Source organism: Lytechinus variegatus, chromosome 8 (genome assembly GCF_018143015.1).
Source record: "Lytechinus variegatus isolate NC3 chromosome 8, Lvar_3.0, whole genome shotgun sequence".
Taxonomy (NCBI): Eukaryota; Metazoa; Echinodermata; class Echinoidea; order Temnopleuroida; family Toxopneustidae; genus Lytechinus; species Lytechinus variegatus.
In genome coordinates this window covers 6,043,462-6,331,819 of record NC_054747.1, presented here as the reverse complement: position 1 = coordinate 6,331,819, position 288,358 = coordinate 6,043,462, and the positions used below count along the sequence as shown (strand labels likewise).

The following is a 288,358-nucleotide window of genomic DNA, read 5'->3' as shown; positions in this document are numbered from 1 at the left end:
ATGCATAAACATGCATAACGCTGAAAATTTCATCGAAATCGGAAGTAAAACAAGAAGGTTATGACATTATTAAATTTCGCTTAATTTCGCAAAACAGTTATGCACATACCGGTTAGTATGCAAATGAGGAAACTGATGACATCACTCACTCAATTTTTCCTTTGTATTTTATTATATGAAGTATCTTAATTTTCTCCCCATTGTTCTGTGAAACAAAGTTTTATTTCTCCCTAAACATGTGGAATTACCACTGTTTAGCATTTTATGGTTCAATCAAGCTTGTCCTTATTGTCAAATGTGCAAAAATTGAAATATTTTATGATTCAAACAATAAAAAAGAAAGAAATTACAGTGAGTGAGGGACATCATCGATTCTCTTATTTGCGTATGACTGAATTGTGAATATAACCATTTTGAAAAATAAGCGAAACTTCAGAATGGCATTAGATAACTTTCTTATTTTGCATCCGACTTTGATGAAATTTTCAACATTATGCTTGTCTGATTTTCCATCATATCATTATTAACAATAATGATAATAAAAATAATAATAATCAAAACGGTATATTTAGCCAGGGTAGCCACTTCAGTTCCGAAAACTGTTCTCCCAGCGGACTTAAGCTAGGCTACCTATTCGGCGCACACAGCTTTTTAAACTCTCTGTCGGTACCCATTTACCTCACCTGGGTCAATTGCAGCACACTGTGGATGAATTCCATGCTGAAGGATATTACGCCATGGCATATTACCCTCTGCTTCAAAGTCCGTAGACTAATCCACTGGGACACGACGCTCCAATCTATTGATTCAAATCAACATTGACCTTTAATTGGTAGTGTCCAAAATCTGATTATCTGGCGGTCAATCGGATCGGGGTCGCCTTCGCCACTAACCCGTCTCTGTGGTTTAGTGGTTAAGGGTGCGCCGCGGCGTTCTAAGTTGGGGGCACGGGTTCGATTCCAAGCAGAGATATTTTAGGGCAGATAGCTCTGATGAACTTTGATTTAAGCTACGCCTGCCATTGTTCTCTTTATTTCTCTCACTAGATATTTAAAATACAAGAGTTGCTTTGTTGTATAGTACATGTAAAGTACATGTATAATTTCTCACATTTGTGTGTGTGTATATATGATTTCCTCTAATCATTGCATCATCAATTGTGATAAGAAATTGTCTCGGTACGATAAAGGACTCCGTTTTGATTTGAAAATCTCCTTTAGCCATCTGCTGCACTTATTAAAATTCAAACCAAAATTGTGGCTATGTAGATTGAAAACCCACTCAAATGAATTATAAATAGATACAGGTATATAAGGAACGATATTAAGTAATGCAAAATACATGTACAATTAGAAATAAAAGAACAAAACATATAAGAGTTCAGTGTATCTAATGCATTATGTGTCATGCAGACAATGCAATGTCGACATGCACAAGTTCAAACATACTTTGATCGTACAAAAAATATTAATCGAACGATGCTTTTATCAAACAAGGGTTAGGGCCAATTAATGAATAACTTTGCGTGTTAGATAAATTATTAATAATAGTTATATTTAGGGACAAGAACGTGTCTTATATCACACCGCAGGTGAAGTTACACTATTTACTCCATTATTTTAGCAAACGTATTTTGGTTAGCCTCACTGGAAACGGCAGAAACAATTTGAAAGTGAGTATTAAAAAAAAAAACTTGATATTATTTCATATTGGTTATTAAAACCCTGTCGGATTAAGCGCCACAAGCCTAATAGGGAAAATATTTACTATCACTGAAGGCGGCGTTCGAGCAATCATAGTTGGTTGGATACTTTTTTTTTTCTGTATGATATCAATATTCGTTGAATTATTTTCTTCTTTTGGTTCATTATGAAGTCACCTAGCATAGTGCTCTAAGATGTTGTTCTTCTATCATTTTTCTTGTCGTTTTTGGAGGTACCCATTTCTCCTCCATTATAAACTATAAAGACATTCATCCATTCCCAAAAATGTTGTATAAAATTTACCCTTAAAAGATCCCCTTCTGCTGCTTTCAGTTTGAACCTTTGTTCATTGAAGTAGGCTACATTGTTCACAATAACAATCCAAATTGTGTGTACCATACTAAAGACTGTAATGTATAAGAAGCGATTTTGAACAATTAAATAGCAAAATAATTTATTTTCCGACATGAATTGCTACTTATTCCATATTTGATTAAAATACAAAACAAACAAAAATAAAAAGTGTATTTGTAACTTATTCAAATGTAAACTGGTTTTCACCGATATTTTCTTTTTCTTTTAGTAGGAGTTCATTTAATCAGTACCTCATCTCTAACACTGTGTATATTGATTTTTTTAAACAATATTTGTCATGTATAAAAGAAAATGATTTCTTTATAATCGATTCTTAACGTAGAATGTCTGTCTCCATCCATGTATTCGAAGAGTTATTCCGTTCTCCAATAGCACCAGAGGCTACAAATATCTTTCAACTTACTTTGTAGCTTTACTAAATGTGCCAAAACATTCGCAATTATATAACTTGTCTTTTCCTTTCTCTTTCTGACTCTATCATCAACAATGGATATTCACACCCTGGTTTCCCATCAGCAGTTACAATGTCTGAATTCAATTCTGAAAGCCACACATCAACAACTGAGACTCATCGGAGAGAAAATCATGACCAAGGTATCTTAAACAAATCGACCGGAAGTTCTCCTATGGAGCAGATCGCTCAATGCAGAGAGGAAACAAATGCTCATCTGGAATCGATGAGAAGCGACATTGATTCTAAAGTCTTTGAAGACATGAAATGGGCAAAAGACAGAGAACGGGAGGAAGAGGCTAGAATTGACGAGGAAATTGATGAAAAGAATCAAAAGCTTGAACAAATGATCGCAAGCCATGGGTGCATGATGGGAAAGAGCATTAGGTTTCGAAAAATCAACAGGGAGATACTAAAAAACAACGAGGACCGAAGAGTAAGACATACCAGGAACAAGGAAACTACCCAGATAATACAAGACCGCATTGCTAATAGACAACTTGAACTTCAGTCTGAAATTGAAGCCATAGCTGAAGAAATCGAACGAAAATTCTATGAGTTGGAGAATCCGGGGCAGTGCGATACGAAAGGAAAAAATGACAGAGTACAAGACAGTGGGGAACTACCAACAAGCGATGAAAATGTCAAAGATCTACAGGCTAAGGAAGCAGAAGGAAATGGCGCACTAGATGACAAACTAAATAGAGACTCTTTGGACACCATTAATCGCACTATCGCAAATTTGAAGTTCACAACATTTGAGAGAAGAGGGTATTGTGGAAGAATTAATGGATATAAAGGAGAGTGGAGTCTCGTTGATACCATCAAAGTCACTGATAAAGTCAAAGATCCTAGAATCATAGGCCATATAGACGAACTTGTAATTATTTCATCTACGAATGATGACGTATTTGGTTGTGATACATTCTCATTTGACGTGAGCACCAAACAGAGTCAGAAAGTGTTAACCAGTCAAGGTTCACGTTGGACCGTCTCCTGTGCTCTACTGAATGATGATAATATTGTATGCGGAAACTATTATGAAAATGAAAAGGATTTCAAAGGAGACACGTTTAGTGAACTCGTCAAAATATATGACAGGCAGTGGAAGCTTATCAAGAGTGACTTTTCCATCCCCCGAAAAGGTGCTCGATTTTCCACATGGGCATACGTTGATGTTTTCCAGAATGGAATGATCAGTGTTGAACATGGAACGGATCCTATAAACGTCTATATCATGAATCCATCAGATGGTAGAATTGATTGTTCTATTCCCATCAAGGATATGACCATGCGTGGTGTTCTCTCTACAGGACACATTGTCTCTCATAACATGCCTGCCGACAGAAAGCTGTTCAAAGTCAACAGACAGGGTTCTCAAACCGAAATCCCACTCTGGGAGTTCCCTCGTCAAGATGACATATGCAACATCTGCAACGATCGTCTGAATGACGCCCTCTACGTCGTATCATCTGATCCTGGTTACTACCATGGAAACATTGATCAGATGACGGACGACGAAGAAAAGAAAAAAAGAGTAGGGTCATTTCTTATTTTACAGGATCTTTCAATGACCGATAGGAAACAACTTCTATACGGATCGAAAGTAATCGTGACGCCATCAGGAAAGGTTATTGCATGCGATGGTAAAAACCTCCTTGTTTTCCAAAAGAAATTGAAACTATAAATTCAGCACGCATACAACGAACCTTCGAAAGACAAGATATTTGCAATCCTAATACGGCCAAGATAAAACGGTGGAGCTCACTGATATATTTACAAATCATTCAAATAAATCCTTGGGCGTTTCATATTATGTTTTCAAAATATATTTTTAAGATATAAAAGGCAGTACATATGTAAATCCCCATGGTCACTTAAACGGTTATTAGTATTCTTTCTTACTTGTTTATTTTTATTTTTTACAAAAGTATATATTGATGAAAGAACGATTATTTACATAATAATAATAATAATATAGGATATTTATATTGCGCACATATCCACCTTGATAGGTGCTCAAGGCGCTCCTATATTACCCGGCTAAGCTAGGCGTTCATAGCGCACACAGCTTCTTAAGGAATTACTTTCTACCGGTACCCATTTACCTCACCTGGGTTGAGTGCAGCACATTGTGGATCACTTTCTTGCTGAAGGAAATTACGCCATGGCTGGGATTCGAACCCACGACCATCTGTTTTAAAGTCCGAAGACAAATCCACTGGGCCACAACGCTCCTACATCACGAATTTCAGATGTTATAGTATTGAGCAAAAAGCGGGAAACAAATTATAATCCATTCGATCAGCTCATGTGATAAGAACATTAAATGTTGATAAACGGAACATGTTTCAAGGTTCACATATCATAATCAGTCTAAAATCATAAACAGAGTCATTGGTATTTATACATTTTGGATATTAGGAAAACTTTACTTTTGGAAATAAATAAATATGATATCAATGTTGTAGTATCCTGATAAATGTACTTCAATCTCATATTCATCTAATAGTATTGATGTCTAATAATTTTTATTAAAAAGGTGATTTCATAATAGAAATTTAAGTAAAGGTAATTTTTAAGAGTGAAAAGTCAAGCGATAACGATATTTTATTGTTTAAAGATTCCCGTGATGTTTACTTATTGTATGCTTATGACATCTTGTCGGGAAGAACACCCCGCATGATTTGTTCATGTACAGAAACAGTGTAGAACAAAGGATAGGAGTATACAGAGCCATAGAACGGATTTTGGAAGGGGGCGGACAACCATCTAAAAAAATCGTATTGTCTTTTTAAAAAGTTTTTACACGCACATTGAAAAAATTATTGGGGTCCCACCTCTTATTAGATATTATTATTATTATATATATATATATATATATATATATACATATATATCAGAAATGCGAAACAAATTGACGAGTAATGCAATTTTTGCAATGCCTACAATCAAGTTCCTGTATTCACTTTCCAAATTTTTGGTAGACATCTACCTTCTTCCCCCTCTCTCTCTATATATGTTTATGTATGTATATTTCTAACATTCTACCATGTATTTTAAATGAACACATCGTTGATAAATGTAGCATGTATCAGTTGTATCGAGCCCTTTTTTAGTTAAAATTTTACTGGGGTAAACATTAACAAAGTATTTCATTTGCACTTTTAGTTACTCCCCTTACATTCTAAAAATGAAAGGATGGAAGGGATTCATCACCCTTCAATGGGCTGAGAAGTAATAATGTTGGATGAAAATCCCTATCACTACTTGGCCCTATATTCCATCCTTTCCATCTTTTGTGTTTGTATAATGTTACCAGAAGGGATTTTTTTACTCAGTTCATCTGAGGACATTATACTTTAGCCACAATTCATTGACTAAGCACATGAATTATTTGTATTATACATAGAATAGTAGGCATATCTATCATTTGTTGGTGTTTTTTGCAGATCATCATGCTATCTACATTAAAAGCCGGGGTAATAATAGCAGCGCTTTGTTTCCTCTAGCAAAATGATTCATAAAGTAAGCTATTATCATTGATTGTTTAGTAACAATTTAACTGTTTTGCAGTCATGAAAATCTACAAAATGATGCCAACATCGGTCAAAAAAAAGTCAAATAAAAAAAAACACGCTCCTAATTTTGGCGCTTCTTTGTTGAATAATATTGATCTCAATATCAATTTTCAAGTACTATACATGTATATACATCATTAGACTTTGAAACAGTTTCATTATCAAGGGCGTGTGCCTTGTTTCAAAGGTCACGAGTGTAGTTTATCATACACGAGCAAAGCAAACGGTATTAATTGAAATTTTGTGTTTGGATATGCGGGTGTTTTTTTTTCCCATTTTTTCTGTATTATATTCATTAATCTATCTTTCAGTGAAATGGAAATATATTAATGGACCTGGTAAAGTGATTTATAAATCTTATGTACATTGTGTTTGAATGATCAATTCGGTTATTTTGATTATGATGTTATTTGTACTACTGTTTGTAAATGTTGATGTCACTGAAATAATGAATAAAAGAATCTTTGAAATCAAAACACCCCATGTTTGATGATTTTCACAAAGAGAAACCTATTGTAGAGCGGCACATCCCCGTATGTCAATACACTGCGATTACCCCCCCCCCCCCCCCGAATCGCCCCGATCCAGGGCAGTGGTGAGAATGAGAAAAAAAATTAGAATCTGTGAGAAAGAAATAAGAGTTGGATATAATGAAGACGAATCATTTGGTGAAAATCGGAGATAGAAAGAAAGAAAAGTGTTTGTAAAACCGATGACAGAGGAAGAATGGAAAGAAAGAGTGTATGACAAACATGGAAATGGAGATGAAGGAGCGATACAAGTAGGTACCAACCAAATATGTAACATCCAAACCGGTTCCAAATTATGAAGTAATAACGGTTGAGAGCAAACAGAGTGATACGGAAGTATAGAGCTCTCTTGATCGGCCCTTCAGATCAAACAATGATTAATGACTATTTAAACTACTTGAAGTAAGTTAATAATTTCTTCACCAGAACGATGTTCATACATATACTGGGACTATTTATGATTGAACCTCATATTAATCCATACTAATGACTATCCCCCCTTCATGACGGGGAACAGTTTTATTCAACAGAATTACATTCAATATATATGAATTTAATTTATTTGTTTATTAATGTATTATGAGTTAGTAATACAAAAACAGCAGTAATAATAAACAAGATATTGTACAGTAATAAACAATAATTATGTCCAAACATTTCAAACATAATTGTAATTGATTTCCTTGCGAATAATGTTAATTCTGTCATGATTTATATTTAAATTCAGAAAATATATTGAATATAACAGAATAATACTAAAGTACAATTTTCATGAAAAAAAATCAAACCACACAGTAGCCAGGATTATTACCGAGGGGCTTCTGAATTATATTATGTGAACCCTTATCGTTTCGGATCAAGCTTTCGTCATGCAATAAGAGGGCGGAAAATAGTTTCATCAACAATTCCCTCGATCGACTGTTATTATCGAACTAGAGATTACAATTCTGAGTACATTTTTGTTCGTATTCTTGGATAAGGTATCTAATTTTATAATTAAGATAAATGAAGAGTACGAGCTAATATTTTTTTTTCGATATGTCATATACTAACATTATTCCGTACCCTATATACCATAAACCTAACAAAACTATATAGTAAAACCCTCAATCTACACTTTATAGACGAAATAAAACTCGCCAGAGCATTTGTTGCAGGAGCAAATGTCGTGTCACAGGGTACAGCTAGATTATACTTGTGTTTCTCAATTTCTTGTGCAATGGGTGGATTGTATGGCCCAGTCACTTTTTACAGCCTTGATTTTATTAGGATACCATGTCAAGAGGCTATTCAAAGTGATTGCCTTAGAAATCACACAGCTCAGTGAAAATTTCATCACTCTTATCAGAACTTAGAAAATGTAATTCGTACACAGATGACGTCTTCAACATTGATGTGGGGGTATCAATGAAAATAGAAGATTGCCTTTCATATCTGAGTAAATTTGATATGTAATATTCAATGATCTCTTAATATTGGCCCTCAAACATGCATTGGATCACCTTTTGCTGAAATGTAGAGTTCGTCACAACAGACTGAAATAGAGTTCTTGTCGTTCACGGTCGCTCGTGAACTGATTTTTGAAGCAAAACAATTAAAAAAAAACAGATGTTAAGGTGGTTGTGTGAACCCGATCTCAAGATTAATTAAGATTGTCTATCACTGAGAGCATTCTTTCTGTCAGGCTAAAATGTTGAAACAGGTTAATATTACTGGGCTCATAGAAGAAGCATAAAACCACACATGGAAACTCAGTGTATCACATAGTACACACACACACTCACCCAAACTCAGTGTATCACATAGTCTACATACACCCATGGAAACTCAAAGTATCATGTAGTATTGTGTATCTAAACACAAATTTTATTCATGGACTAGCTTTCACATCACAAAAGGATCGCAGCAGTTTTACAAATATTTAAAAATAAATGGAAGGCAGCAAGAAATTTATATCCTTTTCAACTTCAGAAATACAAATTAGCAACACGTTTCAATGTAGAAGAGACTACAATTATTATCATTTTTTTTTTTACAAATATATCACTTTTTTTGCTCTCTACTGATAATGCTACAACTGTTCAACATGAAGAAATCAAGACAATGCTAATTTGAAAGAACTGCCCTATAATTTTCAAGTATGAACCAAACATAATATTTTATATGTTTAGCAGTTTAAATACTGATATATAAATTGACAATATACATTTTTGTCCTTATCTTAGGTCTATCTTTTCTTTTTTGATGGGTTGGAGATTAATTCATATCATATTCATAAAATATAGTGGAGTCTATATTAAGTCAACCTTCCACATCAAAGTGAAATTACCTTAATATCCCAATGTATAGATACTAGTGACTCTGTTCTATATTAGGCTGATGATGAGATGTGAACCTCCAAACATGCTCTGTTTAATAACATGTTATGTTCTTTTCCTTATTTTCGTCTCAAAATAAAAATGTAATTTTTCAGACCAGGTGAGTGTTTCCCGAACATGAACAGTAAACACTGGTGATAAGGAAACACTCTTTATGATTACAAAGCAGTAAGATTATCATGTAAACTTCATTTAAATGCTGGTGACCTAATTGTACATTTCAAAATAAATTACCTGATTGTTGTCTGATTGCAATAAAGAAGAGAACCCAATCTAACTTAAAACTTGTAACTATCAAACGAGGCAAAAAAGTTTTAATCTCTGTATTTATAACCACATTGACCAAATTGGCCATATAGGATATGTCATATTTATATATACTATTACTCCATTCGGTCTAATAAACCAAACGACAAAAAATCCCAAACATAATGAGACCAAGCACGGCAAAAAAAATGCACTATCTGATATTCAGTAGGACATAAAAACACGTTTTGGTCAGCTTAGTCAAACTAAAGTTTTCATTATTTTTTTAAGAGTATACTTTTTCCTATCATCAATAAAAAAATGAATGTACCAAACAAATCCAAATTGAAAGTTTAAGTCGACCCATATTGTGCCTTTGTAAATTATTTTTCAAATTTGTCCTTTCTGACAGTCAAAGTATCCCCTTTATTTTGAACTCCAATAAATAAAAACCTAGATATGATCTTTCATTGATACTCCTCCCTCTCTCCATTTTACTTTAAAACACAAATGTCATATTAGGTTTTTTTTTATTTGTTGAATTGTGTTCCTTAAGTCTAAGATTAGGTTATATATATTTCATTATGTTTTGCAGTATTTTCGACCTTGTCATGTTATATTTATCATACTTATGTTGTGAAACGGAAATTAATAAAATCAAATCAAACTCCTCAATAATCAAGAATGGGATGTGCCTAATTAGTTTAACAAATTTTGAAGTAATGTGATGGCTGTGTCAAGAATAATCCTTGTCACTATTGTGAGTGATGGTAGATGTGCTTCAATAGACAGGACAACAAAAGTAACATTCTATGAGAGTCAATGAGGGTTAGGAACATCCAATAGTAGTGAGCTATACAACACCTCAGATTATCCTCTCTCAGTAAACATATTTAACTAAAAATTCATTCTGCCGACTTTTATGGAGTTTGCCATACCTGTTCACATATTCTTAGGACAAATTTCTGTTTTAAAATATAAATGCCCAAGATAAATAAATGAACAGTCAAGAAGAGATCAATCAGATTCATCATTACTAAATGAAACTGCCTCCTCCTTTAAATCTAAAGAGAGAAAAAAATGGTTTCACAACATGGAAACAAATTAAAGAGAAATGAACACCCATACAATCATAACATATAGCTCTAGACAGAATAATATAGTACCATATAACCAATCAAATAATCTTTATACATGTATATCATATTGCACAAGTCATAAATAGTTTTAGCTCTGAACAATGATTAACTATTATTATAATTAAATTTACAATATAAACCAACTTAAATGATAAATTCTTCAAGACTGAAAAATCAAAGTGAGCTATACGAAAATATAATGAAAAAATTTCTCACTCAGGCGGATTAATCTTCAAATATCCTCAAAAAGTCAATGTTAACAATATATAAATATAACAACATACCCAACTGAAACTGAGAGGTTGACAGTTTGTATGTAGTCCCATACATACTATTCTGTGTGCAGTATTTGCGACTTTTAAAATAATTGATCAATTGGTTGACATATTGATGATTCCATTGCCTTTAGCAAATACCAGTTCTTATTATAAACAGACTCTCTCAACCAATTTGAAACATTCTTCTTCATTATTCAAACTCCAAATTTCATCTTTAAAACTTAAATTATTGGTTTACATATTGGGGCAACTGCTAAATTTATGGAAATAAAAGTTGCCTTAAATCTTCAAGGGCAACTTTTTCATGCAACGAGCGAGCAAATAAATTCAATTATCATTATTCTGCCGTATGTTGAATATTATCTAAATATTCTTAAATATTGTGTGTGGCAGATCTTGGGGCAAAACTTGAAAAGTTGGTCATCAAAAATCATGCAATTAGGCTGTCATGATAGCCCTCAACTATGTTGACACGTAAGTAATTCAAATAAAATATTTCCATATACATATTGGTTAGACTGCATCACATAAGAGCATTGCAACCAAGTAAAAAAACAGTACAACATTATACATTACAACTTTACAATTTTGAAATACAAATTTGGAAATAAATCTCTGTTCGACTTAAAGTACTACAACAAAGTATTTTATTTGGTTTTTGTGAGAAAACCTTAACACGACAAAAAAAGTAGTTTTCTCTTATGTTTACATACCATAACTTTTCAACGAAATGAGAACATTTTGGCAGGTGTTCCTGCTTTAATTTCATTGACAAACTTCTCATTAAAAATCTCATCAAATCATGCTTGAGTGAGTATATCAAATGTCAAAAAGGGCCATTTTGGAGGCTTTTTTTACAATGGGAATTTTTACAAATTCTGCATTTGTGTGTGATAAATATTAGAAATGTTAATTATTGATTCCCAGGTTATATAGATATAGGACTAAATCAACAAAGTAGGTTTAAACACGGAGGGCATACAATGTTTCATGAAGAAATCACAATTATACATAATTGTATTCTGAGTGTATTTAGCACCCTAAACACATATTATCATTGGGTCTATCTTAGCACACACTAGATCAAGTGAAATCTGTATAGTCCTAATGTTATGTACCCACTCTTTGTTTTAACATCCTTTGTGAATACAGACATAACAGAATGAAATCTAAAATTTCAACAGGCAATTTTTACATGCCCTAATAATTCTTCTCTAGTATATGTTCATTACATATATAAATCTTATTTTCAATCAAATCTCATCTTATACAAATCAAGATTATCAGTTATTCTGTACATCTCAAATTAAGCCTGTCATGAAAATCACAGAAAAAAGTGACCAGAGTCACAGATTAATACTTCCATTTACTTGAATAGTAGATGGAAGTGGAGCTCGTTTGTTGGCTGATTTAGTGATATGTACAGTATATTAAAAAATAAGCTTCAGAAAATTGTGTGTAAGCTTGAGGCTATTTTCTTCCGAACATTCAGTTATGTATAATATTGGTAAGGTCATAATGCCTTCATCATGTCACATCACACAACTCACAGATCTTAAGCTTGTTATTTAACAAGCATAACTGCACATCACATATTTCTGTTTACCCATTTTGGCTAATAAAACTTGTTATGTTTGGTAATTACTGTATGGAGTTTTGAAAATGGGGAGTTTCTTTTTTTTATTAACACAAACTACTTTATAATTGGAGAAAACCATTTCATAGCGTGAACCCTTTTTTCAACAAAAAATACTGGGGCCCGTTGCAGAAAGAATCGCATTCAAACGCAAGAAAAAAAATGATCGCAAGTCCCAAATGCACGCTGTTGATTGGTTGAAAATCAAGTTGCGCATGATTTTTAGAGTTGCGATGATTGCAACTCTTTCTGCAACGGGCCCCAATAACCTTTAATCAATGCAGATACAAAATAGTGTTAATAAGGACATCTGTAGTCCTCATCTACTCAAGTCTGGTCAGGTTTCTTACCCATAGTGCACCACTCTGATTAAAGGAGTCTGATAAAATAGCCCCATCTCAATGATAACATACAGATTCCTTACTCAATACAATCAAACACTATATTACCAAGTAACGAAACAAGTACTTTCCTCTAAAAACATTTTAGCTTCTAATGGAATGAGTTTAAATCTTCTTTAATTTAAAATACCTGAGCTGTGCTGATAAAATGAATGCTATTTACTATGTAACAAGGGGACAATTAAGATTTGTCATACACCATGCATCCAGCAGGTAGACTTCATAGGTTGCTTAGTGTAACAGACAGAGACCTCAGGGTATGCAATTCTCCTTAGCCTACAAAGCCAGTAATCAGAGATAATAAACTATCCATATCAGCATCCAAGGGTGATTCTGTTTGGACATTCAATTCTGGTTGCAGTTAGTGGAGTAGCTAATCAATGCTACTATATAGGGAAGGCGGGGTAAGTTGTGACAGTTTTTGCTTTTTGCATGTTAGAATTCATATGATTAATAATCTTGTCGAAATAAGTACCTTGCCTTGAAATTTAATTCTTCTGAAATATTTTCCACCTATATATAACTTTCTATCCCCACACTGGAAGTCATCGTGACCTTGGAAAAAAAACGATGTCAAATGGCTCAACTTGCCCCATATATGGTAAGTTTGAGCCACCTTCTGGGGTAAGTTGTGCCACAAAAACGATGTACAAAATGTATGAGGGGAGAACCAGCATGTCATTTTTTGTTTAAAGTCTTTTCACTTGCTAATTCTATATAAATACTAACATCCTTTGAAAGGAAAAGAGCAGTCATGTAAATTTGCTCCTTTCAGCCAGCATTTCAACAGATTTTTATGGTTTGTTTGTTTTATAAGATACATTACCATAGGAATTACCATGGCTCAACTTGCCCCATGCTGTTTGGCCCAACTTACCCCAGTCCGAACTTAGTGCGATAATTTGTATCCATACATTTATTATGCATCCATCATATAAAAGACTATGACAATAATGAAGATCCATACCTGGACTAATAATGTTGTTATCACGTCTTTATTATATTTAAAGACGTGTGTTTATAAACCACTAATCTATTTCACACTCTTTTTTACTTTTTTGGCTGAAATCCATATTTTCCCCTCTAAAAAACTACTTTTTGTTTCAAAGTTGAAAACAATGTGGTGGGGTTAGGGGTTATGCTATGGGTCATCAATACATGACACCAACACGATGTCTGACTCATTCATTATTGGCCTGGGGCTGGTGGCTCAACTTGCCCCTATGCTCAACTTACCCCGCCTTCCCCTACAGCTAGCTAGCTCAGCTGATTGAGAAAGTGTGAGTTTCTCTACCGAATTATAAAAATTGTTTATACAACCATGGATCAACCTCAACATTAGACAGTTTGACAAATGAGATGAACTTTGAAATGCTGTGTGTTCCTATGGCTGGGAAACAATGATCAGCTGTTCGCATTGAAAGTACCCCTTATTTGGGTACTTGAACCAGTTGATATCACCATGTATCAGCTGTATGCGATAAGGAGAATTATGATTGAATGACAGTTTAAACAATGCCTAGATTTTGAATTGTGTAGAGATATTTTAGATTGGTGAAATAATGTATGTCACTATTGTCCTGAGCATTATCATCATAGCGGTATATTTACCCAGGGTAGCCACTTCAATTCCGAAAACTGTTCACCCAGCGGAATCTGCTATTATTACCCCGGCTTTAGCTGGGCTGCCTAGGCACTTGAGCATTCAAGGAATTAATCCTGCCGGGTACCCATTCACCTGGGTCGAGTGCAGCACAGTGTGGATAAATTTCTTGCTGAAGGAAAACATGCCATGGCTAGGATTCGATGATAGTGATACTTCTGTCTGCATAATTGAATGATTCTTCTTCTGCTCTTTAAAAGCAAATTTACCATATAACACTGCATTGTGCAAAATGTATTTGATTGTTTATATCATGAATATAATTATACTGTTGCCCCAAAGAAGTAATTACTATCTCTCATCTTCTTCAAAAGTAATTGATGCTTCAAGATGAAGAAGATAAACACACTGGCTGTGTATGTGTGGAGCTTTTCCACACACTATTACTTCACATAAAAGGCTCTGTTTCATTGCTGTCTGATGGCTAAATCATCATTCCACATTCATATGAATATACTTATAATTGTTAGCTACAGTGAATATAACATTAATATCCTAAGGGCAATAGTAATGATAGCAAATTGACCATATTTCACATCACTCGCTTGACAATAAAATAACCATCTCTCATTTACTATTAAAATTATCATGAACAAAACTAAGATTGATAGAAATGGTGAATATAATAGTAATGTCCTGGCTGCTGTTGATGGTAAATCTTAATTCATTTTACCCTGTATTTTTCTATCACCAAACAGAATGACCATCTCTCTCTCTCTCATCTGCAGTGTTAATTCATCTATTCCTGAGATGGTACTATCCCCCATCAGGTGTTTGATGATCAGTATTAATGTCTTGTTGTGAAGGTTGGAGTAGTTCCTTGATATTTGGAATGTTATCAGTTGGTGAGATCCCACTGTGTAACTCTCCTAATGTTGCTTCCATCTACATGAAACAATAACAACAATCTATCATACAAACAAAGTGAACATTGAAAAAGAATAATAATATGCTCCATTAATGAAATAAGCATGTTATATAATACTTCTAAGGGGGTGTTGCAAGAAAATATTTGCGATCAATTGCAAATATTCTGTTGCAATTTTACAACTGATGAATCAACATTGGCTGTAGCAAATCAGATTTAACTTGTTATTTCAAAGAGCAAATTAGCAATCAATCACTAATTTGCAATTAACTGCAAGACATATGATTGACTTATATTCTTTTCACACTGCACTTTTTGTCCTAAATTCGTGGGGCTAAGCGGGGGTCTTAGCCCCACCAATTTCCCGGGATTAAGCTTAGCCCACTTCGTTTTCACACTACGTTTTAGCAAAGTGGGCTAGCACGGTAAATAGTACGGTACTATCTGGCCCTGCAAAAAAGCAGGGTTAGCCGGCTTATTGTGGTGTATTGTGGTGCTAGCACCACAATTGCGGTGCTAAGAGATGCAGTGTGAAAACGAAACAGGGCTAAGGAAAGTGGGGCTAAGCATTAACCAATCACAGAAGTCGAATTGCACGTTAATCACGCTCTGTATGGTAAAAATCATCAGTATTCATGAGCTGAGGGGTAGTCCGGGGTTAAGGCATTAACCACGGTTGAGCAGATAGTATGGGTTAAGTAAGACAGTGTGAATCGAAAAAAAGATGGGGTTAAGGATAGTCCGGGGTTAAGGAAAGTATGGGGTTAAGGAAATGCAGTGTGAAAAGCATATTAGGGACCAAAAATTGACTTGCAATTGATCGCAAATTCCTTCCAACACCCCAATAGCATTGCATACTATTACCCTGACTTGAGTATGACTATCATAAACATTTAAAGAATTCTCTCCTACCAGGTAATCATTTACTACATCTGAGTGAAGAATTGTGAATATATATATAGTTAAACATCATGCCAAAGGATGTGAGTGCTGCAGCCGACTTTGAAAAAAAAATCTGTAATAATATTTGATTTGTATTTTAGCCTATAAAGTCTTAAAGATATAACGTTCAGAATAGTGGTATGAATAATAATAGAATATAAAACTTCAGTCTATTGCTAGCCAACTTGTGGGACTAAAAGCAATTTCAATTCCAAATTGTAGTTTTTGCTATCGACTATGCCTGGGTGTCCTTACCTGTTTAATAAGCTGTATGCAAAGATCAACTATATCTCTCCATTTCTGCATCTCTTTAGAATGCATTTGTTGTTGCTGTTGTAATAAGACAGTCCAATCCTTTTCAGACTTGGGCAACTCCCTAAAAAATCAAAACATAGAAAGACATATTAGGGAAACATATCTGTATTATCAAGTGTATTTAAACATGTGAATAGCCATCCCAAGACCAACAATAAAATGCCAACAATGATTTTTGACATTTTCACAAAGCACATCTTGAGCTATAAAATGGTATAGAACTCGTCAAGGTTGATCAACATAACCCACATGAGATTGAATGCAGAAGATATTAAGTGAGAGCTTAAAGGGAATCCAACCCAAATAAAAACTTGTTTTTATAAGGAAAAGAAAAATCAGACAAGTTGATAGGTGAAAGTTTGAACAATATTGGACAAACAAAAAGAAAGATATGAATTTTTAAAAGTTGTAAATATTGATAATCACTATACCCATAGAGATTTCAAATTGGCCGCATATGGGATGTCATAGTGATGTAAGGCAAGGACTACTCTTCCATGTACTCCAATACATATTATGGCTAAAATGTCATTTTTTCCAAAAGTTTTATTTCAAATTATATTTTTTCTTTCATGAGGACATAAAACAATATACTACATGGGTTATATTTAGATTACTGCCCCAGGGGAATGGGTACTTAGGAGAAAACCACAAACCCCTGATAATAAAGTACATGGCCTATGGGAAAGTTGTCCTTGCCCCTTGTCATAATTTACTTACCCAGTTGCCAATTTGAAATCTACATAGTTATTAGTGATCTCAATTTTAAAGCAGGTATAACTTTCTTATTGCTTGTCCAATTTCTTTCAAACTTCCACCATTCTGTTTAATTTATTTTCTCCTTCCCAACACAATATTTTATGGCCAAGGCTGGATTCCCCTTTAACAATAAGTTCAAAAGATTTCATCATTTAGCCCTAAAAGGACTGGGGGCATGATGGCCCCCCCTTCTGACCTAGGCAGCCGTTTGCGTGATCTCACCAAAATTTGAATCACACATTCTTTACCACATAAACTACATAAGCCAGTATTAAAAAAAGCCAGTATTAAAAAAAATCTGAAAATAATTTTTTATTTATTATGAATAAAATTAGCAAATTTATTTGTGAAAACATCATGTGCAAATTTAATACCCAATTTCACTTCCAATTTTCTTTTTTCCCCCAGATAACATCTTTGTAATCTAATTTAAAGATTTCCACAAAGTCAAATTTTTCCCATCTGTATATCTTTGTTTTTAGAATTTCTAGTACTTCAAGGCTTACATGTATTTATTTGGTATTTTTCATTTATTTTATTGTTTTTTCTTTAATGGAAATTATCATAAACCATTTAACAAGTAAATTAAACCTTAAATTAGTTAAGTAGATCAATGAGAATGAAAAATAATCACCCTTTCATGAATTTCATCTCTCATAGACTTCGTACACAAAGTATAAATGAGCAATTTCCGGCATGACAATGTGTCACGATACTATACCCGTATGTCACGAACTTGGTCTCAAAAGTTGTATGAGATTTCAAAGCAAAAAGTCATTAGATTTTGCGGCGGTATCTTTTTGCATTTCGGAAATATTGTGCACAGCGACGAGGTTAGGGGGGAGGGGGCCAGGATCCCCCCCAGTCCTTTTAGGCTTAAAGCCACGTTTGATGATGCAGGGACAAAATATGTGAAGCATGTGTTACATTGGCCTTTTCTTGCAGATGTGTCAAGCAGACAAAAGATTCCTACCTAACAACAGACTTACTAGCCTGATACAACAGGATATATGCTTTTGCAATGATAGTTACTTTTTGCTGACTCTGGTCGGATATTGATAATTTATACGAGGAAAGCAAAAATAAATGTTTCCATTTTTATTGAAATATGATTTGAAATTACTCAACTGGGTGCATGTGGGCACATAACATCACAAATGAGTGTATTCACTGTATTCACTTTTATAATGAGGAAGTGTGTGCAAATTTGTAAAATGTTCTGAGGTTTTTTCACAGTTTGAAACTGTTATACAATATTTCACCCGATTTCAGGTCATAATAAGAGTTCAGATATATTTCGTCATGTGGTTAATATCCACATTTTGTGATCAAATAAAATGGGAAATATTCACAATTATCTATTTCTAACACAAATCAGTTTACAATTTACCCATGAAACTGGCGGCATCACAAGTCGCCTCAAAAGGCTATAGTGCACCTGTGAATTCTTTTGTACTTCTGAAGAAATCAAAGGCTCTATGAATTAATTTGCATTTCAATGTAACTTCATCCTTTTAACCTCCATGGTTTGGCTCAAGCAAGAGATGTGGACACTGAACAATCTCAGATAAACCTTTCACCCTAAAAGACTGGGGGGGGGGGCTGATTCAGCCACCTCAACATTTTCCGTGATAAATCTGCCGTGCACACTGACTTTTTACTTTCAAGTCTCAAGCAAGTTTTGAGACAAAAATTGCGACCCCCGGGAACACTCTTCCGAAATTTCGTAAGTGTATACAGACGCAAAATTACTCAAATATGTGAATTTGTGTACAATCCAATAAAAAATAGTGATTTAGCCAAAATTCATAAATGTATCATGATTTTTCCTTTAATTTCATCTTGATTATGGTTAAAACACAGTCCCGACAATTTTCATTGAAAAAAACAATAAAAAACAAAAAAGTCGAAAAGAAATTAGGAAAACAATTAAATAAATTTATAAGAAAATCAAATGTGATGTTGAAATTTTTTAAAGTACATTTGATCAGATTCCTGAAAGGAGTCTCTGAACCATAAGATAGCATTTAAGGGGCAGTATTTAGTAAATTAGAGTAAAGTTTTGATTAAATTAGCATAATTAATTAGCAATAAGATATTTTAGAATGTGATGTTATAGTTATGTAGATTATGCCATGGGTAATGCGCGCCAATTTTCGTAGCGATCACGCAATCAACAGCCGAGATCATACGCCCCACCCAGTCTTCTAAGGCTTCGAATTAGCCCAGTCTATTTAGGGTTAAAAGATGTCAAAGAAACTAATAACTCGACTTTCACAACTAACAATTTTGAAAGCGTAAAGAAGCTTATGATGTCTACCCTTTACTCCAGCAGTACATTCACTCAATGATCATTTTAGCAGCTATAAATGAATGCTACACCTCTATTTCTTACTGTATCAAGAGGGGTTATGTTTATTCAAAGATATACCTAACACAATGTTACAATTAAGATCATCCAATGGTTCTGCTTACCCAAGTTTCTGTACAAACTCAGCACTGGACCAAACCTGCTTGCTAGTCGTCCCTTCCTCTAAAGACTTTAATTGAAGGAATAATGATACATTGAAGACACATAGTACAGCCAAACTGTTGAGAGAATAATAACATTGTTTTATTAACCAAGGGTAGCCACTTACGTTGGAAACTACTCTACCAGCGGACCCTAAATAATATAAGATGTATTACATGATGAGCAACTAACAATAAGACAGAAGGTATCATTTTTACAAATCTTTGATATGACTCGCCCAAGGATCGAACCCACGACCTCCCCTTCATGAGGCAAACGCTCTACCACTGAGCCACTGAATAACAGATATTCAATAAACAAGGAAGTATATGCTTAAAAATCAGCACGAGATCACAAAAAGGGATTACATGTTATTATTATTACTTGGGAAAAGAATCATCATCTAGTAGGATTTCATACTCTTTCACTTATTTCTCAAGAATTACACAATTTCTACTAGAAATCAATTTGCATATTACATTTATTGATACATTCAAACACTTCAGTGGTTATTAATATTACATTCTGTTATGACTAATGTTCTGATGGTTTACTGGAATGAATGTTAAAACATAAATGCCAGTTGTGGTAACAATCTGAAAATGAGTTCAAAGAGAGTCCAATGGAATGACACCAATAGTAGCATAAATAAATATATGGTAGAAATTGTGTAATTGCTGAGAAAAAGACAAAATAAGTATTCCAGTCAGATGTATGGTCTTTTCCCCAAGCAATAATAATAATACACTGTCCCACATGTGCATATCTGTGTTGGTGATCTTCAGTGTGATTATTTATCAGCTTAAAATTTGTGAGTATATTATTCAAATTCATCTAGATCTACCATGAAATGAAAACAATTAAACTTGATTAAAAAGATTCTCATGAGATGGTTGTGTTAAAGAAGTACTTACATGATAGATATGAATGCCATGGTACTGTGTAGACTCAGTTTGGTCTCAGTGTTTGGTTGAAACCATACTGGAGTAAGATTAGCAAGGAACCCTGAAATGGTGACACAAACAATAGTAATGATATAAAACATTTACATAGCACATAATGTGAAGTTTCTAAGCACTGTATACTATTGCCCCAGCTTTAGCATTGGCTAACCTGATCAGATAATTGAGCCTACAAGGAATTCCTTCCTACCAGGTACCGATTTACTACACCTGGGTGGAGAGTGGCAAATGCAGTTAAATGCTGTGCCAAAGGACGCAAGTGCTGCAGTAAGATTTGAACCCAGACCTTCTGGTTCAAAATCAAGCGACTTGTCCACTGAGCCATTTAACTTCACTGGACCTGATTAACCTTAATAAAATGAGAAGTTTTGCTGCCTTGTTTTATGCCTATTTTTCTTTCAAGCCCCATGCAACTTTTGAGATCAAATTTACGGTGTTGGTATGTGCTTATAAAATTACTCAACAAGTGCTTGTCAGACCAAATATTCCAATAAAGATTCTACTTGAAGCCAAAAATTATAACTGCAGCATTATTTCCCCTTTATTATGTTTATTAATTTAAATCATCTATAATGTGTCATTCTTTTTTTTTTGGCTTTTTTATCAATAGAAAATTGACAACACTTTTCCATAATGAACATTTAATAAATTGATTTTTCTTATTAACATCTCTTCTCTCTCTTGGTTCCCACCTGATTGAGTAGTTGATTGTGGTTGAACCTCTGTCCTCCTCTTCTTTCTCTCTCTACCCCCCCCCCCCCCCCCCCCTCTCACTCCCTCTCTGTGTTTAGTACCCACCTGATTGAGTAGTTTGATTGTGGTTGAACTTCTGTCCTTCTCTTCTCTTCTTTCTCTCTCTACCCCCCCCCCCCCCTCTCACTCACTCCTCTCTGTTTTTAGTACCCACCTGATTGAGTAGTTGATTGTGGTTGAACCTCTGTCCTTCTCTTCTCTTCTTTCTCTCTCTACCCCCCCCCCCCCCCCCCTCTCACTCCCCCTCTCTGTTTTTAGTACCCACCTGATTGAGTAGTTGATTGTGGTTGAACTTCTGTCCTTCTCTTCTCTTCTTTCTCTCTCTACCCCCCCCCCCTCTCACTCCCCCTCTCTGTTTTTAGTACCCACCTGATTGAGTAGTTGATTGTGGTTGAACTTCTGTCCTTCTCTTCTCTTCTTTCTCTCTCTCTACCACCCCCCCCCCCCCCTCTGTTTTTTAGTACCTACCTGATTGAGTAGTTGATTGTGGTTGAACCTCTGTCCTCCTCTTCTCTCTTTCTCTCTCTACCCCATTCCCCCCCCTCTGTTTTTTTAGTACCTACCTGATTGAGTAGTTGATTGTGGTTGAACCTCTGTCCTCCTCTTCTCTTTTCTCTCTCTCTCTACCCCATTCCCCCCCCCTCTCTGTTTTTAGTACCCACCTGATTGAGTAGTTGATTGTGGTTGAACCTCTGTCCTCCTCTTCTTTCTCTCTCTACCCCCCCCCCCTCTCACTCCCTCTCTGTTTTTAGTACCCACCTGATTGAGTAGTTGATTGTGGGTTGAACCTCTGTCCTTCTCTTCCTTCTTCTTTCTCTCTACTCTTACCCCATCCCCTCTCTCACTCCCTCTCTCTGTTTTTCTAGTACCCCTCTGATTGCTCTCTTTGATTATGTACCCCCCTGAACTGTGTATTCTGATTGACTCTGAACCTCTGTCCTTCTCTTCTCTTCTTTCTCTCTCTACCCACCCCCCCCCCCCCCTCTCACTCCCCCTCTCTGTTTTTAGTACCCACCTGATTGAGTAGTTGATTGTGGTTGAACCTCTGTCCTTCTCTCTCTTCTCTCTCTCTCTCTCTACCCCATCCCCCCCCCTCTCACTCCCTCTCTGTTTTTAGTACCAACCTGATTGAGTAGTTGATTGTGGTTGAACCTCTGTCCTTCTCTTCTCTTTCTTTCTCTCTCTACCCCCCCCCCCCCCCCCTCTCACTCCCCCTCTCTGTTTTTAGTACCCACCTGATTGAGTAGTTGATTGTGGTTGAACCTCTGTCCTTCTCTTCTCTTCTTTCTCTCCTCCCCACCCCCCCCCCCTCTCACTCCCTCTCTGTTTTTAGTACCCACCTGATTGAGTAGTTGATTGTGGTTGAACCTCTGTCCTCCTCTTCTCTTCTTTCTCTCTCTACCCCATCCCCCCCCTCTCACTCCCTCTCTGTTTTTAGTACCCACCTGATTGAGTAGTTGATTGTGGTTGAACCTCTGTCCTTCTCTCTCTCTTCTTTCTCTCTCTACTACCCCCCCCCCCCCCCTCTCACTCCCTCTCTGTTTTTAGTACCCACCTGATTGAGTAGTTGATTGTGGTTGAACCTCTGTCCTCCTCTTCTTCTCTCCTCTACCCCATCCCCCCCTCTCACTCCCTCTCTGTTTTTAGTACCCACCTGATTGAGTAGTTGATTGTGGTTGAACCTCTGTCCTCCTCTTCTCTTCTTTCTCTCTCTACCCCCCCCCCCCTCTCACTCCCTCTCTGTTTTTAGTACCCACCTGATTGAGTAGTTGATTGTGGTTGAACCTCTGTCCTCCTCTTCTCTTCTTTCTCTCTCTACCCCCCCCCCCTCTCACTCCCTCTCTGTTTTTAGTACCCACCTGATTGAGTAGTTGATTGTGGTTGAACCTCTGTCCTCCTCTTCTTTCTCTCTCTACCCCATCCCCCCTCTCACTCCCTCTGTTTTTAGTACCCACCTGATTGAGTAGTTGATTGTGGTTGAACCTCTGTCCTCCTCTTCTCTTCTTTCTCTCTCTACCCCCCCCCCCCCCCCTCTCACTCCCTCTCTGTTTTTAGTACCCACCTGATTGAGTAGTTGATTGTGGTTGAACCTCTGTCCTTCTCTTCTCTTCTTTCTTTCTCTCTCTACCCCATCCCCCTCTCACTCCCTCTCTGTTTTTAGTACCCACCTGATTGAGTAGTTGATTGTGGTTGAACCTCTGTCCTCCTCTTCTCTTCTTTCTCTCTCTACCCCCCCCCCCCTCTCACTCCCTCTCTGTTTTTAGTACCCACCTGATTGAGTAGTTGATTGTGGTTGAACCTCTGTCCTCCTCTTCTCTTCTTTCTCTCTCTACCCCCCCCCCCCCCCTCTCACTCCCCCTCTCTGTTTTTAGTACCCACCTGATTGAGTAGTTGATTGTGGTTGAACCTCTGTCCTCCTCTTCTCTTCTTTCTCTCTCTACCCCATCCCCCCTCTCACTCCCTCTCTGTTTTTAGTACCAACCTGATTGAGTAGTTGATTGTGGTTGAACCTCTGTCCTCTTCTTCTCTTCTTTCTCTCTCTACCCCCCCCCCCCCCCCCTCTCTGTTTTTAGTACCCACCTGATTGAGTAGTTGATTGTGGTTGAACCTCTGTCCTCCTCTTCTCTTCTTTCTCTCTCTACCCCATCCCCCTCTCACTCCCTCTCTGTTTTTAGTACCCACCTGATTGAGTAGTTGATTGTGGTTGAACCTCTGTCCTTCTCTTCTCTTCTTTCTCTCTCTACCCCCCCCCCCCCCCCTCACTCCCTCTCTGTTTTTAGTACCCACCTGATTGAGTAGTTGATTGTGGTTGAACCTCTGTCCTCCTCTTCTTTCTCTCTCTACCCTCCCCCCCCCCTCTCACTCCCTCTCTGTTTTTAGTACCCACCTGATTGAGTAGTTGATTGTGGTTGAACCTCTGTCCTCCTCTTCTCTTCTTTCTCTCTCTACCCCCCCCCCCCTCTCACTCCCTCTCTGTTTTTAGTACCCACCTGATTGAGTAGTTGATTGTGGTTGAACCTCTGTCCTCCTCTTCTCTTCTTTCTCTCTCTACCCCCCCCCCCCCCCCTCTCACTCCCTCTCTGTTTTTAGTACCCACCTGATTGAGTAGTTGATTGTGGTTGAACCTCTGTCCTCCTCTTCTCTTCTTTCTCTCTCTACCCCCCCCCCCCCCTCTCACTCCCTCTCTGTTTTTAGTACCCACCTGATTGAGTAGTTGATTGTGGTTGAACCTCTGTCCTTCTCTTCTTTCTCTCTCTACCCCCCCCCCCCCCCCCTCTCACTCCCTCTCTGTTTTTAGTACCCACCTGATTGAGTAGTTGATTGTGGTTGAACCTCTGTCCTTCTCTTCTTTCTCTCTCTACCCCCATCCCCCCTCTCACTCTCCCTCTCTGTTTTTAGTACCCACCTGATTGAGTAGTTGATTGTGGTTGAACCTCTGTCCTTCTCTTCTTTCTCTCTCTACCCCATCCCCCCCTCTCACTCCCTCTCTGTTTTTAGTACCCACCTGATTGAGTAGTTGATTGTGGTTGAACCTCTGTCCTCCTCTTCTCTTCTTTCTCTCTCTACCCCCCCCCCTCTCACTCCCTCTCTGTTTTTAGTACCCACCTGATTGAGTAGTTGATTGTGGTTGAACCTCTGTCCTCCTCTTCTCTTCTTTCTCTCTCTACCCCCCCCCCCCCCCCACTCCCTCCCTCTGTTTTTAGTACCCACCTGATTGAGTAGTTGATTGTGGTTGAACCTCTGTCCTTCTCTTCTCTTCTTTCTCTCTCTACCCCCCCCCCCCCCCCCTCTCACTCCCTCTCTGTTTTTAGTACCCACCTGATTGAGTAGTTGATTGTGGTTGAACCTCTGTCCTTCTCTTCTCTTCTTTCTCTCTCTACCCCCCCCCCCCCTCTCACTCCCTCTCTGTTTTTAGTACCCACCTGATTGAGTAGTTGATTGTGGTTGAACCTCTGTCCTCCTCTTCTCTTCTTTCTCTCTCTACCCCATCCCCCCCCCCCCCTCTCACTCCCCCTCTCTGTTTTTAGTACCCACCTGATTGAGTAGTTGATTGTGGTTGAACCTCTGTCCTCCTCTTCTCTTCTTTCTCTCTCTACCCCCCCCCCCCCCCTCTCACTCCCTCTCTGTTTTTAGTACCCACCTGATTGAGTAGTTGATTGTGGTTGAACCTCTGTCCTCCTCTTCTTTCTCTCTCTACCCCCCCCCCCCCCCCTCTCACTCCCTCTCTGTTTTTAGTACCCACCTGATTGAGTAGTTGATTGTGGTTGAACCTCTGTCCTCCTCTTCTCTTCTTTCTCTCTCTACCCCCCCCCCCCCTCTCACTCCCTCTCTGTTTTTTAGTACCCACCTGATTGAGTAGTTGATTGTGGTTGAACCTCTGTCCTCCTCTTCTCTTCTTTCTCTCTCTACCCCCCCCCCCCTCTCACTCCCCCTCTCTGTTTTTAGTACCAACCTGATTGAGTAGTTGATTGTGGTTGAACCTCTGTCCTTCTCTTCTTTCTCTCTCTACCCCATCCCCCCCCCCTCTCCCCCCCCTCTCACTCCCCCTCTCTGTTTTTAGTACCAACCTGATTGAGTAGTTGATTGTGGTTGAACCTCTGTCCTCCTCTTCTCTTCTTTCTCTCTCTACCCCCCCCCCCCCCTCTCACTCCCCCTCTCTGTTTTTAGTACCAACCTGATTGAGTAGTTGATTGTGGTTGAACCTCTGTCCTCCTCTTCTCTTCTTTCTCTCTCTACCCCCCCCCCCCCCTCTCACTCCCCCTCTCTGTTTTTAGTACCAACCTGATTGAGTAGTTGATTGTGGTTGAACCTCTGTCCTCCTCTTCTCTTCTTTCTCTCTCTACCCCCCCCCCCCCTCTCACTCCCCCTCTCTGTTTTTAGTACCAACCTGATTGAGTAGTTGATTGTGGTTGAACCTCTGTCCTCCTCTTCTTTCTCTCTCTACCCCATCCCCCCTCTCACTCCCTCTCTGTTTTTAGTACCCACCTGATTGAGTAGTTGATTGTGGTTGAACCTCTGTCCTCCTCTTCTCTTCTTTCTCTCTCTACCCCATCCCCCCCCTCTCACTCCCCCTCTCTGTTTTTAGTACCCACCTGATTGAGTAGTTGATTGTGGTTGAACCTCTGTCCTCCTCTTCTCTTCTTTCTCTCTCTACCCCATCCCCCCTCTCACTCCCTCTCTGTTTTTAGTACCCACCTGATTGAGTAGTTGATTGTGGTTGAACCTCTGTCCTTCTCTTCTCTTCTTTCTCTCTCTACCCCCCCCCCTCTCACTCCCTCTCTGTTTTTAGTACCAACCTGATTGAGTAGTTGATTGTGGTTGAACCTCTGTCCTTCTCTTCTCTTCTGTTTCTCTGTTTGGATGCTGCGATCGTCTTTTCTTTCCTTTCCTCTTCTTTGGCGGCGCAACAGATTCAAGATGATCTCGAATGAATTTTACTGAAGAGAAAGAAAATAAACCACACTGAGGCCTGGACTAGTCTGCTAGCAATACTAGTAAATATTTTTTCTATATAAGCTGCTTGATTGATATATCATAGTGCAAACTAGATGTATGACAAAATAAGCAATAAATCATGGCACTTAAAGATTATTCTGATATCAAACAATAATTGAGCAACTTCCAAAATGTGCCTAAATTCTGCCCCATTTACTTCTTAGTCTTTATATTTGAGCATTTTAAAACACATGTGCTACCAGCACTAAGGCCCAAATTCACAAAGGTGTTTTGAAAACCAAAGGTTGTGTCCATGGTTTATGCAGATTTCCTGTATGAATTACGCTTAGTTTACTGCATATATTAAAAATGCCCAATGCTGATGCACGCTTTTGTCACAGTGCGCCAAATTGATGCCTGTTGCCATGGTTATCCAAGCTATTTTATTCATGAGTCCACTGTTTTGAATTAATGAGTCCACTCTTCAAACAGTGGACTCATGAATAAAATAGCGTATCCACATTTGTAACCATAGTAACAGGTGACAATTTGGCGCAATGTGACAAAAGAGTGCATCCGCATTAGACATTTTTTATACACGTGCTAAATTAAGCATAATTTATACAGGAAATCTGCATAAACCATGGATTCAACCGTGGGCTTTCAAAACCACCTTTGTGAATTTGACCTAGAAGTCCAACTCTCTTTTCTACATTCCTAATAATACATTACTTACCTAATTCTCTTTCACCCTGTTTCACACCTGATTCTACATTCCTCTCAATAAAGCTCTTCACCAAACCAAGCGCTGATTTCAAGAATTCAAGTCTCATGATAAATCTGAGAGAAAAACAGAGAGATATAAAGTCATTCATTCAAGAACTAAGAGAATTGTGTGTGATTATTCATGTATTGGACCTACTTTTAAGGTCCCACGTGTAGGGATCCAAGATATGGTGATCGTGCTATTTTCTGTTGTTGTCCCTGCCCTGTGGAACAAGCTCCCAACCCATATTCAAAATGCTTCCTCTATTGAAATGTTCAAATCCTCACTTAAAACTCATCACACTATCACAGTGTTTTTTTGTTTTGTCTTTTATGTTATGGATTCATTGTGTAAATTAGTCAGCCAACCTGCATGCTTTGAAACAGCTGTATAAAGTGCACATGTTATCATTATAATTATTATCAATTTAATCTTTGACTTTCTGTGTGAAGGAAAATGAAAAAAATGAAAATCCATATTTTATTGTTCAAAACAGAAATCACAAATAAAGATTATCCGAAAATTTATTTTGTCATTTTGTCTGGGACTCGAACTCCCGAGATAGACATTCTACCAACTGGGCCAACACACAACACAATAACATTTTTAGGTAGAATTACTTTATACACGAAGATATATCGGGTTTTTTACCATCTGTCTTTGTTTTTATTTCTATAGTTGCAAAGTCATTTGTTATAAGAGAGTCCTGCTAATAAACAATTGACTTCACCATGTGACCTCAGATAACACCTTTATAAATCAGATTATTAAAGATGCCATGTTCATACTTGCCTTAATCTAGAACTAGTAGGTGAGATCATGGTCAATAGATGCCATGTTCATACTTGCCTTAATCTAGAACTTGTAGGTGAGATCATGGTCAATAGATGCCATGTTCATACTTGCCTTAATCTAGAACTTGTAGGTGAGATCATGGTCAATACATGCCATGTTCATACTTGCCTTAATCTAGAACTTGTAGGTGAGATCACGGTCAATACATGCCATGTTCATACTTGCCTTAATCTAGAACTTGTAGGTGAGATCACGGTCAATACATGCCATGTTCATACTTGCCTTAATCTAGAACTAGTAGGTGAGATCATGGTCAATAGATGCCATGTTCATACTTGCCTTAATCTAGAACTAGTAGGTGAGATCATGGTCAATACATGCCATGTTCATACTTGCCTTAATCTAGAACTAGTAGGTGAGATCACGGTCAATAGATGCCATGTTCATACTTGCCTTAATCTTGAACTAGTAGGTGAGATCACGGTCAATACATGCCATGTTCATACTTGCCTTAATCTAGAACTAGTAGGTGAGATCACGGTCAATACATGCCATGTTCATACTTGCCTTAATCTAGAACTAGTAGGTGAGATCATGGTCAATAGATGCCATGTTCATACTTGCCTTAATCTAGAACTTGTAGGTGAGATCACGGTCAATACATGCCATGTTCATACTTGCCTTAATCTAGAACTAGTAGGTGAGATCATGGTCAATAGATGCCATGTTCATACTTGCCTTAATCTAGAACTAGTAGGTGAGATCATGGTCAATAGATGCCATGTTCATACTTGCCTTAATCTTGAACTAGTAGGTGAGATCATGGTCAATAGATGCCATGTTCATACTTGCCTTATCACGGTCAATAGATGCCATGTTCATACTTGCCTTAATCTAGAACTTGTAGGTGAGATCATGGTCAATATATGCCATGTTCCTACTTGCCTTAATCTAGAACTTGTAGGTGAGATCACGGTCAATACATGCCATGTTCATACTTGCCTTAATCTAGAACTAGTAGGTGAGATCACGGTCAATATATGCCATGTTCATACTTGCCTTAATCTAGAACTTGTGAGATCATGGTCAATATATGCCATGTTCCTACTTGCCTTAATCTAGAACTTGTAGGTGAGATCACGGTCAATACATGCCATGTTCATACTTGCCTTAATCTAGAACTAGTAGGTGAGATCACGGTCAATACATGCCATGTTCATACTTGCCTTAATCTAGAACTAGTAGGTGAGATCATGGTCAATACATGCCATGTTCATACTTGCCTTAATCTTGAACTAGTAGGTGAGATCATGGTCAATAGATGCCATGTTCATACTTGCCTTAATCTAGAACTTGTAGGTGAGATCACGGTCAATACATGCCATGTTCATACTTGCCTTAATCTAGAACTAGTAGGTGAGATCACGGTCAATACATGCCATGTTCATACTTGCCTTAATCTAGAACTTGTAGGTGAGATCATGGTCAATAGATGCAATGTTCATACTTGCCTTAATCTAGAACTTGTAGGTGAGATCACGGTCAATACATGCCATGTTCATACTTGCCTTAATCTAGAACTAGTAGGTGAGATCACGGTCAATACATGCCATGTTCATACTTGCCTTAATCTAGAACTAGTAGGTGAGATCACGGTCAATACATGCCATGTTCATACTTGCCTTAATCTAGAACTAGTAGGTGAGATCATGGTCAATAGATGCCATGTTCATACTTGCCTTAATCTAGAACTTGTAGGTGAGATCACGGTCAATACATGCCATGTTCATACTTGCCTTAATCTAGAACTAGTAGGTGAGATCACGGTCAATAGATGCCATGTTCATACTTGCCTTAATCTAGAACTAGTAGGTGAGATCATGGTCAATAGATGCCATGTTCATACTTGCCTTAATCTAGAACTAGTAGGTGAGATCATGGTCAATAGATGCCATGTTCATACTTGCCTTAATCTAGAACTTGTAGGTGAGATCACGGTCAATACATGCCATGTTCATACTTGCCTTAATCTAGAACTTGTAGGTGAGATCATGGTCAATAGATGCCATGTTCATACTTGCCTTAATCTAGAACTTGTAGGTGAGATCATGGTCAATACATGACAGGTGTGAACGTAGAAGTAATCGCAGTAAGGCACATTCTTATTGTACACCTCCTTCTCAACAATGTAGCTCTGTCCAGTTTTACTCCAGTTCTTTTGGAACATCTAAAATATAACAGGAGAGGAAGAACTAATTATAACAGTAATAATATCAAAGCCTAATCTAGGCAGAGACAGCTACATGTATGTCTGATGCTGTTACGTGGAATGTAAGCGATGTGTTAAGACTAAAAATTCTGCTGAACACTATTGTCTTGCTTTAGTCTTCATTTTCTTTTATATCAACAGACATCTGAGTAGCAGTTTATCTTATAAAAACACCCTGCACTGCATCATAAAGAAAACAACAACTGAAGCAAGACAAGTGGAAATAGGCAATGGTCGCTTTGCACCAATTGTAGTCTTGCCGCATCAGACTAGTCACTTACATTTACAGTAGCAAAAAAGATAAAGCTTAGACTTGGGGCATGCAACACAGTCTGTGATAAATAAGCTCTGGATCTACAGCTCTGGGACCAATTTCATGAAACATCATATCAATAACAATTAAAAAATGCACTTATAAGTTTGAGATACACACTTCTGATTGATTGAAGATCATATTGCCTTTGATTTTTGCACTTTCTGAAACTGATCTCTGAACAATCTTCAAATCCTTGTGAAAACGCAAAATTTTCCTTAAAATAAAGAAAAAAGAATTTTCAGCAATAGCATGACCTTGGCTGTGTAAAACACAGGCTTGCAATACCTCGCTTTTTCAAATCAAATCAAATCAGATTAAATGACAATGGCCAATCAAGATCAATGTTACATGCACATTATGATCAAAATACAGGCCAGGAACCAATCAGAATGGTTCTAGCAATACTTACATGATTCTCTTCCACTCCACAAGCTTTATACCCAAGTGATGTATTAAGATGTAGTACATAACTAAGCTTTCTCTTGTCACGATCAGAGTCATGCCGTACCCAGTCTCCTATTTCTATATCTACAGGATATATCAATGGATGAAATTATTAATAACATTTCATTTTGGGCAATTATACAACAACTTTTCTGAAATCATTTGTCTGTTTTTTAGTTAAAGTGAAAGTTGGAAAGCTATTAAATTTTTATAACATAAGCAGTTCATGTGATTTATAAAGGAGTGAATAGGGTTTCGATGTACAAAAATACAGGGAATATAGATTTATTCAATTGAATACAGAAAAGGAGAAAAAGAAGAAAAAAATCACAGATTAGCTTGAAGTGAAATAGAAAATACTAATATTCAGTCAGCAAAGCTAAGCAAAATTGACAAAATTGTGATTTTGAAGCAATTTCATGCACTTACCACTTGAAAAAATCTAAATGGACAACATTCACCATTTTTAAAATGGTTATAAAGCAGCTACAAAATGGCTACATACATACAGCAAGTTGCTTACTATTATCTGAAAACAACAAGACGAGATAGTTGGCAAGTGGGATATCCCTTAAAGGGTGAATAGAGGAAATACAGAGAGAAATAGAAAGAAAAGAGAAAAGGAGGAGAGAGGAAGATGAATGTAAAAATAAATTGACATCAAGTATACCTGTACATTTCCTGTACTCCAAGAACTTCTTACAAAATGAATGTTGACTGCCATAGAGGGCGGTAAATAATCTATCAACAGGAATATCAAATGTTTCATTGATAATCTCCTTTCCTCCAAAGTCTAATGAACTCAATGGATCAACAACTGAAACAAACAAAAACAATACATTCATTTTAATACACAAACTGATGGGGAGATGTAGGAAACTTGGAAATCTATCTAGGGGCCCCAAAACAATTATGTCTTGATATTTGTTGCAAATTTGCAATTGATTAAAGATCTGCTTCTTCCTAGAAGGATTGAAAACTGATTTAGAAAAGCTGAATTAACATGTCAATTGTAAAATTGCAATTCATTGCAAATAAGTGATTAAAACATCAGAATACAGGAAATCAGTCGATATGAAAGAGGCACTCTTCATCCATCTTCTCTCTCAAAATAAGAGGTCATGAATCAAATCAAACATGAGAAAGAATTTCTTCAAGACCCTTTTTTTAACTGTTATTGCAAACACTTAAATGAAAGGAGCAATTTAAACAAAGTTACATCAAAATCGCTTATAAACAAAGGAGAGTTATGGAAGTTTGAAAAGACTTGCAACACTTAATATAGGTACCCTATAATTGGCAAACATGCTTCAAAATTACTGATTTTGTAGACAACTTTGTATATTTTTATAATAATTGTTATTATTTATTTATCTTTTGTAATTTTTTTTTTTTTTTTTGGGGGGGGGTATTTCTGATTATCTCCTGAAGTTTGTGGTGTGAACTATATTTTCCAATGAAATGTGTTGTGCGCAGTTGCATTAAAAAAATATGGGGAAATATGAAAATTTGGGTAATTCCATTGGGTTGGGGCCAAAAACAAGATGTCCATGTAACTTAGGTATCAATTACTCTATTTTACAGTGAAGTTCAATTCAGATGTGGCTAAGTTTTGATGGGTCAGTGTGAGGAAGGTTGCTAACATAGTAATTTATGTTTGATCTTGAAATCTTTTCCAGATTAGTTCAAAGATTGAACATTTTTTAACCAACATTACATAGACATCATTCATATTTCATTGGCAATACACTCTAAGGTATGTAATAGTAATGCATAATTTATGTTTGATTAGTTAACCTTAGTGGGATATCAATTCTGAGCTGATGTAATAATTTGAAGATAATTACCTAGTTTAAATGAGACACAAACATAGACCCCACCCAGAGGAATGACACATTTGTGTACAAAGCAAATGGAGAGTTATCTACAAGACCAGCCAGTTTGAAGGATGCAAGCTATTTTGAGGTTCCCCCTTGCATGTATTTTATAACAGATTTTCATATTGATCTTCCCATTTTATTCTTTCTTCTCATAATGATTCTCTCTTGGGTTTTGATTCCTTTTAACTCTAAACAGAATGGGCTATTTCAAAGCGTACTGGGGGATCTCAGCCGTCAATCGCGTGATCGCGACAAAAGTGGGCACGCACACTACCCATGGCGTAATCTACAAATCTGTAAGATCAAATTCTGCGAAAATAACTCATTGCTATTTAGTTATGAATAGTATCAAATGTTTGCTCTAATCAAATACATAATGCCCCTAAAATGCAAATTTTTGGTCCACAGACACCTTTTAGGAATCTGATCAAACATGCTTTTAAATATTTCAACAACACATCTATTTTCATATGTATTTTTTTGCTTTCTAAATTTCTTATGTATTTCTTTGTTTTGTTGTTTTTTCAATGGAAATTGTTGGGGACTATGTTTTGACAATAAACGAGGTAAAAAAAAAATTCATTTTAATCAGAAAAGGAAAAATAATGATACATTGATGAATTTTGGCTAAAAACACTATTTGCATTGGATTTGTACACAAATTCATATTTTCTAGCAATTTTCAGCTGGCATGCACTTACGAAATGTTACATAATTTCGGAATCGTGTACTTGTGGGTAACAACTTTTGTCTCAAAAGTGGCTTGAGACTTGAAAGTAAATAGTCAGCCAGCGACACAGTAAAAAACTTTTTGCACAGCGGATTTATCATGAAAAAATGTAGAGGAGGGGGGGAGGGGGGCTAAATCAGCCCCCAGTCTTTAATATTAGGGTTAACTTGTACATAATTCATAATTTTGACTTTGCCGTCATATCTTTTTTGTTTGAACCACAGATTAAATTCAGCGTTAAGTTTGAATCACTCAATCAAATTACACCAGTCATATACCTTCTCCTATGTCTTCAGCTGTATCTAATGAATTATCCGCTTCATTCTGTTTGCCTTGAGATGGGACCGTCATTGTGATACCATCTCCATCATCTGTCTGAGATTCATCCTATTAAGAGACACAACAATCAATTCTTAGTCAGGTTTCTCTTTGTAAGTTATACAAGACTCTATGAACTCAGTAGAAATTGTGCATTGACACCCTAAAACTGATAACAAGTCATCCAAAATGAATTTTCAGACTTCTTAGCTTCTGAGATTCCTTAGTTTTAAATAATAATACACAGCATTTATTATGCGCCATCTATCTAGTAAACTATTCCGAGGCGCAGAGGGATGGAGGGATTATGGGGAGAAAAAAAATACATCAACATACAGTATTCAACAAAAGTAAGAAAAAAACATAAATGATTTTAAATACTTTTTAAACGCTTCAAGCGATTCAATTGTTTAGATCCTCAGTGGAAGAGCATTCCAGAGAGATGGAGCTGAAGAGGCAAAGGCCTTTTCTTCTAGGGTTAAATTTGTTCTCTGTACATTTAGCTGTTTGTTTAATACTTATATATTCCCTGCAAAATTGATCAACAATAACTAACACAAGTACTTGATTGCATGTAAAAGAAATTCAGTTTCAGAGAAAAAGGAGAAAACAAGGTAAGGTTTGATAATTAGAGCGTGAGATGTGAACATTGTACAATCTCTATGTACTTCCAAGCAGTCAATTAAACATGGTGTATCTCACTGTGTCATCTCTCAGTTAACTTCAAATTTATAAAAATGATTAATTCTTAAAGATAAGCATATTCTATAATTTTTACTTTCTCAAGACCAAACAATTATTTTGGCTATTAAAAGAGAATCTTCTTTATCAAATTATCATTAGTTTGGGGCAGATGGTCATAAAGGATAGAATGTGGGTTGTGTGGTGATTAAAGCAGTGGACTCATGATGGTAAGATTCTCAGTACCTGATGAATTTGATTCTGAATCCCTGCTCTGCCATTTTCTCCACTTTGATTAAAAAAGACACAAGAGTAATTTCTGTCATCTATGAAATCAGCCACTATGTCTGATTTAGAAGTAAATGTTTCCTATTAAGTAATTGGTTATACCAGCTGGGCATTATGCAGGAGAAAGCTGTTCAGCAAAGTACCAACAAGAATTACTATAACAAAATGACACCTTTCCAAATGAATTAAAGAGTAGAGACAAACTCATAACACAAGGTTTTATTCAATCCCAAGTGTGAAAAATCCAGATTGGTATTACAGATCATTTTCCTGAAGAAAGTAGAAAGCAACAATGCTAACAATAGGCTTTTTTCATTTTTGCAAATGATTGCAAATGTTTGTGCTATTTTCAATAGGGATAACTGCTATTAATACATTTATTCTAAAGAATAGACTAACCTTTGAACCTGAAAATACTTCATCAAAGCTTTGATCCTCTGATCCTATACTCTGTGAGATATCTTCTGTGCTATCCTCATTATCAAGATTATCAAGACCTTCCGCTTCAAGGAAGTCAGCAGGAAGCTCCTCCCCCTGGATACCTAGGTCACTCCCATAGTTACTATGGACCCAGCTCCAGTATTCTGATGAGGGCATTGTCTAATGAATAAATTGAGAAAAAATGGACAACAGATTTAATAAAGGGTCCAATGATCAGGGCCTGGTTTCAGAAAAGAGTTGTGATCAAACACAATTTGATTGTTAACCAATGAAATGTATAAGGGAGTTGAAAGACAAAAGACATTCACACATTCCTTCAACAAGACACCTGATCAAACATAATGAATCATCGAGAGTTTTGGATCACTTTAGTCTGCAACTTCATACAGGATAATTAAATTGTGAATATGCACAACAAGGTGAGTCAATCAAGATCCGATGTAACTAACATTAGCCAGCCAGAGCATTGCAATTTTATTTGAGTGAAACTGCAGCAGCGCGGCAGACCTCTAATTAAACTGGAGTCAGGTAGAAGCCCACGAAGCCTACCCAGAAGATGGTTAGCTTTAGCTCAGGCAATAGGTCTAAACCATCTTACTGTTTTATTTTTTTTAGCAAGGACGATCTAACACTTTGGTCTGAATTGGTTACACAATAGTTCTCACTCAAGTCAACATTTTACTATTGATGCCCTTTTTTAGTGCCCTTGGATGCCCCTTCTAAACACATTGGCCTTGCCCTTTTAAATACTTCATTCAAGCCCTGTAACAGGTATATTACCACAGATAAAACCTAAATTATACATTATACAGCTGTAGGTTATAATAATATCGACTGAATTAATTTTTTTCTCAAGAGATACCACACATATTTTTCCCTCAGTAGGCCTATGGGGTGTTGCAAGAAACTTGCGATCAAGTGCAAGTCAATTTTCGGTCCCTAAATCAATCATGTCTTGCAATTAATTGAAAATTAGTAATCGATTGCTAATTTGCTCCTTGAAGCAAGAAGTTTAATCTGATTTGCTACAGCTAACATTGATCTATCAGTTGTAATATTGCAAGAGAGTATTTGCAATTGATCGCAAATATTTGCAATTGATCGCAAATATTTTCTTCCAACACCCCCCTAGTCTCTCCTAACAACTCAAGCAATAAAAGATTACTTTGGGACATGTATGTTACTCTCAATAACTTACCTGTTCCAACAAAGCATTTTGCCAGATCCTGAATAATAACAGGAAAGACTTCTCTCTTGACATGAATGAGGTGAAGAAATACTACAAGGAGAAATAATAGCAGATATTAACAAATGAAATACATATGTGTACATGTAGACCCAGATTCTGAAATTCAGTTAAAATTGGGCCATAGTCTAACTCTAGTCTAAGTTAATGAATGGCAAAATGGTTACAATATTGTTTCATTACATGTATATGTGTCTCCTCTTTACAGTGACAAACATACTAAAATAAGTGCAAATAAATGCATATTGTAGATATGTACACCTACATCAAATATACAATTTGATAATACACAGATGCCTAAAAACCAAGAGGAGTCAACATGAAGGCAGAATGATCATTATGATTTAAGGGGAATCCAACCCAAATAAAAACTTGTTTTTATAAGGAAGAGAAAAATCAGACAAGTTGATATGTGAGAGTTTGAACAATATTGGACAAACAACAAGAAAGTTATGAATTTTTAAAAGTTGTACATGTAAATATTGGTAATTACTATACCCATGGAGACTTCAAATTGGCCGCATATGGGATATCATACATGTAGTGATGTAAGGCAAGGACTACTCTTCCATTTACTCCAATGTGTTATGGCTAAAATATTATTTTTTCCAAAAAGTTTTACTTCAAATTATATTTTTCTTTCATGAAGACATAAAACAATATACTACCTGGGTTATATTTAGAATACTGCCCCAGAGGAATGGGTACTTAGGAGAAAACCACAAATCCCTGATAATAAAGTACATGGCCTATGGGAAAGTTGTCCTTGCCCCTTGTCATAATCTACCTACCCAGTTGCCAATTTGAAATCTACTTTTAAAGCAGCTATAACTTTCTTATTGCTTGTCTGATTTCTTTCAAACTTTCACCATTCTGCTTAATTTAATTTTCTCCTTCCCAACACAACACTTTATGGCCAAGGCTGGATTCCCCTTTAAGAAACTTTACCTTCTCACTGTCTGTACTGATCTGAATAGCATTTGGAATGAATCGAATTGTTCTCTCTTTGGTGATAGCTGTCACATCCTTGAAACGTATCGTCAACTGGAGAAGAAAGAAAGAGTAAAGAAGTAGAAATAGTTAATATGCTTTAATTTGATCAAAGCAGCCCAGAGGCTGAATTGCATTAAGTTTAGAAGGTAAAAACTACAATCAAGAAAATACATTGAATGACACATTCAGGATCACATTGTACTATAAAATCATATGATAAAGAAACGCAATGGGTGAAAAGGACAGAAGGGAGAAAAATGACTACAGAAAATGGTTGGAATGAAAAGAAAATAGAAGGCAGAGTGGAGAGAGAAACATTTCCAGAAAGTGAGATAGAGAGAGGGGGGGGGGTGAACAAGTGATAACAGGGAAGAGACAAGGGTGAAGAGAAAGAGATGAGAAAAATATTCAAAAAGAGCTAATGAGGAGAGAATAGAAGAAGAAATAAGGGGGAGAAGATAGATAACAGGTTTATTGAAAAAAAAATAATTGCGACAAAGCCAAATTGCGATGAGTTTATAGAGGTACAGAGGCATTACATAAACATCATAATACAAAAAAGCAAATTGAAATATTAGTTAAAAAATAATCATATATTTGTAATTTCATAAAAAGGGAATACATTTTGAAAATATTTTTAAGGTATATATAATACGAGTTCAGTTAAAAAAAATATATGAATTCAGAGAAGGATAACAAAGAATATGCATGTGGATGGAGGAGAAAATAGGTGAAGAAGGAAGGAGACGATAATGAAGTTGAGGAGAGAAGAAATAAGAGAAGAGAAAAGGTGAAAGGGGAAAGGATACAAAAGAAAAATGAAGGATGGAAGATAAATCACAAAGACTGAAATGTTGATAATTTTATACAAACATAAAACTGATCCATATAAAGAAAGAGTGTTGAAGAGAGAAAAAATTAATTGCATTGTAAAGAAGATTAACTAAAGGGTCATTCTAAAGAAAGTGCAATTCATCTGATGGCCTGCAGGCTTGGCAAGCATTAGAGGTATGGGAAGACCAAAGATTACAAGGAAAGATATGGTGACGAAAGAAAGAAAGCAGTAAGGTTGGTCTGAAAGAGGAGGATGCCCAAGACAGAAAGAATTGGGAGGGAGTGTCATCATGGTATGAGAGTCCAGTAATCCTTCATAAGAGGGAAAATGATGAAGGAAATAAATGATGATAATGTGAAAGACAAAATCTCAAAAGTGTAATGATTAAAAGACACGTTAATGAAATGTTAAATGTACATACCACAGTTTCCCATTTAAATATGTTAGCATAGAAGCACAGCCAACCTTCTGTAATAAACATCCTTCCCTGGACCAGGATATCCTTCTGTAAAGCACATGAATAATCTGAAGAAAAACAAGAGTTTGTTTAAAAAAATGTATGAGATAAAACAGAAGGCAGGGTATACATGAATAATCTGCAAAATAATACAAATTAAAGAACTGCCATATTTTGCAAAGTAGAAGAATAGAATGTAAAGATAAAATAAAAAGGGAAAAGGGAATTAAAGAGCCTATACATGTTTGAAATTTTATTTTATACAGAATTATTGTTAACATTTCCCAAGGTTTACAAGTATTCTGTCTTTCAAAACTAAACATAAATGTGTCCATCTTATAGTGCTTCATTTTATGTGTTTGGTGCAATGAAATTTTGTTCAATTTGTACAATAACAATTACATAACTGATGAGACACTTTAGAAGTACAATAACTCTTGATGCATTTTACCTCCAAAGATATAGCTTAAATATTTAGATTGAATATGAGATAGACTTACCCATAAGAAGCCTTTCATTGCTTGGAATGGTTTTGAATAACTTTCTGAATTCCTCACACTTTGACTTGTAGGTTGAGGCAAGCACCTGTAAAGATAAAATAGGATATTACTGAATGCTTAGGAGTATGAGAGGGAAGGAGGGAAGAGAATCTAAAAAATGGACAGCGGAAGGGTGGAAGGAAGGAAGGAAGAAAGAAAAACAGAAAGAAAGAAAGAAAGAAAGAAAGAAAGAAAGAAGGAAAGAGGAACAGATATAAAGGAATAGAGAAACAACAAGGATGAAAAAACCCAGAAAATATTGAGACTATAGGAAGATGAGGCGACAACAAATATTGAGAGAGAGAGACAATGAAACAGAGATAGGAATAACAAACAATACATCGTACACATGAAAAACCATTCAAACCTTTGGGAGGGTAAAAAGTGAGCGTCAGAATTTACTGTATATGCAGGTAGGATAGTCTTCAGTACAATATAGCATAATGAATTCACATTGTTAATACAGAGCTAACAAGTGGAACGCCTCTGGCAGTCTTGCCTGCATTACGCGATTCGATATAGCAGCAGTGCTGACTTTGAAAACAGCTATTAAATAATTATTCACAAAAGAATACTTTGTCCATTGACCCAACATGACCTTTGACCATGATCATGTGACCTAAGACATGTAATTGAAATTGAAAACGTTTTATTAAAATCATTGCACTTTGCAGCCAAAAGGCTGAATTGCGTACAATTTACAGGTATATACATGTATATAGAGTATACAGATTAAAAACATCAAACTTGAGATGATGATGAAAATATAATGCAACATGATATATTATGTATACTAAAAGGAAAACATGAAATAAGAAAAATACAAACACTGAAAGGTGGTGGAAAGATGCTTATTGATAAACATCTTAATTCAAACAATAAAAAACTTAGTTTTAAGCAGGTAAAAAAAACGAAAGACAAGAGGGTGTCTGGGGATGAGCGAGCAGTCAAATTCAATGCACAGCTCCAGCCAGGGATTGCCAATCCCACAACACCATTCAACCTGAGCAATGGAATTGGATATTCAAATCCATCGCTCAGGCGGAACTTAGTAGGGTCAGCTATAAACCTCACTGGAGCTATGCTTTAATAGGGCCGACAAACAACACTCACATTCATATCACGCTCCTTATTCATCCAACAGCCATAAAGACACTAAGTCAAACAACTGAACCACTCACCCAGCAATCACCCCTCGCACCTTGCACTCATTAAACATATGGATTTTAAAAAAAAAGTGATCGCTCGTTTAAAAAAAAAGTGAAAAAGTGTAAAACAATCATTCATACTTGATTACCCTTATGTCTATGAACTACATGTGTAGATTCACACACTTTCTAAGTTATGATGCAAATGCAACAAATACCCCCAACACGACCAAAGTTCATTGACCTTACATGACCTGTGAATTTGGTCATGTGACCAGAAACAAGCACAAGATATTCAGGGATATATGTTTACTCTTATGTCCCACGTTTCATAAACTAGATCTATAAACTTAAAAAAATTGTAATTCCACCAATACCCCCAAAATTATCAAAGTTTTTGACCCTAAATGACCTTTGACCTAGATCATGTGACATGAAACTTGCACAAGATGATCAGGGATACTTAATTGCTCTTACCTCTAAGTTTCATGAATTAGATTCATAAAATGTCAAAGTTATGACAATTTCACAAATACCCCCAACATGGTCAAAGTTTGTTGACCCGAAGTGACCTTTGACCTTGGTCATGTGACCTGAAACTCAGCCAGAATCTTTAGTGATACACTATCACCCTTATGTCCTAGTTTCATGAAATAGGTCCATATACTTTAGAAGTTATGATGACATTTCAAAAACTTAACCTTGGTTAAGATTTCGATATTGATTCCCCCAACATGGTCTAAGTTCATTGACCTTAAATGACCTTTGACCTTGGTCATATGATCTAAAACTCAGGCAGGATGTTCAGTAATACTTGATTACTCTTATGTCCAAGTTTCATGAACTAGGTCCATATACTTTCTAAGTTATGATGAAATTTCATATTGATGCTGCTGCCGTCGCCGCTGTCGGAAAAGCGGCGCCTATAGTCTCGCTCTGCTATGCAGGCGAGACAAAAATGTATTTTCCCCAATTTGGTGTTACAGAGAACAGGTCTTGTCATCCAGGGAGCCATAGTAAGAATGCCAATCCCATAAAATGAAATGCTGTACAGGCTTTATGCATTTGTTTATGCAATTTGAGTGAAAAACACCTTTCTAACTTTTCTGCAAGACACATGTAACCTTCAGCATCCTGCAGGAAAAAAAGATAAACTTTCATCCCTGCAATCTTCTTAAAAAAATAAAACTGGAAGTCCATTAAAAAGAATTTACAAACATCAGTTTGCTACCCATATTCAAAGCATTTTAGCATTCAAAGATTTTATTCAAGACAATTCAAATTAAACCAAAGTTCAGAAGGCTTGACTCTATTTCACCTGTTTAGTATGAAGTTCAAAATCCTCTGACATTTTGACAAGAGCCTTGAATGCAGACGAATAGCGATTTCTCAAAGAGTCCTGCATTAGTTCATTCTTCACACAATGCTATCCTGTCTTCATATGAAAAATCCTTGATCTGACACCAAGTAAGGATCAAAGACTTCTTTATCTTGCATGAAAACTCGGTATTAATTGGATATTCACTTGGGAAAATTAGCAATTTGACAAAATGATATCCTCAACACAATGCTTCATCTTCCTTCATTTACAAAAAAAAAAAAATCAAACAGAAGCTCAGGAGTTCCTTAGGAGTTTGCAGTTCAGCAAATACGGTAGATTTTGAATATTCACACAAATGTAGCGATGAGTTATGAGAGGAACGACATCTTGAAATCACTTCTTGGATGTAATAGACAGGCATCACTGTAGAGACTGTAACTCTGATGTTCCGTCACACTGAACTACATATAGATAAATCTTAAATTCTGTGACAATTCAAGAATTATCATAAGTTTGTCTAAGGCAAGTTAAATCCATGGGAACGTGGGAGAGTGAAAGTAATCATCCGATAAAATCAGAGACAAAGAAAAACAACTTTGCTCTGCCACAGCACTGAAAGAAGCTCTAAATCATGTTTTAGTTCAACAAATACATTCCATAAATTAATTGTCTTGCACAAAATACAATTTAATCCATAGCAAGTTTGAAGTCTAAAAGCACTAGATGCAAATCTACAGGCATGTACTAGTATTACAAGATTTACCCAAAATGCAAGAAATACAGTATTTTTAATCCACAGCAAGTTTAGAGCAGTGAAAAGTGAAAGTAATTTCTTGAATGTTGCCGCACAAGTCACAAGGAAACCACTTTGCAATTTTGACTTCCTGATATTACATGCAAGAGTGAGATAGGTTTTAGCCAGCCAGCTGGCAATCAAAACAAGAGGATCATTTTTTATTGGTAGGCTGCTATGTAGTTTCCATGGAAACCAAATGATTACTCATGCATATTCAAGATCACTGACTCTTCATCCTTTCTATCCTGCGTGTTAAAGGGAAAGCGAAACAAAATTTTGATTGCACAACATCTATAAAAACATTATCATGAAAAGATAGTTCACAGTCGAATGTTGTATGTTGGTTGATAACTATCATGAACATCAAATTATCCCTCTGATTGTACTGTATTAATACAGTATATTATTGTGTTTATACCCAGTTGTCAAGAGAAGGCAGCTAAAATTCTACCTCGATCATGTTTTTGGCAATTTGGCATTTGCCAATAATAATTTCCTTTAAAAAGCAATGTATTGCTTTTTAAAGGAAATTATTATTGGCAAAATGACTATTGGCAAAATGGCAAAATGACCCAGTAGAGTTTAGATAATTTTTTTATCAGTTGAACTAGTTATAACTTGCCATAAATTGCACTTTAATAGTAATAAGCCCATGAATAGTTTAAGCCTGTGTTTTGAGATAGGTAGTATTAAAATGCTCTGTACCTGAGCCAACTAAATGCTCTCAGCAGTATTAAGTTCATTGAACTTTAATGTTATTGGGATGTCAGGAGTAATGACCCAGTAGAGGGTTGATAAGCCAACCATTAGCCTTGCTTACCATATTCATTGTGACTGCATTTCACTGCATACATAGTTTGTGCAGTTGATCTTTAAAAACAATGCATGTGGCCAGAGAAGAGTCAAAGAAAAATTTGAAAATCAAAACCCATTTGGGTTAAATCAATACATGTAGATACAGTACAATATAAGAAAAACTAACATTGAAAAATTATAGAAGGCAAAATACCAGGAATTATGAAAACGTTCAATAATGCAATATATAGTAGGCACTTAAGCATTGCAAATGTGTAAAATAATCTTGCAGATTTCAAATGATAAAATATCAAATTTATTATAAAAGCACATGTACATGTACATTGTGTATATGCAAATATTTCTTTTCCGACAAACATAAAAATAGATGAAAGAAATATGTTGTCAATTTGAAGACTGGATAATGATCAAATAGCTTAAAATACTCCTAAATGAAGTAAATCAAGCTTTCTTGTAATACTGAAAGTTCAACAGTACATGTATATGATTGCTACATTTTGAGACCTACATTTTGAGACCTACAGTTTGTAATGCACACATGAAATCAAATGAGAAAGAAATGGTTTTGAATTTTAGGAGAATATGCCTTCCAATAGTTATGCAAAGGGCCCTTTAATAGTAACAAGATACGTAATGCACTAATGAAGATTGAATTACATGTACCATTAGATTCAATTTAATTTCTTACCTGCCCACGTTGGCTAGTTCCTTCTGCCATTATGACGACACTGTCAACAATTTCAACCTTCTTCTTCAATTTGAATAATGAAATGTCCTTGTTTTTTATAAAGAACAATGTTGTGTTTGTAGATCTTCACTTAAAACAATTAACAGCAGCAGCAATATGTTCTCTATCATGAACACAAGATTGAGCCTATATGTACTGGACACTGATTTCCTTCAAAGTTCATTGGTGTACATATATACAATGAACAATGATAAAACAGTCATGAAGCTCTTTATTCAGTTCAGGTTACGTATTTTGTACTTCTACAACAACAATTATATCTTTGTAATCTTAACACTCTCAATGTATTGATGTGATGTGGAGCTCATTTCTGTTGAACCTTCAATGGCTGTATAAATCTGTTCTCCTAAGTAAATTGGATATACTTCCTTTGTAAAGTACTATCCTATCAAACTGCCTTCTCAGGAAAGCACTTATTGGTTAATGATGTGTGGTACTCATTAACATAATTGATTTTACAGTATTGTGAACAAATGCTGAAAAAAACATTCACTTGTTGAACAATCTTTTCATCATGTCTCGCTCCAATTATTACACAGTATCCAAATTCATTCACAAAGAAACACTTCACTCAGAAATTTAGGAAAATATGCGAACATGTGAATCGAAAGTACAATCCATTCACAATCAATACTGAAACATCAGCAAATTGCTTCCTTAAAGGCTTTATCACAAATGGCATTGACATTGGCAATTATTATATTCATGCATAATTCCATAGATGTTTTGTTTTGCCTTCCACTGAAAGATTTCCAACAAAACACACAATTAATATTTCCTGGAGAATATAATTTCCTGGAATAGTGGAACTGTAGTTTAATCCATTATTTCCAGTCAAAGATGAAGAAGCAGACAATTCTCTCTCAAAATACATGAAGAAAAGTCTCAATTAATTCACGAATTTCTGATCACATCTACATGAAATCAACAGCAGATAATAGAAAGCATGTTCTCTCAGGGAAGAACTCAAAGAACAACCAAACTGCACATAGAATAAACTCTGGTCAAATTGACAACCAGGTAAAACAGTCCTCATATATAGTCTGACAGGTTTCAAGTATATGCAAAGTCATATCTTTTGTGATACCTGCCTGCCCTACCCCTGGTATCTCTCATCAAATGAGATAAGTTCTGAAAGTTCAAGTTCAGATCAGACATCTGTTCAGACAACTACATGTACAATTAAAACAATCAAATCCCACATCTTTTAATCATGCATAAAGAAATAATAATTTCATTTCTTAACCCCATCCACAATAGAGATAATTATATGGTCAGCTTTATGATTCAAAATGATAATGTACTTCCCAAAAGAGTCAGATTTCAGATCAGCTTTCATTCTCTAACTGGCCACATTGGATGTATTGCTCTTTTTAATGATACATGTAGTACATTGGTGGAGAATACCAAGATATAATTTTGCTAGTTGGATGATAACTTTATATTTTCACTGTGATGCTAATTTACAGGTTTTAAAGTTGATTTCCTCTGAACATCTGTTAATGTAGCATTGAACAAAAGTTTAATGCAATAAAATTGGCACAGAATGCACTATAGCACTAAGCTCACTATTGCTTCTTATTAATTCTATTGACCAGCAAATAGGCATGCATCCAAATTTATTTTTACAAAACCACAGAACGTGGTCAATATCAATGTTGAATGTTCAACCAATGAAATTCCATCATGAATCCTCTGAGCTACATGTGGGCTACCACAAAGCACAACAGTACACGATGCAGTCTTATGAAATATCAAAACTAAAGATGAGTTTAGGTTCATTATAAAAATCTACTGGAACCAACATAAAATGGTCTTCACTCTCTATCATATATTTCATGGTTTGATAGCACAGTTCTCCTTTGTTTTAATCATCTTTCAATCAATAAAGTTTGTATGGCCCCAATCCTTCTATTCATCTTCATCTGCCATTCTCTCTATATTTGTGTACATTCTTGAATTAAAATATGAACACAGTACACACATATTCTGAGGTTCAGCATTATTCATGTACATACACGTACATGTAGCAACTCTTATAACATCGGCTCCTGTTATTATCATTTTTATTCTTCAAATGTTGATTTGCTTATAAATTGTTTAAACTGCTTCAGTATTAACATTTCACCACATATTCTTCCAAAGTTAGAGCATTAGCTCATGATTTGATGACAATTGCTATCAGAATGCTTAGACTGAACTTTATTTTGTGTACTAGTATGTTGGTGTAAAAGACCCTTTTTTCACATGTCTGAACACAGTTTTGCATGTTACATCTCTTCAAGTTGTTCCAAAAGCAAGGTCCAAAATCCATCTAAATGATATCTGAGAGTTCATGAACTTGATATGAAGATAAATTAGTTAATTATTCAATAGCGTAGTGGTTCATTAATACACAATGGTCTCAATTATCAGATACAGGTATTTGGGTGCATTTATGATACAAGTTTAAATATAAGAAGCAAAACTTTTACAGAATCACTTGAGCTGGGGGAAAATATCAAATTTGTTAAAATCGCTTTAATGTTGTAGCATATGCTGAGGCTTCTCATGAATAGAGCAGCAGCTCTACACTTTTGATGTAGCAATGTTCAACAAGCTTTTCTCCACTACTTAAAGTTGGTATGCCTACTACTTTCATATTTGGAGCGAAAATGACAAGAGGGCATTCTGAGGCTTTTGTAGGTAGGAAATTATGTCCGTAAGACATGATTTGCAAAGATGTACCTGTACAATGGTTGAGGGGACTGACTATACAAACAAACATCAACGTCACAATTGACACGTTTGTACACATTAATTTTTTAATAAAATAAAAGAGGGAGGAGGGGGGGGGGACCAAAGCTCATCCTCTCTTGATTCTACAGCCCCTTATGTAATTTTCCTTTAAAGCAAACTTATGAAAATACATGTATGTGAATGACAGCATATATACTTACACTGTACCAGGGGGATGATTTTGGTTTCTTCTTTGCTGATTTTGGTGAGCGGTCCTCACGGCCACTGACGGGGGTTTGGTAGTCTACAAAGAGAGATTCACCAGGCTTGAGGAATATAGGTTCAGACTGAGACGGATGCATTGGATCTGGGGTAGAACTTGCACCTCTGTGGTGAGAGAAAGAATGGATAGAGATGAGGGGTAAATGGAAATTAGAGAGTTGGAGATAGGAAAGGAAAGGGGTTAATAAAGGAGGAGGAGACATTGGGATAGAGATGGTGAAAGAGAAAGGAAGAGAGGTAGTGAAAAAGGAAGAATGTACATGTAAAAACAAATGGGAAATACAACATGGATAGACAAAGTCTTAGAAAGAGAGAGATGTATATATATATATATATAAAGGGGATAAGGAAGGGTGAGAAGCCAGTGGACAAGAGTAAAAGAGGAGAAAGATGAAAGAGAAGAAATGAAGAAAGAATGGAAGAGGAAATACATGTACAAAAGGTTAAAACCTTTGAACATGCATAAAATCACTTATTCTTTTTCAAAAGGAAAGTCAGTTTCCAAATATTGAGAGGATTTTTTTTCATTCAATACATAGCAAAAGACAATTAAAAATCAAATTATGTAAAAGATGTTTTGAGTGTTTTTTTTTTCTTATTACAAAAACAAAAATTATGGAAAAGGCTAGTTAGAATTGTTGCAATTAGAAAGAAATTACATGAAACATAGTAAGACTTCAACATTATATAACAACATTGATACTGATACTTTAAGAAATATCTTTCAAAAAATCTATTAACTCTACCAGCAAAGTTAAAATGATAAGATTATTATTCCATTTTCAACAAAAAATAATTCTGAGACTTAACACAACAGAAAGTGATGAAATAAGAGTTGAGCCCTGCCATCAGACGTAAAATTATCAGCGTGCATTATAGGAGATTTCCTTCCTGAGTACGTGTTGGTAATTACATTATTATTAGATGCTCTGATGTATAATATGTAATTAAGTGAAAGTTGATATGAAGAAGAGTGTGTGGTTTGTGAAACAAGATGTATTTATACTCTACATGTAGTATGTCTGGATGCATTGAGTGAATTCATAAGAGCACAGTGAAACGATGGATCATGGATAAACCATGCCCCCCCCCCACACAAAAATGCAATGGACAAAGTTAACGATCAATATTAAAGGTCAAGTCCATCCAAGTAAACAAAAATGATTCACATATAGAAAAATTGCAAACAAGAATTTAATAATGAAAATTTCATGAAAATCTGACGTAAAACAAAACACCCATGATAAGCAAATGAAGGATGCAATGCATGCATAATACTATTTTTTTAATTGTTTGAATAGTAATTTTACAGATTTAACAGTAAATGCCCTCTTGATTGAATATCAAAATGGTGAAACAATGGTAATTCCATGTGTTCAGTCATGAGTAAAAAATTCACATTATGAAGAGAAAATTATTATTCTTATCATTATTACTTATTCGGCAAATAATATACAAAAATACATTTCAGTGTAAATTCATATAGGCCAACATATTTCATTAAAACACAAAAGAAATATTTAGTGAGTTGGTGACGTCATTGGTTTCCTCAAAGATCTGTATACCAACCAGGATGTATAGAATGTCATCACTCATTTTCATTTACATCAGATTTTGATGAAATATTCAGAAACAAAACTGTTCCACTGTTTGTTTTCATGATCAGTTAATTACCTATTAATCAAATAGCAGGTATTGTCTAAAGCATGCTTGACATTTTCTAAAGAATGGCCACTTTTCTATCTAGTGAACATTTCTAAATTGTACAGCAGACCCCCCCCCCCCCCTTTCCAAAACCATGTACAAAAACGTGAAAATGTCCATACATGATTGTGATTTTCTGCATGGTCAGCCACCCCCCCCCCCCCTTTGAAAACCATTCTGCGGCCCCTGATAATGGAATAACATTTGAAAGGGCACATTCCAGGCCAATATTAAAGAGGGACAGCAAGACTAACAAATTTGGACCCCCCAAGGTCCAGTGTTTATTAGTGGCCTTGAATCAAGACTTTGGACCAGATTGTTTCTCTTACCTTACTGGTTCACTTCTGATAGAATCATCTTCTTTTGAGCTGCTAGAAGAGAGAAAGAGAAAAAAAATACTGTCCTTAAAGCATTATTCATACACCTAAATTAAGGAATAAAGTCAAAGTTAATACAAAACTTTCCCCATACTTGGATGTACATATTAATAATTTCATGAATGCATTGTCACGATGTACATGTACTTTTAACATAAAAGTACTAAGAATGAATATAAATACAACATATTTTTAAATAAAAGAATATTATACTGATGAAGAATAGAACTGCTGTTTGAGGCATAAAGACAAACTGTTCTCTTTCAGGACTTTAACTGATCAAACAACATAAACAAGACAGTCCTTTATGTGCATGTTGTATCTGAATTCTCCAAGCCTCTTCAACTGGAATTCAATAAATACCCCCAACATGGCCAAAGTTTATTGACTCCAGATGACCTTTGACCTCGGTCATGCATAAGTTTCATAAGATAGGTCCATATAATTTCTAAGTTATGATGACATTTCAAAAATTTAACCTTAGGTTAAGATTTCAATTTTGATTCCCCCAACATGGTCTAAGTTCATTGACCCTAAACGACCTTTGGTCATGTGGCGTAAAACTCGGGCAGGATGTTCAGTAATACCTGGTTACGCTTATGTCCAAGTTTCATGAACTAGGTCCATACCAGGCAGTATACATGTACATATGTACTTTCTAGGTTATGATGTAGTTTAAAAAACTTAACCTTGTCCTTAGGTTAAGATAATGCCGCCATCGGAGCAATAGTCTTACTCTGCTTTGCAGGCAGGACAAAAATCAGTAGACAAAATAACAATCGACTCACTTCTTTTTCCCTTTTTTACCCATAGAGAAAGTAAGAAACATTTGGAAAAAAGGAAAGTCCTATATAATCCCTGCAATACTTGTTAAACACACAGCCACACCCTTGTATGCTTTTGACTGGAACTGCATTTATATAGCCAAGAGACTTCTCCACTGATATCAACATCCATTTAAAATGGCCTATCATATGCTGATGGAAATTACTGGGCAAAGTCCATCAGTAGTATGAGATAGTTTGAGATATTAACACGACCATAGATTTCATTATTTAATCTTTTATCATAAATGATGGGTTGGTTAATATTTGACTGAGCTCTGTAAACTACAAGCAAAAATACATGTAGATGTACATGTCACTGAATTATAATGCTGGTCAAAAATATTGAACAATTGGACAATGTTACTTAAATTCATAATTTCTGTTTTTTATGATATGTATAATAATGAGCTGGTTGTTAATATCAAATTGATTTCCTTTTTATTTCAGTATATAGAGTGAAATTGCAATGAACTGTGCTGATCAGTGGTCGATATACCGGTATTGCAAAATTAAAGTCTGAAACATACATACCCACAGTGTAAAGGTACCCCAGATGAACAATGTTTGAAGATTGCAATAGAATTGTGCTATCATTTAATAATCTTTGTAAATATTGGGCACTCAATGGGTGGCGCTGTTTAAGTAAGGGCTACAGCATAGATAGAGAGATACACAGTCTCTCATACACACATAAATCATTTATCTTTGTTCATAGGAATGTATCATGAAACAACTTGTCGGATAATTTATCTATCATTTCATATTAAAGTCTGTATTATTTTAACATAGTAACAGAGATTCGAAGACTACGAAAATCAAGTTGTAAGGTCAACTTGTTGGACAAAAATGTTGATTCCCTGGTCATGTGTATTGCAAGAGACTTCTGTTTAAAGCTTTGCTCTAATTCCCTGCCTTTGTCTGAAACATGTACATGTAACATGAGAGACACAATCAAATTTTATAGTACATGTAGAACGTAACATTTTAACACAGTTGGCAATAGTAATGGCTTGAAATTTCAAGTCTTGCTTCATTAATTGTACAGTGTAAGATTATTTTTTTTTCAATATGATAAATACTACATGCAAATGATCAAGAATAATAACTAGAGATGCTCGGCGGGTCGCGCGGCCGAGCACATGTATCGACCGCAACATCCATCATAGCGATATATAGAGCTCACACAGAAATTTGACAAATAAATACAATTATCATGGCAACAATGACCCTGCCCACATTGCCTGCAGGTACCAAATTTGATGACAATAATATGATGAAGCAGTGTGACTCTGCAGAACCTAAAGTAAAGTCCAGTAGCACATGCTGGGGAATAAAATTATATTGTTGAACATACCACTATGATTCCAGCTCTACCAGTTTTTGGTGTGACACTGTTTTTATTTGCCAGTTTGCCTAATATAATGCCCAATATACATGTACATTTATTGTCATGAGTAAATTCAAAATTACACAATTTTGCACAGGATAATATTCAAAGTAGACTTACCTTGCGTCCTCCCCACTGGCATTAAGCACAGCACTGATTGGCACTGTGCTTCCTGATGCACATCCAAATGATTGATCAGTGAGAGAAGATCCTGCATTATTTCCTGTAGAGACACCTCCACTGATCTCTGATGATGATGATGATCCTCCCCTTGGACCAATACTACCAGATCCAGGCACTACTGAACCAGGTCCAGGACTGCTAAGATAGGACATACTGGGTGGAGATGAAGCAGACTGAAGAACAGATACAAGAGATGGGGATTGATGCTCTCCTCCTGATGATGAGCTCCCACCCCCAACCACACCCACTTGAGTTCCATCTCTACCTGTTGTTAATGGTATATCAATACCCCCACTGTTTGAAGATGATTCAAGGGTCTGTGACTGAGGTGTTGAGGGACAAGAGTCTTGCAAAACCTGGGTGGTCTCCTTGGAGAAGGACGAGTTCCGACTGACCTGCACATCACCAGTTTCTCCTGGATTTGTGCCGTTCATGCTGGATGCAGAAATGTTGGCCAGGTCTAGTAAACGATTTTGATGCACACTTCCAGTGGAGTCCCGTTTTGACCAACTAGGCTTTCTGGGTGGGTTAGACATCACGAGACATCAAGACATTGCCTGAAATAGACATTAAATTATGGAAAATGATTTAAAGGCAAGTAGAACATGATACAAAATTGGTTAACACAAGCAGAAAATTATTGACATTCAAAAGAAAATATATGGAGGTCTAATCAATTTTTTTTCTTAAAATGAGCCCCCTGACACCTGCTAAATTCATATACATGTAAGAGATAAATAAAAGAAACAGATAAATGAAAGAAGCAATCCAGATCTGAGAGAGGTTGCATAGGACAGGGGATTTTCATTTTGACACAAATTGCACAGCGGACAGGTATTAAAGAATTTCCCGAGATAAAAACATAACCATTATTATTTGAGAGACTGACAGAGTATAAGTGCGAGTCTACTGAATCAAGACAGGACAAATTAGGCCTCCATGTCATTCAGCACACGTCAGTGTTTCTCAACACCCGGACAAGTTAGTGATATTTTTATCCACCAACCTCAGAGTTAGTTCAAATCTTACTAAACGAAAGGCTTGATATCGATACTATCTGCAGAAAGAGCAAACAAGATGTAGCCTTAGTCACAAATTAGCATTATTTTCAAAAATCAAAATTATAATAAAACTGCTATTATTGTGATGAATTAGGAAATAGATCTAATCTTACTAAAAGAGGCAAAACATGCATCATACATGCTTTAATAAGCCATGAAGACTGGTGCATTAAATTGCTGCGAATATGAGTAATTTATTTCATGACTAAAGGGGTGTTGCAAGAAGTATTTGTGATCAATTGGAAAATTTCAAATTCATTTTCAGAAATGATAGATCAATTTTAAATGAAGCAAATGAATTTTTATTTCTTGATGCGAGAAGCAGACCCTCAATCAGTTACAAATTTGCAATGAAATATGTGATTTGGGGACCTGAAAATTGACTTGCGATCAATTGCAAGTTTCTTGCAACACCACATAAGAAATCACATGTGGACGTTGCGATGGGTACCCCTGGGATAGCAAGTTTCAAAAGTTTACAGAAGAAAACCTTTAAGGTTTTCTTTGCAAAATGATGATAATTATACGTTTTTTAAGGATTCCAAACATCATCAAAATATAGTGTAACATAATTTTTAAATCCTTAGACAATGAACATATGATTTGACAAATTCTATGCATAAATTAGATATAGAATTTATCAAAATTTCAATAAGGGTCTGAAGACAACGAAAACGAGTCCAGTTATGGATGGCCTGATGAGGTAGAATCTCTACCAATACAATTGTTTTATTATTTTTAAAATGAATGGTTTTGTGGAATTTTATGAACAAGTTTTATAAATTCTGTGCATTTCAATTATTAATAAATGATCTATCCAATTTGTTTTGCAATGTAAATTCAACTTCTATGATTGATTTCGTAAGATCAGGGAATAATTTTGCTTTACAAATTTGAATAGCATTTTTGGTCATAAGATAAAAGCTCTCAACTATTAAATGTACAGTCCTATGTAAAATATGCTTTTTTACAAAAGACTTAATGCATACATAAATGTAGCAGTCTCTCAAAATGTGGAGCAAATTTCGACACGGTACCAGGAAAATTATTCCCTAAAGATTATGATTTTCATATTTCGAGGTACTCTTGCATGTCATAGTCTACCCACTTGATGCCACTACGTCATTAAGAAAGAAGTTATGACAGGTTCGGAGGTGTCAAAAATATTCAGTCAGGTTGTTGTTCCCAATCTTGGTAATGAGGGCTTCGTGAAACGGATAGCGGACAAGAAGCTCACTTTGTCCGATTTAGTCAAGAACTTAGACTTATGGTGTTGAGAAATGGGCCCCTGGGGTCCAAAAAAGTGTATTTTCCATGGTTTTCCAGATGTTCGTGGATTTTTTAAAACATGTCCGCACGAAAAAATGACACTTTCATGAACCGATGTCAGTCGCGGTACATGCACATGAATGGGACACAATCCCTGGGTCTGTGTCAGAGAGTAAGCACACGTTAGTGAATGATATTTACTCTCTAGGAGCCTCCTTGCTACTCACACTAGTGCGGCATGCAGGGGTTAGAATACTAACAGGGAGACCGCAAGATTTTTCTATCTCATCAACCACTTTATTAAACTATCTGAATTTTTACAGATCTTGATGAAATTAAAGCAAAATAGAAATCTACCAAATATCATAGTAATTTATGAATCGGTTTTTGAGTAATAATCAAATAAATTCCAAATGAAATTCAGCCAAATTTTCCTATAATTGGCTCCCAATAGGCTCTGTAGTATAATTTGTCACAACACACACACAGCTGAAACACACTACCACACACTGAGTGCAGATATTTTGTGTTCAGTTTTGCATTAGGCTATCTGAAGTAGTGGGGGAAGGTTATTTTGAAATCAATTCTAACACTTGACCATACAGGAAAGGTGAAAAATATTAGTATTTCCATTGGATTGCCATTATCAATACTAAAAAAACCTGCTAGTTTACAAAAATATGGTTTATTTAATTCACAAGCTACAAGACGAAGAACTTCCTTTTTAATGCCACATCAAGATTATTGTAGTAACCAAATGTAAATTTATAGGTTATTTGGAGCAATTTACAGACCTTCACGTTCATAATTTCGTGGAGCTCAATAAATCACTCTCATTTTTTTGAGGAGCTCAATTGAGCTCCTCAGAATCGTTCTCCGTGAGGAGCTCAAATCAATTCATTACGTATGTATGATAAATTGTAGATTTTTCTGAACATTGTTTATGTAATAGCTGTGTTAGCTATTAATTAATCTGTGGTGAAACTGGGCCTGGGTCACTTGAATACATTTACAAGATGTCGTACGCGCTCCTGCTAAAAAAAAATGAAAAAAATTGCTAAAATTTCACATTTTACATCTTTAAATCCATGAAATGACCTTCTTTTTTCTATAATTCCTTGAAATTACTTTGATTTATTTAAAAGCTATCAGAACAATGAAGAATATTTACCTCTTTCCCGACTCTGATTTGAACTTACACTCGGTAAATATTGTAGTCCCACATGCAGACTTCCATGGTGCTGCCATGAAAATCTACATATGGGACTACATGGGACTGCAATATTTACCGAAATTAATTAAAACCAGAGTCGGGAAAGAGATGAATATTCTTAATTTTTCTGATAGTTTTCAACTAAATCAACATAATTTCAAGGAATTATGGAAAAAAGAAGGCCATTTCATGGATTTAAAGATGTGAAATGTGAAATATTAGCAATTTTTTTCTATTTTTTTTAGGAGCGCGATTTTTTGCTCTCCTTATTTTTTTTTAGGAGCGAGGTAGGAGCGCCGGCACGATCGCGCTACTCAAAAATGAAGGTCTGAAGACTCTCATTTTATTCTCTTTAATTTGATACTAAAATCATTAAATTTGGATAACAGGATCATATGGAGATCATCTAGGAGGAAGATACAAAGATTTTGGATGAGAGATAGACCTGGAAACTCGACTGCAGACCTCTGCACTTTTCCAGTACAATAAGGTAATAAGGTATATGTCAGAAATGCATTACAATTTTATTTTTCCCTCAAAACCATGACCATTTTTGGCTTTGTGAATGCGGTAAAAAGAGCAAAATTTTTAGCGCTGTGCGCAGTCATCCTAATACTAACGTTAACCTCGCACATATTAGAACCACGTTTGGTAGTGAATTTCCAATTTAATTATGGCCTAGATGATAGTGGGTTCGTGCGTGCTGCAGGAAGTGGCATCCACAACACTCGACTTCTGTAACTTGATTTTTCAGTGCGCGGCAGCACGTAGACGAATTGTAGTTATGTCATTAGTGAACCCTTGGCTTGAACTTGACAGTGCTCAACACGAACTCTACTTGATAATAATTTTAATATTGCTCTATTGCCTTTATTGGCTTGCCTCTAGGCTCTGGAGTCTAGACTAGACTACCGCCGCACCGGTACTGACTACTGTACATGTAGCTGTAGTCAAGATTCTGTCACGAGTCTGTGTAACAATCTGGGTGACAATAGACCTTCATCCATATAAATAATTGAGGTTAGTGCATAATTTATTTTTTCCCCTTTGATTTGCCTCTTTTTTATTGCTACCCCATTTTTTTGGAGAGTAGGCCTAGGGCTAGGCCTACCGTACAAACGCGCTGCCTAAAAAAATTTCACGGACGAGTCCTGGGGAGCACTTCATAAACAATTTTGTCCGACGAGTTGTCAGATCTGACAACTTTCCTTGAATCTGATTGGCTGAGAGGTATTGTTACTATGGTAACTGTCGGATGAAACAGAACTTGTCGGATAAAACGTCCAACAAGTCCTTTCATGAAACGCTCCCCTGGGCCTGGCCTGGGCTCTGGCCCGCTTCGCGGGCCCTGGCCCTGCCCCGGGCCTGGGGTGCCTGTGCCTGTCTCGTCTGATCATCATCAATCGTGTCAGGCCGGAATTACAAGGCACTTAAAACTTAACAATACAGATGTAGCAAAATAATATTGTTGAAAAAGATATGTACCGTTACTCGTCACTAAACAACAATAATAATACCTTCGACCAAACCGTGATTGTGGAGAAACTTCCCGGCCTTCCTGATCTTAGAGAAAGATATTGACTTATTGTATTGTATCTCCATGTCATATAAATACATGTAGTCAATAAGAAATGAACAGTAGAGGGCGACAATGCTGTTAATAGCAGTTTACTCCGGGAGGCCAAACGAGAGTATACGAGGTAAAAAATAAAATAAACATAAAAAGGTAAAAGATTCAAGGGCCTATCAAAACTTTGTCTTCCATTATAGCAATGGCAAAGTGAAGTGGAAGCGCTGGTCAAAATAAGTTCTCAAATCTTTCAATTTCAAGTTTAACTTTGAAAGTTTGATGATACGGTGACTCTTCACTCCAAGAGTAATCAAATCATACCATTATCTGGAAAAATTGAAAATATATATTTTTTTAAAGTATGAAGCAATAGGTATTATTGTAATAATAATGTTTCATGGGTAATCAAACTATAAAGGCTGAGGACAAATTGATATATGTTACATAAAAGTATTCATTATGGAGTGAAAGTGTGAAAGCATGCCGCTTCTCTGATTCCATACTGTGCCCCTTTTCTGGAAAACAAAAGTTGATATTTTCATAACCTTATATTATTTGTACAAGTCCATCCCCCAAAAAAGTTGATTCGAATAAAAAGAGAAAAATCCAACAAACATCACATTGAAAATTTCATCAAACAGATCGGATGAGGAATATTTTTTTAACATATTCACAAAACAGTAATGCACATCCCAGTCGGTATGCAAATGAGGGAACTGATGACGCCACTCACTCACTATTTCTTTGGTATTTTATTATGTGCATATTCTAATTTTCTTCTCATTGTCCCATGAAAAAAGTTGTATTTCTTCCTGAACATTTGGAACTACCATTAATTATTTAACATTTCATGGTTCAGTCAAGTTGGACCTTATGTCAAATCATTCTGTAAAAATTGAAATATTGTATAATTCAAACAATATCAAACAAAAGAAATAGTGAGTGAGGGGCATAATCGATTCTTTCAATTGCATGTGACTAAATTATGCATTGTACTATTTTGTGAAAAATAAGCGAATAAACTCAGCATTATATGCTTGTCGGATTTTCTTTATTATTCAAATCAACATTTTTCTGAGGTGGACTTGACCTTTAAGAAACGTGGTGCAATTTATCCTTAAAATAAAAGAAGTTCCTGGAGCAGAGTCTCGAGAACACCTGTAATCTTAACAGATTGCGTAATCTTACAGGAAATTGGTATTTGGTGTATGGCATCTTACAAATTTCCTTGAATAAAACAGTCTTTTCACCTTTTTAAACAGACCTGTTCTGTTAAATTGCAGGAAAAAATCATGTTTTATGAGTTTACAGAATGATTCTGTAATTGCTTTCTGCAAAATCTTCTTTTATTTCTCTGTAAAATCACGGTTTTTTTAACAGTGTGCACCCTCATTGTAAAAATAGCAATAAATAAATATTGATGTAGGTTTAAGAAAAATCGAACCGAAATTTAACAAGTTATTAGAATTTTTAAAATGTTTGAATAGTCGTCGTATGAAAAAAAAGGAAATTTAAAGAAGGGAATGGATGAAAAATATGCGTTCTTGTACTTATGATTTTTAGAAATCAATGAAGTTTCCTCAAAAAAAGGGTATTTTTTATCATCATCATCAACATCACCATCATCATCGCCATCACCATCATCATCATCACCACCACCACCATCATCATCATCACTATCATCATCATCATCATCATCATCACCATCATCATCATCATTACCACCGGCCACCTCCACCATCACCATCATCATCATCATCACCATCATCATCACCATCATCATCATCATCATCACCATCATCATCATCATCATTACCATCATCATCATCATCGTCATGATCATGATCATCATCAACATCATCATCACCATAATCATCAACATCATCAACATCATCATCACCATCATCATCACCATCATCATCATCATCACCATCATCATCAACACCACCATCATCATCAATTGAAGGGCGCCGGAAGCGGGGGGGGGGGGGGGGGGGGGGCACTATCACTATCATCGTCATCACTATCATCATCATCAGCAGCATCATCATCATCATCAGACATAATCATTATAATCGTTATTATAGGATTTCCATCATCACAATTATCATCATGAAAAGCCTCCTTCTCATCCTCCTCTTTCTATCATGATCACAATTCATCATTATCATCATCGTATTTCTTCATTATCATCATGACTATCTCATTGACCATTATTGTCATGGTCAAAATCTATTCTCATGATGAATATCATCAATGAGGCGTTCATTTTGTAAATAAAGTTGCTTATCACTGAGCCGACAGACCACCCGATTCGTCCTCATGACTAATTATTTAAAATCTAGTTCTCAGTGTCCCGGGGGGGGGGGGCACTTACATTGTAGAGTGGATACCATGCGCGACCAAAAAAAAAGCACGTAAAAAGGATGTCTTTTTCAAGATAGGGCATGTTACGTACATCAAAAACACAAAAATAATGAAAAAAGGGTGTCTATTTTGCTAGGAAAGCTACGTGTTTAGGGTCAAATTTGTTGGGATGATAAAACAAACTTAAAATGTTTTATGAAGCATGTCCTTTTTGCCCCAAACATTGACGTGTTTAGAGTCCGATTTGCGCGAAATGTGTAAAGGTAAAACCGACGACCGACGGACCCGTGACATAACAAGAAAATATCACTGTACTTGTTTAGGGATTCATTTCAGGGACTATTTGCCAGAAGAGTATCATTTGTTTCCAATACTCGGGTTTCACACTCCTTAAGGGTGCATTTTAAGAATATGGAAAATACGTGTTTAGGGTGCTTTTTGAGACCCCATGCATGGTCGCGCCGCATGTTATCCACTCGTCAATGGAAGTGGCCCCCGGGCTCACTGTAGCTTATATTCAAATTGTGGGGGGGGGGGGTGGATCCACATCCCTAACCATCATCTACCATTGAAAAGTACCATTCAACCTCATATGCATTTACAGACGAATGGAAGACCCAATTTGCATACTAATATCCGTCAAGTTTCGGGGGATTTATGATAAAAAGAAAGGGAGAGGGTCAATATCTAAGTCCTTTGGAAGCGCATTTGGGATTTTTATTCGTCACAATATTTAAGAACTGTGTTATCATTATCGCCACTGGGTAGGATGGAGAAGGAAATGGTTGGGGGGGCAAAGGCAGGGACATGTGAACGATTTTTTTTCTGGGGTGCTGATGTAAATTTGACACGCAAAACTGGAGGGGGGGGGGGGTTCACTTCTAAATGAAGGTTATTTATATTCCGAGAAATTTGACTAACATGAAAAAAACAGTTTTCACTACAAAATGAACGTTATTTCTGTCCCTAGAAAATTGACAAGCCCCCCCCCCCAAAAAAAAGAATTTTTCTCTACAAAAATTTTGGGCCACTGCTAGGGCTACTATTTTTCATCACGTGCATACACCATTTAATACTGTGTGAAATTATGTCAGGTTCAATATTGTACGCAGATTACACGGTTTCTTTATTTTTCTCAAGATCGATCCAAAACGTATTGGCCCGAATTCACGAAAAACCTAGCTCCTGGTTTTTGGTGGTTAAAACCCCCTCCTGGTTTAAACCCCGAGGGGGTTTAAATGCGTCATAAAACGTCATGAAACGTCATATTTTTTAGTCTGCTCTTAGATGTGGTTTAAACCATGGTTTGATTTTAAACCATGGACTAAAGAAACCATCGTTGGTGAAACAGAGAGGGGGTTTAAACCCCTCGGGGTTTAAACCGTGGACACTAAACCTAGGAGGGGGTTTAAACCCCCTCGGGGTTTAAACCTCCTTTGTGAATTCGGGCCATAGAGTCAGTTCTTAACTCCGACCTGGAGAATGTTTATAAGTGAATGAATGATAACAAACTGAGTGTCTATTGTAATAAAACAGAATGCATCCTAATCGGAAGACTCGGAAGTAAAAATATGCTTGCTAAATGCAATGTTATGCGTGAGCGTGTTTTAGAATTAGACAGATTCTAGGCATTCTAGGCCTACATTTCATTTTTTAACATGAAAATCAATAATGTGAGCGCGAAGCGCGAGCTCAAAATATTTGACATTCCGGTATAAAAAGGGTCAATTTAAACACTATTTAACGCGTTTAAAGCACTGTGTAGGGAAATTGTGACATTGATGTGGATAGCACTTTATAAATGATGCAAGCGCTAGTTGATATTGACCGGCAGGGACCTGGGAACGATTTTTTCAGTGGGGGTGCTGAAATCTCTCAACGGTGGGGGGGGGACACAGTTGAGTTTTCCATAATTATACACACTCACTCTCACACACACACACACACATATATATATATATAGATAGATAGATTGACTAGGTTGAATACTATATATATGTATATGACAATAACAGTTATTTCTTATCTTTCTTCTTATAAAAGAACATAGATATATAATAAGAGAACTCGAGTGCGAAGCGCGAGCTTTTTTTTTTTGGGGGGGGGGGGAAATTAGGTATTTTGTCCTGATAATTGAACATTTTGAGCAATGTTTGTGGTCCTGAACAAGATGCGTTTGTAACAAATAATAACTGCGAACGTGATCAGCGCGAGCAGATATTTTTCATATACGCTCTGGCCTGATCGAAAGGGACGTGTTACAAGGACTGTTTGCAGTTACCCATTAAGAGGATACATATATCAACAATGAAATAATGCGAGCGCGAAGCGCGAGCTGAAAATTTTGACATTCCGACCTAAATACTGGACATTTTAAACACTTTTTGTAATCATGATCAGGATAGATATATAACTATACATTTGATGCGATTGCGAAGCACAAGCGGGAACAAAATTGAGATTTCAGACAAAAAAAACCCCGAGACATTCTAAGCACTTTTCTAATTATGAAGAGGATAGGTATATGACTATACAACTGATGCGAGCGCGAAGCGCGAGCAGAAATAAAAATGAGATTTCAGACCTATAGAAGGGACATCTTTAGCACGTTTCTAATCATGAACAGGATAGGTATAGAACTATACAATTGGTGCGAAGCGCGAGCGGAAACAAAATTGAGATTTCAGACCAAAAAAGAGACATTCTAAGCACTTTCCTAATCATTAAGAGGATAGGAATATAACTATACAATTGATGCGAGCGTGAAACGCGAGCGGAAACAAAATTGAGATTTTAGACCAAAAATAATTCTAAGCACTTTTCTAATCATGAAGAGGATAGGTAAGTAACTATAAAATTGATGCGAGCGCGAGCGGAAACAAAATTGAGATTTCAGATAAAAAACAAGACATTCTAAGCACTTTGCTAATCATGAATAGGATACTATACAATTGATGCGAGCGCGAAGCGCGAGCGGAAATAAAATGAGATTTCAAAACTAAAAACAGGACATCTTAAACACTTTTTTAATCATGAACAGAATAGGTATATAACTATATACAATTGATGAATTGATAAGAATAAAGATTTTATCAAAATCCAACAAGGAAATCAAAGTTATTGTATTTTAAAGATTAGCATTATTCTGGTGAAACAGTTTTAAGCATGTCTTCATTAATATCCAATGAGCAAACTGATGATGTCATATCCCCACTTGTTCTTCTGTATTTCATTATATTGAATTAGGTTTATTCAATATTTTCCCTTCAAGAACCAAAAAACAGTTGAATTGACAACTGATTTAGTCAATTAGATATTCTTTGTTGCAACTTCATTATAAGGGAGACATATCATTCAGACTGGTTTGAAAAAAAAATGAAATAATGTTGATTCCATGTAATAACACAAGAAACAGGATAGTGGGAATGTGACATCTTCAAACCTGGTTTGAAATCCAAGAGGGGACAGGGGGGCACAATATCAAATGTCCCCCTCCTATTTTGGGTCTTTCATTATGGAGAAAAATACATCACTTCACAATCGAAATAAAACCTGTATTTTTTACTAAATGACCTTACATTTCGGGTGAAAACCTATTTTAGGGGGGGGGGGGGGCTTGTCAAATTTTGTTAGGGTTAAAATGACCTAACATTTAGGGTGATAACCTTTTGTGTTTTTTTTTGCTTGTCAAATTCTCCGGGCCCTGGCCCCCCTACATTTGGGGACAGATTTCCGCCCATGTCAACCCACCTTTTAAATATTCATGATGACATGCATATCACCATTTTCATAAAATATTGCTGAAATTTAGAATAAAAAAAAAATAACTGAACTATTTGTTATCAGATTTGCATAAAATTTATTTATTTTGATAAAATGTATTTCATATAAATATTTTTCAGCCTGGAGTACCCCAAAAGCTGCGTATATGAATAAACATGCGTGCGCGTGTTTAGAGATAGACCTAGTATCTGGGCATTCTAAATCAATAATGCAAGCGCGAAGCGCGAGCAGAAAATATTTGATATTCCGATCTGAAAAGGGTGAATCTAAACACAATTTTAAGTACTGTGTCGGAAAATTCTGAAAGGGGGGGGGTCGACAAAACATCGTTCATTTTTATTACATTAATCATCATACCTACCACTAGCTTTCCAGGAGGTGCTGCCTATGGAAAATGACATGCAGCACCCCCAAATTTGGGGGGTGCTTCACCCCCAGCCCCCCTCCCCCCTGCAACCCCGCTTCCCAGTACCATGGGGCCAGGGTGAAAAAGACTGTGAAATTTGATTTCTATTGTCTGACTTGTAATTGTTTATACAAAACACAGGCGTTCGGGCGCGCAAACACTTAATTCGACATAAAACCGGGAAGTTTTAAGTCCAGCCACACCCATGTGACTCTCCCTGCTATCGAGTAGTGTGTAAACCTTTGGTGTAAACTGTATCGGGGTGCCGAGCTTGATAAAAATCGCCAATGGTATTTGAATGGTGCCGAATGGTAGTTGAATGGTGATCTGAATGGTAAATGGTACGCGAATGGTATTTAAGTGGTGTTTCAATGGTAAGTTCTTAATTGTAATTGGTAGTTTATTTAATGGTAAATGGTATACCATATACCCAATGGTGTCTCAGTGGTATGTGTCTAATGGTATGATTAGTATGATGAATGGTATACCACACACCCAATGGTGTCTCAGTTGTATTCAATGGTGTTTCAGTGGTATGTGCTTGTAATGGTATGATTGGTATGATGGATGATATACCATTTACCCAATGGTGTCTCAGTGGTATTCAATGGTGTCTCAGTGGTATTTAATGGTGTATCAGTGGTATGTGCTTGTAATGGTATGATTGGTATGGTGGATAGTATACCATACACCCAATGGTGTCTCAGTGGTATTCAATGGTGTATGAGTAGTATGTGCCTGTAATGGTATGATGAATGGTATACCATACATCCAATGGTGTCTCAGTGGTATACAGTGGTGTCTCAGTGGTATTCAATAGTGTCTCATTAGTGTGTGCCTCTAATGGTTTGACTGGTATAATGAATGGTATACCACACGCCCAATGGTGTCTCAGTGGTATACAATGGTGTCTCAGTGGTATTCAATGGAGTCTCAGTAGTATGTGCCTCCATAATGGTACGACTGGTATGATGAATGGTATACCATATACCCAATGGTGTCTCAGTGGTATACAATGATGTCTCAGTGGTATTCAATGGTGTCTCAGTAGTATGTGCCTGTAATGGTATGATGAATGGTATACCATACACCCAATGGTGTCTCAGTGGTATACAATGGTGTCTCAGTGGTATTCAATGGTGTCTCAGTAGTATGTGTCTCTATAATATACACAACAAAAAAAGTAAGTCCCCCCTAAATCAAATTGCTGTAACTTTTGAACCAAATTATTTTGAGATATGGTATTTCATGGGTAGTTTTCTACACTCATTAGGCAACTCCTGGGGAAAAATGAGATCGATCGGTTGAGTCATGCATGAGTAATTAAAGATTGAATTAAAAATGACCATTTTTGAAAGTCACAAGTGTCGTTTTTCAGATTGTGCAAATAAAAATATTGGGCAAAAATTGTTTTTAGGTGAATTTTATGGTGTTTTGCTGTTTTACTATCCATCATTTAACCACTTCAGACCAAATTTTGATATCGTATGTTCATGGTTGAGTGAGCACGATGTATTGCAGAGGCCGCGGAAGCGGGGGGGGGGGGGGGGCTGTGGGGCTTCAGCCCCCCCTTTTTTTATAAGCAAGTGCAAAAATGTAATACGATTGTGATTTGATTTTTGGCATGGTCAGCCCCCCCCCCTCCACTTTGAAAACTGCTCTGTGGCCCCTGTATTGTGACGTATCATCATAGGGGGGTGGTAGTATCTTCTACAACTTGTTAGATCATGTTAAAATTTGAACATGTTGATGGATCCCCGATTGTAGGCCCCTCCCCCTTTTAAAATTCTGGATCCACCACTGATCTGTCCATACATTCAACTGATTCTTAGAAATTGTTAGGAAAAGAATACATTTATGCAGTATAGTGTATTCATTCCTAAGTTTTCAAATGAGCTCGCTCAACCATGAAAATGGTTAAAGTTCAGAAAGTGTTTGGTGATAGAAATGATGGATGATAAAAACAAGAGCCATTAAAGACACATTTGAAACCAAATTTGCCCCCAATACTCACTTTATTACCCTTTAAAATGAGTCTGTGACATTGAAAATACCAATTTTCCCACTTTGATGCGTGCTCACTCATCCATAACTAAACAGATCGATTTCATTTTTGCACAGAATTCTGCCCATAGGTTGATAAACATTACTGCCAAACGACATTGCTAAAGACAGCCTTGAAAAAAAGTTCCACCATATTGAATAAGGGGTTACATATGCTTAAACATATGCACCCATAATGTACACAAGTCTATGAGAGAGGAAGTCAAAATTCTAACAAATATGAAATGAGGGTTTGTTTCATGGACGGTTTTTGTTACTTCTGCTAACAGTTATTTCATGAAAATTCGCACATGGCTTCTGAGTAACACTATCCAAAAGGTGCGCACACCAAAATAACCATTTGATACGGTACAGAGTGGGGCCAAGGCCTTGAACTTTCTTCTCATTTGCATAATTTTCGAATATTGTGTGCTCACTGATGCATTAAACATCGGGATTTTCATAAAAATCAAATCAAATGAACTGTACAAGGAGTTTTGTGACAGATATCCATAGTTACAAACTGCATTTTTTCCAATAACGTAAAAAAGAGCTAATCACATTCCACATGTTCATTCAAGCGTAAATGTTTAATTTGACACCTTTGAATCATTGAAGCATGTTAATTGGTCATGAACATAACAAAAAAGTTGAGAAAAGATCATTTTCAGTTACCAAAATGAAGCAATACTTGCCTACGATATTTTAAAATCGCATTTTTTGTTTCCAATAAATGTTCATTGAACCGTGAAACGATGAATATTGTTGAAGATAGTCTTCCCCAAAATAACTGTCATCATATTTTAGCATTTTTATTGATAGAAATGTGTAAAAATCCAATTATAGCCAATTTGGACTTGAGTTTATTCAACCGTGAAATTTAGTTAAAAAAGTTGTATTGTCTTTTAGAAAGTACCTTTTACAAGCCTTCTGACCATTTTTCATGATGAGAATGTGGAATTAGTTCTAATAAAATGGAATCAAAGTCATGATATTTTGCTTGTGACTTTTGAAAATTGACATTTTTGCCTTCTGACGGTGCTCACTGAAGCATGACGTAAGATACGTCCACAACATTTACTCAGAGGGTAGCTTATAAAATTACCTACACGCTCATGTAAAAATATATCAAAAACTCGCATTGGTTCGGAAATTATTGATGTTTGTTTAGGGGGGGACTTACTTTTTTTGTTGTGTATAGTATGATTGGTATGATGAATGGTATACCATACACCCAATGGTGTCTCAGTGGTATACAATGGTGTCTCAGTGGTATTCAATGGTGTCTCAGTAGTATGTGCCTGTAATGGTATGATGAATGGTATACCATACACCCAATGGTGTGTCAGTGGTATACAATGGTGTCTCAGTGATATTCAATAGTGTTTCAGTAGTATGTGCCACTATAATCGTATGATTGGTATGGTGAATGGTATACCATATACTCAATGGTGTCTCAGTAATATCCACCACCATCCTCTCTTTTCCCCTTTGTTTCCTTTTCGCTTTTTGTTTCTTGGTAGTGAAAATTGAACGGCAGAAATGTAGCTCCTCTATCGTATGGTATACTGTTCGTTTTTATTTTAAACTACGTTCTTCATATTTTTATTTTCAAAGTTTTATTCTATTTAATTTATAATCATTTTGCTTATTTATGGCCGCTTTTTATGAAAAGAACTATATCTGGAGTGTTCCAAAAAGATATTTGCAATTAATCCGAAAATGCAAATTTACAGGTTATATACATTAATTTTATCTAAAACATATCAATTTGGATTTTTTGATGGAAGAAACAATAAATCAGTTGCAAGTTTGCAATGAAAAGTATGACTTTCAATTGATTTTGGAGTGTGAAATTGATTTTCGTTCGATTGCAAGTTTCTTGCAATGCCCCATATTTTGCTCAAAATAAATTCACTGTTGGTTGTCTTGGTCCCCCAACCTCTATCAAATTCCCATCCACAAACCCTGATATGGTCAGTCTGCAACGTCCAAATTTAGCCCCCTCCGAACCCATTTGTACGCTACTATAGCTGCTTCCAATCATGAATTATTCCTCTCTCTTTTTTTTACAAATGATATTTTCAAAATTCTAATTCTATTTTTAGGCCCTAATTATTCTTTCTCACGGACGGCGTTCATAAAGAGGAGAGCTATTCTATAGGCCGGTCATTACTTGATTGAAATGATTTATCCATATTGTCTTGCTCCCCCACCCCTATCAAAATTCCCTTCCGCCATACAGGATATAGTACAATGTAACAGAAAAGAAATATACTGAATGAAATCTCAATTTCAATCAAAACAAAAGCAAATGAAAAGGGAAGAGGAATGAGTAAAAAAAATATAAAAAAACAAGAAAAGAAAAAGGCAAAGAAGAAAAGAAAGAAACAGAAAAGAAAAAAGACAACGAAAATAAACTAGAACTGCAATCGTTTCAGAACGATGTGCATGCATTGACGCCTCTGATTTAATAGAGGGCAAGAAACAAAAAGAGATAGAAAGAAAACTGTAGATGATATACATTCTCAAAATATTAGAGGGCGCTATTTCTTAAAGGAATGGTCACTGATGCGTAAAACACAGTTAGATTATGTGAAATGATACAATTGGCAAACCCTGAAAATATGAGACAAAAATAAATTCAAAGGAAGTTACGGCAATTCAACTATTTTAAGACTTTGCAATAGAGGGCGCTATTTCTAAAGTTATGGTCACTAATTATGGATAACATGTCTACCAAATTAGAATGAATTTTGATGAGGAACGGTGGCAGGGGAGGACTAACAAATATTACATGTTAATCAAATTGGATATTAGCACATTTTGCTGTCCATAGGAAGTTACATTCTCGGAGTAAAATTTTTTAGACCATATTGGCGGCCCATACGTGGTTGTTGAAAATGTGTGCATTGTGAGCAGTATACCATGTGTTCAGATTGACTTATCTTGAAATTTTCTGTTGTAACCTATGTCGTATTTGGTATCACTGGAAAGAGTATTCCAATGCGGTGACATTGATACCACTTTTATTTGTGTGGAAGCAATAGACCGGAAGTAAATGCCATATAAAGAAAGACATTAAAAATGAAGGTTTTGCACAATAATTTTAAGCTACCGTCAGCAATTTGTTAGTTTCTGTTACAAAACATTAACGAACTGTTTAAGTATATATCAATACTCATATCTGCCAAGTTAAAAAGAATAAGCTTCAATAATAAGGAAATAAGAGCAAGTTGAAGTTGTGCTGGCAGTAAAGTGCATTTTTGGGTATTTTGCTGATTTTCGGGAGCATTTTTGAGATATTTCGTCAGTTGTAAGGTATATATTTTTTTAAATGGCATGAAAGGGCATATCTTAAAGACCCTAAATCCAAGAAAGGGTACGGGTTTGGCCATGCATGACGCAATGAGGGGCATTCAAAGGTAAGCGTTTTTGAAACTTTAGAGGGCGCTATTTCAATGACGGAAGATCAATGATGCGTGAAAACTTAGTAGCATGTATGTTATGATACCGTGATCAATTTCTAAAAGAATGAGCGCAAAATGAATAAAAACACAAAAGTTACGGCCATTTTACGACTTTTAGACATTACATTTCAATAAATATGAAGTTTTTGAAGGAAGGCTATTTCGGATTTGAATTTAAGGCATGAAGATGGCATTTTGAAGGTCAAGTTATACGTCGCAGATGATGGAGCAACTCTTGGACTATCTATAGCGATTTGTTAGAAGTCTGTAGCATGCAGGATAATTGAGATATGAAAGAATGAAGAATGGTATGCAAATGGACTTGAAATTGACAAAATGGCGCCTGGATGGTCATGCATGAGTGATTTTGGAAAATGGAAGACGAGAGGCACAACTAGGGATGCTGGACAACATGTCTACCAAATTTGGATGAATTTGGATGAGGGACGGAGTCAGGGTAGAGCTAACAAAACCATGTGTTAAACAAATGGGATTTTGGTGGAAGAAGAAGAAGAAGAAGAAGACTAGAACTGCAATCGTTTCAGAACGATGTGCATGCATTGACGCCTCTGATTTAATAGAGGGCAAGAAACAGAAAGAGATAGAAAGAAAACTGTAGATGATATACATTCTCAAAATATTAGAGGGCGCTATTTTTTTAAAGAATGGTCACTGATGTATAAAACACAGTTGGAGTATGTGAAATGATACAATTGGCAAACCCTGAAAACATGAGACCAAAATAAATTCAAACAAGGAAGTTATGGCAATTTAACTATTTCAAGACTTTGCACGAGAGGGCGCTATTTCTAAAGGTTATGGTCACTAATTATGGATAATATGTCTATCAAATCAAAATTAATTTGGATGAGAAACGGAGGCAGGCGAAGACTAACAAAAATTACATGTTAATCAAATTGGATTTTGGCAGATTTTGCCTTCCATAGGAAGTTACATTCTCGAGTCAAACAGATTTCGTCCATTTTTAGACCATGTGGCCGCTGAACAAAGAGAGAGAGAGAGAGAGATAAAGACGTAGAGAGAGTAATAGAAATAAGCATACAAATTCACTGACAATTCATTAACGTAACCCAGTGTTAAGTACATATCAGAACGATGTGCATGCATGAACTGAGTTTATCAATGCAATAGACACTGTGTACAATTCTGTTGTTGATAATGTGTGCATAGTGAGCAGTATACCATGTGTTCAGATTGACTTATCTTGAAATTTTCTGTTGTAACCTATGTCGTATTTGGTATCACTGGAAAGAGTATTCCAATGCGGTGACATTGATACCACTTTTATTTGTGCGCAGGCAATAGACCGGAAGTAAATGCCATATAAAGAAAGACATTAAAAATGAAGGTTTTGCACAATAATTTTAAGCTGACGTCAGCAATTTGTTAGTTTCTGTTACAAAACATTAACGAACAGTTGAAGTATATATCAATACTCAGATCTGCCAAGTTAGAAAGAATAAGCTTCAATAATAAGGAAATAAGAGCAAGTTGAAGTTGTGCTGGCATTAAAGTGCCTTTTGGGGTATTTTGCTGATTTTCGGGAGCATTTTTGAGATATTTCGTCAGTTGTAAGGTATATATTTTTTTAAATGGCATGAAAGGGCATATCTTGAAGACCATAAATCCAAGAAAGGGTACGGGTTTGGCCGTGCATGACGCAATGAGGAGCATTCAAAGATAAGTGTTTTTGAAACTTTAGAGGGCGCTATTTCAATGACGAAAAATCAGTGATGCGTGAAAACTGAGTAGTATGTATGATATGGTACTGTTATCAAGTCCTGAATATATGAGCTCGAAATGAATAAAAACAAGAAAATTATGGCCATTTTACGATTTTTTGACTTTACATTTTAATAAATATGAAGTTTTTGAAGGAAGGCTATTTCGGATTTGAATTTAAGGCATGAAGATGGCATTTTGAAGGTCAAGTTATACGTCGCAGATGACGGAGCAACTCTTGGACTATCTATAGCAATTTGTTAGAAGTCTTTAGCATGCAGGATAACTGAGATATGAAAGAATGAAGAATGGTATGCAAATGGACTTGAAATTGACAAAATGGCGCCTGGATGGTCATGCATGAGTGATTTTGGAAATTGGAAGACGAGAGGCACAACTAGGGATGCTGGACAACATGTCTACCAAATTTGGTTGAATTTGGATGAAGGACAGAGTCAGGGTAGAGCTAACAAAACCATGTGTTAAACAAATGGGATTTTGGTGGAAGAAGAAGAAGAAGAAGAAGAAGAAGAAGAAGAAGAAGATTACGGAATAGGAATATGGAACAAGAACAATGCATTGTCGCCATTGGGCGTCAATGCAAAGATTACGGAATAGGAATATGGAACAAGAACAATGCATTGTCGCCATTGGGCGTCAATGCAAAAAGAAAGAAGAGAGAGAAAAGGAAAAATATGAAGGGATCGAAAACTTTCTTTCATAGATTCCAAGATCCAAGCAGTGGCAAAAATTGATCTCACGCCATCATGGTTTCCATCCCAGAACCAATCGAGAGGAAAAAGAAGACACCCCTGATTTGGTTTAATTCACGCCCCACCCATATCGGGATGTGTATTTATCTTGGCGAAGAAGTCCCCCTCCTCCAGATTTGGTCATAATTTATCCCCCCCATAATGCGTTGGCTAGCATAGCGGGGCCGCTTGGCTGCTTGCCAGGTAGCTCTATTATACATGTTGTTCTCGCACGCACGCGTGCACGTCTAACCGCCAAGTGCAATATTTGAAAAAGAAAACTCGATCTACCGGTACTACCGTTTTGCTGTTGATAAGTCCGTCGATAATTCATCCAAAACTAAAGGAACACGGGTCAGATTCGGACAGCGACTTCAAAGTCATTTGTAGAAGGCTAAACAGTAAGTTCTATAACAATTTTCTTTGATTTATTTATCAAATTGTCTCAAAATGTTCGATGTCGTTGTACTGCCACGACCACTGCACCCCGGGGGGGGGCACTCGACCAAAAAAGTGGTGGGGGTGTGCCGCGGGCGATACAAAAAACGGGGGCCTTGGAGCGGGCTTATTGTAAAAAGGAGGGTCCTCGGAACGGGCTTCGGAACGACAAATGTTTGTGAAAACGGGGGTCCTTGGAACGGATCGCCTGCGTGTGAGTGCGTATGCATCCCTATGGAACGGTCATGCGTGCATGATTGCAGATAGCGCGGCCTCCGCCGGTGGAGCTCTGCGGCCGCTTTTCACCAAAATTGCAGCTCATTCAATGCGAACGGAGCGGCGTAACGAAAATATGCGATGCTTTGGAGCGGATTTCTCTCTTCTTTTTTCTCGATAAGAAGAAAATGCTATGCCTTGGAGCGGCTTTCTTTGTTCTTTTTCTCAACAAGGCAAAAATGCTATGCCTTGGAACGGAAATTTGAGTGTAAAAATGGGGGTCCCCTCCGCGGCACATACCCACTATGCATTATATACTGAGTGCCCCCCCCCGGGCACTGCACTGCCACCGTCACTGCCCCGTTTGCGCTGGCCGCTGCTCTACGGGCTGGGACGTGGCTTTGACGATAGGGAGTGCTTATATGGTTTATGCTTTGTATTTGCTGAGTTTAGCTCGGCGAGCATTGAATAGTAATTCGCTCATATTGCCTGATGTTTATTGTCAATGTTTTACAAAAACCATCTCTGAATACATTGAATTCATGAATGAATGATTTGTTAATGCTAATGTCAAGACTGTCAAAGTTTTAATTGTGATAATGTGAAATAGACCGTTACTGCACAACGTTAAATCACTGAAATTGAAAACTTGCCGACAAATATTGCTTTGAAATTAGGCCTATAATTTGTTGTTGTTGTTGATAGATGTTGGTAAATGAGATAAAATAGAGGTGAAACATGGTAAGGGTCCTAAAGTTTAAAAAATGATAAAGGCTACGCAGGCCTATAACTTAGCTACACCGTACACACCACTCATTGCACATACTATTTTAATGGTAAAATGTGCACTTTGTGTGTGGAACTGTGACTGGACGGAGTGACAAACGATTCCTATTTAATTTTTCGAGGAATTATGCAGAGAAAACTGGCGCTAATGCAGTTTTGCACCGGCCGATTACCAGCATACCTCATCACCAAAACTTGTTCCCAAATGTCATGACAGGTCCCTCAGTCACATTTCGATGTTAATATACCCAACGCTTTTCAAAATATTGGGAATGACTGTATTTAGTCTGCGATCTCGACGTCGTTGATCTAATCCGTAGACATCACTTCGCGGATCGCTCGGATTTGCTGTAATATTTATATGGACTGAAGTTAGCAACCAAATCATGCTAACATGTGGCGATCAAACTGCCAGCATGCCGCATGCAAATATTTTGATCGCATAACTTCGGTCCATATCAACATGACGGCGAATCCAAGCGATCCGCAATATTGTGAAAAGTGGTGGGCATATTGTGTATTGATCTCAAAATGTGTGTAGACAATTCTGGTGGGGAGTTTTGCTCGAAGTTGCATGCACAACGAACAATTGTCCATAGACTGTGTACAACGGATAGATCGTCTCCGCAAAGCGATTCGAAGACCGCTGATTGGTCAATCGCGCAGATCACGTCATGACCACATGGTCCCAAAAATAATTCCTTTGGACTGCGTGCGGAAGTATCGATAGCGATATCCGGTCACGTTGTGTACGCGGTAAATGGTCTCGGTTTGTGTAAAATGTGCACTTTGTGTGTGGAACTGTGACTGGACGGAGTGACAAACGATTCCTATTCAATTTTTCGAGGAATTATGCAGAGAAAACTGGCGCTAATGCAGTTTTTCCACCGGCCGATTACCAGCATACCTCATCACCAAAACTTGTTCCCAAATGTCATGACAGGTCCCTCAGTCACATTTCGATGTTAATATACCCAACGCTTTTCAAAATATTGGGAATGACTGTATTTAGTCTGCGATCTCGACGTCGTTGATCTAATCCGTAGACATCACTTCGCGGATCGCTCGGATTTGCTGTAATATTTATATGGACTGAAGTTAGCAACCAAATCATGCTAACATGTGGCGATCAAACTGCCAGCATGCCGCATGCAAATATTTTGATCGCATAACTTCGGTCCATATCAACATGACGGCGAATCCAAGCGATCCGCAATATTTTGAAAAGTGGTGGGCATATTGTGTATTGATCTCAAAATGTGTGTAGACAATTCTGGTGGGGAGTTTTGCTCGAAGTTGCATGCACAACGAACAATTGTCCATAGACTGTGTACAATGGATAGATCGTCTCCGCAAAGCGATTCGAAGACCGCTGATTGGTCAATCGCGCAGATCACGTCATTACCACATGGTCCCAAAAATAATTCCTTTGGACTGCGTGCGGAAGTATCGATAGCGATATCCGGTCACGTTGTGTACGCGGTAAATGGTCTTGGTTTGTGATCGGATCGCTCCGCTTTGGATCGAAAATTATCGAAACTCTGCAATTTCATGCATATTCACGCGACGCTCCGAAACCCGGAAGCCAATTGACTTTGTGCACGTTGCGATAGACTCTACAAAAGGGGGACACTTGTGTAAGAAAGCCACATTTTTATCAAACACATCGACTATTACTCTCAAGGTGGGGGCACAGGTCAAATGTGCCCACTTGGATCTGCTTCTGCGATTGTCAATACCAGAAAATTGGAATTTATGTCATCGATTACCCTCCTTTTGAAAATTGCTGCTCTAGAAATTTGATTTCAGATGACATAGATATTACTAGAATAAAGCATGGACAGTTATAATACAGCCTTGTCTGAACTACGCTGAATACTATCACATTTCCTTATTTTTATCCTGAATTCTGGGCTGGTAATCAGAGATCCATGAAAAATATCTTTGACATTAAAGTTCTAAGATCATTCTTTTTCTATTACTATATTAGTATTCTATTTTTGTTTGTATCTGCACATACATGCAGATTTTACAACACTCAAATTGATTTTATTTCATTTTCAAAGTTTGGACGACGGATACACTGGATGATAAGTTAGATGGTCCAGCCTTATCTGGGAATGACACGACGGGTGTTGAACACAGAAAACGTGCCGTGTACAAGAAACAATTGGAGTTTATGAAAGGTAGGTGTGTAAGAATTTTTTTGAGTAGAAAAAATTGCAAAGCTTCATGAGATAAAACAGATTGTATTCCTGCAGTGGCATAGCTGAAAAAAAAACCTTGTCAGGAATGGTAAAAAATCCTGAGAAAGGACAAATGTCATCCCTATTTAGAGGAGCACACGTCTTTTGTGACACCCCCCCAGAAAAAAAATCAGTATGTTGGCTGAGGGGGGAAGGGTGGACACTTTCCCCAGGTATTCATTTGTTGTGGTATTTGTCATCATTGGGGCAACCTCCCATTAGATAATAGGTTACCCATCTATGGTTAAACATAAATTTATTTATATTTTACAAAATGTTTTGTTGATATTTGTTAATTGGTATCATTCAATTGAATGGTAGATTATACTGCAAATTTCTCGATATATAAAAAATATATGAACTTCTAAAGAAAGCTTACACACACGACAAGCATTCATATTTTGAACCCTTAGCTAATATACTGTCCTTTGCATTGTTTTCATCCAGTATTTCTTATTGCAGCTTCAAGGAATTAATCCTGCCGGGTACCCATTCACTTCATCTGGGTCTAGTGATGCACAGTGTGGATGAATTTCGGGCTGAAGGAAAACACACTATGGCTAGGACTCAAATTCACGAACCTCTGTTTGAAAGGTGAGAGAAAGAACCACTAGACCACGACGTTATAAACCAGCTGATGTCATATCCCCACTTGTTCTTTTGTATTTTATTACAAGAAGTCGCGCTAATTTACATTTTGTCCTCTGAGAACTATAAAAAATGGAGTGAAAATTTATTTCAAAGACATGTCCACCCTAACAAAAGAGTTGATTTGATTAAAAAGAGAAAAATCAAACATAAAAATCGGATGAAAAATAAGAAAGGTATGACATTTTTAAGTATCGCTCATTTTCACTTAATAGTTACATGCACATCCAAGTCGGTATGCAAATGAGGGAACTGATGACATCACTCATTCACTTTTCTTTGTTTTTTGAATATGAAATATAATTTTCTCATTGTCCTATGAAATAAAGTTTTATTTTTTATTGTCAAATCTGTAAAAATTGAAATATTGTACAATTCAAACAATGAAAACCAAAACAAAAAGTGAGGGACATCATCGATTCCCTCATATGCATGTGGGTAAATTGTGTATATAACTATTTTGTAAAAAATAGGCGAAATTTCAAAATGTCATAACTTTCTTATTTTGCATCCGATTTTGATGAAATATTTTGCATGATGCTTGCCTGATTTTCTCTGTTGATTCAAAAAAACCTTTTCTGTGGTGGACTTGACCTTTAATGTGAAGATATGCATTGCTGGAAATAATGATATGATACTTGGGACATATCATACACACATGTATGAAAATATGAAATAATTATTTCATTTTATACAATAAGCCTAACAAATATTCCTGACGATCATGTGTATATTGGGTTAATTTTTTACCAAAATGTTGTGAAATTTCAAATTCAATAACTTTGTTATCAGATTTTAATGAAATTTTCAGCATGATCCTTTTCTGATTCATTCTCTCCCTACCAAAATCTCCCCTTTTGTCATGCTTTCTTTCTATGGTCCCCTTCATTCTCCTTATAACTATGTTATATGTAAAATGTAACCGGTCGTCCAACCAATTTAATTGAAGGGCTATAGGTACTCGAGACTGAAAGCTATGTGATATAATTCAAAGTGTACATCAGACAAACAAAAAACACTGAAAATTTCATCAAAATTTGTTGAGGATTAATGAAGTTTTGACGAATTAAAGTTGTTATTTTTTGGTAAAACTGTTCTCTGCAAGTCCTCATGAATATACAAGATCACAATTTATATATTTTTTGTATTATATGAATTTAAGTTTTGTCCAAGCTCGGTTGTAAAAAATTATGATTGACTACTGATTTACTGTGTAAGACAATAATCATATTATTTCTCACACATAGTTGAGTTATTCATTTGATTCAACACAACAAAAATAGAAAAGAAATAAGTGGGTATCTTGTATATATCATTTTCTATATATTTTGCAAAAATGGTCTCTATTTTTCTTCTGTTTTTTAGTGTTCCAAATTGAATAATTTTCTTTCCCTATTTTCATTATATTTTCTTTCTATTTGTGATATATTATTTATTTCTTAATGTATCATTATTGTATTTATGATAAACTTTTGGCGTGTTTCTACAGTAAATCATTAAAAACAGTTTATCTTTTCCGGACACGAATAACCTTATCATTCTTAAACTAACCTGTTTCTACAGACCTTATAATCTCATTAATTTGCATTTCGCGTCGCAAATACGGCGGAAATCGGAAAATTCAACCTATAACCTCACATTGCATTTTGGTATATCGAAAATTGCATCTCGTTAGGAAAATTTTCAAAATTCATGGTAGATCTCACTCATTGTAGCAGGTACACATTTTTCGCGATCAGCTGGACAGATTAAAAACGGCCAGAATATATGTATACTGTGAAATCGCACTTCTTGGTTCAAGCACTTAAGCCAGACACGTATGCTATTTTGCCCCATGTTTTTACAGAAAAGTAAAACGGATTAACATGGCAATAACCACCTCTCAGAGAGATGGTTATGAGAAACCGTATTTTGCGCGATGCAATTTATCAATAAACTGCATCGCGTCTGTTTCTACAGGAAAGTTATCCGGGATTCTGGATACTTACTGTAGGCGGGTAATACCTTTTAACAATTCTATGTAGAAACATGCCATTGATATATCTTTTTAGGTGAAAAGAAAAAAGAGACCAATTTGGGAGTACTATTTTCCCCCCTTTTGGGGATATTTCATTTCTTCTAGGTGTGGCACCCTTTATTCATTTGGCCATGTGAAGGCTATCACACATTTTGAGTTTAATCTTCGAAATTTGGTGTTCATTAGTTTGTTGTCCAAACTCTGTCTTACATGTAAATGTTTATAGGAAGATTAACATAATATTTATGTGGAGTGCAATCATTGATCTCTTGTGGAGTCGCACAGTCACATGTATTCATAATATGGTGCTTTTATGCCATACCTGTCAATACTCTTTTGTACTTGAACTTATTAGTAAAAAAATGTTTATTAATGTCGTTGAAATCAATTACACACAAAAGATTTAACATCAAGTTTATTGTATTACAAGTATCAGGTTTGTATGCAGAACAGTGGTTTTGCCAAGTACTCAATCCATGTAAAAAGCAATATGAGAGAACAGGTTTATTCTTGGAAATGTTAGTCTTCATTTGTTGTAATTTTTTAATAAAACTCTGTCTTGATGCATGTTTATTTTTAGATAACAAGATTGACAGAGTATAGATATCAACGAGTAGCTAAGTCATATATATTAATAACTTATGTGCTTTAATTATAAAGTCTATACTTGTGAATACTCTGTGCCATTTATGCTGTACTTAAACTTCTTATAGTAAAAACATTTTATTGACGTTCTTGAAATAAGTAACTGTTTTCATTTTTTTTCTTGTGTATATTTAATTATTAAGCCTACCACTAACCCCAGAGATATGCTGTTCACCATTGGTCTACCATTCACTGTACTTTATTGGCCTACTATACATTGCACATCGTTGTTCTACTGTCTACCATTCAGTGTAAACCATTGGTCTACCATTGAATTTACACTTGTGGTCTATAGTGAATGACCAATGGTGTTATTTGAATGGTTGACTAATAGTATAGTGTGTATGACAGTGTTGTATGGTAAATGGTAGGTCAATGGTGTGCGGTGTATGGTAAGCCAATGGTGTATGGTAAGCCTATGGTGTATGGTGAATAGTAGTTCAATGGTGTATGGTAGGCCAATGGTGTACTGTAAATGGTAGGTCAATGGTATACGGTGTATGGTAGAATGGTGTAAAGTGAATGGTCAATCAATGGTGAACGGTGTGTGGTGTACGACGAATGGTAGTTGAATGGTGTATGGTGAGTGGTGAATGGTACACGAATGGTGTACTTTGAATGGTACGCGAATGGTGTATGACGAATGGTAGTTGAATGGTGTATGGTGAGCAGTGAATGGTACATGAATGGTGTACGGCGAATGGTGTACAGTGAATGGTACGCGAATGGTGTACAGTGAATGGTGTATGATGAATGGTACGCGGATGGTGAATGGTACACGAATGGTGAATGGTACACGAATGGTGTATGTTGAATGGTAGGCGAATGGTGTATGGTGAATGGTGTAAGGTAATTGGTAGGCCAATGGTGTCCAGTGAATGGTGGCTGAATGGTAAATGGTAGGCCAGTGAATGGTGGCTGAATGGTGAATGGTGGTCAATGGTAAACCTGTCTATAGTGGCCATATGGTAGATCAATGGTGAATGGTGTTTGATCAATGGTATATGAATGGTAAATGGTGCTCATGAATATGGTAATAGTAACGTCCGAATTATTTAAATTAGTTTGAATGGTATACCATTGAGGCTTGAATGGTATACCATTGGTGTATGGTGGGTGCTGTGCGAATGGTATTCCAATGGTATATCAATGGTGTATGATAAATGGTAGTCAATGGTATACCATTCAATTTTTTTTATAAGTGATGAGTCGCGTTATAGGCATGATAGGAGCGATGTTATTGGAATATGTGAAAGACTATGTAAATGATTTGCGATTTTTGGATGTGATAATTATGTACATTATAACATATTAAAAAATATACAGGGGGAACCTGATTTCGTGGGGGTTCTGCCTATGGAAAATAATACACGCAGCACCCCCAGCACCCCCGCTTCCCAGGTCCCTGTTGACCGGGACATATTCTAGGCCTATAGGGACATTTCGTCATCATAAATTTATGAAAATGATGAAAATGATGACTTTCTTCCTATTCCTCGATCTTCATAAGTGCGATGTGAAACTAATATCGATATTCCTGTTTACAAAAAGTTATTAGGAATTCATGAAAAATTTATCATATTCATTAATCTAATAAGCCGAATAAAAGCGTAAAGTATTGTTTACGTTGAGGCCTGAATACTTAAAGGGGAAGTTCACCCTGAAGAAAACTTTGTTGTAAAAATAGCAGAAAAAATAGTAAAAAATATTGGTGAAGGTTTGAGGAAAATCCGTTAAAGAGTAAGAAAGTTATTAGAGTTCAAAGTTTTGGATTTGTGACGTCATAAACGAGCAGCTGCCCCATGTGTTATGTAATATGAAATGCATGAATTTCAAATTTTGTATGGTTCCTGATGACTTAATTTTGTTTTCTATTCATGATCGGGTGTGAAATGATTGGTCTATTGATATAAAAAAGGTACAGTGAAAACCATTTTCAATTTTCTAAGAAAATGACATTTCATTGATTTTTTACCATTCGCTATGTAGGAATGCTGCTCGCATATGACGTCACAAATCAAATAATTGAAATTCTAATAACTTTTTAATTATTTGATGAATTTTTCTCAAACCTTCGGCAATATTTTTTTTAATTTTTTCTGCTATTTTTACAATAAACTTTTTGTCAGGGTGAACTTCCCCTTTAACATTTACTCTTAAGAACTTTTGTAGGCCCCCTATTCATGAATAGGATTCATGGTTTGATATATTTTTAGCAATTAATGCGAGCGCAAATCGCGAGCCGAAATTGTTGATACACTGTCATAAAGGGAGATTAAGTAGTTTGTTAAAGAATTAATATAGAGTTATATACGTAACTCACCAATTAAAATGCGAGCGCGCAGCGCTAGCTGATATAGGCCTTTGTGTTGACAATCACACCTGAAAAGGGATATTCTTAGAATCTTATGGAATACGCAAAGGCAATAGGTAGCTTACTTGGCAAGTAAAATAATGCGAGCGCACAGCGCAAGCATGAAAATGTTAAACTGACATTTAACATGAGCACTAAAAGAAAAAAGAAAACCAATTTGTAAATCAAACAAAATAATGAAAGCTCTATGTCCGAGCTGAAATATATTTTGAATATTGACTTCAAAATTTGATATATTAAGCTCCACATTGAGCAAGATATGTAAATCACCTACAGTAATGCGAGCGCGAAGCGCGAGCGAAAATAGACATGAAAGATTAAAAATAAAATTATATTCCAAGTCTTCCGTCATCTTATTTCATTCTCTAGTCTTCGCCTCTTTTTATGTTTCTTTTTTTTCTTCTCTTCTCTTTTCCCTTCTTTTTCTATTTTTTGCTCCGCCAATGGGGGGGGGGGGCGGACCCCTCAGGCCCCCTGGATCCGCCTATATGCATATGGGTATAATACTCCTTATTTTTCTTTTTGTTTTAAAGCGTTTTCTCAAGTCAGTAAAAAGGACATTTTTTCTGCAGGTTGCCCCAAAATAGGGGGCCTGGCCGCGTCCCGGTCCCGGATCCGTCCCTGTTATAATAATCCCGACCTTTCGTTTGAGGACGCGGACGCTTATTTACAACGGTAGTTGACTTTGGAAGGGACTTTTTGGGCCCGTCATCATGGTCGTAAAACTCAGTCCTGCAATGCAAATTGTGTGACATGAGATTTTTTTTTCGTTTCGCATCTGCGACGGAAACATTCAATATGCGTTTCGTGTGCAAAATTCTGGTTGCTACTATGGTAACAGCGATTTATCCGATTGAGGACGACTTTCCAAAGCCACATTTGACTCCTCCTAGAGCTCGAGAGGCCGCCCGGGGGGCCCACTTCCATTGATTTATGGATACCAGTAGCGACCACCCGTAAAGGGGGACAGAGTGGGCAGGTACGTTACGTATATAGGCCTATGTAACGTTATAAGGGTGTCAAAACGATGTTTAAAATGCTGAAATAAGGGATATATATTCAATACTTGTAGGGTTTCACAAGCCAAATACTTGTTAAGAGATGCCTTTTCATAATCTGGAAAAGAATTGCTTCCCTTGTTTAGCATGTTTAGGGTACTTTTCGAAACCCCATGGTCGTGCCTGGTACCCACTCATCAATGGAAGTGGTCCCCCCGGAATTTGAATCTAATCCCCATTTCTGGGGAATGTAAAACATAATGCCCCTCACATCGTGTGCGAGAGGCATATCGTTTGTGTATAAGGAGTAAACAAAAGAAACAAAAGGAAACGAGTTCAAAGGTATCGCATATGATGTGTACATATCAACGCATGCGAAATGTTCGGCTGGAGAGGTTGATCTTATCCATGAAATCAATTGCCAGTGATCCACCAATAATCCACATTAAATGTAATATCGATTCGATGGACTGTAATGATCTATATTTAAGCCTTCATTCAGTAAGTTTTTCCTCACTCAATATGTTCTCGATTTGTTTGAAAAACCACTTTCTTCTCCATGTCATAAATCTATTTTAGGTCCTGCATTTTGAATATCCCCAGCCATCAGTCGTAATATACATTTATATAATATTGGATGGCCTTGAGGTTAATACAAGGAAATATTGGACGAGCTTTGCATAAATATTGGACGAGTCGAAGACGAGTCCAATATTTTGCAAAGCGAGTCCTATATTTCCTTGTATTGACCGAAAAATGGGACATCCAGTATTATGATTATTATTCATACAGAGAATTTTAGCAAATAATTTTTAACTTACCCTCCCGCCCTGAGACTCTGACTCTGCTGTATGATGGGGGGGACCTAAAGCTACGCACTTTGTTTTCAAACAATAAAAACTGTCCCAATTTTAATATTTCAACAAATTATATTTCACTAATTTGTGGCAAACATTCTAAAGATCATTAACCAAGTAGAAAATATCACAAAACTCACTAATACGAAAATCCCGTCGTGTTTTTCGAAAACTTCTTAATTTCGCCGCCCGATGTAGAAGGGGTCCTAAAGCTACGCACTCGATTTATCATGCAAAAAAATAGTATTTCCTGTGCCTCAATTTCTAAAATATATTCAAATTATTATAGGATAAAATGAAATTAAAGCAAATATAACTCCAAACTTCCTAACAGTTGTTGGTTTTCTCTGCATTTAGAGATTTACTGCAGCCTCTGTAGAAAAAATTTAATAGGAATTGTTCATCACTGCACTCTGCAGTCACAGTTCCACACACAGTGCGCATTTGCCATTGAAAACTGCATGCGCGCGCGATGAGTGGTGCGTACACTTCGGGAATTCCCCTTCTAGTCGTCCAATATTTTCAATATTGTGTCACCTCGGAAAAAATATTAGGCGAGTTCAACAAACTTTTTAAGTGGGTCGAGTGCACCAACAAAATAACACTTGTATTTGGGCTCTAAAATTGTCTGTATGAATAATAATCATGTATGCGGTACGGGTGTCGCGGAAAGGGATTTTGCACACGAAAAGCAGATTTGTAGGGCCTGTAATCCCCCTGTTACACAAAGCTTAGCATTGATCGTAGAGCAGTTTTCTACGTTTGATTCTATTGACTGTAATGCACAATCAATCTTAAAAATCAAGTGTATGATTAAGCGTTAACTTTCGTGTTAGGGGACCCTAATACTAGCGTCCGTGATGATTGCGAAAGGTCCCAATTGTAGAAGAGATTAATCTCTTGGCGATGGATGAAGTGAGTGAGAAGAAAGAGTCTCACGATCGATGCACTAAAGTACGTTCTTATTTACCCGGGCTTCATCTTCTATTTTTTAAAAACTTTTATTGTTTCGTACAAAAGGATTACGATAAAACAAATCAATAAAAATGGCGGAATCTTAAAATATCTTTCCACAGTCTATTTCCCTCTGTTTTTCTTTCTTAGCTACATCTCATTTTCCTCTCCTAGTTGCCCTCTCAATTTTCGGTTCATGTTCCTCTCTTTATTCGATCTCATTCATTAATTCCCTCAATCATCCCTTTCGCCCCCATTCCCACATATTTCTCTCTCCCTCTCTCTCTTTCCGTCCTTTCCCTTTTTCATATTTCCCCTCTTCCCCATCTCTCCCCCTCTTTTTTGAATTCTTCCTTCCCACTCTCACTTCTTTTATCCTGGCAGAGGTATTCGAATTCTCGCAATAAACGAGATTCATGACATATGTAGGCGAAAAACTCGCGAGATATCATTTCCAACAGACAAATTCCTGCAAACGAAGGGCGATGTTGCTCTGATGGCGGATGATTCTGACGACGAAAAACAAGGAGTATGTACATTATTGCGTGGTTGTGATTGATTTACTTTGATATTATGAACAAAAATATTGTATAGACTCATTTGATTAATATAGACCTGTTCATTAGAAAATTATTTGTGGTAATTGCAAATGAATTCTCCGCGATTTGCGAGGGAGGGTTGTTGCCACTGGAGCTCAGCGGCGATCGCCTCGCCGCGCCGGCCTTGCGGCGCTGGGGACAGGCTGCAAATGCTGTGTCGCTGCCCCAAGACCGCGCGGCGTTGCGTTGCTAACCAACGCGCGATCGCGATCGCCGAGCCATTCACAGTCACCGCTGCTTTGCCTTTGAATTCGAATGAAACAGAGACTCGAATTTTCGCAATAAACGAGATTCATGACATAGGCGAAAAACTCGCTAGATATCATATCCAAGAGACAAATTCCTGCAAACGAAGGGCGATGTTGCTCGGATGGCGGATGATTCTGAAAAACGATGTTGTAGGATGGGGGGTCGGGTGTCCGGACACTTTATCTTTTTGAAGCCTTCTTTTTTGTCTGTGGATTACACTAAAAATATGAATTCATTACTTGTAATCATGTATTTTGTTCTTTATAATATTTCCCAACATTTTGTACTAAAAATTGATGAAATTTCGCTTGTAAATTTTTCCAAATGACATTCTAAAATTGATTGTCCGGACCAACAACCCGTCCGGATACACAACAACTGGGTATACTTCAACAGTAGAGGCGCACGGCCAATATGGGAGACTCTCCGATAGGGGAGACAATCTCCCACATTGGAGACTTGCTTTGCAAAAGGACAAAAGAAACAACAACAAAAGCATTATTATTTCCTACCAAAATTTTTTCTCGCTGAGGTCAGAATCCCATTTGTTTTGTGTTGTGTGTGGATGACAACAAAAAATCCTTATCAAAACAAAAGTAGACAGTGAATTTTTATAGTAGACGGTGAAAAGGTGTAATTTTTCATGAGGAATCTGCTTATCACATTTTTATTTGCCGCCAAGGTAATCCTTTTACCGCAAATGTAAACAAAGGAAATTAGTCTCCAAAACTGGAGACTGTCTCTGAAATTGGATACCCAAATTCTTTACAAAAGTCTCTGATATTGGAGATAATCTCCCATGTTGAAGACAGTCTCCAATGTTGGCCGTGCGCCCATACTTTTCAAGTTGAAGATTAGATAACACACTCACATGTAATGCGAGGTTAGTATGCTATAACGTATTACCGGTAGTCGGTACTAACCTCGCACTACGAACGTGTCTATGAGTCCGACTACGCTAGCAATGAATTTTTGAGTTTTAATTTCACATTGTCAGTTAACATTGTCGCTTCATAACGGCATGCAAATAGTTAATGTTTTTGTTATGCTAGCCAAAATTCATTCCGCTACTCACCAGGGGTGGTATTCTGGAACTCTGTCATAACTTTTGTCATAAATTTTGTCATTTCTCTCCGAGATGTGACACTGCTATGATTGTCACAAATCGGTATTCTAAACATTGTCTTTTCCCTGTCATATCTCTCAAAGTTCCCACCCATCTTTTCGGAAGCAGACCAATCAAAATCATCGTTAGTTCCCAGTTGGAACCCTTCTAGCCAATAGGAAAGCCCCGTGGCAGGTAGGGCGTATCCCCAAAACAGTTGCTGGCATCGCGCAAATATGCGTATATTGATGCGCTTAATTACAAAGAGAGACAGGGAGCTGTGAAGAATTTTAGAGGAGAAGTATAAAAGTAAGGAAAACAGAGAAAAAAAGGAGGAATAAATATATAGGGCCTAACTAATTGTAGCATGAAAAAATAATTTTGAAAATTGTCATGGAAGATGAGTGAAACTAATACAACAATCTAATCTCAATAATATAATTATTTGCTTGACATTCAGTCGTCAGGGTATCGGGATATTTGGTACTAAAAGATATGACAAAATTTATGACTGCTACCCCCCTGTCATAACTTTTGTCATATCTTTTGCTTGTATAAAAGGATTACGCGCATTTAAAGCCGCATATTTTTGCTGCGCGCTAAAGAGAAGAGACAAAATTTATGACAATTTTTGTGACAAAGGTTATGACATCCACCAGAATACTGATTTTGTCATATCTCTAAGATAAGATAAAATATGGAGAAAAGACAATGTTCAGAATACCGCCCCAGGGCTTTTTCTGGTGAAAAGTGTTCCATTTTCAATCTTTAAAATATTTTTTGATATAAAAAGAACATGAAAGAGAGCAAAATTGCTTACCTCGGCCTGGAAAGTGGCTTCGCAACGTTCGGTAAGTTTCGTAGGACTTGCCGTCTTACAATAATCTTGTAATGAAACCCTTTAGAGATCATATGTTTACAGTTTAGATATCTACATAGTACACTTGATTGATGTCTGCACTTGACAGGTGAATGATTTTTCCTAGAATTCTTGTGAGGAGAAATCTTTGAAAACTGAGACAGTCCGGCTGTAAACTGGGAAAATCCCAATTTTCTAACCAATGCCTCTACTGTAAAAGCATGGAACGAAACTAGGTTCAGGCGATGCTGATAGAAGTTGGGATGATAGTGATTGTTTATCATGAAATTTTTTCTTTTGTGTAATTTATCATGCAGTTTCGCACCGCCTGAATTCAAGCCCATCAATTTATCATTGACATTATCTATCATTAATGTCAGTCTAACATCAGCCGCCTGGATGTAGGGTGTCTGGACCGGACACTTTAGAATTTCGAAACCTTCTTTTTGGCTTTTTTAATTGGATTTCACAAAAATATGAATTCAATAGTTGTATTTCTCGTAATCTTCAGTTTTTTTCTATGTAATTGCCTTACAGTGTAATCTATATATAGATCTAATGATGGAACTTTTCTCATTAACTTTCCCAAATGGCTGTTGTCTGGATACACAACCTGTTCAGACACACATCAACTGGGTATATGATATAGAAATAACTGCATGTAAACAAGCCTAAGATGGTCTTGAAAACCATTTCTTCCCGGCGCGGCACATGGTAAAATAAACTTTGTTATAGACTGTGGGATGGTCGCTAAAATTGTGACTTTCCGTGGGGCGGCAAATGCAACCACGGTTCTTGGACATGATAATATGTAAAATATTATGAGTAAATACATGCAACATGTTGCCATCGCTAAATTCTGCTCCTGACCTCAAAATTCAAATAATAATATGCGAAATCGTACCATTGATTCGACTGGAAATTCCGCCATTCACCCCGTGTATTAAGGACTTCCGCGAACGCGCGCAAGCGTAAACAATGCATGTAACCTCATTCGCGTTTAATTTTTATTCGTTGTAAAATCTACGATGGCGGATAAGATGTCGTCGTCTTCGTCGTGTTTTGACAGCGAAAATGACGATTTGCCAATAGCAAATATATGCTACATGCACGTCTTACCCAAGGAAAGAGGGCCAGTAAATATCTTTCAAGTAAAGAGCTAGAACAAATTTAAGCCTTTGCTGCATTCGTTGGTGTAGACTACCTTGGACTTCACAATAAAAATACTTATTCGTGCAGCAGAGAAATTTGCGATTGACTTGCATGCAGCACGGCCCCAGGAGACCAGCCCGGCCAGCATTTCAGCAACATCCGAATGGATCAAAATAAATATAGATGTACCACGTTACTTTCAAAAGAGGGGGCACACGTCTATTTTAATGGCATTTTTACATTACAAATTTTATTATTTTTGCTTCTCAAAAGGGGGGGGGGGCAGGCAATGGCATCATGAGGCAAGATTTTGAGTGGCGATATGGTGTATCGGGTAAAAAAAAAACAATGCGAGTGAGCAAAAAATTTTACATTTTTATTACAAAAATCCAATTTTAGATTTTGACATAATTGTTAGAAGATAACATATTTTTCACCCTTCTCTCTTTCCTTTTCCTATTTTTTCTTGGTCTGTACACCTCGGTAAACAAGATTTTGCATGTCGAGTCGATTTTTAAAAAATAAAATCACTTTTTCATGACAATCTAACTTCTTCTTTCTTTCCTTTTCCAGTTTTCACTTTTTATGTTTTTTCTTAGTTCCCTTTCCTCTTTTTTCCCTTTCTTTCTCACCCTTTTTTCCCTTTTTTGTATTTCCCGGTGAACTCCGCCAGAGGGGACAGCTTGCCCCCCCCCTTGTTAAGCCACTGCTCCCTGGGCTGGGCTGCATGCAAGTCAATCGCAAACTTCTCAGCTGTACAAATAGCTATTTTTATTCCGAAGTCCCAGGTAGTCTATACCAACGAATGCAGCAAAGGCTGAATTTGTTCTAGCTCTTTACTTGAAAGAAATTTACTGGCCCTCTTTCCTTGGGTAAGACGTGCGTGTAGCATATATTTGCTAGTGGCAAATCTTCATTTTTGCTGTCAAAACAGGACGAAGATGACATCTTATCCGCCATCATAGATTCTACAACGAATAAAAAATAAACGTGAACGAGGTTACATGCATTGTACACGCTTGCGCGCGTTCGTGGAAGTCCTTAACACACGGGGTGAATGGCAGAATTTCCAGTTGAATCAATGGTACGATTTTGCATATTATTATTAGAATTTTGAGGTCAGGAGCAGAATTTAGCAATGGCAACATGTTGCATGTATTCACTCATAATATTATTCATATTATCATGTCCAAGAACCGTGGTTGCATTTGCCGCCCCACGGAAATGAAAACTAGAGACATTTTCCTTGTCCATCCCACAGTCTATTAGACAAAAAAAAAATTTTCAGGAACCACAAGAAAAAAAAATTGCTGATGCTTTAGTTGTTTACTACACCACCATGTTGACTTTTGTCATGGAAAGCAGTTGTGCAAAATCAATTGACATTGTCTAGGGAACTTTCCAAGGTTTATTGGTGATTGTCACTGACTTCTCATTCAGCCAATGTGATGTGAGCATTTTCAGTAGTTTATAACATTTGTCAGTGAAAATCTCTTATCATTCATTCTTCATGAACCTGTTAGAACACAATGAACAGTAGCAACCTTTCTCTTGTGTTTATTTGACAGACGAGAATTGTGAGTAATCAACCTTATGATGAATCCTTAGAAGTTCCTGACGCTGAAGAAGTTGCATCACTCTACACTCCCAGCCCTCGGCAGCCAGGCGCACTGCCAGGTAACAAACTCACTTATGGGCCGTTGTGATTGAGATATTGGTGACAAGTTTAAACATTCAGTGTCTAGGATATATTTTGAAAAACACATTGAGGCTGTATTAATATAGTGCCATTATTACATTTCAAATTCCTTCTGTTGATCAAAACACTTCACCCTATCTCATCGAGGCACACATAGTTAAATCAATAGAATCATTATTTCTGAGTACAGTCTTCTGCTTGGTAAAAAAATTATGAAATAACACTTTTCACATAATCATTGTTTTAGTGGACAAGAAGGCCTTTTTCTTAGCCCTCAGTAGTTACTTAAAAATGATAGCTAGCATAGAAACAATAATTAATTTTTGTAGAAGGCATCATTATCAATGAAAAGTTAACATTTTGAAAAAGTCCTAGAAAAAAACGGGAACAATTTGTACATGTATTCTTGGGCTTTGGTCTCATCTATGAGATCAGAATTAGATTTTTGACATATTTATTACGCTTGACTTAGCACTGTCCAATTTTGTAAAGCTCGCAGATAACTGTTTGCGCAAAAATGCTGAATTTCATGCTTTGTCAAGGGGAAAAGCAGATAACAAACTGACCGTGCTGTACGTTTCTTATATTTTAAGTCAGTGAAAATGAAACAGGTGCATTGTGGAGATTTGTTAACTGTAATGTTGTCATTCACTTTTAAAACTACCAATGTATAATTTTGGAAAAAAAAAGGTTTATTGCATTACAATTAAGAATTATTTCAAAGTGTAAACTCTTTTGCTTGATATACATTGTTCTGATTCAGGTCAGAATAGAGGCATCTCACCAGCCATGACAGAACAGAGCGATGACTTTGAGACTGGGCCAATGGAGAATAAGGTATTCACTTTTATCTACTCTAAAGCTAGATATATATAATCTTAATTTCTAATTGTGAACATATTTTGGAATGATCTACCTCATGAAGAGTTTAATCAAGAAAGATAGTATGTAGAGCACAGGAATGAGTCAGGTAAACTAGAAGCCTGTGGGTTGGAGGAAAGCCCTTGTAAATATTGTAGATGATTGCATGATGTGTGTGGGTTGGAGGAAAGCCCTTGTAAATATTGTAGATGATTGCATGATGTGTGTGGGTTGGAGGATAGCCCTTGTAAATATTGTAGATGATTGCATGATGTGTGTGGGTTGAAGGAAAGCCCTTGTAAATATTGTAGATGATTGCATGATGTGTGTGGGTTGGAGGAAAGCCCTTGTAAATATTGTAGATGATTGCATGATGTGTGTGGGTTGGAGGATAGCCCTTGTAAATATTGTAGATGATTGCATGATGTGTGTGGGTTGAAGGAAGCCCTTGTAAATATTGTAGATGATTGCATGATGTGTGTGGGTTGGAGGAAAGCCCTTGTAAATATTGTAGATGATTGCATGATGTGTGTAGGTTGAAGGAAAGCCCTTGTAAATATTGTAGCTGATTGCATGATGTGTGTGGGTTGGAGGAAAGCCCTTGTAAATATTGTAGATGATTGCATGATGTGTGTGGGTTGGAGGATAGCCCTTGTAAATATTGTAGATGATTGCATGATGTGTGTGGGTTGGAGGAAGGCCCTTGTAAATATTGTAGATGATTGCATGATGTGTGTGGGTTGGAGGAAAGCCCTTGTAAATATTGTAGATGATTGCATGATGTGTGTGGGTTGGAGGATAGCCCTTGTAAATATTGTAGATGATTGCATGATGTGTTGCCAGGCACTGATCATAGTGACTAATCGACAAAGGGCAAAAACATTTCCATAGATTTTTAACTTTCACTATTCATACATATTCAACGACATGTTATTACTTTGTATAAAAATTACTTCATCGACTTGTTGTTTTTGGTTACATGAGTTGTCTTGCAAGATTTTTATGATTTTCACACATCATGTCTCCAGTCATATATGTACCGGTAGTCATTTTGCTTTCATCCTTTTTTGGATAGGAGAAGCCGTAAGCAAGTATGTATTATGTGTAGCATGTAGTCTAGCATTTCAAATCATTTTAAGCTTTAATAATAATATTAATGTTTTTTTCTAGTCGCCTGATGATATAGGAGAGAATACAAATATGGAGGTATAGTTTAGGGATTTCCAATACTGTGTTGCTCCTAACATTTTTAAATAAAGCAAAGTTTGTTCCCTTTTTTTCACATTTCATTCTTTTAACTTTATCATCCATGCAATCTAACCTTTGATGTGGAAAAAATACATTAGCATATGTTTGCATTTCAACTAGTAAATTACTATTAAAATTATTGTTATTACTTTGTCTTTTCATAATGTTGGTGACAGGTAAAAATGGCAGGGGTAAGAATAGCATTTTTCCTCTGCCATTTTTACCCGAAACCATGGTGTTGATATTATTACCTGAAGTCATCTTTATCATGTTATTATTTTAATATTTTTCTTGATTATTATTAGTATTATTTTAGGATATTCATTGATTGTTATCATTTATTATATTCAATTTCATGAGTGTTATGAAATTATGTTGTTTATTTTGAGGTATATCCAAATAAAAAAATAAAAATAAGGCAATAATAATTGCAAGTTTGTAAACCGAGTTGTAGCCTGGCCAGGAAATGATAATAATCAAAGATCACAAAGCATTGTCTAATGATATTGTTTTACACAAAGATATATGTCAATGTAAGGCAGTTTGTATTAAGCTGCTTTATCCTTAAGTAGGAGAAGGGGAATAAAGGGGAGGGGGGGGGGGGGGTCCAGGCCCCCTCTAACAATGCTTAGCAATTGATCAAACATCTGATTTTTTTTATGATTAATCATACGCAAACAATCCTAGAAATGAGTCCCATGGTCTATTGTTATTATGTTAGCAGCCCCATAGCTAGGTCTTTCAGCTGCCCCCCTTCTCAGAAGTAAGAATTTCACTGTATGTTTCATGCCTTTTATGCCTACATGTCATAAATCCAAGTTATCCAACTCAATTTTGTAGAATATGGCATTGAAAAGGGGGGTTTTGGAGGATGAGTTCTCATACCCCCCCTCCAATGCTCCAAGCCTTAAGGTTTATGTTTAACTCACGTTTTGCATGGTTTTATCCTGAATCATATCATTCTACAAGTTGCTGTGTTGTGTATTGCTTTAACATTATTAGCAAAGTTTTGTTCCTATTTTTAGCATCACATCAGATATTTCTTCATTGGAGTTTTTCTTTTCTGTCAGTATTTTGAAGAAATTACTGTAGAACTAGTTTCCCAGAGCTTGAATCATTTTCATTTTGCACATCACATAATAAGATATTATTGGACAGTAATGATTCTTATTGCAATGATCTAATATTTTCAGAATTTGTGATGCATACATGAAAGTTCATGAATCAAGATTGTTGTGGAAATACTTAAACTAACCTAAAAAAAACTTGCAGTCTTTGCCCAGTTAGTCAACTAGGACAGAAAGTTTGACTTCAGAATTTGATATGATTTTGTTACTAGATTTTTTTTTTTTACATGGGAGTATGTTTCTTAACTCTGTTCATTCAACCAGTTAGTTAAAGGGACTTATTTTGTAGGTGTAATAGCTATTGATTTCAGGGGCTAAGATCCCCCCATCCGTGAGTATAATTTAAAAATTAACAAATCATGTTGCCTATGATTTTATAAACTAGCATTTATTTTATACTACTGGCTTTAAATATAATGCAATATGGTCCATTGAACATGGAGATATGAGCCTTCTTTCAGTACACATCGGAAAACCTATCAATCTACTTTTGTATTAAATAGTAAAGTGTAGTCAGGCAACATGATTTGTTATCTCTTCAAGTGGTGCAGATTCAGCCACAGGCATTAATATGCAGACAAAGGTGAAATCTGAGGATAGATGAATTTGTTGTCCCCCAAGTCATGAACAAAAGAAAATCCTTGTATATTTGATGCCCATATCTGAACATGAATAGGTATAATTTGCACCACTTGAATTGGTTAAATCTAGTTCAAAAGCTCAACCTGACTACACATACTACGTAATACAAAACTTGGATTGAGAGGTTTCCTGAAAAGAGAAAAAATGTTCATATCTTTGTGATTATTAGACCATATTACATATTCAATCAGTTGTAGAAAATGAATTGTAATTTACAGGGTAAAAGTATTATACCCATCTAGAGTGCCATTATTTTTGTGTGTGACACACTGTAGTTTCATTCATCTTCCCTCCTCCTTCCCTTAATTTGAATTAAAGGGAGGAAATTTTACCTCGACAGCTTGTGCAGATTTACTTATAAATGACATGACCAGTGTATTAAAAAAAATGAACTGGTCTTGACTATTAAAGGAGTGTATAGATTTTAGACTTACATCTGATCTCGGGGCCAAGAGCAAGTTGGTAAAAGAAATAAAGGAAAATTTGCAAAGCTTTATCAGTAAACATTTATTCCAAATCATCTGTGAAACTAGCATGCCTAACTTTTTCACATTTATGCAAATGAAAATCCTCAAATTATATCAGGAGTAGAAATTGTTTTTAATTGTAATATTGTGCTTTAGTTGATGGCTTCTAGCCTTCTCCAGTTTCAAATATTTCTTTGAAAATTAAAAGAAGAAATAGGGAGTGTATGACTCATTTTCATACCACCCATCCATGTTTAGTGCTTTAATTAATAAGAATATCAATATGCTCAGACCCCAATTGAAATCAAGGGTTTCTGTAGAGGTAACTATTAAATATGTACCTGTACTATATATTGATAGGAATAATTAATTTTTTTCCAGCCCATTTCCCAAGCGCAGCAGCCAATAGCTTTACAAAGACCTGAAGCTTCTGATGATGACGACGACGACGATGATGATGACGACGATGATGATGATGATGATGACTCGGGATCAAGTGATGATGATGAGGATGAAGAGGACAATGCAGGGTCTAGGTTAGAAGGGTAAGTCTAACAGACATTGTAATATAATGATTGATAGTGCTTGATTGTATGAAATATTAGTTTGGTGTTACCTGAGCCTAGTTGGGAAAAAGCAGACTGACTTGCTGTGCCCTGCAAGTCTCTTCTCTGGATTTAACTGATTGATGGTATGCATGTAAATCACTACACTTTTTCCTTCTACTCTTATACATATGAATAGTGCCGTGAGTTCTTAACTTGCAATGATGGTGATTCTCCTCTATACGGGACTTCCATTTAACATCCTATCCAAGGAAAGAATATTTCCACCTAACATAGTCTGTGTCTCTGAAGCATCACACAACGCAGTCATCCTCCCTGGGACAAGCACAGTACCATGTACATATTTCATTCCATCCGAAGCATTATCTTCCACATTTTACAATTATTTTTTTTTTTTTTTTTTTTTTTTGGGGGGGGGAATTTTCCATATTGAAGTCATTTGTAAATATGTTGTGTAACTTGAGAGTTTTCTCCTGAAATGATTTGAAACACTACTAGGCCTTACTAGAATTGCCTGTCTGTGTTTTAACCTCTTCTACAGTGCATACGATCCTGCTGAATATGAGAACCTAGCCGTTACATCAGAGATCAAGGAATTATTTCAGTATATTACCAGATATACACCACAGACTATTGAATTAGATCATAAACTCAAGCCATTCATTCCAGATTACATCCCAGCTGTGGGTGATATTGATGCATTTATCAAGGTAATACTATCCACTGAGGTGAAGGCAGTTTATACTCCTTAGGTGTATTTTATGAAGTACTTTGTCATTACTTGACAGTTTTTTAAGTTACTGAAGTCCCTGTTTCTGATTAGCTGAGAGCAAATTTCTAATTGAAATTTATTTTTACTAACTGTCATAAGTTATTGAAATTTTTGCTTCTGATTGGCTTAGAGTAATTAAGGTTGTTTATGAAAAGCTTCCCTGGTGGCTTGAGTTATTTCATTATCAGATATCAATTGAGAACATGAGTTTCTTTCTGTTAATACACCAGTCATACTGCAGGTCCCAAGAAAGTGGCTTCTTTCATCCAAGTGATATTCATGACTTGAGATGTTTTGCATATTTAATGAGCTTGATGCGGACCAAAACACCTCTTTTCATTCGGTCATTGCTGCTCTAATTGTGCATCAAATTTCATGAATTTGGTACCATTGTAAAGAAGAAGAATCATTCTTTCAGGTCATGTGTTTGGATTTATTCAAAGCTTTTGTTATATAGGTTAAAATTTTGATCAAAAATGTGATACAAAATAAATATTTTCACCTGACAAAAGCTACTATTTTCACACTTTATTTATGTTTGAGCCCAGCTGATTTTTATATCATGATAAAGCTGAATATGTATGCTTTGAAATGATATAGGTTTCAAAATAAGAATTGGATTAAACAGGTCAAGATCACACTTTTCATTTGCCAAGTACATAAAGCAGTTTGAAAACAAGAATACTGCACTCTGATTGGTCAAAGAGACCACCCAGTGGCAAATTCCAACGGTTCCAGTGCCTGGGTTCGTGGGAAGGTCACACTTCCCATGTGGTAATCTCCTCAAATACCCCGCGCCTGTTCTGTGAACCTTATCCAGCCAATCAGGACTCTGGATTTCATGCAAGTACAAAATTTCAGAAATCTCGTCTTGTACCTTGGTGGGAAAAGTGTGATCTTGACCCGATTAAAAGGTGCCGCATATCAAGAGTGGCATTGTGAGAAAGTACAGAAGTTCAGCTTTATGGTGATATAGATATCATTGAGGCTCAAAATAAAAAGTTTTGCACAATTTGCAAAAGAAAACAGAGGAAGAAAATTCAGTTTTGAGGCACACTTTCAGGCCAGAAATTTACTTATTTAACAAAATATTGTATACAAAATAAATGACCAATATGAAAGAGTAACTTTTACTCTATCTGATGGTGCAATAATATTTCATTTAACTGGAGGTTAAAACAGGTAAATTCTTAGAGAAAGAAAATCTCATGAATCACGAGATTTTGCAAGGAGGAGGATTCAGCCACGAGATGATTTGGATGAATCTGGCCCTTTTGCTCATTAGCATAGGGACCTGCGGTCTGACTGTACACCACCTAATCTATATATGTAATAATAATAATAAGCAATTATGTAGCGCCATCTTTCAAGAAATATTCTATTCCCAGGCGCGTTATTATTATCATTATTACATAATAAAAATAGGCATTTATATAGCACCATCTATCAAGAAATATTCTATTGTGTTGTTGTTATTACTACCCCGGCTTTAGCTCGAGCTGCCTTTCAGCGCTCATGCATTCAAGAAATTAATCCTACCTGGTACCCATTCACCTCACTTGGGTTGAGTGCAGCACAATGTGGATAAATTTCTTGCTGAAGGAAATTACGCCATGGCTGGGATTCGAACCCACAACCCTCTGTTTCAAAATCAGAAGACTTATCCACTGGGCCACAATACTCCATGAATAACACTCTTTTTTTATGTTAGATCCCAAGACCTGATGGTGAAGAAGAGTCTCTTGGTCTTACTGTTCTGGATGAACCCTGCGCCAAACAATCTGATCCTACAGTACTTGATCTTCAGCTTAGAGCTATCTCTAAACAAACTACAAGCAAAGCTATGCAGGTAAGAAAGTTAATGAATGATGAGAGATAGAGATAATCAGAGAGACTGAGATTTTTTAATATTTCCTTTTGGGGGGGGGTAGGGGTGGGATGGGTTCAGGCACTTAACTCCTTAAGATTTAAGTGTGACTAGAAGTGGCACTTAAATTAATTACCAATTGTGTGCTAATAATTGGCAAGAGAAATATTGGCAGATAGGAAGTCAGAGACAACTATTCATCTAGCTGTTGTAATTGTTTTTTTTCCATCATGTATCTCATATAGGTTCGTAGTATCCAGGAAGCAAGCAAGAACCCAAAGCTAATCAATAACTGGATGGATAGCATTAGTGATTTACACAGGTCTAAACCACCACCAACGGTGCATTATACTAAGTAAGTGTTCACATGTCCCATCAACCAATTATGCATTATACGAAAGAATAACATGTATACACAGGTCCAACCCAACACCAAAGATAATGTTAATAACAACAACAGTTGTTGTTGTTTTGAATAGGCAAACTAGTCAGTTTTGACTATTGACAAAAGATTTGACAACAGTGTGACTTACAAAGACCCAAATCCACAATGCAGGACCTGAGTGACTTTTAGAGGTTAGAAGAACTATCAAAGACTTAAACTTTGACTGTGATCCAAGTCTTTCTACGTAACACTTCTTTTTCAGGACTATATCAGAGATCAATTCACCTAATGCATAAAGTGGCCTGTAGAACTTGGGTTACCTACTGCAGATATTGACTGTTATCTGAGTTTATCATTGACAAGACACATTGTATAACAAAGCTGTTGTTCTTTTCATCCTAGGACTATGCCAGAGATTGATGACTTGATGCAGGAGTGGCCTGCTGACTTTGAGGAACTCTTAAAGACTGTTGGATTACCTACTGCTGATATTGATTGTGATCTGAGTCAGTATGTTGACATGATCTGTTCCATCCTAGATATCCCTGTCTATCAAAGCAAGATCCAAGCTCTTCATGTGCTCTTTACGCTCTACTCGGAATTTAAGAACTCTCAGGTAATACAAATTAAGATTCAGATACTTCCAACCCATCCTCAACTTCTTTTGTTAAATAATAAAATTGACAGTTTTAAATTGTCCTATTTACAGAGGGCAGCCACTTAAGTTATGAACTGTTCCCCCAGCAGGCCCTGCATAACATAATGTTATTACACTTCTCCTTGCCTAAATGTTGAGTGTCTGACAAGAAGGCATAGGGTCCCATTTAAAATTCTTTGGTCTTGATTATAGTTCAGTGGTTCTTGATGGTTGTCGTTATTGTTCAATGAAAAGTCCTCGAGTAGTATGGATCCTTTCTTAACGTTTGATATTGTTATGTTTTTAAGTAGATGTGCTCGAATTGTGCTTTAGTTGGTATGACAGAACACACTTACTGTTTCAATCAGGGCTCAGTACAATTTTGCAAAAAAGTGGTACAGCAGTGATAATTACCTATGAAATCTAAAGCTTCATATAAGAATTATTATCCTCATGTCAGTCTTCTAATATCTATTGAGAAATATTTCTTGGCAAAAGGAGGTTGCCATTGATGTCAATTGAGCCTTTTCTGAGCTGTCTTCAAAATTTGTTCATTTGAGGTACAGGGTTTTAACAGCTCGTTATCAATAATACTTTCATACTCAAACTCATGGTGGTAATGTGTATTCTTTGTTTTGTTTATATACAGCATTTCCAGAGTTTAGCGGAAGAGAACAAGCTTGATAATGCTCTGAAAGGAGGTACAGAAGAAGATGAACCTGATAGATTAGTACTATGATACAATACATCAGGGGACTGTTTCACAAAGCGTAGAGTTTGATTATTTAGCTGGTTTTTACCCTTGATCGCATTGATTATTATGTGTAAATCAAGTGTATAAATCAAATATATGATCAATCTCAAAGCTTTATGTAACAGACCCCAGGAGACTGCTTCACAATAGATTAGGTGTGGTGAAGAGTTAAATTAACCCATCACTTCATTGGCCTACAAGGAGTGCACACAAATGTGTATTTGGATGATTCCTGAAATTTAGGGATTGGGGGAAATTTATTACCTTTTTGGTGTCACTTTTTTGTAAGAAATTTTGAGCTTTTGCGGTCATCAAAATTGTCTTGAACCTATGATAAATCTATCATAAATCTAGAATGAATTCTCATTTAAGATACATTAGTAAACAAACACATACTGTTCAATTCAGTTGACTAACATGTATTGAGCAGTATGTGTTTTTTACTAATGTATCTTAAATGAGAATTCATTCTAGATTTATGATAGTTTAGATGGCATATCATTCAAAGTTCCTTATGCTATCTGGACATTAACAACTTGGTACCAAATTTAGATTTCCTATCTATCATGTGTGCATTGGCTTCATCACACTTAATCTTTGTGATCCACATCTACAGTCATCTGCAAGACAAGAGGTCAAGGATGGAGGTGTTTATATGTATAAAATATAACTTAATGTATTCAAATAAATAGTTTTGTTCTCTGTGTGTAATATTTTTATTTTGTTTCATCACTTATAAAAATATAATTATGAAAAGTATGAATAATTTGTCAATGCATTGACAGGTCTGCACAGTAGCTTTTAAACTTTGATTTACCATTGATAACAAACTTCTACAACTTAATTTACCCACAAGTGTAAATTTTGCATTAATGTCAAATCCAAATCTGTGAAATGAATTTAAGCTAAGAGGCTTTCAGTACTTATGTTTTAATGGCAGGGCTCTGCAATCAATTGCTGAATACCAATGACCAATCAAGATCATCGTTGCATGCACACTCTGTTTAAAATACTGATCGGGAACCAATCCGTGTGGTTCTTTCTTATTTGCAATTCATCAGAGTCTTTGTGTTACTGAGTCCAGATCTCAAATGTATTGCAAATAATACCTATCACTCCCTTGGGTAGAATTGTCAATGAGAGAAAGTAATCATGGATCAGCTATTTTGGATGAATATAAACCAAATCAAATTATTCGTTGGATGAGATGTGCATGACTTGAAATTGAGTATTTGAATATGAAAATGACCCAAGTCCATTTTTTTTTCAAAATTGAGTTAAATATGGGAAATTGTTTCTTATACAATGACTCAACTTTTGAATAAAAGATACATCTGAAATCATCTCAGAAATGCCTTAAATGAAGGGGGAAAATCTGGTGTGAGTGTAAGAAAAGCCCAAGTCCAGGACATGTGGTTTTTTTACATTCATATCATAGCTCTCATTACTTCTACTACTTACTATACTATCATGTATATGAATGTAAGAATGATCAAAGTCCATACTATTCTAAAAACGACCCAAGTCCACCAGACAAAAGGCCCTGCCCACAAGTAACATGAATATTAATGCTCATAAAAAATGTACACTCAAATTTGTTTTATGATGTACTCCGATGTCTTTGGCCAAATATACTTGGCCCAAATTCAAAATATCCATTTTTTTTGCTTTTCTCAAATGGCCTCTTATGGACTTGGGCCTTTTTTATATTCATATACTCAATTATATTCATTGCATTTTTACAATTAATTTGATATATGTAATTTGATTATTCTTTTTTTGTACCATCTGCATGAGAATATAACATCCCAATTGATATCAATTATCTTGTCTGTATAAACTTTTTCAATCATCTTTTTTTTCTGACAAGGAAAACAAATATTTCTTGAATATGGTAAGCTCGTCTTAAGAGTTGTTCTTTGACATGTCTGGTGTGTATTGCTGGTCATGACTCTTTCATGATTTCTTTCTGGAATAGTGCTTGATGTAAAATAAAACATAAATCTACCAAGATCAAATTTGTTATACTGAAAATATGTCTTTCATTTATTACCTTGTATTGAATCACGGTTATTAAACTGTTTTAAAGACCCAAACTGGACCCTATAGTAAAATTGACAAACCATACATCAATGGGGAGCTTATAAATGGCAAAACACAGCAATGTATAGATGCATTTTCACAGCTTCCCAAGCTAAGTATTTTGCTTAACAGTAGCTCCAATTATTGGCTTTGAAAAATAAGCTTCATTTTTTTTCACTGTTCTCAGATGTGTGACGCCATTCTGTGCTAAAAATGTGACTCCATAGGTTTGCACACATGAAAACTGGGTGATATTTTTGTTGTAAAAGTTATGCATTTGATTTTTTTCACTTCTATCACATAGAGACATCAATATTTTTTCCTGCAAGCTTGAATTGATGATATCTACAGCTTTGGACTAGTTTTAGCCATAGTTTATTTCCCGCTTATTTGTCTCAGCTTTCCAATTGTATCTGCATTCAGATTATGAGTAATAACTTTTCCTGCCATAGAAATTTAGACTCGGTAAGAGCCAAACATAGACAAAAATTACTTGTGAAGAGCTGTATTTTTACATCCATTTAAGCACTGAACAATTTTCATTTTCCTCTGCAAATTGAAAAAGTAAATATCTAAATCATATTCTCGAAATATATAAAAAATATCAATTCAAAACAAACCTGCTATGTGTGGCATCACCTAATTCATACCGTTACGAAGCTTGATTAAGCCTATTGAACCCCGTTAATTTGGGTTTTTCTTACGCCAAATAATTGGGTGTCAAGTGGTGAATTTGTATAAAACTTGCTTTGTTACATTAAGTATTTTATGTTTCCCAGTTTCCCTTTTAGCTCCTGTCTGGGTCTTTGAGTAGCAATCATGGGAGTCCGTGTGGGAGTGATGAGGAACTGTAATTGATGTATGATATGCAGGTTCATACAAGATGTGACTAGAATGGCTGAGAGTTTTGAGAGCTAGAACTATGGGGAGATTGGGAATGGAATGATGGAGGAGGAACAAGGGATGTATAGGATAGATGTCAAGGAGGTGGTTTTGTCATGTGGATAGAATCAAGTGATACAGTGGATGTTCAATGAGCTGGCTTTGATCCTTGCTGGTTAGGTTAATGAGAATAAAAGGTTTTTAAATGGGAAGTTCACCCTGAAGAAAACTCTGTTGTAAAAATAGCAGAAAAAATATTGGTGAAGGTTTGAGGAAAATCCGTTAAAGAGTAAGAAAGTTATTAGAGTTCAAAGTTTTGGATTTGTGACGTCATAAACGAGCAGCTGCCCCATGTGTTATGTAATATAAAATGCACGAATTTCAAATTTTGTATGGTTCCTGATAACTTAATTTTGTTTTCTATTCATGATCGGGTGTGAAATGATTTGTCTATTGATATACAAAAGCTACAGTAAAAACCATTTTCAATTTTCTGAGAAAATGACATTTCATTGATTTTTTACCATTCGCTATGTAGGAATGCTGCTCGCATATGACGTCACAAATCAAATAATTGAAATTCTAATAACTTTTTAATTATTTGATGAAATTTTCTCAAACCTTCGGCAATATTTTTTATTATTTTTTCTGCTATTTTTACAATAAACTTTTTGTCAGGGTGAACTTCCCCTTTAAGGCCTTGTATGAGAACAGCGGTGGTACATGGTTTACAAACATAGAGTGTGAAGACAACAGAAGAAGACATCTCAAGGAGAGTAGAAAGAGCCAAGATGATCGAGAGAACACAAGTGAGCTCATGGAGAGATTAGGCTTGGAAGAAACTTGTGGAAGTTGTAACGAGAAGTTGTTTAAAATGGATGGGCCATGCGTTGAGAAGGAAAGATAATGAACCTAAGAAAATAAGTGATCTGGTAGTGGGTGGCATGAAAGGTAAGATCAAAGGAAACATGGAAAGAAGGAAATTAGTTAAGGTTGGTCTGAATGAGGATACTCTAGACACGACGGAGGGAGTGTGTGGATTACATGTATATTCATCTGGAAAGGAAATGTTCATCTTGTACTGGCAAACTAATAGTAAAGCTTCCTCTCGTAGATTTTCGTAGTCCCAAATGATTAAAAGTTGACTAAGTTACCCGTTCTTAATTATGGAAAAGTTTGTTGAATTTACTTGTGGTCTTTCTGAAATGACTACATAGAGATATTATTTGGTATTAATGAATCTACATCTCTCAACCACCCACCCTGTAGCTACTGAATTTCATATCAGTAATGAAATGCAAGTAATGACATGCACTTTTTTTTTTTGGGGGGGGGACTAAAGATCAGTCTCATCATTTTACATTCTTCCTAGTTTCTCTCATCCTCTTGTTATTCATCTTGTTTATCTCTGTTTATCTTCCTTTTCCCTTCTCCAATTTCTTTTACATTCCTTGCTTGTGTCAATCAGGTTTCCCCATCTCTTTTATTTTCTAAATTTAATTCATCTTTTCCTAAATCTTTATTCAATCTCACACACACATATCATTCTCCTTCATTTCTTCATTCTCATACCTGAAATCCTTCCATATTCACTTTCCTTTGAACTTTCCAATTTGATTAAACTCAAGGCTGAAAATAATTATAAACACAAGTAAAATTTAGCAAGCAAATTGCTGAAAATTCCATCAAATTCAGACAAGGAATAACAGAATTTTTGTGAAAATAGGTACACGATCAAAGTCATGAGGGCTTTCCCTTTTTAGTTATTACATGAAATCATTGTTTCATACATGATCCCTTGTACAAAATAAGTTGCTGTTATTATAAATGTGTAAACATGAAATAAGTTGTCTATCCATTTTCAATCATTCTCGGAGGACAAAATTTGAAGAAATGTGATTATATGTTACTATTGTAAATATGAAATTGAAAGTGGAAAAACAAAACAATTGAATTGAAATATAATTTCAAATAATAAAATACAAAAGAATTAATGGGTATATGACATCATTAGCTTGACATTGCATATTCATGAAGATGTGCAAAACATCTTCTGTTAATGCAAATATTTAAAATGTCATGTTATTCCTTGTCCTATTTTGATGAAATTGCATGTGTCATTTGATCTTATTTATCTGTACAAATAATGTTATTTCAGCCTAGAGTACCTATTTAAGCCTGTCACATACTACAAGATCTGACTATAATGAAAGTTCCTAAAAATAAAATTATATTGAATGAAGGAATAATAAAATCATTCTGCTTTGATGCAAGCCTTGTGGTTAAGAGTAAAATTCAACTCGGCTTCAAGTCACTATGATATGTAATGGAATTTATTTTTATTCCTACAGGGAGACTAGAATGGAATTTTGATTTGAATATCCAGGCATACCACTATTTCAGAATTCAGATTTTATAGGTTGAAATATTCATATGACATGCTATTGCCATTTCTTTGAAAATCGGATCACAATAAACTGATCAAGTAGTGTATCCCAGGCTTCAGAATTATGTTTAGATTCACAGGCAAAACTACCCCATCATTGTGAAACAAAAGTAAAGAAGCAAAAGTTAAAAATCAAAATAATACTGCTTGAGAAACATTGTATTTCAGAAATCCTTCACACTGTGACAACACTTTGAAGAGCTTTAAGAGAGAGTTGTAATCTGGTCAAGACTGGGCATTTAAAAGGCAGTTCATACATGTATACACGATTCATGAAACCATTAAAACAAAGATTCCACTCGTATTGACAGAAGAGTTGATGATGATCCCTATGTATCTAGATTGACATCTGCAAAATTTTTCAATGCAGAATATTTAACACAAAAAATATCAAAGGCTAGAGGATCCCCCAAAAGAATGATTTTAATAGAAAATAATGCTGTAAAACTAATGAATATTGGTTGTAAAATAGTCATGACAAATCCTTTGAATTTCTCATTGGTACACGTGTTTGTTTCATGGCATGCTTTTCCCTACAATATTCTCCAATGAATTAAATCAACTCTGTTTTGGAGTCGACTTGACTTTTAAATACAAGTACACTGTACAGGAACATTCAAACAAATATTTCAAATAATCAAATGAAAATTAAGAACCCACTGCACTATTCGTATAAGAGTAGGGGGAAACCCCGGTGTAGTGGTCCACTCCCCCAATCAGTTATAGCAGGAGAGACCTACGGGTCACAGTGATTCAGTTCACTTATCGCCTCCCAAGTCAGGTGACGCCAAACAAATAAAAATCATGATGATAATATGAGTAAACAATGGATGCATAGCATTTTCCAACAACAGATGGCACAATTTTGTCTGTTTTACATCCTCTTTGCATCTGTAAGTGCAGTGGGACCGGGCCTTTACTTTCACACAGACTTACGATAACCTTTCTGTTTGTATGCATAAATTGAGACCATTATACAAGCTAATATTCAGAAAGCCTGCTTCTCGAGTTTGCACAGTTTGCACTGCACATTCTATACTGTGCTGAGTTTGCAAATAAAGCCTATTTATTATAATTTCTACAATCCCTTATTCCTAGAAATAGTAATTATTGCACAAAAATAGATGTTTGTAAGTAGACCTTAATTAATCACCTCATTTCCTCAGTTGTTGACATTTTTCATTCCAGCAGGAGATGTTAATGGTAATGCCCAAGAACAGATTATTTAACATGTAATCTGATTGATGTCTATGTACAGTAGAACGCTTCACTGTCACATGATCTGACCAATGCAGTGATGTGTTTATACACAACTAGAATTCAAGAGTGACTCTTGAGTCAAACTCAATTTTTTGTGAGACACCACCAAGGGCCTTGTACCTTAAGCTTAGCAATTGATCATGGAGCTGATTATTTCATGAGCAATAGTCCAAAATCAATCGTACAGCTTTATAATGTATCTACATGTACGAATTATTTTACTGTACTTATCAAATTAACTTTCAATCATTTCATCAGTTTTTAATAACTTTAGAATTGGCGTGGTCCATGATTTGATGTATTTTCAAAGATTTTAATGAGTGAAAGGTAGAAGAACAATATTCACATACACTTGGGGTAGCATCTGAATGGGTTGCAATATGATCTGATAGACTACTTTGAGAAGCATACATTGCCTTACAGACAGGACATTTCAACTGCACAGCATGGACACCATTAAGCATATGAGATCTTAATTCTTCCCTAGAAGCAAATGTCAAACCATCACATTGTTCACAGTTGTAGGCTGAATGCAAATGGATATGAAGCTCAAGTTCAGCTGGCTTTAAGAACTCTACACCACACAGGTAACATGGAAAGGCTCTATCAATGCTTCCCACAGAATCTGAGGTCATTTCTTGACTGGTCTTAGAGGTCTGTTTTGTAGCTGAATGCTTGCGCCTTTTCTTAGCAAGCTGTCTTTGAGCAGGTATCACCTTTAGTGTCTTGATTTGTCCTTGAGGTTGCTTACTTTGTCCTTTTGATGGCCGTGTCTTAGAATGGCCACTCTGTACAGTCTTGTGCTTATTGGCAGTATGCTTCGTGGCCTTTCGAGTTTCACAGGATATCCAACCATCGGAAATACTGCAAGAAAATTGATCATTTACCTTCTGGGGGGACTTGCTAAAGCCTTCTGCCACCGAATGTTCAAAGCCCTTATGCTGTACTGTCATAACAGACTTATCAGGAACACAAGATTTCAAAGACAAATGCTTACGCAGCTGATGAGGATGAGCAAAATACTTTTTACAAATGTTACAAGACAATCGTCTGTCATGTTTCTTTCGAGGCTTTTTACTTCCAAAATGTGTCTTCAAATGAATTTTCAATTCTTCGCTTGTAGCGAATGTCAACCCGTCACACAATACACAACTGACGTCTGAATGTGAGATCAGATGAAACTTCAGCTGAGCTTGGCGTGAAAACACCTTACCACAAAGATTGCAAGAAAAATTATGCTTCCCAAATCCTGCTTTTGCCATCTGCACAGCATCATTGATTTTTTGCTTACTAGACTTCCGTTCTGCATCGGATGGAAAGTTCAACCCACCATGTTCATCCCAGCTGAAATTGGAATGTATCATCATGTGTGCATCCAGTTCAGCAGAGCTTGAGAAACCTTCAATACACAGACCACAAGATAAAGTTTTGTTCCTTTCATGAACGTCCTCAGGTTTTGGCACATTTCTATTCACTTGTTTCTTTTCATTCACCTGTGATTCTGACATTCTTTTTGATGTCGATATGTTCTCCACAGATGGACTAGATTTTGTTGCACTGTCTGATGTTTCCATTTTTAAAGATTTGGAATCTTCTTGATGACTTCCTCTACTTTTGCTTTGAGCTTCAAGCCCGTCACTATTATTCTTGTGTAAATTAATGGTCCAGCCAAACTCTTGATTCTTTAGATGATCCTTCTTCTTTGTTCCATCAATGTAATGAATGTCCAATTGTGGTACCTGTGTGACAGGTCTACGACTATTCAGCCGATGTACATTCTTGTGTCGCAGGAAACTGCTCTCAGACCTGAAAACCTTTGCACACAGACTGCACTTGAATGTCATTGAATGCTCAATTCCAGTTTCAGATCTCCGGTCATTTTGGGGTTTCTGTAAGATATCTGGTGATAAGCTGTCTTGGATCAAAATATCTGGAGAACTCACTACATCCTTGGCCTGAAGGACTGAAAGTTGATGTGGTAACTCTCCTGATTCTCCTTCTATTCTCCTCGGATCATTCTCATCAACATCTCCTCCTATGATCACCTCTGAACACATAAGCATTGACTGTGAGGGTGATAAAGGATCTGAAATAGATATACAGTTATTGCCATCACTTTCAGTCAATTCTGTTTGCCCTAGATTACTCTGTACAACAGGTAAAAAACTCTCTTCTTCAACTTGTCCTCCTGCAGGGATGGTGATCTTTGAAGAATCAATCTCGTGTCCACCATCTTCCTCAATCAATACAGCTTTTAAATAATTGAGAGAATCTGTACCACACTGGTCTTCCATTCCTGGATTACATCCATCTTCCTCTGTTTGTTCACAAGCATCTTGTATCTCCCATTCATCAGAATCAATCAAGATAACAGTGTATGCAGAACTCTCAATTGAATCCATCACTCTACTATGCCAGGGTTCTCAAAATGAAATCTGCATGAAAATATAATGAAGATACAAGACACAGTCAAATAGTTTGATCACTTTGTTACTGACAAACATCTTCATTCATGATTTAAGAATTTATTATCATTTATGATACAAATTTATCATAAAAGGGAATAAGTTTGCTTATTGAATAATTTGGGCCATAAGAGAAAAGCTCTAACTATGATCTGTACTATCCTACGTAAAAAAAACCAACTACAAAAAAGGCTCGTGTAGCTAGGTCTTTAGAAAATGTTGAGCAAATTGCGATGTGACACCAGGAAAATTATTCCCTGCGAATCCCTGGTATTTCGACAAACAGAATTTGAAATGGATATCTTCAGGGTTTTTCAGTATTGGACTATCACTAAATTTAGAGCCTAGAGGCACAAAGAATACAGATATAATTTAGATAACCTTTGATATCCAATATCAGAGACAGTCTCCAGTTTGGGAGACCATTTTTTGTTTTAAGACATTTGTGCACTTCGCTTAAGGCAAAATCAGGGTGCAAAATCATCCCTTAAAAGCTTTGGGTTCAAATTATATGGTAGTTTATCGTATTACCAAACACTTTTCATGAATTTGATACCAAACACAATATTCTGATGAAATTCATCAAACTCTTATCATAAATACACAAATGCCTACAAAATATAAAAATGTAAACATTTTGCCGGAATCGTTTTCTTTATACAGGCCTGTGAGTGGGGTTTCAAAAAAATAGCAGAAAAATCTGAACATTTATTTTACTATTACTATCGCCAAGCCGCTGCATTATTTTGCCCATCATGATTCACGGTGTTATTAGACCAAAAGCTTCAGTCTCTGTATTTTGGTTGTTCCGCTGAATTGCGTTGACTAACTCGCCAATACATAGACTGAAGAGCTTGGAGGCCTGTACGTACGGACAACGTATTTTAGCAGTAACGTTAGATCTAACTGTAGAAACCTGATTTTCCGATCGTTTTTTTGTACATAAAATGTCACATTATGGAAAAGAAATCACATCCATATTTACAAAAAAAATGTTTAAAATTCAGCAATATCGTACCTTAGACCGCGGTTACCGCTAATTTCTTTGAAATAATGATCGAAACATCGTCATCTTCGATCCTTTCGTTGGTCAACGTAAGTTGCCATCTTGGATGACATCATCATCCTTACAGACGTATTTACCAGTAGCAAAATATCGCGATTTGAGCCGCTGCTTTGCGCTTGTATGCCAACAACAGCAACAGTGCACGCTGTGATCTGCAGCAGTTTCATAGAGTTACATGTACATAAAAATTCGAAACTTCGCGAAGGCAAAATACAAGGCCATGTATTCACAACACACACATTCTGCTCGCATCCATTTCCCTAGACTTGTTTTCAAGCCGTTTTGGATAAAATAGCGGAATTTTGACTTAGAAAAACGGAAATGGAACACAGGAAAAAAGCGGAAATTGAAATCGGTCTTAAAAATGAAAATAGCGGAGATTTCACAGGCCTGTTTATATCAGATTCCAATTGCATCCCTCTTCAAATGTGAAATATTTTGGTCACTTGAAAATGGTATTGCATTACCGAACATGGGTTTTTCCATGGGAAAATTTGAGAAAATAAAACCAGTAGCGAGCTAAATTTACAATATTTTATTATTTTGAGAATATAAAGACTTAAAAACTTTGTTTTTGAGTTTTGACCATTTTCATTTTTCTTTCCATTTGGTCATTTTCAAACAAAAGTGGACATGGGGGTGAAAATTAAAACTTGCTAGAAATCATTAGGCTTTAATGTTTTTTTAAACTAGACATCTTAAAGTATATTTTTCCATTTCAGTCACATAAAATTATTAATTATGTCTTGAGATACAGTGAATTTTATGCAAGGGAAATTAAATGTTACAAAATGCTGATTTTTGCATTAAAATTCACATATTGCCTATTACAATTTAAAATTTGTATTAGAAGCGCATTTGTTGGCAAGACACAAGCTGTGTATTGTATCTAACTCCTAAATAGCAAAAAAATTCTGTGAAGTGTTTTTCTGAAAAAAATAGGGTTTTAAAGTTTTTAAAAATGGTTGTCGTGTTACTCACGTTTTGAATACAAAAAGTTTTCTAGAGCTGTGTATTCTGAAAATTAATTTATCCCAGTACAGGAGCAAATACAGTTTTCCTGTACCTTATTGTATATAAAGTAACTTTGTCCAATGTGTTAAGGTAAAGCTAAAATTAACTGTTAAAGTTATGTCGTGTCACTCGCAATGTCGTGTCACTCACGGTATTATATTGTGTATAAAAAAGGACATACAGTAATTTTTTTAAGCGTTTTACCAGGGATACAGTCAAAATGTTGTTCCTGACATCATTTAGGCCTTTTTTAGGCTAATAATTTCCTCCATTTTCCTAATTTCACTCCTTTCCATGGAAATATTGAATTTGACATTGAGTTCATCTATTTTCTCTCCTCTCCATGGTTGCCTTGGTTTAAAAAATCCTTACAATTTTCCATTGGTGTGAAGACTCGGATCCTAATTCATATTTGGTGAATGTACTGTGATTAAGAATATCACAACATAACACAAAATTATGAATGTATCAAGAGAAAAACCACTATACCTTAGCAATGGACATATATACAATGCTTAAAGGGTTGGTGATGGTTAAGTCATACCTAGGTATTACTCGAACATTCTCTGTCTCCATTTACAGAAATGAGCAGAAAGTTCACCTGTCTTTTGAGCAATGTTATTTCTTTGTTAAGAAAGCTAGGAAAGTCAGGGATCTTATTTTGAAATTTGCAGAAATTTAATGGTAAAGTAGTGTATTAGGTACTGTATAAGAGATCTTCATGAACACCATACATTTTATCAAATTCAGAAAAGAAAATATTTTTCCTTTCCTTCTGATTGATTAAATCAACCTTTTCTTTTGCCATAAAGCTTGTATTCCAGGACATGAAATAAACAAATTTGCAAGAAAACATAAACATTTCAGGTGAGAATGCACTGAGATTTGATAGAACATTTTGGATATTGCTTGAAGCAGGTACATGCCAAGTTCAAATCATTATTTTTCGGCCACCATTCCTACCACTAGTGATTATACATGTAGGGTCTGAACAGCAAACTACCATAAGCAGGCCGATGTGTGTTCAGAGCAGATTTGCATTTACACATATTCATTACAACAAAATGATACATGTTCATGTATATGTAGGTCCCAACAAGTCCCAACCAAGACCGCATTTTGATTTGAGCAACTTTGGATGGGTTGCCATGTGCCGGTAGATCAATTTTTTTTTTTTGGGGGGGGGGTACCCTGGTTAAGAACAGAGCTGGACCTCGAGGGGAAAAAGCTATTGAGGTATAAAGGGACTAAGGGAGCCTGGTTGGGGATGCTGAATTGGATTTTAGTGTGACATCCAAAGGCTTAGAAAAGGAAAGGCTAATGACTTGTAGTTGTAGGTAATAGTAGCAGACTGCAAGAATCAGGTACTGACTGCGTCATTCACCTTGCTGCTTTCCCTGGATTCCCATGGTTCAGTATATGATCAAATAATCAGCAATGAAAGCAAAAAATTGAAAAAAAAAAATTGGTACAGTGCCTACTGCCTTGGGAGGGTCCACTTACAAGCAGTGTTCAGGAGAAAACCTATGCTTGTTGAGTTGAATTCCCAAGTTTCTCAAGGCGATTTGCTGATAGTCCATCTGAAGTGTGCAGCAACGTAATTGTGGTTTGGTACCAAAAAAAGGACATTGAAACTGCCATGTCCTATTTGGACAATGCCTAAAATATTAAAGGAGGATAATATTGTAATCCAATATTTCAAGAAAAAGTAGTCACACATGACATCATTGTCTACCAGACCATGCCAGACGATATGAGTGACTATTGAGAATACCTTTCTTACAAGGAAAAATTATTCCATCCGTTGTGGATGCTGAATTGTAAACCTGTGGATGCTGAACTTTCATATACAGATAGGGAGAAAGAGTTAAAGTTTTAAATGAAATCAGGCCACAAAAAGAATGTTTGAGTTGATGTCAATGCCAAGAGCACATAACACCTTCAAGTGCCTCCTCCTCCAAAGAGAAGAGTGGTAGAAGCCCTAGTGTGACAATAATGTGGTATGGTATAGGGAATGTGAGCTGAATGGCAAATATGACCATAAACCAAGAATAAAACATCAGGATGACATATTGTCAACTTTAAAGAAAGCAGTTATTATGTTATTAAGCTTGTTTTTTGGTTAATGGTAAATGGTATTTTACTCTTGTACTCCGGATACTCCGTTCGATCCGTCCTTAATACTGAGGTGGAAAGTACGCAAACAACAATCGAAAAGCAATTTTTCGTATCGAACATTCTCAATTCAAGTCGTCAGCGCATAATAGGAAATTGTACCAAAAATCAACAGGTTGCATCTCATGTATATACTTATTGGTAAAGTACGCCATCTTTTGACAAGATGGTGATAAAAGTGGATTGAACGAGCAAGAAAATAATGCTGATCGCCTAAAATGCAGCTAGCTTGCAACACTGTAAACAAAGGTACGGTAGGCACTTAAGAACCAAGTTTGAAAGGAAACTCGTAAAATTACGTCACTCTCGCGATGAATATTCATTAGATCGTGGTCGTGCGTGTTCAATACAAACTCTCTGCATGCATGCACTCAGTGTGTATTGAACACGCACGACCACGATCTAATGAATATTCATCGGCGAGAATGACATAATTTTACGAGTATCCTTTCAAACTTGGTTCTTAAGTGGTACCGGCTTTAAATAATATCGCGCGCCCTCTTTAGTTTAGGCAAAAGTTGATATCAACGCTGATCCAGAGGCATCTACGTGAAGATCACGAAAAATGCTCTTATTCTATTATAAAAAACAGCAAAGAGAATTCAACAAACGATCCATATGGTTCGGTAAGTGTCATAGCGTAATTATAATTATTAGCTACGATGTAAAGTCATAGTTATTTCAGTAAAAAGGGTGTGAAAGATTCGCGTGCTCCAGGTGCATGAATCCTTCACACACGAGATGATTTGAAACCATGAGTGACTAGTGCCTAGGCCTACTCATTAATAAACTGGCTAAAATGGTCGAAAATGATGAATTTCAGGCATTTCATGCAACAGCCTCAAAACAAAATGCAGCATTTTCATAAAATCCCTGAATCATGTGTAAACATGGTAAAGTGAATGGTGAGCAGATTATGGGGCATATTTTTTTGTAATCTGATTCCTGAAAATGACTAGATTCTAATGACATTAGAATCTAGTCATTTTCAGGAATCAATGTCAATTATTTTTTTTTCCAACCAAGATAATCAATCAATTCATAGACAATAGATACCGCCTAGATTTCTCTCAAAATTAATTGTACACTTAGTCTTAGAATAGATCTAGGCTCTATTCATTAGAATAAATAAGGAACATTATTTATAACAAATATCAGCTCAAGTATTTTGTGGAATAAAGAATAGATCATGTTAAATCCCAAGTTCAGGTACGCAAACATGGCCTCCACTGCAAATGTCAACAAACGGGCCGGCTACATGTAAGCATTTCTAGCAATTTGATTCCTGTGCAAGTTGAAGTACTGCTATTGTGGAGGGGCCGAAACACTTACAATCATACACACTCACTAGCTCAAGTACACTTCACACAGGGAAAAAGTCTTACCTTATTCACTTGTATGTTGAACCCTCTCGGTCGGTCACGACACGTCTGTGCTGTGCGGGAGTTTGAGTATGGAGTGATCTGCTTGAGTGGCGTGAGTATGTAGCTAGAGTACCGGTATGTGTAGTGTATTGTGTACTGCATTGGTGATGGGTGCAAATATTCCCGCCGGTCCGGTGATCGTGTGACGTTGTCTATTATCTGCTTAATTACTCCTAATCCCCTAACACTATACTTCCCCCCACCCTAAAAAAATTGGGGGGCATATTTCCTATACAACTTAACATAACTTAATATACTTAACAGAAGGTATACTCAACTTAACCCTATACATAAAATATACATCAACGTTCACATTTTTTTTCTCTCTTTTTTTGTGTATCTTTTTCTTTCTTTTTTTTTTTTCTTTGATCTTTTTTTTTTCTTTCTTTTCTTCTTTCGTTTTCTGTTTCTTTTCTCCTTGATTTTTTTTTTTGGGGGGTCTGTGACCTCTCTTTTTTTTCTGTAATCTTTTTATTTTCTTTTGTGATCTTTTTCTTTTCTTTCTCTGTGATCTGTTTCGTGATCTTTTTCTTTTTTCTTTTCTTTTTCTTTATTTGATCATGAACGTAAGTATAACACAAATATTTACATCATCAATATATACATCATTACCAAATACATCATTACCAAATCATAAAAAATATTCTTACCTTGTCTCTGCCTTGATATAATTTAAATAAGCTCACTACGCTTATCTGTGTACCTTAGTAAAAGAAACAAATATATAAATCAAAGAATATATACATATGTGCATAAAGGGTGTGATCAACCAACTAACTTATCGATTTTTATTAATATAGAAACAATAAGGGGTGCATACAAATTAATTGGGTAATAAATTATACATATTATAGGCATTAATTTCATATTTATGGTATATATTGCATTGAAATACAGATCCTTTAAAATAAATGAATTTGCACAGTGGCAGGCAGAGACAGGTGCAAGGGAGAGAGACAGGAGCTCCTTTGCTTTAATCTGTCATAACCAGGATTGATAGTAAATTCAAGATGGACACGTTCCGAGGAGGCGCTCCCATGACGTTTCATGGGATGCCTCCAGGAACGGGTCGCTTTCTTGTTTCACAAATTTCACACCTGGTTATATGCAGATGTGATTGTCTTTCGACATGCCGTATCGGTAGTACTGAGAGCTACAGATCCCAGCATGCCCTGCTGAAGGAGGATCATGACTAAGCCGGATGATGTAATGTCTTAGTGATTCAGGAATCATGACATCACGCTCATCCTTCTCCATCAAGATGACTCCTTCCCTATAAAGGCAGAAGAGTTCCCTGTTTGTCCACAAAAACTTTCCCTCTGGCGGGAGGAAAAACAGAGTCTCTTCAGCCGGCGCTTTCTTGTCTGTCCAAAGGCGGTTTCTCTGCCACCTCAGCTGGGTCAACTATTCGGATCTCAAATGAATTGGCTTTGTTGAAGGATATTTCCATTACAGGGAAAGATTCAACAGCCACATTTGGGACCCCTTGTGTTTGATTTTAATATGGCACATCCTTGTCTACTCAATCGACAAGTGTACCAATCTATTTCTTTTGAAGTAGAAACCTTCTCAACTCCTGTTCCCATGGGGCCAGCCCCTCTATAAAGCGGCTCCAGGGATCAAGAAGGTGAAGAGTAGATCCGATTCATGAGTATCCACAATGGGACACATTCTGAAGGTTCTACGTCAGGTCCTACAATTAAGACTTATAAGCCTACCCAATCATATAACCGTTTTAAGAATCTTCTCGTTGTATGATTGGTAGGTCTTCACCATTTATAGTTAAGATAGCATTTGGGATGCTGATATTGGCATTGTGTTTTCGTAACAAGTCAACGCCAAACAACATCTCATCTGCTATGGGAGCTACATAAATCTTCTCGCTGAGTACTTGGGTACCCAGCTTGATATTGATAGGCCCTACCACCACGCCGTCCATTGTCATGTCTCGGCCAGCCCCCTTAAGGATTACACGCTTAAGGATGGGCGGCCGAGGCTGGAGGCGATTGAATAGGCTATCTGATATAATGGTGACAGCTGCCGCAGTGTCCAAAACAGATGTAATGGGCTCTTTGTCAACTGTCAACTCAACACTCAATGTTGAAGTAGACACAATTCTACAAATGACTACTTCAACCTCTTGATCATTAACCTCACCGGAAATGTCTGGTGGCCATGGTGGATTCCTCCAAGGGACATCTAATACCTCGGAGAATTTCGGGCTCCCTGGACTTGCTTGCGCGTCCGGTGCCCGTGTGCTACCATGGTCTTGTGGCATTAGGCTGTCCTTTAATGGAATGGGGATGGTGGAGGTGGGGATCTGTGATCGGATCGGGGATTCCCCATCTCCTCCGATCCCTGTCCATTTCCCTCCTCCTCGAAGGCAACAGCCCTAAGTTGTCTGTTCTGAGCAGGAGATCTCCCTCTGGGGCAGGCCCTACTAAAATGGCCTTCTTCCCCACAGTTGAAGCAGCCTGTGAAGTTTCGCTGCCGATCGGTTGGTGGAAGGACCGAAGATGACCTTCTGCCTCCCTCTGTCCGATCCGGCGTTCTACTAGAGGTATACCTCGGCCTGTCTGATGTACCCAGAGCCCAACCAGAGGTATACTTTGGTCTGTCAGGTGTGACAGGGGCACGGCCGGAGAAGTAACCCGGCTGGCCTCTTGACACCGACAAAAGTTCTTTAGTACTCCTAGACAGATCAGTGATTGCAACAACCATCGAATCCATCTTGGAGGCCCACATTACATTCTGAGCCTCCAGAGCACTGATTCTAGCCTCAAGGCTAGAAGTTCCTTTGGTGGCAGCTTCCGGAGGAGACGACTCCTGTACCCTGAGGTCATTATTGTCTTCTCCTACAGAGAGCTGCCTTACCTCGTTCCTCAGCCTAGGGCCATGCTTATGCATGGTCTTCTGGGTAAACTGAAACCATTTGTACTTGGTCATGGCTTCATCTAATGTCCCAGGCCGAGAAGTCAGGACATGATGCCCTGCATCTTTGTCTTGGGCACCTTGGCAGAACCTTGCCACGACAAGTTCTTGGACGAACTTGTCAGGTAGGCCTACGAAGGCCTGACCTGCAAGGGTCATAAGCCTATCTGCCCACTTGATGATGTCTTCATCCGAGCGTTGAAAAGCCGATTGGAATTGCATCCGAATAACTTCCGGCTCCTCCTGGAGAGCAAACCGCTTCTCCAACTTGGTAACCAAGTCAGGGAAGGCGATATTTGGATTGCTCTCCTGGATAAGGGCCATGAACTTACTGGCTTCGGCCTCCAACGCCAGACACAGCTGATATTTCTTGTCTGCATCAGACATGCCATGTCTTTCGGAATAAAGTTGAAACTTTGAATAGAAGGCCGCCCAACTTCCCTTGCCGTCGAACGAAATAGTCTTCGGCAAAGAGGTTGGTCTAGAAGGGGGCCTTCTGTCATCATAGTCCGGTACCACAGGTCTTGATGCCGAAGTAAGTCTGGTGACACGGGGCGGCTGATTTCTTGTTGGCAGCCCCAAGTATCCCGGACTTACTGATGGCCTTGTGGTGTTTCCATGTTCATTGAACACTGAGCCTCCATGTCCATCTCCTTGGGGTCCAGCGCCTTGATACACAGGGTTGCTACCCCCATGTTGCAAGTCGCATGGTCCTTGGGGAGAGGTGTGCGGGGCCACAGTGTCAGGATAGTGTGGCGGATATCTGCCTCCAGCCCATGGCGGGCAATACCCACCGTAGGCAGCAGCAGGGTTGCAGTATGGAGGAGCTGGTCGTCCAATTGCTCCGAATGGCATCATATGCATCATCCTAAACATCACGCCATACATTTCCTCGTACTGCGCTTGAGTAAAGTGTGGAACGGCCTGTGGGTAGTTATGGGGAGGTGTCTGGGTAGTTTGGTTTAACATTGCTGGTCGGCCGCCCTGAGTACTGGGAGCCTGACCATGCAAATCTACTTGGGCATGAGGACCACACTGGAACTGGGGTCCTGGTGGGGTAACTTGGTGGGGACCCTGTGGTGGGAACAGGCCATCGTTCCATCCTGAATACCCAAATTGATTAGCCCAGAGGGACTTAGCCCTATCTTCTGGAGAGGCCGAGGGCTGCTGAGTACATGTAGAAGCGCCACCTGGCCTCCCCCCTGTGATAAATGAGAGGGCCTCCCTGGCCTGTGTCTGAGAAGACTGGCCTACAGCGCCCTGTGTGCTATGTGCACGGGTGTGCTGTGGCCAAGCCTCAAACGCCTGGCTTTCGGGGGGCTCCTTAGATGGTATAAGTGGAACGCTCGTAGAAGGCTCATCTCCTTCGGAGCGCACTTCTCTGCGGTCCACATTACGAGCCGTTGTTGTTGGCTCATAATCAAAGGCGTAAACTAACAGTTCTGCCTTCGGTACATGAGGTATCGACAAGAATGTCTCTGGAGTAAGGTCGGCCGCCTCCCTCGCGTGTAGAATGCGGTTGGCGGTGGCCATACCCACTCCAGGCAAAGTCATCAATTCCTCAGACGAACAAAAGTTGATTTTGATTCTTGAAATGTTGCTCGCCATCTTGATGTAAGGAAATAATATTAATCAGTATCAAAAAAGAATCCCAATAGTCAATTGAAAATAAATTTGGGACAAATTAAATTCCCAAATTGAACTGTAATTAACCAAAAATTATCCTACAGACTAGTTTGTCCTGCAGATAAAATCAAAATAAAACTAACCTCAAAGTATCCTGACGATGTAATAAAATTAAAATCCAGAGGCTACCTTGCCAAAAAAAAATTAAATCCTGTGTTTTTTAATTCTTAGGAGAAGAAAAAAATGCAAACAATCGAACGCTTACTTGTTCGAACAAAGATATGAAAAATATAGAAATAATTTCAAATAAATAAATTCTTATCCAATTATATATGTATATATATATATATTTTTTTTTTTTAAACAAAAGTTAATATTTACAAGTACACTTGGAATAATGAATAGTTCTATATACAATTTACTTAATTGAACAATTTATAGTTTATTAATTTGAATGTCAGCAGCACAGCTCACAGCATTCACTAAACAGCAGCAGCGGCGACAATCCCACAGCACAGCAACAGCAGCGACAAAATAATTAATACAACGGCAGCAGCAATTAACAACAACTCTATTCAACAGCAGCAGCAACAACAAAATAATTATTACAAGGCTGAATTTCCTGATCTCCTGAGACGTGACCAAAAAAAATAATAAATTCCTAACAATTCAACAACAGCAGCAGCAGCAGCAGCAGCAATTTTCTGGTGTTTTCTCCTAAAAACACCCAGAAATATAATTACAAAAAAAATAATACTAACAACAGCAGCAGCAGCAGCGCAGCGGTCAAAGGAGAAAAGCAAATTCAGATATTCCGATTGGCTCCTGTCAAGCTAGCCGCTGAATTCCTTCAGGGCTTGCTGCCAGTGCCGATTGGTATAAAAAAGTAAAGTAAATTTACGGAACTAAATATCAAACTTTTTCCACCAAAAAATAAAATCTCAAACTAAAATAATATGTTATTTGTTGTGTAATTTAATATTTTGGACGAAACAGAGTCAAACAGCTGAAATTAATCAAAAACCTAAAAAATTTCAAGATGGCGGCGGCTTTTTTATATTCGGCCACAGCCAGCGCAGATTCTGCTATCAGCGCCGGCTATGCCTGGCGAAGTAAAGAAAATGTTTTGCCGAAAATAAATTAAAAAATCACTTTTATCCTCGTCGCCAATATTGTGGAGGGGCCGAAACACTTACAGTCATACACACTCACTAGCTCAAGTACACTTCACACAGGGAAAAAGTCTTACCTTATTCACTTGTATGTTGAACCCTCTCGGTCGGTCACGACACGTCTGTGCTGTGCGGGAGTTTGAGTATGGAGTGATCTGCTTGAGTGGCGTATGTAGCTAGAGTATTTTGTGTAGTGTATTGTGTACTGCATTGGTGATGGGTGCAAATATTCCCGCCGGTCCGGTGATCGTGTGACGTTGTCTATTATCTGCTTAATTACTCCTAATCCCCTAACACTATACTGCAACACGGAAACGTGATACACAATACAAAATGTACGTGCATAAGAATCGCACACGTACCGGTACGACAGGTAAGTATGCATCAGTCTCATCTGCCGAGGAAAGCAACATATTTGATCCCCCAGCCCATGTGAGAAATATAGGACATCATCAGATATGAAAGAATAAGGAGTTGCTTAATAATTACCCACAAAGTTCAGTCTAGATTTGCCACGATCTGGATAAACATCCCTCGTCAATGTTTACTTCAGCAGAAGATCGACCAGTGACAATGTAATCATCGTAATTCGCATACCGTATCGATCAAGGGCTGGCGATGATGCTAGCTAGGCTGATGTGGGGATCGGGAGGGGGCGTCAAAAAATGTGTAAAAGTAAATGTTTTACTCTCTGTTTCATTTTCCCTGCTCTAGAGAACTTTCGATCTCAGTTTTAAAAAATGTTCAAAACATGTCAAATCATAATAATCAATATGATTGTGGGCATTAACGGAAAGACAAGACAATTACAGAAACTCGATTCAGGGCCCTGCAAACGATTTTTGGAGTTGGCCGGGCCGATACTGATGTAAATTTAAAAATTAAGTAAAAAAAAAAGGTTCTCATTACTGAAAGGTCATTTTAGTCCAGAAAAATTGAAAAAAGAGGATCACTAAAAAATGAAGGTCATTTTTATCAATTTTTTCACATCTACATGCATGCAGTACCCCTAAAATATTGGGGGTGCTTCAGCCTTTCCCAGCATCCCCCATTTCCCAGGGCCATGTAGAACTCTCATTTTCTCTGCTCTGATCTCTATTTTCTCTGAAGCTCTCACTCTCCCTTATCATAATATCTCTCTCACCCTCGAATCACTGCAGCATTGCTGTATTCTGTCTTTTTTAAATTCTCAATTTGAAGTCACAAAAATTGAACTATGAAAAATGGAAGTTCTAATTTTTATTTATATTCATGTGTCAGATAACATAGATTATGAATTTTTGATACCTTTCTCTTCAAATCATGTTTTTCCTCCATATTTTGTTTAATTTGTGATTTGTTCATTTCATATATTTGTCATTTTGTGAAAATTGTTAATTTTCTTTCGGATATGGAACAAAGATAATAAACTTGCTTACTAATTAAGTCAGTTACTTTCATTTTATGGGGGGGGGGGTGACGAGTGAATGAATGGGAGAGAGAGAGATAGAAGAAAGCCATGGGAGGGGAAGAATCATTTAGCAGCATTTAAGGTAAAAAACACATTGCAGCAAACAATCTTTCATGAGACAGTCTTTAAAATCAATGTTAAATGCTTTTATCCTACCATCTGGTACATTGAAATAAAGTTATCTTTGTGAAATCAATCACTTTGTTGGTCTTTTTATTTGATTCTGTTCAAACTCATTTGGAGATCAATACCACAACTGGCATATATCTTTAAATGTTATTTGAATACATCATGTTCTTATCATAATATCAAACACACAGAGTATTACACATAATTTGCACACTTATAAAAATAAAATTGATCTTAATATATATAGATTTTATTTTGTTCATAATAACAGGGTTTACCAATATTTACATTAGAGTAGCAAAATAATTCTTTTCATTTGTGTCATAATATAGCCATAAAAATCAAGGTTGCAATAATAAACACATTTTCTACATATATCATATCTTAAACTAAAGGAAAAAAAACACTGCCTCAGTCTGTTTGTTCAGTACTGCCTTGTATGTCAAGAGAGGTCTTATACATAGGAATCAATGCTGTGGCAGATGAAAAATATGGCCTTCATTGGATATCAAATCCATGTGAGATTTTTGAGCTCACGTTTTAAGCCAAGGAAATAACTTCATCAGAGACCAATTTCTTAAAAGAGTTATGATATTATGTCTACCAGGAAAGTTACAATAATGGTAAATGTTGTCTTTATGAAATGGGCCCTATGAGTTGGCTATTAAGCAAACCTGGGGAGCGCTTCATCAACATTTTCGTCCGATAAGTAGTCAGGTCTGGCAACTTTCCTTGATGAGTTGCTGAGAGTCAATGTTACCATGGAAACTGTTAGATAACACGGTACTTGTCGAATAAAATATCTGACAAGTCCTTTCATGAAACGCTCCCCTGTAGATTCTTTATGACACACTCTTCTTGATTACTGTGAATACTATGGTGTTAAGAGCACTTGTCTGTTTTCTGAGGGAACCACCTTTATGTTTCATCATAACACCAAATGGTGTTCAACTAACACCATGATATTAACACTGGTCTAACATACTTGGTCTGCTCCTCTCACAACAGAAACTGGTGTAGTTTTACAAACACTTTATTTACTGCATACCCTGTCACCATTTCATGAAACTTGTCAGTTCTGAAAATGTTTGTAACATTAATGGTTTTTATTGGCTGAGAAACACTCATCTCTGATAGTTACCATGGTAACTTAACACTTTTTGACCAATCTTAGCTTTATGAACAATGTCATAATCTGAAAAACGCTAGGATTGTTACATTTTGTATTAGATATCATTCAACAGAGATGCTATGAAAGAAAGATAACTAAAAATTAATGGTGTAGATAAAATGAAACTGATCATTATCCTTTTATTTTTTTCATATGAAAATTAAATAATCAACTGTGAATAATTTGGTGTTGTTAATTAACTTGCAACACGAACACATCGTTAGAATTAATCTTTGAAGTGCCTTAATACTGTCATATTAGATTATTATGGTGTCATATATAAAAAAAAACTAACCTAGAAAATAAATAGATACACTGTAACATGTTATATTGTATTCCTTATTTTTTTAACTTAATTGCACAAGAAATTGACATAAAATAAAAAATTGAAATTAAAATTATATATATTTATAAATTAGAAACCTAAAAAGTATTATGACTCTATTACTCACAATCCATACATTTGTATGAATCCAGCACACAACCACAATCATCAATTACAAACTTTTAGAGGATTCATCATCATCAACATTCCCACTTTGGTACACAACACATTAAACATAACATGTCTAAAATACAATAAACCATATATTGTTAGGATACCTGTTTGTAAGATAAGAGCAACTTTAAGAACGACCGGTGAACCTATCTTATGCTCTAGATAATCACCAGTGAACATTTAATGGTGAATATCATTTACCACAAGAAAGGATCACCAGTCGTTCTTAAAGTTGCTCTTGAATTACGATCAGCTTTATGAAACGGCCCCTAGAACACAAAAATTGCTTTCACTGATATAATGCCATTAAAAAGCCTTCTTTCTGTTTTTTCTTTATACAACAGATTCACCTCATACAACAAAGCTAGAATACAAATATGAGAATGAGATTTCAACTTTAACAATGCTAAAAATATTGGATAAGTAACTTTCAATTAAAAAAACCCCAAACTATTATTCTTTTTTTGTCCTACAAAAGAGTGTGATTTCAATTTTTTTCATGAAGCAGATTCAAACTTGAATGAAGATGGCTACTAGTATATGACTTAAAGGGATGCTCCCGACTGAAGATATCAAAATCTAACTAAATAGAGTAAAATTCACAGAGCAAATTGCTGAAAATTTGTTCAAAATCTAAAGATATGCATTATTCTGGTGAAACAATTCTAGGCATGTCTTCATGAATATTAATCAGGTCAGCTCAGCTGATGTCATATCCCCACTTGTTCTTTTGTATTATATTAAATGAAATTAGGTTCATTCAACAAATTTCTACCAAGAATTAAATCAATTGAATTGACAACTGATTGTGTGCATTAGTTATTTCTCGCTGCAACTCACATCATCATAATTTCATCATCCTTTACACATTTATGAAAACAATTTTGATTTCATGTAATAACATAAGAAAAAGGAAAATGGGGATGTGACATAATCTGACCATGTAATGAATATTCATTCTTTAAAATCTTTGAAATTAATTAACTTTGTTATTTGTTATCCGATTTTGATCAAATTTTCAGTATTTTGCTCTGTGAATTTTACTCTATTTATTCAGATATAAATATCTTTAGTCTGGAGCATCCATTAAGGGGGGGGGGGGGCATATCACATGCAGTGGTGCTAAAAAGCTAGTGAACCCCATTAAAGTGTTCAAATTCTGCCACCTTTACATATTATTGTCCAGTCAGGTGATACAATATTACATTCAATAAAGTTTGTTTCTCTGGGCTTGCCAAACATTGTAGTGTTGCTGTCTACATTCAACACTCAACATGGAGGATTGCATTTTCTGGTGCGGTTCTCTAACTTTTTAGCACCTCTGTAAATGTATGAATGGTTTAGCCAGTGTATACTAACATACGTATGGCAAGCTGTTTAATCAATTAATACCTTTTCCTTATATCAAGCATTCAATTCTTGATACTAATGGCTGATAAGGAAAATCAATTTTTTTTTATTTCAAGAACAGAATTAATGAAACATACTTAGTGCCTTTTCACATGTGAATCTTGAATCATCATTGTAAAGATGATTGCAATTGGTTTTCAGACTTTTCTCATGCTCACTCGACAACTGTGATTTGAATGGAATGGAACTGGAATGAACCCCTGGAGTAGAATTTGAATTTGTGACTGTGATTAGTGTTTTTGATTCTAATCATGTTTTAGCTTGGTTTCACGCATGCTAAAAATTTGTCATAAACCATATTTTTCATTGGAATCATCATTCAAATTACGATTTTTAACCGTTAAAAAGGGTGGCTAGTCATAGTTAGCTACGAATTGCCATAGACTGACATTCATAGGCTAGATCACCAAGTATGACAATATATATTATTAGTTATCATTGCACCATACTAAATAACACTCTGCTTTTAACATAAAACCAATAAAACATTTGATGATAAAAATAATATTGATATAACATAACAATGACTTAATAAAATACTAATTTTTTATGAAATAATATTTAAAAAAATTATTAAAAATACTATGAATTTTGTTATGAAATGAATTGACTCGTTATAATCCATGTGCATATTATCTCATGCCTTATGCTTATTTATGGACAGACAAAACACAGTAGGCTACGGTCTTTATTGGTTTAATATTACCATTGTTGATCATAAAAGAGTCTACTCCAGCAAACATAAATATATAGTAGAATATAATACCAGATATGACAAGTGTTTACCATAATACCACTGATTTAGGTACTACCTGATGTCATACAATTACTATCTGTACATCAACAAAATAGATTCAAATTAAAAAGTTTGAGTACTGAATCATTTTAAGACTAGTATTCTACTATACCAACCCCTACAATAATAATAACATGCAACATTTATTTAGCCTTGTTTCCAAGTACTCCTATAAATTTGTGGTCACCAGTCTCATGGAATATTGGTTTGAAAATAAAAAAATGTAAGTTTTAAAATCATGGTGGAGTGGGATGAGTAATATGGCAGCATCCATGTTGGTTATACGTGTCAGGTATTCTAGAGTGCAATGTAAGATCAATGGTGTCAATCATCATCATGTGATCTGCATGAGATAGTGAGAGAGAGAGGGATGCAATGATCATAGAACAAGAAGGCATGCAAGCAATGAATTCAATAAAAGAAACAAACTTCAAATAAGCTGGTGTAAAAAGGAAAAATAGTTCATGATTGTAGATCTCTGGAATTTCATAACAATTTGAACTCATAAAATGGATTGCATAAAATCATGTTAAAATGACAAATACCAAGTACACATGAAGTGAATATATATTCTGCAATGTGAGTTTTGATATAAAGAGAAATACAAAGACCAAGAGAGAGAAAGAGAAAAAATGAGTTAAAACAAAGCCCATGGAGTAAATTTTTTTTTTTGGGGGGGGGCAGAAGAAAAGAAAAAATAGGAGGGGAAAGAGGGTACAAAAACAAAGGAGAGCAATTCCATAAATGATCAACCTTTTGTACATCCAACCCCCATTTTGCTCAAGTCTTACTTAACTTCATAAAATGACCAAGTTATGGTCTCTTAAAAACATTACAGACTGTCAGAAATGAGAAAACTTCATGAAGGTCCCACATATAAGAGGTTGGACAAATTAACCTGGAGAAAGATAAATGGGGAAGAGGAATTAAAAGAAGGAAAAGAGAAAAAATTGAATGAAAAGAGAAAGAGGAAAAAACATGGAAGACAAGAGGGGGGGGGGGGTTAAATCATGACATTATGAATGAATAAATTTAGTGTTTATTCAAGCACTGAATAATTTTTTGTTACTTTGTTTCATAAAAAGAGAACATCGATATAATTTTTTAAAATTCAAATTTGATTATGAGAGAACATTAAAAAATGTGAAGCATTATCGTGATACACATTTCAGGATCTGGCAGGCATATCTAAGCGATATTAAATGACTGTTCAACAATTGAAATAGACATTGGAAGTTAGAACACAATGGGTTGAATAAAGCTAAGGCAAATTGTATGATGATGACTAGTTTACAAATGTGGTTAATAATGAATTTGAAAAGAAATATGTATTGTCAAAACAATATTCAGATTTCCATGTACTAAGGGTATAAAATGGTCAGATTCTAGTTTATAAAAAGCTTTGTTTTGCTTGATGGATGTTCCTTTCATGATGTTTATTGAAACAACTATGCATGAATCAGATAGGATGTTTAATAGATCAAGTATTTCTTTTCTGGTAGAATCTTTATCAAGCTGAAAACATGACATAAGAGTGGGAGTATATCCATATTTTAAAAAATCAAGAAGATTCCTTCACAGAAACAATAACAACCGACATCACAGAAACATCCATCTGGTACAAAGCTCCTTTAAACAATGGCAGAGTGCAGACAAGAGTTAGTACATAGTTATACTATGTGTCCAAGTCACATATTTTAACTTCATACACCTAGATATTTGATAGATATTACTGGATCATATAGGCCTTGTTTAAAATGACAAAGGTAAAACCAGGGAGCACTGTATATGATGAAGATTAGGTGTTAGAAATGTAAGCTTATCCACCAAAAGGACAGGCAATTTCAGTTACCAAAAAATACAGGAGGGGGAGGGGGCATAAGGCTTTCAGTCCTTTTAGGGATAAGTCAGTTTATTTATTCATTCATTCATGTTTTATTTATAACAAATGATAAAATAAGGTGGAGGGTAGTTCGGTTCAGTTATAAAACTGTCTAGAGCTAAAAACAATTAATTTCGAGTGTGCAGCATCAGATACAAATATACACACAGTCTATATTTTTATAGGGTTTTCTTTTCATCAAAAATTTGGTTAAGGTTGACCTTTTACTCCTATAAATTCTAACAAAATGAACAAGGGGAGGGGAGGATTTTGTGTGAAAATATCTAACCACCATTTGAATTGCCCTACAATAGGGTTTACTTGGTTTAGTGACCCAAAAACCTTTTCTGTATTTCAGAGGGATTTAAAGGGGAAGTTCACCCTGACAAAAATTTTATTGTTAAAATAGCAGAAAAAATAATAAAAAATATTGCTGAAGGTTTGAGAAAAATTCATCAAATAATTAAGAAGTCAGAATTTCATTTATTTGATTTGTGACGTCATATGCAAGCAGTATTCTTACATAGCGAATGGAAAAAAATATATGAAATGTCATTTTCTCAGAAAATTGAAAATGGTTTTCACTGTACCTTTTGTATATCAATAGACAAATCATTTCACACCCGATCATGAATAGAAAACAAATTAAGTCATCAGGAACCATACAAAATTTGAAATTCATGCATTTTATATTACATAACACATGGGGCAGCTGCTCGTTTATGACGTCACAAATCCAAAACTTTGAACTCTAATAACTATCTTACTCTTTAACAGATTTTCCTCAAACCTTCACCAATTTTTTTTACTATTTTTTCTGCTATTTTTACAACAAAGTTTTCTTCAGGGTGAACTTCCCCTTTAAGAGTGTTAAAGAGCTGGCTATAATTACTGAGTCCATGCCAGTATGTTGTTAATTTGTATGCATATATATGTATGTACTATATATCATCAAAATACTTCTAAGACAAATTAAACAAACACAATAGTTTCACTAAATAGTACAACTCAACAAATTATTGGTTACACAAGTGATATAGGCAGTATTAAATACATCTATACAGTAGAGAAAAATACTAATCTATATGTATACAAACTGACATTTAAATGTACACTGTAGATACAACAAATGTTTCTATTAGTAAAGTTTGACATTTACATGAACACAGCCAAACTCTAAATCTTGGCTTTACATGTATGACTTACAAGTGAATCTCACTTTAAGTCCTCTGTGGGACTAAAATCAGGGCCTAACTGGGTCTCGGCATTGAGGGCGCTATTCCTGTTTGAGAGGGAAATGTGGAGTATGAGAGGGGCGGAGTCTTCCGTCTGTGAGTTAGAGAAAGATAGGACAGAATAGCCGGATGAGAAAGAGAGAGAGAGAACAAAAAAGGTGCTATAATAACTAAAATGGAAATCATACAGATAATAAAAATAATAAATATTAAAATCAAGGAGTTGTAGTTAAAGGAACAATCACTAGCAATTTCAGCCCCCAAATAAGAGCATTTCAAAACATTATATCCATTCACATTTAATCAACTTTATTCATAATTGAAGCTCAACAATTGATGTATTTTTCTTTTCAATATTACAAACATGTTTCATGATCAATTATTCGTTTGACAGATTTGACTCAGAGTATTTAACAATTATATCTTCATCAAATAGGAGAGCTTTACATTATTCAGACCAAAATACTTGTATAAAAGCCAAGGAGTGAAAAAGTTTGAATAATTTGACTTTAATTGGTAAAATGGTATCAAACTTTTAGAAATCATATTTCACCAACAGCAAGTTTCATTAAGACAGGTTTTTGAAATGCAACTCATTTTTATGATGTAATAAAAACTGAAATCAGGAGCTGAATACTTGAAAGTGATTTTGTGAAAAGTGTTCTCCTACAGGAACTACAAAGAAATAGTAAACCACAACCTGAGTATAAAGAGGGTTAAGATTGAAATGTGACATAAGCTAGATAGGAAATATTCAGATGGGTTACAGAAAGAGCCAGACCCCCATGCAAATAAAAATAATGAAAGCCAATCGACAGGTATAACAAAGTACAAAACCAACAAAGTTTTAAAGGAGAACAGTAGATTTTTTTCTAATATGAAAAAAAAATCTGCCAGGTTTTTGCTTCTTTTGTTTTTTAAACCAATAGTTATCATTACTGATATAAATGCTATAAATGATCATTGTCATTATTATATTCATTATCACAATCATCATCATCATCATAATCATCATCATCATTTTTATAATTGCCCAGGTCTGGCGATATAATTGTTTATAACATTCAGTTCCAATAAATGAAAGTTTGATTAAAATCAACAAATAAAATTGAAAAGAATGAGGTGCAAAGTTAGCAAAAAGAACAAAAATTAACTGAAAAAGAAAACACAACAGAAAATAAAGAATGAAAATTTTTCTTGAAGTTCATAGTACATATCACATAAAAACACATTTAATAGAAAGTGTGAAATAAGCTTTTAAAAATAATCAAGAGTAAGTTGCAAAAATTACACTGACATATTTTTGAAAAAAAGAAAGGAATTCAAGTAGTTTAATATTAATTAATCTTGATTCAGTCTGGGTTAACGGAATACATGTAGGTAACCATGACTTCCTGTGTTAAAAAATCTGCTACGTTTAGTTTGGATTCTTCATCTAAAAGCATCAATTTTTTGAAATACTAAGGAAATTGTGCAGAGAATTGCTTTAAAAATACAATTTTTTTTTAATGGGATTTGAAAAACACTGGACTTTTCTGGTACTTTTTTCTGAAATGAAGAAAGGCTAAAGCTCTGCATTAAAAATGACCACAATGAAATCTCTAAAAGCAAAACAAACACTGCGACTGAAGCAAAATGAACAATACAAGAAGCTGTATTAATCTCAGCACCCCAAGTGGGGGGGGGGGGGTATGCTATACTTGTAGGATTATCCTACCCTGATTGTGGCTCACATGACATCATTGTGACATGAACATGGCAGCATTTCAAGAATACTGCATAGAAATCTTGAAATATTCATATCATATGGAATACATGATAGCCATGAAGAATATAACAACAAAACCCACATACACAGACAAATATTCAAGTTAAAACAGAACATTATAAACAAATAGATGTCACAAAATAGTCACATCCTCATAGATAATTCGTAGGAAGATTTTCTCTCAAGCAAATGACTCAATTCCGGGGCTAGTCTCAAATGTATGTTTGTTTTTTTTTTAAATCAAGCTACATTTAATTTTTTATTCAATGAAAATGTCAAATTTGTTTAAAACAATGATTCCCTTGGTGGATTCTAATCCACTACTCTGATTATTACTAATCAAAGCTCATTTTAAATTATCATAATACAGGCAAGGTTCAGTCAGAATTCTTACCAACAGATGACAGTTTCATAAAGATCTAGCATTATGGTATATTTGACATTATGATAACCTTGATTGTGATTGGCTACTGAGCCCAGTAAGCGTGAAACACGCCCCTGGTCTGGTATTAATCATAGGAGCTAACTTCTGTTTTAATGTTCAGCATAGAGATAGAGTTTATTTGTTAACATAAAACGATTTGATGGATAGAACTATATCGACCTGGGGCTGCACAGTGGCCCATGATTAATTGGGCAACAACAAATTTCTATTTCAGATTTCATTTGGACCAATAAAATGTATTTATGGATGTATTGATTATGATCCAATATTTGAAGTCTATTGCCCAGATCTGTTTCAATAGAAATAGCATGCAAACTTAATATTAAAACAAGTTAACACACATGCATCACAAACACTAAACACATACTGTTTGAAGAGATAATTACCTGCTATTAATCTTACAAATATCTTTTGAATCCCAGAAAGTATTCAGAAAGGAAAGTAGAAAAGGCAATTTATAATTGCACATATATTGAGGTGAATAAAAACTGAACAGTTGTTTTGTCAACATTTCACCATACATCTGGATCAGTTATTTTACATTTTGGTATATTCGCGCTTGACCCCCTAAACCCAAACCTACGCGACAACCAGATGCTGGTGATTGTACGTCAACGGACAGATACAGATATTCATAAATGAGCATTTTGAGAGGAATTTTCAAGTTTTTCTGCTAAGGAATTGCATTTACTTTTCTCTGGTCCCATGTATAGGATCTTGTGTTTGGTGACTCTGCCTAGCCAGCCTTCTTCATAGTTTCACAGTGTTATTCTGGCAAACTGGTCCTATTATTGTATGTATGTCTTACTTTCATCATAGTGAAGCTTTTTTATTCGCTTTTTTATTCACTTTTACCTACTACAAAATTTCTGCTATTTTTTTTTCCAAAGTTCTGAGAGAGACTATGAAGTTTCATAGACATAACACTGTCACTCCTCTATATATATTCATAAGTATTTAGTGATTATCAGACTGGTGACAGCCTCATCACTCTGTCAAATCAACTTTCTTCATCATGAGGACCCACCCTTTATCACCATCATTCCCATGATCTCAAACTCTTCTGCTTGTGCTACTTACAATATTATGTACACTTCATCTATTGAAAAGTGTCTCTCTATCATTGACAGAAATGAAAGAAAGGCATGTAGTGACATGTATTAGGTGACAGAACTTAGCCCTAAAAAAAAAATCGCATAAAATATTCTTGTGCATGCCATAATTGTATTTAAAAAGAATTGTATCGTACAAAACTGGGTTGTTAGTCTTCCCCTCCCTTCTGTCCAAAAATATTAACATAGAGTTTTTGTGAACAAGAATTGACCCCCACCCCACCAAATAAACAAACAAATTAAAATACCAAACATGTCCTATGACTAACATTTGATATGGGTAAGATGAAACTTTTTCGACGAAATTCCTTCTTAAAAATTAATAAAGTAATAGTTAAAAAGAATAGAAGTTTGAATATGTAGACACCATATAGCATGCCACAATAAAAGGTAAAGCACAAAACTGTCAGGAAACAAGTTAACCAAGCCCTGATAAGAGTCAATAATAACAATGTTAATAAAAAATAGCAAGGTGATGAAGCGATTACCTAATATCATGACTCAAATCAGGTTGTACCATTTTTAAAATCATTCTCTTTGACTCAATTCCCACAATGATTTAGTATAGATTTAATACATAATAATTGATACCTAATGATCTGCTAGATACATTGTACAATGAAAGTATATTACAACTGATAATGAACACATATATAGGTAAGAGAGGAGATAATAACTATAACGAAAAAATAGAGAGTGGATACAAAACAATTCCGGGGGGGGGGGGGGGGTGGGACTGAAGACGTATACAATCACAATTTGATGGTAATTTTTGTTCACAGTTACTGTATGGGGGGGGGGGGTGAAGCCTGTAAATAACAAAGATTTTTTTCTTCTCACAACTGAATAACACACAATATACAAACAAATTATGAAATAAAGGTTTCTACAAAGCCATGAAAAAAATTAATTTGGAGGAAATCAATTAAATATTAAACAGTGAATAGCAGGTAGTCTTATTAAAATAGAAAGCAATGAATTGTAAAAAATAGACTATGAGTCCTATTATAAGGACTATGGTTAGTAGAACCTCTTCAAAAGGGTAATAACTTGATATTGAACCACATGGCACATTTCACAAAGTTGTTTTTTTTTTCAAATTCAAAACAATCAAATACAATAATGTAGGATGTGTATAGTGCACATATCCACCTCATTAAATTCTGAATAATCTGCTCCTACATGTATATATACCCCGGCTAAGCCAATCTACCGATTGTTCTGTACATGTATGTTAACAGTATTAATCAATATGTAGGCCTACTTATATGCTTTTCACACTGCACTTTTTGTCCTAAATTGGTGGGGCTAAGGGGGGGTCTTAGCCCCACCAATTTCCCGGGGTTAAGCTTAGCCCACTTCGTTTTCACACTACGTTTTAGCAAAGTGGGCTAGCACGGTAAATAGTACGGTACTATCTGGCCCTGCAAAAAAGCAGGGTTAGCCGGCATATTGCGGTGCTAGCACCACAATTGTGGTGCTAAGAGATGCAGTGTGAATCGAAACCGGGCTAAGGAAAAGTGGGGCTAAGCAATAGCCAATCACAGAAGTCGAAATTGCACGTTAATCACGCGCTGTATGGTAAAATCATCAATATTCATGAGCTGTGGGATAGTCCGGGGTTAAGGCGTTAACCCCGGCTAAGCAGATAGTATGGGGTTAAGAAAGACAGTGTGAATAAAAAAAAGATAGTATGGGGTTAAGGATAGTATGGGGTTAAGGAAATGCAATGTGAAAAGCATATTATTGTATTTCAACTCCAAAGATGCTAAATCAAAGAAATAAAAAAACTGTTTCGCTTTTTTCCCCCAATGTCATTTGTTCTGGATTTGAATTTATAAATAGCTTTATGAAATACTCCCAGTGACATTAACACAAAACTTAGTAATTGAGTATGATGGTTGATTTCACTGTTCATTATGTCCAATCAAGTAGACATATCATCTGTATGATCAATCAATATGCTTTGTGATACCACCCTTGGTCAATATACTCCTGGGGAGCGTTTCATGAAAGGACTTGTCGGACATTTTATCTAACAAGTCCTGTAATATCCAACAGTTACCATAGTAACATTGCTTATCAGCCAATCATAATCAAGGAAAGTTGTCAGATCTGACAACTTGTCGGACAAAACTGTTGATGAAACACTCCCCTGGACTATACCTCAAGAATCCCCCTCTGTTAACAAACCCAAGACAAATAAAAGTGAATGTCCCCAAATTACATGTACTCTACACTCAAATTTAGCAGCCCTATAAAGAGAGGTAGATTTCACTAGCTTCATATGAATACAGGTACCCTGTAAGATTAAGAAATTCACATTCCAAAACTCATAAGCCCAATTTCAAAAAGCTGGTTTTAAATCCATGGTTTAATCATGTTTTTATGGATATTTCTAATAATTTCTATTGACATGTATGCCTGTTTAAATTGAAAAAAAAATCAAAATAGATTTCCTTTTTAAGCTAAATATGTAGCGGCAGCAAACAATGATTTGATGAGAAAGTCTTTAAAGTAAAGGCTAATTGTCCTGATATCATCATATAAATCTATATTTGGTTCATTCACAGTAACTCTGTGAAATCATTTAATCTAAGCTGAAAATATTACACTATAAGTCATCTACACAGATAAGCAAGCTTGAGAGAGTGTATTATTATTGCTTGGAAAAAGGACCTTTCACCTGACTAGGGATGGTTTGAGGGTCAAATGAGCAGGGGGCCGTTGCATAAAACTATTTACCTGAGAAAACTCAGGTTGTTTTTACCAGAGTTTTTGCCCTGTGTTAAAGTCAATGGCAGAAATCAGACTAACCTTAGTTTCCAGTTTTTACCAGAGTTTTCTCAGGTAAAAAGTTTTATGCAACAGGCCCTGATAAATCAAGTCATGATTGGCTGCCCATTGTTAAACCACAAATTTATTTCCGAGGTTTAATAAAACCAGAATTCAGAATTGAAGCAGGCCTGTATTAAAGTGTTAACTTTCTTTTGACCCCATGGTGCATAAAGTTATCAGCGCTATTTTGAAATGAATTACCCTGATTCCTCTAGTTGCATCGAAGGACTGGTAGGCATTAAAAAAATAAAGAAGAGGAAAGGGTATGGAGGGAAGTAAAATAAAGTAGCGATTTTCAGAATAGTCTAGCAATCACATGTATAAAGAACACAGCCCCCCCCCTGAGATCATTTCATCTCTTGATCACAATCATTAGCTGTCTATATATACCTGGCTCCCATAGATATATTTCGCCTGGAATGATTTATAATTATATAGAGCCTTTCAAAGCGCTTTAAATTATTATTTTTTTCAAATTACTAGCACAAAATTTATATATATATATAAATATATAGGACATACAATTGAATCAAGGAAAACAAAAACAATTATATTTAATACTGGATGAAATAACACAAAGGGATTTGAAGTATTCAAGAGTTGACTGATGAACATAATAGGGAGTGACAGTACAGACTGATAGTGACATTTCAAGATATTGGAACTTTATTGGCAAAAGTACAAGACTATGCTGTATACAGCATGGGACAGGAGACCATTAATAATTGAGATGTTACCCAGCACCACAGAACCCACAACAATTGGAGCTAATTAAGACTATTTTGGTCAGTGTTGGTGTTTTGGTGAGTGTTCAAATTTCAAATTTTGCTGTTTTCTGAAAGAGTATACTCTCCCATATTTACTGTAAAAAATTTGGATGTACCAGTCAACCCTAAAGTGTAATTTTCAAGTGTTTTTATTAGGCCTATTTTTGTCTGTTTGAGTTAATTGTAATCATGCTTCGTTTTCACAAAAACCTGAAATATTCATTTCTCTTCGAGCTATAGATGATGTTGACGATGATGATGTTGACAATGATGATGCTGATGATGGTGACGATGATGGTGATGATAATGATGATGGTGGGTGATGATGATGCTGATGATGGTGACGATGATGGTGATGATAATGATGATGATGGTGACGATGATGGTGATGATAATGATGATGATGGTGGGTGATGATGATGCTGATGATGGTGACGATGATGATGTTGACAATGATGATGCTGATGATGGTGATGATGTTGACAATGATGATGATGATGATGGTGGGTGATGATGATGCTGATGATGGTGACGATGATGGTGATGATAATGGTGACGATGATGGTGATGATAATGATGATGATGGTGGGTGATGATGATGCTGATGATGGTGACGATGATGATGTTGACAATGATGATGCTGATGATGGTGATGATGTTGACAATGATGATGATGATGATGGTGGGTGATGATGATGTTGACAATGATGATGATGATGATGGTGGGTGATGATGATGTTGACAATGATGGTGATGATGATGGTGACGATGATGATGTTGACAATGATGATGCTGATGATGGTGACGATGATGATGGTGATAATGATGATGATGGTGGGTGATGATGATGGTGACGATGATGATGATGGTGACGATAATGGTAATATTCATGATAATGATGATTATGATGGTATCTAAAAAGGAGGTGGGCTGACTGACGTTGGAACTATATAATATCTGTATTTGAAAATTCATTGAAAAAATGTATTCAGCCAAGCGTATGGATAATTGAGTAAGAATTCCCAACTACATGTATGTTGACAATAAACAGGTTTTAGAAAGAATTTGACCATGAAAGCCCGAAAGGTAGCATGGACAAAGGGATTCTCTTAGGGATGGCGACCCCAGTATTGAGGTAATAATATAGTACCCTCTGATTGTGAAGCAAGAGAATCATTATAGCACAATGCTACATAATGACAATGATTTCAAAAGACAGATTTGTCACGACTACTCTTGCACAGGTTTACGAGGCTGGATACTTACCCATCGATATCATTGGGGGCAGTATTCAGCGGCTGATACACAGTAGATTTCCTACACCATTTCCGGATTTCTTTAACCACCTGCCGAACCATCAGCTGAAAACAAACAAAATACATTCCAAATGATATTCATAACGTCTATTAATATATATAGGTGCATCCTAGGTGAACTACTAAAACCTATTTCAAAATTTTCTGACATTATGAGGTTGCCACTGCTTTTATTCTCCTGTCCTCATAATGCTCAAGTATTCATGTAGAAAAATATCATAGATATTCATGTTTAGTTTACAGTAAAACAGGAAACAGCGGTAGTTCTACTTCTAAGGACTACATGGGCTAGACTTGTTTAGTTTCCTACCAATCTGGTCTACTGTTTGGTCTTGCCTATTCTTGGTCTAACATCCACTATTAAAGTCTAATTCTCATTTAGTCTAATGCTCAGCTGGCCTAAATTTTCTTCTTTTTAATTTAGTCTCATTATAACATTCAATATGCGTAAATGAATGAACAGTAAGCCACTCTCTACATGTGTGTTTGGAAATACTTTATGTATAACAAAAATAAACTCTAATGTGATATACAGACCACCTATCAATTAAAGACTACAAGAGTAGCATCCTTTTAACAGTTTTCCCAACAGAACCTCTGTTAACCCTATACAGCCTAGGCTATTTTGTAATTGCATAGTGGGGAGGGGGGTATGTTTTTGTCCCCCCCCCTGCTCAAGATCTCTGAAGTTGACTGCACAATCTTGACGAAAATTGGCACGCACGTCACCAATGACATAATCTCAACAATTTGATTGGCAATTGTACCAAAATTATTCATGACAAACTTGCATAAAGTTGGTTAGAGAATAGCAAAGCTTTGATGATAAAAGAGAAGGGAACATAAGAGGATAAAAAGAGAAGAGAAGGATGAATTTACTCACCAAGGCACCTATAATTTCTGCAGCAGACAACATAAGAAAGACCCTATACCAGCCATTTGAATCATTATTAGGGTTTAAAACCCCAGTGAGAAGGGGGCCTACAGCTGCCCCTATCGTCCCAGTACCATCAATGATAGCTGACACTGTTGCCAATGCTTTTGCATTGCCTTTTAAAGATGGATGTGTACCCTATTCACACAAGACAAAATAATAAAATATTGTTATACGATAATACTATTATAATAATAATAATAATGAATCTTCAATCACCCATCATTATCATTACCATCATCAATGTCATCATCAACAATATCATTTTCATCAACATCATCCTCATCATGATCATCATCAACAACAGCATCATCATCATCCTTGTTATCATCATAATTTAATTGTTGGCATTCAATACAAAGAAGAGGATGGGGGGCAATGTTAAAGTCTGGGGTATTTTCTTCTTACCTTTCAAAAACTTTACACTTTGTATTGAAGCCAATAGTTTTTTTTAAATCCATTTTATTGTGGGGGGGGGGGTGAGGTGGACACTTATTTCAAACATTCTAGGGGGTTTACATCTATTGTTCTTTTTTTTTTGGGGGGGAGAGAATCACCCCCTTTACCCCTATGAACATTCTCAGAGCTTCAAAATAATGAGACTCACCAGATCAGCGGATACTGCTGTAGTTATCAGAGCATATGGACCATTTACAAAGAACCCTGTTATCATCATTAGTGCTGAAATAGAAACAACATTCATTGCATATTTGCCATTATCATCTACAGTATATGGAGTGTTCTAGCGATGCATTAAAAACACATATTTTGGTCTGCATCAATTGCTCGTGAAGTATCAGAGTGTTTCCCAAAAAAGGGACAGAAATCCGACGAATATCCCATAGACTCCTGTACAAAATTTGCTATTGAATATGAGAGCTTATTCAATAAATAGTTTGAGGCGCGTGCGTGAAATATACAACACGTACAACAATGAAAGCAATGCGATGCGCAGTATAGAGCACAACTACGCTCCATGACGTCATAATGAACTACAAGAAAGTCGCATGTCATCGACCAAAATATGAGTGATAATGGCAAAATGTAATAAGTGATATGACTTAATAAATCAAATTTCTCCCTCTTTTTTTTTTGGGGGGGGATGTGATAGATGATAATAATTCTATTGGATGGCTTTATTTCATGAAATACCAGAAATATTCCACTCATCTGCAATTCTTGGAATATTTCTTGTATTCTATTCAGAGCCATCCAATATAATATAATTATTGGTTGATATTGTTTGAATCGCATCTGCATAAAAACACTCTTTCTCTTACCTCAGTAGTGATTTAATGATAAAAATGTTTTATTTACCCAGGGTAGCCACTTTAATTAGGAAAATACTCTACCCTCAGGCCTCACATTTTGTGTTATACATTTGTGTTGTACTATTGTAGTTGTGTTATAAAGGTAAGACAAAAAATGAGTAGGGATCATGATTTAATATCGTCTTCACTAATGTTTTATTTAATTTTACAAAATGTTATGTCCTTTACATTGGTTACCCATATTTTTTCAGTAGATATCATTTATTAATATACATACTTCTATTATAAAAAAAATTTATACTTACTTATACTGATGGTAAAACTTATATATCCATATGCATTATATAAATAAACCTGAAACGAAAACAGATAAGTGCAATGAATTAAACATTGAATGTTTATATTGATTTTGGAATTACACTTAATAATATATGATCTCTGCAAAGGACTGGTTTCCCTTATAAATGAACAAATGGATTCGATTGTAACAATCAACCTTATGATTAATTACTGAACGGTACCATATACTTACTAAAGGTGCAGCTATAATTAAACTGACAAAAGATACTGTAGCACTGCAATCAGCCATGTCTGATAGGAAACCAGCTAATATTCCACCCAGGATCCCACCAGCATCAAATAGAGTTGATAAGTCAGCTGCTCTCTCATCACTTACATGGGCTGCAAGAGAAAGAGAGAGAGAGAGAGATACATGTTTAAATATGGGTATATACATGTATATGAAGCCCCTCAACTGTCTACACACTACTGTGAACTATACAATTACTTCAGTTTTTTTTTGCTGAAACTCCTCTATTTCTATTTTTCGTAAGCGCCTAGAGAGAAGTTTTGTGATAAGTGTTATACAAATGATGTTAATCATTATTAATTATTAGAAAGAGGGATAGAGGGAGAAAAAAGGGGAGAAAGAGATAGCAGTTGTAAATATTAGATATGAAAACAAATTTCATACACAAAAAGTGTATGAAAAGTTTAAAACACAAACAGAAATTTATTGGTAGTTCTTGAAAAGGTTGGATTTCAGCACTATTTGACATACATGTATCTCCTTATTTCTCTTTAAGTACAGAATTACAGTAGCAATGGTGAATCTTTGATAGACCAACCCAACAAAACTAGTCCTAACAAATATGAAACAAACATGTCTAAAAATGCTCGACAGAAAAAAATAACAGTAGTCATGTTTATCTCGTTATATATTTGGTTCAGTCTCTGAATACATGATTGGCCGGGTTCGCCTCACACTCATCAAAATCACCCTCACCCTCTCCACTTCACTCTAACCTAACCCTCCACGTCTCTAGCCTCACCCCTAGCAACCTGAAGACACAAGTACTTACATGTTGAATGAATGTATGCAGGTAACCAATAAAGGAATGTATAACTGACTAGTTTGGCGAAGAATAGACATAATGAGAACTCAACCACACCCTGAAGACAGAAACAAAGAAACGAAGGATTATAAATACACATTCCAAGGACTTTTTATGTAACTTAAAAAATATATGGTGATTATTGTCATAACCACCAACTTCCTTTGGACGTGTTCAATATGTGTGAGATAAATTAATGTTTCTATACAGTATTATATATCTCATACTAATATATTAAATTGATCAGTCATAACTACGTAATGTAAATGTTGCAGTTCTATCTCCTGGTTATGACTTGATATTAGAATGAGTAACACTTTGTGGGTGATGCTACGAATGGTTGCTGTGAGCAGCTGCACTTCTAGGGCACAAAGGCATAGCTTACTGACACAATGATCATGTGTGTGCTGCGCCAGTTGGCGTTAGCCAGCAGTAGCCCAGCTCATTTAACTTACAAAGAGATCTAAACGAATCAATACAGATAACAGATACATGTGACCCTTAAGTCCAGACTTACATGTAGTGTAAAACAGATCGGTGTGATTTCTTACTTTTGAGGTATATAAAACAAATATGGACTGCTCTTTATTCAGATGACAGTGGAAATTATAATTCCCAAGGTGCTTTTCATACCAGCCCTTCTACCACCCAAAACATTGAAGCAATCCTTAATTGTATGCTATTATTGTTATTATTACAGTATTATTACTGTTATCATCATTCATTTTAATGTTTATTATTATCATATTGTTAATATGATCATCAATATAATCATTGTCATCATCATTAATATCATCCTTTTAATTTATTAAGTGCATTTAAAAAAAAGTCTATTGTTATCATCATCATGTTAAGATTAAGATACAAGGTCTTCTTAAGACTTACTCCAAAAAGAGAAAAAAGAATCACTTACTGGTATTTTCAAAGCTCCCCATAATGTAATAGCCTTGATATCATCAGGGTTTGTTTGTTCTTCTCTTGGTGTATTGAGAAATGTCTCTCTGTCTTCAGCATACTCATTCTTACAAAACAACAAATAAAAACAATTCTCTAACTGTTCATTCAATTAATCAACTTGGCATTAAAGTACATCGAAGAGTAAAACCTGTTTATAAAGACCAACTAAAGGGGATAATAAAGAAAAAGAGATTATCTTTAGACAGGTGGTCTTTAACTAGAGATTAGGTTTATTGTTAAATTTGTTTTGTCCTTTTATTTTGATGATAATCACAACTTTTACACTGTATGTCAATGAAATCAGATTAATTTAATGGGGAATAATTTAAATGCGAAATACACTTCAGTCTTTATAAAAGGGTGGTCCTTATGATAAGGTTTGATTCAATTCATTTATTTTCCACTTTTCAATAAAAATCACATCAAAATTAAACAATCATTGATAAAAAAACTAGAAATGCTTACAAAACAATGGATAAACAAAGTACACAATCTTTAATAAACAAATACAAAAAAGTGGAGGGACAATCAAATGCCTGAGGCCTATCGATGGCTTGTCCCCAACAAAATTATAAAGATACCAAAACAAATATATATAAACAAATAAAAAGACAAAAAAGAAGATAAAATCAATGGCTTCTATAGTATAAGACACAATAAGATGAGTTACATATCCAAGGTATGTCTTTTCAAACCTGGACACTGTAGGGCGACTTTTAATCATTCAAAGAAAAACATCGACATATAATTTCTTCTTTGACAGAATCATTCAACTGGTTTTACAAAACAAGCAAATTTTTCTTTGGTATGATTAAAACAACACAATTATCATGCTGGGTTTTTTAGCAGGATGTGTGATAATGAGTTAGAGAGTAGAGAGACTTCCTTATAGTGGTTGGTAGCACGAAGAGATATATCAAATATCTGCAATCGATTGTGAACTTATATACAGATTTGCCTATAGACAACAGTAACATGTAATTGATTACAACTCGTTATGTTTCCAGGTATTGGATGAACTCTTTATACTGCCATTCAATGTAGTTTGTCTTTTTCTAAAGTCACATGACACCATTTGACAGATCATGTGACTGAAAACAATAGGCTGATCAAAGGTGAAGAGGATTCATTCAATACAGGGATTATATGCATGGTTTATAGAGTGTTCACTTCAAATACAGCTGACTCAATAATTCTCTTAACCAGTACTTTCTTCCCTCTTTTATATTACTACATGTATCTTGTGTTTTTTCCCTTTTTTCTATATGATGTATTTATTGCACTTGATTTTAAGGATATCTTTAAATACTAGATGGGTAACTGAGAACCTGATTGGTATTTAATTTTAGAAAGACTGGAATAAACTCCCTGCAGACATATTTTTAACTCATTATCTTTGGACTCCTTCAAAAGTAAATTATATCTCAATTAATACTTTGAGCCACTGCACACTTAGCGTGCTTTCAAGTTAGCATGATACCAACCCTGGTATTTTGCTGACTGAATGATACAGATAAAGAGTTGTGTTTACATGCAACTGAAACCAATCAAGCCTAAATCCCAAGAAGATGCTTCTTGAATTTGTTGATAATCAAGTGACGTTTAGTTCAGAGATGTAAATTCTCTTTTCTTGTGACACACTATACCATGTAGCATAACAAAACCCAACACGTAAATACATGTAGTAGTGTGCACTTTTAATAGTCTGTTGGAACTGTGTCAACAATATATCAATCAATTAAGAATCATGCATAATCAAAATCACATGTACATTGATGACTTGCACTCAAATTTTTTTTTTCCTTCACTTTTTTACAAAATACATTTTTTTTATTGTGAAAAGAGTAGATAAATGAGATCAAAATAATAACTCCGGTACTTACAGTATCAGATGATGGAACTCTATTAGGTGGTTTACAGTCAATATCAGATGGATCTACACAATAGAAATAAATACTTTGTCCTTTAATTTGAAATACAAGGTTGAATTTATATCTCTTTTAACAAGTACGATGGGAAATGGAGTGTTCGGATACTTTAGAATTTTACAGCCTTCCTTTTTGTCCATGGAGTACACAAAATAATGAATTCAATAGTTGTAATAATCTTCATTTTTGTTCTCTGTAATATTGGCTAACATTTGGAACTAAAAATTTATGAGACTTTGCGAGTTAACTTTTCCAAACGGCTGTTTATAATTGATAATCAGGGCACACAGCAACTGGGTATACATGTACATTTATGTACATGCAACCATTTTACAAGAAGGTCCTTATTTCCAGATGGATATACATGTACATGTACATATGCAATATGGTTGATAAAATGCTTATCTGGGAAGCACTGAAAGTTTATGAGCAATTCAAAACATACATGTACATTCACTGCAATAAAGGACATGAGTTAAAGTTACAGTACAGAATAGGTGGTTTCAGACCGCCTTGAAGTTCGCCAGTTCCAGGTATTCTCTGATCGGGAAATTTACCCCGATCAGAAAATACCAGGTATTTTGGTAATGTGAAAGCAAACTACGTAATTTCCCCGAAAGAAAATACCCGCTAAATAGTAGGTACTTGGCGAAATTACGAGAACTTTCGCGGGGATTTTTCCAAGGTCGCAGGTATTTTGGCGATGTGAAAGCAAATTACGGGAACTTTTAGCCCAGCGTGTCGTTGGGCGCGGCGGCGTGGGTGGCTGCTGGGCTAGTGAATTTGAATCTCGCGCCTTGCCTGCTTATCAGACCATACTGCGCATGCTCGTAACTTCGGGAACTTATCTCGAAGGGTACGTCGCGGGGCGGTGTGAATGCAGGAATAATTAATGGGTATTTTTTAGCCAAAAAAAGTTCTCGTAATTTAACGGGGATTCTTGTGATCGAGGCGGTTTGAAACCGCCTTATGTATTACTTTTAGAATTTCATACAACCTGTAACTTGAAACCTTGAATTTAGAAAGTTCATTCATGCACAGATCTAGTCAATGTTAGCTGATCTGAACAGTTCCTTCGTAACAGAACAAAGGATTAGAATGGTCCATACCATTGTTCTGGTTTAATGGTGTTTTAGTAGGATCAGTGAGCCCTGAAGCTGTGCATTGAATAGGACTACTCTCTCATCCTTGAACCAGCTCCTGCTTTATGCAACCAGTAATCCCTCTCCCCTTTATTTAAATTATGATGCTTAACAAAATACATCATTCCACTATCTCAGCTTTTCACTTTATATTTTTCTTGTTTGTTTTCATGCTCTACTTGTTTGTTGTAATATAATCCATTTCTGTTATCATTTCAAGTGTTAATATTTTTTTTAACCAGTTTTATACATTACGTATTAATTGAAAACAATTCAGCCTCTTGGCTGCCAAGAGCAATAATAATAACACCTTTCCAATTCAAATCAAATTCAAATTTTAGGTCAAAATGAAAACCATACACATTCATACGTTCAACTTTCGATCACTTATACCTCGGTCACATTTACTCTACGGCGAGTCGAAAACAGCCGTTTTAACAATTTTTTACCAGCTACATAGGTGGTTTGAATAAAAATTAATAAAACAGTTGTTTTTGACTCGCCGTAGAGCAAATGTGACCGAGGTATGAGCAGCGGACCATACCATTCACACCAAAGGGTTGGTATACTTACAGACTATAAGGAAGATGAATATAATGACACCCATCCCTGCAATAATGAAACCTGGAACAATGAATGACCATCCCCATGCACGGTCTACAAAGATTCCTGCTACTAATGATCCTAAGATATTACCAAGGCTAGTATGTGTGTTCCATACACCCATTATCAATCCTCTCCTATAAAAACAATCAAAGGTAATAATAATCATAATTACTTCTTATTAAGCGCTTTTTCAAAAGTTACAAAGCGCTGTACAAATGACAAAACAAATACAATCGGTGAAAACTTAAAACAAAACTACACAAAATGAAACACTACTTGCAATATATTAGACATGTTAAAACAAATGATATCTAAGCATCTTCTTTATACATCAATGGAAGAACATTGTCTAAGTTTATGGGGTAATCTATTCCAATATTTGGGGGCAAACTGAAACGCACAAAATGACCTATCACCTACTAATTTTAATGTTCGGGGATGTGAAGAGGGATATGTGATGATGACCGAGTGTTGTATATTGATTGGCGAACTGTTAGGAGGTCTGACAGGTATGGTGGAGCTTGATCAATGAGAAAATTGAGACAATCTGCTCTTTACAGTGTGTACCACAAATGTCAATTGCTGCCAGCAATATCACAGAGTATGAAAATGATAAGCAGAATGCCAAACTGGCTGTCAGAATACATGTACATGTATATGTGTGAATGATCATCCGACATACATGTGCCACTTATGAATTCTGGGGAATTTCAATCATTTCTGAATTCAGAGCAATTATAAAACTTTGCTTTCACCCACCACTAGAAAAACTTACACCTGAATGGGTGGATTGCTATGTGTATTGAATTGGCACACTATGTACATGTACTGTACATACATGTACATGTATCACTGAGCATAGCAGTCTGATAGTAACAGTGATGATAGACAATTATCATGTGATTATGAATATGATGATGGAGAGCATAGAAAATCCTAAAAAATAGCGTATACCATGGTCACATATGTTCTACGGCGGCCGTACGGCGAGTCGAAAACAGCCGTTTTATAAATTTTTATTCAAACCACCAATATGTAGTTGGACAAAAAATGTTGAAACGGCTGTTTTCGACTCGCCGTACGGCCGCCGTAGAACAAATGTGACCATGGCATTACTGACACAAAATCAACAAAACTTTAGGAAAAATAAAAATGTTCTCACCTTCCTTTTCCAAACCAGTTAGCTACTATTGCGACTACACTAGGCCATCCTGTAGCCTGGAACAGACCACCTACTATCTGCATTATAATGAAATAAGAGAAGGTATGGATCTTCCAGAAATATGCCATGCCGACCATCGCTGTCCAGAATCCTGACATGATCATCCCAAAAGATAGAAAGTAACGGAGATCCATACGTTCACCGATGTGACCACTGCAAGATATCAGAAAGAAACATTGAAATCTTATAAAATATGACAATCACAGGATTATCATAATATTCTGCATTTATATAGTGCTTAATACATCAAAAAGATATATATACATAACTATTGAAGAAAAATAGTAAATTTAGTTGGACTGTTAAATTGAATGTCAAAACTGTTATGCACATCATCTTGCCAAGAAAGGCATGTTGACAGTAGTAAATACTCTCTACTTCTACTTTATGATAAAACATTTAAACTCATTTCACCATACATGTACAATGTACATCTAGATGGGGATGTCAAATAATAAGAAACTTAAGAATTTGAATGTTTGAAATTTACATGAGCACACTTCAAATTGTTGATTTAAAGAGTTATAAGTGATTTGCAAGACAATCATTTGATAAAACATTAGACGAATTGCAGCATTTTAAATGTTACAAGGGTCTGCGTACAAACATGGTCCTGATTCACACTATAAATGTTCAGTTTTCCATTCACCTGCATAAATAAGGTTATTGTTGTAATGACAGAAAAAATTATTATCAACTATACATTTTATATATAAAGCTTTCTACAGCTGTATGAGAAAATTACCTTGCAAACATGCCTAGGGCATATGCAAACAGGTAGGCATAGTCCAGGCTACCAAGCAGAACGTTTGCATCACCGCCATCTGAAGAAAAAAAGTAAAACATACAGAACAAAAAAAAACTAGAATTTAATTCGTCATACGGACGAATTAGGTGGTCTGTCATGATTTTTCATTCAGAGTCGGCTAATGTATAAAATGAATAATTTAGATATGATTGATAATCTTGATTCTAGACATCCTAAGAATAAATTTTGACCATTGCTCAATGTGATTATCAATGTTTCCCATAGACTTTACACGTAAGCAATTTTGAGAATTACAATTCCAATATTGCAAGTGAAAAACGGGCATGATCCGGCATCTGATCAAAAAGTGAAGGGGACATTACCGAAAGCCCAGAATCTCAGCTATAACATTTTAAAAGCTCCGGCAAAACTGACCAGAAGACATGGAGATATGGCTCACGAAATAGAGGAATGTCGAATCTAGTTTTGAGAAAAAGTCATGTCCCATAGAGATTACACACAAAATACATGTGATATGAAAAAAACAATTATAATCTGTTTTATCTTGCTAAATTTTAACTTTCATACCTTTTAATTATCATAAAGGATCATGTAAGAGGTGGCAGAAAAAAAAAAAAATGAAAAAAAAAATCATCTTTTCTACCCCAGGAATCGAACCTCCGCCCTCGAGAAAGCAAGTCAAATGCGTTATCCATTGAGCCACGATATTCCCCATAGAGATTACACGTAAGCAATTTTGAAAATTACAATTCCAATTTTGCAAGTGAAATACGGGCATGATCCCGGCATCTGATCAAAAATGGAGGGCACACTTCCGAAAGCTTAGAATCTCAGCTACAACATACTAAAAGCTCAAGGAAAGCTGACAAGAAAAAAATGGAGATATGGCTCACGAAATAGAGGAATGTCGAATCTAGTTTTGGGAAAAAGTCATGTCCCATAGAGATTACACGCAAAATGAGGAAAAATGACATGCCTCTTTTCATCGCTGTTTTACGCAATGATGCGTTTCTCAAAACGATATTCATCTTAACTAAGGAGAAAGAGTACATTATAAACTACAACATATTGAAATCTGGGCGAAAAATGATCTATATTCGAGAAGTTACAGCCAAATTTGCATAAATTTGATGACGTCATTTTTGAAAAAAATGAAATTTTTAGTTTGGGCGCCTATTTGATGACGTCACGATATAATTTAGGGACAATGGTGACATGAAATCAAATTTACAATTAATACTCTATCGATATATGAAAAAAAATTGGGGGTCAACGGACTTTTTAAAGAGCTACATTGAATTTACAATAGGCATGTTTTTGCCCATATATGGCCTATAGTGAGAGCTCGCGCGCACACGTGCTGCAAAGTTTAACGGGTGTTAATTTCGTTATTAATGGTTGTAGAAGGTTGATCAAGGTATCAAATTGCTCAGAATTTTATTAGCAATGCAATGATATTAAAGAAACGGTTTTTCTGCGTTGCGTTAAGGTGTAACGCGCGGAAACGCGCGCGCATATGTGCGCGCGCGCAAATTTTTGAAATGCTTAAAATGACCTGAAACGTACCCAAAAAAATTTATAGGCCATTTGGACGATTTTTTTACCTTTGACGCGCGCGTACGCGCGCGTCATGACCTCTACATGACCTTTGATGACATTGACAGTTGACCCTTAACATGAAGTTAATGTCATGTAAATACTGTTAATTTTTGAAAATCGATAATGAAGATATGATCAAATGAAGAATTTTACAAAATGGCGCGTAGATGACGTCATCATGACCATATGACCTTCAAAAGCTTATTTTGCCGTCTCTATGATAGATTCTATATATGACGAAAAAATCAGCAAAATTGATTCAGCCAATTTCGAGAAAAGTTGGCGACAAAAAATAGGTACCATGAATAAAGAAATAAAGAAAATTCTGACGAAATCAATAGGTGATCTGTCGTAGACAGACCACCTAATGAGTGAGGGGAGATTCGCCTTCAGGCTGATTATAAGTTACATGTAGTTTTAATAACAGCAGAAAAATAGACAATAAATATTTGTAGGTCAAAGGTTTTGATCTAGTGACATCACAGACGAGCAGCTCCTCCAAATGTAGTGTGTTATGAATCCCCCAATATGTGTTTTTATCAAATAAATTGAAATTTATTTTAATATTTGTGTGGTTGAGATATCAGCAGACACAACATCTTATACTCAATGCTATATAAACAAAATTGTATACATTTATCATATTCCATTAAAATTTGTACTTGAGGAAGTTGCGACTTCACAATTTTAAAACTAGAAAAAAATCATTCATCACTCTTTGAATATAGAGTTTAATCAAATCTTCACCAATGTTTTCTAAATGTACGTATCCTTTTTTTTTCTTTTGTCAGGGTGTACATGTACTTTCCCTTTACTGTATTATACAAGTAGACAGTGAACTTTGAAAGGTTATTAAAAACAAGGTCTTAAAAAGATATTGTTGTAAGCATGTGCATGTACATGTAGAAACATGACAAAACAATCATCAAGATTATTGTAGACTCACGTATTACACTTGACTTGATAAAATCTCATCGACTATAATACTTGATCATGTGATTGAAGCAATGACCTTGCTCTGATTATTTTAGGAAACTATTTCCTCACAACCCATGTACCCTCATTGACAAGCAGGATTGCCATTGTGTATTCAAAGCATAATGACTTTAAGTCATTGATTTGGGCGAGGTATGAACCAAGATACATGTACATGTAGAGTTGTATATTGTACACAATTACATGTACATGTATGTGATGCAAGCATTGCATTTTTTTTTACAATCACACTTGATTCATATCGTTAATGGCTTCCTTGATAGTAATTGTCATATAGTTTATCATAAATTCCAGAAAATTACTCTTTTCACTGACAAAACAAAATCATTTTCAGATTATGATATGATGATTGTCATTGAAAATTTGTTGACATTCAAAGGAAGCTCCTGTTTGAATATTTACATGTATGGTCACATGTTAAAAGGATGGTCTTAGCTGGAAATATCTATATCTCAATAAATAATACTATTCACTGAAGCAATTGAGATCAAAATATAATAACAAAGTTTGAATTGTAAAGATTTGCATTATTCCAGTTCTAGACATGTCATTACATGTACATGTAGGTGGGTTGACCATGTCATATCCCCACTTGTTCTTTTGTATAAATTATCATATGAAATTAGGCTGATTCAAAATTTTCCACCAAGAACTAAAACAATTGGATTGACAACTGATTACGTGCATAGTTATTTATGTCGCAACTTATTTCATTACAATGGAGACACATACAAATAGATGGAAAACATTGATGGACGGAATGGTATTAGACTGAATAAAAGTAGACTATGTGTTGAGTGGACAAGTTGGCAATAGACGAACTGACAATTTACTGTAGGCCTAGATACATACCAAATTTGTTTAGGTTGACCAACATTTTTCACAATCATAGCGTATGACTTTAAGTCAATGAATTTTTATGACAAAGGGTTGCTGAACTCTTAACATTTTTGTTCCTGTCAATATTTTGAAAACTATAACCCCATCAATCTTTAGGGGTCCCAGCTTGTGACAACACATGTGATCTTACAGTATTAATAACGTTATAGTTTTAATACTTCTTATCAAATTTGATATCTACAATGTATACGATAGCTCTAGTGACCTGACTATTGACATTGGTTACTGACCTGTTGGCCATACAATGTATTTCAATACAAACCTTTATTTTGATTCTTCTTGTATGATGAATGGAAAATTATTAGTCTGGAACTGAATTATAGAGTACCTACACTATGTAAAATACAATGTTGGCAAATATTTTGATCAAATGCCAAGTTTTGTAAGTTTACACTGTACATGACACAATGTATCAATCAAAGATAAGTTTACTTTTTTTGAAAACAGGGCTGACAAACAGACTGCATTAAAAGCATTGAATCAATATTTCATCTGACATTGTGCAAAATAATTAGAAGACAATGTCAAACTAGAATTTAATTCGTCATGCGGACGAATTAGGTGGTCTGTCATGATTTTTAATTCAGAGTCAGCTAATGTATAAATGAATGATTTAGATATGATTGATAATCTTGATTCTAGACATCCTAAGAATAAATTTTGACCATTGCTCAATGTGATTATTAATGTTTCCCGTAGACTTTACACGTAAGCAATTTTGAGAATTACAATTCCAATATTGCAAGTGAAAAACGGGCATGATCCCGGCATCTGATCAAAAAGTGGAGGGCACATTACCGAAAGCCCAGAATCTCAGCTATAACATATCAAAAGCTCCGGCAAAACTGACCAGAAGAAATGGAGATATGGCTCACGAAATAGAGGAATGTCGAATCTAGTTTTGAGAAAAAGTCATGTCCCATAGAGATTACACACAAAATACATGTGATATGAAAAAAACAATTATAATCTGTTTTATCTTGCTAAATTTTAACTTTCATACCTTTTAATTATCATAAAGGATCATGTAAGAGGTGGCAAAAAAAAAAGATGAAAAAAAATCATCTTTTCTACCCCAGGAATCGAACCTCCGCCCTCGAGAAAGCAAGTCAAATGCGTTATCCATTGAGCCACGATATTCCCCATAGAGATTACACGTAAGCAATTTTGAAAATTACAATTCCAATTTTGCAAGTGAAATACGGGCATGATCCCGGCATCTGATCAAAAAGTGGAGGGCACATTACCGAAAGCCCAGAATCTCAGCTATAACATATTAAAAGCTCCGGCAAAACTGACCAGAAGAAATGGAGATATGGCTCACGAAATAGAGGAATGTCGAATCTAGTTTTGGGAAAAAGTCATGTCCCATAGAGATTACACGCAAAATGAGGAAAAATGACATGCCTCTTTTCATCGCTGTTTTACGCAATGATGCGTTTCTCAAAACGAATATTCATCTTAACTGAGGAGAAAGAGTACATTATAAACTACAACATATCGAAATCTGGGCGAAAAATGATCTATATTCGTGAAGTTACAGCCAAATTTGCATAAATTTGATGACGTCATTTTTGAAAAAAATGAAATTTTTAGTTTGGGCGCCTATTTGATGACGTCACGATATAATTTAGGGACAATGGTGACATGAAATCAAATTTACAATTAATACTCTATCGATATATGAAAAAAAAATTGGGGGTCAACGGACTTTTTAAAGAGCTACAGTGAATTTGCAATAGGCATGTTTTTGCCCATATATGGCCTATAGTGAGAGCTCGCGCGCACACGTGCTGCAAAGTTTAACGGGTGTTAATTTCGTTATTAATGGTTGTAGAAGGTTGATCAAGGTATCAAATTGCTCAGAATTTTATTAGCAATGCAATGATATTAAAGAAATGGTTTTTCTGCGTTGCGTTAAGGTGTAACGCGCGGAAACGCGCGCGCACATATGCAAATTTTTGAAATGCTTAAAATGACCTGAAACGTACCCAAAAAAATTTATAGGTCATTTGGACGATTTTTTTACCTTTGACGCGCGCGTACGCGCGCGTCATGACCTCTACATGACCTTTGATGACATTGACATTTGACCCTTGACATGAAGTTAATGTCATGTAAATATTGTTAATTTTTGACAATTGATAATGAAGATATGATCAAATGAAGAATTTTACAAAATGGCGCGTAGATGACGTCATCATGACCATATGACCTTGAAAAGCTTATTTTGCCGTCTCTATGATAGATTCTATATATGACGAAAAAATCAGCAAAATTGATTCAGCCAATTTCGAGAAAAGTTGGCGACAAAAAATAGGTACCATGAATAAAGAAATAAAGAAAGAAAATTCTGACGAAATCAATAGGTGATCTGTCGTAGACAGACCACCTAAATAACACGATATTCTTTAATGAAAAAATATGACCAAGGAAATAAGCCTTCTTACCAAAAGGTGACCAGCAGCACCAGCATGTATCAGTTGTATTACTCTCAAAGACAGGAAAGAATGGTATATTACTATCATCGCCATCATACTTGGAGCAATTAGAATGCAAGACACCCTGAATCAATGAAATAAAGTGATATCATATATAATGTGGAATCATATCACATTCCTATCTGAATTTTGAATTCTTAGCTGCTACATGTAGCAATGAAATAACTTTGTATTTCCTTCATAATAAGGAAAACATACCATAGAGCTAAAACACAGATTCATATTTCAAATACTAATCATGTACTTTCAGGTGCTTAATACATGTACATGTAGGCAGTTCTAGGGAGAAGATTGTTCATGAATCATGAATCATGATCATCATCATCATCATTATAACCACCATTACCAACATCGTTATCTGTTCTTGTTGCAATTTTACATGTATATCATTTTACATTACATGTATCTATTGTTATAAATGGGATTATCATACATAACAGGTACTTACATTAAATAGGTATAATAGCGCTTTACCAAAAATATGATCAAAGCGCTTATCACTGAAGTTTGGTGAGATATCAATGACATCCCGGTGAGGGGGGAAAAACTTATATTTAAAATTTAGATTTTTTAGATTTAGATTTTATTCATTTTCCGTTCACAAAGCACAACAAAATCAAACAATACATAGTCAAATTTAAAGTACAACCAGGCCTCTACAACTTTTTTTTTTTCATCACTTGCCCTGTTGGGCAAGTGATGAAAAAATTTGCTTGCCCGATAGAAAAAACTGCTTGCCCAATTTTTTAAATAATTTTTTCATTATGACGGCACTACTCTTATTTTTATTAAGGTATACAAAATAACAATTGAGAATCATGTCCAGTATAAAAGAACACACATTGAAAAGGATATTTTCAGCAACGTAGGCCTGAGTCTTTACGTTTATTTTGGAGAAAAAAAAATCGATATTTTATGGGTATTTAAGGTTTTAAAAAACCCTTCAACAAAAGTTGCTAAAATTTCATATTTTGCATCTTTAAATCCATGAAATGGCTACCTGCATAACATATTTCCTTAGAATTGCTTTCATTTACCATAGTTGGAAACTTTAAAGAAAGCCAGTGAAAAATGTTCAGCTCTTTATTGACTCGGAAAAAATTATTTTATCATCAAAAGTGGAGTGGCTAAAATTTCACATTTTGCATCTTTAAATCCATGAAATGGTCATTTATTTTCCATATTTCCTTGATTTAAAAAAAAAAATTAGTTGGAAACCATCAAGTCTTTTCTTCATCATTTTATGATGTTCCACTCGGTCAATAATTTTATCTACATGTTTTCACATGCTACATTTTTTCTATTTTGAGGAATACCTGTTCACTTATTAATGAATTATTAGTAACATTGTATGATTTTTAAGTAATTTTTTTCACTATGCTTAGAATCTTGGGTGTGTGTGTATGTGCGTGTGTTTGTGTGGGTGTGACTTTGAGTTGAACTTTGATATAATAAATGAATTCAATATCTAATTTCTACTTCGCCTATTCCAGTACAATAACCTGTACTCGGCCATGTAATAAAGGCCCACATACCCTAACTTTTCCTGAAGTTCTTTGAAAACGCAGACTTCTACGAAAATTGCATTTCTCTATGGGGGAGTCTAAATTTGGTGAGAATGTATTCATTAATAAATTAAATATACATGACAATGAAAAAATCATCAAACTTTATTGGAAGTTTTGAATAATATACCCGAAATGTAAACTCTGTCTGAAACAGAAAATCACCATCATTGAGGCCTTTACTGAGCGAATTTTCCCCCAGAGCTCTGGCAGAGAGACAGAGCTCAGACTGGCTAGCTAGTATGCGCACGTGTGTGAGCCTCCCGCCGGCCTTGAAAAATAGATGGAGCTTTGTTTGATGATATATTGTCTGATATTTACCTCATCCCCCCAAAAAGGGCAACAAATGAATTTTAAGTTATAATTAACAAATACGGCAAGTTATTTTGGATGTTAATAGGCCGTTTTGAAAAGCAAAGCCGAATGACATGACAACTCACCAATGCGAGGTTACTAGACTCTGTGATTTATTTCCTGTGTAATTCTAATTATTTTATCACAGAATTGTGATATCGGAAGGGGGAAAATGTGCATTAGAAATTGCACATGGTGGTAGTCATAATGGACCCCTATACTACATTCAACTGTTTCCCGGCCATTGCGTTGATTTTTTTCATACCTGGTACCATGTATGGAAATACGTGGTACAGAAAAAATAACGCAATTTCGGAATTTGAAACTGCGCTACTCGCTATTTTTTAAGGCTTATTCATGATTTTGAGTGTGGATTTTGGATGATTCATGGAAAAATGAAGTACGGCACAGAAAAAAAAGACGCAACAACCACTTGCCCGATCGGGCAATTGCCCGATCAATTGACTTTGAGAGGTGCTTGCCCGCACGTCTTTTTCACTTGCCCGGGCAAGCGGGCAAGCGGGTTTGTCGCGCCCTGGTACAACATCAATCGAAATAAGGTATAAACAATGAGAATTAATGCAAACTGCAAACTAAAGTAACTTTGACTATAATAACTATATAAAACAGAACGGAGGGGCTTGCCAAGAAAAGCGAAGCTTGTATGGGAGGCAAGCCCCCGTAACTTAGTTTCAATACGTATATTACAAAACTATAGTATAAAGGAGAGACGGAAGACAGTTTAAAAGGAGGCTGTACAAAATATCGAAGGTAACAACGAAAGAGTGAACCAAATTAGAATAAATGATAATAGTAATAACAAAAAAAAATAATAAAAAATAACAACATGGTTACAATAATTGTGATTATGAGGGAAGAACAGAGGCAAATATAGGGAGAGAGGGGGTGCAGGTACAATTGGAGGTGCAAAGAAGAGCATGGCAGGTGCGGAAACAGGTAGCAGGCAAGTTGTATGGTGGGAGGAAAAAAAAAAATTGTATATGGTTTTGGTTATGTGGTAGATTGACTTGTTTGTGTAAAGTATTGGCAAATAAGCATCTTTTTAAGGTTATGTTTAAAAATTGTGATGCTTGGGGATTCCTTAAAGGCGTTGGGCAAGGAATTCCAATATACAGGACCAGAAAAAACAAAAGAATTTTTTGCAAGTAAAGTTCGGGTTGGAGGTAGGTGATAAGAGTTTCGTTGTCTTGTAGGATAATCGTGTACAGAGGAGTTTTTGCAGAACATAATTGAAAAAATTGCGGGGAGATCATCTTTATTTAGTTTGTACATAAATTGGCCGAGTTGGAACAGATATATATCATTAACTTTAAGGATTTTGTTTTCAAAAAATAATTTATCTGTGTGACATCTGAAATGTGTATGAAATATTATCCTAAGTGCTTTTTTCTGTAACAAAATGTAATCATTCACTGGTGTAAATCCAAATTGTGAACCTGTAGTTTAAGGGAGGATGATCTAATCTGTCACCCCCCCCCCCTGCACCCCAGTGAATAGTATGACATCATGGATTTACGCCAGTGTAATTATTATCCCTATATATCATCATCCTCGTCGATTACATAAAATGCTAATCATTTCTACCATAATCAGACTCACCTTAACAACTCCAATAGGTTTCCTTGATAGATGATATGTAGTGTATGCTAGGAATGTCAGGATCAGGATATAACCCTTGTACCTATATAAACAGTGAAATCAATCAATGGTTGAATGAATAAGAAATACTACAAATAATATTCCGTTCATGAATGTTAATTGTGCACATCAGGGACCATTTAACACTTCCAAAGGGACTCTAGAGAGCACACAGAGCTATAATACTCATACTGAGAAGATATTTCAGGGGCTCATTTCCATAGAGTCTTTTAGACAATTCAAACAAAAATACTAATACAATGTTCTCAATAAAGAATGTAGGTTGAAAGTCAGCTTATTTTTCTGCAGTGTTTTATCAGAAGAAAAAGCCAAATAGAATTCATGAAATCCAAAGATGATTGAGACATGCGAAAAAGAATTTCAATATCTGGTATACATAGCACACACACTTGTACATATATACCAGCATAAATACCGGTACTCAAAACATCATGCATAAATTTGTAATAGCTCATAAACTTCAAGTGTGATGAATCTATGCCTGAAGTGTACTTTCATCTGCAACTGTTTACACAGCCGATGGATTGTAACTTCCATTTTTATAAAAAAAACTTTTAAACTTAACAGAAAGTCTCACACCTGTAAAAATGACAGCACCAAGTGTAATGCAACTGACCGTGGAATTGCCTTCTTAATTCTTTGATAAATTATTCTCAAACCTTTGGCAATGTTTTTAAATATTTTTCATGCTATTTTTACAATAGATATTTTGTCAGGGTGAACTTCCAGTTTAATCTGTCCAAAGGCTTTCCTATCCTAACTGTCAGTGAAAGCTTTAGATCATGTGACTGTGAAGCCCATGCAACCATGAAGCCCATGTGACTATGAAGACAGTGTACACTTGATCACCATGAGGGCTTCAAGCTGCAAGCCAAGATTGTCTATTCAATGAACAATACCCCTTGGCTTCATTACAAGTCAATCTATTACACAATGGGTACTGGGCTGAAAGTATTGAGATGAATGAAAAGGAAAGGAAGCCATACACAGTAAATAGTCTTTAACATCAGACTAGTTTGCAGGAAACAACATTGAGGAAAGTTTTCTGATCACACATTTTTGTTTTCTGGAAATCACATCAGTTTTTTTTTTTTTAGAAACCAACTTTACATGTGTGTGAACAGACCTTTTGGGAAGACTTCCACAAAAGGCTATACTGTTTTATGAGGCCTACATACATTTACATTAAAGAAGGATCAACCCAAATTTAAAAAAAAAGTTGTTTTTGGAGGACAAAGAATAATCGGACAAGAAGGTAAAAGTTTACACAATATCGGAAAAACAATTATCTTTAAAAGTTGGCCGTAAAATGCAAATTGGATCCGATGGTGATATCAGAGTGATGTAAAGGTGGGGATTTATATTTTCATTTATTGAAAAAAAAGTCAGGGTACATTATTTAGTACTGCCTTTTTTCACTTTAGAAATCTTTTTTATTTCATGTATGGATAAAACCCCACAAAATGAGAGACTGTCACCCTTATACTTGTAACTATTAAAACTTATGCCTTGCTGTGTATTATAATTCCCTTTGAAGCACTTCCAAATCTATTTGTGTGAATTTTTCTTTACCCACAACAGGGTCTGAATATCAAGACTGCTATTGTTTGTAATAGTAGGGGGTGTGTAATAGGATTAAAAGGGGGCTTGGCCAAGTGGCCTTGACCTCACAATAGGGATTAAGACATGGTTAGGGGTGTGCATGTCACATGGAAGGCTGTTGAATTGGAGGGAAATGTAAACAAAAAGATATTTCAGTTCACATCATTATGTAGTGTACATGTACAGGGCATGTGAAGTTACAGCACAACTTACAAGGGCTAGGGATAAAACCTACGTATGACAGTAACCTCATTTACCAAACTGCCGCTGTATGGCGAGATGAAATTTTTTTAACATCTTTTGTACTCAGCTACATATGGGTGATTTTAATAAATCAAATAAAACAGCTGTTTTTCGGCTCGCCGCATAGGAGATGTGAACGAGGTATATTAAAGATGGACCCTCGTTATCTGTAAACACGTAAAATTGGGCATCAAATATTCTGTGTATTTTCATTTGAACAACTGGTATCCAGAGACTAACAGATGCTGTGCAAAAACAAAAAATAATAATTGAAATAAAATTAGATAGTGCCAGCCACATTAAAGGTATAGGCTACATGTACATGTATGTACTTTGGTGCAGAGACTGGGAGCATGTTTGTCTCTTTCTACTGCTTCATCTCAAGTATGGGCCAAACTAGATTGATAAATAGGTCTACTTCTGTCAGGGGTATGCTTCAATGAAAATTTTGTTTGGATCCATGGCATCCCATCCATCAATAGACCAATGATGGCCATTGGGCTCAATAATGGTGGAGCTAGAGCACCCTCCTAGATTACTCCTAAATTTTGTTTTTTTACTGGGGAAAAAGGAAGATTAGGATCAGCCAGATTCTTTTTCAATTGCCATGCAGCTTGCTACAGCTGAGCGTACGAACGTGCCAGCCAATCCGTTGGCGGCACGACCGTACGTGCAGCTCAGCTGCAGCTACATAGAGCGATCGAAGAAGAACCTGGCTGATCCTGATCTGTTTGTCATCCAAATTTGCTATTTTCCAGAATATTTCTCGGAAAGGTGGTAAGCAGAATATGTATTTAATAGAAATTAGAATACAAATTTATCTTTACTTCCTTTCCCCCAGTCAAAAAGCAAAATTTAGGAGTAATCGAGGAGGGTGAACCAGCACCCCTTTTCTCCATAGACACTGTAGTTAAGATGATGGTGGAACTCCTCCATTACAAGCTCAATAGCTGTCATCCGTCTGTGTAGGAGGAGGACAAAAAAATCAGAACAAGTTGAGACACTCCTCCGAAACAGTGGATTTATCAGTCTAGGTAGGCTAGGCACTGGCACTAGATTTGTGCTGTGGACATGTGCCCCAAAAGTCAATACGTGAGTTGGCTTAAATTGTTCATCTAATTTTAGGGACCGGTCATGCCAGTATGCATTTCCAACACATTAATATACATGTAGAATATTTAAGCCATATTTTTCACTATAAGGAAATTTTGAAGTGAGTTTATAGTTCAATATCCGTGATACAAATTAAAGAATATATTAAGGTAATGCTTTCAAATAGAAATGCTATTTCGTTTTTGGAGTACCTAGTCTGGGGTCAAACTTGGTTGAGTAATTTTCCAATAACTTGATCTTTGGAATTGTCATTTTTAATTTTATCATTTTGTGGAAAGTGAATGGGTGCACAAACACAGGGCATCATTGTTTTGTTCAATCTGAATGACTTGCTAAGCCCAAGGTATTTTTCAGAGAAAATATAGCTTTTCTCTCTAATTTTTATGTGATTTATGTTATGGCATACTTCTTAGTTCCTCAAGCGAAGTTTGTGCAGGCTTCACTCCACTTCACTACCGCTACACTATGCTCCACTTACCTGAACTTCAGGACGGTTAACTCGATCGGATATTCCGAGTGACAAAGGTGGTACTTTATGGGGGGAAAATATAAAATTCATGCAATATCACATTTTAAAAACAATAAAAACTGATATTCTTACTTTACACCAAGTTTCATTTCTTTTCCTAGACCAAAAGCTTCAGTCTCTCTATTTTGGTTGTTTCGCTAAACTGCGTTGGCTCCACTCACCATACATAAATGGGGATTACAGTAAAATGTCAGAAATTGTTGAATAAATCCCCAGAAACGACGGTTATTCCCGTCTATTCTTTTCCATGCTTCTATCAGTCTCAAAATTGGTGATTTAGAGCCAACATGAAGTTCCTCACACATATAAATAATCCGCTGCCGATTTCAAAACATCGCATGCGCGCGCAAGCTCCGACCGGACCCGTACCGTACCTCGCGCATATCGCTATTGCGATACGTCACGTCAGCATATCTTTTTGTATTGTGTATTAAATTTGGATAGGCCTACACTACAGGGAAGTGAAGTTGCACGACAGTCGAAGTAAGTCACTGTTTTTCCCCTTTAAGTTTATTTTCCCCCATTAAGTTTATTTTCCCCCATTTTGAAGTATTTCTGGCCAAAAGAAGAACTTTATTTTATTTTTAATTTTGGTAGATACAGTCATGACAGTTCTTTTTATTTTTATATGAAATGAAATTAAGACAAAATTATGAGCTCCTAGCTCCTTCCGCAATTAGGGGGATTTTGCATTCCCCTAAATGGTGGCTTGGACGATAGCGAGCTGCCTGTGTACAAGGAAAAAAAATGTTAGTTAAAAACACTCCCCGTCCTCGAAACAGACGGCTGTCAGCTTGCTGCACAGGAGAGCGACCCGCGCGATCAAGACCCCGCAGGCGCGGCGCCAGGCCGTCTGTGGAATCGACAATATGCAACACCGCTCATCACCCTCCAAGCAGAAAGCGCACAATGTCACAACAAGAAAATATATACCGGTACTATTGAAAATATTAGGTTCTTACCAGATATCCCTATTTCCACATTTGGGTAAATGCTTTACAAGATGGTAACCTAATGGAGTACGTGCCATTTCCCGTCAAGAAGCAATTTCGTCAGATTTTCTGACGAACTGATGAGGCCTACTTTCTCCCGACTGTAACGCTTTCATAGAGCTCTCACCGTCGGCTAGCCGGCCGGACGTTCACAATATACCGATATCAGTGGAAAAGGATCCGAATATCCGGGTCGATACTGCATTTCAACCACTCAGTGATTTCAACTGAATCAGCTATTGTGTGACCGGTTATTGTGTGTAGAGAGAGAGAGCCATAGATATGTATACTATACATCTCTATGGAAAGAGCTCACTAAACTGGCTAATCGGAATTTTTCTTTCAACCTAGGCGTCGACCCCGGCCCCCCGGACATAACCTTCCAGTCTCAATTTTGAATATTCTTTTTCTTCAGATAATTTTTGGGGATCAAAATGGTCAATGCATATGATCACTTATCCCCTATTGCCGGAGCAAAAATAGGGGGAAAGAAAGAAAAAAAAGAAAGAAAGAGAAGAGAAAAGAGAAGAAGGAAAAATAAGATGAGGAAGACAAGTGAATAAAATAAGATGAAGGGAAGACTTGGAAAAAAAATCACGTCACTGTATTAAATTTTCGCTCGTGCTTCTCGCTCGCATTGGCTTTTAGGTGATCTACATATCTTCCTCAATATGGAGCTTAAGCAGGCGCGTACGCAAGGGGGGGGGGGGGGTTTAGGGGGTTCAACCCCCCCCCCCTTTTTTTTTTTTTTGCTTGTCTCCCCAGAGGTCGGTCTGGTAGACGCACGGTACCCCTACATAATAATGTATATGACAGCAATAATGAACAGAATCTCATGTTTCCGACGAAAAACACAGAAAAAATTTCCGCTCGCTTCGCTCGCTCCATTTTATCATATCTTTTATTTCCGCATGTCGCCGACATGATCACGGTATCGCCATTAACAAGGCCATACATGATTATCATGATGTATACTTATGAATACAAGTGAACCAAGACAAAGACATACGTTTTCTTACAAAATATGTTTTACCAATATGAAAACCAAAATGACGGAAAACGCTAAAATGTCGGTTAGCTCGCTCCGCTCGCTCGTAATAATTTATGAAATTCCATAAGTATCTAGTCTCCTGTTCAAGGCCGTATTATGAGTGTTACGAATAGAAGGACATGTAGCATCGACTAATACTTGATTTACTAACAAACTATTGACAAGAAATGTATGTTTTGACGGGAAAACGCGAAATTTCGGCTCGCTCGTAATCATTTATGAAATTTCTTAAGTTTCTAGTCTCTTGATCAAGGCCATATCATGAGACTTACGAGCAGAAGGACATGTATCATCAACTAATATGTAATCATTGAATTGAATTGAATTGAGCTGGTTTATTAAAAAAACAAAAAACAAAACTTGCAGCCCCAAGGCTGATACTGCTTGCTTTACAAATAACAAAATCAGCATGTCATACAGAAACTGAATCATAATATAATACAACACAATTAAATGACACATTACTTAAAAAGTTACAAAATTAAAAATTTAGTTGTTGTGTTAAGGAGAAGGGAGGAGAATAAGGGACAGGAAAGAAAAGAATATAGAAAGGGTAGTATGGGAAAGATAAGAATAAGCTGCATTCATTGATAATAAAATGTAAAAATAGAGACGTGCATAAATATTACATCCATATAAAAATTGACATTACAGTCTACATATTGCACATAAGCATGATAAAAATAATTTTAACTATAACTGGTTAAGAAGACGCACTACAGAGGGGATAGTTGAGGAGCGGTATCTTTCAGTTCTACACCGAGGCACAGTGATGTGTTGTGAGTTCCTAAGCTCACGGCAAGAGGTTTGGCATTACCAACAAGCTATTGAGAAGAATTGTATGTTTTGACGGAAAAACGCAAACATTTATTCTGCTCGCTCGCTCCGCTCGCTCGTAATTATTCATGACATTTCTCAAGTTTCTAGTGTTCTGATCAAGGCCATATCATGAGTGCTACGATCCGAAGGACATGTAGCATCGACTATGATACCAACAAACTATTGACAAAAAGGTTATGTTTTCAACGCAAAAACAAGAACATTTCTGCTCGCTCGCTTGTCATGACCGCACTGTTACATACCCCATCCCCACTTAAATGTTATTGTCTTATTTGCAGCGCTGACAAAAAAAGAAAAAAATCATCACCTCCCCCCCCTCATCACTTTTTAGAGACTGGGCGGGAGATTTTTTTTTAAAAAAATCAGCTCGAAACCGCCCCCCCCCTTCAAAAATCCTGCGTACGCGCCTGAGCTTAAGATATCAAGTTTTGAGTCAATATACAAAACACATTTCAGCTCCGAAATCGAACTTTCATATGCATTGTTTCGGTTTGATTGACAAATTGACTTTTAAAAAGTGCTTTGTAGAAATGTAAGTTTTATGGTCTGAATGTTAACATTTTCTGCTCGCGCTGCGCGCTCGGAAAATTCAATTTGTCAGGTAATTTCAGGTCTGGTTGTCAAGAAGTGTGAGCTGGCGCTGCACGCTCGCATTTTGATCAATGAGTTATGTTTATCACAATATTAATTCTGTGACAAGCTTAAAATCCCCATTTCACAGTTTATCCAAAAAAAAAAAAATCAGCTCGAGATTTGCGCTCGCGTTAAATATATCAACTCGGGCAGGCATCCTATTCATAATTACAAAAGTGCTTAAAATGTCCAGTTTTCTGGCCATAATGTTAACAGATTTCACGCTCTAATAGGCTTATTAAATTAATTAATTAATAAGATATTAATTCGACAATAAAAAACTGTCCCTTTTTCAGAATGGAATATCGACAAGTTTCATCTCGCGCTTAGGAAGAGGAATAGGAAGATAGTCATCATTTTCAAATGATGATAAAATGTCCATAGAATGTTCCGGTCCTATGTCAACACTCAAAGCAATAATAATGACAGATATCAGTTCTTTGTTATTAAAAAGTAAAGTGCGATCCACATCCTCCTCAAATTTTAATTTAAAGTGCTTGAAATATATTAAGCTCGGGCTTCGAGCTCGCTTTATTTATTTTCATGTTAAACAATGCATTCAGAATGCTCAGATTCTAAGACGAAATCTGAAACACACAAATTAGCAGATTGTTCTCTATTCAAATAATTATCCAGCTTCAGATCATAATATAAAAAAAAAAATGTGTCCCGTTTGTAGGTCTAAATCTCGATTTTTCGCGCTTGCATCATGTTTAGTTATTTATCGATTATCACGATATCACGATAACAAATGTAAAAAAAAACTCAGCTCGCTTTGTGCGCGCATTATTTGATTGTTGAAATATGTAACGTGTCCCCCTACCAAAAATAGTAGGGGGGCACAATATCAAATGTCCCCCTACTTTTTTTGGTCTTTTATGATGGATAAAAATGCCTCATTCACATTCGAAATAATACATGTATTTTGGACTAAATGACCTTACATTTTGGGTGAAAACCTTTTGTTGTGGGGGGGGGGGGGGAGGGGGGCTTGTCAAATTTTCCAAAGTGACTAAAAATAAGATGAGGACAATAATAATAATATAGGGTATTTATATTGCGCACATATCCACCTTGTTAGGTGCTCAAGGCGCTCCTATATTACCCGGCTAAGCTAGGCGTTCATAGCGCACACAGCTTTTTAAGAAATTACTTCCTACCGGTACCCATTTACCTCACTTGGGTTGAGTGCAGCACATTGTGGATCAGTTTCTTGCTGAAAGAAATGACGCCATGGATGGGATTCGAACCCACGACCCTCTGTTTCAAAGTCCGAAGACTAATCCACTGGGCCACAACGCTCCACATAGAAGACTTGGGAAATAAAAATCTTTTATGTCACTATATGAAATTTTCGCTCGCGCCTCGCGCTCGCATTGCCTGTTAGGTGATTTTTCAATATGGAGCTTAAATATCAAGTTTGGAAGTCAACATACATTACACATTTCACCTCGGAAATCGAACTGTCATTATTTTGTGTGATTTACAAACTGACAATTAAAAAGTGTTCTGTAAAAGTGACAGCTTTATGGTCTGAATATTGAGATTTTCTGCTCGCACTGAGCGCTCGCAAATTTCGATTTATTAAGTAGGCCCTACCTATTATTTTTATGTATTCCATTTAGTTTGAAAAAAAAATAAAGTCCGATTGTCAAAACGTATCGCGCTGGCTTTTCGCTCGCATTTTAATTGGCGATTTATGTATGTCTCAATATTAATTTTCTTTACATTTTATCAAAGATTTAGGCTCGCGATTTGTGCTCGCATTAATGGTTAAAAAAGATTTTGACTGATGCATTCTATTCATAATTACAAAATTGCTTGAAATGTCCAATTTTCAGGCCATAATATCATCAGATTTCTCGCCCTCATTAGGCATTAATGAATAAGATATTAATAATTTAACGATTAAATTGTCCTTTTCTTTTCAACTTGTGCTTAGCAAGAGGAATAGGAAGATAGTCGTCATTTTCATATGACGTGTCCCAAGGATGTCCCGGTCCTATGTCAAAACTCATATAACGCTGCTCGCACTTCGCTTGCATCAATTGGTTAGTTGATCAAAATTATCGATTCTTTTTGTAGAAATGTCAACAATTTTCAACTCGCGATTCACGCTAGCATTATTCGGTTGTTGAAATAGTAACGTCTTCATGGTTTAGTGCAAGCAGTCCTTAACAAGTACCTTTTCTATCAGTTCAAATTAAAAAAAAATTATGGCTGCACTTTGCACTCGCATTATTAATGTAAGGACCGGGTGTAAGGAAGGCCCCCAATTACTCATCCTTTTCATGATTTACAAAACATGAATAGTGTCTCATTCTTAGGTCTAAATCTCAAAATTTTCCACTCGGGCTTCGCGTTCGCATCAATTGTTTAGTTATATACCTATTCTGTTTAAGTTACAAAAAGCGCTTAGAATTTCAATTCTTTCGGTAAAAATTTCAAAAAATTTAAGCTCGCGCTTCGCGCTCGCATTATTTGATTGTTGAAATATGTATTCATGGCTAACTGCAAAGCAGTCTTTAACAGGTATCTTTTCCATCAGTTAATATCTGCTCGCAATTCGTGTTCGAAATAAACATCTTTTTCAGGACAACAAACATTGCCCAGAATGTTCAAATTTTAGGAAAAAATACATAAAATCCCCCCGAAAAAAATTTGCTCGCGCTTCGCGCTAGCATTATATAGATAAGGATTATGATATTATATATTTATGTTGATTTATAAGAATAAAGCTAAAAAGTGAGGACTACTCCTTCAACGAAACAAACAAAAATCATCTTCGAATGGCCGATCGGCATGGGGGATTAACATATGGCTCGAAAAAAAAATCGCCCCCCAATTGGCGATGCTGGATCCGCCCCTGTTGTCCCCCCTACATTTCGGGACAGATTTCCGCCCATGGCAGTCCTTAACAGATCGCTTTTCGATTAGATCAAAGCGTAGGCCTATATCAAAAGTTTTTGCTCGAGCTTCGTGCTCGCATTTAGTTGCATATATATTTGCATACATACATTATCTGTTCAGCTTCGTGCTCGCACTATTTAAATATAGGTCCTAAGGCTTTCGGTCCAGAGGGTTCTGACTCTCACCTGTCAAAGATTGGATCCGCCCCTGCTCTCCCCTCAATAAAAATAATAATAATAATGCTCAATTCTTGTATAGCGCATCACACATAGCATAGCATGTCCCTATGCGCTTAAAGAAGAAATAGTGAAAGGTATGTAAGAATAAAGTAATCGAGATATTTAGATTGGACCATTAGTTCAAAGTTAGTTGAAACAACTATTAAATATAGCAACTATTAAATATTCATGTTATATTCACATGATTTTAACCTCCATACGTAGCTCAAAATTTTTCGCTCGCGCTCCGCGCTCGCATTTCGTAATGTTGTTCCTATTTTTTTTAAGAGGGCGGGGACAAAAAAAATGCTAAATTCCCTGATTTTTGCCACCTGGAACAAATTCACACTCGTTGTATTATTGCCCGATTTTCGTTAAAATTAAACTTGAAAATTCCAGGAAATATTTATGAATTCCAGGAAATTTGGAATCCAATTTCGGGAAATTTATTTTGGAGCTGTGGAAACACTGAATTGGATAGCAAAGCATAATAGTAATTTTCTTAAAATGGGGCACAGGAAGTGAAATTGAGCGGAACTTGAAAATGTTATAACTTTCCTTTACATCCAATTTTGATGTAGTTTTTCAAGCATTGAGCTTATTGGGGTTTACTCTTTATATTCATACAGACTTTTCGCTGGGCTGGACTTGTCCGTTAACTAACACTGAGCTTGTGGCATACCTAATATCTCATGTATTCAAATAAAAGTCCTCTATTATCACCCCTCTCTCAACTCTATCATGTTACATACAGTATTCCTACAGCTTTCTCTCCACAGTGCGTATAAAAAACGGGACAGTTTTGAAAAGTCTATAAAAAATTGTTTCTAAATATATCGATATTTTGATGTTAATAGATGCTCTGAGCGAACACGGGACGTTTTTGTCGGGGGTTCAAAAAGAGGCTTGTGTCAAAATTGCAGAAATGAGAAATTTGATGACTGATGGCTAATCAGCAGACTTCCTCTTAATCTTTTCATTTTTCTTTGCCATAATTTTCGAATTATGCTGTCAAATTTCATTTACAAATTTATTTATCTGAATTATTTTGTTTTTCATTTAACTTCTTTTACCTTTGATTTTTCCTTCATAAGTAAGAAAAGAAGACTTTTTGTCAGAATTTGTAATTATTCAAATCCTTTTATTATGTGAAACAAATTATGTTGATACCTATAAAAGACTTTTCAAGGGGTTATTGAATCCTTCACCAAGTTTAATTATGTGTTTGAGAGGACAAACAGGAAAGGATTCATGTCTTTCAATGGCAATGGTGTATTGAGTCAATTTTGAAGGAGCAAGATATGGCAGATCGGGTAAAATGTATCAAAAAGTTGCATGTGAAGCGAGCAAGCAAAAATTTCCACTTTTTTATCAAAATATCTAACTTTGTGATTTTGACTTAATATTCAGAAAATGATATCACATTTCATTTTTTATGTTATTTTCCTTTTCACTTTTTTCTTGATCATGATTTTTTTTTATCTAGTTATTTATTTATTATTATTAATATTATTTTTTTTTTTTTTGGGGGGGGCACCCCGAGCCCCCACCCATCAGTATGTCACTGTTCAAAGGCATCATAACCTTTGCAGCACACAATGAAAGGATTTGAAATAAAACGCTATCCCATACTTCGGTTTGAGAAAAATATTCTTGCCTAAAGAAGGAAAATTCGAATAAAAAAAAAAACGTATTAAAAAGGAACAACAGAAATATTCAAGCAAATACATGCAAGTAGATTTGGAAATGAATTTTGACCACATAATTCGAAAATTATGGCAAAGATAATGAAAAGGTTAAGAGGAAGTCTGCTGATTAGCAAGAAGTCCGACCATTGTATTTATCATTTTATGCCATTTTGGCGCAAGCTTCGTTTTTAACCCCAGACAAAAACATTCTGTGTTCGCTAAGAATGAAACAAAACTAAATCACTTTAATGGCATTTGACGGTTAAGACTTCAGGGGCCCGTTGCAGAAAGAGTTGCGTTTAAATGCAAGCGAAAAAAATCAATCGCAAGTCCAAAATGCGCGCTGTTGAATGGTTAAAAATCAAGTTGCGCATTATTTTTAGAGTTGCAATTGATCGCAACTCTTTCTGCAACCGGTCCCTGAGCACCTATTGACACCAAAATATAGAGATCATAATTTGAAGAAAAAAATCATAGACTTCAAATCTGTCCCGTTTTTTGATACGCCATGTATAGCTTGCTCATACCTTGGTCACATTTGTTCTACGGCGAGTCGAAAACAGCGGCTTGAACATTTTATGTACGAGCCACAAGTCATATAGGTGGTTTGTATAATAATTAATAAACCGCTGTTTTCGACTCGCCGTGCGGCCGCCGCAGAGCAAATGTGACCGAGGTATCACTTTTCTTTCTCTTTGTCTCTCATTTTATTCTCAGATTTTTTGTGTTAACGCTGTAAGTCTGATGCTTTGCCTCTCTCTTGCGGAATACCACAGGGTTCTGAGGGCGGGCCAACACTCTTCTCGATTTATTTATCTGGATTGCGACAAGTTCTGTTGAAACACGACATAAAATTCCACAATTTTGCATGTTCAGCCCCCTATCAAGACTTAATACTAAAACATAAAAAAACAAAACAAATGCATATACTACTAGTTTGTGCATTTCAATATTTAAAAAAATATGAGTTTATTCATGAGGCAAGGATTTCTGCAATAGGGCAAATAAAACAATAACAATACAGCATAATAAACAAAACTTTTTTTTAAACAAGTATATGCTGTTAGCTGTACATTGGTCAATCTTACCTCAGCTGACACGTTGAATGATGATGCAAGTTAAATGCTAGGCTAATTTTGGCTAAAAGTTTTAGCCAAAATTAGCAAAAAAAAAAAAAAAAACCAGATATCTATGGTCCAAGAAATTTTAAAATTGAAGAGTAAACTGTTTTCTTATAAATATATGTAGTGATATTTCAAACAAATCTCCTTAAATTCAGAGTTGCTATACTGATATAACGTGGCTTCATTTTCTCAAATTTTTATTCAATAATCTCACTCATACATGAAGTACAGGGCTACAGTGTGTCACAGTATGTTCAGTGTGTTCATATACTACACTACATGATTCATGCTGTGGGAGTCTTCATTCCTTCTGTTCAGTGAAACACCAAAATTTCACTGCATCATATGAATGATTATATGTATTCATCTGACACTGTAAAACACCGTACCAATCTGATCTCATTACATACCAAGACAATTAAAACGCAGAGTCAAAGACATAACTTTTACCATCAGGTTACACAAATTGCAAAACACATTTTTTTTTACATTCTAGATGTACGTGTAACATTATAATATACAGAGTGTTTCATACATCCAAGAAATAAAGGCCTGATCCCACTGGCCGACGGACATAATGGATAAAGTGAACAAGCAAAATTTTGGGGTGGCTTCATCAAGAGAATTGACAAAATGTGCGAACAATTAAATCACATTGGATCATGGATGCTTGAGGGATTGGATAACGAGCGTATGAAACACATATGCAAAGAGTACACAACGAATACATAATGTCTTCCAATGGCCGGTAAGATTCTTTTCAGTTTTACATCCTCTTTGCATCTGTAAGTGCTGTGGGACCAAGCCTTAAAGTAACATAAAAACATATTTTCCAGGGAAGAATAATATATATGTTATTCACCGACACAGAAACACAAATTGCAATACAGCCATAAATATTCAAATTTGAGGAAACGTTTAGGCTTGTATTCTATTTTTTTTGTACAACTCATCTATAACTTAATAGAAAGCCAAACAACCTCTGTGTTTATTATATTCAGCAGACTATGTGAACAATAAATGTTTGTAACAATAAACATGTGTCCAACTATACAACACCATGAAATGATGATTAAATCCACTTACCAAAGGGTACATTTGGGTCTGCAATAAATGAATTGAACCTAACTTTAATCCCTTTACAGAAAATTTGATTTTTACTGGTGCATTACAAAATACAAATAAAAATGTTTACAAGGAAATTAAGTTTAGAAATAAGATAACAAATATAAATCAACATGTCACCAGAAAAAAGTCAGACAACCTTGTAACAGCAATTAGAACATTAAAGAATTCAAATATGCAACAAATTAAACAAAATGAACCCCGTATCTGTGCTGTTTTATATAATTTTCAGGAACCACGAAAGACCTTATACAAATCTGTAAAGGTTCATTGGAAATAGATTTGAAGATCAAGTAAATTTCAAAGTCTTCTAACAATCACTAAGCAGTCTTGCTCTTGGTGGATTTTCATTTGAGAAGACAAATCCTCTTTTCATAAATAAATATACTGTCACAAACTCATCTTGGAAATATTTTTGTCAGTCATTTTTGAGGTACAGAAGAGGTACAGACTATCAATTTAACAGTCTCCAAGATAACTGAACTTTCTCATGTCTACCCAATAAGATCAATAACAGATTTCAACAGATTCAAATCTTGTGTTAAAACTTACCCTCTTGAGAAGCACATGTATTAGCCGTATAGAAAATAATGATTCTACATGCATAGAGACTGTTTACAAGGTATTACATGTATGAGTATGTGTATCTGAGAACTGCTTATTACTATTATTATACCTGTGGAAAGGCTCTGAAAAAACCCTGAAAGACAGATTATCATTGCCTTGAACTAGTAATACAGTGACCTAAAGTCAATTGTATTTTATTGGTACATTAGAGGTATTTTATGATCTTCAGAAATCTTAGGACTTTCAATGATCTTTGATGAATCTCTGAGTCTTTGACTAATTTCTGAGAGACTGTCTAAAGATCATTAATATTGATTAGGTGTGATTGGGTAGTACTACTTCCCTCTCGAAACAAGTGGAACACTTTTGGCAATCTCGCCTACATTACACAATATAGCAGCAGTGATGACTTTGAAAACAGAGCTCCATCAAATAATCATTCACAAAAGAAAACAAAATAATCATTCACAAAAGAAAACATTCTTATAAAATAAAATACAATGTCCATTGACCCAAAATGGCCTTTGACATAATCATGTGACCTAAGATGTGTGCAAAACAATCATTCAAAATTGATTTCCCTTACCTAGCTAGGTTTCCTTAATTCAATAAACCCATAAACTTACTCGGTTATGATGCCATTAAGAAACTTCTAACACTGCCATAGCTCATAGACCCTAAATAACCTTTGACCTTGGTCATGTGACCTGAAATTCACATACGATGCTCAGGGATACTTGATTGCTCTTTCGTCTAAAAAGTTTCAGAATATATATAAACTTTCAAAGTTGTAAAACTAATTCAACAAATACCAAACATTACTAAAGTTTGTTAAACCTAAATGTCCTTTGACCTTAGTCATGTGACCTGAAACTCGCACAGGATGTTCAGTGATACTTGATTAGTCTTACCAGGTTATATGAATCAGCTCCATAAATTTCCAAAGTTATGATGACATTTCAAAAACTTAACCTTGGTTAAGATTTCAGTGTTGATGGTGCCGCCGTCAAAAAAGCACCACCTGTAAGTCACGCTATGCAGGCGAGACAAAAATGATTAAGATTTCATTGTTTCATGTTTATTAGAATGGGTTTTCAAATGTACAGTCAATTCACAGATTGTCTGATATCTGTTTTCACAAACAACACATAGATGGGGAGTTTCTTTATACAGACGTTTCCTGTGATTCAATAACTCATCAAATCCTGAAAACCTTTCTCCACATTTATCACACATCATATAGTTGACTTCCTTATGTACCCTTTTTAAGTGCCTATTGCGACCAGTGGTTGTTATAAATGCTTTTCTGCATAATGGGCACTTAAAACGCTTAACGCCAGAGTGCCACCTCATATGAGCTCTAAGATCACTTGATCCAAGAAACGTAGCTGGGCACTGGGAGCATTGAAACGGTCTTTCACCTGTATGTACCCTCCGCACATGAAGATTAGCATCATATATTGATTTGAACTGCCGCTTGCATACAGGACATTGTTTTTTACCAGCATGCTTTTTGATGTGCCGATTTAACTCGTACTTATCACTAAATAGATCTTGGCATATGGTGCACTTGTATGGCTTACCACCCCTGCATATGTAAAGGTGTTGAGATAGGAGCTGTTTGTTAGCGACGCTGTACCCACAGTCAGGACATGTGTGAAATTCCTGCTTTTTGTGGACCGATTCTACATGAATCAACAACCGTGCTTCAGAGACAAAAGCTCTTCCACATATGTGACACAGATGGAGAGCTGGAGTGTGGACCCTTATAATGTGTTTCTTAAGCTCCTGCCTACCAATGTAACCCTTTCCACATTGAATGCATTTATGAGGTCTAATTGAGCGATGCCATTTCACATGTTTTCTAAGGCTTTCTCTTGTAAATAGTTTATCACATGACAAGCATTTCAAAATCTTCCTTTCATCATGGCGGGGTGCATGTCTCTTAAGGCTCTCCAAGTGAGGATATTGTTTATGACATTTCAAACACTCAAAGCTTGGGTCTTCTTTGTGCGTTTGCATGTGTTCCTCATACTCCTTACTTGCATAACAATGTTTACCACACACGGGACACCAACAATGTTTGTGCTCTTTTCGTTCATGCTTACAAATTTCATTTTCATTCACAAATAGTATCCCACACTTTACACATTCATAGAGATTCTCTTTCTTGTGCATTTGCAAATGTTCAGCTAGGCTATTGTCTTGGGAAAAGCTTGCCTTGCACATGGAACAAGCAAATGGTTTTCCACCCGTATGGAACTTAAGATGGTTGATTAATTGATTCTCTAGGGCAAATTTGTCTTCACATTCAGTACACTTGTATTGCATCTCTGCATGCATTTCCATATGAAGCTCATACAAACATTGACCTTCAAATGTTTTCTTACAGATAGGGCACTTATTACATTTTACCAGTCCTCTCTGGTGATTGGACAGAGCTTCCTCACTGGCAAACCTTTTACCACACTCACAAACTTTGTTCAAAATATCCTCATGATGTCTCATCAAGTGTTGCAAAAGCGAGATTTTGCCAGAAAAAATTTGTTGGCATTCAGAGCAGGAACAAAGTCTTTCATCAACAGTTTGAGCACTAAGCTCCTCTAGACTTGATTCTTGACCATTTTTTCTATGAGTGTCTACTACAGTCAAAACACTGCTAGATTCATCACTCTTTGTACACCTTCCAATAAGTTCTGAACTGATGCTCATCTGATCATCATCAGAGTCATCAAACAAATCCTTAGTCATGGCAATTGATCTGGTCTTCTCACTCATTTCTTTGTTCAACTGAGGCTCTTTAAAACTTGTTTGTGTTTCAACCAGGCTCATATTAGAATAAGAGTTGTGAAACACCTTGTTGGACACCTTTTCATTAGAATTCCTTTGATCATGAGCTGTCCCATGTGTTTGCTGATGATTTCCTAAGCCTTGTGATTGCAAGGTATCATGTGTGGTAATGTGAGCAATAACTTCTGCTTTGGAAGAAAACCCCTTTCCACATTCACAGATCTGATCAAGGACAACTCCATGGTATTTTGCAGAATGCCATATGAGTGATTTCCGTTTAATAAAACTTGATGAACATTTAGAGCAAGACAAATATTTTTCCCTTGTATGGAAAATAGCTATGTGCTCTCTCAAGCATGATGACTTTTTAAAATGCTTATTGCATTGAGAGCACACATATGACCCATATTTACGATCTTTTTTTGAGGAGCATGCCTTAATTAATTTTTTGCCTCTTCGAAATTCAGTTGGGAGATTTGTGTTTTCATTACTTTTCGTAAGATGTGACTTCATGTGTGCTGTTAATTCATAGCTCCATCGAAAGGTTTGTTCACATTCAGGGCATTTGTGATTCTTTTCCAAGTGCATAAGTATATGGCAAATGTATGAAGACCTATGACAAAACACCTCATCGCAATTTGGACATTTCATGGGTTCCCCTCCCCCAACTGTCTTTGTGTGGACAGTGAGTTGTTCAAACGAATGAAAACTTTCTCCACATGAACAAACATAATTAAGGGTGTCAGTGTTTGTTTGTACTGATGGGTTATGACCTGTACAATCTTTGTCATGGCTGATTTGCATGTTATCTTGATCAGAAATGTCTTTTTGATTGGAATCAATTAGTTGCTTTTCACAGTTAGACTCTTGGTCAACAGTTCTCTCACGAGACACTTGATCAGCAGCTATCCCATGATCTCTTAATGAATGATTCACAAGGTTCCTCTTTCGGCTAAAGGATTTTGGACATAAAGAACATTCAAAAGGTTTTTTACCAGTATGTGTGTACATATGTTCTTTCAGATGACATGTCCTCTTAAACCTTTTCCCACACTGAGTGCAAGCATAGGGCCTAGTAGATATGTTCTTAGGAATATCATGTGATCTAGATTTTAAGGACAGCCCTTTGATAATTTTTTTTTTCTGAGCTAGGATTTCAGTTTGATCCTCGGAAGACTTGTTTCCACTGTTAGACACTTGATCAACAGCTATCCCAAGAGACTCTTCATCAATAGCTACCCCATGAGAGTCTTGATCAACAGTTACCCCACGAGACTCTTGATCAACAGCTACCCTATGAATACGTACTGAATGATTCACAAGGTTCCTCTTTCGGCTAAAGGATTTTGGACATAAAGAACATTCAAAAGGCTTTTTACCAGTATGTGTGTACATATGTTCTTTACGATGAGTGGTCTTTCTGAACTTTCTCCCACATACAGAGCAACCATAGGGCTTAGGAATTTCATGTGATCTAGATTTTAAGGAGATTCTTTTACTAATTGGTTTCTTTTGAGTAAGAATTTCAGTTTGATACTCGGAGGACTTGTTTCCACTATTAGACATTCGATCAGCAATTTCCCCCGGAGTCTCTTGATCAACAGTTACAAGAGACTTTTGATCAACAGATACCTCACAAATCTCTTGATCAACAGCTACCCCATGAGTCTCTTGATCAACAGCTACCTGATGAGACACTTGTTCAACAGTTACCCCATGAGTCTCTTGATCAACAGCTACCTGATGAGACACTTGATCAACAGTTACCCCATGAGTCTCTTGATCAACAATTACACTATGAGTCTCTTGATCAACAGCTACTTCATGAGAAAATTGGTCAACATTAACCCGTTGAGACACTTGATCAACAGTTAATCCATAAGAATCGTGAACAACAGTTACCCCATGAGTCTCTTGATCAACAGTTACAAGAGACTTTTGATCAACAGATACCTCACAAATCTCTTGATCAACAGCTACCCCATGAGTCTCTTGATCAACAGCTACCTGATGAGACACTTGAACAACAGTTACCCCATGAGTCTCTCGATCAGCAGTTACCCCATGAGTCTCTTGATCAACAGTTACCCCACAAGACCCTTGGTCAACAGTAACCCCAGGAGTCTCTTGATCAACAGCTACCCCACGAGACTCTTGATCAACAGCTACCCTATGAATACTTAATGAATGATTCACAAGGTTCCTCTTTCGGCTAAAGGATTTTGGACATAAAGAACATTCAAAAGGTTTTTTACCAGTATGTGTGTACATATGTTCTTTACGATGAGTGGTCTTTCTGAACTTTCTCCCACATACAGAGCAACCATAGGGCTTAAGAATTTCATGTGATCTAGATTTTAAGGAGATTCTGTTACTAATTGGTTTCTTTTGAGCAAGAATTTTAGTTTGATACTCGGAAGACTTGTTTCCACTATTAGACATTCGATCAGCAGTTACTCTCTCTTGATCAACAGTTACCCCTAGAGACTCTTGATCAACAGTTACAAGTGACTCTTGATCGACAGTTACCCCACAAATCTCTTGATCAACAGCTACCTGATGAGACACCTGATCAACAGTTACTTCATGAGAGAATTGGTCAACATTTACCTGTTGAGACACTTGATCAACAGTTAACCCACAAGAATCGTGAACAACAGTTACCCCACAAGTCTCTCGATCAGGGGTTACCCCATGAGTCTCTGGATCAACAGTTACCCCATGAAACACTTGATTAACAGTCGCCCCGCAAGTCTCTTGACCAACAGTTACAAGAGACACTTGATTATCAGTTACACCACAAGTCTCTTGATTAACAGCTACCTGAAGAGTCTCTTGATCAACAGCTAACCCATGAGACACTTGATCAACAATTACCCTACGACACTCTTGATCAATGCTTATCCCATGATGTCTTAATAAATGATTCAAAAGTTGAGTCCTTCGGCTAAAGGATTTTGGACATAAAGAACATTCAAAAGGCCTTTTACCAGTATGTGTGTACAAGTGTTCTTTCAGATGATTATTCTGCTTAAAGCTTTTCCCACATTGAGTGCAAGCATAAGGTCTGGTAGACAATTGCTTAGGAATTTCATGAGATCTAGATTTTACGGACATCCCTTTACTAATTGGTTTCTTTTGAGCAAGAATTTCAGTTTCATCCTCGAAAGACTTGTTTCCACTGTTAAACACCTGACCAACAGCTACCCCATCAGTCTCTTGATCAACAGTTACCCCAAGAGACTCTTGATCAATAGCAACCCCATGAGTCTCTTGATCAGCAGTTACCCCAGGAGACACTTGGTCAACAGCTACCCCAGGAGACACTTGGTCAACAGCTACCCCAGGAGACACTTGGTCAACAGCTACCCCAGGAGACACTTGGTCAACAGCTACCCCATGAATACTTAATGAATGACTCACAAGTTTCCTCTTTCGGCTAAAGGATTTTGGACATAAAGAACATTCAAAAGGCTTTTTACCAGTATGTGTGTACATATGTTCTTTACGATGACTGGTATTTCTAAACTTTTTCCCACATACAGAGCAACCATATGGCTTAGGAATTTCATGAGATCTTGATTTCAAGGAGATTCCTTTACTTAGTATTGGTTTCTTTTGAGAAAGAATTTCAGTTTGATACCCAGAAGACTTGTTTCCACTGTTAGACACCTGATCAACAGTTTCCCCATAGGAATCTTGATCAACAGTTACTCCATTAGAATCTTGATCAACAATTACCCCATGAGAGAATTTATGAACATTTACCCCATGAGAGACTTGATCAACAATTACACCATGATGTCTTAATGAACGATTTACATGGTTTGTCCTTTGTCTTAAGGATTTTGGACTTAAAGAACATTCAAAATCATTTTTACCAGTATGTGTGTACATATGTTCTTTAAGATGATAGGCCTGTCTGAACTTTCTCTCACATTGAGAGCAACTATAGGGCTTAGGAATTTCAAGTGATCTAGTCTTGTCACCAGGGCTATTAATTTGCTCAAGACAATCCTCAATTGATAGTTTGTAAACTAAGACTTTAGGATTGGAAAAAAACTTGCATCCCTCTTCAGACAGTTGATCGTTACTAAACCTGTGGGCCCTTAAAGAATGACTTACAAAGGCCCTCTTACGAGCAAAAGATCGTTGACATATACAGCACAAAAAAGGCTTTTTCCCAGTATGGGTATCCATATGTTCTTTAAGATGATAATTCTTCTTAAACCTTTTCCCACACTGAGAGCAAGCATAGGGTCTAGTAGACAACTGCTTAGGAATTTCATATGATCTAGATTTTAAGGACAGCCCTTTGCTAATTTTTTTTTTGTGAGCTCGGATTTCAGTTTGATCTTCGGAAGACTTGTTTCCACTGTTAGACACTTCATCAACAGCTACCCCAGGAGTCTCTTGATCAACAGTTACCCCAAGAGAGTCTTGATCAACAGTTACCCCAGGAAACACTTGGTCAACAATTAATACCCCATGAATACTTAATGAATGATTCACAAGCTTCCTCTTTCGGCAAAAGGATTTTGGACATAAAGAACATTCAAAAGGCTTTTTACCAGTATGTGTGTACATATGTTCTTTACGATGACTGGTATTTCTGAACTTTTTACCACATAAAGAGCAACCATAGGGCTTAGGAATTTCATGTGATATAGATGTTAAGGCTAGCCCTTTACTTGTGCTCTTTGAACTATTTGTATTTCCTTGTTGGCTTAGTATATCATCATTTTGGCGATGCATTTCGTGGTGAACTTTACCATGTTGTTCCCACTTATCTGTTATATCAATCTTTTCCTGATCTGCTATATGTATTTGCTTTTGATTTGTTTCAAGTGATTTGTTGTGACCTGGGTCATGTGATTGACTCTCAAATGTGTCACCAGATTGCATGTAATTTGTGACAAACTTTTCATTGTGAGCAATGTCTTTATTTTCAGAAGTAATCTTCTTTCTACATTCAGTCACTTCATTCCCATGTTGTTCTGATGAATGCCTTACGAGTTGCTTCATACTATTAAAGGATTGTGGACATAAAGAACATTCAAAAGGCTTTTTACCTGTATGTGTATACATATGGACTTTGAGACTCAACATTTTCTGAAACTTTTTCCCACATTGAGAGCACACATGAGGCCTTTTAAGAGACGTCTGTTCATTACACAATGATTCTGAATGTACTGTACTATTTGAAACATTGCCTTTACAAATGTCGTTAGGTACATGTACATCAACTGTTTTATCTATTTTCTCATGAGCATTTTCATCAAATCCTTTTTTGCTTTCACTCTGTGCATGACTCTGCTTTTGAGTAATGTCTTTAGGATTGGAAGAAAACTTGCAACATGACCAAGAATTGCTTCTGTGGTCTACACTGACATGACAAGCGAGATCATTTGATCCTCTCAAACATCTTTGTGACCTCTCCTCTCCAAGGTCACATGAGTTTTCTATGGATGCTGGTAAGTGAGGTCTATCTACTCCTTGAGATTCCTGGCTATAGTCTTTGATGCTGCCTTGCTCTTGAGATAGATCTTTTCCAGTGCACTCTGAGGACATGTCAATCCTTGAAGTAGTACCTGGTTGTCATAAACATACATGTAAAGGGTGGTAATCAAACCTCAACACTAAACAAGAATTTCAAAACACTCATGAAAGCAATGGTAGGTTTGGTCTTCCTTCTTAACCCTATCTAGGCAGGGTTAGTTTGAGAGATGACTTGGGAGACACCCCCCTCCCCCCTGAGATCTTGGCTGTCGATGACCTGGGAGACACCCCCCTCCCCCCATGCCAATTTCTATTAATTGATTATGCAAATGAATGCATAATTAGTATGCAAAATCATTCTTTTTCCCCTTACTCCCTAAATAAAGCTTCAAATGTTGTATTTTTAGGTGTACAAACTCTTTGTTCATTAAAACAGATGTGACATCAGATTTATTCATATGTATTATATTGATTTTTTTGCAATTTCTTATGTATTTATTTTTTTTTAACCTTTTGTACACATTGTACCTTTCTGCGTACACAGAAGGTATCTTTGGTTCCGTATTGTAAATATGCTGGCTTTAAACCAATAAAGTATATTTGCTTGTAAAAAAAACACATTGTTTTTTTATGAACTTCGTCAGGGACTCTTTTTGAGATCATAAATAGCATAAAATAAATGCATTTATACCAGCAAAACTAAAAATCATAAATTTATCATCTCTAGCTGAAACCACAATTTGCATTTACATGTACTTTGTACACAAAATTATGCTTTTGAGCAATTTTTGGTCTGACCAAATAATGTGTACTTTCAGAACCACGTACCTGGGCATCGCAACTTTGGTCTCAAAGGATGCACAAGACTTGAAAGTAAAAAGTCAGAGAGTGGCGCGGTCAAATTACTTTGCTTGATGGAAATACTGTGCAAATAGTTGAAGGGACCTCTTAGCCCCCCCCCCCCCGGTAATTGTCATGCCAATATAATGTACAGTGCCAAGCAGCGTTCTCGCCAGGATTTTCCTTACGCGTGTCGCAAACCCGCCGATTCGGTGGTGGCCGATTTTACACGTGATGTTTTGATTTTCACATGTGCTTTGATGATTTGATCCCGGTAAAGTCAAGTTTCATTGCCAATCCGCGAAGTTCACTGTAATATTGTTCTAATCGGCGGCGCACACCAATACCTAACTTAGAGTTGATATCGGCAAAATGTTGAAATGTTAAGTTGCTGTTTATCTAAAAATGTATGGGTCTTTTTGTCTGGAAATGTTTTAAAGTGTTTTGAGCTGTATTGACTTAAAATATATTTGAAATACCTTTCGTTATGGACTCCCGTTCTCCGAGAAGAAATATAAATCACGCATCTATCAGGACATGTTTTAACATTGTTTTGAGGTGCTTGAGTTGAAATATATTTGACATGCCGTTCGTTACGGACTCCCGTTCTCCAAGAGTAAATATAAATCACGCATTTTTCTGACAACCGCGGGAAAGAAAAATAAAAGAAAATAGAAGTCACAAATATCTCAGATTAATGAACGATCTATTAGGAATGTTTTAAAATTGTTTTGAGGTCCTAACGAGTTAAAATATATTTTATATACCTTTCGCTATGAACTCTCTAAGAATAAAAATCACACATTTATTCTGACAACAGCGGAATTGAAAATAAAAGAACAGAAGTCACAAACATCTAAGTTTAATGAACGATCTATCGGGACATGTTTTAACATTGTTTTGAGGTGTTGATGAATTAAAATATATCTGATATACCTTTCGATACGGACTCCCATTCTCCGAGAGTAAATATAAATCTTTCATTTTTGTGACAACCGCGGGAAAGAAAATAAGACAAGATAGAAGTCACAAACATCTCAACGATCGACTAGGTAGGGTTTAAAATTGTTTTGAGGTCCTAACGAGTTTAAATATATTTTATATACCTTTCGCTTTGAACTCTCTCAGAAATAAAATTCACACATTTATTCTGACAACAGCGGAAATGAAAATAAAAGAACAGAAGTCACAAACATCTAAGATTAATGAACGATCTATCAGGACATGTTTTAACATTGTTTTGAGGTGTTAATGAATTAAAATATATTTGATATATCTTTCAGTACGGACTCCCGTCTCCGAGAGGAATCACGCATCTATCAGAACATGTTCTAACATTGTTTTGAGGTGCTTGAGTTGAAATATATTTGATATGCCTTTCGTTATATATGGACTCCCGTTCTCCAAAAATAAATATAAATCACGCATTTTTCTGACAACCGCGGGAAAGAAAATAAGACAAATTAGAAGTCACAAACATCTCAGATTAATGAACGATCGATTAGGTATATGTTGTAAAATTGTTTTGAGGTCCTAACGAGTTAAAATATATTTCATATACCTTTCGTTTTGAACTCTCAGAAATAAAATTCACACATGTATATGACAACAGCGGAATTAAAATAAAAGAACAGAAGTCACAAACATCTAAGATTAATGTACGATCTATCTCAGGACATGTTTTAAGGTGTTGATGAATTAAAATATATCTGATATACCTTTCGGTATGGACTCCCGTTCTCCGAGAAGAAATATAAAACACGCAATTTTCTGACAACAGCGGGAAAGAAAAATAAAAGAAAATAGAAGTCACAAATATCTCAGATTAATGAACGATCTATTAGGAATGTTTTAAAATTGTTTTGAGGTCCTAACGAGTTTAAATATATTTTATATACCTTTCGCTTTGAACTCTCTCAGAAATAAATTCATACATTTATTCTGACAACAGCGGAAATGAAAACAAAAGAACAGAAGTCACAAACATCTAAGTTTAATGAACGATCTATCGGGACATGTTTTAACATTGTTTTAAGGTGTTAATGATTTAAAATATATCTGATATACCTTACGGTATGGACTCCCGTTCTCCGAGAAGAAATATAAAACACGCAATTTTCTGACAACAGCGGGAAAGAAAATAAGACAAGATAGAAGTCACAAACATCTCAACGATCGATTAGGTAGGGTTTAAAATTGTTTTGAGGTCCTAACGAGTTTAAATATATTTTATATACCTTTCGCTTTGAACTCTCTCAGAAATAAAATTCACACATTTATTCTGACAACAGCGGAATTGAAAATAAAAGAACAGAAGTCACAAACATCTAAGATTAATGAACGATCTATCTCAGGACATGTTTTAACATTGTTTTGAGGTGTTGATGAATCAAAATATATTTATTATATCTTTCAGTACGGACTCCCATTCTCCGAGAGTAAATATAAATCTTTCATTTTTGTGACAACCGCGGGAAAGAAAATAAGACAAGATAGAAGTCACAAACATCTCAACGATCGACTAGGTAGGGTTTAAAATTGTTTTGAGGTCCTAACGAGTTTAAATATATTTTATATACCTTTCGCTTTGAACTCTCTCAGAAATAAAATTCACACATTTATTCTGACAACAGCGGAAATGAAAATAAAAGAACAGAAGTCACAAACATCTAAGATTAATGAACGATCTATCAGGACATGTTTTAACATTGTTTTGAGGTGTTAATGAATTAAAATATATTTGATATATCTTTCAGTACGGACTCCCGTCTCCGAGAGGAATCACGCATCTATCAGAACATGTTCTAACATTGTTTTGAGGTGCTTGAGTTGAAATATATTTGATATGCCTTTCGTTATATATGGACTCCCGTTCTCCAAAAATAAATATAAATCACGCATTTTTCTGACAACCGCGGGAAAGAAAATAAGACAAATTAGAAGTCACAAACATCTCAGATTAATGAACGATCGATTAGGTATGTTGTAAAATTGTTTTGAGGTCCTAACGAGTTAAAATATATTTCATATACCTTTCGTTTTGAACTCTCAGAAATAAAATTCACACATTTATTGTGACAACAGCGGAAATGAAAATGAAAGAAAAGAAGTCACAAACATCTAAGATTAATGAACGATCTATCTCAGGACATGTTTTAACATTGTTTTAATGTGTTGATGAATCAAAATATATTTGATATATCTTTCAGTACGGACTCCCGTTCCCCGAAAGGAAATATAAATCACGCATCTATCAGGACATGTTTTAACATTGTTTTGAGGTGTTTGAGTTAAAATATATTTGATATGCCTTTTGTTATGTACTCCTGTTTTCCAAAAATAAATATAAATCACGCATTTTTCTGACAACCGCGGGAAAGAAAATAAAACAAAATAGAAGTCACAAAAGCTCAGATTAATGAACGATCGATTAGGTATGTTTTAAAATTGTTTTGATGTCCTTACGAGTTACATGTAAAATATATGTTATATACCTTTCGTTTTGAACTCTCTCAGAAATAAAATTCACACATTTATTCTGACAACAGCGGAATTGAAAATAAAAGAACAGAAGTCACAAACATCTAAGATTAATGAACGATCTATCTCAGGACATGTTTTAACATTGTTTTGAGGTGTTGATGAATCAAAATATATTTATTATATCTTTCAGTACGGACTCCCGTTCCCCGAAAGGAAATATAAATCACGCATCTATCAGGACATGTTTTAACATTGTTTTGATGTGTTGATGAATTAAAATATATTTAATATACCTTTCGGTACAGACTCCCGTTCTCCAAAAATAAATATAAATCACGCATTTTTCTGACAACCGCGGGAAAGAAAATAAAACGAAATAGAAGTCACAAAAATGTCAGATTAATGAACGATCCATTAGGAATGTTTTAAAAATTTTGAGGTCCTAACGAGTTAAAATATATTTTATATACCTTTAGGCTTTTGCTATGAACTCTTTAAGAAATAAAAAAAATGAAGCTACAGCCAAAGCAAGTGATACCTCCTTCGTCATTTAAGGTACATTGCATAATACCTTGGGTGGGTGAAGCAGCTGGGCTAGATCTGTCATCAGGACACTCGACAACAAATTTAGATAATCTGCCAAGATTTGCTGAACCATTAAATCCGGTAAACATGAGATGAAAATCGTTTCTCTTGGGTATCATTTGGGCAGCCACTGAGGTCATTTTAAAACATGAGCCATGAGAGCGATTGCTTTGGGTGGTGACGGACATTTCATTGATTTTTTTTCAATCAGCGACTATACAAATAAAAAAAAAATTATACAAATTCTAATAACTTTTAAAGTCTTTGATGGATTTTCGTAAAACTTTCATCAATGCTTATCATTACGTTTAAGTTCTGCTATGTTCACAATAAACTTTTTGTCAGGGTGAACTTCCGCTTTAATGTTTGGTCACTTGAAAATGACACCTACGTATCACGAACGTGTGTTTTCAGTAAGTTAATTTTCAGTTGGGAAATATTGGAAATATACAAAATCACTTATTCATTTTTACCATGCTTTATTTTTTTTTCAGGTTGAGACTTCGAAAATGTGTTGACCATTTTCATCATTTTGCAATTCAAATTCCCTTTAGAGAGATGTTGCAAAGTCTTAGGCATATTTCTGATCTGTACGATGCAGGATCTAGGGGCGGGGGAGTGGGCATGACATATCGATTAAAAATAGGCCTACCTAAACATCGATCTCACGCCACCCACCCCCCCCCCCCCCCCTCCCCCCTAGAACATCAATCAATAGAACTGTACACACATGTGAAAAACAATACAAGAAATTATAGTCTGTTTTAGATGAAAGAATGAAAAATAAATGGTGAATCCAGCAATTAGCTGTCATACAAATAACATTAACATCTCGCTCCCGGGATCTCGCTTTTTTCCTTTCACAAAATCATCCACATGTATATCGCAAACCGTTTTAACATTCATTCACATTTTCTAATATCAAGAATTAATTTCTTGATGTCAAGTATTAATTTCTTGATATTAAGAATTCATTTCTGATTTCGAGGGTCAATGTATTGCAAGAAATCATTCTGATTTTCAATCAGAAATTCTTGATATCAAGAAATTAATTCTTGATATCAAGATCTTCATTTTCATTTCTGATTTTGTGCATGCATCAATATATTGCAAGAAATCATTCTGATTTTTATTCACAAATGAATTATTGATATCAAGAAATTAATTCTTGATATCAAGTTCTTCATTTTCATTTCTGATTTCGTGCATCAATATATTGCAAGAAATAATTCTGATTTTTATTCAGAAATTAATTCTTGATATCAAGAAATGAATTCTTGATATCAAGAAAATCATTCTGATATTATTTCAGGAATCAATTCTTGCATGATATCAAGAATTCATTTTCATTTCTGATTTCGAGCATCAATGTATTGCAAAAAATCAATCTGATTTTTTTAAAGAAATGAATTCTTGATATCTAGAAATTATTTTTTTATATCAAGAAATGAATTCTTGATATCACAAGAAATGAATCTTTGATATCAAGAATTCATTTCTGAATTCGATCGTCAATTTATTGCAAAAAAATCATTCTGATTATTAATCAGTAATGAATTCTTGATATCAAGTTAGAAATTAATTCTTGATATAAAAATAAATGTTTTTTGGCATCAAGAATTAATTTCTTGATATCAAGAAATCGTTTTATGATATCAAGAAATGAGTTCTTGATATCAAGAAATTAATTCAAGAAATTAATTCTTGATATCAATAAATCTAATAATTTTTGATATCAGAAAATGTAAAATAGCTTGCCATACGCACGTCGACGTACGGTCGCTGGCGCCGGCTAAGCCTATTACAGTTCATACATCCAAGAATTTCAACAATTATTTCGTTGTTACATGACAGCAGAAATTGAGAATGAACGTTAAGAATATACTTAGCAAGTAATTACCAGGAAAATTATATGGAACAATTCATTTTAAAATCAAAATTTCTTGAAAGTTATCAGAATACGGTATCATGTAAAAATGAAAAGTTACGTCGCATCGCGGACAATTCAGTTCCAAACATTGCGTGCAGGTCCGGCTCTGGCTCAGCTAGCTACCCGCGCCAGCGGGCTGGCAAAGCTAGCGTGGCTGGGTGGCTGGCTAGCCGGCTGGAAGTGGAAATGCGCCAATGTCTATGCATGGATATTATCCGGTCAAGTGATAAGGTCGTAGTTTGTCTGTTGCCGAAATGATTCTGAAACATTCTATATTTTTGAGGATTGATGATGAATGATGCAACAATTATTTTCGATGATTTTCCCTCACTTTTTATAATTTTTTTTTTTTGCCCGTGTCGCTCACTTTTTGCGCGTGACGCACCAGGAGCTTGTGGAATTTGCGTGTGTCGCATGCGACGCGTGTGTTCTACACTGGCGAGAACGTTGGTGCCAATAAGTATTTAATCTTCTCCTTTCATGAAAATAACAACTTTTTTCCCCAACCTTTCTTCACAAGATGGAATGATTGACTGCAGTACTCCATATAAAGTCTAGTCTAGGTTACCTAAACCACAGCTATAGGAATATACCACCCATTATATTCACAAGCGATCAACAAGACTGTTGCTACAATAGGCGAGCACATATGCCCACCTGTAACATGAAAATAGGATTATTGGTTAAGCAAGAAAAGTGGAAGGTGGCAACTTGATATTTGACCTTCTGACCTCAAAATCAATAGAATTCCTGGGATCTATGCTAATATAGTAAATTATATGAGCCTGGGTTAAGTTAAAATGAAGTTAGCACATTTACCATGACTGCAGAAGGGTAAGATGAAAACGGGTCACTGTGACCTTGACTTTTGACTTTTTGTCATCAAAATCGATAGGCTACCTGGGATCTATGCTAGTATGATATATACCAAATTATATGAGCTTAGGTTAAGTTAAACTGAAGTTATCGCGTTTACAAGGAAAAGTTAACAGACTGGAAAATGGACGAGAGTAAAACCATAATATGTCCCGTAGGAAGGGCGTACATGTATAACAAGTGGAATGCCTCTGGCCGTCTCACCTGCATCACGCGATTCGATATAGCAGCATTGCTGACTTTGAAAACTACTTTAACTCGCACAAGATGTTCAGTGACACTTGGTTACTCTTATTTCCACGTATTATGAACTAGAACAATACACTTACAGAGATAGGATGGTAATTCAACAAATACCCCCAATGTGGCCAAAATTCATTGACCTCATATGACCTTTGACCTTGATCATATGACCTGAAACTTGCACAGGATATTCAATGATACTTGATTACTCTTATGTCCAAGTTTCAAAAGTCAGATCAATAAACTTGCAAAGTTATGATGGTTATTCAACAGATACCCCCATTATGGCCAAAGTTCATTGACCTTTGACCTTGGTCATGTGACCTAAAATGCGCACAGGATGTTCAGTGATACTTGATTACTCTTATGTTCAAGATTTATGAATTAGACCAACATACTTTCAAAGTTATGATGGTAATTCAACAAATACCCCCAACACTGCCAAAGTTCATAAACCCTAAATGACCTTGGTCATCTGACCTGAAACTCACACAGGATGTTCAAGGATACTTGATCACCATGTCCAAGTTACATGAACTATGTCCATAAACTATCAAAGTAATGATATTTCAAAAACTTAACCTTGGTTATGATTTCAGTGTTGCCGCTGCCGTCAGAAAAGCGGCGCCTATACTCTCGCTGTGCTATGCCGGCGAGACAAAAATGATTAAGATTTTCCTTGTTCAATGTTAATTAGAATGGGATTTCAAATGTACAGTCAATTCACAGATTGTCTGATATCTGTTTTCACAAACAACACATAGATGGGGAGTTTCTTTATACAGACGTTTCCTGTGATTCATTAACTCATCAAATCCTGAAAACCTTTCTCCACATTTATCACACATCACATGGTTGACTTCCTTATGTACCTTTTTTAAGTGCCTATTGCGACTAGCGGGCATTATAAAAGCTTTTTTACATAATGGGCATTTGAAACGCTTCACACCATTGTGCCATGTCATATGAGCTTTAAGAGCACTTGGCCCAACAAACCTGGCTGGGCACTGGGAGCATTGAAACGGTCTTTCTCCTGTATGTACCCTCCGCACATGAAGATTTACATCAGATATCGATTTGAACTGCCGCTTGCATACAGGACATTGGTTTTTACCAGCATGCCTTTTGATGTGCCGATTAAACTCGTACTTATCACTAAATAGATCTTGGCATATGGTGCACTTGTATGGCTTGCCACCCCTGCATATGTAAAGGTGTTGTGATAGGAGCTGTTTGTTAGCGACGCTGTACCCACAGTCAGGACATGTGTGAAATTCCTGCTTTTTGTGGACCGATTCTACATGAATCAACAACCGAGCTTCTGAGACACAAGCTCTTCCACATATGTGACACAGATGGAGAGCTGGTATCCTTTTCGTGTGGACACCTACCATGTGTTTATTAAGCTCATGCTTACGAACGAAACCCTTTCCACATTGGATGCATTTATGAGGTCTAATTGAGCGATGCCATTCCACATGTTTTCTAAGGTTTTCTCTTATAAAGAGTTTATTACATGACAAGCATTTCAAAATCCTGTTTTCATCATGGCGTGTTGCATGTCTCTTAAGGCTTTCCAAGTGAGGATATTGTTTACGACATTTAAAACACTCAAAGATTGGGTCTTCTTTGTGCGTTTGCATGTGTTCCTCATACTCCTTACTTGCATGAAAATGTTTATCACACACGGGACACCAACAATGTTTGTGCACTTTTAGATCATGCTCGCAAATTTTGTTTAAATTCACAAATAGTATCCCACACTTTACACATTCATAGAGGTTCTCTTTCTTGTGCATTTGCAAATGTTTGGCAAGGCTATTGTCTTGGGAAAAGCTTGCCTTGCACATGGAACAAGCAAATGGTTTTCCACCCGTATGGAACTTAAGATGGTTGATTAATTGATTCTCTAGGGCAAATTTGTCTTCACATTCAGTACACTTGTATTGCATCTCTGCATGCATTTCCATGTGAAGCTCATACAAACATTGACCTTCAAATGTTTTCTTACAGATAAGGCAGTTATTACATTTTACCAGTCCTCTCTGGTGATTGGACAGAGCTTCCTCACTGGAAAACCTTTTACCACACTCACAAACTTTGTTCAAAATATCCTCATGATGTCTCATCAAGTGTTGCAAAAGCGAGAATTTACCAGGAAAATGTTGTTGGCATTCAGAGCAGGAACAAAGTCTTTCATCAACAGTTTGAGCACTAAGCTCCTCTAGACTTGATTCTTGACCATTTTTTCTATGAGCGTCTACTACAGTCAAAACACTGCTAGATTCATCACTCTTTGTACACCTTCCAATAAGTTCTGAACTGATGCTCATCTGATCATCATCAGAGTCATCAAACAAATCCTTAGTCATGGCAATTGATCTGGTCTTCTCACTCGTTTCTTTGTTCAACTGAGGCTCTTTAAAACTTGTTTGTGTTTCAACCGGGCTCATATTAGAATCAGAGTTGTGAAACACCTTATTGGACACTTCTTCATTAGAATTCCTTTGATCATGAGCTGTCCCATGTGTTTGCTGATTATTTCCTAAGCCTTGTGATTGCAAGGTATCATGTGTGGTAATGTGAGCAATAACTTCTGCTTTGGAAGAAAACCCCTTTCCACATTCACAGATCTGATCAAGGACAACCCCATGGTGTTTTGCAGAATGCCAGATTAGTGATTTCCGTTTAAGAAAAGTCGATGAACATTTAGAGCAAGAAAAATACTTTTCTCCTGTGTGGAAATAAGCTATGTGTTCTCTCAAGCATGATATTTTTCTAAAACGCTTATTACACTGAGAACATGCATTTGCCCCACTATCGTTTTTGGAGCCCGCATTAATCAATCTTTTGTCTCTTTTACGTTCAGTTGGGAGATTTATGTTTTCTTTACTTTTAGTAAGGTGTGATTTCATGTGTGATGTTAATTCATAGCTCCATCGAAAGGTTTGTTCACATTCAGGGCATTTGTGATTCTTTTCCAAGTGCATAAGTACATGGCAAATGTAAGAAGACCTATGACAAAACACCTCATCGCAATTTGGACATTTCATGGGTTCCCCTCCCCCAACTGTCTTTGTGTGGACAGTGAGTTGTTCAAACGAATGAAAACTTTCTCCACATGAACAAACATAATTAAGGGTGTCATTGTTTGTTTGTACTGATGGGTTATGACCTTTACAATCTTTTCCCTGGCTGATTTGCATGTTATCTTGATCAGAAATGTCTTTTTGATTGGAATCAAGTAGTTGCTTTTCACTGTTAGACACTTGATCAACAGTTACCCCATGAATACTTAATGAATGATCTACAACTTGTGCCCTTCGTCTAAAGGATTTTGGACATAAAGAACATTCAAAAGGTTTTTTACCAGTATGTGTGTACATATGTTCTTTACGATGACTGGTATTTCTGAACTTTTTCCCACATACAGAGCAACCATATGGCTTAGGAGTTTCATGTGATCTAGATCTTACGGACATCCCTTTACTAATTGGTTTCTGTTGAGCAAAAATTTCAGTTTGATACTCAGACGACTTGTTTCCACTGTTAGACACTTGATCAGCAGTTACCCCAAAAGTCTCTTGATCGACGGTTACCCCATGAGACACTTGATCAACAGTTACTCCAGGACTGTCTTGATCAACAGCTACCCTATGAGTCTCTTGATCATCAGTTACCCTAAGAGTCTCTTGATCAACAGCTACTTCATGAGAGAATTGGTCAACATTTACCGCATAAGAATCTTGATCAACAGTTACCCCAGGAGTCTCTTGATCAACAGTTACCCTATGAGTCTCTTGATCAAAAGCTACTTTAAGAGAGAATTGGTCAACATTTACCCCATAAGAATCTTGATCAACTGTTGACCTATGAGTCTCTTGATCAACAGCTACTTCATGAAATAATTGGTCAACATTTACCCCATAAGAATCTTGATCAACAGTTACCCTAGGAGTGTTTTGATCAACAGTTACCCTATGAGTCTTTTGATCAACAGTTACCCTATGAGTCTTTTGATCAACAGCTACCCTATGAGTCTCTTGATCATCAGTTACCCTAAGAGTCTCTTGATCAACAGCTACTTCATGAGAGAATTGGTCAACATTTACCGCATAAGAATCTTGATCAACAGTTACCCCAGGAGTCTCTTGATCAACAGTTACCCTATGAGTCTCTTGATCAAAAGCTACTTCAAGAGAGAATTGGTCAACATTTACCCCATAAGAATCTTGATCAACAGTTACCCCAGGAGTGTCTTGATCAACAGCTACCCTATGAGTCTCTTGATCAACAGTTACCCTATGAGTCTCTTGATCAACAGCTACTTCATGAAATAATTGGTCAACATTTACCCCATAAGAATCTTGATCAACAGTTACCCCAGGAGTGTCTTGATCAACAGTTACCCTAGGAGTCTCTTGATCAACAGTTACCCTAGGAGTGTTTTGATCAACAGTTACCCTATGAGTCTGTTGATCAACAGTTACCCCACAAGACCCTTGATCAACAGTTACCCCGAGAGACAATTGATCAACAGTTACCCCATGTCTTAATGAATGATTCACTAGGTTCCTCTTTCGGCTAAAGGATTTTGGACAAAAAGAACATTCAAAAGGCTTTTTACCAGTATGTGTGTACATATGTTCTTTAAGATGATTGGTCTTTCTGAACTTTTTCCCACATTCAGAGCAACCATATGGCTTAGGAATTTCATGGGATGTTGATTTTAAGGAAAGCCCTTTACTCATGCTATTTGAACTATCCATCTTTCCTTGAAGTTGTTTTCTGTTAGTTTCTTGAATAGAAGCCTGATGATTACTAACAGAGGTGATTCTTTGTTCCAAATCTGTGTAGAGTACTTGTGAACGAACAGTACTATTTGATTCATTAGTTTTACCAATTTCATTAGAAATATCATCTGTGTTATCAAAATGACATTGAAATTTATCATCTAATTGTTTTTTACTTTCACCAAGAACATGCAGCTGATTTCGAGTAGTGCCTTTCAGTTTGGTAGAAAGCCTGCTGGACAAATAATCTTTACTAATCCCATGATGTCTTAATGAATGTCTCAAAAGGCTTCTTTTTTGAATAAATGATTGTTGGCATATAGAACATACAAAAGGCTTTTCACTACTATGCTGATACATATGTTCTTTCAGATTACTTAACTTGCTAAACCTTTCACCACATTTAGCACATACATAGGGCCCTCCAAGTGAGCATTCTTCACTTTGCACATATGATGGGGCATTGGAAGGAGAACTAATTGATGTACTGCCTCTTTCCTCAGAAAGATGATTACCCCTGCCTATTACACCTGATGAGTTTCTATTGTTATTAAGGATTTTACTGACACTGGACTCATGACTTTCAGTTGGTTGTTTACTTTTAGTGTATTCTTCTCGTAATTTCAGAGATAAGTCTTCACGAAGGCTATTGATTTTAACTGCATCACTTCCTTTACTCAATTGGCTCTGTTCTCCTCCATTCTTAGACACTCCTGTATATTCGAATTTTTCTACATTGCCAAGTCCATGAATCATGTCAGGTTGTATTCTCTCAGAATCTAACAGAGTGTCTTTAACATTACACAACGGAGAATGTGTGACATCACAAACTGAGCCTAGATCTTGATGTTGACCCATAGTTTTTGGTTGTTCTTGATCTTCACTATGTGTTTGCTGATGGCGTTGCTCGTTACCAGGGCTATTAATTTGCTCAAGACAATCCTCAATTGATAGTTTGTAAACTAGGACTTTAAGTTTGGAAGAAAACTTGCATCCCTGTTCAGACAACTGATCATTTCTAAACCCATGAACTTTTAAAGAATGACTTACAAGGGCCCTCTTACGAGCAAAAGATCGTTGACATATACAGCACAAAAAAGGCTTTATACCAGTATGGGTATCCATGTGTTCTATCAGATGATTTGTCTTCTTAAACCTTTTCCCACACTGAGTGCAAGCATAAGGCCTAGTGTGCTTAGGAGTTTCATGTGATCTAGATTTTAAGGACAGCCCTTTACTAAGTTGTTGGTTGTGAGCAAGACTTTCAGTTTGATCCTTGGAAGACTTGCTTTCACTGTTAGACACTTGATCAGCAGTTACCCCATGAGACTCTTGATCAACAGTTACAAGAGACTCTTGATCAACAGTTACCCCACAAGACACTTGATCAACATTTACAAGAGACTCTTGATCAACAGTTACCCCTTGAGACACTTGATCAACAATTACCCCACGAGACACTTGACCAACAGCTACCTGATGAAACTCTTGATCAAGAATTTCAGTTTGATCCTTGGAAGACTTGCTTTCACTGTTAGACACTTGATCAGCAGTTACCCCATGAGACTCTTGATCAACAGTTACCCCACGAGACACTTGATCAACATTTACAAGAGACTCTTGATCAACAGTTACCCCTTGAGACACTTGATCAACAATTACCCGAGACACTTGACCAACAGCTACCTGATGAAACTCTTGATCAAGAATTTCAGTTTGATCCTTGGAAGACTTGCTTTCACTGTTAGACACTTGATCAGCAGTTACCCCATGAGACTCTTGATCAACAGTTACCCCACGAGACACTTGATCAACATTTACAAGAGACTCTTGATCAACAGTTACCCCTTGAGACACTTGATCAACAATTACCCCACGAGACACTTGACCAACAGCTACCTGATGAAACTCTTGATCAACAGTTACCCCATTAAAAAATGGAACAACAGTCACCCCACAAGACTCTAGACCAACATTTATCCTATAAGAATCTTGACCAACAGCTACCTGATGAGATTTTCGATCAACAGTTACCTCAAGAGACTCTTGATCAACAGTTACCCCATGAGAATCTTGATCAACAGTTACCCCATGAGAATCTTGACCGACAGTTACCCCACAAGACTCTTGATCAATGCTTATCCCATGATGTCTTAATAAATGCTCTTCAAGGTCCTTCCTTCGTCTAAAGGATTTTGGACATAAAGAACATTCAAAAGGCCTTTTTCCAGTATGTGTGTACATATGTTCTTTCAGATGATGTGTCCTCTTAAACCTTTTCCCACACTGAGTGCAAGCATAAGGTCTAGTGGACAATTGCTTAGGAATTTCATGTGATCTAGATTTTAAGGAGAGCCTTTTACTAATTTGTTGCTTGTGAGCACGAATTTCAGTTTGATCCTCGGAAGACTTGCTTCCACTGTTAGACACTTGATCAGCAGTTATCCCAAGAGACACTTGTTCAACAGTTACAAGAGACTCTTGATTAACAGTTGCAAGAGACTCTTGATCAACAGTTACCCCATGAGACACTTGATCAACATTTACAAGAGACTTTTGATCAACAAATACCCGGTTAAACAGTTGATCAATAGCTACCCCACGAGTCTCTTGATCAAAAGCTACCCCACGAGTCTCTTGATCAATAGCTACCCCATGAGTCTCTTGATCAACAGTTACCCCATGAGACACTTGATCAACAGTTGTAAGAGACTCCTGATCAACAGTTACCCCATGAGACACTTGATCAACAGTTGTAAGAGACTCCTGATCAACAGTTACCCCATGAGACACTTGATCAACAGTTACAAGAGACTCTTGATCAACGAATACCCGGTTAAACAGTTGATCGACAGCTACCTCACGTGAGACTTGATCAACAGCTACCCCATAAAAAAATGGAACAACAGTCACCCCACAAGACTCTTGACCAACAATTACCCTATGAGACTCTTGATCAACAGCTACCTGATGAAACACTTGATCAACAGTTACGCCACAAGACTTTTGATCAACAGCTACCCCACGAGACTTTTGATAATCAGTTACCCTATGAGAATCTTGACTAACAGTTACCCCACGAGTCACTTCATCAGCAGCTACCCCATGAATACTAAATGAATGATTCACAAGGTTCCTCTTTCGGCTAAAGGATTTTGGACATAAAGAACATTCAAAAGGCTTTTTACCAGTATGTGTGTCCATATGTTCTTTCAGATGATATGTCCTCTTAAACCTTTTCCCACACTGAGTGCAAGCATAAGGTCTAGTATTCAATTGCTTAGGAATTTCATGTGATCTAGATTTTAAGGAAAGCCCTTTACTTGTGCTCTTTGAACTATCTGTATTTCCTTGTTGGCTTAGTATATCATCATTTTGGCGATGCATTTCGTGGTGAACTTTACCATGTTGTTCCCACTTATCTGTTATATCAATCTTTTCCTGATCTGCTATATGTATTTGCTTTTGATTTGTTTCAAGTGATTTGTTGTGACCTGGGTCATGTGATTGACTCTCAAATGTGTCTCCAGATTGCATGTAATTTGTGACAAACTTTTCATTGTGAGCAATGTTTTTATTTTCAGAAGCAATCTTCTTTCTACATTCAGTCACTTCATTCCCATGTTGTTCTGATGAATGCCTTACGAGTTGCTTCATACTATTAAAGGATTGTGGACATAAAGAACATTCAAAAGGCTTTTTACCTGTATGTGTATACATATGGACTTTGAGACTCAACATTTTCTGAAACTTTTTCCCACATTGAGAGCACACGTGGGGCCTTTTAAGAGACGTCTGTTCGTTGCACAATGATTCGGAATGTACTATACTATTTGAAACATTGCCTTTACAAATATTGTTAGGTACATCACCTGTGTTATCTATTTGCTCAATAGCATTTTCATCAAATCCTCTTTTTCTTTCACTTTGTCTATGACACTGCTTTTGAGTAATGTCTTTAAGTTTTGAAGAACCTTTGTTTCCCTGTTTGGACACACCACCTTGACCAACCCCATGAAGTCTTGATGAATGTCTAAAAAGGTCATGCTTTCTAACAAAGGATGATGGACACAATGAACAAGCAAAAGGCTTTTTACCACTATGTGTATACTTATGTTCTTTCAGGCGACTTAACCGGCTAAACCTTTTATCACAATCAGAGCAAGCGTGGGGTCTTCCAAGAAAAGTTGTGGAAGTAGTTGTGTCTCCCCGTTTAGACTTTTCATTATTGGCTACTCCATGAACCATAATCAAATGTCTCTTAAGATTTCTCTTACGTGTATAAGATTGTGGACATTTACTGCATGGAAAAGGCTTTTCACCATTATGCTTTGACCCATGTCCTTTCAGATTCCAAAGCTTCTGAAACTTTGTCCCGCATTGAGAGCTAGCATGGGGCCTTCCGGGTGACGTCTCTTTACTCTGCACAGATTTGCAACAAGACAAAGAACTGCTTCTGTGGTCTACACTGACATGACAAGTGAGATCATTTGATCCTCTCAAACATCTTTGTGACCTCTCCTCTCCAAGGTCACATGAGTTTTCTATGGATGCTGGTAAGTGAGGTCTATCTACTCCTTGAGATTCCTGGCTATAGTCTTTGATGCTGCCCTGCTCTTGAAATAGATCTTTTCCAGTGCACTCTGAGGACATGTCAATCCTTGAAGTAGTACCTGGTTGTCATAAACATACATGTAAAGGGTGGTAATCAAACCTCAACACTAAACTAAATTTCAAAACACTCATGAAAGCAATTTAGGTTTGGTCTTCCTTCTTAACCCTATCTAGGCAGGGGCATTTTCATTTCATTTCATGCCGATTTCTAGTAAATGATTATGCTGAATTATGCATGATTAGTATGCATAATCATACTTTTTCCTCTAACTCCCTAAATAAAGGTACAAATGTTCTAATTTTTGGTGTATACACTCTTTGTGGTGTTTTTTTTAGCAAAATGTAAAGAAAAAGGATGGTGCCATCAGATCATTTTCATTTTGCAATTTCTTATGCATTTTGTTTCTCTTTTTGACCTTTTGATTTTCATTGCTTTTTCAATGAAATTTGTTGGGGACTCTTTTGAGATAATAAAAAGTATAAAATAAATACATTTAGACCAGCAAAACTAAAAATGATCATACATTTATGATACATGGTTGATAACACAATTTGCATAGACTTTATAAACGAGTGGAATGCCTCTGGCCGTCTCACCTGCATCATGCGATTCAACATAGCAGCGGTGCTGACTTTGAAAACTACTATAACTCGCACAAGATGTTAAAGTGATTGTTTAACATTGGTTTGACTTTAAAAAATCTGAGCTAGAAGGTCACACTTGTCACCTGTGTCTGTGATATGTTCCAAAAATGAAGCCTAGAAAAAATTGCATTCGAAAATGATTATTTAGTGCTTCAAAAATTGAAATATAAAGTGACCGGAAATACCATCTTAATTTCATCCCATACACTTATGTGTACTATTTAGGTGTCTATAAGACGCCTATTTACAAAATAGGGGTTTGCCTTGTAGTTTTAGCTTTTCATTCTCAATAATGGTTGTTTTCAGGGTTTATTAGTTCTAATACATGAACTTGTACACATGTTTCATCTTGGTTTGAGAATTTTTTAAATCGGCTGCTCACAAAGTTAAACAATACCTTTAACCCTAAATCTCCCGGGGTATTTTGATTCTTGTCATTCCCGGGGGGGGGGGGGGCCATTATGGCCCCCCCCTTAAGATCTCGGCCGCCGATCGCGCGAGCGACGCAAAAATTTGCACGCTGGCAGTGTGCGATTTAATCTACAAGGCTGTATGGTAAAATTTTTCAAAATGAGATTTTATTTTATATGAATTAATTATGCTAATTTATGCATAAATCATACTTTTTGCTCTAATTCACTAAATAAAGCTCCTAGAATGCTAATTTTTGGTAAAAATTTTCTTTGTAGCATTCTTAACAATCGTAATTCAAAAAAACTTTGGTATGGAAATAAATTTCTTATGTATTTTATTGTTTTATGAATTTCTTATGTATTTCTTTGTTTTTTTACTTTTTGTTTTTTATTGTTTTTTCAATGGAAATTGTTCCAGACATAATTCTGATCATAAAAAAATTAATTAAGTTTAATCAGTAAAAGTAGAAATAATGATACATTTATGAATTTTGGCTAAATACGCAATTTGCATTGGATTTGTACATGAAATTACGTTTATGAGCAATTTTGGGTCTGACATGCACTTGCATAATGTTGCGTAATGTCGTAACCGCGTACCCGGGCGTCACAAATTTGGTCTCAAAATTTGCGCGAGACTTGAATGTAAAAAGTCAGTGAGCTGCGAGGTGAAAAAATTTCACGCAGCAGATATATCGCGAAAATTGTTGAGGGGGGGGGGCCATTATGGCCCCCCCCCCCCGGAGAATTAGGGTTAAGTAATACTTGGTTACTCTTATTTCCAAGTTTCAACAGATACCCCCATTATGGCCAAAGTTCATTGACCTTTGACCTTGGTCATGTGACCTAAAATGTACACAGGATGTTTAGTGATACTTGATTACTATTATGTCCAAGTTTCATGAATCAGATCCAAAAACTTTTAAAGTTTTGATTGTAATTCAACAGATACCCGCAAATCGGCCAAAGTTCATTGAGCCTAAATGACCTTTGACCTTGGTCATGTGACGTGAAGCTCATGCAGGATGTTTGGTGATACTTGATTGACCTTATGTCCAAGTTTAATGAATTAGGTCCATATATTTTCTAAGTTATGATGACATTTCAAAATACTTAACCTCAGGTTAAGATTTTGATGTTGATTCCCCCAACATGGTCTAAGTTCATTGACCCTAAATGACCTTTGACCTTGGTCATGTGACATGAAACTCCAATAAGATGTTCAGTAATACTTGATTAACCTTAAGGCCAAGTTTCATGAACTAGGTCCATATCCTTTCTAAGTTGTCATTTCAAAAACTTAACCTTAGGTTAAGATTTGATGTTGACGCCGCCGTCGCCATCGCCGCCGGAAAAGCGGCGCCTATAGTCTCACTCTGCTATGCAGGTGAGACAACAAAATCAGGTTTCGGAGGAATCTTGGGGCTGACATGCACTCACAAAATGTTGAATCATGTCAGAACCATGTACCTAGGCATCGAAAATTTGATCTCAAAAGATGCACAATACTTAAAAGTAAAATGTCAGAGAATGGCGCAGTCAAAATATTTTGTGTGGTGAAAACATTGCATGAATTGATGAGGGGGCCTCTATGGCCCCTCCCCCTGCCTAGATAAGGTTAAAGATCAATTGGTAAAGTGGTCACATACTTGGCAGTTACCCTTTAATAAGAACATGTGTAAAGTAATGCACTATGGCAAGAAGAACTGGAAGTTTACCTATACAATGGAGAGCAATGATGGGAGAAAGCATTTGCCAACTAATAACGGGAAAAAGAGCCGGGAGTACTCTTTGATGCTGATCTGTCCTCGGGACATGCAGCAGATGTAAATAAAGGTGCTGATATAAAGCTTGGCATGATAAAGAGATCCTTCTTATCCCTTGGTACCAAAAATATGCTTTAGCTATACAAGTTTATTATCCATCCAACCCTTGAGAATTGTAATATAGCATGTCATCCAAGATTCACAAAGGACGAGGACAAGCTTGAAAATGTCAAACAAAGAGCTTCTAGACTTATCACTGAAACAAGACATCTCAACCACCAAGAAAGACTGAAGGCCCTGGGCAGAGGGCAGATCAGATTCATATGTTCAAAATCTTCCTTGAATTTGAGGACTTAAGGAACGATGTCCTGTTATAAACATACATTCCCTGAGCAGAGGGCATAACCACAAAGTGAGAAAACCTGCATAGAAGTCCAGGAGACAAATGCCATTCTCTGCAAGTAATCATAAAACAATATATACGACGATTGGTATTAAGCTTTGTGTTACTCCCTTTAACCCTTTTGAACTTCTTGGCTTTTCATAGACCATATGTTTTACAGAAAGTTCCTAGAAATATTGCTGAAAGATCACTTGTTGCATGAAAGGTCACCGAAGGACAATTGAAACTCTTCTGAAGACCACTGAAAGATCATGGTAGGAGTAGTTCAGCAATTCAAGAAGTATCAGTTGTAAACAGTAGTCTTCCAGATACCATTTCACAGATTCAACAAATTTAACCATATCGGTAGGCTTGGATATATTGAAATTGTCCCCTGGTGAGGAGTGGGGCGGGGGCTTATTTAGCCCCACAGATCTGGTGTTGATCATGCAACACCATGACATACATGTATTCTTCAAAATTAGATTCAAACCTATTCTGGATTAATCAATCCTACAGGCCAATTAATGCATAGAATTACAAGATGGATGTAAATGTTGACATGTAGATCCAAAACTCTACCAACTTTGGAAAAAGAAAGTAAGTGTTGTTTCTGAAACAATGCATGTTCAAGCAAACTTTGGGGAAGAATTTATTATTATTTGGAAAGATTTTGAAGAAAATATACTGATAAATTGCATTTACACCTCTGTAAATGGCAAACAAACATTGCCCATTTACAACAAAATATAGTTTTGAAACTTGCTTCCTTTTGCCAAAGTATGGCAGAACTGTCTTGGCACTCTTTATGTGATTCTCATCAAATGTTTCTAAAAAAATGTTGAGATATTTCTTATGTATCTTCCTGTTTAAAAAATGTATATGAATTTTTATTTGTTGTAACGAAGCAAATCATTGGTGACTTTATTTAGGTCATGAATAACATGAATTGCTTTTTATCAGTTGAGGTAAAAATAATGATACATTCAAGGATTTGGACTACTTACATATTTTACATAATATTCGTACATATGACTTTATATTTTTGAGCAATTTTATACACTTACAAAACGTTGTGTGAATATGTACCCCTGCAACATGGAAAGCTGTGTGAGCCTTAAAGGAAAACAAGAAGGTACATGTAGACTAACTACAAGTCTGGCATGATTTTGGAACAATAAACTATGCAACATGATCTTTTGACCCTGGATGAACTTTGACCTTATCATCCTCAAGAACGCACATTTGGTATTACCCAAGGATATACGAAGTATGAACATAATTGATGTAGAAATAAAGAAATGAGAGCAAGTTGAACAAAAAACTTTGAACATTTTTGTAACAAACACGAAAAGTGAATACTACAGTAGGGATTTGCTGTACTTCATTCCTAAAGATGAGAAGTCATGAAACCTTGTCGCACAATCATCTGATTTTTCTGATTTATCAAAAAAAAAAAACAGTCAAGGGGAGGAGGCTGAAAGGATCCCTCTTGTCACATTATTTGTTCATGCCTTGCAACATGTGATCCATGTCATGTGATCCATGTCATGTGATTGTACTATGGTACTCAGGTATTTGATTGTGATCCAGGAAATCCAAAGGAAGAGATCTTTCAAATGTCTGAGGAAAACCCAGTCCCATCATGCTAAATTGATTGCCTCACCAGATATGTCTTCTATGTCATTCACAGGCAGTACAACAGATGTTCTTGTATGTACACTAACATCTTAAATTTCTAACCACAATGAGGGCAAATATCCTTTTTAGAAGATTTTCTAAACCTTTATGATTTTGATTGCCAATCAGATGGGAGTGTCTGAATCATTCTAACATAATCTGTAATTGGAATAAAACCACTGCATAAAGACGATACACATTCATGCTCTCTTCCTAAGTCATGTTTTTTCCTTTTATGTAATATCATTTCATGTCTGAAATTGAATGTTCGTTTACAGCGACAGCATTTAAACCCTTTCTCCATGTGCAGTTTCATATGAGAGAAATAGCTTTCTTTCTTTGTGAAAGTAGAATTGCATTGAAGACACTCCATTAGTTTGTCTTCACGGTGTGTACCCTTGTGTATGGTCAAATATTCTCTTGAATGAAACTTAGCACCACACCAACAAACATGAGTAAAAATATCAACATGTTTGGCCATTAAATGCCTAAGAAACTGATTTCTTATACCGAATTTTTCATGGCATTCAGGACATTCGAATTGGCCCATAAGCATGCAGGCATGTTCATCCAAGTGCCTTGGGTCTTTAAAAGTTCTTTTACACGTTGGGCAGAAAACTCTTCTAAGTCTGCCATTCTTGAGCAAGAAGAGAAGAGTGTTTGTAAGAGGTGTAATCTTCACATACCCAGGACAATATAGCTTTCTTGTACTGCAGTTATGTAAAAGGACTTCAGGATAAGTCATGTTCCCTGGGATTTTATTCTCACACTGGGAACAATGATTGAGTTTCTTTTCCTTGCTTTGCGTCTTATGATTGATTAAGTGTTTTTCAGAAGTAAACATTTCACCACATTCACAAGAAACCCTGTATATGCTCCTATGTCGTATCTTGGTGTGATACGTAAGATCTCTGAGTCTTGTAAAGCTTTCATGACACTGAGCACATTTGAAAGGTGTTATCTCTGAATGAACTCTATACAGGTGTCCCTTCAGATGATATCTCTTAGAAAATTTCTTACTACACACTGGGCATGTATGTGTCTTTGATACAGGCATTTCTGCATCTACCATTACAACATCACTGACTTCATTAGTCTGGGTATCACCCATCCCTACAGTACTGGTTACAAATTTACCATCACTGACTTCAATAGTCTGGGTATCTCCCTTCCCTGTATTGATACTGGTTATCAATTCAACATCACTGATTTCATTAGTCTGTGTATCTCCCTTCCCTACAGTACTGTTTACAAATTTACCATCACTGACTTCAATAGTCTGGGTAACATCCTTCCCTACAGTACCGGTTACAAATTTACCATCACTGACTTCATTAGTCTGGGTATCTCCCTTCCCTGTATTGATACTGGTTATCAATTCAACATCACTGATTTCATTAGTCTGTGTATCTCCCTTCCCTACAGTACTGTTTACAAATTTACCATCACTGACTTCAATAGTCTGGGTAACATCCTTCCCTACAATACCGGTTACAAATTTACCATCACTGACTTCAATAGTCTGGGCAACATCCTTCCCTGTATTACTGGGTATAAATTCAACATCACTGATTTCATTAGCATGGGTATCTCCCTTCCCTACAGAAGTGGGTAACTGATCATTAATAAAATTACCAATTTGACATGTGGTTTGCAAAGACTTTGTGAGACCATTATTATCTGATGAATCCTGCTGTGTTCTTTCTTTGTCAGGTAAATCTTCTCTCTCTACCAAGGACTCACCTCTCAAAGTCCATTGCTCCGGTTCACTAGAGGTATCTGATAATCATAAACATAAAGGAATTCAAATACTAAATTATAACAATATAGCAATTAAAATAATGTTTCTAAAGCGCTACATACTATTAACCAGCTTTAGTGTAGCTACCGGCGCTCTAGCATTCAATGAATGAAATACAAGTTGATGTTCAATAAATAGAAACGGTCATGATTCTTGATTTTGTGATTAACCCTATCTAGGCCGGGGTATTTTGGGAGTTCCTATGGCCGGGGGGGGGGGGCCTCCCAGGCCCCCCCCTAAGATCTCGGCTGTCGACCGCGCGATCGCGCCGAAAATTGGCACGCGGGTCGCCTGGGACATAATCTACAAGATCGTATAGTAAATTATTTCATGCGAATTGTTATTAAGTGATTATGCTAATTTATGCGTAATTAGTATGCGAAATCATACTTTTTCGTCTAACTCCCAAAATAAAGCTCCAAATGTACTAATTTTTGGTATAGTAACTCTTTGTGGTGTCTTTAGCAAGTGTACATGAAAAAAATTGTGATATCAAATCGTTTTCTTATGTATTATATTGTTTTTTGCAATTTCTTATGTATTTCTTTGTTTTTTGACCTTTTGTTTTTCATTGTTTTTTTCAATGAAATTTGTTGGGGACTCTTCTGTGATCATAAAAAGCATAAAATGGATACATTTAGACAAGCAAAACTAAAAATAATCATACATTTATGAATTTTGGTTGAAAACACAATTTGCATTGACTTTGTACACGAAATCACGTTTTTGAGCAATTTTCGGTCTGACATGCACTTACATAATGTTGCGTAATTTCGGAACCACATACCCGGGTGACGCAAAATTGGTCTCAAAAGTTGCGCAAGACTTGAAAGTAAAAAATCGGCGAAAATATCGCGCGATTTGTTGGGGGGGGGCCTCCAAGGCCCCCCCCGGCCTAGATAGGGTTAAACAAAAGGAATCTGAAAAAAAAGACCTTGTCAAGACATAAAGCTGAATACCCTCCTACCAGGTACATTACTGCACCTGGGTTCAGTTGAATCAATCACAACACCAGAAATCAAATACACTTTGATGTTCAATGATGGAAATGGTCATCATTCTTGACTTTGTGAGGAATCTGAACAAAAAACCTTGTCAAGACAGTTTAAATAAGCTGAATTATACTTTTTGCTATTGTTCCAATCCAATATTTATTTCATCAATTGGTGTAATAAAGTAAACACTCGTTCATTCAAAACTGTGGATGCAATTAATTCTCAAACCATAGCGACAAATAGTGACAAAAGTGATTATTAATTCTCGAATTGGTATCATAATATTGACAGCAATTAAAAATTAATGGATTATGTAGTGCTACCAAATGGATGTTTCCGACCGTCACAACATTGTACGCCGTTTGTTCTTGGAATGCCAAACTCAACTGATATTGCAGACAGCAATTTGGTGGGATCATTCCAACATAAAACAATCAACTTCCAAGCCTTTAATGATAATCTAGTGACCTTTGAGTACTAGCCATGCAAACACATTTACAAGTTGTAACTTTTGTTGCAAGGTTTCACAGAGATTGAAGTGTGAGTTAAAGTCATAGGCTATTTAGTGACGATGCAAACATGATCACATGCAATCTTAATATGTATTGATGAAGGAGAGTACACCTTAAATATCATGAGTGCGTTGGCAATTATGAGCATCATACTAAGTCAATGCAAAAAGATGCACATAATAATTCACACGCAATCACATAACACGCAGTCGAGTGCACCATATAACAGGATAAGACCAATGCATTCTATACAACATACAGTACAACCAAAATTGAAATATAGTCAGTCATTGTGAAACAAAAAGCCCCACCCACAGAAAATCAAAACAATTTTTTACCATGTTCACATGTGGCTGGCCTTAATCCTGTGAAGTCTTGTTCATTGTATTGTTGTATTCTCTCTTCTTCACTCTCCTCTGTTGGTTGAGCTTCACATGTCAATTCCAAGGATGCATTGTCACCTGAACTCCCAACTGATAAAAAGCAGAATATTAACTATAATATTAATAATATGAATTGGCCAAAAGTCATAAAAAGTTATATTGCATCATTTTGTCACAGGTAAATTTAACCTCACAGGTCAGATTTACATTTGCATTTTACAAGGTAAGTTATATACACCTTTAAGACTGGGCTATTTTGATAATTCGCAAGATTGGGGGGGGGGATTAAGTCTCACCCCTAAGATCTGGCTCATTTACCATGCAGTTGTGACATCAACAGATGATAACAACAATAAACAAGTAAAATGGGCAATGTACAATTACAATGCAATCTGTGTTTAACTGGTGTTGAATGCACGGACCTCCCAAAATTTGCTCGTCAAAATTCATAATACTTTCCTCTCAAAATTCATATTTTCATTTTATTTTAAGAATTTGTAAATTTATATTGCACCATCCCCGCCGCTGTTGGAAAATCGACACTTGCAGTTTGCCTGTTCAACCACGGAAGTCTTATCTATATTGAATGGATATTGCACACACCCCGAAAAAGATTATCCGCCATCATACTACCATCAAAATGCAGAGTCATGAATGTTGAAACACTGATGACAGTAGCCACATGTTTTTATACGAAACATGATAGCGGCAGACCATCTTTTTGTGGCGTCAGTGACTGAGTGCGGCGTGTGAGTCTGGGGATGTGCAAATCTCATTGACCTTAGCACTGCCTTTGTTTAGCTAATTGCAAATGTCACTTTAGCAGGATAATTAAAGCAAAAATCATAAACAGGGTTCCCAGCTTTTGATTTTTAATTGATGAAATTTAAAAAATATCTTGAAAATTATTTAAACCCATTCCCAGTTTTGCATGTTTTCTAAGTTGTTGCAGTGAATTACATGCATTTTCGGTATAAAAACAATGTTGTAAAACTAATTGGTACCACCATAACCAGTCATTCAATGGATGTTGTTTTGATATATGCAACAAAATATAAGAGAGTCAGACTGACTACTGTGCTTTTGACTTTTGGGCTGATAACAATTTCCTGACGTTTTCCTCAATTGAGGTATTTTTAAAAATAAATTCCCTGATATTTCCCTGACTGGAAAAAGTAAAAGAATTTTCCCTGATTTGCTGGGAGCCCTGGATAATGGTGAAAGGTAACCCCAAAAGCAGGAATTTGCTGCCAAAAGTGGGATAGTTGGGAGGTCTAATTACAAGGTACACCATTCAAGTCAAGTATTGAAACAACCCTTACCCAGCATTGAGCTAAATCAAGTACTATACTTAGTCAGCGTTAAGCTAAATCAAGTATTATCCTTACTCAGTGTTAAGCTAAGTCAATTTATGAAACTACTCTTACTCAATGCTGAGCTGTGTCAAGTATTGCAATTACCCTTACTCAGTCTGAGCTAAATTGATGCGATGCTAATTCCGGTATTGTAATTACCGTTGTTGAGCTGTTTCCTACACAAACACCTTAAATTGTAGATAAGATAGTTCAGCAGCATGATTCATGCTTTTCCTTGTGACAGCTGTAATGTCAGCACATGGAAACACTTTATATTTGTTCAGGCTATTCAAAGTGTAGGCATCAACTGCTGCATCTCTGTGAAAAATTTTTAAAATCGTAAAATAGCCTAAAAAACGGACAAACTTTCGCTCTTTGACACGCACTCATCAGAGTAAAATCACTAGAACGCTAGAGCGAAACAATATACATGTAAATGTATAATAGAATCGAAAGAGACGATGGGGGCTAAACAGCGAGCTGTGACTGGCTGTCAAGGTAACCAAATTTAGGATTACATGTAGTAACAGAAGTAAATTGAAGCAAAGCAACCAAATAAAAAGGGTTCTTACAAACTCCTGGTGGAACAGAATTGGGTATGATTAATAGCTGGATACTGCTGCCTCTAGCATGCACAAATGAGTGAAACTCCTTGCCTTAGCTGAGCACCTTAAAGCAAACAAATAAATAATAAAAAATACACTCTTTTTTTCTTACCGGTAGTGGTTTCTTGTTGTAAACATTCCTCTTCTTCCTCCTTGATGTAGAATGTTTTATATTCATCGCTCTTTGATAACAACTTCTCACTCTTACAGATGGTGTCTTCTACACACGTGGATGAGAAAAATAGAAAACAAAATGAAATTCAAATCTGAGCCATTGAGGTTTGCCTGTTTGTAAGGTCTACCAAATCATACACCTGTGTGCCTTTCTAACCCCCCCCCCCCCATAGGGTATATTCAGTCAGACTACATATCATGAATATTCATGAATTGTTCATGTAACAGAACAAATTGTTATTTTAACTTACATGTACCAATCACTTCAACTAGCAAGGCGCAATCTGTAAATCATTGCACTGTTGCAAGATAACTGCAGTCAAGTTTATTGATGCAGGTTCGAGTCCAGCAATGAAAGATTTGTCAAAATTATCTTTTTTAGTAAAAATTTAGGCAAGACTCTGAGAAAATAAAAGTTCAAGATATGTAGTCTGATTCTAAGCTTCCAACACAGAGAAAGTAGGGAAAAATATGCTACCTGTGCTTGCTTTTCAAATGCCGACATGTTTTCAGTAGAAACTTCTCTTTAGATAAACCAAGGGAGCAATTAAAAAAAAACCTCATTAACCACAAAATATGACAAATCAATGAAAGTCCATATACCCTAACTAACATCCTGTATCATGCTATGTTTCAAAATAACTTCTGGTTCATCAGAAATAACTCGCAATCTTCTCCCATACATACAAGCACCAAACACACTCCATTCCTGGTCTATTAGCATAAAATAGCTAAAGCTGCTTGATTGATTTCACATTAACTTTGAAAGGTTTGGCAATAAATGTGAACTTTGACTGATTAGGCAATAAATTTGAGCTTTCAAAGATTAGGCAATAAACCATAATAGCATAGATTATTTTGATATCACACCTTTATAGCTTTATAGCAAGTCTTAGGATACATACTTTCACTCAATTATTTCTTTCAACTTTAAATACCCATGTGGTTAAACTCTGTATTAGAACTATGGGAAGCCAAAAATGTCATTTTCAAGAAATATACTTTCCTATCTTTAGTTGGCTCATTCTTTAGGTAATATATATGAAGATAACTACTTCAGTAAATATTATGAATGATTTGATTTGTCAGCAGACAAATTAAACTTGAAATGTTAATAAAGATACATGTTGCAATCAACTATCCTTAGTCAAACCAAAAGTTTAGACCAGAATTAGAGAGTTCAGAATACAGGCCAATGTTTAGAATCTCACCTGACTTGATATGACTCTGTTCACAATGGATTGATAAACCAGAATTGATATTTTCAGGTTTGTCTGCATCCTCCTCTTTGATAATAACTGAAACATACAATGTAAAATAATGGTTAAACTAAGATACCCTTGACAGCAAATTTTTTGTAAAATATTTAATACCCAACAATCAACTGTCAGTCATCCACTTTCAAAAGCCCATACAACGATAACCCCGAAGTCTTTTATAGTGCAATAAAGGGTACTGTATATTAAAACGGAACGTTGTGAATACCATACTCACAATTGAGAAGAGTACATATACTTGGTATTAGATTTTTGTGATTAATGATTTCGCAATCAATAATAAGTAATATGATCTTTTGACGCCAAAATGACCTTTGACCTATGTGTGGTATATTTGTGCAAAGTATATTCACAACTGATGTAGATAAAAAGAAATGAGAGCAAGTTGAACGAAAACTTGAAGAAGGATGGCCATGATCATAACCTCACATCATTTGACCTTTTGACCTCTAAATGACCATTGACCCCATCATCCTCATGAACACACATATGGCATTACCCACGGATCATTTGTACAAAGTGTACAAACTGATGCAGAAATGAAGAAATAAGAGCAGTTTGAACAAAAACTTTACCTTTTTACCCTGGATGACCTGTGACCTTATTATCCTCACAAACACACATTTGATATTACCCAAGGATAAAATGTAGCAAATATGAACATAATTGATGAACAAATAAAGAAATGAGAGTAAGTTGAACAAAAAATTACAATTTTGGAACAGACTAGTTTACAACTTATAGACCAAAAACAGGAAAATTGATTATGTCTCTGCTGAACATCTTTCAGGTGAGACAAAAAAGTGTAAATTTCATGATTTTTGTTCCGGGTAAAATCATTTTAATAATCATAACTGGAGACTTAGAAAAACCTGGTAACCATTTAATAAAAAGGTCTTTTCTTTCATTCGTTTCAAGTCAGGAGGTTAACATTTTTTTTTCAATTATCATTTCCAAAAGAAGGGTGATTTTAATAAATGAAGTTTACAGTTTATGTACTTACTGTATTAAACACTAATTCAATGTACAGTGTACAAAAAAAAAATAAATGGGCACAAACATTACACTCCTTCATATGAAATATACATGACACTATCATACATAAAATAACAATGAAAGCTATATAACTAGAAAACAAGGAATAAAGGGACACCCCCCCCCCCAAAAAAAAAGAATGAATAAATTAAGTAAAACTTAAAAAGTCTCAATATCAGTTGAAAAGAATAATGCAGTTTGATCAACATCTTATAAAAGATTCATACTTCACGATTTTACAATATATAATTTTTAACATCATTGAGGATTTTAGATGTGATTGTGCAAAAACCAATCATCCCTTCAAATGCCTTTATATAGGTTGCCTTATAGTATTGGGGTATTTTGAAGAGCATTATATACCTTCTTGTTTACACTTCACAGATGATGATGTAGAAGACTGTGAACCAGCATCTATTCTTACATCCATCCTTTCTATTTCACCTGGAGATTGTAAACAAAAGAAAAGGTATACTAGAAGTACAGTGATAATGATGTACATAATGCTTCAAAGAATACTATTGTCTGTTGCAGGTGAGACAAAAATGGAAGGAACAAAGCAGAAGATAATGAAAAAAAAGAAAGAGAAAATGAAAGAAAGCAATCAAAAAGAACCTAAAAGAATATAAAAAGTAAAAGAAAGAAAAAAACAAGTGGAATGCCTCTGACGGTCTCACCTGCATCACACGATTCAATAAAGCAGCAGTGCTGACTTTCAAAACTACTATAAAGTAATGATTCACAAAAAACACCATTCATACATTGATACAATATACGTTCATTGACCTTTGACCTTGACCATGTGACCCAAAACTTGTCAGAGAAACTTGATTACCCCTATATCCACATTTTATACACTATATCTACAGATAAACTTTGAAAGCTATGACAGCAATCTTATAATTACTTCTAAAATAGCCAAAGTTCAATGACTTTTGACTTTGGTCATGTGACCTGAAACTCAAACAAAATGTTCAAAGATACTTGATTACTCTTGTATGTCTAAGTTTCATAAATCACATCCATAAACATTCAATGCTACGATGGAAATTCAACAGATACCACCCCCATCCACATGGCAAAAGTTCATTGACCTTACATGACCTTGCCCTTGCTTATGTAACCTTAAACTCACACAGGATGCTCAGTGATACTTGATTACTCTTATGGCCAAGTTTCATGAACTAGGCCAGAGATGCCAACCTCTTGACACAAAAATCAGACTGAATATCCTCAAAAATCATATTTTTTAGTGAAAAATCAGATTTTCACGAAAACTCAACATGACCAGTGCAAGCCTTGAATTAAGCAAGGCTTAAAAAAAAATTGCCCCCGGCTCGCGGGCTTTTTACAGGAACCAAGGGCAATTAAAAAAAATATATATAACTGTGAACCACACTCCAAATTTGTTTATAGTAAGCGCAGCTCCTGCAATTTTTTAATTAGTACTAGTAGTAAGTAATAGGCTTATTCAAACAACTAAGAAATCAGATTTAAATGTTTAAGTGTGTTTTGACACCCTCACTCCACATCCTCTTTACATGGGCTTATTTACTTTTCATCTTTAATGAACCACAAACAATGAACCCCCCAAAAAAAAATCTAAATAAATGAATAAAATAAACATATAAAAAAGAGAGAATTCAGATCAAATAATAATTTAGAAAAAAAAAATTTAAGTTTTTTTTTTCATGGTTAGAATCACGGTTGTTGTGGGTGAGTGTTTGTGTATGATTGTGACTATGAGGTGCACTTGGATTGCATATAAATTTCAAATTGGCTGCCAGGATGGCAACCATCTTAACAGGGTGTAGTCAAGAGTAAAGAGAACTAAACTTTAGCAAATTATTACTTTCGGGACCATAATACCTTGCTGAGCAAAGTGTATATAATTATTCATATTTTTCGGGGGTAATTCTTTATGATGTTTTCACCGAATTAATCTATGTGTGCACCTTTATTGTCACTTTCACTTTATCACATGGCCCTTGAATGTCAGTATTTACTCTACTATAAATGTTTTCGCTTTAAAAAAAAAAAATGTTGAGATGGTTCCGATCGATTTGACATAAATTTGCACCTGCGGAATTTAAATCAAGTTCTACGAGGTATTGGATAGAGCGCCCCCTGCTTACGTTTGAGAGACATAGGGAATACAATTTTTTTGTACTCCTGAGGTCTACGCCCTCGAAATGCACCTCGAGCGGGCTTGTCAGGATAACGTACTAATACAGGGCAGGAGAGGTGGTCTTGCACAATTTCCTAGGAACTTTTCTTTCCTTTCTTTCTTTTACTTTTCAAACTGACATAATTTGAACAAAGAAATTATCATATCTTGGAAAAAAAAGAAAAGCATATTTATAACCGTATAAGGCAACAATAGTCAAAACTGACTAGTTTAGTAGTTTGCCTATTCAAAATAACAACAACAACTCATTGTTTTATTTTATTCATTGGCATTATCATGATATTGGGAACCACCGTTCACTTCATACATCAGCGCTTTATTCAATTCAGTCACACGCACAGTTCCCTATTTCCACCTCCATTCACTAATTGTACACAAGTGCGTGTACAGTACACAAATATACGAGTGGTTCCCAAAAGGCAAAAACCACGATTTGGCCTATTCATTTGCATAACTTATCAGAAAATGCAGTACCAAGTGCACTTTCGCACCTACATGTACCGACGAAAGGGGCTGTATTCGGAAAACAGGCACGGTCACGGCACAAACTTGACAAACACGGCTGTTTCACTCCCATAGGCTATGTACAAAATAAGCCCTTTCAAGTACGCGCGCACGAAATCCTCGCGCGCTGCCCAGCCAGCTGATATGCTATTTCAACTTTTACACTACTCGACGATCAACTGTAAGATTTCAATTCAACATGTGTTAAAAAGCTACATTTTTGGAGGTTTGCCTTACCTTTTAAGGTTATTCCTTTCCATCGTCATATGGTATCTCCAAAATTTCACGAGAAATCACATTCCAAATTTCGAAAATCCTTATCATTTTGATGATATTCACATAAATCCTGAAAGTTCCATTCTTATTAGTGACATTTTCAGTGCAATCGCGAATGAGCCTGGCCCCTGGGACTTGCAGAGAGCGACCATTTCAGGCATAATATCTTGAAAAACACTACTCCGATTTGGTGTTCTCAACGTCTCAAAAGATATAATGTCTTGCTTAATAATATATCCGATCGGCATCAATAACCCATCATTAGTTGTCTTTTAATTCTACTTTTGCTACCCAGTACGACTAATGCACGTCAAATACCATATACGGTCTTTGACGTTGCCAAGTTTCTTCTGGGAACTTATAACACGATCATTGTTTCATTATAAGATTTGGAAGGTGTATATTTCATGAATAAAGTAACAAATTCAAATAAAAATATGTTTGTTAGAAGTTTTAGATATTTTTTGTTAAGTTTTGTCAGAAAAATTATTACGATATGTTGAATTTACTTTATATAGATTTGAATCATTGAAATTTATAAATACCAATTGGCAATCGATCCTTCACCGCTAACGATTTATTTGTAAACAAAACTATCTGGACGTCATCGATCACACTTTGAATGCGGAAATGGGTCTAGATCTAACGTTAGGTCCAAGACCGGACCAAACACAGCGAGACCACTTGAACAAATGTATTTGTTTTAGAGGAAAATTCTACTTGAATTATTCCATTACTCTTCTCATAATTAAAATTTGAGAGAAATGTTGCAACTAAAACGATTCACGTTCGTCTGACAGCATTTTGTGATCCTTTTTAGACTTGATCCTGGGGAGAGCCTATTTTAGAATGGGAGATCGAGTCGACGATACCAAGTACATGTACCACGGATCATGATTGATCATGGAAAAAAATTATTTCTTCTAACTAGCTGTCATCATATAAGCCGTGAGAGTACATTGGCCTATTTTTTCAATAGCATGAATTGCTTAAGTTGGCGGTCCTCTAAAAAAATTGGCAAACTCTCATTAAAAAAATGAAAAAAAAATAAATAACTTGTTATAGTAGCCTAAGTAGGAATATTCAAGAGGGATGGGGGTGGGTCAAGCTGAATGAAATGTTGATGACCCCCCCCAAAAAAAAAAAACAGAAAGTCTTAGCCTCCAATTTTTGGTCGTCCCTAACCCCCCCCCCCCCAAAAAAAAAAATATAATAAAAAGAAATAAATGAATAAATAAATAAATGAATAAAAATGGGTCTTTCAAAAAATTTAGTAAGGGCGGTCTTTTTTTTCTATCTCGGCGCTTCCCTCTTGAAAACTTATAGATCATTATAATCTTAAATCTGCCTTTTTTATTTGTAATGTTTCATGATTTTATGCTTTTCCATCATGCTAATCATTTGTAAATATTGTGATTGTTATGATTTACTTCAATAAAAACTTAAATATAAAAAATAGTGTTTTTTTTAATTGTGGTGGGGGGTGGGAGGGTTAAAAAAATTGAAGGGGGTTTAACCCCTGTAACCCCCACCCCTGTGTATGCCACTGACTTGTTAATACTGAACCAGATCCAGAGACAGGGGCCGGCCCCGGGGCCATCTTACTTTTGAGGATAAGGCAGTCCCCCCCCCCGCCCCTTCTGGAAAGTGGTGTTAGGTGCCGTGGAAGTTTTGAAAATGGGGGCTGACCATGCAATAATCATATTTATATGGTAATTTTTGTTTTTGTACATGGTTTTAGAAAGCCCTCACAGCCCCCCCCCCCTCACAGCCCCTGGTGTTGACTAGTATTATTGTCACTGATTTTTTTAAAAATAACTTTACTTGTTAAATTTTTTAAATGGAAACTATGTTTTTTCTTATTGTGGAGGTGAAATATTACCCCCCCCCACCGTCGTAAATACCCAAGCCAATCCAACCCCACAATACCTCAGAGGAAGGTCCAGTATTTTTAAAATCAAGAGGGTGCAAAGAGCAAAACTGAAAATTGAGTGGGTGCAGATGACAATTTTCTATGCAATTTCCTAAAACTGGCTATAGGCCTATAGTTATATTAGTAGTATATTCAATTGAATTTTTTTTTTTCAAAATGAGGAGGGGGGGGGGGACCCTTCCAACCTTGCCTTTGACTATGGTTTTTCAGTTTCATCAATACTGCCTTTGTCCCGTTTCATTAATTGTTTGTTGTCAGTGATCAAGGATTTAATATACCTGGGCCCCATTGCATAACAAAAGTTACAATTATGATTTACCATGCAAATACAACTTGTATGGAGTCCTTGATCTTGATTGGCTTTGATTAGTGTTAACATGGTAGTTACCATTTGATAACAAGGTTACCATAATACTAACTTTTATGCAATTGGGGCACTGGAGAAGGCAAAATTGAGGAAGGGGTGGCGTATTAATGACAATGGCCTTTCATTTGGATAAGGCTGCCTAATCAAGGAGTCATTCTCAAAATATAGCATGCCAGGCAGCATACAAGTACATGTGCCTCACCCTTGTGCCTTTATCCTTGATTATACAGCAGAATGTTAGATGTCTCAAGTAGTCATGGCAGGTCATCCCTTGCTTATAAAAAGAGTAAGATTATATAAACGAATTTCATTCAAAATTTACAATAAAATTGCAGTGAATTACTACATATTTTAGGAAGTTTAGATACGGATAGAGTTTCATTCACATTCAACTATTTATTGAACCACATTTGAAAATTTGCCCTCCAGTGACATTACATGCACAGATATATATATAAATAAACATCAAGACAATAATTTTACTTGAAAGAAACCTTCCAATAAAATAATATTTTAATAAGCATGTAAAACAACTGAGGTAGGAGGTAAAGTTCAATCTCTACATGTCTGTTGGGTCAATGAAACCCTCGTAACTTTATAAAAGCTATAAAATATGGATGAAAGGAGAAGGGATTGAACTCCTAAATGAAAACAATGGTCACTTGTCAGGTCTGCATTATATACCCCCTCCCAAAAAAGAATTAATATGAATATGAAAAAATCAGTCATTTTAAAACATAATATTTGCAAATTTCATGTGATCTACCACTCACACAGCCATAAAAATTGGTTATCTATCATTGTTGTATGCATATCAATTACAGTGTACATAACAAAAAAAAACACTGAAAAAATACTTTCACCTTCACATGCCTGGCAAATTCAGTACCCCGTGGATAAATTTTTTTATGCAATGATACAAGACTTAAAAATACAATAAATATAAATTACAAATCAGATAAGTGACTACTGGTAATTGATTAGATTGGATATGACATGCACATGTAGCTCATTCCTTTATATTCTCAAAATTATTGAATTTGTAAAAATAATCTGAATCTCGTTGTTCTTTGCATTTTAACTGACTAGAAATGCAAACCATAGTCATAATTCATATTATGATACAATATAATACATTGCTATTATAATACATATTTTCAGTTGTTTTTAACCTACTATTTAACATACAATTCAATTCAATTCAAGGTTTATTAGAAACATGAGTCGCAGCCAAATGGCTGAATTGTTCATGTATACAAAGTAAAAACAATAAAAAGACTCATTACATATTTCAAACATTAAAAAACAGTAACCTTTGTAAAAACTGACATGAGAAATATGTGTATAGGCAAGAATACTTTGGCAAAGAAAATTTATATACAAGTACATAAGATAATGAGGAAATAGTAAATTAAAAATAATAAAAATAAAATACGTAAACGTTTGTAAAAGATCAATAAAAATATATGGATATTAAAAAGAGTTGATTTCCTCATTCATTAAAAAACTTGATATTGCAAGTAGGCTGGTATTGCTTTCAAATGAGCAATGGGTTTATTGATTGGGCATGTCTTTATTCAGGAGATCTATGAAATATGGTATGGAGCTATTGCGAAATCGATTTGTCCTACATTTGTATTGCTGATATCTAGGAGTATGTCGGAGATTGATGGGTAAGTTTTTTGGAGGAGGTAACCAGGTACTGAATGTTGGATATTTGGTTACAGATATTGCGAAATCCAGGCCGAGTTTCTCCCTTCTGTATTCCAGAGTAGGAATTTCACATGATAGGCAAGCACTGGCATAATCTGTGTAGTTTGCCCGGGTAGTTTGGGCCCAACATGATTCTACAAGCTCTTTTTTGAATTTGCTCTAAACTTCTTACATATTTCTTTGTAAGCCCACCATTAAAAACTGGGGTGCAATATTCCATAACAGGACGAATGTAGCCCATGTATACCAATTTCAGATCCGATAGAGACAGCCATATTGCTTCGAAAGCCTAAACATGTACAACTTCCTGTTACATTTTTTGATGATTTCCATGATATGTAGGTCCCATTTTAGATTGGATTGGACGATTACACCAAGAATTTTAACAGACTGTTACATGTTATTAACTTCTTAATCAATACACTTCAAATCGAACAAGAGTGTTGCTAAGGCGGGCACAAAATATATGCTGTCTGTAACATGGAAAATGGAGCTATTGGTCAAACAAGATAAGTGGAAGATGGTGACTTCACCTTTGACCTTCTGACCTCTAAATCAATAGGCTTCCTGGGATCCATGCTAGTATCGTGCACCAAATTATATGAGCCTAGATTCTACAAGCTCTTTTTTGAAATTGCTCTAAACTGAAGTTATCACGTTTACAAGGAAAAGTTAACGGACGGACGGACACCGAGCATGATACCATAATACGTCCCGTCAAGACGGGCGTATAAAAAGTGATGCCTGTAGTCTTTGAATTAAAGTTTGAAGTGAAATATATCTAAATTATTGGAACTAAATTTTTTTTTTTCAATTTGAATATTATATCATTATGACATTTTCCTACTAGTCTAGTATAATTAGACATGTCATGAATAATAACTGTAGAGAGACATTCCAGAAGTCTTTTTTTTTTTATTGATAATTGAATTTAATATTCAATTATTGGCATTTAACTCGACAAATACTTTTTCCATTATCCACCCATTTCCATACCGAACTTCTGAAATGCGACCATATTGAATTGCATAATAATGCAGGCAAGACTGCCAGAGATGTCTTATTTGTATTGAAATACATTCATGTTAATACCCTCCTTTTAAATAAATTTGTCAGCTTGCAATCAGAATTTGATCAATTCTAACTGCATATCAATTAAAAACAAATATAGCGCAGGTAAGTTTTGAAATTGTTTAAAATGCTTTGACTTGTCTCTTCTTCCAGATGAATAGTTCTGAACTAATCTAGGATATTTTCAGCTACTAACACCTAATAGATGTTTTGGGTGAATTCTATCTTGATCTTTAAAAGTACATCAAAGGCTGCAAGAACTCTTTTCCCGTATCCTATGGTTGCGCACTTTAAAATTACACTGTAGCATTTAACCTTCCAGCAAATATTCTGCACATGGATATTGGTACATATACTTGCACATGTTTCTCAAAACTCTTATTACTGACATCGTTTAATAATTATTGATAAAAAAATAATGAATTTGTCAGATTTGATGGAGAAATACTAAATTTGAAAAAAAATAATTATAAGCAAAAGATAGGGAATCCAATAAACCACCTTTTCTGACTAACTAATTTTCAGTTGATTATTAACATTAGGCAGTTGATTATTAACATTAGGCCTTTGACCCATTATCCTAATGAAAGTACATGTATTACCAAGGATCAGATGTAGTGTGAACATAATTGATGCAGAAATAAAGGAATGTGACCAAGTTGAACAAAAACTTGACCTTTTGACCCCAACTTCCTTTTGTAGTGAGTACCTCAGTAAATACTGAAAACATAATGAATGAAAAGTTTCACCATGTCCAATTTGTAGAACTTTTTCCTAGATAATGTTACAAGTAGACCCTGTTTTTTAACTATATATGTGAACTTGAGGTTTACTGTGTTGTAGCAAAACTGGGCTCCTAAAAACATTCACAGGACATGTTAACTACAATAAAGGCCAGTAGAAGTAGAACAACAAGAAGCTCTTGAAAAAGCTGGAATCACACTTGAAGCAGCTAAACATTCATTCGTGGAAAGAGCCTCCAGTTCATTGTTTGGAAGAAGCGTTAGGAAGATGGTCACGTCGAAATCAACAAGATACCTGGAACAGTAAGTAACGCAAATTCTTAGCACTGTGAATTAAATGAGAGAATTATCTGAATTCAAAGCTCATCACCTGTACAAATGCAACATACTACCGTAAGTAACGGTGTATTAACCGCACCTTTTTCTCGGCGGGATAGAAGCAAAAGTCGGGGGTGCGGTTTATACACGGTGACGGGTCTGAGCCAGCCCGCCGTAACCCCTCCCGTACATGTACAATGTCTGCCAGATCACAACACATCGAGTGGCCGGGCGTAGCTGCCCAGGCAATGTCGTTTAGAGAGGTATGAGCCGAGGGTAATGGGAAGCAATTATTATGATCTTAATCAAATATTGTCCATAACAAACGCACCCACCTTCATGACACTAATTTTGACTTTATTCTTGATTCAAAGTAGTGAAGTTCCCTGGCTAATTTAAAAGAGACGCCAAGCATACTCTGTAATATTTTGTCACTGCTGAGCGAGAGTTGAGTGAGCTTAATTATTGCGTTGTAATGTGGTTGTAGTGCGACTTAAGCTGGCGCTATTCAAAGTCCCTTTTCGCGCCAGCTTGTTTTTTCCTTCCTGTTTGCTTTTCATAAGATACCATGTAAACCACGCACGAGAGAGACGGCACGAAGCCGTAAAAAACAACTGGAAAGAATGTCAATTTATTTGTTTCTTGAACCTTCCTGTAATCCCGTATCCAAAATTCATGCTAAGACATCAAATTTCTGAAAGTGATTGTGAGATTGTGATGCAAAAAATGTGAATGTTTCTTCCTCCTACGCTGGGAAAGACACAGATCATAATTTGATAAGATGTACTGGCATGACTGGTACTGTATCGTAGTTTGCAATGTAATGGCAGTGCTGTGTGTGACTGTGAGGTGAGTGAGTGTGTAAGTTGCCAATATTGTCGGCCGGGGACCGTTCTTTCTTTCTAACATTTGTAGATGAATTGATCAAGAACAGCATATTTCCGCATACCGGTAATCTCTTTGGATACTTTGAAATCTTAAAAACTTAGATTTTGTTTCTTTGTACATGTACCTCAAATATGCATGTAAATGTGAGAATTTTTATTTTTTTTTAGTCCAAAGTTGGGGGTGCGGTTAATACACGGGTGCGGTTAATACACCGTTACTTACGGTACTTGTTTATTTCTTTGAAATATAGATAAAACATAATTTTTTTTAAAGAATGGTTTACAAGTATAGATGTTGATCTACTTATAGTTGGAAAAAAATATATATCCCCTTCCTTATGATATCCAAATCACTTTGATTTCTCATCTTCAAGCATTTTCTTCCATATTGACTAATTTTTACATTTAAAATAATAGTAACTGTGATAGAAATTGACACAATATTCAGAAAGTAATATGTTTCACCCTTTTACTTTCCTTTTCTTATCCCCTTTTCTTTGTGGTGAAAATTTTGGGAGCCATGAACCAGTGTGTACATGCAAGTGAGTGGGGGCATTTTCTTTCAACCTGTATAGTGGCAGATGAATTTAAAAGCACCAAATTTGAATTGCGGGGGGGGGGGGGGGGGGTGTCTTCTAATGAATGGCCATCAAAATATTAAATTAAAATTGTTATGTATATATGCTTTAGAGCTTATACATGTGAAGAAAGCTTCTTCTTGTTTAATAGTCATTCAAAGAGATTTACATAACAAGATGCAGCAAAGACATTGGCCATGATGAATGATGGGCACCTTAATTGGTCCACAGTACAGACAGATGAATAGGTAATTTTCACTGAGAATTAATGTCATACTGACCTCACTGTCTTTATTATCTCCGTTCTTCTTATCAATGGATAACCACTGAAGACCTGGCTCAAGATCTCTGGCAGTGCATGGCTCCTTGGGGGTGGGGGGGGGGCTGACCAACGGGAATTGCATCGTCTGATCTTCACAGTCAAAGGTAGTGTCCCATCACTGCTATAGCCCCATTCCTGCATAAGATTTTGCATATGTTGCAATTGCATTCTGTAGGTAATCAAGAAATGACCAGGTTTGCCAATCCTCACTTGAACCATGGACAGTCAACAGTGATTCACTAGGTCCATAGCAGAGTCACAGACTGGAGGTGGTTAGACAACAGAAACAGAAAGAAAAGTTAGCACCAGAATATTGCTTTATTTTGAATAGTTTTAATGATCATAAAGAATGTGAAATCAATAAATTCATCTCAAGGACATTGCAACAAAGGATTATTCATGATCATTTCATTTGCACCTTTAAATGACAAAAGATATTATAAACTGCCACCAGATACATGATTAAATTCATCAAAAGTGAGAATAATATATACAATCATAAATCTTTCCTGGAGACAGAATAAAGCATTGGATTTGTACTAAAACAAGTTTTTGAGCAAATTTTGATCTGATATGCACTTGCATAATTGTATTATTTTTTTAAAACTGTGCCAATTGTCACCAGTGTGGCCTCAAATTTTGCATTACCAGAAGACTCAAACGAAAAAGAGTAATAGAAATATCGTTAAAAATGTTGAGGGAGGCCAGCCTTTTTTTCATAGCTAAAGCTATTAATTGGTAGAAAACCTTCTGAACCTTCTGAAGTTTACACCGGCAGGGCAGTAGTCTGCAAATCGCCAGCGTGCTGCTCACGTGTGGGTTAGAGTGTTGCTCTAAAACTTTCTACTGATGTTTTGTTTTTTATATCGGGATTCAAGTCATTCCAAGCTCTGATTGTTCTTGGAAAGAATGAGTTTTTGTAAGTATCTGTCCGGGCAAATGGCACTTCTATGCGAGTACCACTATTATTCCTTGTCTCTCTTGTCGAGATCAAGTTAATGTATTCCTCTTTGTTTATATCAACATTATTATTCTGGATTTTGTACATCATTGCCAGTCTGTTCTTTTCCCTTCTACTTTCCAGCGTATCGAGTTGGAGGTCTTTTAACATTCCACTGACGCTACTTTCACGGCTATAATCACCACAGCAAAAACGGGCTGCCTTTCGTTGAACCCCTTCAAGAGTTCTGATTTGATCAGCTTTATAAGGATCCCATGCACAAGTGGCGTACTCTAATACTGGTCTGACTAACGATTTATAGGCTATGACTTTGACATCCCTTGGACAGAACCATAGATTTCTTCGTAGAAAGCCAAGGGTTTTGTGGGCTTTGTTAGCTGTTTTATCCACTTGTTCCCTCCATGTTAGTTTATTGTCCAGCTGAACCCCCAGATAAGGATGGGACGTTGTCTTTTCTAGCACCTGTCCACAAAAAATATAGTCCCTGAGAGGAGGCGATTTCTTCTTAGATACTGCCAAGACGGTGCACTTTGAAGGATTGAAACTCATTTTCCATGTACTTTGCCATTTTTCCAGCAACCGAAGATCATCTTGCAAGTTGCAAATCATCAAAACCTACCCATATGTTCATGTTCCATCATCTTTCCACAGGAATGGATTTCTCACAACTCACGATGGGGCAATTCCTGAAGAAGAGGTGTGGATTAAGTTTGGGGGAGATCATGGTGGACAGGTGGAGGCTCATTTAAGTTGGTGATACAGAGGTCTGCAATGTGGAAAACACAATGCCTCATAGAAATCCTTGTTTGTTGGATGCTATGAAGGTTCCTTCCATCTCATTGCTTCAGAAAATGACTCATTCCATCACCAAGCAACTGACAAATGAAGAAGATTAAATGTAGAAGTCAGGATATTGGAGACATAAATTTCAAATTATTCTATTTTGTAACGTCACAGATGTGTAGATTATTACTGAAAATTGTGTGATATAATTTAATTTTTTATATAAAAAGTAAAATAGCTGGCAGTTGTTTTAGATGTTTATTTTATCTGATGTAATATAGGTATGATTTAGATTTAACCTCTGATGTAACATACATATTTTTTCCTTCAATTTTTGAGACTAGGGGAACTACATGTAGTTGAAAGGATACATAAAATAAAAAAAACCTATAAATATATTGGTAATAATGTCATTTTCATGTGAGAAATTAGATTTTTCAGATTATGTTGGTGACATTAGTTAAATAGGACGTATCAACACTCAAATCAACAAAAGAAATTCTTTGAATACCTGTTTCACCAGAGAACAACTATCATGATGATAAAAAAAAGACGAACAGAATTTATGCTAATCTTCCCTGTACAAAACGTGCACACAGAAGACATGTTATATTAAAGATAAAAGGATCTTTGAAAAATGAAAGTCATCTTATGATGAAATTTAGTAAACAAGAAATGCCACAAAAGAAGCACGTGCAGAGATAAACTATCATGTATGAATGAACTATAATAATAAATGTATATTTGGTCTGATACAATAGAAAAATAAAATTTAGGGCCTACCTGACCTATGTGTGTATAGTTTGTTGTGAATAAATGTAGCAATGTGTGTTATTGATTGATTCATTGAAACTAAAAAATTGAGAAAACAAAGAAATAAAAAAACACATAATCCTTCATTTCAGACCCAATCCCCCGGACCCACCGTATAGACTCTATGAAGTACAGCATATTTTTAATGCAATACCCCCCCCCATGTATCTGAAAAAACCTCAAGCAGAATCTAACCCTAAAAAAATCAATTAAAAAATCTAAAGAAATAAAAAAACACAAAATCCTTCATTTCAATCCCAATCCCCGGACCCGCCGTATAGACTCTATGCAGTACAGCATATTTTTAATGCAATACCCCCCCCCCATGTATCTGGAAAAACCTCAAACCTCAAGCAGAATCTAACCCACCCTAAAAAAATCAATTAAAAAATCTAGAATCTATAGGGCCTACTAGTACTACCACTTAGCCTAGAGGACTCAGTGATATTTTTTATGATTTTGATAATATTGTCATTTGATCAAATGGCAATATCAAAATCATAAAAAATATGATCACTGAGTCCTCCAGGCTAACTAGCAGTAGCACTGCTGGCCTTGAATCTAGTCACTAGTGCGGTGTAGTCAATATAGCCGCAGTATCACAGATATGGGTAACACTGACTGTAAATTTGTATGCAAAAAAAAAAACAAATGGCCAAAAATATTGCAAGTGTTGTCATGATTGTGAAAATAAGAGTCTAGACCAAGACTGTGAAATACCCTTTTTTACGAGTCAAAGTTAGCACTCAGCAGCATTAGGCGCAGCCAAATCATTACATGTACAGCAAATGCACTCTCAGTCTCACTCAGGCAGTCTGGCTCAGCTAGCTCTGCCTTAACCCAGGGAGCGCCGGCCCGCGTAGCGGTCCGGCGCCCAGGAGCTCATGTATTGACCCATACTCATGGGACAAGGGTAGATTATGGTCAAAATATCTAGCAAGATAAATTATGAAAACAGAAATTATGCACTTACCACGATTACGGTATATGGATGAAGGTCTAACGAGTGGCAATTCATAACAAAAATGGCCGATCGAGACGGGGGTAGGAGAAAACTTTTCGTTTTTTTGAGGTTCCAGTCTGTGCCCAGATGTCTGAAAAACTGCCACTCGTTAGACCATCATCCATATAATCGTGGTAAGTGCATAATTTCTGTTTTCATAATTTATCTTGCTAGATATTTTGACCATAATCTACCCTTGTAGACCATTGCGTATGGTCAATTACACGGTAAGCTCCTGGGCTCCCGCCCGCTACGCGGACGGGAGTTCCCTGGGTTAGCTCTGCCTCAGCTCACGAAGCGCAGCTGAGCTGCTGTGTACATGAGCGGTGCTTGACCACACAGCCAGGCGGCCCGCGGCCCGCGACCCGGCCCTGCCCGGCTTCACCCGAGGTAGCGGCGCCCACATCCTGTACAAACAGAATGTGCTGTATCGAAAAATGAACCTAAAGTAAATTCTAATGTTGGGTCCCACGAAAAATTGCGCCAGATGAATCTTAAGTGCAATGAAAACAAAACTAAAATAAATACGAAATGCTGACAAACCGGACTTTTTACATTTTGGACTTTATAAAGTTCCATAATTAGGTCCAGATTTGCGAGTTAACATTGGATTATGCAAACGCAAACAACATCACAAAATGGAAAAAAACAGAAAACGTATAATCCCATTGCCATACTTACGACTTCAAACATGGAAAAAAATGTTTCCTCCACGGAATTCTTGCGAAATAAATAAACTGTTGGGGACAGACAGAGAGAGTTGGTCGTGTCAGCGCCAGATGCCACAACATTCGCCAAAGATTTTTTCATCGCCCCTGAAGAGATCGCAGCACAACAACGTTAAATGCATATGCGCACTTGGGCCGCGAGGGGGCGCTAAGCTTATTTTCACTCTGAAACAGCCGTGCAAAGGCGCTGGGCCAGTAGAAGCAAAGACCTTATAATATATTACTAGACCGAAAGCTGTGCGCGCGTTCAGCACAAAACAAATGAGATTAGACTCCGCCTACCGCGATCATTTGAAGACAAAAATAAGCCCCCATTGACATTCATGAGCGTAAATATATTCATATTCCGGCCTTGTCATTGGCTAAGAGCGTCATTAATACGCGATTTCCCCGATTCTTTGTCATCGATACTAGTGGTATCGTGTTACAGAAGTAATTATTCATTTGACCTCATTACGTCATCTAATTTATTCATTCTGAAACTTTTCTTTCCACACAAAAATGGACCTACGAACACTCCGGTGAGTACGTATAAATTGATATAACCACATGAATTCAGTGGACTATTTACAAATTTCACACTTTATTTTGTGATCTTAGGTTATTTCTCTACCAAATTAGAGAGTTTACTATCATTCTTCTGTTAAAGGAAAGCAGAATTTGGTCTTTGAAATTGAAGTTAGATTGTCATCGTCGCCCAGTGCAGCCTGTATGTTGCTTGCAGTGTTGCGGTTATTGCGCTGTGTTAACCACATGTATTTTGTACGGGCTCCTAGCCGATTGGGCATCGAGAGAATTTCGGGCCGGTTTGGTTCACCTCCAATTAACAAGGACCAACCCACGATTGATTAAAGCAAGAAGAATGAAGCTTCTTTTTGTACACTAACGTTAGATCTAGAGGGAGATCTGCATCTATCTTCAGTAGATCGAAACCCAGTCAGGAATAAACTGTGAAGTGGAGTGTGGATGAAGATATATTGCCTGTCATTGTGTCAATCCTCACTTTAGTTTCAGTTTCAGATATCAAATTTATTTTGCATAACTTCAGGCTTCTTCATTTAGCCCCCACCCATTTTAACTTATTGTTATTTATAAATAGGGTCTATAGTTAGACTCCTAGACCAAAAGCTTCAGTCTCTCTATTTTGGTTGTTCCGCTGAACTGTGTTGGCTCACTCACGAATAGTAAAAAAAAATGTCAGAAATTGTTGAATAAATCCCCAGAAACGACGGTTATTCCTGTATACGAAATAATATGCTGCTCTGCATGCATGTTTGTCTTATTATCAACAGGCTAGGTCTAGGACCTAGATCTAGATAGGCCTAACTTGGTTAACAGAGGATCTAGGCCTATTAATATTATTTTAGACTTAAGATCTAGGCCTACGGTACTTCACTTTTATTCATTGATGCTTTCTAATTCTAGGCCAACCTAATTCAAATCGAGTCATCTAAATTATACTTTCCCAACCCGCGACACTTACCCCAGGCCCAGGGCTTATGATCTAGGTCTGTAATTTAGGCCTAGATCTAGGTCTGGGCCTAAACGACTCCATTTACATGTACGAGTATGCCTGTCAGTGTCAGTGGACCAAGGACTAGATCTAATCTTGGTCAATAATGGCAATGAAGTTTAAACTTTTAGCCAGGAATAAAAGACATCAAATCCATATAGGCCTAGATCTCAGTTTAGAACCAAAGCTTTACTTTCTAGGTCTAGATAGATCGAGAGTCCATCGTTACTATCTAGATCTAGACCTACGAGTAATTTAGATACGCGAATGCTGTTGCACAGCTCTGAGTCTTGGACTAGATCTATACTTTCTTACAAATAGATCTAGACCTAGTGCATGAGATGAAATTATGTTAAAGTCAAATGAAATAAGATTCGGAAATAAAAAGATGCAGATGTTTCTTTTGGGGGGAGGGCAGACATTTGAAAAAATTTAGAGAAACCTAAAATTCAGAAAGCGAGGGCCAGAAGTAACCAATATTACCTATGGCCGTTTTGTGCATTTTCTAAAATAAAATTGAAAGATGTCATGCAATTCTTTTTTTGATGAAGGTTTTCACATTTCATCTCTTACCCAAATCCCTCCCCTATACATACGGCCATGAAAAATATCACTTATTATTGTACTCTCTTTTCTTTCACAAACAGGTTGAGTTTGAAGAAAAAGAAAAGCAGGTCGAGTTTGAAGAAAAAGAAAAACAGGTTGAGTTTGAAGGACAAGAAAAACAGTATAGAGGTCTACCTATATGGTTCAAGATGATGATCATAAGTGCATGCATCATTTTGCAGATTCTCATCCAGGTATAAAAGTTAAACTAACCCATTCAAAATTACAGATACATTACATGCATTGAATGTTAACCATGTTTACATTAAATAAAAATAACCTGAGCCACAAAGAGGTAGGATCTGTACGGAACATACACTTAAATATACAGGCTCTCGAGTCTAAAATAGAACCAATGTCAAAAGTTATGTACTTTGGGCAAATTTATAAAATTAGGACATGTCCTTGATCTACTAGTAATTAAATTGCCTTTTTATTTCCTATTTGTTTATAAACAAAGCAATATTTATTTTTCATGAGTTATATTTTTTAAAATTCATTTTATTCATTCTTTAGTGTGATATTCATATTTCATATTTGTAGATTTACGATTTTTTTTTGGTTTTACATTTTGTCTAATAGGATGATGCAATTTGACAATTTCCATGGAGGTGATTGATGATGATAAATAATTGGTGAAGTAGGCCTGATAGAACAGTGCCTGGACCACAGAGAGAAATACAAACTACAGCAGTTATATGAGTGAGTGAGTGAGTTTGTTAGTGATTATTTTTGATAATGGAGGTTGTTCACATTTTTTTGGCAACAAATAGACCTGCCTTTGAAATACCCATTTCAATTTTGTTTCTAGATTATAGTTAGTGTCGTTTTTAATTACAGATCAAAATATTCTGTGCAACAAAACATATCAACTTTAATTCTGACTATTCATATAATTTACATATGTTAATTTATATATTCATATTTACAAGAAATCTCTGTCATTTTTTCGAGGAGTACATGTAGTTAGAATGGAGAGTGGTATGTAAACTGCAGAGAACATGTTTAAGTGATATGCTTTATAGAAGTACAACTTTATACCGGTAATTAGAAGAAAGATTTCCTATGGTATGTGTTGAAACATATATACCTATGCATAGTCTCACTTTTCTTAAAAAATTTGTTTTATAAATCATGACAATTTAATTGATTTTCTTTCTCTATTTTTTTCAATCTGCAGGACTGGTGTAACAGATGTTTTCATTCAAGAAATCCAACTATTCAACATTGAAGACTTAGGAACCACGTGATGAAGATGGAAAAGGTTAAAAAAAAAAAAAATATTATCACAACCCAAATTCATGACGTATGAAATTTCTTATTGATTTTCATTAAAATTGGTTGCAAAAAGAGAAGCTATAAACATACAAATAGGAGCAGCGGATTGAAGTTGCTTGAAAGTGGGGGGGGGGGGGCACAGGGAAAATGCTGTTTTATGTGAAATTTTTAAAAAGTTGCGAGCAAGCAAAATTTTGACATTTTAAAAACAAATATCCAATTTTGTGATAGATTTCGACAAAATATTCAAAATGATATATTTCACCCTTTGCTTTCCTTTTTCTTTTTTTCCCCTTGGTCGTGATTTTTTTTTTTTGGGGGGGGGGCAAGAGCATTGGCGGCGGAAGGCAAAAAATTTAGGGGGGTCCACCTGAATTTATCCACCTAAATCTTAGAAGGGACCACAAAAATTTCCAGCAAAAAAAAAGGTCAACCACAATTTTAGGGGGGGCACAACAATTTTAAGGGGGGGTCTACCTTAATTTAGGGGGGACGCAGGAAAAAAAATTGACGAGCAAAAAAAAAAAGATTCTCAACAAAAAATTTAGGAGGGGGGACAGGTCCCCCTATCCCACCGCTTCCACCGCCTATGGGCAAGAGTCCTTCAAGCCCCCCCCCCCCCTCCATCTGTACGAACCTGCTTATATACCCCCACTCACATGAATTATTAAACTTAATGCACACAGGATTTCCTTCAGAAGTATATTATAGAAATGAAAATATTGTTTTCTTGTTTCAAAGGGCACTCGTCATGGTGACCATAAAACAGATCCTTCTCAAGTGAAAGGGGCACAGAACAAATTCTTTAGAAGCGCTCTTCTTGGGTAAAAAGGGGCAGTGATTCAAGAAAGGGCACTTTCAAGAAGGCGAGGGGGCACTTTGTATTACATGAAACGGGCTCTCAGATGGAAGGGCACAGAACACGTGGGGGGCATTTTTGGGTGAAAAATTGCATATAAGGAAGAGCACTAATTGGTATTACCTAAAACAGGTTCTCATCAGGTGAAAGGGACACAGTACACGTTCGTGAGGGGGCATTTTCTTGCATAAAAAGGCACTTTTCAGTGCTTCAAAAAGTAGGGGGAATTGTGCCCCCCCCCCAGCATACAAAAACATATTTATTTTGGTTCAAACTATTAACATACGCTTAAGAAAAAGGTAAAGCTTAATCCTCTGATAATGTGATTTTTTTTCTGGATAATTAATAAAATTCACCACTAACCAGAAAATTCCTTCATGTCTTTCATTTGTGTTCATATAGTATTTGTACCGAGCTAAAATGAAAGAGATTTGGAATTGGCAAAATTCAAAGTGAGACGGAGATCGAGAGAGGGAAAGAGTGATGAGAAGTGGGTTGGAAAGAGATGAAAGAAATGGAGGGGCACATAATTATGAAGAGATAATTTAGAGGGGGTGGTGAGAGAGCTGGTGTTGGAAGTAGGAACAAAAGGGGTGGAAGAGAAATAAGACGAGATTTTTGGAAACCAGGGGAGTGTTTCATCAACATTTTTGTCCGACAGGTTGTCAGATCTAACATCTTTCTCTGATTCTGATTGGCTGTGAGGCACTGTTACTATGGTAACTGTCGGATAAAATAGGACTTGTCGGATAAAACGTCCGACAAGTCCTTTCATGAAACGCTCCCCCGGAGACAGATAACAAGTGGGAAAATAAGAAGGAAATATTTGAAAAGTTAAGTTGCAAAAGAGGCTAGGGCCACTCCAAGAAAATCATTTTTTTTATTCTCCCATATTGCAATATTCTTATGCGAAAATGAATTTTCATGATACCCTACCATTAGAAATTCAAAATTGGGTATAAAAGAAATCTACTTATCTTCATTTAAGATATTATTTTCCAGAAAAATTATGAATGGACCTAACCCCTTTTGAAAAAAGTGAATTTTCTTTTTTTAGTTCACTTTTTTAATGGGAATTTCAACTTTTCTATGGTATCATCTTATAGAGCTACTAAAAATCAATTAAGACATAAAAATCAAATTTGATTAAAAATGGACCTAACCCCTTTTAAAAGTGAGCTCTTCATATGTAGGAGAAGGGCGGCACAAAAGAACATGAGTGGGAAAATGATTAAATGGAAAAAAAAACAGAGTAAGAAATGCTGGAGAATAAAGGGGACAGGAAACATATTGAGCATGATAAACTGGGGCCCGTTTCATCATGAGTTACAAGTATGGTAACTACGAATACCAATCATAATCAAGGTTCCCACGGTTATCACAATAATAGCGATGTTTAAATAGCTCAGTGTAATTCATTATGAAACGGACGCCAGAAGAAAGCAGGCACGGGGATCATGAAGATTTTTTTTTTACTTCTCCAAATTAAATTTGTAACAAGAAATGACTCTTTTAGTGGTGAAAGTTATTTTTCAGTATTCATACTCAACCAGTGAAAATGAATACCATCATTGTAATAACCATGATTTGCCCCCACCCCACCTCCACCTTTTTACCTAATCGCGACTTGATCTACTCTTTTCATCTTCCCTTTTAGAATTAGCATAGGCCTATAAGACGCAATACAAACATTGTTTTGTTTTTAAGTGATATCGCTTGTGATATCGATACTTTATAAAGCGCAACGTATCGTCTCAGATTTGCGCTTGCTTGATTCGCTGAATCCTTCGCGTCACGAGCGCGTAACAAAATGAATACATTAATAAATTTGCCAAGTTGACCTTTGTCATTGCGCTGGTGTGCGTATTGTCTAATACACGTACAAAACCACAGTTGACGAGGGAGCATCGTACGAAATTAATATTAATGGGGGCTTATTTTAGCTTCTAATGGATTAAACAAAATGGCGGTAGCTTCGGGGGCCTGAGTAGAAGGGTACCGGGCCGGTACGGTAACAGTACCGGAGCGGAGGTCTACCGTGCGTGGGCGTGGGAGCGAAAGCGCACTCGCTCCAATCCAACACTCAACAGAATTGCAAACAAGATATCATAAAGTTCAATCAATTCTTACCAAGAGATAACAGCTTCACTTGTTCTTTTGATTCATACCTATCCTTCCTACAGTCTTGCTGAATTTCACTTGTTTAAAGCCTAAGTTCGGCCTAATTTTTGTCTACGAACGACCTCTAAATAGTAAAGCGGTTCATTTGCGCAATCTGAAGCAGACTGAAGTTACGGCTAATTAAAAAGCACATGTGGTACACACGGCAAAAACAAAAAACGAGGAAAGAAAAGGAGAAGAAAGAAGAGGCATCCCGGCACTTTTTTATCTTCGGAATTCATGTTGGTCGAAAAAAAATATATTTGTATTAGAAAGGTCTTTTTTATTAGCTCGCTTCGCTATCAGAAACTTCCGAATAGGCCTATGTACGTCATGTCTGCCTACTTGTTGATATAGCTCATAATGATGATGGATGATGATGGTGATGATGATTGATTGATTGATTGATTTTATTTGGCAAGTCACCATAACATATTATACAGTAGCATTTAAACAACAGGCTTGCACAGGATGACCCACGAAAGCTCGAAAGCTTATTTCCAGTGGGGTCCTGAATTAAGATAATAAAATGGTACAATTATGCTATTAACATATTAAAAATGAAGAAAAAAAATCAGAATTTAGTATTACCAATAAATAAGATATATAGACAATAAATAAGATATATACAAGAATGTAACGAAGAAGAAAATAAGGAGAAGGAAGAGGAGCAACAGAAGAATAGTGGGGACGAGGAGTAGAATGAGACGGAAGAAACTGATAACCATTATGATAAATACGAGACTATGGCTCCCTCCTGCTCGTACGCACGGGCGTCCGTCGATATAACACATGATATTTTTATGAAAATATGCACCCTTTTTCTTAAAAGTTGATGGAGAGGGGGAAAATTAATCGTATCAAGTCGGAGTATTCAGTAATGAGTACAAGAGAAACTATGTTTCACTGATTTTCATGATTCATCCCATGTGATTAACTGAATAGTTTTGACGACTTAGATATTAAAGGGTCATTCTAAACACTTTTTGTAGGCCTAATCTTGAACAGGTTCTACGGAGCCTTTTATCAACTTGACGTTTTTTTTTTTAACTGGTCTACTGCCCAGTGGCGTAACTACGGCGGGGGCACGTGCCCCCCCCATCGGCTGGCAAAAAAAACGGGAGAAAAAGAGGGAGAAGAAAGAAACGTAGTGGAAAAGAAGAAATTATTGTACATTATAATGTTATACTATATTGTATATGTTATGTTTTATTCCCGGGGGCCACTTCCATTCACGAGTGGATACCATGCATGCGCGACCATGGGTCTCGAAAAGCACCCTAAACACGTAATTGTCATATTCTGAAAATGCACCCCTTAACAAGTATTGGCGTGTGAAACCGTACCCTTAACAAGTATTGGAAACAAAACGATACTCTTTGCAAATATTCCCAGAAATGAACCCCTAAACAAGTACAGGAATGTTTATTGTTACGGGTCCTTCGGTCGTCGGCTTTACTTTATTTGGTTTAGTACGACCCACCGTCTACACCTCGCGCAAAGCTCTAAACACGAAGTGTTGGGGCAAAAAGGACATCCTTTGTAAAACATTTCAATTTTGTTTTATCATCCCCGCAAATTCGACCCTAAACACGTAATTTTCCTAGCGAAATAGATACCCTTTTTTCATTATTTGTGTGTTTTTGACACCCTTATCACGTTACGTACGTAACGTGCCCTATCGTGAAAAATACATCCTTTTTACGTGTTTTTTGGGTCGCGCATGGTATCCACTCGTCAATGTAAGTGCCCCCCGGGGTTTTATTACATAAGAATTTTTTTTCATAACTTTATGAAACAAAATTTTCTCAGGGCCTATTTATTTTTAATTATTCCCGGTACTCGCATTGTCTGCTTAACGAGATATATAATCATGTTGTGCTATTTAAACGTCCTGTTTTCAAGTCAATTTGCACCAAATATATTTCATCGCACTTTGAGTTATTATTGTTTTATGTAGTGACATATGCTTTTTTTATGACTACTTAAAGTGATTGCCCCATTTTAAGGTCTGCATATAAAAAAATTCCTGTCCGTGCTTACGTTCGAATTAGTCGATTGATGAGATATAATTGCATTTCATGAAATCCTTAAAGGTCAAGTCCACCTCAGAAAAATATTTATTTGAATCAATAGAGAAAAATCAGACAAGAACAATGCTGAAAATTTCATCAAAATCGGATGTAAAATATATAAGAAAGTTATGACATTTCAAAGTTTCGTTTATTTTTAACAAATTTTTTAACAAAATATGAACGAGCCAGTTACATCCAAATGAGAGAGTCGATGATGTCATTCACTCACTATTTCTTTCGTTTTTTATTGTTTGAATTATACAACATTTCAATTTTTACGAATTTGACAATAATTTAGGACCTCCTTGCCTGAAGCACAAAATGTTAAAATAATGGAATTCCACGTGTTCAGGGAGGAATGAAACTTCATTTCACATGACAAAGACGAGAAAATAAAAATATTTCATAATTCAAACAATAAAAAACAAGAGAAATAGTGAGTGAGTGACATCATCGACTCTCTCATTTGGATGTAACTGGCTCGTTCATATAAATATTTTGTTAAAAATAAGCGAAACTTTAAAATGTCATAACTTTCTTATTTTACATCCGATTTTTATGAAATTTTCAGTATTATGCTTGTTGAATTTTTCTCTTTTTATTCAAATAAAGCTTTTATTGGCGTGGACTTGTCCTTTAAATCAGTCTCTAAAATATCTCTTTTTCTTATTTAAACATCAAAAATTTTCAGCTCGCGCTTCGCGCTCGCATCGTTTGGTTAGTAAAATACATATGTCATAGTAGATTCCTACAAACAAGGCTTAGAATGCCCCACTTCAGACCTGAATTTTCTATATTTTCAGCTCGCACTTTGCGCTATAGTGAGATGCGTATGATAATCATGATTAATGTGATTTCAAAAAGCTCTTCATATGTTTGGATGTGATTCTAACAAAATCAGCATTCGCTTGGCACTCATATTTGATGAGGATGAGATTATGATATGTATACTCCTAATGGATTGCCCCCAAAAGAAATAATCCTTAAAATGTCCCTGTTTTGGGTCAATATATACAAAATTTTGTTAGTGAGATACGTAAATTTCTACAAACAAGCCTTACAATGCTTCTCTTCGGATCTGAATTTCCTAAATTTTCAGCTCGCCCTTAACGCTTGTATTATTTGATTAGTGAGATGCGTATTTTCATCTTGATTAATGACTAGAAAAGGTGTTTCATGTTTAAAAAAAAAATCAACAAGCGCTTGGCACTCGAATTAGATGAGTATGGTATAATTCTCTTATTTGATTCCTAAAAACATTCCTTTACTGTCTCAGTTTGGGGTCAATAAATACAAAAATTTCAGCTCGCGCTTTGCGCTCGCATTGTTTGTTTAAAGAGACAGATACGTATTTTTTTTTAAATCTTTTTTTTTACTTATTATTATGTCCCTTTTTAGGTCTCAATGTAAAAAAAAATTAGCTCGCGTTTCGCGCTCGCATTTGATCAGTGAGATACATTACACATCCGTTTAATGGCACAGTCCTTAAAATTTCTCTGTAAGGTCAATAGGCCCATGCCTGGCAATTGAGCGCGCTCACCGACTGACTCATTTCTTTTTTGCTGGTGCCCCCAATGCCCTGACCCACGGTACGCCACTGCTAATGCCACTTTGTCAATTTTCAACTCTATTTGGTTTACCATCAGTTCGTCCACTACACACGTGGTCTAATTACAATTTCGTCCTCTCACCAAATATTGTCTATTAACCACTTGGTCCAATAGCCATTCAGGGGCGTAACAGGGGTCGGTGGCCAGAGGGGGGGGGGGGAGGGCAAGAGCCAAAATAATCCCGTTCATATCGTGCTATAAACAGCCAATGTAATGAGGCAAAATTATCGATGGGGCCAGATTTTTTTCTTTTTAGTTGTGAGCGAGAAACAAAAAAATTGAATATTCTTATTAAAAAAATCAAGTTTTGTGGTAGAGTTGGACATACCACATTTTTCTCTTTCCTTTTCTATTTGTTGTAGGGGAGGGGGTGTACTGTGAAAAGGGATTTGTTTATATTTACGCAAAGATCAGCGCAAACCTTTATGCGGCAGTACAGTGATGAGTAAAAAAAGAGGGGTCACAGTATGGCGCGCGTGGCAAAAATTTTGCTTAATATTTAAAGCGAAGCGAGCGAGCACCCCCCTCTTTTCATGAAAACTTTACTTTGCATGAGATATAGATTTTGACGTGATATTCAGTAAATAGCATCATATCTTACACTTTTCCTTTGTTTTTCTTTCCTCTTTTTATTGTTATTCTTTTAGTTCTTGTTGGTACGATGACCCAGTTCTTCCACCTGGGTCCTTTATTGCGCAGACAACGGCCCGAAAACCTTTTGATATTAAAGCCGTTTTAACCCTTACAGATGGCCGCTATTTTTTTTTTCAAATCGCGGGGTATGTAACATAACACATTGACTCAACGCAGTTGCGTAAAAACAAATGTTTTGAGGGGGTACAAGCCGTACGTACAACATACCAAATAAGAGAAAATTTGTAAAAAGTCACCAGCGAGCGACGACAGAAAAATTTCGCCTTTTAAGATGAAATTTGAATTATGTGATAGGTTTTTACATTATAGCATATACAGGACAAGTCCACCTTTAACAAAAAGATGATTTTAACAAAAATAGTAAAATTATAAAGACAAGCATAACAATACAAATTTCATCAAAATCGGATTAAAAATAAAGAAAGTTCGCTTAGTTTCACAAAACAGTGATATGCACATCCTGGTCGGTATGCAAACGAGGAGACTGATGATGTCACCCACTCACTCTTTCTTTTGTATTTTATTATATGAAATATTCCAATTTTCTCCTCATTGTCAAGTGAAACAATGAGTAATTCCTCAAAACATGTGGAATATCTATTGCTTAATACAACACGGTTCAGTCAAATTGTTCCTTATTGTCAAATCTGTAAAAAAAATGAAATATCGCATAATCTAAACAATAAAAACAGGAAGAAAAGAAATTGTGAGTGAGGGAAATCATCGTCTGTCTCATTTGCATGTCACTGAGTAATTGTGCATATCACTATTTTGTGAAAAATAAGCGAAACTTTAAAATGTCATAACTTTCCTATTTGATGAAATTTTCAGTGTTATGCTATTTTCCCCCTATTTTTATTTTCCTATTTATTCAAATCCACATTTTCTGGGGTGGACTTGACTTGTATTTGTTACCCATTAATTTGATTTTGCATTTTCGTTGCCTCCTTTATTCCCCGTGGCAGTGGAAACAAGCCTCATCCCTCTTCCCTGTACACCTATAGCGCTTGGACCACGCAAAGGGTCCATACGGACCACTGCACTGAGGCCTGCTTAATGGGGTCTGTGGGGGCAGAGCCCCCGGTAGCTTTGGAGGTTTAGATTTTGTAAATATCAAGAGGCTTTTTTGCGGTAACTCTTAATTGCTAGTGTAACTGAAGCTTTTGATAGGCAAGAATATATTAATATATAGGATAAATACATACAGGATTATGTCTAGCCTTTGGCTAAGGACTTTTTGTTCTGATTGCGACCGTTAATGCGTAAAATTTTTGCAAGCTTTATACAATAGACTTCATACACAATGTTAATAACATCTATTTCTCCTTCCGTTCATTATTTTCAATCCTCGGCAGCCCGGTCACGTGTAATAAGCTCTTCTTTTTGTCCCTTTTCTTCATTATCCAATTTTAGGGCTCATTGCATTCTATACCCTCATTTATAGGCAAAATATAAGACCAACTGGTTATGAGACGAAATATATTAGACGAACTGGTGATTAGAAGAAGTGATTATTGGATCAAATGGTTATTGGATCATTATGGTTGTTATAGGCTAGACGAAATGTTGATGGCCGGAATGGCATTCGACTAAATGAAGGTAGACCGTAAGTATTGAGTGGAGGAGTTGGTAATTTGGCAATTTACCGGATTAGACTATGTGCATGAGATAAAACCAAACGGAAAGAAGTATGTCGACCGATTCGTAGGCACATTTTATATATCGTTTAATAAAATTCAATGAATGATTTCCTACTTTGATGAAGGTATATATGCGTATTCGACATGTTCCACTATTCAAGAACTTGCTTGCTTTCCGAAATGATCTCATGAATGTTTATGTCACTGCCAACAGTACGAGAACGAAGCAAACGATAAAATGATGATATAGGTCTCGGTATTTTATCCTAAAACATGCATAAAGTTTATGCATATTATTATTTTCAATTTGCTTAATTTCTTTTTGAAAATAATTACAGAGTCCATCGTTAAAAAAAAATCTTACCTCGCTTGATTGTTTGATAAAAAAGAAAACATAGACCTATTGTACATTTATACTAAAGGCTTCAAGTGCATGTGACCGTGTGCATTTATGTGACAAATATCTTATTTCGGATCAATACACTCGTTTGAATAAATCTGGTAAGATCATGGGCGGAAATCCGGGGGGGGGGTGTAGACGCATCCCCCAACTCAAAATATGATAGGGTGACACAATATCAAATGTTTCAGTACTATTTTTGGTATTTTATGATGGAAAGAAATACATCATTCAAAATCGAAATAATACTTCTCTATGGAAATATATGAAATTTCTAGGAGACACCATAACGTACATTAACGGTCGTCTTATTGGTCGAAAGTTTCAGTACATTACCTTTGTTTTGATTGATATCGGACGTCTGCGCTACTCGAGCTCACTCAATTTGGTCTAACGTTACATAGAGTCTAGGCTTATGCCTACGTGCTTGTTAAAACATTCTTTGGTTTGATTCTGCCGATTTATGTTTGTGTGACTGTAAGGCGGTTTGCCAAAAACTTTCAACCCACAATGGTATATTTATGTGAAGCAGCGGGATGCAAATCCCATACTTCCAAGCGGCAAAATTTGGAGAAGTATCCGTGGATGCGAGACGTGAGATGGGTGAAGTTCCCGCGAGATGAGGAGGCTCGGAGGAGGTGGAAGCGTCTGATCAGGCGAGATGGGCCATGCAAGTATGGTGCCAAAATCGTCAAAAACTTGGTTATGAGCAGGAGGGTTAGGCTGTGCTCAAGACACTTTGATGAAATCGATATAGACATGTCTGGTAATTCATCAGCAGATCCAAAATATTTTGCTTGGAACAATTGGGGTTGGGACTCCGAGATTGCAGCAAAGTCATCCCACTCTGGACCAGAGTGTGGTGGTGGAGTCACCGGAACTTCCTCGGGCACGGCCTCACGTTATGAGTTTGATCAACATGATCAACTTACTGTATTGGGTGTTGAGGATGTTGATTCAACTGCACCAAATATTGTCAGAAATATGATGCCAATGCAGGCAGTGGAGTTTCCAGAGACTAACGGTTGTGCTCATGATGATCTTAATGAAGCAGAGTGTACCGTTAAAAGGGAAGGTGAAAGAGAAGCGTCTCGAAGTCCAAGTCTACCACTACCACCAGAAAATTGTGTTTGTAAGTTTTTCACTGAGAAGTAGACCTAGTAATAAGTAGTATGTAGTGTCGATTAACAGCTTTTCATTATTGACAAAATTTTTAGCTGAAAAGGCATTAACAGTAAACAGTAAAATAAAAAAAATAGATTTTTGGCCAACAATCCATCCAATTTGCGACTGTAAACCAACTTTTTAGATTTAGACGGTTTATGATTTTCTTCTTCGTTTTTATTTGAGTGGTTAATCCATATAAATTTACAACTGTTTTCCATTGCCTACAATGGGGGGGGGGGGGGGTACGTACATGTAATTTGCACCGCTGATGGTAAGGCCATCTTCATCTGGGCCTGAATCCTGTAATACCAACTGTACCAAACACAAGAAAAAATCTGATTCCATGGCGATCAAATGGGTCAGGTCTCGAAATAGGATTTTGGGGGGGCAAGGCCACTTTTTTGAGGGGCACTTTTTCACTGAGGCCAGGCAGCAGAGGGCACCAAGGCCACTTTTTAAGGGCCATGTAATAAATTATTTGTAGGTGTTACAGTTTCGCGGCGTGGGGGGGGGGGGGCTTTCCATAGTCGATGTTATACATCAGATTCATTACCAAACCACATTATTTACTTAAGAAAAAATGAAATTTACGCACGACTGGTGATACCTTCTTGAGCTACATGTAATTAAATGTGAATCTGATTAGCACCCAAGAAAGTATCACCGGTCGTTCGTAAGTTGTTCGTAACTGACGAACAGCTTTATGAAACACTCCCATTCAAAGTACTGTACTTACGCATCGCGCGCGCTCGCCAGGACAGTACAGCGCACGCGATATTTGTGTAGTACACATACGGAGCTCGCGCGACATTTGTGTAGTACACATACGGAGCTCGCGCTTGTCCATTCTTATGCTGCAGCTTACATAGCATATGTAAAGCGCGCTAGCGGCCGGCCGGCCAGCTGTGAATAGCTACATGTAGCTCATCGTTCGGCGCGGCTTCGGACTAGACTGCATACATGCACTGGACGTCGCCGGTAAAGCTAAGGTATTGAATACTTTTTGAGATCGGAGAAAAAAAGGTGCAGACTTTCAAAAGGGGTACATTATATATCAGAAAAAGGGCACATTTCATGAGAAAAAAGGGCACCACGGCCATATAAAAAGGGCACATTTTTAGTGGCCGTAAATTTTAGCAAAAAGAAGGGCATGACGGCCAGTAATGGGGGCATTGACGGCCATGGCCGTCGATTATTTCGAGGCCTGAACCCCAATCCTGGCTTTTTTTCTGGTTTATGGTACCAGGACATCCATGCAAACTCTGCAATGGTCAATTCCAGCGTAACGGACATGACGTTCAGACAAATTTTTGTAATTCAAAGGTTTATACAGTAGAATTAGCAGTCTTTTCAGAGCTGCCAAGTAGTACGGATTTTCAGTATTTATTACTGAAAAATGAGAAGAATACTGATGGTTTCATGCAAAATACTGATTTCTCAAGTTTCAGTTTTATGTGTTGTCCTATGGTATTTCTTTGAAAATACTGATATCCTCGCCAAAATACTGATTTTCAGCTTTAAAAATACTGAAATGTTCTTGTTCAGGTTGGCAGCTCTGTCTTTTGATAACTGTTACTGAGCTTATCAGACACATTTAAGTATCAGTTACATTCACATGAAATTTCAAATTGTTTCATTGAACAGTTGTTGAGATATTGCACTCTTTGTGAGCGTAACGGACATGACATGAAATGGACGAAGCATTTTTACCTCCAATTGCTTATCAAAATTCCTGTGAATTCTTAGATTGCATGCACCTGACATTGGTGTTAATTTAACCTTAAGATCATGCTCTATCCATGAAATGGTGTTTAACAACAGTTTTGCAGTGCACTCTGTATTCATAGCTCAAAATGTAGCGTAACGGACATGACACACGAAGCGTAACGGACATGACAGTTTCGTCCACATTTTTTAAGCGAATATAATTATTTTATTACAAGATATGGTACAAGTCTAATTGTTTACATGTTAAGGCTAGAGGTTAGAGACACACATCATAACTGGTAATCTGTAATATCTCCCATTATTTTGCAATTTAAGAGGGGGGCTTTTCATACAATATTTATGATATAAAAATATTGAAAAAAAATTCTTTCACACCAGTTAACAACAGATAGAGTATTTTCCAGTTACTACCACCCTCTACACCTAATTAAAAGAGAAAAAGTTGAAAGTAAAGATTATTTTGTATTCATGGCTTACTATTTGATAATATACACTAGCGTAACGGACATGACACCCTTACAAAGTGAACTTCATTAGCACTTCTTAGTTTCAAAATGAAAGAAATATGAATAATGAATGTAATTATGTAACAGCAAAGTACCTTTACTAACATTCTTAAGAAAAATATGTAGATATTATTGGCAGGTATCATTAATTTGTATCATTAATTTAATAGCTATCGCCTACATGATATTTTTATATACTAGTAGAATACAATGTTTATCGTACCACTACGGCACACTGAGAAGACCAAATCTCATTTTTTGTGAGAAGAAAGCAAATGTACCAGACCTGTATAAATCTAAGATGAACATTATGAAATGTATTTTATGATAAAGAATATGTAGTAGTATTAATGTCAGTTTTAAGATAAAAAAATGACATTAAAATGTATTTTAAAAATTAATAGCAGTACCTGGAAACCAATCTTTCATCATCGATTATGTATGAGTTGAAAGGCAATCGGAATGTTTGTAAATTGCTTCTGAAATAATTTTTCATTCGAATTATATATCATCCTGAGTATAATCATCCTTTCATCAAATCTTGGATTTTCTAAATCTTACGATCTTACTTGCTGACAAATGTGGCTGTATCTAATGTCGTTGCATTGTCCGCGCTGCTTGTGTACAAATGAAGATACATCATTCAAATCGTGATTATGTGTGACCAAAATACTATGACATAATTTATTGATCGCGCCACATTCCTTTCACAGCTCCTTTGCTTTGTGATATTGCAAAGAAGTGCCACTGTAGGTTCATGGATTCATAGAGCTACACCATGTAACACAGATATCTGATTCTGAATACAAACTTTTTTTTTAATGTGAGCCCGTGCCATCACTGAAGAAGTAGAGGTTGGTGATTGATCATTGGTTGTTGATTGATCATCATCAATGATCTCATGAATTCACAAGTTGAAGTTTTATCATGCTCCAAACTGTCAGTGCAAACACCTAAGATAATCAATTGTATTGTTCAAACACAAATGATGCAGATTGTGATCTAAGTATGTTGCCAGATCTAGCTGCATCTTTCCTAATATTATGTGGCATACCGTTAATTCTCAGAAAAATATACCAGAACAAGAGTTGAACTTTCATCATTCACTATTTTCTAAAAATGGCTTGAATGACATGCAGATTCTAGGAGTTATTACATCCAGCTATCCTCAAGCAATTGAGACTGACCTCGGTCTGTGACACTGAGCCTAATATTTTGTTTTTGTGAATGCTGCCTTTTGTCATATATAAGGCGTCATGTCCGTTACGCAAATTGTCATGTCCGTTACGCCATTTTTATAAAAATGAGAAGTGGTAAGGGAAAATGATTGCTACACATGGTAGGGGGTTTAATTCTAACATAGAATCTGAATCTGCAGTACCTTTAGACAAATTTCCTGTAAGCTTTGAAAACTTTAAGTGAAAAACGTAACGGACATGACACTGATAATGGTAAAGAAATCACACAAATCTGAAGACAGATTTCTCTAAAATTGATGAATGGCATAAAATTTAACTATGATTTTCTGTTGATTTAAACATTAATCAACTATTCAAAAGTTTAAAGAGACCTCTGGGACCTTGTTTGCTTTTAGTAGAGACAGGAAAGATGAATTGTTTAAAAATAGCCACATTTTTTACATTTTGCAATTTACTATTCTATTTTTTTGATGATGGAAAAAACTACCTAATTTTATCAATATTGTGATTATTCTATTGGAAATAGGTACTTTATAGATTACTTTTTAAGAAAATTTGACTGCTTAAGTGAAATCTTAAACTTCATTTTTTCTCTAAAGTGAACATTTTCCATGGAATTGCCCATTAAGAGTGTGCTAGCAGCCTGCCCTTGAATCCTTGTTTAGGATGCTTTTCTCACAGATGCTTTCCATTTTTAATGGCAGTGACCCCCCCTGGCCCTACATGTACAACAAGCTAGTGACCATGCAGTAAGCTGTGACTGTAATGTAACAAACATCTTGTATAGGTTTCTGTCTGTTGTTCCACTTGTCCAGTTCTATACTTAAGTCCAAAGACCAAAGGTCCAATTACCATTTCCTCTAACAACAATGTGTATTAACCTTTTTCATGATCATTTTCTTTATTTAATCATATAGACTAGGTGGTGTTAGGTACCCAACTGGAAATTATGGGCTGACTGATAATTATAACAAATCTTTGGTAAATGAGTTGGTTGTAGATGTGAGAGGATCATTTGGGATAGGATCAAATAAAAATTACATGTAGACAAAGTGGGTTTATAGAACAATCAGCAATTTACCTTGGCTATGATGCAGAGATGCCAAGTTCAAAGAAATGTTATGAGTGAGATTTTCATGACTCGACATCTCTGTGCGTGCGCGGCCAGTACTTACACTCAGTACGTTGCGAAAAGGCGCGCGCGCATGAGAAATGGGCTTCAAAACCATGCGATGCATGCGATTCATCGTATCACGTACTAGCTGTGCGCTGACTGCACTCTCGATTCGTCTCGCGTGCCGGGCTAGACGCGAAGGTGGTCGGCCAGTCGTATAATCTGGCGAACAATGCTACTTTTTCTCTTTTTTTTCTGTCGGGTCCCGATGCGTGAGAAAAATGGGTGCCATGCGTGAGATCGTGAGACGGGCCCTGAATGCGTGAGTCTCACGCACAGTGCGTGAGACTTGGTAGCTCTGATGATGCAACACAACTTTGTACATTATGTCAATCTAAAAGTTGATGAGAGTAGAATAATGACAAAGCGAAAGCAGACTCTACTAGAACCCTCTTCACACCGATTTCAGAAGCACTCATTATTTCAGGCATTTTTAGGCTTTTATTTAGAACACTAACATTTATAAGGCACTAAATACAAAAGCGCATTGATTATTAACCGACTGGCACCCCTAATTTCTGTAGCACTGTGAAATCGTGTTATAGCTCACAAAGATTATTGTTATTAATTTTTCAGATAAGATAATAGAAGAAGAGATGACCACAGAAACAGACCTTTCTCTTCAACCTTCCTCATCAGAACAGCAACAGGATCAAATACATGTAAATGGTATGATTATGCTTGATTGCATAATAATAAATAATGTCTTTTTGTAAATCAGAAATTGTCTTACATGTAGGATTGATTGACTTTGCACAATGTAAACATTCTTGCACTTGTGCCATTTCCATCAACAACCTAGAAAACTGAAATATTAAAAAAAAAATGAATAAATAATGTCAGGATTCTGGACTTCTGGTAATAATGCTGCCCAATGTGATATTGAAATTTCAGTGAATTGGCCCTCAATCAGTACATCCCCTATCATTGTAAAAATATACAAAATATCCAAGTTCTACTAGAAATCAGCTTCCTTACATTGCTACAATGCAGGTCTGTTATAACTTTATATCCATGATGTCAAATTGCTGATCACCCCAAAAAATTCAAGAGATATATCCGTGTCCATTGCTTTTCATTTCAATATAATTTAGTCACTCTTTTTTTTGCTTTTTAAGGTAATGATGGAATACATACACCATTGGGAGATCATAATGAACCAAACTCAGAGGTTTCTCAATCTGTTTATGTCATCTCTAGTGGTGGAACTTCAGTTGAAAGGTAAATTGTGTGATGCAGTTGTTTTAGCATTTCATCCTAATGGACCACATTCACAAAGCTGGTTGAACCCATGGTTTATGCAGATTTCCTGTGTAAATTACGCTTATTTACAGCGTATATTAAAAATGCTGATGCACACTTTTGTCACAGTGCGCGAAATGCCTGTTGCCATGCTTAAATAGGCTATTTTATTAATGAGTCCACTATTTGAAGAGTGGACTCATTACTTCAAAACAGTAGACTCATGAATGAAATAGCGTGGATAACCACGGCAACAGGCATCAATTTGGTGTACTGTGGCAAAAGTGTGCATCAGCATTGGACATTTTGTTATACCCAGTAATAAGCGTAATTTATACAGGAAATCTGCAAAAACCATGGATTCAAACAATGGTTTTAAAAGCCACCTTTGTGAATTTGGGCCAATAAGGTTTGAATACTAGACTATTGGTACAGGACTTCAGATATAGTTACTTATACTAGCTGTTTTAATAATAATAGTCATGAATATCAAATTTTGTCTAGATTTCATCACTTCTAGACATTCTCTCTTGCTTTTCTTGACAATTATGAAAATTTTCCTTTTTTTTCCCTGAAGCTTTAGAAATTCCTTGAATGCAAAAAAGCAACATTGAGTGTTAATCAATATGACGTAGTAGTGTGTGATCAGTCTTCATACATGTTCGTTTTTTTGTCATTTTATCCAGTTTATCTTCAGCTCCTGAACCTACAGTTAATGTAGCCCAATCTTCATGGCCCATTACAGCAACACAAACAACTCCAACAAGAATACGTGTGACACCACCAAGCATAGCACCCCACAACCCGCTGCCTTCATTGCCTCAGCGGACTATGTATAGACCACGAGCAACAACCTCATTCACAGCACCGAGAGCTTCTTTTCCCCGAGCACCTCCATACACACCTGCTTCATCCAACCTACACTCAACACATCCACTCAAGAAGATGCATCACATGGAGGCATCCGGGAGAAAAAGATCAAGCGGCGATCCTTACGAGAAATATCTCCAAGCGGAGATAAAAAAGTCAAATGCTGAAGTTGAGAAACTCAAAGCTGAGAAGGAAATGTTTCAAGAAATAAGAAGAAAGACCGTGGAAGAGACGAGCCTTATCACTATGAAGAAAGAATTAATTCACCTTCAGATCCAGAAGATGAGAGCAGATATGGAAGAAAGAGAACAACTTGATAATCTTAACTCATTAGGATTTGAAGAATCAAACGCAAGTCCCTAATATTTCATTGGTTGAAAATGAAGTTGCAATTAAAAGAGAGGAGTGCACCCAGATATGAAATGAGATCATTTTATTCTTTGCTTTAGTAGGGATAGTTAGTTCTCTTTCAAACAAATGTCTTTTTCATTTATGAAAACCTGTTATTCATTTCAAGCTTCATCTAGAATGGAAATTCTGCTCTGTTGATACAAAGCAAAAACATTAATTCGTGTCTTGCAACGGTAAAATTAATTAATTTTTCACATGAAAAATCAAGTACTTAATTATATTTTCTGTTTTGATTTACCTGTAAATGAAAGATGGATGCACCTTCATAAGTTAACCTCTCCCTGACATTTTGCATGTTTAAAATATTACTAAAATGTAGTTGCAGAAAATACTGATTTCATGAGAAAGTCTGTTAAGCCAAGGTTAATTTCATTCTCATCTTAGATGTAGATTTTGGTATACATAAAAAAAACCTGGTGAAATCCGTAAAGAGACTCATCTGATCGGTAGAACTCAAATAGAACAAATTTTTATCTTTCCACAATCAATTTTGTTTTACCTTGTGAGCCATTCTCCATTCTCCATTCTCATGCTGATACTACCCCATCTACATCGAGTCAACGCTAGTCTGAAGAAGCCTGCAGAATGAGTAGTCAAAAGATCACAAGGTAAAAACAAAATTGTGAAAGATGAAAATTTGTTCTAAAACTTTGTGAAATCCTGGAATCTACACTGAAAAATGATCAAAACAAAGATTGTCAACACAGATAAACATGTGCAGGACAGTGTATAATTATTACCATACATCTTGCTTGGGAAAAGACCTGACATTTGACTGTACCGTGCTTATTGTTTTTACTCACTTCTGGGCAATGACAAAATTCCAAACTCCTGTATGTTTTTTTATTCATAAATACAAGACACTTGGGAGGTCATTTTATTGGTTCGGTCAACAAGAACCTATCTAGTAATTGTTACCACAGCTTATCATTAAGCTGCTTGCTTTTTAAGCATGTTGCAGACATGCCAATTGTACCCATTTTATATGAGTATTCCTCCTTTTTGCTTTGATTATCATTACACCAATATTATTATTGTATGATTTGTTTAAAAAAAAATTCCGATCATGGAGTATGTACTAAACACATCACATGACACAAGCGCCAGTCCAACAATCTCAGACTGGTAAAAGTCACTGTCGCTTGTTGCATGAAAAGAAAAAGTAAATTCTTGCCTATGAGTGCATGTTTAATTAAAAGGGCCAATTATCATGTTTTAAAATTGAGTCATTTCACATGTTTTTCCACCGATCTCACTACAACAGGCTGGCGATTGTTATGTTGAGACAAATTTTAAAAGATACATTTTTGTCAAAATATATGGGTTTTTTTCTTATAAGAATACTTTGTTTTGTTTAAGAAGGTGTACATGTTAGAAAAGGAAAATGCAAGAGATGTCAAAATGAAGATGATCAAATGAGGCAATTGTTATTCATGAAATCTTCAAGGGATTTTGATTCTTGAAATTATTTTATTTCAATAAAACATTTTTATTGTTTTTTTATTGCTTTTTTGTTATAACATCTCAAATAAGTGCAATAGAGGTTGGAATTCATATATAATCTTTTTCTGGGCCATTTTTCAATTTATTACTCAAGCCCAAATTCAAAGTATTAAAAGTCAGTATTCTGCTTAAATAAAGTATTGATAGTCTGACATGTATTTATGTTATGTCATTTATAAGGCACAATATCCTCTTGTTAGAGATGCTCAGGGGGGGGGGGGGGGGCAGACAAAATAGCAAGGAATACAGAAATATTATACTCAAATCATTAATAAAAAGTATTATACAGGTGAGATTCATCTTAATATCATATTTTACCCAGGGTAGTAGCTGTAGCCACTTCAGTTCCTGAAAGTCTTCTATCAGCTGGCCCTTCTTAACATGATGATGTCATTACCCTGGCTTTAGCACAGCTACCTTGATCAGGCGCTCAAGCATTTTAGGAATTTCTTCCTTCCGGGTACCCATTCACCTGGGTCGAGTGCAGCTTAATGTGGGTAAATTTCTTTCTGAAGAAAAACAAGCCATGGCATGGAATCAAGCTCATATCCCTCAGATTGAAAAATGAGAGTCGTAAGATTAGACTATGATGCCCTCACAATTGCCGATAATTGACCGAGTAATTGATTTAAACGTAAGTCGGCTCCCTACCTGACTTAGAATAGGTTATGTGCAGTTTACTATTGAACATATACATAAGCCCATATGCTGTGCGTAGATGAATACATTATTTGGCTTAGACTTCATAACGTCATTAGTATGGTTAGTATTACCAGTATGCTGAATGTGGCGTGATAAACTAGAATATTTAAAAGCAAGCTTAGTCAAGTAAAATGCTAAGTTAATACAAAATGTTCAATTGAATAAAGGCACTGTACTGGGTCCCATTGCTGAACTTGTTTTTCAGCTAATCAGATGCCTACATTTGGGACTTGCATTTATACACAGACTTCTGTGCAATGAGCCTTGAATGATATGCATTTTACTCAGAGACATCCTTAAAGTATTTGTATTGCTGGTATTTTTATCAAGTAAAAAAAACAGCAGATTGTACTGCATGAATTTCTAACTATTATTACATAGATTTATGTTTCCTAATATGAAAATTGCATACTGTAAGATGTCATGTAGTCTGAAAGTGAAAAGGGTTTTTGCATCCGATCATTTGTTGCATAGTTTTCAAGGTCTTTTAATCTGAAAAGAAAATAGGATTTGATATTCTGGAGGCTTGCTAATTCAATATTGTGTTTGTTATTCTGAAGGTTCATTACTCTGATATTGTCATATCCAGTTTATCAATACAAACAACTAGATTCATTTCAAATTTTCTGTTGGAGAGTGTTAGCCCAATCACAACAAATGATATTAATGAAAATAAGCAGTTCTTGTATAGGGCATATCACATTACGATAACAAATTGTCTCTGTGCTTCCAAAGGACTTTGAAATTATTTCCCCAACCATGGCTTGTTTTCCTTTAGCAAGAAATTTCCCCACATTGTGCTGCACTCAACCCAGGTGATGAATGGGTACCTGGTAGGAAGAAATTCCTTGAATGCTGAGCACCTATATGGGCGGAGCAGCTAAAGCTTGGGTAATAAAGCAGCACCTGTATTCTCAGGCAAAGAGCTCTTTATAAATCCAGCTATTATCATTAGCTTGGCTGCTGTAATTAATAGTTACAATACACATGCATGTCAGGAATTCCTACCAGGTACCTATTTACGTCACCTGGCGGGTGTTTCATAAAGCTGTCTGTAAGTTAAGAGCGATTTTAAGAACGACTAGTGATCCTTTCTTGTTTATGGTAGATTCATTGGCAATGGTTTAGCATGTATATAAGAAAGGATCACCAGTCATTCTTAAAGTCGCTCTTAACTTACTAACAGCTTTATGAAACGGCCCCCCGGGGTGAGTGCAGCACAAACATATTCTCTCAAGGAAAAGTTCACTCAGATGACAAGTTTGCTTTTATTATCAAAGCCGAAAATTTTAATGAAAATCCTTTAAAGAATGAGAGAGTTTATTTATTTTGGGTTTAAGTTTTTACTTTGTGACATGTGCAAAGATCTGCTTCATCGATCATGTTATATAAATGAATTATTTTCTGATAGAAGCATGTATGAAATAATGTTTACTGGAAGCATGGAATGTGTATCACATGACATTTGGGTAAGTGTCCACATTGTAAAGCATCAGGAATGTGCCATGCCATTGAAGTATTTTAGTCAACCACGCTTTGTCATTATTAAATTTGAAGTAATTCTATTTGAGGGATACATGTACAATACATAGACCAATGAAGTAGAGGCTACCTGTGCGTTTTGTCAACTATGTGTATGAAATTCTCTGTGAAATGAAATGACATGCTTTACCATTGTTTACTGATTTTAACCCATACGTGTAATTTATTTCAGTATAAAATCAATGAATCAATATACAACTTTGTGCTACATGTAGATATGAACCATTATTTTCTCAAGTTAGATTTGCAATATGTTGTGCCACCAAAATTGTGCATACAGAGAAATGAATGACTTTTATAATGAAAACAATTTTACTGTCTTTCATGTCTTTTCATTGTCTGTCTGTCTGTAAAAGTTTAAGTAAGATGTTAAAAACTGTATCAAATTTTGGTAAACCTAACAATGCATTGTGGGGTCACCACGGTCTAGTGGTTAAGACTCTCATCTTTCATTCAGAGGGATGTGGGTTCGATTCCTAGCCATGGTTTGTTTTCTTTCATCAAGAAATTTACCCACAATGTGCTGCACTCAACCCAGGTGAGATAAATGGGTACCGGCAGGAAGTAATTCCTCAAAGAGCTGTGCACTGGAATCGGTAGACTAGCTTAGCCAGGGTATTATATGAGCACCTATAAGGTGGATAAGTGTGCTGTATTATCATTAATATTTTCATCATTTTTAAATTCCATTCTCATATAAAATTATAGCTTGTGTGACAAATATTAAAGAATATATTGTAAGATTGAGAAAAAAAATATGAGAATTTGAATGTTGAGAAAGTTAATGCTTTGGAGATCCCAAAATGTGAGTGATGTCAATGTCACAACTCTCCCCTTTGTACAATAAATACAACAAAAATCTCCTTTATGCATATTTATGTGCAGATAATAGTACAAAATCTTTGCCCATATATTTTGTAAACCCTATAATTTGTCCATCCATAAGACTTGATAATTTACACAATTGAAGTGAGACATGTTTAAAAGTAATGGGGAAGTAATGTGTATAGAAGACGTGTGAACGTTGTGGACCAGTGGAATAGTCTTCTGACTTTGATTGTGGGTTCAAATCCCAACCATTGCCGAATTTCCTTAACCCTAAAAGGCCCAAGGGCGTATTCCACCCCCTCTATATCTTTCATGATAAATCCGCCTCGCGAAATTTTTCAACTGCGCCGCTTGCTTACTTTTTACTTTCAAATCTCGCACAACTTTCTAGACCAAATTTACGATGCCCGGATACGCGATTACGAAACATTATGTAAGTGCATGTCAGACCCGAAAGTGCTCAAAAACGTGAATTCATGTACAAATCCAATACAAATTATGTATTTAGCCAAAAATTCATAAATGTATCATTATTTCTACTTTTACTGATTAAACTTAATTACTTTTGTCTTGTTTGTGATCACAATTAAGTCTGCGAACAATATACTTCGAAAAAACAAAAGTCGAAAAACATAAAATACATAAGAAATAAAACAAGCAGTTTTGAGGTCTTATGATAGTTGATTAGAGCAAATGTTTTATTTCATGCTTTAGCATAATTAATGCATTAAATGAAAAATCTTATTATTTCACAAATATAAACCATACAGCCTTGTAGATTATATCGTACACTACCATCGTGCAAATTTTCGCGGCGATCGACGGCCGAGATTTTGATGAAATTTTCAGTGTTATGCTTGTTGAATTTTTCTCTTTTTATTAAAATCAAGTTTTTGTTGGGGTGGACTTGTCCTTTAAAGAAATAGGTAGACAAGCTTTCTGACTGGAGATAACATTTTGAGTTCCTCGAGCACCTAACATTGTGCACTTTATATACCCTATACATTTTGATTGCATTGCCCAATGGGGAAACATGGCATATCTATTTAACTGGGCAGTCAAATGCTCATAATTATTTATTTATTGAATCTTTTAACAAGCTTTCATTAAGGACTGATCTGTTTTTATTAATCTCTGCTTTCAAAGGTTATTTCTCTGTACTGCTGCTGGGGGCTGCGACCGGGATTGCTGCATGTCTAGGTTAGACTCTCGCAAATAAATAAAATTTTATCACTTTATACCATAGTTTTGCTAAATAAAAAAAATGATATTCGTTTTTCTTTTCCCCGTCTTAAAATAATACTTTAGAGCGAAATGTTTAAATGGGTACAGTGCAACCTGAACCAACCGATCTCAATGGAGTGCGCTTTATACAAACGATCTCACCTCTGGTTACAACGAAAGCAAATGATCAACTTAACTAAAATGATAGTGTTCAATTAACATTAAAAAATAGACTGAATATCATATTTATAGTCAGATATCTTATTTTACCACTGAACCTCCGTTCAATCCATAACAGTAACAGAAAGACATTCTTTAAATAGGAGACGTCCGTAGCGAAATCAGTCAAATTGTATCTCCAACATGTCTAAAACTTGTATGTAATGTAAGTAAGTCCATGTTAATCTAAAATAATTGCCATGGCCTTTTTGGGGACCTCTTAACCTGTAGCACAAATACTATACACTGGTAAAGGTTCAACCTGTGACCTCTTAGAACTTTTTAATGTGACATCATGAACATCGCGTTGCGTAAAAACTTTTTTAACCAATCACAACGTGGTAACTAAGGTAATAGTGTAAGTTAACACACCTGCTTTATTTACTTTTTGCAGCAGATACTTAATTATCATTGACTTCTCCTTCGTACATATCCATGATACGAAATCTACTTTACAATGCCGTATATCAGGCAACTTTGATTCCTTCGCCGATTCGGAAAGGCGATTGCAAACACATATCTGAGTGAGGTAAATACTGATTTAATACACATTGTAAAAATAAAAGTAAATCTCTATGTTTATTAGGACAGAAGAGGAAATGTTCTATTTACACAGAGCAAAATTTAAATTCCTTTGTTAATAAGGCACTAGGCCTAATCAAAGTCATCTTGTTTTGGCCCTTTCTTCCTGAAAGCGAATATAGACATGGGGAGAGTTTGAAAGGACTTGTCGAACGCTTATCCGACAAGTAGTGTTTTATCTGACAGTTGCCATAGTAACAGCGCTTTCAAGTCAAGCACAATCAAGGAAAGTTGTCAGTCTATGACAATTAAGAAAAATTATCGAGAAACGTAAAAAGACTGAAATCTGTTAACTGCAGAGTTCACATGACTTTACTGGAAAACCTTAATCCTTAAAAAGATGTAGCCTTGATGACATGAATGGAATACTGCATTTTATACGTATTGCTCTATTTGCATGCATGGCCTATAAGCGGTATTTTTTTTTTTTTGGGGGGGTGGCTCGGCCCAGTCCTCAAACCACCCCTTAGAACCGCGCGTGCCCATTTCTTAAAAAAAAAGATTCCTAAACTGAATTCAAATTTCAATATATCATTCGTATGCTCCGTGTTTACTTTCTTCAGGTCGTGTTTGTGGTAGGGTCCATGGTGTGATAGAGAGAGAGAGTCAGAGGGACAGAGATAGGAGGGAGGGGGAAGGGGGAGGGGGGGATAAGGGGGTGAGAAAAAAAAGAAGAACAACCGAGAGAAATGAAATAAACATTTCGGCTATCAATTATCATTTAATCGACAAAAGAAAATTAACATGTGAAATGTATTATTTCAATAATATATGAATGAACTCAAGGCCATCTATCGTAATTCCGAGGCTCACAAGAAAATAGAAAGAATTAGAGAGTACGGATGGGAGTCTTAGTGGTAAGAAATACGAATATAAAACCTTGAATCTCAAACATAATTATAAAATCACATTTTTTATTTGAATGAATTGGTGATCTATCAAGTGATACCTTGTTCAATCTCAAATTTCGATTCCAAAAAAATGAAAAGTCGCGTGAAATAGAATATTCCGCTGTTAGATACAAATGCTCCACATACTGCAGGTAGCTTTGTCAGTCTGTTTCGTTAAGAGTTACTCTTCTCATGTTGTTCATTACATAGTATATCAGCCATTTTGTTCAAGTTTGTTATAGGAGGTTTTGTCCCCAGCACTGGTTCAAGTGGACCAGTCCCCAAACAAGCAAACAAATATAAATACTGTGCTATAAAGAGCGATTAAAACATAATAGACACATAATAGAATCAGATAACAATGTGGAGTAATACACATTCGTTAATGTTTCATTCAAGCGAAGTTGAAAAGTGGCATACTTTTTATTTCATAAAAGACATTATTTCCTGAGAGTTGAAAGTCTACAAGACGATTATTTGCATACCGCACTGAGGTAAATGAACTAAAACAAATAAGAAAAGAAAAGAGGTACAACATGGTGCACGCATGAAAGTACCGAGCGAGCAAAACATGAGAGATCTTTTTAATTACGATCTAATTTTGTAATATACAGTGCGTCCCAGAATAAACGAAACCGAGATTTAGCGATCATTTATAACTTAATCATAAATAAAATAGACAAATGACCATACCAATTTAAAGGTTAGAATCTCCTCTTTCATCTGATATTACTTAGCGTATTTCTTATTCACGCATGAGTGAGCAAAAACAATTTGAAGAAAGGATATCAAAAACTCATTTGGCGAGGGGTATCTGGGTTTCAAAAAGAAAACCACATTTCTGAAAAATTCAATATCTGCTCTTTAATTTGGTACCTCAATTACAGAAAATGGTCAAGAAATAAAAAAGTTCTGGTCATTTGAAATAAGGCTTGTATTTCCATAATTTCATGAGATAAACTTGTTTTCACCGGTTACCCATAGAAGCTTTCGCATGGTGAACAAAAGATTTAATGCATGGCTGATCGTCAACAAAACGGAGTGTTGAGTGAGTTTGAAAGCCAGCCTGGAGAACCTCTTCATTTTATGAAATTATTGAAATTCAAGCCTTATTTCAAATGACCAGAACTTTGTTATTTCTTGACCATTTTCTGTAATTTAGGTATCAAATTAGGGAGGAGATATTGAACTTTTCAAAAATGTGGTTTTCTTTTTGAAACCCAGATACCCCCCGCCAAATGAGTTTTTGGTATCCTTTCTTCAAATTGTATTTGCTCACTCATGCGTGAATGAGAAATAATCTAAGTAATATCAGATGAAAGAGGAGATTCTAAGCTTTAAATTGGTAGGTCATTTGTGTATTCTATTTATGATTAAGTAATGATAAATGATCGCTAAATTTCGGTTTCGTTTTTTCTGGGACGCACTGTAGATTTTGACAATATACTCAACATGCTCAAAGAAAAAATCATACAACTTACAATGCTGGGCAATATAATGTCCACTGTGTTGGTGAGTAAAGTATGCTGGTAAAAATAAATATATATTCAGGGCAATTATTATCCAATTGATGAAATTTATTACCCAATTATTAGTTTTTATTACCAAATGTGGGCAGATTTTAACCAATAGTTGTGTGGATCGTATGTTGCCCATGGTTGGTTAAAAGACATATTTTGCCCATCTATTTTCAGAATGTAGGGTCTATTTTGTCGCTAAATTTCCACCTTTTCTCTTCTCTTTTTTTTATACAGGGGGCTTTGCACCCCTCCATTGATCTATCTGTATGTCAACTCCATACTGTTCATTAATCAAACATATTTGATTTGGGAACGGTCAATAGAATATTTATTCATTGACAAATGTTTGATCTTGCGGGATTACATGCGTCTAAAAATAACCTCGACGATATCTTTTATATAACATACGGCAAAGAAGAAGAATTAGTATTCTCTACAAAAATAATGTATTTGAATCTTTTGTTATTTGTTAGTTGAATATTTTGACAAGCCCAACAAATAAAGCTAAAATGAGAACAACTAATAGCAAAGTTTAAATGATAATTATCAGCATTTAAAGAAATATTGAACTGAAAACAACAAATATCCTTTGCGAAGGAGTAACAGTTACAGATATAGTAGCATAATATTATGATAATATATTTAAGGAACTCATAAAAATCGATCTCACTTGATCATTCAAAAGTAAATCGGAAGGACTTGCTGAAAGAGAGAGAGAGAGAGAGAGGGGGGGGGGGGAGGTAAAAGAGTGGGAGGAGAGGTACGAGGGGGGGGGAGTAGGTTGACATGTAGACGGATGTGCAAAGACGAAATATTGGTGATAATTTTACGAATCGCTTTACATAATTCTATATATAAGTATGACGATGATATTCGTGCCACCACTCCCTATTATGTAGCAGCATCGTTTTTTTTTTCTTCTTGAGCTTGCAAATAAACAACCCTTCTAGCATTAGGAATCACATAAATCACGGGTCTCTCATGATTACAGTCATATCCCTCTGTGTTACAGGTCTGTGTTACAATGGTCAAACACTTGATTTTCATTTATTTTCTGACATCATGGATCGGATCTTCTCACGCAGCAGGTCAGTTTGTTATTGAGTCTTCCTTTACAAGTTAAAATGCAATATTTATGGACTGAGGATTTATGCAGGAAATAAGTAGAAGTATATTTCACAAATTAGTGCGTTTTAAAGGCTATTGTGTTGATTTTGTGAGTTCCTCATACGACGCAAATTGGTATACATGCATTCCGTAAACGTTATGACGAAGTAAACTTTTGTTTCATCTCGCTTTTAGGAAGAGGAATAGGAAGATCATGTGATGACTTGTCCTAATCAAGTCCCGGTCTCTTGTAAAAACCTAATGAAAAATATTAGTTGTTTTTTTAAGTACGATCCATATTCACCTCACAATTTTCCTACAAATTGCTTGAAATATAGAGCTGAAATACACCTTTTTTTTATTGATTTTCATGATAAAAGTATAGTTAGAATGCCTAGTTTGTAGGTCTAAATATAGAAACAAACGCGAGCATGTTTCATCAGATACGCAACTTGTTCTCTATTTAAATCATTATCCAGTTTCAGATTACAATATCAATAATTTTCTGCTCGTGCTCCGTTCTTGCATTATTAGTATAGGAAGATCCCCAATTACACTCATCGTATTCATGATTTACAAACCATGAATAGAATGTCCCGTTCTTAGGACTAAATTTCGAATGTTGTCGCTCGCGCTTCGCGCTCGCATCAATCGTTAAGTTATATAGCTATCCTGTTCACGATTAAAGAAATTGATTGAAGTTTTTTATTCTTTATGTAGAAAGGTAAAATGTTCAGCTCGCGCTTCGCGCTCGCATTATTTGATTGCTGAAATATATAGAGTCTTCATGGCTATAACTGCAAGCAGTCCTTAACAGGTACCTTTTCGATCAGTTCAAGCGTATATAAAAAAAATTGCTCACGCTTTGCTCTCGCATTATTAGTGTTAGGAAGATCCCCAATTACTCATCCTTTACATAATTTACAAAACGTGAATAGAGCATCTCGTTTTAGGTCTCAATAACGAAATATTCCGCTCGCGCTTCGCGCTCGCATCAATTGTTTAGTTGTATACCTATCCTGTTGAAATCACAAAAAGAATTTCCATTTTTAAGAAATGTCAAAAAGAAAAACAGCACGCGCTTCGCGCTCGCATTATTTGATTGTTAACATATGTAACTACTTCAAGGCTAACTGCAGGCAAACCTTAATAGGTACCTTTTTGATCAGTTCAAAGCGTGTATTAACAATTTCTGCTCGCGCTCCGCATTCGTAGATTTATCCAGTTGCATCCACATCTTTTCATGATAACATTGTCCAGAATGTTCAAATTTTAGGTCAAAACAATTAAAAAAAAAATTGTTCGCGCTCGCGATTGCTTTATTCAAATAAGGATTATGATATCATATATCTATGTTGATTGATAAGAATAAAGCTAAGAAGTGACTATTAGGACTACCCCTTAAAAGAAATGTTAAACAATGATAATTCCACAAAAAAAATTCACTGGAAAATGAGGAGAAAATTTGAATATTGGATATTTCTTATAATAAAATACAAAAGAAATAGTGAGTGAGTGATGTCATCAGTTCTCTCGTTTGCATACCGACCAGGATGTGCATATAACTATTTTGTGAAATTAAGCGAAACTTAAAAATATAACTTTTTATTTTACATCCGATTTCGATGAAATTTTCATTGTTACGCTTGTTTGATTTTTCTCTTTTTATTCAAATCAACTTTTTCTTGTGGTGGACATGTCCTTTAAGAGGAGAGTTATTTTCACACTGCACGTAATTGAAGGAAAAAATAATAAAAGAAAATGGAGTGAAAGTGACAGGAAACACCTTTCTAACAAGATTGTAAAACTTTATTAGTTTTCAATTCTATAAGAGGGGGTAGGAAAAAGTTAGAAGAATAAACAGTAAAAAACAGACCAAAATAGCGTTAGAGCGAGAAGAAAGAGATAGGAGAAGAAGGGAGAGATTGTAAAAGAAATAGGAACAGAAGTTACTAGGAATGCAGAGAGAGAGAAAAAAATAAAACAGGAGAGAGGGACGGGGGAGAAGGTGGTTTTCAAGGAAAGAAAGGGAGAAATAATCGAGATAAAAGCGCTGATGGGAAATTTAATTTGAGCCAAACTATTTCAGTTGAGGAATTTAATTAGGAATGTAAAAAATATATAGAATAATGATAATGACCATATGATACAGCTTTAGAGAAGAAGCGTTGATAGTTTTACAAAAAAAACAATAAAATTTTTTCGGTGGATGGCATTTTCGGCGGAGCTATTATCAGCGGAGCATTTGTCCCTACATGCGGAGCAAATTTCGGCGGAGCAACTGTCCCTACATGCGGAGCAAATATTGGCGGAGCAATTGTCGCCGGAGCATGTGTCGTTCGGGTAGCATTTGTCGCCGGAGCATTTGTCGCTAAATGTGGAGCAATTGTCGGTGGAGCAACTGTCGGCGGAGTTACTGTCAGCGGAGCAAGTGTCGGCGGAGCAACTGTCGGCGGAGTAACAGTCGGCGGAGCAATTATCGGCGGAGCAACAGTCGGCGGAGCAAATATCGGCGGAGCAAATTTCGGCGGAGCATATGTCGGCGGAGCAAATGTCGGCGGAGAAAATGTCGAGGAGCTAATGTCGCGGAGCAAATGTCGCATTTTGGGGAGCATTTGTCACCGGAGCAATTGTCGCCGGAGCATGTGTCGGGTTACCGGAAGAAGAGGTTTTTGTTTTCCGATATTTGTCCATTTCAATACGTTTTACCCACTTTCATTCACCTTTTCAAGACTCTTCCCCTTTCTCATTTTTTTTACAGTGATAATAAACCTCACATTGAGCGATTTATCACCATTTCGTAATACTCATTCTTATTTTAATAGAGCTTGCTTCCCTCAGTGTCCGTTCCCATATATTTCCGATTCCATATATCCCAATATTCTTTCCCATGATAAAATATTATTCTTACCATATACAATTTCATGCTCATGAATACAGCAAATTTAGATGTAACATGCATTGTTTGGTTATCTTACACTCTAAAAACACTACGTAAAAATTTACCCAAATTGGGTAGAAAGGGAACATGCATGTTTGCTGGGTATTTTTTTTTACCCAAAATTGGGCTATTTCAACGTAACATTGCGTAAAATTTACAACATATTGGTTATCTTTCTACCCAACCAACATGCATGCTCCCATTTTACCCAATATTGAGTAAACCTTTTTTTAGAGTGTAACATGTTCATGGTAAAATTACCCTGTTCAAATTACGAGTTTTATACAATGCTTGAATCCCATGCACCCCCAAGAAAAGTGTTCGTTCATTGGTTGACTATCTCCCCTACATATTTTCCCATTATAGATTTGTACCCATATGGCCTGGCTAACGGAGATGTTTCTTTAAGAAAAGAAAATGACTTTGCACAAGAGGTAGTCCTGGATAGAGATATTCCTTTCGGAGGCAGATATCATAGAACATTATACGTAAGTAAACGAGCCTGAAGTGATGTTTATCAATGATCATCCCGTGAAGAATTAAATGAATTTTGAATGGAGTCTTTCAAGCAGGGAGTCGTCTGATTAGATCCCATGTGTTATTCCTTCAGCTAGAAATTCATACACATTGTACTGCTCTCTACCCAGGTCAAGTATCCGCAAGAATTTATTCCTCGAACACTTTATCGTCCATCTGTTAGCGCATATATTAGTACATTGTCATTGGATTTCATTTCATTGATTTTAAATCGCAGCAATATTAGGCTATTGGTCTTATAGTATATCAACCTGAGTAGGCCTACATTGCAGACATGGCGATGTATAACGTCTGTTTACTACACTTTAAGTAAAAACAAACCTATTGACTTCACTGCACTTGTAAAGTTGTAAGCTAATGATGACAATATCCAACATTTATAAAGCGCTTTAAGTAAAATGTTTCTAAGCTCGATTTCTAATCTCTAAGCCCTGCTTATGGCTATCCTGATCAAGTGTTCAAGAATTCATGGGATCTCTACCTACCGGGTACCTATTCTCTACACCTGGGTGCATGGAGAGTGGCAAAATCCACAGTTTTGCGCACGTATATAAAGTCATCGTATCTAATACCTAGAAAATTCATAAATATCAGTTTAAGTCTAATTCGATATTGGTCTTCAATATGTACATGGAAGTGACCAATGTCTCCGGAAATACAATATATATATAACGTAGATGTAATTCACATTATATTCATGATATTCTTAAGATCAGTGCTCCTCAACCTTTCTTTACTCAAGGACCACTTTGACTCTCAGATTTTTTTTGAGGCCCACCTACTTAACTTAAAAAAAAATGACTCGTTGTCTTGACAATTATAAAGAGCATATTAGTGTGTAAATTTATGATCTTCTGCTGCAGTGGTGTAATGAGCCAAACAACACCTTTAATATTGATTTTATCATATCCGTTCAGATTAGTGATAATGGAGTCATTTCATTTGACGATGCTGTTTTCGTAGAGACGAGTGACTCTAGATTTAGAAATCTACCGCTATATTACGATGCGGTAAGTACTTTTTATCAAATATTTAACGTTATTGAATATATCATAGCATTGTGATACAAATGGAATGCGAAGTCTGGCTAAGTTTTGGCTTTGCTTCCATGATGGTGTTTGCAAGGTCAACAAAAGCCATAATATGTATCCAACATTTGGGATGATAATTTGAATTGCCCGGTTGATTTTGTGTTGAAGATTGGCTTTGCCTCGAAAAGAATGATATAATCATCATAATTGTGGAAATGAAAAAAATCTAAACTACCGAACTTTTTCACAATACTTGTGTAAAATAAAATAAATTTCACGATCAAGCGTGAGTCTATAGCAAACTACATGTATGTACACAAAGTTGATCGTAAATATTGTATACTTATGTTATACTCCTAGGACGGTGATGGCATTATAGAGGATCCGGACGCTATATTTGCATTTTGGTCCGACGTGGATATTACAGACGATGGCGGGAACATATATTACCGTGTAACAACAAGCCAATCAACACTCGATAAAGCAACACATGACGTCCGCAAGTACTTCCGGAGCAATGTCAATTTTAGAGCTCAAGTGGTTATTGTAGTCACGTGGGATCAAGTCTCCTTCTACAATCAAGTTGGTGATCAGGACCCTGTAAGAGTTTCCTTTACTTTAAAATTTCACACATCTTTAAGATATTTTTTATCATTAAATTATTTTTTTAAATCTTGAATTATTGTATTTGAAAAAGAAGTCGGTCAAGTGTCCTGGGTCGCTTCCAATTCACCACTGAAAATTGAAAATTAAATAGTTATATTTGTTCAATCTCGGTCAGTTTATGTACAATTATAATAGTAACAACCTCCAAATGTATTTCATTCAATGTTTCCAAAAAATCAATCCATTCATAACTATCCAACAAGGCGATTGGGTGAATTCCATTTACCACTTCTAAGAACTTTGCTGGCTCAGAACACATTTATATATGAGGGACCGAAGTTATGGAACTCACTTCATAATGATATAAGAACTGCAAAATCTTTGAACTCTTTTAAGACTAAATTCAAATTATCTCTATTAAAATCTTATAATGTATCCTCAAATTAAATCTAATTCATCATCTCTGTCAAGTCATCATTTTTACTATAAAGACTATAATTAAAACATAAATCATCTCTTTTTTTTAATTGAAAAAAAAATCTGACACAAGTCCTTCTCAGTTGTGCTCGGTTTTGAACCTCATACATTATTTGTGTCTATCCTCTCATTTATTTTCTCTTTCTCTCCTGTCCGCTTATCCGCCTTCCTACCGCTTATTTATTTACGGCATCAATCACATTTTCGCGCATTTTATTCTTTCCAGGTTATTTTATATATACACAACAAATAAAGTAAGTCCCCCCTAAATCAAATTGCTGTAACTTTTGAACCGAATTAGTTTGAGATATGATATTTCATAAGGAGTTTTCTGCACTCATTAAGCAAACGATGAGGAAAAATGAGATCGATCGGTTGAGTCATGCATGAGTAATTAAAGATTGAATTAAAAATGACCATTTTTAAAAGTCACAAGAGTCGTTTTTCAGTTTGTTCAAATACAAAGTTGGGCAAAAGTTGTTTTCAGGTGAATTTTATTGTGTTATGCTGTTTTACTATCCATCATTCAACCACTTCAGACCAGATTTTGATATCGTATGTTCATGGTTGAGTGAATACAATGTATTGCAGGGGCTGCGGGGGGGGGGGCTTCAGCCCCAACTTTTCTCCAAAAGCATGTACAAAAATGTAAAAATGACCACACGATTTTGATTTTTTGCATGATCAGCCCCCCCCCCTTACTTTTGGCCCAGTCTCCCCCCCTCCCACTTTGAAAACCGTTCAGCGGCCCCTGAATTGTGAAGTATCATCATAGGGGTTTATGGTAGTATCCTCTACAACTTGTTAAATCATGTTAAAATTTGAAAATGTTGGTGGCTTCCCCGATTATAGGCCCCTTCCCCTATTTAAAAATTCTGGATCTACCACTGATTTGTCCATACATTCAACTGATCCTGAGAAATTGTTAGGAAAAGAATACATTAATGCAGTATAAAGAGTATTAATTCCTAAGTTTTCGATTGTGCTCGCTCAACCATGAAAATGTTTAAAATTCGGAAAGTGTTTGGTGATAGAAATGATGGATGATAAAAACAACAGCAATTAAAGTCACATTTGAAACCGAATTTGCCCCCAATAATCACTTTATTATCCTTTAAAATGCGTCTGTGACATTGAAAATACCAATTTTCCCACTTTGATGCGTGCTCACTCATCCATAAATAAACGAATCGATTTCATTTTTGCACACAATTTTGCCCATAGGTTGATAAACATTACTGCCAAACGACATTGCTAAAGACAGCCTTGAAAAAAAGTTCCACCATATTGAATAAGGGGTTACTTATTCCTAAACATATGCACCCATAATGTACACAAGTCTATGAGAGAGGAAGTCAAAATTTTGAAATGAGGGTTTGTTTCATGGACGGTTTATGTTACTTCTGCCAGCAGTTATTTCATGAAACTTCGCACATGGCTTCAGAGTAACACTATCCAAAAGGTGCGCACACCAAAATAACCATTCGATGCGGCACAGAGTGGGGCCAAGGCCTTGAACTTTCTTCTCATTTGCATAATTTTCGAGTATTGTGTGCTCACTGATGCATTAAACATCGGGATTTTCATAAAAATCAAATCAAATGAACTATGCAAGGAGGTTTGTGACAGATATCCATAGTTACAAATTGCATTTTTTCCAATAACGTAAAAAAGAGCTAATCACATTCCACATGTTCATTCAAGCGTGAATGTTTAATTAAACGCCTTTGAATCATTGAAGCATGTTAATTGGTCATGAACACAACGAAAAAGTTGAGAAAAGATCATTTTCAGTTACCAAAATGAAACAATACATGCCAATGATATTTGAAAATCGTATTTTTTGTTTTCAATAAATGTTCATTGAACCGTGAAACGATGAAAACTGTTGAAGAAACTCTTCCCAAAAATAAATGTCATCATATTCAATCATTTTTATTGATAGAAACCTGTAAAATATCCAATTATAGCAAATTCGGACTGGTGTTTATTCAACTGTGAATTTAGCCAAAAAAGTTGTATCGTCTTTTAGAAAGTACCTTTTATAAGCCTTCTGACTATTTTTCATGATGAGAATTTGGAATTAGTTCCAATAAAATGGAATCAAATTCATGATATTTTGCTTGTGACTTTTGAAAAGTGACATTTTTGCCTTCTGACGGTGCTCACTGAAGCATGACGTAAAATACGTCCATAACATTTACTCAGAGGGTAGCTTATAAAATTACCTACACGCTCATGTAAAAATATATTAAAAACTCGAATTGGTTTGGAAATTATTGATGTTTGTTTAAGAGGGGACTTACTTTTTTTGTTGTGTATATTTTTTTCTCCTTTTATACACATCATTGAATCCAGTTTGCTTGAGTCCACGATGGCATGTGTTCTACCTACGTTTAGCAGCACCCATCCATCTTCTCAGGGCATTCTCCCCTTTCTCTTTTTTTGGGGGGGGGGGTGGGAAGGGTGGATATATTTTAGGACGGGTTGTTTTGTCCTATACAAACTATATTTTTTGATAACTTCGTATTTATTTTGTGAGTATTATTTCTCTCTCATTTATTTATTTTTTCTCATTTGATTACATATGTCTGTATTTGTACTCTGTTATTGGTTTTGTTATCTATTTTTGAGGGGCCCACATTGTACAAGCATTGCTTTTTAGTGGGTCCCTCCATTTCCATCTTAATTTAATTTCTATTGAAAAATAGTATACTTATTTAAAACCTCCAATGTGTTGCCCAAATCGTGTAAGTTTTTTTCACAACATATGTATTATTATTTTTGTTTCTTTGCAATGGATACAAATACTTATTTTTATATATATGGTATACAATTTGTTTTTGTTTGATGGAAGTGAAATAAAATTGAATTGAATTGAACTGGTATGTGTTAAGTGAGATTTCAATTAAACAATCAATTAAATTCAATTCAATTATTTTATTTTTCCACTTTCAATTTCATATTTACAATTATGATACAATTGACATAATAACATATTATAATCACATTTGAAGTACATGCAAAAGATAAATAACATTCTAAAATTACAATAAACAATCATCAAATCGAGATATATAAATCATTGAAAGGGAGGGAGGGCCAACTGAAAAGCAGAGCTTGTAAAATGTAGGCCCCCCTTAATGGTAAATTGCTTTTTTTTGTAAAAAAACGAAACAAAACAAACAAATAAAAACATAACAATATTTACATTATGTAATATATACATTATAATACAAATCATATGCATCATATTAAAAAAAATATATATATGAATCATTCAGTGTATACAAATTATTAAAGGTTTCCCACTTAACATTGAATCAACCCAGATACCGGTACAGCTGATCATTCTAAGGTTCGGAGCTGACGATAATTGCAAATATGTTGTTTGTCTATGAACAGCACCGCTGTTTTGATTCACCTATTTTTGACAAAGTTTTGACATGACGGGCTTTTGACAATATATTCTCTACGTATCAAAAAATCGTCAGCGTATCAGTTGCGAAAACTGCCTAATTATAGCAGCATGGACATACACACATTTACTAAAGGCATGGTAACACCGCCCGAGCGTTGTTGGAGCGGTCGTGGAGCGGAGAGAAAAAAAATCATCACCGCTCGCTACCGTTCACCATTTTCGATTTCGATTGTCTTTTTTTTTCGATTTATGTTTTCGATTTTTCCCCAATTTTGTGAGCGAAATTCGGCCCTCTTTCCCTACCGCTCCACGACCGCTCCGACAACGCTCGGGCGGTGTGACCATGCCTTTACCAGTCGTCCGCATAGGTTAGATAGATAAATGGTATTTATTGTGATAAAAATTCAATTAGCAGCCAAAGGCTGAATTGCATGAATTTGTACATAGTAAAATCTTAGTAAACAAACAAGCGAAACAGTAAAAAAAATAACAACAAAGTATGCTAATGTATAATACTGGAAAGGGGATACAAAAAGAAAAGCATAGAGAGGGAGAAGTAATGTCAAATACAGGAATGGGGAAAGGTTAGGAGTAGACTAGATGTATATACCTTTAACATAATGCACATTTTAACATAAATATATATTTAACCAATTTTGAATGAATAACAATACATGTAGATTGAAGAGAGGATTGTATGAAATTACTTGCTTTGTAGAAAAGAAAAAAAAATAAAGCTATTAATTGGGTGGAACTGAAGGAGGAAAACATGTATAAATATTATAAATGATACAGTAATCTGGGTTGGGATTGCTCTCGACATGCTTGATAATGATTCTAAATAAACACTGTGTTGATGGTAATAATAATAGTTTAGGGAATCCGAGTAATGAATGAAAGCGATGTATCTATAGGCCAGGGTATTTAGGGAGTCAATTTGGAGGGGGGGGGGGAGCTCCCAGGCCCCCTTGAGATATCGGCCGTCGACCGCGGGTTGTCTGGGACATAATCTACAAAATTGTATAGCTATTTCATACGAATTGCTATTAAGTGATAATGCTAATTTATGCGTAGTTAGTACGCGAAATCACACCTTTTCCTCCTCCCTAAATAAAGCTCCAAATGTTTTTTGTTGGTATAAAAACTCTTTGTGGTGTTATTAACAAGTGTACATGAACAAATCTGCGATATCAAATCATTTTCTAATGCATTATATTGTTTTCTTTTTGCAATATCTGATTTATTTTTTTACCTTTTGTTTTTTCATTGTTTTTTTCAATGAAATTTGTTGGGGACTGATATCATAAAACGCATAAAATAGATATATTTAGGCTAGCAAAACTAAAATAATCATATATTTATGATTTTTGGGTTGAAAACACAACTTGCATTGACTTTCTACACAAAATGACGTTTTTGGGCAATTTTTGGTTTCACATGCACTTCCATAATGTGGCGTAATTTCGGAACTACGTACCCGGTGACGCAAAATTGGTCTCAAAAGTTGCGCAACACTTGGAAGTAAGAAGTCAGCAAGTTGCAAAAAAATTTGCGCGGCAAAAATATTGCGCGAATCGTTGAGGGGGGGGGGGGGGGTCCGAGGCCCCACCCCGCCTAGATAGGGTTAACGCCTAGCTTCAGGCACCTGAGCCTGTCTCTTACCTCTAAGGGAAAAAAATAAAAAAAAAACTATGGAAGAAATACCCACAATTTCATACACATACAGTAACAGAAACCACGATTTATGAGCCATTAACACTGCCTACAATAACTAATCCACGTTTAAAAGTTAATTCCCACTGACCAGCCGCCCTTTCACAAGCCCGGGGGGGGGGGGCACTCAGTATAATATAATGCATAGTGGGTATGTGCCGCGGAGGGCATTTTTACACCCAAATTTCCGTTCCAAGGCATAGCATTTTTGTCTTATTGCGAAAAAAAAACAAAGAAAGCCGCTCCAAGGCATAGCGGCACACCCCTACCACTTTTTTGGTCGAGGGCCCTGTTGCACCCACAAATGTAATAACGCCCACAAATGTAATAACGCCCACAAATGTAATAACACTTTACCCACAAATGTAATAACGCCCACAAATGTAATAACACTTTACCCACAAATGTAATAATTTTTGATCGCCCACAAATGTAATAATGACTTTACCCACAAATGTAATAAATTTGAAGGGATTTTGGGCGAATCCGTTCTAAACTAAAATCCTATAGTAATGCGTTCATATAGCACAAAAGTGCAAAGTCTTTTTTTCAGACCGGGTTAATAAAACATCAAAATACAAGTCCAAAGTCTTTTTTCCAGACCCGGTTGTTTCAAAAATTATAATATAAATCCAAAGTCTTTTTTCCAGACCCGGTTGTTTAAAAAAATATAATAAAAGTCCAAAGTCTTTTTTTCCAGACCCGGTTGTTTCAAGAATTTTGATAAGTCCAAAGTCTTTTTCCAGACCCAGTTATTTCAAAATTTATAATATAAGTCCAAACTAAGATACGATAATGATATTCCTGTGGAAAAAATGGGAATCGAGATTAGTCTTGTCTCCAGACCCAGTTAATTAAAACTGGTGGAATTAATGTCTTTGTTGTTGTTTCAACTTATACGGTGTATATTGTGAATATATGCACTAAGAGTAAATTGAGAATCAAGCGTAGTCTTTTCTCCAGACCCGGTTACCTGTTATTTAAACATTATGAATAACAGTTTAAAAACAGTATAAAGACTCCATAATCTTATTAATGCTGGATATAGCGTAGTCTTTCAGCCCGACCATTTTTTTCTTTAAAAAAACGCTAATATTAAGAATAAAAAAAAAATCGAAGTCAAAGACCAAACAAACCTTCAACCTAAGAACCTGTTTTAAAAGAGGTTTAAAGTGTTGTCTTCATTTCAGACCTAAAACAGTTACGAAAATAAAATCTTCTAACATAAGACCTTATATTCTTATTCTCGTGGAATAACACGAGTTTTAAAACGTACTCTTTCCTCCAGACCCGGCTATTAAAAAAAAGTAACTGAAAAACTTCAAATCTAAGACCAAATTTCCAAAGTTTCACCCAGTAAAAATATGTCTTTTTTTAAATAATACTACTACCCCTACAAAACAGTGTAATAACGCGTGGGTAAAGCAGACATCCTTTCTCCAGACTTGGTTACTATTTGAAAAATAAAATAGTTTTTACAAATATTCTAAAACGAATACGCAATAATCTAATTACTGTGGAACAACGTGAAGACCGATTGTCGAAGATCGACTTTCCTCCAGACACAATTATTTCAGGAATAAAAAATCAATAAAACTCAACCCCCAACAACGAATCTAAGAACCAACAATCCTCCAAATTAAAACCATGCATGTAGAAAAGCACATGTTTAGAGCGTTGTCTTTATTCCAGACCCGGTGATTTAAACATGATTTAAACAATCCTAAAAACAAAAGACTCATATTCTTATTCTTGTGGAATATTATGCTTAGTCTTTCGTCTGGACCCGGTTATTTAAAAGATAAAGAAATATTGAAAAAAATGACAGTTGAGACCAATCTTCAAAATTAAACCCACTTAAAATGCTTGGGCTAAGAGTGTTGTCTTTACCCCTCACCGACGTATATTATAATTTTTGAAACGACCAGGTCTGAAAAAAGACTTTGGACTTGCATTATAATTTTCGAATTAACCGGGTCTGGAAAAAAGACTTTGGACGTATATTATAATTTTGAAACAACCGGTCTGGTAAAAAGACTTTGGACGTATATTACAATTTTGAAAAACCGGGTCTGGAAAAAGACTTGGACTTGTACTGTAATATTTCATTAACCGGGTCTGGAAAAAAGACTTTGAACTTTTGTGCTATATGAACGCATTACTATAGGATATTAGTTTAGAACGAATTCGCCAAAAATCACTTCAAATTTATTACATATGTGGGTAAAGTCATTATTACATTTGTGGGTAAAGTGCATTATTACATTTGTGGGTAAAGTGTTATTACATTTGTGGGCGTTATTACATTTGTGGGTAAAGTGTTATTACATTTGTGGGCGATCAAAAATTATTACATTTGTGGGTAAAGTGTTATTACATTTGTGGGCGTTATTACATTTGTGGGTAAAGTGTTATTACATTTGTGGGCGTTATTACATTTGTGGGCGATTATTACATTTGTGGGTGTAACAGTCCCCCCCCCCCCCGTTCACAAGGTAAAACAAAATATCTAAATTTGATTGATTTCAGTAAATAATAGGGCCATAATGACGAAATTCTAGCACGTGTGAAATCAAACTGGAACATGATTAGAATCACGAATTCAGACTTTTTTGTAATTATTTTATTGCTGTGCACTCATCGTAGTTTGCATTTGCGATGCAGTGCTTTGCAAGGACATATACCGCATTCGCTCGGGAATTTGAATTCAAATCTTAGTTTCCGAGTGAGCGTGTGAAAGGTCCGATGATTCTGAAGACGAATTGCAATAATCATCATTACAATGATTTACGTGTGATAAGGTCCTAGCATTCTAATCTTTACATACCGGTAGATCGTTTAGACGAGAAACTAATCCCACTGCATTTTATATTCCTCTCGCAATCTCATTCTATAGAGAAATACCTTTCAGGTGGTCCTTGTTCATGACGGCTATGATTCTTATGTTATTCTTCTTTACGATTCCATCAACTGGGTTGTTGGTACAAGGATGAATGGAGACTCCAACACTGGCCTCTACGGTTCTTCCAGAATAGGCATCGCAATCGTAAGCGCCCTGAAACACACGGTTTTAACATAATTGAAAATACGTAGATTAAAGTTTAGTATAAACTACTGGATGAACAAGACATTGAAATCAAGTCACAAATTTGGTTGATGTGAGTGTAGCATTTGCCCTTTCTTTTTTACACTTTCAAAAATCAAGTTGATATCAAGGTGGACCTCTGAGGAGTTTTAAATTTTTCTGAAAAACAAAAGAATTCAAAGGGAAAGTTCACCCTGACAAAAACAAATTATTGTAAAAATAGCAGAAAAAAATGATAAATAATATTGCTGAAAGTTTGGGAAAAATCCATCCAGGAATAAACAAATTATTAGAATTATAATTATTTGATTTGTGATGTCATAATACGAGCAGCATTCCTACATAGCAAATGGTAAAAAAAAATCAATGAAAAGTAATTTTCTAAAAAAAAAATGAAAATAGTTTTTACTGTACCTTTTGTATATCAATAAACAAACCTTTTTCACACCCGACCATCATGAAAAGGAAACAAAATAAGGTCACCAGGAATCATTAAAAATCAACATCATGCATTTCATTTTACATTATATATGGGGTAGCTGCTCGTTAATTACGTCACAAATCCAAAACTTTAAATTCTAATAACTTTCTTGATCTTAAACGGATATTCATCAATATTTTCATGTTATTTTTCTGCTATTTTTACAACAATTTATTTTAGGGTGAACTTCCCCTTTATTATCATTACTAGTACGCCTGACAGCTAAAATATACACCTTACATTCTAAATGTGTAATGTATTAAACCGAACAATGATAATAAAATAATAATAATAATAATGATAATAATAATGATGATAATAATAATAATTTATATAGCACTTCATACATGGTTTCTATGCGCTTTACATTGTAATTATGATTACCTCGTATAGGATCCATCACTATTCCATACATAATAGTGCACCATCTCCACTCCCTGGGGAGTACCCTGGGCAGACAACCGTCTATCGATGCACACATACCAACATTGACTTTCACATCCTACCGGTTACCAATTCAACACCTGGGTTGAAAGTGACAAATGGATAAGTGCCTTGTCAAGGACATAGCGCCGAGTGGGATTCGAACCATTGACCTTGCTTTAATAGTCAAATGGGTGAATCACTACACCACGACGCACTCCAAATTTTAACCAGAATATTTGAGAGCTAGATTTGACTTTAAATCACTTCCATATTCTTTTCGTAATGAAAATATCTTTTAATTAGCTAAACCAAATACAAATCATTGTAGAAGAATATAATGGACGGAGCCTCATTATGATATATCCCTGCTTCTCTTTGTCAACTACAAACTTTAACCACCTCAAGAATATCCACCTAATTTTTTCATCATCAGATAGGGTTTCTAATGGCGGACGGTGTTATTGCAGAAGTCTTTGCTTACGATCAGGATACTTTACTGAGTTTACCCATTGATAGCAATGTTGAGGTCAATGGAGTTTATGCATATAAGATTGACCAGCCCTCGATCATCGATCCCTTATGCAACCCTGCTAATGGTAGGCTTTTATTTGCAAGTCAGTTTTGTTCATTATAGTCGACTAATTTTTTGACATTGTTCTAAAGTATAAACAAAATTTCCGAAACTTCGCCATAACACCCAAACTTCTAGATTTCAATAAAATTCAACCCAATGCATTGCCGTCGCCTAAAAAACGGCGTGACTCAACCTGAAACCTTGAAGAATAGACTTCCCACTGACGTAGATGGTCTTCAGGAAGGCATTCATATACAAAGTCTTTGGGAATGACACAAGTTAATGGACACGGCAAGAGCACGTGAAATACCACTTACTAAGAGATAGACATTTAGGACATGGATGGAGTCAAGGCCGGTTACAAAAAAAACAAACTTATATAGTCATTGTGGGCCTACACATTACCCGACCAGAGGCTAAGGTCAAGACCGGCAAGTAATAGCCTCAATGCCGGTCATATGTCAATCCCCTTTTTAATTTCTCATCACGAAAAACGATTTATTTGTAAACTCCTAGATTTAATCATCACACCAACTCAGTCGGGGATGATGGGAGGTGAGCCTATTTATCTCTACGGGCCGTGTTGGGTGCTAGAGATTATTCTGACTTGCGTTTTTACGTATAACGATGACATCATCCAAGAAGTTAACGCCACTGTAGTAGATACCAATAAAGCATATTGCATTCCAGATCCCTTCTTTCTAATCGGTGAAGTCATCATCTCTGTTGTAAGAGAAGGCAATCATCACACCAACTCACCATCTACTGTGTATACAATCAGTAAGTATTGCTTCAGTTACACAATCGAAACTGACTTCAAAACAACCGATGACTATGTCATGGTAAAAACATAATCTAGAGAATTAATATTAATCTGATTGACATGGCGAGTATAGAGGTTGCTCTCAGACGGGGTTAAAGCTCAATCTTTTGATTATCATGCAATGAGAGGGTTATCATTACCCATTATTACAATGTACACATAAGGCTACAAATTGAGATGCAGGCTTACATAGTCTTAGTAAAACCGTTTTTCCAACTTCACCTTTCTGCTATAATTATATCGGTAATGTTTCTCTTCGTACATAATTGATTGTAATGATGTATCAAGTTCGCATGCTCCTTTAGATAATGTTGCATCTCAAAATTCAACCAAGTAAATTCAGTCGATTAAAGGCAAGCTGGATAAAGAGGCGAAAGTTGTTTTTTCTGCTCCCTACCAAGTAATTCCATCCCCACGGATATATTAAGCAGGAATTCAGTTGGATTCATTTGCACCTAATATTAGGGGTTTTAAAAGTTAGAAAGAATGTGTCATCACCTTCATTGGCCTTAGTCAATCTTAATCACTTGATATAAATAAATTCTGCAAAGTTCTTATACATATTTTTTGAATTCTGCAGCCGAGAGCAATAGAGTCGCTCCTACCATAACAAGAGGAGACCCCGACAGTCCCGCTTGGTACACTGCTGGAAATGAATTAGTCATCAGTTGGGAAAAAGATGAGGACAACTTTGGCAGCTCCGACAGCGCCCTCTCAATAAGTGTTCTTGCATACCGAGAGGACGACCCTGGACCACGATGGGAAAAAGTGTATGACGTAACAAGCGGGACTAAAGATGACGGCTCTTACGCATTCACCCCATCGGCACAGAGTGGTGTGACGGAAGAGAACGCATTTGGTGTTATCCGCATTACCGGGAATTCTGACGAGTAAGATGGAGTAGTTCGAATCGTTTATTTTTTCTTCATCTTCCTGTAATAAAATAGCGCCTGTAACGTATGGAATTAATCCATGCAAGACACAATCATCTTTTGCCAAAAAGTGGTGAAAATGTTCTGGTCTTAATAATTTCATGTTTAGGTTTCCGCCCTTAAGAATGGTTATTACCTGTACAGTGACACAGCCACACACGAACAGAATAAATGATGATCATGATATTTGTCATAAATTAAATCATTTTTGTCTGCTTGATCAGTTAAACTATTTTGGGTTTTGTTCTTATTTCAATGAAGCCGTAAGCGTGTTCTCTGGAGTGATGTTCATCCCTTAAGTTATCTCCTAGAAGATTCGTATCAAGATAATACAGTTCAATGGGCCTCGGATAAATGCAATGAATGGATCACATCAGATGATGCTAAAGGGATTGTTCTGAATGTATGTACTTTCTCATATCTTATGTATTGCAATGTCTATTTTCCCATATATATATATATATATATATATATATATATATATATATATATATATATATATATATATATGTAGTACATAGTCCTCATGTTTCTTTAAAATTATTATATATTTAACGACCTATCACATTTCGCATGTGGGATACAGGCGAAAAGACACATAAGACACATAGTAGGCCTACATCTCTTTGCGAGGTAATGCATTCAGTTCCAACAAACAGTTTATTCCAAAAGATGTTCCCAATTTTTCACGCATCCTCGCGTCTTCTTTAATACTTAATTTACAGAAAGTTTCCACAACTATGCCGAATATTCAATAAACCTTTCATTTTAGGGCCTAGTTTCTATTATTGTGTTTGAAATATCAAATTATTTAGAAATGTCATATTTATATTGATATCGTACTTCCTTCAAATATTTTTCGGATGCTTATAGTTTAATTGTGATAAATAATTAACTTTGGTATTACTATCATCATCAAGTAGTAGGAATGGTCAATGACAGGAAGGCATTTTTGTTTTCGGTCATGTAGGCATATAATACAAGCTCGAACTTTATATAAATTTATAGCCATTGTTTTATTCCCATTTTCCTACGCTTAACATCCCTTGCAGAATAGAACAGAATGTCCATGCACCCTAGACCAAGCTGAAGAAGACGTTGGACGATTTATCACAGATGTTTCTTGTCATCCAGATGGCGGGGTATCTAATTGCGCCAGACACCAAGGTGCCATACACTGCTTATTTGCTGCTTACCCAAGGTTGGCTTGAAATAAATTATAATCTTTGGCCTCGCCCTCCTTCCATTCCTTTCTGTTTAAGAGCTGTATTTCCCCATTTTCATTTGGTTGCCCCAATATCCTTTCATGCAAACCATTCATACCTCGATCAAATTTATTATCAATAAACATGATGATCTCAGTCGCTCAGAGCAAGGAGCAAAGGTTAAGTGCGCGTTAGTGCCTTTAAGAATCTACAAACTTTCTCAACCCAAACATTCTACACCTATCATGTTCTTTGTCCTATAGTCCTGGAACGATGTCTGGAACCACATGTTGTTACGATGCTAATCGTCTCCTAATGCACTCCGGGGATACTAGATACGCTGGTACAGACACCCGATCACACATCCGTGGTGCTGTCCCCTATAGGCAGAAGAACCTCGTCCCTGAACTGTCCCTTTGGTCAAATGACGTGATGCCTAAATATATTTGTTGCGAGTGGGCTAATGACGACAGTTGTTCCGCCTATATGACCAGGAGACCTACGGCAGATTGTGTTGCATACGAACCGCCAGTTAACGGTAAGTGGGCCGAGGTAGCTTGGTAGAAGTTCATGAGACATATATCAAAATTTGTTATAAGCAAATTCTCCTTTTTAGCTATAGATCTATGGTGTCTTTTAAAAGGTTACTGTCTCATCGCTTTAAGTGTGTCAGTAGAACTGCTTTTGCCCCCTTGAGGTTCTATACCGGGACAATCGAAAATAATGTAGGGTGCAGTTCATCATTTTAGTCTTTATGGGAAAGAATGACTCCTGGTGGGATCTTAGTCCAACGGGTGGTGGCTATAGTTTAGCTATATTTTTGCCGTTTCCTGCTGTTTTTGACATGATGAGATGAATACTGAGATCACTCAGCCACGTTGACCCACGGCTCTCGATCATCACAGCTAGCAAGAGGCCATTGCGACCAGCAATCACTTTCACACATCATAATAATTGACATTCAGGTAGTTATCGTCGAATATATTAATTTTGAGAGTGACAGCAAAACGGAATGATGGCGACTGCGACTGAATCTACATAACGATTTCAACTGAGAGTGAATGCTCCCGTGAAACTTGACAATAGGCAATGAACGCTCAAGGCACTGGTTTTGAAGATGTCCACAAGAGACCGATATTTCACAAGTAAAAAACGGTCATCGAGAGGGATTGTAAGAGGGAAAGATGTCCTTTGGAAATGATCGCACTGAAGAATATTTTGATGATGCTGATCCGGCTATCCATTATTGTTTTTTGTCTCTCCTGAACGAAGTTCGACAGAGACATACTAATCACTTTTCCTGTTAGTCCTTTGGTCTGTTAAAGAATGTTAAAGTTCAACTTCCTCCCATTTCTTTATTTCTACATCAATGAAGTAACACTTGGTATATATATGATCCTTGGGTAATAACACATGTGACACCTTGAGAACAATGGGGTCAAAGGTCATTTCAGGTTCAAAGCTCAAATGATATGAGGTCATATTCATCCCTTTTGGTCAGCTTGCTCTCATTTCTTTAGTTAAAATGATCTTTGGGCAATACCACACGTGTGTTATTGAGGAAGGGGGGGGGGTGTCAAAGGTAAAGTTTTTGTTCAAGTTGGTCTCATTTCTTTATTTCTGCATCAATGAAGATTATTCTTGGCACATATGATACTTGGGTAATATCATATGTGACCGCATGAAAATGAATGGGTCAAAGGTCAGATGATATGAGGTCATGTTCTTTTAAAAGTTCAAGTTTTAAAAGTTTTTATTCAACGTGCTCTTATTCCTTTATTTACATAGCATATATGCTAACATTTGATACAAATGATCTTTTGGTAATACCACATGTGTGTTTTTATTCAAGATCATCAATGATTCAAGATCATCAAGGGCTCAAAAGGTCAAGTGTTTATTAAAACTGCTCTTATTTTGGAGTTCTGCACCAAATGTGTTTACACTTGGTACAAATGATCCTTGGGTAATACTACATATGTTTTCATGAGGATGATGGGGTCAAAGATCATCTAGGGGTCAAAGGGTAAAATTATATGACGTTGTGTCCATCCGTATCTAAAGTATTTGTTCAACTTGCTCTCATTTCTTTTTATCTGCATTAATTGTGTTTATACTCGGGGTACAAATGATTTTTGGTGATACCAAAGTGTGTTCTTGAGGATGAAAAGGTCAAAGGTCAATTATGGATCGTAAGATCATACTGGATATTTTATCAATCGAGAAATCAGGCTAAACTTGTGGTTCGAGACCCTTTCACAGTTACTTATCATTGTCTCTCAATTAGACCCAACCCTTCGGATTTACAAAGACATCTTCAGTAGTTATAATGCTTTCGAACTAACGCATTAAAGTGCACAGACACTTATTTTAATCTTAAGCTTTCAAAAAAACCCCAAAACATTAAGTTCTCATAAACCCATCGCTACAGTCAATAGGCATACAATTTCTGTTTTTACATCAATTTTCCAATAAATAAATGCAGTGCCCACATGCATAGTTCAATAGAGAATGATGACCATTTATCGATTGTACTAGAGAACTTTGGCTATCAAATTTGATTGCTCAAGGACACAAACTTGCCACTAAAAACAAGACAAATTATTGAATCAGAGGACAGTAGCCATAAAGATAGATTTCACAAGAGAATACTAGTATTGTTGTCGAATTCACGTCATTTTCTATTCTATCCCACGGTGTCGTTTCCTTCAGCAAGGAATTGATGCACACTGCGCTGCACTCTACCAAGGTTTCAGGTGGGGAAAATGTGTACCTGACAAGCATTCTATCATTGACCGCATTTCGCCCAACAGCTGCTGTTCTTATGCTATGGTATTTATGCGCATTATTTTAGAGCGCTCAAAGATAAGTTTATATCAGTTTTAAGCGATACAAGTTAGTATGATTATCATTATTTTATCATTTCAGCTATTTCTTTTGGCGATCCTCATTTCATCACGATGGACCGATATAACTTCACATTTAACGGACTAGGAGAGTATACCTTACTTCGATATGCGAGAGAGAAGACAGGATATTACTTCTTTGAGCTACAGGGGAGGATGATACAAACATACAATGGTAAAGTTAAAAACAATTGTTGTTCAGTGTTGCTGTAAAGGAGTACAAAAAATTGAACAAGACACCTTTACAGCTTGGTTTGAAAAACAGGAAATCTTGAGACCTATAAGAATTTACCATGATTCTATTATAAACATGTTTTCCAGTGCTCCACATATCTCGGCCTTTAGTGTACCCAAAATATCTCCATTACAAATACATGTTTATGAATCTATCCAAGTTTGACATGAACCCAGATCCATAAACAAAGGGATAGAGATCTAACCACTGACTTGTGAGGAAATTGATCACAGCATAGGCTTCCCACTAAAGTATGTGAAGCATTTCATGACACAAATAGTAAGTTATTTTCACTGATTTTGATTAGTTACTAAAATTATTCCATCTATTTGCGGCCGGGACCAAATCCGTCGGTGAAAAAATCACTGAAAAACTCTTCATGAAATGTTAAGTATGTTCGACTCCGGAAGATACGTTCGAGCTGGTTTTGAATGAAATTGATTGAACAGAAGAGAACTTTGTCTTAATTTGCACAACGAAGTGTCTCAATTTATTTTTGGTTCCCCAGGTGAAAGGTTTAATGTAACACAGTTGTCAGCGATAGCAATGAAAGATTTGAATTCCGACACCATCTTTATTGAGGCAGGAGTGAACAGTGGATTACAAATCTACAGGAAAGGTGCGAATGGTGTATGGCGTTTGGTTTATTTCTCCCAGCAGACACTTCGCGTTCTTCAAGGTGAGTAGGTGGCAGATTGGAACCCTGCGGTACACCATTAAAACTAAAAAATAACAACGAATACCATTTGTATATTTCACTGGGAAAATTAGCAAACCTTAAGGTGCTTAAAAAAGGTAGATAGCATCGTTGTGCTCAAATATACATGTATATTTGTTGCTTTAATACCTCCCCAAATGTAAACGATAAACGCTATGCAAAGTAAAGCTTAAATTAGTGCAATTATCAACGATAAACTTCGATATTATGAGGTATATTTAGATGTTCTCATAAGTATCAGTCGTTCCTACATGTACACGGAAGACTGAATAGCTCAGTTGATTTTATTCGCTCATTGTCAGGCTTTAGTCACATCAGCGAAACCAATTCCATACCAACCAAGTCTAAATAATTTCAATTCCAATAACTCTATCCATCGGTTTGGTACTGGTTGCTTTAGTGTGACTGACTTTAGCAAAATGCTTGCCACGTACGCATAATTCATAGTTGCAAATTTTGAATAGGCCTAATACGGTGCCATTTGAGACTTTTTTGTCGTCTAAATAACATTTACCTAACCGAGATATCTCATTTTTCTTTTGAAGATAGACCTACAAGTGATTATCCCCCTATGCAAACAATAATTGTATTCCTTTTGTCTGCATTTTATTCAGGTTGTGCTGTGGAGGTCACAAGATTGGAACGCGAGGATGAAATCTACGAATTGGTGGTCACGTTTGAAGCAACCGGCATTTCCGTCCGAGTAACATACAGCTTCAAAGAAATGCTTGCTGTGCAACCAATCCTGCCTACAACACTGGAGGTATTCACAATTTATACATAATAGGCCTATACAGTGCGTATCAAAAAAGGGTTTTCACTTTGAAAAAGCCCTGGGAATTAAAAAATATACAACATGTGGGTAATTTTTTCACATATAATCTTGGGTTTGGGTCTCACCTATCTAATGAAAGTAAAAGTTTTGACAGAATGTTACACTTGAGTGAGCACTGTCCATTTTTGTAAAGCTCGCAGAAATCTGTTTGCGCAGAAATGCTTGTTTTCACGCTGTGTCAAGGGGAAAGGGCGAAATCAAACTTACCCTGCGAAACATTTCTCATACATTTCCCTTGCACTTTTAGTCGATTGAAATAAAACGGATACATTCCAGCATTTTGTAACAATTTTGCCACCCAAATTGAAATTTCAACACTTAGTAAGCACAACCTTTACTCGTTTGTGTGCCAGCTGGATCTGAGGACATAATTGAATGTCAACAAAAGTTTATATCAGACATCTCCAGCATTTTTTACGAAGTTGGTGTCATTAAAGTGGGTTTACATTTCATTTTTAATTTGATACTTGTTTCCTCCACACTTTTCCCAAGCTTGACAATGATTAATGAAATGAAAATGAAGCTTTAGGCATTTCATGTAAATCACAGCTCAGTGTAAAGCAAATATCGTCAAGATGGCCTCGGTGTGTGGGGGAGTGGGATGGGGCGCAATGCACTCTTCGAAGTGTATTGGGCAAGGAAACAAGTTAAAAAGGGTAAAAAAAATATCATCAAATCAATTTACCAGCTAAATTCCACATGTTCTTCATGATTATGGTCTACTTTTATTCGCATAACTATTTTCAAGTTCTGCGCAAATCATTTTTCACTAACTTTTCAAAAGTAAGTGGTGCTCACTCAAGCGGAAATATTTTTCGACAGTTATATCGTCATTTGCTGAAATGGATCTGTACCGATGTTAAAATGTGGAAAAATCTTTAGGATATTACAAATATATAATTTTACAGGATTTTTTCTAAGTGTAAACTTTTTTTCGATACGCACTGTATACAGTACATGTGCATATATTTTGGTGTAAACCAATAAGGCTCCATTCAACAGAATGGAATCCCTTGAATTGTCAAGGGCTCCAAGATCACTGAAATACTTTGTCTCTGTGGGGAAAAAAACCCTTAAAACATGACTTCTTGACAATAAGGACACTAATAAAATCAATTCATAATGGGGATTTAGCGATTAATCATGAACTTTATAACATATTGCCAGCGTTCTTTTTCTTCCAGACACAGTGCATCAGTGTTCCTTTTCTTTGATTTATAGAGCGATCAACTGTTCGGGTTGCTAGGCAACATGGATGGTAACCCTAGCAACGATCTGCAGCGTCGAGACAGTAATGGCTTTCTTGATAATCCTACTGAAGAGGAGATCTTCCAGTTTGGACAAACATGTAAGATAATTGCTGCTATAAAACTTTTGAATACCTATAATATAGCTCGTGCTATTATTTTTAATAGCAATTGTTAACCAACCCCACCCCCACAGATTACATGTGAACTACCCAATTAGAATAAGACAAACAGGAGTTACAATGGTTATTGTAAAAGTATCATTTCGCTGAAGTATTCAAAATATTACAAAACTTACATTTACAGTGTGGGGAAAAGAGTTTTTAGATTAGTGGCTTCCAAGAAAAAATTATCCAGGATTGGAACCATGGCTTGACAATGCTAGGAAGAATGTAGTGTCTCACCGTGTTTTCATCGTGACACTGTGAAACCCTTTCACGAAGTGTGAGTGTTCACACTGGGTCCACATAGTTATTGACTATGTGATAATTCGATTCACACTGTCAACTTAAAGATAATTTCACATTGTGTTCCACAAAACGAGTTTTGGGACGCAATGTCGAACACTGGGTTTTTTTCTAGCAGGGCGATTAAACCATCAGGACACGTGGACGCTTGAACCACACATTAATTATTAAATAATGAGGGTCAGATCCAAGAAATTATCAAGAATATCTGCTTTACTTTCCAGGGGAAATCGAAGCAGATAACAATCTTCTCCGCTACACGGCCGGAAGAGATCATTCTGACTACCATGACTCTACGTTTGTACCCCTAATGGACGTGACCCTTCCGACACCCTACTCAGCATGTGAGGGTGTCATACAGTGTCTGTTTGATTACGAAGTATCGGGTTATGATCACAATCTTGCAATGGCCACCCTGGAGGCTTTCAAAGCCTTCGAGAATACATCTGAAATTATTCGAAAAGGTTAGTAAAGGCAACGCACTTTGTTAAATCATGGACCCTATGGGCCGTATAGGATCCATACCTACTAGGGTCCATGGTTAAATTATCCCCTGTGGATCTCAAATGGATCGATGTGAGTGGAGCATTTGATCACATTGTAGGGCATCAGAATATTGATTATCTCATTTTGAGATTGCACCATGGTTTCGTTGCAGAAATAGTTGTAATCAAACGCAACTTGAATTTGATTTATTTTCCTTATCCTTCACAGTTGACTCATGTCCGTATCAGAACACACCGAAAAACGGAAACAAGACTTACGCATCAGATTCGAATCAGTACTTCAAGGATGCTACTGTGACGTTCAGTTGCAAGGAAGGATGGGTCTTGTCTGGTTCTGCAGTTAGAACATGCGATTATAGCTCAAATAATGGAACCTTGGAATGGACAGGATCAGAGACGCCAAGCGAATGCATTGGTAAAGTATAATTTAGCTAGTTTCTCAGCAGCCTGAGGTTCGTTTTTCTCAACATAAAAAATCTATCGCTTCTTCGACATCCAATTGAACACTTACGTTATGGAATCTTCATGTATTTCTTGTGTTTTTTTTAACATGGGTATAGCCCGATCCTGAAAATCATTCAGTACTTCCAGAATTTCGAAATATTGCGGGATATTCAAAAACACGAAAATGGTTACCAGAGTTGCAGGGTTCCCAGAATTCTAATGTACATTATGGCATTTCAAGAAACTTGATATTGAAATTATGTTCTTCATGGTTTTCATCTGTTCAGACAGTTAGAGAAATTCTAAAACAATTATGACAGTTCTTAAAATCGTAATCCCAGTTTGTGTATTAAAAATAAAATCTAAAATGCATCACGGCAGTTCTTAAAACCCGAAATCAATTTCAGCGGCTAAAGGACTCTAAACTATGTTATGGCATATCAAGTAAGAATCTGTAAAACAACTGTTAAACTGTTGTGTAATTAGGCCTACTCGGGGATTTATTGCATTTTTGCAACCTCATTCTACCATGGCATTATATGAAAGCAGGCAATGTTCAATACCTAATTAAACAAGCTTAATATTCTGAAGCTCAGTTTACGTACGTTAGGCCATGGTTTAAATCTATGCTAAAAGTACATGAAGTCGGTAGTGTCAATTGGTTAACATTGTAATATTTTGTGCTCTCGCTCTTCTCTTTCATCTTGCTATAATGGTGAAGAAATGTAATTCAGTTATCAATCCCAGACATTAGTGAATGATTACAGATTAATCTATATTGTTAGAGATTTATGTCTCAATTGGCTGACAAAAGTTAAACCACGACTTTATTTAGACCAAGTTCTTTTATTAATATTTAACTCTAATGTTGAATATGAACCCAAGCAAAATTAACAAATAATATTTCCTTTGTCATTCTATAGCGTCAGTTTGTGGTTCCTTACAACCACCAGACAATGGATATCTAGTTGTCGATCAAACAGGGACGAATGTTTCGGTTTCTTGTAATGAGGGTTATTCTCCTAGTGAAAACATTACCTGCAACTTGGGAAGTTGGAATAATCTTCCTCCACAGTGTCTTTCAGATGGTAAACATTTTTTAGATTCATTTTGAGACTTCTTATCATGCTGGCGTTGATATTGATACGATGATGTTGATGGTGAGTGGTGCTTGTTTTCTTTCATGAGATGGTAGGAACGTTATGGAGGTTGTGAAGTGGAAAATCATGAAAGAAAAATCTACAAATATTAAAAATCATTTACAACGATTCTATATTTTCAAGATGGCATTAGAAAGTCAAAGTACTTATGAAATACATAAAATCAAAAGTATTTATGAAAACTTTCGTATTTTTCTCCGTTTTTCGTTTGCAAATCAGAAGAGCACACGACTCCGAATGCAGAGACAACATTCATGACAGTGAGTACATATGAATCTAAAAGTTCAACGACCCACTCTGAGATGACATCATACTCTTCAAATGAACCCACTGGTAATTTTACATAACAAACAACTTTTATGTCTAATTATATCATATGAATGTAGTATGATTGTAATACAGGGTCATTCGAGCATAGTAAACCTGGAAACAATAGATCAAAACATATCCCACAGTGTTGGGCGTGAACACATTGGCCCGATTCTCGAACGGTGTTGTGGCTAACTTAGCCCGTGCTAAGTTAGCCCACCGAGCATTTCACAAAGCGTGGGCTATATTTAGCACCCCCGGCTAATTTTTAGCACGGTGGGCTAAATCTACGACAAATCGATGACTGAAGTTAGCGCTCGATTACAGCACTTCACTGAGCTTGCTCAGTGTAATTAAGCAGTACTGAGCATGCTCAATGCCGTATTAAAAGTTTAGCCTGCTAGAGTGCTAGGTACATGAAAACGTCCCCATTGCAGTGTTTATGAGGCAAGACTCAACCAAAACAAATCACGTATCAGCAAAATGCACTTGAATTTCTTAGCAAACATTGTCATTACTAACCAATTGATTTGGGCCAACGTAGGTATTTACAATTTATTTTACTTACAAATTATCGATGAATAGATCTTTGACAAGTCAGCCTTTAGTTTCTATTACTAGAAGCAATTCAGTAATCGTTGTCAAAATTACAATCATTGCCAAGGCTTAAATCTACGACTATTTTTTGACATTTTTCTTGCACTATTGGTCTCAAACTTTGTTCGTTAAATGCTTCTCACTAAGCCTCACTGCATTCACCCCAAAATTGTGATCCTATAACACCTTTCCGTTTCTGTTATGTACATGCAGAGAAGAAGAAGAGCAAGGTAAAATGTACAATGTCATTAAAATGCAAAAAAAACCCAATATTTGCAAGATCTCTAGGAATAAATCTTCGGCTCTTTAGAATAAAACTCTTGAGCGATCTTATAAAGATTTGAACGTATTGAGGAAAAGATTGCTAGTTTGAAGCCTTAAGTTTCCTTTATTGGGACTACCTTACTTTGGTCACTCATTTTATGACCTAGTACAGATTATGACCCATTACCATGAGAATCTAATTTAATTTTGCTCGGGTTCAAATGTTTCCTTCCAAAATACTGTGCATTGCTTTCAGTCAATATTAACCTGGTTTACTCGAGTTTCCCCGTTTGGTTTTATTTCCTTCCTTGTTGATCTGTTTTTCAATCTATCTTGCTTCATATCTTTTACTACATCGTCCCTCTTTCTTTATCATATCTATCGCTTTTATTAATTTTGGCGGTGATTTTTAACCTGATTGTAAGAAGCAAAAAGAGGACCAAAGGCTAAAATCTAAAATTTTAGGGGAGGTCAGACATGGCGTATCTGGTAAAATTTTAAAAAGTTGAGAGTGAGCGAACTGAACGAGCAAAGGCTTATCATTTAAATATATTAATCTAATTTTTATAATAATAATAATATAGGGTGTTTATATTGCGCACTTATCCACCTTGTTAGGTGCTCAAGGCGCTCCTATATTACCCGGCTAAGCTAGGCGTTCATAGTGCACACAGTTTTTCAAGGAATTACTTCCTACCTGTACCCATTTACCTCACCTGGGTTGAGTGCAGCACACTGTGGATTAGTTCCTTGCTGAAGAAAATTACGCCATGGCTGGGATTCGAACCCACGACACTCTGTTTCAAAGTCCGAAGACTAATCGACTGGGCCACAACGCTCCAGATTTTGACAAAATATTCAAAAAGTAATAATGTCACTGTTTTCGCACCCATTGTCTCCCCCTATTTTCTTGGTCTTGAATATTTTTATTGTCCATGCCCCCTCACCTATATGTACGCCATTGGTAATGAATATGAATGCCTAATTTAAAAGTTATTAGTACACCAAGGTGGAATCGAATATTGGTCACGTGATTGTGAAACCGTCGCTTTACCGACTGAGATGTGAGCTATAACTTAATCTACATTAAAAACCAATAATAGAAAAATAAATTACATAGGCCTATTTAGTAAAACACGAATTAATCTTGATAGATGTTTTAATTGTAATTTTTTCTGATTTCAAGGTTTGGAAGCATGGATTATCGGTGTAATTGCAGGGTTTGGTGTTCTTGGTCTCCTCATCTTATTAACTCTATGTTTTATGCTTCGTAACAGTTATAAGATGAAAAAATACCAAAAATCACAGAGTGCAGGTGAGATGTTTAACCTTATTTCCTTTCAACTGTCTGGGCCTATGAGGCCTGTTTTAAGGCTTTCATCTCTTATTTAACTTTGGCTTACTTAAGAGATGTCTCGCTTTAAAAATAACAAACACTCTTTTAAGTTAGGTGAAAATTCGATTTAAATCTGATCATGTTGTTCATACGAGATATACTTTTGTGTTTGAAACCAATATTATACCAAACATGATAATTACATGTGCACACATTAAACAGACCATAATTGCAATAGACATCAAAGTTATTATTAGAATTGGCCTACAAACAGAAAAAATATCGTAGCAGAATGCAACGTGTATTTCACGCAGTTATATGTCACGGTGATTCGTCATTTCTTCGTTTTAATGAAGTTTTTATTTTACATTCCCAAACAGGTGTGTCAGAGAATTTAAATTATGGGTAAGTTCTGTAGTTACGTTCATTTAGTCGGCGATATATGCGAAGTTATCACTCATAGCCGTAGCACAGGAGGTGTTTTACAAAGATTTAACTTTGAATAGAGATTGCTCTTAAATTCCCTTTTATAGACTAGAAACATTCTGGAAAAAAAGGCCTATATAAAGTTTCAGAAGCATTTTGGGGTAAAAGTTGGGAACCGGACTTTTTAACACAATTCATATATGCTAAATCTGATAAGATCGGTTCCCAAGGTGATTTCTCAGGTTTTGACCACCTAATTTGCATATACAAAATGGCTACCAATTTGGCCATTCAGAATATTATTTTTACAATGTTCTCTAATTATATTCGCTTTCACAGACATGGATACTGCAAAATCTTGCATACATAACATGTCACCATTTGGGAAAATTGGCTATTTTGGTTTGCGGCAAATTAATTATGCAAATTTATGCATAGAATAGAGCCATTCTGGAAAAAGAGGCCTATTATAAACTTTAAGAAGAATTTTTGGGTAAAAGTTTGGAACCGGACTATTTCACACAATTCAAATATGCTGAATCTGATAAGATCGATTCTCAAGCTGATTTCTCATGTTTTGACCACCTAATTTGCATAAACAAAATGGCTGCCAAATTGACAATTCAGAATACTATTTCGACAATGTTCTCTAATTATATTTGCTTTCACAGATATAAATACTGCAAAATCCTGCATACATACGTGTATATACCTTTTTGGAAAATTTGTTATTTTTGCTTGTGGCTAATTAATTATGCAAATTTATGCATATTTTGGATCATTATGCTATAATTTGATAATTTCAGCTCAAATGTTTATATTTTTGGCATAAATAGCATTTGCATCATTACAAATAATTGTACGACCCTTAGAATATAATCTCACAGTGAACAAGAATGTATTTTATTGTTTTTTCAATTCTCATGTAATTCTTTGTATTTTGTCCCCTTTTTGTACATGTTTGTTATGGGATCTGTCAAGATATTGATTATCACTGGAAGAAAATAATCAGCTTCAATGATTTAATTATGTAATCACTTTTTTACATTTTTTATTCGTATATATCCATGGGCATAAACAGATCCACCCACATCTTCAAAGGAAAAAATTCGTGCAGGGAGTGCCTTCCCGTTTGAAAGCACACTGGTGGAGATCCAACGAATTTCAGGAACCAATCAGTATTAAAGCGAGTGTCACTATTAATTGCTTAAATTTTTATTATAAAATGGTATCTTGAATTATGACATCAATCAATTTATTTATATTTACAATTTTAAATGATGAATTATTAAATTTGAATTATGACAGTACTGTAATTCTCAACTCCTAATAGTCAATCAGTTGCATTTAATATCCTTTGGAGTAGTTATGTTCCCATATATAACAGAATCTGATCACACATTCATGTATATATATTTAGTGTAGTTTTTCTTTTACCAAAATGAAGTGAAAACAGTCTGCTGAAATGAGATGTCCTGTGTGTTTCTCCATTATGCTTGTCAAATAATCCCAATTTTGAAAAAAAAATTCTCAGACCTTAACCCGCATATAAACCATCTAATTTTACCTATCAATTAGACAGTTTTCCATGTTTTAAAAGCCAGACTGTGATTTCCTAAAGTTCCACAACGAATAAGTCACTGCATATCCTTTCAATAACAAATTTTTATCATTGGACTTCATTAACATATTACTTGTGCATCTCCATAATATATCTTTTCCAATGCAGTACTGCACCTGTCCTATCACGGTTTGTCGCTTCATCCAACTTAGAGGCATCCAGCTTCCCCCAGCTTGATATACACCTTTACCTTCGTGGTGTTGAATGATCAATGTCAGCTCGATTTGGTGTTCCATATTTCATTGATAGGGCAGCCTCATATTTTAAATATTCATCTCTAATTGTTGAAATCAAACTAATTTAGTACAAGTATTATGCGGAGGTAGTTCGTATCGAAGTCATCGTGTTTGTGTTCTTGAGATATGTCCGATTCTCATAATAATAATAATAATAATAGAGGTATATTTACCCAGGGTAGCCACTTCAGTTCCGATAACTGTTCTCCCAGCGGGCCCTGCTGTTATTATTACCCGGCTAAGCTAGGCTATATTTCTAATTGATAACGAAGATATCTTTCTCATGTCACAGATCCATAGAGAAGCATAAACTTTTGTCTTGAGAGAGAATCTGCTGACTGACCAGATCTTGTTTCAGGTGTTAAAATGCTCGGAGTGCACCTTTTTAATACCGCAGTGAATAATGTAATGTCCCTTTGGCCATTTATCAAACTTCTAATATTCACACATCTTCATATCTTCATAAGATATATTTCTAATTGATAACGAAGATATCTTTCAGAGGATGGTGGGTACCTGACATGTTTGCGTTCCTGTAGGTTATTATTAATCCACTTTAATTGATCGCTATTAAACTCAACAGCATCCAATAGCTTAAAAAGCTCTGATAGGCATGCGAGACTGATATTTCACCATCAAAGTCTAGGTCTAGAATTTTCTTCGATTGTAGAGCCAGGATATCTGTTTCTATGAGGAAAACAGTTGGCTAAGTTCTTTTTAACTTGACAACCGGTTTTGATACCACTGAACATGTCATTCTTTTTGGAAGACTGACAGTCTGTTTTGGAATTGATGATTTTGCACTCCAATGGCTTTCCTCTTACCTTGCCAACA

At 36.1% G+C, this 288,358-nt stretch overlaps 8 protein-coding genes and 1 long non-coding RNA gene across 23 annotated transcripts; 3 read left to right on the top strand and 6 right to left on the bottom strand.

Annotated features, from left to right (window-relative positions):
• Positions 1 to 14,449: 14,449 nt before the first annotated feature.
• On the bottom strand, positions 14,450 to 57,393 carry LOC121419896 (protein Aster-B-like). Of its 3 annotated transcripts, none has more exons than XM_041614378.1 (19): positions 57,262 to 57,393; positions 52,171 to 52,790; positions 49,789 to 49,830; positions 47,695 to 47,860; positions 39,888 to 39,972; positions 39,352 to 39,455; positions 38,051 to 38,146; positions 37,055 to 37,135; positions 35,815 to 36,015; positions 34,407 to 34,515; positions 32,189 to 32,335; positions 31,484 to 31,602; positions 30,571 to 30,716; positions 27,665 to 27,768; positions 26,790 to 26,930; positions 20,692 to 20,782; positions 19,741 to 19,854; positions 16,447 to 16,567; positions 14,450 to 15,266 (listed from the first exon to the last, which is right to left on the bottom strand). In XM_041614378.1, the coding sequence occupies exons 2-19, from the start codon at positions 52,767 to 52,769 to the stop codon at positions 15,138 to 15,140; spliced, it is 2,595 nt and encodes an 864-aa protein (XP_041470312.1). In that variant the 5' UTR covers positions 52,770 to 52,790; positions 57,262 to 57,393; the 3' UTR covers positions 14,450 to 15,137. The 3 variants fall into 3 exon arrangements, with proteins under 3 accessions (XP_041470312.1, XP_041470311.1, XP_041470313.1); XM_041614377.1 differs by having other exon boundaries at positions 57,294 to 57,393; XM_041614379.1 differs by having other exon boundaries at positions 49,789 to 49,827; positions 57,294 to 57,393.
• Positions 24,330 to 26,101, bottom strand: LOC121419897. The gene is made up of 2 exons (XR_005970653.1): positions 26,061 to 26,101; positions 24,330 to 24,482 (listed from the first exon to the last, which is right to left on the bottom strand). It is a non-coding gene; the product is annotated as an uncharacterized LOC121419897 (long non-coding RNA).
• Positions 57,394 to 84,517: 27,124 nt separating the features above from the next.
• On the top strand, positions 84,518 to 101,087 carry LOC121419895 (intraflagellar transport protein 46 homolog). 2 transcript variants are annotated; one of them, XM_041614375.1, is made up of 10 exons: positions 84,518 to 84,618; positions 89,622 to 89,730; positions 90,516 to 90,589; positions 91,784 to 91,819; positions 94,479 to 94,642; positions 95,205 to 95,373; positions 97,147 to 97,284; positions 97,548 to 97,657; positions 98,090 to 98,303; positions 98,974 to 101,087. In XM_041614375.1, the coding sequence occupies exons 1-10, from the start codon at positions 84,586 to 84,588 to the stop codon at positions 99,061 to 99,063; spliced, it is 1,137 nt and encodes a 378-aa protein (XP_041470309.1). In that variant the 5' UTR covers positions 84,518 to 84,585; the 3' UTR covers positions 99,064 to 101,087. The 2 variants fall into 2 exon arrangements, with proteins under 2 accessions (XP_041470309.1, XP_041470310.1); XM_041614376.1 differs by lacking the exon at positions 91,784 to 91,819.
• Positions 101,088 to 105,230: 4,143 nt separating this feature from the next.
• On the bottom strand, positions 105,231 to 120,246 carry LOC121419894 (zinc finger protein 729-like). Of its 3 annotated transcripts, none has more exons than XM_041614372.1 (2): positions 120,111 to 120,246; positions 105,231 to 108,183 (listed from the first exon to the last, which is right to left on the bottom strand). In XM_041614372.1, exon 2 carries the CDS (start codon positions 108,148 to 108,150, stop codon positions 106,003 to 106,005), a length of 2,148 nt encoding a protein of 715 aa, XP_041470306.1. In that variant the 5' UTR covers positions 108,151 to 108,183; positions 120,111 to 120,246; the 3' UTR covers positions 105,231 to 106,002. The 3 variants fall into 3 exon arrangements, with proteins under 3 accessions (XP_041470306.1, XP_041470307.1, XP_041470308.1); XM_041614373.1 differs by having other exon boundaries at positions 120,115 to 120,246; XM_041614374.1 differs by lacking the exon at positions 120,111 to 120,246 and adding an exon at positions 119,984 to 120,104.
• Positions 120,247 to 124,306: 4,060 nt separating this feature from the next.
• Positions 124,307 to 160,878, bottom strand: LOC121419891 (glucose-6-phosphate exchanger SLC37A2-like). 8 transcript variants are annotated; one of them, XM_041614368.1, is made up of 17 exons: positions 160,707 to 160,878; positions 156,198 to 156,279; positions 152,608 to 152,722; positions 146,639 to 146,717; positions 145,834 to 146,046; positions 144,639 to 144,805; positions 142,879 to 142,931; positions 140,952 to 141,059; positions 140,006 to 140,096; positions 139,177 to 139,325; positions 138,950 to 138,998; positions 137,981 to 138,054; positions 137,323 to 137,511; positions 136,390 to 136,484; positions 134,558 to 134,584; positions 130,793 to 130,814; positions 124,307 to 125,419 (listed from the first exon to the last, which is right to left on the bottom strand). In XM_041614368.1, the coding sequence occupies exons 1-16, from the start codon at positions 160,772 to 160,774 to the stop codon at positions 130,805 to 130,807; spliced, it is 1,569 nt and encodes a 522-aa protein (XP_041470302.1). In that variant the 5' UTR covers positions 160,775 to 160,878; the 3' UTR covers positions 124,307 to 125,419; positions 130,793 to 130,804. The 8 variants fall into 8 exon arrangements, with proteins under 8 accessions (XP_041470302.1, XP_041470297.1, XP_041470298.1 ...); XM_041614363.1 differs by lacking the exon at positions 130,793 to 130,814 and adding an exon at positions 128,165 to 128,287; XM_041614364.1 differs by lacking the exon at positions 130,793 to 130,814 and adding an exon at positions 128,165 to 128,240.
• Positions 160,879 to 169,380: 8,502 nt separating this feature from the next.
• Positions 169,381 to 180,175, bottom strand: LOC121419890. Its single transcript, XM_041614362.1, has 2 exons — positions 180,010 to 180,175; positions 169,381 to 179,273 (listed from the first exon to the last, which is right to left on the bottom strand). Exon 2 carries the CDS (start codon positions 179,251 to 179,253, stop codon positions 171,949 to 171,951), a length of 7,305 nt encoding a protein of 2,434 aa, XP_041470296.1. The 5' UTR covers positions 179,254 to 179,273; positions 180,010 to 180,175; the 3' UTR covers positions 169,381 to 171,948.
• A 7,394-nt stretch (positions 180,176 to 187,569) lies between these two features.
• On the bottom strand, positions 187,570 to 231,683 carry LOC121419889. 3 transcript variants are annotated; one of them, XM_041614360.1, is made up of 8 exons: positions 231,143 to 231,683; positions 209,932 to 210,012; positions 208,468 to 208,554; positions 207,195 to 207,302; positions 205,078 to 205,212; positions 203,067 to 203,210; positions 193,831 to 196,604; positions 187,570 to 193,407 (listed from the first exon to the last, which is right to left on the bottom strand). In XM_041614360.1, exons 2-8 carry the CDS (start codon positions 209,996 to 209,998, stop codon positions 187,828 to 187,830), a joined length of 8,895 nt encoding a protein of 2,964 aa, XP_041470294.1. In that variant the 5' UTR covers positions 209,999 to 210,012; positions 231,143 to 231,683; the 3' UTR covers positions 187,570 to 187,827. The 3 variants fall into 3 exon arrangements, with proteins under 3 accessions (XP_041470294.1, XP_041470292.1, XP_041470293.1); XM_041614358.1 differs by having other exon boundaries at positions 187,570 to 196,604; XM_041614359.1 differs by having other exon boundaries at positions 187,570 to 196,604; positions 203,175 to 203,210.
• A 6,248-nt stretch (positions 231,684 to 237,931) lies between these two features.
• LOC121419888 lies at positions 237,932 to 246,364 on the top strand. The gene is made up of 4 exons (XM_041614357.1): positions 237,932 to 238,683; positions 243,902 to 243,994; positions 244,444 to 244,546; positions 245,254 to 246,364. The coding sequence occupies exons 1-4, from the start codon at positions 238,062 to 238,064 to the stop codon at positions 245,798 to 245,800; spliced, it is 1,365 nt and encodes a 454-aa protein (XP_041470291.1). The 5' UTR covers positions 237,932 to 238,061; the 3' UTR covers positions 245,801 to 246,364.
• A 12,244-nt stretch (positions 246,365 to 258,608) lies between these two features.
• LOC121420603 (sushi domain-containing protein 2-like) lies at positions 258,609 to 287,465 on the top strand. Its single transcript, XM_041615265.1, has 21 exons — positions 258,609 to 258,633; positions 259,273 to 259,394; positions 260,361 to 260,453; positions 260,835 to 261,074; positions 269,588 to 269,737; positions 271,117 to 271,279; positions 271,774 to 272,037; positions 272,661 to 272,970; positions 273,274 to 273,415; positions 274,065 to 274,213; positions 274,481 to 274,755; positions 277,146 to 277,298; positions 277,867 to 278,037; positions 278,691 to 278,839; positions 280,133 to 280,259; positions 280,850 to 281,089; positions 281,340 to 281,546; positions 282,499 to 282,663; positions 282,955 to 283,068; positions 283,855 to 283,871; positions 287,397 to 287,465. The coding sequence occupies exons 1-21, from the start codon at positions 258,609 to 258,611 to the stop codon at positions 287,463 to 287,465; spliced, it is 3,345 nt and encodes a 1,114-aa protein (XP_041471199.1).
• The last annotated feature ends 893 nt before the right edge of the window (positions 287,466 to 288,358 follow it).

Coding starts and splice junctions, on each gene's coding strand:
- LOC121419896 (XM_041614378.1), bottom strand. CDS start 52,769: ATGTCTAACCCACCCAGAAAGCCTAGTTGGTCAAAACGGGACTCCACT. Junction 26,931..27,664: donor ACAGGGTGAAAGAGAATTAG/GTAAGTAATGTA, acceptor CTTTCTCTTCAG/TAAAATTCATTCGAGATCAT. Junction 20,783..26,789: donor ACAATCAACTACTCAATCAG/GTTGGTACTAAA, acceptor TCACCATTTCAG/GGTTCCTTGCTAATCTTACT.
- LOC121419895 (XM_041614375.1), top strand. CDS start 84,586: ATGGCGGATGATTCTGACGACGAAAAACAAGGA. Junction 94,643..95,204: donor GCAGGGTCTAGGTTAGAAGG/GTAAGTCTAACA, acceptor CCTCTTCTACAG/TGCATACGATCCTGCTGAAT. Junction 97,658..98,089: donor CCAACGGTGCATTATACTAA/GTAAGTGTTCAC, acceptor TTTTCATCCTAG/GACTATGCCAGAGATTGATG.
- LOC121419894 (XM_041614372.1), bottom strand. CDS start 108,150: ATGGATTCAATTGAGAGTTCTGCATACACTGTTATCTTGATTGATTCT.
- LOC121419891 (XM_041614363.1), bottom strand. CDS start 160,774: ATGGCACGTACTCCATTAGGTTACCATCTTGTAAAGCATTTACCCAAA. Junction 139,326..140,005: donor TGCATACATTCATTCAACAT/GTAAGTACTTGT, acceptor TTTCTCTTGCAG/CCCATGTAAGTGATGAGAGA. Junction 134,585..136,389: donor GCCCCCAATGATATCGATGG/GTAAGTATCCAG, acceptor AATGCCTACCAG/TCCTTCGATGCAACTAGAGG.
- LOC121419890 (XM_041614362.1), bottom strand. CDS start 179,253: ATGTCCTCAGAGTGCACTGGAAAAGATCTATCTCAAGAGCAAGGCAGC.
- LOC121419889 (XM_041614358.1), bottom strand. CDS start 209,998: ATGGATGTAAGAATAGATGCTGGTTCACAGTCTTCTACATCATCATCT. Junction 208,555..209,931: donor TGTGAAGTGTAAACAAGAAG/GTATATAATGCT, acceptor TGTATGTTTCAG/TTATTATCAAAGAGGAGGAT. Junction 196,605..203,066: donor GCAAACCACATGTCAAATTG/GTAATTTTATTA, acceptor TATGACAACCAG/GTACTACTTCAAGGATTGAC.
- LOC121419888 (XM_041614357.1), top strand. CDS start 238,062: ATGGTATATTTATGTGAAGCAGCGGGATGCAAATCCCATACTTCCAAG. Junction 238,684..243,901: donor ACCACCAGAAAATTGTGTTT/GTAAGTTTTTCA, acceptor TTAATTTTTCAG/ATAAGATAATAGAAGAAGAG. Junction 243,995..244,443: donor GGATCAAATACATGTAAATG/GTATGATTATGC, acceptor TTGCTTTTTAAG/GTAATGATGGAATACATACA.
- LOC121420603 (XM_041615265.1), top strand. CDS start 258,609: ATGTGTCGGGTTACCGGAAGAAGAG. Junction 271,280..271,773: donor CTTATGCAACCCTGCTAATG/GTAGGCTTTTAT, acceptor GTAAACTCCTAG/ATTTAATCATCACACCAACT. Junction 274,756..277,145: donor ATACGAACCGCCAGTTAACG/GTAAGTGGGCCG, acceptor TTATCATTTCAG/CTATTTCTTTTGGCGATCCT.